The sequence below is a fragment of the Lonchura striata genome, chromosome 11 (genome assembly GCF_046129695.1).
Source record: "Lonchura striata isolate bLonStr1 chromosome 11, bLonStr1.mat, whole genome shotgun sequence".
Lineage (NCBI taxonomy): Eukaryota > Metazoa > Chordata > Aves > Passeriformes > Estrildidae > Lonchura > Lonchura striata.
The window spans coordinates 16,740,647-17,019,889 of record NC_134613.1 but is presented as its reverse complement, the minus strand read 5'-3'; the positions used below and the strand labels follow the sequence as shown (position 1 = coordinate 17,019,889).

Here is a 279,243-nt window from a genome sequence, read left to right as displayed (position 1 = left end):
ATCAGGTTCAGCGAGCAGGACTCTGCCCTGATGAAGCCGTGCTGGCTGTGACCACTGACTGCATTGTGCTCCAGATGGTTTTTCAATACGTCCCAGAAAATACTTCCCATCATTTTACCTGTCAGAGAAGTGAGACTGACAGTATGTAGTTTCCAGTGTCCTTCTTGCCCTTCAAAACTGGGGCAACATTTGCCAGCTTTCAGTCAGCTGGGACCTCTCTGGATTCCAAAGACTGCTCAGAAATAGTTGAACAGCTCTGTAATGACATCAGCAGCTCTTTGAGGATTCTTGGATGAATCCCATCAGGCCCCATAGATTTATAGGGATCCAACTGCACAATGAAGTTCAAGAGGAAAGTCTGGGTCTAATCAATGTCCAGCCTGGACAAGAGCATAGAATGCACTTCATTTAAAATAAATTATTCACATAATTGTCCAATTCTGAATTAAAAACTGTTCTGGCTAAACCCCTTGTGTATATTCTGCATGATTTGATCTGGCAGTTTTCCAGCAGTGAGAGGGCAGGGATGAGGTTGGCAAACGAGTGCCCAAGTAGCATGCCACGTTCTAGGGCTTCAAACCCACCTGGAACTGGAAGAGATGCTTTGAGTGGCTGGAGTAGGCAGTTCCTTGGGGTACAGGCTTGTCCCCTCTGCTCTGGGGACACCCCTGTGAAGGCAGGATAAGAAGGGGATGGGCTCAGCCAGAGCCCAGGGTCTGGGAGCAAGATCACTGGTATTGTTTTGAGCTGTGGCATGGGCTGCTGTCACAGTGAGGGGACAGGGTAATGCTCACCTGCAGTAACTGCCTCTAGGTGACATGTAGATGATCTCTGGCTGCAGAATGTGACCCAGCTGGGTGTGTGAGCACCAGAGAGGGATTTGGGGCTGGACACAGGGCGTGACCTGATTCACCAGGTAGCTGAACAGCCACGGTTATAGAAAATTGCTATTTTTTCACAATGTGCCTTAAGGACAGCTCCTTGGGGCATCCCCTGAACACAGTCCCACTGCCGGAGGTGGGAGGTGGCAGAGCAGGCTGGAGGGCTGCCAGCACCCTGGGGACTTTGGGGTGCCTGGTGCACCACAGGGGGTACAACAGCCAGCCCTGGAGAGTCCATGACCCTGTCAGCCAGGCTAGACCAGCAGCCAGTGGAAGGTAAGGAGAGCTCAGCCCCAGCCTTGGGAAGCGGCCAAGGCAGCCGGGTGACGCAGCCACACCTGACGCACACATCAGTGCCATTAGCAGACACATCTTACACTTCCCACCTTAACTCCTCCCTGCCTGGCAGAAGAAGCCAGGAACAGCTCAGAAATGCTTTGAAATGTGTCAGACACATCTAAAATTCTTTGTATTCACAGTGGCCCAAACAACCATCCTTCAAAAGATATAACCTGGGCTCTGCCATGAGCTCATGGTCCAGACAGGAAAGGAAACGTGGCCCTGTGGAAGGCCTTTAAATCCTGCTTGTTCCAGTTTGTCCCAGGTGTGTTCCTGATGCAGCAGGGTGTAAAACAGGGCCAGCAGCACCTGGCCTGTGCCAGCTCAGCTGAGCAGTGCCATGTCAGCAGGACCTGAACCCCACAGGGCACACAGAGGGATGCAGGAGGAGCATGGTGGGTGCAGGTCTGTTTCCTCCTCTCTGTCATCTCCACCTCCCCCAGGACAGCAGGAGGGAGGCGAAGGAAAGGTGAAAGTTCTGCATCCCACTGTCAGTAGATGGTGGCATTCCAGAAGTGATGCAGCAGTGTTGTCTTTGCTCTTGGGAAAGCAGATCTGGATGAAGGACAGAGCACAGCTTTGCTCATGGCCATATAACCTGGCCTGTGTAACCACATCCCTTTGGGGTGTACATGAGTTTGTGGAGAACTTACATAGGGCACTCCATGGCTCTCAAATTTTTTGCCCACCTGAGCCCCAGCCTGTTGCGTCTCCAGCCCCCATCTCAGTGCCTTGCACTAAGCCTTGGTCAATGTGAGACAGGTGTGGTGGGGTGAACCTGGAAAAGGCCTTACCAGCTTGTGACCCAGGCTGCCTTGCTATCAACCTAAGGCATAATTAAGGAAAAAAAAAAGCATTGCCAAAATCTTGACCATCCACTGATTTAAACCTGATTATACCCTCCCTGCTTTGGAGGCAAATTTGGAGGCATCTAGGCAGCCAAAGGCCAGCGGCCCTTTGGTGCTGTCATTCCCTGCAGGCTTTGCTTCTATGCCATGATCTCCAACTCTTGAGGAAGGTGAGAAACAAATTATTGGGTTAATCCCTATTTGCATCAGATATGAAGGGCTTGGAAAACCCCAACCCTGTGTACTGCAGCCCCCCAAAATAGGGCTGCTGCTGAGCAGATCTCACATGGATGATTATAGAGGTGGTGGCAATCTGCTCCCGGCCAACAATGTTTGCTCTGAATAACCTAAGTGGCAACACTCGCCCCATTTCCAGCCTCTGAGAGCTAATTGGGATTTTCACAGGTGTTTGTGAATATTCACCTCCGTGCCAGCTCGGAGTTGCCATGGCTGAATGAACTCCAGCTCATCACACGCTCCGGCTCATCTCACGAGCAGCCTGCTGGAGCTCGTGTTGGGAGGCTGAGCATCTTTAGGTGGGAGAAGGAGAGCTGGGCTGGTTCACCATTTACACTAAAATTTGTGATAATTGAAGAATCTGCAGAAAACTCAGCTGTTATCTCAACAACCCCTGAACAATGATTAACCCAAACCCATGAATCCAGCACTGGGCTTTTTTTATCAGAGGGAAAACATTGTCAAATGAGTTTTTTCCAGCCAGCTGCGAGTGCAGGTAACCGATAAGGCCGTCATTGGAGTGGGGCTGAGCCAATGGGAGCCGATGGCGACAGCTTTTACTTCTGTCTAGCAACAGCTTCTCCTTGAGCAGCAGGCACAATTCAATGCTTTCTCTTGCTTTTACTGAGCTTCCTTCCTGCTCCATGGGGCTTTTCATGGGGGGCACTCAAAAACTGAGGCTTGAGTGGATTGTCCACCTTTTCCTGCATGTTTTGGTCTCTGTTCCTTTCCTGTCAAGGTGAGAGATTTGCAGCTGTGAAAGGCTCCACCCTGCACACATCCTGGGCTTGGCTGGCTCCCTCCCTTATCCATGCACCAGGGATTCTGCTGGGTGGGTTCTGGACACTGCTAGGGCACTTGGAACTGCAGCAGGGCAGAGCAGCAGCTGTACCAGGAGCCCTGTGGCAGGGATGTGTCTGACCCTCCTGCCCTGCTTCCCCAGTGCCTGACCATGGTCCAGCACCTCTCTCAGCTGCCAGGGACTGTTTGCACGGGGAGCAGGGCTGGGAGCAGCATCCCCTGATCAGTCACCTGGCTTGCTTTGCTGCTGGTTCTGCTTATCACAAGACATACGGTTGAAATGTCGCGTAAAGCCCAAATCACAGAATCACAGAGTTACAATGAGCTCACCAACACCTGGTGTCGGGCAGGACATCCCAAAAATCACAACATGAATGTCTTGGGGTGGAGCAGTGCTGGTACCTAATAACAGCCCGGAGCAAGCCCCTAAGCTGAGGCAGTCTGTGCCCTCGCTGTGGAGACACAGGGGGACGATTCACCCTGGATGCGGTCAGAGAGCAGAGGCTTCACTGGGGCATTTCACCAGAGACCAAAGCAGCCACAGAGAAGGAGGACCCATGTTCCCTGCACCCCCGCCCCATCAGCACCCCCACCCACCCCTCTCCTCTACTCCCCGAGGGTAAATTAGAAGGTAGAAAACTCGCAGCCAACTCTAAATTAAAATCTCAGGAGCCTTAATAAGCGGCTTGGCCGGAAGAAGCAGATAGGTGTGATGTGGAAATGAATAGGCACATCTGGCAGCCGCTTAGCACCTGGGCTGCAGGAGGGGTGTGCGTGATGTGTGCGTGTGCAAACCCCAGCACAGCCTCCCGGATTGGCTGCAAAACCCCTTCCCGACCAACGCCGGGGAACAGGGTGGCCTAGCAACAGTCTTTTCCTAATGAAAAACAAGCCACTTAACTAACCATCGTGACTGTGTGCATACGAGAGGGAAAGGCACAATTCCCAGCAGCTCCGTCCTCCCCAGGGAGCTGCCCTCAAAGGGGGCTGCACAGGGTGAGCTGGATAGGTGGGGTGGCCTGACCTGAGTACCCCTGTACTCCTCAGTGCCTGCTCCACAAATCCCTTGGGTGCCTGGCAAGCATTGCTGCAGCAAAACACAAAGAAGCCCCCAGGGATAGCCCCCCTCCGTTCTCTGTGCAGGCAGCCACCCCCAGAATGGCTCAGCCCACCACAGGCACCCCACTCACGAGGGGCTGGATGCCAGCAGGTCATGGGGACCATGAGCTGCAGAAGGTGCCACCTTTAGATCAGGAGGGACTTGTGGGGTGAAACACTAAGGGAATGTGGGGTGTTCCCCAGCACTGCCAGGAAAAGGAGGAGCTGAGGGGTTGGTCACTGCTGTGGTCTTGTTTGGGGATGTCACCTTTCCTTGTTCCTGCCCTGGGACTCTCTCAGCTCCAAGGACAGTGAGGTTGAATGCATGAGCATAAGCCCCTGCCTTAATCACAGCCTCTCTGAAAGCCAGATCACAAAATAACCACTGATCTCATGGATGAGGGGACTGGGGCTGGCCCTGCAATCACTGGGAGTAGGGACACATTGCAGGAGTCAGGCTGGCAACAATGGCAATAGATATCAAAGAAGAGAATCACTTCTGGGCTGCAGAAACCCATCTTCCTTGGGGAACAGCAAGTTACAGGACAGCTTTCTCCTGGCAAGGTGTGCAGTTCCCAGTAAGGCAATGTGGGGAGAGGACCAGCTCAGGCCACTGGCACTGGGGACAGCACGAGTGTGGTGTGGTGTTTCCTTCCTCCCCACTTGCTGCATCATTTCAGGGACTTTGAAGCTGTGCACCAAACCTGTGGTCTTTCAGCTTCTCCTTTTGCCCTCTCAGCTCACTCTGGGGATGATGGGGAGATGTTGGAGCACCTGTGGTGCATTTTAAGTTTTCCTCTTAGAGGGTGGTTCCATCTCAGCTGAAAGAACAGCCCATGCCTCCAGCTGAGACCTGCCCCACAACAGAGCTGCCTCCCCCACTCCACTCCTGCACACCTGCATCCCCTCACAAAGCATTAGAAATAACCCTTCTTTTTTCCCCATCAAACAAGAAAACATAATGCCATCATCTTTCCAAAGCCGCTGGCAGGGACGAGCAGCAAGTGTGGTGTGCTCCACGCCAATATCCCTGCCACAAAGGGTGAAGTGTGGTGAAGGCTCTTCTCTGGGGGAACCTGATGGAAAAAATAAAAAAATTACAGAAGTAGAGGAAAAGCACAAAGCGTGACTCCTCAATTCCCTGAACTGACCCCCGGGGAGCCCCTAGTTCCAATTTTCACTCAATTTCTGCCCATTTCAGGTTTCTGCAATCTTGGCTGTTCACTAGATGGTGCCCTCGGGCTGCTGGTTCCTGAATTATCCCCTTACAGGCTGGGATGGGATGGGAGTGGGCTCTGCTCTGCCCCGAGTTCCCAGAATGTATTTAGGAAGCTCACAAGCACGAAAGCAACATGAAGGCCACCTATATCACTCAGTTAAATCCTGTGTGTTTTGGGGTCTTCGAGGTCTTAATGTTCTGCAAGCACTGGCCTCTCTCCCATACCCCAGGTCCATTAGTATTTTAAAATTCTACTGCTATTATGGTGACAGCCCCAAAACAGGAGGAAAAAATGGACAAAGAGGCAATTCCATCATGAATGCATTTGAGTAAAATAGCGACTAACCATCCATTAACTGTCACCAAAAACATGTACAGCTGTAGTTCCTGAGCACCAGACAGGAGGAAGACAAGCTAACACCCATTAGCGTTACTCAGAGGGTAGGAATTCATTTAGGAATGTAAAACCAGTGGCATAAAGCAACATTAGCTGTGTCTGTTAGGGAAGAGCCCCGCCATGGGCAGGAGGATGTGGTGGGACAGGGATGCAGGGCATCCTGTGGGCACAGGACAACCCATGGACAGGGGCAGCCAGAGGTGCTCCAGGTGCATTTGGCCTTCACCTGGCCAGGATGGAGACCCCTTTTTTCCCTTTTATTGGAAACCACCCCTGCCTTTATAAGATGGGAATCCCAGCTGTGAGTGGCAACTTCCAGGGGCAAGTCACACAAGGCCACTCTGTGTTGGCACTGTGGGACATGCTGGAGCCCCCATTGATCTTCTGGTCTCTTTAAAACAGCAGAGTGATGGAAACCATCAAAGCCAGAGTTATACAGAGCAGCAGTTGTCATTTTAAAATGGCATTAACGTGCAGTTTAGGGTGAAAAATTATCTCTAAAAATGGTTTCTTATTTCTGCTCATTTCTGCCCTGCCCCAGGCAAACCCTGAGTGCTGTCCATTCACAGGGACTCACTGCAGGATTGTCCATCCAGACATCAGGACTAGAGTAACAAAGGCCAGGAATTGTGCTAAGATTTTATCACTATTTTTATTGTTGTTTTTTAGGATTAAGGGTTTTTTGATAGTGGGCAGATCAAGCTGGATATAATGGAGAAGAAACTGTGTTTGCTTTCAGCATCAGCAGCCTAAATGTCCTGGAAGGGGACACCTTGCCAATGAGTCTTGAGGGGCTAATGTCAGCAGGAGGCAGGAATGGTCCTCTTGGCCTCTGGCATCACTGACTGCTATAAAAACAGGGCAAAACAGAGACCTCTTTAGCTTCTCTCATTTTGGGAATGAATGTAGAGAATGAGCACACAAACAAAACAACTGCCTACAGAGCCTCCTTTCGATCTTTTAGAGCCCCCTCAGTAGAGGAAAGCTTGTCTGAACCAACCCATTAAATTGGGAATTCAGTCCCAGGCACCTCCATGGGGGCTGCCCCCATCAAATGATGCTCCTGCCTTGGACAGATGCAGGTTCATGTCACATATAGGAAGGGCACCTTCCTCCCTGGCAAATCCCACTCTCAGAAGCCTTCACCCTTTCTGCCTGGGGAGTTGACAACCCACTGCCTCCAACCCTGCAAATAAAACCCCACATTTTGCAGTTATGTCCAGTGTCAGAAAACACAGTACAGCTACACACCCCTGTCATGTGCATAATTTACCTTTGTGGAAGCTCGGGATACCCCCTTGTGAGGGAAGTGATTTGAATTCCATGCTACATTGAACACAGAAGCATTTTCCACATTTACTTCTCGCTCAGGAGAGAAAATTTCCTGCAGAGAACCAAGTCTCAGGTGGGCTCTGTCTCCTCTCAAACCTCCTTTGTTGGCACCAGGCAAGCACTGAGCTTTGAGGGGACCACCAGGAGGGGACAGGGCCAGCAGCTATGGGGAGAGAGAAAGACGGAGCAGCTGATGGGAATTTAAGGGGAGGGAGTTTTCCCCTCGGATTTGCTTCTCAGGCCGCTGTTACCTCCCCCAGGGTGCCCGTTTCACATCCCAAAAGCTCCCAATTCATGGGAATTGCTGCAGTGGGAGCCCGTGGGGCTCGGCCAGCCTCCAGCACGGATTCTGGGCACAAGGCGTGAAGGCAGAGAGACCTGCCTGCACCTCCAGCCCCACAACAGGATCAGTCCTGCCTGCCTGGAGCCCCGAAGCAGGAGAGCAGCGCTGCCAAGCCGCTGTGTCCCGGGCTGTGTCAGCCCGGAGCGGGCTCGGCAGGTGCCGGTGACGGGCGGCGTGAGGGCAGCCTTATGAAGCCGCCTTTCACGGGCAGCACAGAGCGCAGTTGTTCCCAGGGCCAAACCCCCTTCTGCCCTGCTCCTGCTGCGGGTGCTGGGCTGCCCAAAGCCCGCAGAGCCCGTGGCGGAGGAGGAGAGGTGGGAAGAGGGATTTACGGCTCGCTGCGAGGCAAGAGGGGCAGCGGCAGGAGCCGGGCAAAGCTCTGGGGAGAGGAGGCACAAGGCCGGGCTGGGCCGGCTGACGCCAGCCCCGCGCTGCGGCCGGAGAGCCTTCCAAGGCGCCAGCCGAGGCACACATGTTCCCATTGTGCATCTTGGGAGCCTTCTCGGAAAACTCCAGCGGCTCCGTTCCTCAAGCTGCCTTTTTAGCTCCAGCTTTTGGGGTTTTTTCCTCCTTTTTTTTTTTTTTTTTTTTTTTTTTTTTTTTAAATAATAATATATATAAGTTTGGAAGAGAGCCTTCTCCCTGCCGTACTCCTTTGCCTCATGCCAAGCCCTGCGGCATTTTAAAAGCTCCCTCTCCACTTCATGGCCCCCACACCTGAGCCATCGTCACCATCCCAGGGTCGGCAGTGCTGGAGTCCAGCACAAAGCATCCAGTGCCAGCCACAGCCTGGTTTGTAGTGCAGGGGCTGGCTGGGGAAGAGTGGGCTGTGCACCGGGGATCCCACAAACTGCTTCTGCTCTGCTGCTCCCATGCCTGAAATACACATGACCCCCTCACTGCTCCCTGAGTCAGTTTTCCCACCACCAGAATGAGCAGCATCACAGTAGGGACAGAAGAGCTTTGCAAACCACTTTGAAGTTCTCGATTACAGTTTGTTTTTTTTCCCCTGCTTCCTATGGGCAGAATCACCCAAGCTGGGACAAGGAGTGAGATGTGCAAGGAAGATGTTAGATGAGCTCTCACATGCAGTGGGAGAGGCAGTTTTGAAAACTCAAGCCGAGAATGGAGCTGGAAGTTTGTGGAAGCATTTGGAGAAGAATCAGCCTTTTAGGGCAGGACGAGGGCAAGGAATCAGAGCTGCAAAGTGCCTGCCCCTGCCTCAAGCTCCATCTTTATGGCGTGCTTGGCTCTTGCAGGGAGAAGGATTGAACAGTTCCTCGGATTCAGTCTAGATGTGAGGAGGGAGAATTATAAAACCCTGCTTTGGGACCTGCTTTCGTCCTCCCTCTCACCCTGCCCTTGCTAAGAAATCATTTGGGCCAAGCCACAGACCACTGTGGATTCCCTACAGCCGAAGTTCCCGATAGCCTCCAGGTACAAACACAACAAGAGGGCAAGGAGAAAGCCCTGCAGTGCTCTCAAACCCTCATCCTGGCCTGAATCCTCTCTCAAGTGCAGCATCCTTAATGTTAGTGGTAGATCCAGGTGTAATTTAGTTAGGAAGGGGAGCTTAGAAGAGGGGAAATTACCCCATCTCTGTTTGCCCGCATTAGCAGCTTACGGATAAGAGGGTAATAAACGAGAATCAGCTTAGAAAGAGAAAAACAACACTGCTTAGAGCCAGAGAGCAACTGAAAGGGCACGTTTGTTAAAGGGAAGATGTTTACAGCCCACTAGAAGCAAGAAAAGCATGGCTTTTAACGGGAGCAGGAGCAGAGGGCATCTGTCTTTCAAAACAATCAGGAAAGGGAATCTGAAAAGCAAACACAGTTCTCTGAGACATTAAAGAAAAAGGCAGCAGCTGGTGGAAGTCACCCTGAGATCAGAAGGACACCCAGAGCAGGGATCACGTCAGGAGGCACAGCAGTGGCAGGGTGACAGGCAGTGCTGGCGACAGGAGGGAAGGCAGGGCTCCCTGGAGCCCCTTGCTGGAGTCAGTCTGCCTTGGGAAACTCCACGCTGGGGGTTTAACATCCTGCTCCTGCAGATAGGCTCCTCCATATCAGCTTCCTTCTTCAGGCATGAGGCCCCTGGGGCTTGTGAGCCAGCATGTGCCCCCACGCTGCTGATGGCAGGAGGCAGAGGGCAGCTGGGGGGTGGCGCCAGCATGGTGCTGATCTCACACTGATTTGTCTTCTAAGCTCCTAAAAACAGAGCAAAATCGTGGGTAACTCTCAGCCAGGCCCCTGCAGCCAAGCCTGACCCCAAAGCCATGAGTCTGCTATCCCCCCAACATAAAAACCTGGGTTTTACAGAGACTCTTCCATGGCCTCCAGGTTGCATTTAAATCACCCCAAGTGTAACCTCCTGCTTCCACTTCCATCTTCGAGGTCCCTGTGCCTGCCAGGAGCTCTGGCCCATCCATGTCGTGCACCCCAGACAGAGCACAGGCACCATGAGGTGCCAGCAGCTTCAAAGGCTGCCTTGCTAAACAGGGAGTCACTTGAGCAAAGCGGGGAGAGCCCCACACCTTTGAGTTATCAGATCTGAGAAGTACCTGTAGGATTAAGGAGCGGAGCAGAAGCTTTGAGAACACCTTCAGCCCCAAAAAGATGAATAGGAGCCATCTCCCTTCCTCTGACACCTACACTCCTTTTGAAGTCCTGGCTCATATGCTAAAAAGCTAATAGTTATAAAGAAAAACAGAGAGAGAGGAAAGGATCTTCCAGCAAAGAGTAGTGTACACGCACATCCTACTGCTGTTCATTAAAAGCAGCTAATAATCTCATTTTTTTCCCGCCCAGATAAAGCACTGTGTGTAAGTAGATAAGAGGCTTACATACCCAGGAGGCTCAATTAATGTTCTTAGTTCACACAGCCCCAGGTAGGCAGCCTTGCTGACCCCCAGCTGCAGCTACTAAGTGTTTAAAAAATATCTTTCTTTTAAGTTCTTAGAATCCAAAGCTTTTTATTTTTAGTTATTCCCATTACCCTCCTCATCTCCTTCAGCACAATGTTCCCTGGCTCTACAGGTACTGCTGGCTGTACACCAGCAGCCTGACAAAAATTCCCTTCCCTCCCCTGTCACCTAAATCTTCACACAGAAGGAAGGAGCACCTGATGAGCCTGTCCCTGCAGAACCCTGGTGCTGGGATGGGCAGGCTCAGGTGAGGGCTCAGGGTGAAGGCTGCTCTGCCCACCTGAGTCTTCTGTCCTGTAGGAAGCTAGAGCTGCCTCTAGTGCTCTTTTAAGTGAGCATGGAACAAAAGCATCTCCCTGTGTTGATTTTTCTCTCTCAGGGTTCCTGAGGGTCAGGGTGACCCCAAGAGAGAGATCCTAAAGAGTCTTTGCTTCCCTAGCTCGAGCACAGTTAAATGAGGAGTCTTGGAATGCTTCCAATTGTGCTTTTTCAAGATTGTTTATTTCTTCTCTTATTGATAATATTTTCTCTCTGTCCAGCCAAGATCTGCCTAGTGCAGAATCCATAGCAGTCTGGCCTCGAGTCCTGGGCAGCTCCTACATTATATACTCAAAACTACTTGTACCATGTTTACAATTTCTTCACCAATTCCCATCACCTATGTTAGACAGTGAATCTCTACTTTAAACCAATACAAAAGTGCTACTATCACACCAAGATATGGAGGACAAGAAGAACAAGAAGGTCAGGACACACCCAAATCCCTCTATCTTGTCCCCTGAGCCCCTTATCTTAAAAATCCCAAAATTCTCTTTTTCCACCCTGTGTTAATTCAAATATCACACTACTAAAACCCTTGTGACTTGTAGTTCCTCATCCAGAGTTGACAGTTTTCCACACACTAAAATCAAAGCCACAGGTGTTTCCTACCTCCTGCCAGGCTCTTGAGACAGCCAGGGCAGCCAGAGGGATGTTCTTGACTCCAACATCTCTGTTTTCCCCAGCTGTACCCTGATCCACCTTCCAGATATTGGTTCCCTTCTGGCATCATTGGTGAGCACATGTGAAGGTGACTTCCAGATGCTTTCAATTCACACCTTCATGCTCCCCCCAGCACCCCACCCTGTAGCTGATGTCTCTCACAGGAGGGTGAAGCTGAAATAAGCTCTGTGTTTCACCCCAAGGTGAGGTGCATGCTATCCCAGTGCTCCTGGACACAGCGTGCCCCTGGTTGCATCCTGCATGGATAAACTGGTGCCTGTTTCTCCAGCCAGCACACACCCTTCCCCTCCTGCCCTGCTCCTCTCTGCCAGCTCAGCCCTCCCCTGGGACTGTCAGAAAACAATATGGGTGAGCTCTGCTGGCTATCATAGCAGGGAGGCTTCAACAACATCTGCACTCAATGGGTTAGAGAAGATTTAAGTGCTCTCTTTGCTTCTGAAAGGCCCATTTAATTCACTTTCCCCCTCTCTTCCCCCTCCCCCTGGCATCCAGGACACAGGGACTTTTATTACACCACTGAAAATCTCGAAGAGGACTGATCTAAATTCTTTTTGCCTGTTCCACCCCTTAGAGAAATATCTCCTGTGATGGGCCACCAAGTTTTCGTGCCTGCTGTCACACACAGGTGGCTCCAGTCCCAGGACAGTATGCCAGGGGGTTTCAGCCAGCATCTGCCTTGGGCTCAGATGGCCCAAAGTGCAAAATTTAAAGCTTGGCTATGGGGAGGTCTCTGAGAAATGCTGTGTTATCAGCCAGGGACAAAGATTGTCTCTTCTTACTTGGTCCCCTCCAGTGTTTCAGAGGGGCCTGGCAGAAGCCCTGGGGTGCTGGCAGGGTGGCAATAAGATGGGCAGGAGGATGCAGCTGGCACTGGGGTGGGACCAGCCTGCCCTTGGCCTTTCCACCTCTGTTCCTCCCTGTGCTGAGCTATCAGCTTCCCTCCTGCCAGCCCTCAGTACTGAGCACCTGTGGCAGGGCACAGCTGCTCAATGAAGCAGCTGGAATTTCAGAAATGTCTGAAATTCATTCCATTTCCTCAGCTTGTGCTGGGGCTGCTGAAATCCACTCCACTCCAGGTTTGTCCTGCTGGATATGAGCTTTTCTCAGAGCTGCACAGGCAGGAAGCTGGGCTGGGTTTATGCTTAGTGGGGGAAAGCAGGCTTCAGGAATGACAGCAATGGGCTCTGCATGCATGTGCCTACCTGTGGCTCAGCTCAACAGATTTGCTGTGTCCTTGGGGCCAAACCCTGCCAGGTGTAACAGCCCAGGGGCAGCAGGAACACGGGTGGGAAGGTGGGAATGCTTTTGCTGACAAAGCAGCAGCTGTAGCTCAGCATCCCTTGTCCTGCCAGCTGTGGGTGTCTGAGTTTTACTGGCAGGAGGCTGGATCCCCAGCAGGGCAGACAGCTGCAAAATGTACTGGCTGTTAGGTGCTTAATGTGGGCCTCTCTGGGCCTGCCTCTTAAAAACAAACTGGGAATGCAAAGATTTCTCTTAGGAGATGCAACAGCAGGGAAAGGCAGATCTGCCTGTTTGGTGAGCTCCCCATCCCAGAGTGGCTTCTCTCTCTCCGCTGCCCTTTACCAGGAGGGTTTTGGATTAATTCTGCATCCTGTACCTGCCTTTAAAGTCCAGTACCCCTCCAGCCCTCTCATGACAGATGCCAATGCCTGATGTGTGACAGTTGTCGCCCTGTTCTTTTGAAAGTTTTAAAGTTCTTCTAAAAGTTTTCTATGCCTTCTGATGTTTACATATTTCTACTATAGTTTCTTACATACTGTTCATATAAACAATGATTGTTTTGCATTCTTCTTTGTAAGAAGACAGAATTAATGGACTGTTGGTTTGGCCAGTATGGTTGGAGAGGTGGCAATTTCATCCTCCAATCCACTGTCACTTTTAGAATTCTATATATTGCGGAGTAATAATAAACTTCTTTTTTCCCTTTTTTGCATCTAGTGTATGTGCATGAGCTATTTTGTGTTGTGTGACAGATAGTGACTCTGCACTGCTTCAATCACAGCTGCTGCAGTGGAGGAGAGCACCTGCAGAGAGAGATGCTGCTGCCTTCATCCCTATTCTCAGCCTTTTGGGTTACACCAAGGTTACAACCTTGTAGAAGACAGTGGCAAAACTCCAGCTGAGCTTGAAGGTCTCCAGTTTCTTCTTAGGAAAACTTGCTGAAAGAATAGTGATCAAAACAGTATTTCTGAAAGAAAATCAAATGCCAAGCAATAATGGTATTTTCTCCTAAATATGAGCCAATAATGAGACAATCCTGAGTCAATAAACTACAAGAGAAATGCTAAGCTGCTAGAAATCAGGTGGGGCTGCCTCCAACTAGCCTGTTACCATGCAAATGAAGCACATCTGGATTTTCTTTTGTTGCTCTGACATTTCTTTTCCAAAAGCCATAAATGCCCAAAATAGCTTTTTTTTTTTTTTTTTTCCTTCAGGACAGTCCTGCCTTTCCCAGTGCTCAGTCCTCTGGCAGTTCTGCTTTCCTGCTGTAAGTGAGTGAGATGCCAGTTTGCACCAGTTCTGGGCTCTGGAGAGGTTGTCAGTTGTCCCAGGGAAGGTGTAGCAGGTGAATCTGAGCTGTGTCAGAAAATCTGAACCTGGCACGGCAATGCCAACATGCCCTAAAGCAAATCTTGCAGCTCTGATAGGGAGGGAGTGCTGTATGGCACATCTGACCTCCACTGCGTGGGAAAGGCAAAGATGTGAGTAAGGCAGGGTGGAATGAGGCTTTCTGTCTGGAACTGCAGGCTTTGAAGGTCAAGGATTCTTCCATAAAATCCCTGCCAGGGCTTACCCAAAGGCTCCTGTCACTCAGCTCTGCCATGGAGGTTGCAGACAGGGCACTTTCCACCCAATAGGCTCCTGCAGGATGAGTCAGGCTATGAATGTGGGCAGAACTTCAGAACATCCTGGCACACCCACAGTTTGGATAGTGTTGGCCAATATCTTCTCTTCAGTACAAATGGGCAGAAACCTGTCAGCCTGTGGGTTGCTGAAGTCTTTTGCCTTTTTGCTTGCCCATTGCTTGAGAAGAAAGCACAGATTTCTTCACAGTGCGTGTTTATTCAAAATGAGTTCTTGGACTCCTTCCCTCCCCAAGTTTGGGACTGCAGGACCTCTGTGGTGACAAAGCTGCATTGCTTGCTCTGATGGGACACAGGTCAAATTTCTTTCTCAATCCCTCACTCCAAACCCCTTCTCCAATACTTGTTTTAAAAAATCACCCTTTCCATGTCCATTCTGCCAGTAATTGCTCTTACTGGAATCTCTCATAGTTCAAGTGCTGTCAAAAGAAGAAAAATTGCCCAAATAATCTTATTCCCTTAGTGTTACCACACTCTGCTCCATCCAGAATGTGTCTGCAGTAAGGTGGAGATGGAGTCACCATAATAACTTCTATAATGGCACAGCTGAAGGTCTTTAAAGGCACAGTGGTTATGAGCAGGAAAACCTGCAGCTAGCAACCAGGTCCAGTTTATGCAAACACAACCTGACTCACAAAAGCCGTAGTCAGAGGAAGAGTTGAGAACTCCTTCTGTGATCCCAGGGCTCTTTCCAGCTTTCACTGGGCTGGCCAAGCTTTGGGATGAGCCATAGCCTGGGCTGTGCTGTGTCCCAAAGCATGCTCTGTGTCCCAGCAATGCAAGCCCCTCTGTCCCTTTCCCAGGCCAGCCTGAGCTTGTCTGCACAGCAGACTCCTCTCACCACCCAGCCAGCTGCAGGGCAACACACAGGGCTGAAACCTGGGCACTGAAACCTGTCACTACTGCTGGGAGAGCAGCCAGAGAGCCCTGAAGGATTGCTCTCCAAGTAGCATAAGCATTTTCCAAGCCTCAGTACAAATGAAGGGAATGTTTCTCTTTCCAGGCCTGTCCCATCAGGTCAGACTGTGGAAATTGGGGTATCCTTGACCTTCCTTGGCCACAGTCCCTGAAGCCCACACCTCACCTGTTCACACTGTCTGTAGCAACGATTATCTCAGTGCTCTGGCCATTCAGAAACAGCTGTCTGATCGTGCTTCTTAAAGACATAAACTCCAGAAGGTGCTGGAAAGAGAACCCTGAGCTTCCCTTACAGTGCAGAACGTGCTGACATTCTCTGAGCAGCACCCATGCCTTGAGACACTGAACAACACATCCAGCATTTGTTAGGTGGTGGATGATGAGTGCAGGATTTGTGCTTGTCTCCTGGCCAGCCTAATCTTCTTGCCCAAGATCAAGTACAATCTCCTCCTGGTCCTCTCTTTTGTTAGGTTTTTTGGGTTGTTTTTTTGATTTTTTTTTAATTGTTCGGGGGAAGGGGGTGGTCCCAGGAGGAAGCAGAGGAAAAGCCAGATGAGTTTGTTCAATTCCCATGGTAGAGATGTGACTACCAGGTGCCTGCAACCTGTGTCTGCAGAAGGGATGATCCTGCTGGGCTCCCTTCCTCCAGAGATCCCTGTTGCTTGGATTATTGTCCTTGCAGCCAGGCACATTGACCTGACAGGACCTTGTCCCTACCTCTTGTGCACATCTCTCTGTCTTCCTCTGGGAACAGAGCTCTTGGCTGAAGGGTCAGGGTAGGTTCTGCCCCGTTGAAGTCTGGGGCTGGGGTATTTAGATGAGTATTTAATGTACACAAGTTTCTGAGCCATTATCTAAACAGGGGAGCAGTAAGGGTTTGATATCTGTGGAACGAGGTGCTGACCTGTGTGTGTGTGCAGCTGCCAGAAGCTGCTGGTTGGTCTCAAGCTGTTTCTGCTGGTGAACTCTGTGAGCAGGGGTAAAAGGTGATGCTGAAGGCAGCATTGCACCCAGGGCTGAACCATCCATGACTCGGGGGCAGACAGTCTTGGCAGGGTCTCAGGTGTTTCCCTGTGTGCTGCATCATTCCAGAGACTCCCTGGTCACGAGTGAGGGGACAGCTACCAGGACCCTCAAACCCACCACTGCCATCTTTCTCCCCAGACACCCTGGCTCCAACCTCCCCAGGTTACCATGGAAGCCACAAAGTGCTGCCAAAATTCACACCTTGTAAGAACTTCAGAGTGGAAACTCCGAATCTGTGTGATTTCCACACTTCCAGTGGCAACATCTCCATCTTTCTCCACACCCCCATCCTCCCTCCCAGTACTTTGTTATCCTGCAGACCCACAGGCTGGGCAGGCCTCCTCATTTCAGCATCCATGACCTGTAGCTGTGAGCTCTGCCTGCCCCAGCCCTTAATGGAGTCATTGATAGCAAACCTTGGTTTGCTTTGGCCTCTGGGTCAGCTCCTGAGGAGCCCTGAAAAAGAGACACCAGCATTTTCCCAATGAATATCTAGGAATTAAGCATTTCAGGAGGGACACACAGCCCATGGCCTAGAAATGCAGCAGGACCCAGAGGATTTGACTTCATCTCCTCCCTGTTCCTCCTCAGAGCTCCTCAGGGATGAAGAGCCATTTCTTTCCTAAAGCAGGCATCACTTTCTCAGTACTGTGGGTACAGAGACCTCACAGCTACTGGTCTCCAGCCCAGACTCTCCACCATTTGTTGTCCAGCTCAGGAGCTGGTCTAATTTAGTGACTACCTGCATGTGTTGTGGGACACCCCCAAGTCCCCTCCTTCTTGCCCCTGAAGTGCCCTGGTGTAAAGGCACGTCCAGCTGGTTCACTGGCTGGTGCTTTTGGCTTTATGCTAATGGAAAGTTTTCCTTCACAAGGAATTTTTTTTTCCTCCAAGTCACAACAGAAGTCCAGTCCTCAACTTAGCAAGGACAGAGCAAAGGTCTCTGTATATGACTTGTGGGTTCTGGCTAGCAAATATTAACATCATATATGGTTGTTGACTTTCCAGGTTTACAAATGTACAAGTCACACACTTTGTAGACTAGCTGGTGGGAGATATTTTCTTTAAGGTCTTTGAGAGCACCAGTGAAGAACAGTGAACATTTCTTATCCCCAGGCGACATACTTACTTTATCCTTAAATGTTCTCAGTAACTATTCACAAATTAACTCTTTAATTTTCTTGAGGAGGAAAGGCCAATAGATTATAGATAGCAAGAGTTACCAGCAGAGATAGGGCAGCACAGGTGAGAGCCTTCTTTATCACTACAGGGTGATGCAGAGAATTTAACAAGCTGCATGTTGCAAGGTGAAAATTACACAGACCAACATTTTGATGAGTTAGGTATATATATATATATATATATATATTTAATACATATATATATTTTTATACATATATAATATATCCATATTGTATATGTATAAAAGCACACACATATGGAGAAAATTAGTTTAGCTAATGGTTGAGCCTGGCATTTACATTGCCTTTGTCATATAAGGAGCCAAGCATGTTTTATCGTGCTACATGAGAGCAGTTTTCCCTCACCACTGAAAAATGGGGGGAGTTGTTGCAGTTTTTCATGGCAACAACTTGAAAGTGTCCAAGCAGTGCTGCTGCCAGATTGGTGAGGCAGCTTTATTGGAGGCTGCTAGTGCAGAGTTAGTGCCCTTCTTCCATCAGTTACCAGGGAAAACTTAAAAGGTTTTTATCCCATTTATCTACAGTGTGTTAGAGTCCATCCCAATCCTGGCAATGCCCCTCTGTGCTTTGTTCTTGCACAAGCAGCAAAACCCCCCTGGATTTTACTCCACATTGTGCCATTCCTGATGAAGGATGTTGACTGATGGGGTTTTGGTGTCTGGATGTTCAGCCTAAGCGGTTGTTACCTTGGTGCACCACCACGCATGGACCAGGGTTCTCCTAACCCTGGGGACTGCTACTCCATCCCAGGGAGCAACTTTCCATCAGCTGGAGAGCCGTGTGCTGCCCACAGAATAACAAACCATTGGTTCTGCCTTCATCCTTACTGTTGCCCTCTTCTCAATTCTAACAGTTGCTCTTTTTTCCCCCCCCCCACTTGGTTCCTCTTTCCCTTCCCTCCCTGTCTCTTCTCCCCATGCCTGCTCCAATTCATCTCTGATTACTTGCCTGCCTGTATTTTTTAAAATGAAAGGGCTATACAAACAGAACCCCGTGAGTGCCAGGCTAAATTCCTAAAACAAGCTTTCTCTTCCGGGAGGAGACCCAAACACATTTGCTCATTGATTGGGCCGCTAGCTGATACTCAGCCTCCCCCTCTCCTCCTGTATTTTAGATAGGTTCTCTTTTTTTATTAAATGTCTCTAAAAAGACCAACAGATTGCCCGTGAATGACCACACAGTAGAATCCTACAAAGCTCCCATTCATGGCCAAGAAACTTGTACAATCCCAGTGGTGCAACAGAAAGACAGCTCTTTATAAACCTACCTGAGTTAAAAGGTCAATGGCCATAAACTCCCCCTCCCTGCTTTCCTGCAGGGTTTGGGTTTTTAATAGTAATCAGTGCTTTTTTACTATCACAAGGAATAGGTCTTTTGAAGGGTGGGGGAAAGGTTTTTTTTTTTGCAGGAGGGCTGCAGAGAAAGAGCTGTATCATGCTGAGAGTTGTGCCCCAGGACCCCTCCACTGCTGTTCCCTTTATTCAGGAAGAGATGCACAGATTAAACCTGGCTTGACTTGATTTTTGCTGCTGGGTTTGGAAAGAAGGAAAGTGCTTTAGCTTGAACATCATCTGAAGCTAAAAGAGCCTCTTGTAGATGATGACCATGGACATGGTCTCTGAGAGAAGACAGGAAATGCACTTATGTGATCAGGAGTCCTAAAACCAGGCCAAATGTTTTGACCAAGAACAGGCAACTTTTGACATTGTTAAAAGTACTTCCATCAGTATCCTTTTCTTTCAGTCATCAGACCATGAAAAAGCTGTTTTGGGTGCCTGAGACCCCTTTTAGCCTTCTGTTGCTTTGTTATAATTTACGGACAACACATAGGTCACTGCACTTTCATGTGCACTAACATAAGGCCATAAAATAATGCCTGCAAAAGAAAAAAAAAAAAAAAAAAGCCAGAAAGAAAACAGGTTATCATGCACAGAACATCCAGGTGTGTGGCCAGCCAACACTGGTATATCCACAATGGCAAAGCTATGATAGAATTAGGTGCTTCCAAAAGATACCCATGGAGAGGCAGGTACAGCAAGTTAGCTTTGCTACATCTCCGTGAAGGCAAACTCTGCCTTCTCTGAGCAGATTCCTCAGGCAGCAGGTTAAGAAGAGCCTGTGAACTTTGCTCATGAAAACCTGGGCTGCATTGCCAAGGAAGAAAGTGTGTGAGTATTCCCTGCTGTGCTAAGTCAGAACCAGCAAGACCCATTAGCAGACAACACTCAGAGCTTTGTTCAAGAAGGAACATTTGCCACCCTCTCCAGGAATTGGTCTGGTTACTTTTATATCCCTGATAGCTGTAAAAAACATAGGTGATTCTGAAAATAAGTCATTTTTATAGAAATTATAAAATCCCTTTTCTAAATATCTCTGAGGAGAGTCCTCCCCTTTAATAAACAGCTCATGGGACCATAAATAAGAGGACTTGCAGGTGCAGTGTTTATGATTGTAGCATGTTTCCTCACTGAGAAACACATTTTTATCCAGGAGTTACTGGGAAATGACTACAGCTCCCTGTGGCAGAAGGGATAAAAGAATGGGTGGGTCTGGATGAAGGCAGGTGCATGTTTGTTCGAGGAGTCTTCAAAGGCATCAGCACACAAACATACACACTCTTTGTGGTGGGAATAAAAGGTTATTTAAGTTCTTCCATTAAAAAATACCATTCTTCAATTGTTTTAGCATGTTTAAGATGTTTAAGCCCTTATTAATATCCTTTAAATCTCCCTTTCACACACACTGTAAAGCCTTTCAACGAAGGACTCATTTTAATGGACTTAAATGTAATCTTGTTGTTTAGCAAATAAAATAAAGGTTTCACTAATTAAAAATGTTACAACATTTAGACTGGTCTTTTATTTCCATTTCTTTAATTAAAAGGCATCTTGGGGGAAGGCTTCAAGATCTGTATCCAAGTTTGATTTATTAATTCTAATACCAAGGCCAAAAAGGAACAAGCTATTCTTGAAAAAATTCTATCCAGGAGATGTAGAGGGTGAAAAATAAGAAATGTAGAGGATGGGAAAGGCTTGGCTCAGCTATGAGCCACTGGTTCAGGTGGTCAGCTCTGAGCAAACCCTTCACAAGAACAACGAGGGGGGTACGTGAGGCAGAGATGGCATTGCTTAGTCTGTGTTGCCATGGAGAGCGAGGTTAAAATAGACACACTTTGGAGTTCAAGGACAAGGAATGTGCTCTTTGGGTCCCTGAAGAGCAACCATAGCGACAGCAGCTCCAGCCCCACGTGGCTGGCTCTGCATCCCGCCAGCAATCCATGGGCTCTGCAGGGCATCATCGGGCACGAGAGCCCCATCCCTCCAGCAGGCAAGGGAAGGACACCAGCACGTGCTTTGCAGCTCCTTTGACCACCCACACCCCCCTGGCAGGCGGTTCAGGCACAGGGTGCAGGAGCAGGGCTGAGATTTGGTGATCCCTGTGTGTTTGCTGAGAAAAGGTGGGTTACTGCTAGTGGGATTAGCTTCCTGCTAATCCTACACAGTGGGATTGCTCCCTCCAGAGCCCCTGCTGACTCCCACGTGCACTGGGTTTGAATCCACGTTTTGGTAGAAAACTGGCCAAGAGATGTTCTGCTCCCTCTGGTTTTTCCTTCCCTCACTCAAACTCCTGTTGATGAGCACCTGCTCCGTGCTTCAGAGCAGTGAAATTTTCAAGGTTCGTAAGAAAGCTTGTGTTTGTTCTCAAAGGCTATTTTGAAACACAGATCCCTGACCCAGTTAGACATGAGCTGGCACAAATGGAGCAAGGTGGCCAGCTGCCTCACTTCAGAGAGGAAGGAGTAACTGAAGGATGTGAACTTCAACTGGCTCTGCCTCTAGCAAAATTGCAGTGGTACCACACCCTGCACCTCCTCTCCCTCCCCCTCCTCCTAGCAGTGCTTAAACAAAGATCAAATTCCAGCCTGGTTTGCCATGGACACCCCATTGCACAGTGCCACTCTGTGCTTGGCTCCAAATCCTGATACCTTGGATTTGATGATGTGAGGCATTGGGTCAGTGTTAAATGGCAGGGAGACAGAGAGGACCTGGAGTCTCTGTAGTGCACAGGCTTATGAGGAATGATACCCTTAGGCCTGCAGCTGTTGTCTCTTTCAGAGAATGGCAAAGGTATAAGGGCTTGCTTTTCCCTATGGAAGAATTTGGGCTAGATGATCATTTTAGGTCCCTTTCAACTGAAATATTCTATTCTATTCTATTCTATTCTATTCTATTCTATTCTATTCTATTCTATTCTATTCTATTCCAATCATCCAAGCCTGTTTCCTTTGATAAGTGCAGAGACAGCTGCAGTCATGGCTCCTGCCTCATTCTGAGGAGCAGGAATGGGTGAAGCTGGGTGATGAAGGTGAAGCTTCTCTAGCACTGACCTAAGCAGACACCCACAGCCGTGCCCATGGCAGAGGGATGGCTCTTCCACCTCTCAGCACGGAATGTCCCTTCCATTCCTGGGTGGGGGAGCTCTGAAGAACTCTTTTGATCTTCTGCTTGTTTTACAGCCTTCACCTCGCTCAGCACCTGAGCTGTGAAAACATAAAGGATGAGATGGTGGGAGTCTGAGCCTCAGATTCAGCATGGCACCTTGCCACTAACTACCATAGAACATCTCTAGGTTCACTCCCTCATCCTTCCTAGAGTATAAAAACTATTTTTCAAAGCCTGGCCTCATGTGTCTTTACTGCTGTTGAGCAATGACACTGCTTTCCAGCTCAGTCACTTGCATCTCTCCCACACATCTGTTGAAGGACCAGCAACAACTGTTAAAGGGAGCATGAGACACCATCCACTTCTGGAAAATGTTAATGTTTTCCTGCCTGATATGCTCAGCTAGGCTGGAATTATATATATATATATATTAAAAAAAAAAAAAAAAAAAAAGACTTTTCCACAAGATTTCTGGGAGGGGTCTGCAAAGAGGAACTTGTTGTCAGCCACAGTTCATGACTAATGTAATATAAAAAGCAACTGTTTGGCAGGACTCTTGGCAAGGGACTGTTTCAGAAATGAGGGTATTCTTTTATGTGCAAGGTTATATTTAGAATTTGTAGACTGCAGAGTCGTAAGAAAATAATTGCATCAAGGAAATCTGGTGGAATCACAAACCATGAGAATGCAAAGCCTGAATCACCCTAGCCCTCAAGAGCCTGGGATTCATTCCACCAGTGCTCACAGCAGCTCATCCAGTTGTTGGAATTTCCTTGACTTTAAAGCACTTTATGCTTCCCTGTTGATATATTTACAAAGGCAATAACTGCAGCATGTGAGAATGACAGAAGCTGTGAAATGGTTTCTAGACCCTTAGAGAACAGACTTCAAACTGTCTCATTTCGAATTATACTTCCTCCTCCTGGAACGGGTGCATCTGAGAGGTCTGAAGATAGGAATCCTCAGGAATTTGATTATTGCTCAGATGTGGCTTTCCACACAATGATTCACACGCTCCTCATTTGGGCATCCTGATGTCACTTCTTCCTACAAACGTGTCTAAAGTACAAAATGCCCCAAGATGAGAATGCAAAGCATTGGGCTGTGACATCCTCACCCTCTGCGCTCCACAAGATCCTCTCATGGCAGCTAAAACTCCCCCAAGCAGCTGTGGGCAGTGTTGATAGTAGAGGCCACAAAGAAAGCTGACAGATATTTCCTTCCAAATTCTTATGCTGGATGACAAAAGTGGCCTGATCTGATGTGTAGCCTTTAAGACACCTCAACAGTTTGCAGTTGGCTAAATGGATGTCTGATTTTGTTTTTAAATTAGATAGGTATTTTGCCGAGGTTTCATTCTGGTTGTACAGTGATGGGTCAGGTATGATCCTGACAGTCACTGATCTCTCCTTTTCTAACTAAAAGTATGTGTTTATCTCAGGGAAGGGACATGTGAATAGTGCCAAGGGTTGGCTCAGGTTAACTGGCTTTGCAAAAAAACCCATAATGCCTCCTCTTCACTCCTGAATCTGAGCTGAAGAGCATAATGGCTTTCAGTTATTTTTATTTGGTCAGGGAAGACAAGACCCTTGTCACAGCATCCCAAGGGGCAGATGAATACAAACTGTCCATGGCTCCCAACCTCCCTCCTGCTGAAGGGCACGTATGGGACCTAAAGAAGAGTCTCTTTCTTCACAAGTCAATACACAGCCATAGTGTCCTCAGTGAGCAGGAAGGAGGGATGGGGCAAAAGAGCACTTCAGAGAAAGAGATGAGAGTGGTGGTGACATTTATTTCAAGACCTTCATGATGAAAGTTTCCCCGTACTGTGAGGACTCATTCATGCCTTTTCAGAGCTGGCATTCAACCAGGGCTTAATCCGGTGCAGAATGAAATCAGGCATTATGAAGAGATGGATGGCTCTAATTGAAATAATAACATAAATATAATTGAAATATAAATATATATATATATGGACAGACACATGCACACTGTGTAAAACCCCCGTGGAAACAACAATAACCTTTTAGCTCTGCAAGCCAACCAACCTATTCCTGTAACCACCTCTAATCTGTGTGTTTGCACCTGGGGTTCTTTAAGGAAATGCAGAGCTGTAATTAGCTGGGGGTGTGGAGAAGTCAGATGAGTGGGATATTCACACTCTCAGACCAGAGCGTGAATGTGCAGGAGGTCACAGCAGAAAGAGCCAGCGTGCCAACCTCATCCCAAGAGGACATTTTACGTGCTCTCCATCATCAAACAGCCACACACTGCAACTCACAAATTTCCTCCAGTGACCATAAAGCTTTTCAAAAAAACTTGCCTTCTGAGCTAGTCATTCAAAAAGTTGCTCTGTGACATTAAAAAAAGACCCTTGGATTTCACTGGGCTGCTGCACAGCTTTAGTGAAGCTGGTACCAAGCTGCCATGAGGCCTCACAGTGCCTACATTGTTGGTGGGAACCTTAGGGAAAGAGGTTTCTGGACATGCCCTAGCGTCCACTTTCAGGTGATAACTTCTTGGCTAATAAACACATTTAAAACACAAAATATGAATTTCCCTTATTGCTCATGATGGAGTGGCTGCCAAGCATTGGCAATTAGGATTATGTCTGGAGAGGGAAGGGGCTTAGCCAGTACCTTTGGACATTCAGCACAGAAGACTTGGCTCAGAGCTGAGACTGCTCCCACATCTGGCTGAAAGGGCTGGCTGGCTGTGACACTTAGGTGAAGCTTTAAACTGAGCCTGGGTCTGCTGAGGTAAGGCACAGCTTGCTCCAGGTTCCTACAGGCCAGTTCCTGGGCAAGCAGTTCCTTCTTTTCCCTGTTCACTGTTTCTTTGCTGGTTTTATCTTGGGGACTAAAGTTGTCTACAGAGTCTCCAGATCCACACCAGCAGTGTCAAAAGTGGTTGTGAGGTTCCATGAACAAAACTGAGGAGTTTAGAAATCCAAATCTCCAATCAGTAAAGCACAGCCCACAAATGGGCTCTTGTCTCTTCCTCTCCGGGACACTGCCGGCCACAAAGAGACTTTTGGAAGAAGATGTTTGTATTGTTTGTGAGAAGGATGCTCTGTAAACAACTGAGACCTGAAGCTACCCAAGGTAACACTAATGTGACTAGTGGGGCAAACAGAGAATTTGACAGAGTGAATGGTGGAGCTGAGAGTAATGTGGAGGCTTCATTCTGTCAAGGCAGATGTTGCCATTGGGTGGAATGTCTAGTGTGTGTTCTTGTCAGTGACAAGTCTGCAAAATGCCAAAAAATTGTCATCGGTGATTAAGCTCCTTCACACAGGGTGGCTTTGGGAATAGCAGTCAATGGCTTTATAATTAGCAAAAATTACTGAGAAAAGTATCATTTGGATGCTTTTCTCTCATCAAAGACTTTTTGTCTCTCAGTCGCCTTCTGAGCTGGTCTGTCTCCCAGCCCATCTTTCCTGTGATGACAAGGGACAACAGACCGCCTCAGATCACACAAGGCAGGACAGATTCACAGTTGCCAATGTGTGAATCATACAATGACTAAAGAATCTCTGCTGGAGTCTGCTCCTCCAAATGCCAGTCAGCATTTGCATTGCACCTGATGCTGGCTGGGTGGTCAGTCCCAGGCATGGTGTTCCCTGCTGGGGCTCACGCCTGCCAGCTAAAGCATGGATCACCCAGCAGACTTGGAGCTGACTAACACAGCCAGAAGCCTGTGCTCTTGAAACTCTTTGATCCTCCCTGCCTCCAGCCCAAAGATCCAAACTAGAACTAGGACCACATCAGGGCCTTCATCTCTGAGCTGGTCCTGCTGGATGGATCATGGCTTCTGTTCTCAGTACCATTAAAACCTCTTCTCTAGCTGGATCACATATGTGTGGCTGGAAGAACAGGAGTCTGGCAATGTTTAGAAACAATGCTGCTGACTTTTTAGGCACTAATTACATTCAGGAAATATATCTGGTGTGGTTTGCATGCTTAGCTCCCCACCATACGTGTATGAAGCTTAGCCAGCAGAGCCCAGCTGATGCGCAGAGCATGCAGAAGCCTGAACTTTTCCTTCTGGAGATGATGAGCTCAAATGAGCCCCAGGGAACTGTGACAGATTCACACCCATGCTGGATGAGGCCCCAAGAGGATGCACAACACCCCTTCCACAGGCAGATTGCATACATTAGTGTAGGAATTTCTCAGGAAAACCCATTCTTAGAGAGAGCTGGGTTCTATTTAGCAAATGTCACATGAAATCATCTGTCATGAGACTTCTGTCTTTTACAGTATGATGAAGCCCTTTATTTCTTGACCTCTTTTTTTTCTTGAAGGACTTCTCTTGAATATACAGATTTTATCTCCTCCTCAGAAAGAAATTCACCATCTTTTTATCTGAGGCTATATTCTCCTTCCTAGGGGGCTGGACAAGCCTGCCTGTGAAGGTGCTCCTACTCACCCAGGGAGTGTCACCAAAAAAATGTGATTAGAGCTCAAGGGAGCTGGTGGTACTGTGGTTGTGTGCTGGCCCCAGGTGATACAGTGACAGCCAGAAGTGACATACTGAAGTTACATGTCAGTCACATGTCAGTGTGTAAATCATGTGTTCAAACACACACAGGTGGGTTGGCTCCTTCGATGTGACTCCATTGACTGCAGGGGAACTGCAATGGATGAAGGACACAACACCATGTGGAAGTGGCAGATACTGCTTCTGCTGCATTCAACAGCTGATCCTGTAAAACACCACTGGAAACACCAAATACCTGGACAACAACAATCCCTGCTCACTGCTTCAGAGAGACAACTGGGAGAGGTCTCCAGAGGCATCCGTGGAGTCTGGGGCTCCCACTGGGGCCAGCGCTCAGCCTCCCCGGGTCCCACGGCCCCTGGCGAGCCCTGAGCAGCATCCTGCCAACAGACTGGAGCTTCTTAAGGCTCAAAGACTGGAAGTGTTGTTCCAGGAACAAGGCAGCAGTGTTTAAGCTGCCAGTCCCCAGGGCTTTCTCTCTGGAGCTCATGATTGCGTCATGTCTCCAGTGAGGTCAGCGCTCAGGTATCACAGGAGTTTCTCCCCGAGCAGGATGTGGCCAAGCCATCACCAGAAGGGTGCAATGGGATTGTCCCTCCTCAGTAGTCCTTTCTTCAGGGGCTGGCTTCCCCCTGCACACCCATGCAAGTCCTGTGGTGGGAAGAAAGGGGCACTTGTTTCTTAATAGAAAGGGCTGGAAGTGTAACCAGAAATGACAACCTGAGTGAAATGTGATGCCTCTGGAGGGGCCCAAAAGGCAGCAAAGTGGTGCCTTCCAGCCATGCCAAAGACCCTTTTCTCCCCCTTTCCAAAGAAGCAGTCAGTTTGGGAAACCTTGTGCTCACAAAGGTATATTTTTCCCTCTAAAAACAATAAATGGTGTTATAGATGGGCAAAGCTGAGGTCCAATGTGGCCACACACTGTGAGGCTTGGCAGGCTTCCTGTGCTGTCGGTAGGCTCTTCATTTCCCAAGGAGACTTTAGATACTCCCTTCTGCTGCAAGGGCCACACATAGAGATAGAACAATCTCCTGGAGGATGCTCTGTGCCCCGTCCCATCCAGGATCTGGGCAGAGGATGAGACACCAGCACCTGACCAGAATTTGTGCCTCCAACTCCATCTGCCACTGCTGACCTGTAAAAGTAGAGCCTGTCTGATGTGTAAAGGTCAAGTCCAAGCTGCCCAACCCATTTTTCAATGCTAAATTTCACTGGACAAGGCTGTAAATTCATGTGTTCACAGAAATGACCATCATGTGGAGAAACAGCTCTGAGCATCAGCTGCTCTTTCAGTCTCACAGACTGCATGGGCTGGACTGACTTAGAGTCATCCTTATCTCTCAGGTACAAGTTTTTTGGGAGCTTTTTTAGGTACAGATGTTTAGGCAAAGGTCCAATTTCATCTGAATAAGATGTAAGCAAGAAGGAAACATAGCTTAGTGTCTGTCTTGGACAAAGTGTAATTCTCCAGAGCTATCTTTGTAATTTTCCCCCAACAATGTCTTTGACCAGTAGTTGCCAAAATTAAAAAAAGAAAAAAAAAAAAAAAGGGTCAGACCCTAGACAGATGTTAGAAAAGTTAGAGCAAATAAACAGTATCTGGCCTCATATTGGGAATCCAAGCTATGAACAAAACTCAATGTCCAGTTGCCATTCAAGCAAACATAGGACACGAAAGCAGAAGCTGACCAAGACTTTGATTTCTTCAAAGTCTTTGATTTCTGCAATACCAATCTGCCTCCCTGATTCACATCCCCTCCTGGCCTTCCCAGCTCCAGGCAACACATCCCCTGCACAGGCTGACCTCAGTTTGAGCATAGGCACACTCACAGTCACACACTCAGACACACTTAGACATACTCTCACACACTCTCACACACTCTCACACACTCTCACACACTCTCCACTCTCACACAGGCTCACACAGGCTCACACACTTAGACACACTCACACACTCTCACACACTCAGACACACTCAGACACACTCTCACACATTCTCACACACTCTCACACACTCTCACACACTCTCACACATTCAGACACACTCACACACTCTCACACATTCTCAGACACTCACACACTCTCACACACTCTCACACCCTCCTGCTCCCTTTCCTTCTTCCCAGCCAGCCCGCAGCGCTGGTTCAGGTCAGTGTCCTGGTTGCCGTGGCAGGGATGGGGATGGGGATGGGGATGGGGATGGGGATGGGGATGGGGATAGGGATGGGGATGGGGATGGGGATGGGGATGGGGATGGGGATGGGGATGGGGATGGGGATGGGGATAGGGATGGGGATGGGGATGGGGATGGGGATGGGGATGGGGATGGGGATGGGGTGGGGATAGGGATGGGGATGGGGATAGGGATGGGGATGGGGATGGGGATGGGGATGGGGATGGGGATGGGGATGGGGATGCTGCTGATTCACGCCTCATCACCGGCGGCTGCCCTCCCACATCCCTTGGCTCCGCTGTTGCCGCTGGCACACGGCGGGGCCAGGAGCCTTTTCTGCTGGGAAGTGGGGCACTGGGGCAAATGCCCGCTGCATAGCAATGAGGAGAGAGCCGCCCGCGGGCAGACACGGAGCAAAGGTTCCCCATTCTCTTTACTTGGCTGCCGGCACATGTGGGGCAGCGGGGATGTGGGAGAGGAGGGAAGGAGCGGCTGAGCCAGAGACAGCAGTGGGAGCTCTGTCGCACTTTGGGATGAATGCTAAGCAGACCCCACCGGGCGGGAGTGCCCAGATGAATGGGATCCTTTCACATCAGCCTGACAGAGAAGGGATTTCATAGTTCTCCGAGCAGCACAGAGCTGCCTTAATCCAGCAGATACAATGCCCTGCTCATACGGCTCAGGAAACAAAATAAATATGTTCTTGCAAAGACATCACAATGAAGCTTTTAAAGACTCAACACAAGAAAGCTCTACCTGGTTCTCAGGTCTCCTCGCATGTGTGGGAGTAAGAGCCAGGCTTTTTGTATTCTCCCTCTTCCTTGCCTTTCTCAACATCTTCTCCTGTCACTGGCCCTGGGGTGGAGGAGGAAAAGAACATTTCCATACAGGCTGTCCTCTAAAAACAAACAGAAGCACTCACCCCCAGGTTAATTCAAAAGACAGCAACCACAGATACCACTGAGAAAAAAAATTTACTCTGCAGATCAAGTGAAAATAAGCAAAAAAGACAAGAGCTGAAGGAACAGTGTCTTGGGAGTACAAAGAAGGTGTTTGCTCCCCATGTCTACCATTTTTGCCATCTCTAACAAACAACCATCACAGCACCAGCAGGATGCAGTAGTTATGACTAGAGGTTAACCGTGGAGTGAAGCTCGCTGTCAGGGACCTGTTCCTTCCACTTTCCCATTAACCCCACATGCAGGGATTCAGCCAAACACTCCAACAGGGCGCAGTGTAGCAATACCAAAGACAGTTTATTTCAAAACCAGCTGTGGAGCTGGAAATGAGTCCTTTGCACCATGGCTCAGTCCTCCAGCATGTACCCTGGCCTGAAGGACTGCAGGCTGCTGCTGCTCAGCAGAGTCTGGTGCCCAGCAAGCTGCAAATGGCTTTGAGACTCCTTCTGCACTTGCATCCAGCCATGGGTGCAGAGGAGTCTTTGGCACTGGTGGCCATCCCAGCTGCCCTACTCTGGCCACATACTTGGCTTTTGATATTCTGGCTTTTTGTTGTGTGATGCTGCTGCAGCAAAGAGCATTTACTCCACTGTGTAAGTGATGCTGTGCGGGGGATCTGTGGCACCCTCGCTGTGCTCATGGGGTTGTTTATGGTGCTGCCAATCAGTGATGCTTGGGTCCATCCTTCCCATCTAAGGCTTTTCTTCTCCAGGTGGCACACAGCCTTGAGAAGGGGCTGGGTGACTCCAGCACACTTAAAGTTTATGTGGTTAATTTCTTATTTCTGTGCTGGTTTGGGCTCCCAGTTCAAGGTGACCCTTGTTGTGCTGGGAAAGGGTATATTAACAGCTCTGCTAAGAGGTCATGAAGGCTCTTTGAAACACTGCAGCTAAAACCTCTCTGAGGAGATGGGCTTGTAATCCCCAGAGGCTGCAACAGAATTATACCACATGTATGGACACGTGGCTGTCTTCACTGGCCATCTGTGCTGTCCCTGGTGTGGAGGACCAGGTATGTCAGGTTATTGGAGCAGCCTTTTGCACCTACCCAGGACAAATTTCAGCCTGCAGGACTCCACTGTCACACATCACCTTAGGAAGCTTCCTGCCTGTTCTGTGCATGGCAGGTACCCCACAGAGGCATAAAACTTCTAAATCCTCCCTTGACATAAAGAGCTTGTGTCATAAATTGAAGCATAAAGATATTAAAAAGAAAAGAGACAAAGGTTTTATGACCAAACTGGTGGCTTCCCCATCAGACCTCCCTGAATAGACCCAGCCCATAAAATGTCAAGTGACAAGGGCAGAAATTGTTCTTTCTTTCAATGAGCAGGTGTACTTTTTTGGAGACAAAGGCCTGCTTTCCACAACCCTAGCAGCCTGTTAACCCACTGCAAGACTTCTGGTCACATTTTGCTATTTTGCTTTCCCAAAGTGTTAAACCCTGTTGAGAACCATTGCTGATGCCAATTGCTGAAACGGAAACACGCTCTTCCCAAAATTAGCCTAACTGTGGCTCTTGCTGTTGGATGTGTGTTCGCTCCCATGCTCTGCAGCCTGTCTGCATGCAGAGTAAAATGCCCATTTTCCTGCCAGCTTCCCGCGCCCCTCGGTGTGCGAGTGCTGCCATTCCCGTGCCAGAGCTGCCGGGATGAGGCGGTGGGCTTGGCTGGGACAGCAGCAGCTCCACGATTCCCCAGGGCCACGAGGTACCAGCAGTGCCAGACTCTGTCAAGCAACGTGTGAGTCACCAATCAGCTTCTTCTCAGTGGCGGAGCAGAAATCCACAATTCTGGCAAAATGTAGGCCCTTTTATTATTCTCTCTAGCAGCCTTTTTTAGCGTCCCAAACCAGAGTTGAATGGAGCTGCCAAGGGCTGTCATCCCAAGTTTCTGTTTCTAATTTCCTTGCAGTGGAGATGCTGAGATGGCTGAGAATATTTCATTTTACCACCTGGCTGCCAAAAGGCTGGGTCTGCATTTTGGGTGATGTCACATTTCCTGAGCTTTGGAGAATGGTTGTCTCTCCTTTCTCTTTTGGCACAAAATGAGCTCAATCATTCAAAAAAAGAAATCCCTTATGAGCTGCCAAGGAAATACCAATGAGAGAGACAGGAACAAAAGCACAACTGTAAAATCAGAGGAGACAAAAGGATTCAATAAGTCTGATTTTTTTTTCCACACAGATTGTAGCATCCATGTCAACTAATGACGAGAATTATTTGGTGACATTGGAAGGAGCTGGAACAAATCTGTTCTTCCTTAACAGCCTTGTGTCTAAATCACCCATCCCAGTGGGTTTGTGGTTAATCTGGCTAAGGTCTGTGCCCTCTTGGACACAAGATGTAGCTCCTATATAGATAGCCCTTCCTAGCAGGATTCATCTCAGAGATGTCAGGGAGATTACTAATAACCAAATGTGCTCTCAAGCCCAGGGACTTAATTCATTTGTGTGGCCAAAAGCCCCATTAACAGTCTGTACACACAATATATATAGTTAGCTTTTAAATATAGAGGCTTTGTCCAGAGGTATTTCCATTAGCCCTGTTTACTCCCAAACCACTTGGGCTCAGACATCTCGACGTCCTGAACCTAAATGTGGATAAAGTGCGAGGCAGCAGTCCAAAGGGTGAGACAGAAGGGAAATCACTGTGCCAAGCAGCTTTAATGGAAAAAAACATTTGCAGTTGCCACAATTCAGTATATATATATTTTTTAAAAATATGGGTAGCCCAAAAAGTGCAATGACTGGGTTACATCAGAGGTAGGAATTAGGTGCTCATGGAAAAGGAGGATGTATCAGTCACAAAGGGAAAGCTAGATTTGGTTATTTGAATATCTCACTACTGGAAAAGTTTGGAGTCTGATTTGCTGGGAATTCTCCTCTTCATGTCATCCTTTGCCAGAGCATGGCATTTTTATCAGTTTGCTAGTGAAGTGACTCCAGCTTCTTTAAGAACACTTGCAACTCCAAATCATCTGTAATAGAACCTCTCTTCAGTGATTTTGGGTTAAGAAGTATCCAATGGCTCCTTCCTGTTTGCTCCTTATACTGTGCCGCTCAGGAGCTGAATTTTGGTTTGGGATTGGTTTTGTTCTTGAGGGTGTTGACTTTGGTTTTTTCCCCTTTCTGAAATAAGAACAGGAAATCAGTTTAAAAGAGCAACAGGAAAAAATAGCACCTCTATGGTGAGGACATGTGAGCAGAGGACAGGTATTGCTTAATGAATACAGGGGTTTGCAAATATTTTCACCCAGAAACAACGTTCCACCACCTGTAAATAGCAGCAATTCAAACAGAGAGCTCAAGCTCAGAAATAAATACATGAATCACTGTTTTTATTCCTTAGTCACATTAGTTACTAAATCCTTGGGAACTCCAGTTCTTCCACTCTCCTGGCTGGGCTAGGAAAAGCAGAGGTGTAAGGCCAAATGTTGACTCAGAGTGGCAAAGCAAAGCATATACGTGACAGAAGGGCTTTCAGGAGCCATTCTCCATGCAGTCTGCTTTGTTCCTGCTAGAGCTCTTCTGAGGCTCTTGTTGAGGACTCACAGATTTAGAAATGAGGTTTGGTTTGATCAAAATAAAAAAGAAGATTTCCAGCTAAAGCCAGAGAGTCTATGGCTCTGGGGTGTTTCTGCTGGCTGTTGTGGAGAAGGAGACAGTAGGGGTCTGATCCCAGCCATGGATGGCTGTGGGACTGCACTCTTCTGTGTTGCCATCACTGCCTTAGACAGTCCTTTTGGCCAGGTGCAGGAGATCAGTGCAGGTCCCAGCTCACCAGGGAGGCTTCTGGAGCATCTCCCAACATGCCAGGAATGGCAACGACAGCACAAACTCTTATTCCCACATTTAGCCCCATAGAGAAGCACTGTTGGTGTTTTTGGCAACAATGAAAACACATGAAAGAAAAAGGGTCCTTGGGAAAGGATATGGGGAGAAATGAAGAAGGAAGATTGTGAGACTACATCTCTGTCACCTAAGGGACAAAGAGAAATAGGCATTGCTAATTAATGGGTGTTTTTAAACATTATGTAGAATGTTCTATAAAGTCTCCTTTGAGCACGAGCTGCCCTGATGTGCTGGGGGATGTTGGAGCCTTTTGAGGTCTCAGCTGGCTTGCTCGCACTCGGCGCGGCCGAGCCCGCCGGCTGCTCCTGCAGAAGTGGGGCATTCATGGTGCTGGAGTGTTAATGATTTCACCCGCCATAAACCCTCCACTCAGCCCCTCCATGGACACACACCGAGATGAAATGCTCCCTTTGAGGACCACGAGGACAGGACTGAAGTTTCTTCCTGGGAGGGTTTCATCCCCATCCCTAGGGAGGTGCCCATGAGGAGCATTGTTCTGTTCCTACCAGCCACAGAAAAATCTTTCCCTCTTAGCCCCACTGGTATTGATATATTTTAATGTGCTTAGAAAGCTCTAGGCTCAGGAGGCTGTTAATGCCTGACCTAGAGCATTTTCTTGGCTTCTGCATTGAGAAATGGGCATGGGGGCTCTGTACAGGAGCAATGCCAGCACTGAGGGGCAGAAGATCTCATTGCTGAGCTCTCCACCCCAGACACACACAGTTAATTTCTTCCTCAAGCACTCTGTTGACAAATTTTACAGGAGGCTGGGAAAGTAATGAAAATAGTCTGCACTGCATGTTTATTTGAAAAATGCTATAAAACCCCCTGAATAATTTTCACACTGAGGTGATCTGACCAGCCTGACATGGAATACTTAAGTGGGTAACAGCCCCAGGCCTGCCTGCGTCACCCATCTGGGCACGATGCTCTTTGTTGCTGGTGCTGCTCCAGCTGTGCCTGGGGGTGAGGCAGAGTCTGCTGCTGGCTCTGGGCTGCTCCCATTTGCATCCAGCTGTGGGATTTACCATGTCACTGTCAGGAGAACTGGTGCACTGCGGTGCTCCATGATTCACTCCCTTCACACAGAGCATGGGATACAGGGAATGAACCTGAACCAGGAATGCTCCTGCACTTGGAGATGCTCATGTGGTGACTTAAGGTAGCAAAGCGTCATCCCAAGGTGAGGCACATCAAGGGGAAAGGAGACAGCAAGGAAAAAACGAGATTTTCTTTCTGTTTTCAAGGAAAGAAAACAATGCAACCATTCAGATGTGGTAAATTAATTGTGATCCTATCTCAGGAACCATCCCCTCAGATGAAACTTCACAGGTTCCTCTCCCAAAGATTGAACATTTGCAGCTCAAAGGAACTATAGATTCCAGTGTGCAATGGTGCCTCTCCTTGTAGAATGAATTGTGCATACTGCTGGATTGAAATGTTTTCAGTGGTAAGGCTCCATGCCAGTACAGATGTTTCTATAGCTTTTATCCTCGCTCCATCCACTGACTTCAGAAGTATTTCCCTCTGTGATACGCTCCTGCTTTTCCCACAGATGTTAACAGCAGGAAGATCCAAACCCACCATCTCCACTGGGTGAAGCAACTTTACATGATGGTTCCCTTCCAGCAGATCCCTCATGGATATGCTGGGGCAGTGGGAGGTGGGACTGAGAACAGGAGAAGGGCAAGGGTCTTCTCAACGAAGGGGACGGGCCACAGCAAGGCTTCTTCTGGAAGTCTCGTGAGCAACACCTCTATAAAACTGCATGGTTCTTTTGGAGGGAGGGATTTCTTTCATGGGGTAGCTGAGGTCAGAGTTTGGACCAGTGTGTAAGACAACAACTCAAGTTGTTCTGGGCTTCAAGGAGACCCAGCAATGCTTCTTCCAGTGAGCAAAGCTTTTTCTACCTCTTCTGTAGGAAGAAATGCCAGCGCTCTGCCTTCCTGCATCAGCACCTCTGTCCCCAGTGAGGCAGGGAGCAGCCTCGGGAGAATGGGTGAAATCCCTTAGCTGCTGGCACCATGAATAGGACATGTCACTTCAGTGCAGGAAGGGAACACACACTGCAGACTTCCTGAGCAAGCAGGGAACTCCATCCTGTACCTGACACAGTCTCCTTTGCCTGAGCCATGTGCTCCCCTCCACCGGACTGACCATCTGCCAGCCTTCCTGCCTGCCCAGAGAGGCTGTTCCTCTGAGGGACAGCAGACAGCTTCTGTTCATTCCCTTTCCTCCATCTGCTAGTGCATGAGTCCACTCCACCATTTTCCCCCTTCTTTTCCCCCTTTTCCCTTGCTGAAGGAGCCACTCTCCACTGAGCCAAGGGACAGCCACCTGCACTGCCCCACTGCCCATGTCCACACTGAGACAAAGAAAATTGTCTTTGGTCCAAAGAAGAAGATTTAAAAGCAAACAAAATCTTTCATTTGGCTTCAGCACTTTCAGATATTTGTCACAGCAACATAAACCTAAAATACTCACACAACATGAAAAATATCTCTTCTATTATTAACATTCCAAGGTTTTTTTAAAATTATAGCTGTCACCTAAATGAATTAAGAAAGGACCTTTCAACACGAGGAAAATTTTTAAAAACCCTAATACTAATATCACTCTCTACTGAGCTGGACAGCCCCACACTGGACATTGCAAAGCTCTGTGGGATTTTGGCTCTGGGATGCAGTGGGAAAACATCATAACTCCCTTGCACAGCCCCTCCAGCCCACAACACCACTCTTATGGACTCGTAACATGACATTCCTGGTGTTTGCTCTGTTTCTGCACAATTCCCTGTGACTTTCTGGGGAGCTTAATCATGTAAATCCTGCATAAATACATAAATTGGGTATTTCATAATGAAGCACCCTGCTCATAATTTTTCTAGGGAGAAAGGGCTCAAGAACAGCTGGGGGTGGGGAGGGTTGAAAGTTGATTCCTTTTTATTTCTATTTACCCAAGTCATGTACTCTGTATGCAACATCAAATTAAGGTGTCCCTTGCAAGACTAGAGCAGGTCCCCAACAGGGACTTGCAGCAGAGCCACATTCAGCATGACAGTATTTCTGTGGCAGTGTGACAGATCCCTGGCTGGATGTTCTTGCTACACTGTACGTGAGTCCCACCTCATATATTTCATTAATACTCCCTGCAAACCTCACCCATGGGAAGTTGGGAGTGTGTTCATCACCTCTAGAGGTGGCAAAACCCATCCCAGTGTCTGGGAGCAAAAGAAGCTGCTGAAAGCATTTCTGCACTGCACAGGCAGTTCCCAAAAGCCAGCAAGAAGCCCAAGCCTCCTAAAACCAATTTAGGTAGTGGATGGAGGTGGGAGGAGCTCTGCCCCCCTCCACTGCGAGTTATCCAAGGTGAGTCTCAACTATATTGCTCTGCTTCCAAATAAAAAATATCATTGCTTACACATAGTATTTATATGTTCCTCCACCCTGGTTTTGGCTCCTTCCCACTTTTCTGCAGAAACTGCGGGCTGAAAAGGGCCATTCAGGGAGGCTCGGCAACGCAAACGCAGCTCCAGCCCCTCTGCCAGCTCCCTGCTCCTGAGTGAGCACAACAGATTTTCAGCAGGAGAAAAAGCTTTCTTGGCCTAAACATTCTCACTTCTCACACTCAGACTATGTTCCCTTGGGGTTTTTTTTCCCCTCTTCTTTCCTCCTTTGATACTAACCATTGTAATAGAGACCACAGCAGCAACCAGGCAGCAGAGTGCAGCCCATGTAAACTCCAGCTGAATTCTGTATGTCCACATAAGCCTGAGGAAGCAGCACCTTCTTTCCACGACCCTTATTCTGAGATTGCACTAAATTGATGTAGGTGGGCCTTGGTTTCTGCTCCTGAAACATATTTGTAGCTGGTTCGCTACCAATACATGCAAAATGGAAAATAAACACTAATGTGCATTTCCGTGTTGTGGATTTGGACATATGGTTCCATTGTGGGTTTTTTTTTTCCTTGTTGGAAACTGAATTTCTTGCTCTCTACAGTATATTAACTGTGTCCTAGTGATGAAATCTTCAGCCAGGACAAAACAGTGTGGCTCCACTTACTCGCTGGAGCATGACTGATTTGCATTTCACAGCCAATTCACCTCTCAATTCCAGTGCCCTACAGGCTTGTATGAACACACAATTCCAGTGTCTCCATAATTGTAATGAAGCTGATTTTCGGGAGAAATTTGAAATCTCTTCACTGTATGTCAACTCTCTGAAGACATTCTTAGACTTTTGGATTGATACCTCTATTATCAGCGCAGGTAGTCTGGGCAGAACTGGGACAGAAGCTTTTCATTGGTCAGTAAGGTCAAAGTAGTCAGTATTGATCAAAGATAAGTTGAACCTGGTGGGAGAAGCACATGGAGAACTCTGGAGCACACAGAGCAACCTTGATCCTTTTGCCAAATCACCAAGCCAGGCAACACCACAAACTTCACAGCTGCTGGCTTTTTAGCATGTTGTCACTGGGATCAAAACTGGGATTTCCCAACTCCTGCAACCAAAAATACTACCAAATTGTAATGGCTTTTGGACATAGCCAGTGTCAAAAGTGAGGACACTGCTCTAGAGAAAAGCGGTGTTTCTCTCCCAGTACTTCTGCTGGCTGTGCAGGAGACAACTCTTTCCCGCCCCTGAAGGCACCAGGGACCATTTGCTGTGATTCAGGGTCATGTTTGTTGTACACAAACACTCCTCCAGCCTTTGGGAACCTGCAAAAATATTTGTGAGTGCAGTGCACACAGCATCACAAAGATCTACCTGTGAAGGAAATTATTATGGAGAAGTACATCATTATTGTCTTGGCTTTGAAATTATGCTTTATACAACCAGGACGCTGGACTCTGGTGGCCAATTGCCAAATGTGGATGCCAAGTGAGTGAAGGATGCATCACACAGATTGCCCATGGGCTGGCTGGGGTGATTAATAACTCCTTAAAAATATGAAGGAGAACATGCTGAGGGCCTGGTCCCATGCCAGGATTTGTGGTGGGGATGCCAGGATGCTGAGCAGCCATTCCCATCATTTCAATCCCAAGTTGCATCTCCTCTCCAGGTGGACTGAGACAAAGAAACCAGAAAGAGAAGCTAGGTTTGTGCAAGATTTTGCACAGGAAACAGGGAGTAATGGCAAGCTGGGGGGAAGCTCTGCAATAGAAAGACACAATGCTCTCTGCTCCCACAGCAACACCCAGAGCTACACCATCCCCGAAGGACTGCTCGTAAATCCCAGGCTATCTTCACTCTCCAAAACATCCCTGGAGCAAAGAGTGCTGCTACCTGCCCTGAAGTAACCAGACCTTGTCCTGGTGAGCTTGTCAGAACAGCCCCCAAGAGCAAAACCAGGCCACAGTGTCTCCCTGGTATCTACCACAGCACTCCAAGTGCTGCCCAGTTCCAGGATCTTACAAGCTTTTCTTCTCCCCATGGCTTGCCATGTGTGTTTCCTTTGGCTACTTCACCCCAATCTCCTTTTTGTTTCTAATTTTTGTACTCAATCCCTTCACACACAGCAATTGGCTGCAGTTGGAGCAGACACAGGTCCTCACTTGTTCCAGCCAGAGCCATAGACCACAGAGTGCTCTGAGTTGTGAAGAGGAGGAAAAAGGTGACAGAGAAGAAGTAACTGACAGACCTAGGTGGATAAAGGATAAGGCAAGTGGAGGGGACTGGGTCATGGGGACGCTGGCCTGAGGGGTTTGTGGAGCTGGGTGAGCTCCACTTTCCTCAAACAGCTTTCTGTTGGCCACCCAAAGGAACATCATGTTTTTTTTAAACCCCAGAAAATCACAAGTGCCAGCGGAATACAAAACACAGTGTTGTTCATGGTTGGGTTTTTCATCCAGGACTGGGTTTGACTGTATTTTTCCTGTTGTTTATTGTCACTTGTGGTGTGTGTGTCTAAGCTGGTGTTGGCATGCTCTGGTGGAATGAGACACTGGTGGATTGGTTTGCTTGCTCTTCTCCAGGAAATGTGGCTCCCTTGTGGCAGCCTGGTCCTGTCACTCTCTTCTGCCTCATGGTGCAAGAGCAGAGGTTGTGATGGTGTGTGTGTGCTAAAAGCCATTACAGAACAGCAGGGAAGACCCAAGACTATGTAGAGGACTGCAGTGAAGGTGGGCACAGGATGCAGCTCTTTGCCTCAAGCACAGCCTTTGTCCTCACACAGGAACAAGAAACTCTTTGCCATGCAAACCACTGAGAGAACTTTGAAGGGGTAAAGCTGTGAAGCAGTGGCCATCTGCAGACAATGCTCTGCACCACACCCTGCATCTGGCTGGGACAAAGCTCGTAGCCCAACAGCAAAGTTGGCTGAAGTTGGCTAAAGAATTAGATAACATCCTCTCTCCTCCTTCAAGCGTTTATTGCCTGTGAAATGTCTACAATGGGACACTGCCAACTTGGTCAAGCAGGCTTCTGTAAGGATCTTCACAAACATCAGTGCTGCCATCCATAATGTCACCAATGTCCTTAGGACTAGGTTAAAAATCTTGAGATCTTAAGGCTAACATGATTTCTCAAGACTTCTTTTCAAATTTGCTTTGACAGGTGACTTACTCTTTACTTCTATTGATTTTATAGCATGGAAGGGTCCCGTTATGAAATAAAACACACCCCTGACCAAAGACATATATTGCTTCTGAAATGCTGCCCAAACACAGGCCAAAAACTGCCTCAGCCACTCAGAAAGGCTTGGAAATGAGCCACAGAGCTCATCCCTGCCCCTGGGGAACATCCCAACCTCCTACTTTATCACCATCTTTCTAAACCTTGTGTCACAAGCAGATGAAAGGAGATGCCTTTTGAGAGTGAAAGGACCATAGTGACTGTGGTAGCCTGGCACTGAAGGAGTTAAACCAGCAGCACCTCTGAGGGGCTGGAATCCACAAAGGTGTGCAAATGGCAGCAAGCCTGTCAGAAGTGCTGAGTTTGCCCAGGGACTGCTAAATTCCTGCCTCTCCCCATGCAGTTGACATCTCCATCCCCACCAGCTTGCTGACTGCCTTCCCTTCCCTGCAGAGCTGGGAGAGAGAAATGAAAACACAGATGACTATGAGGAGAAAACGCTCCCAAAAGGTTGTTTCTGGCACAGGAGGGTTTGCCACATCATGGGCACTTCTTGGCTTCAGCCCTACAAGCAGCTCCCACCGAGGTAGCCAGCAGCCTGCGAGGAGGAGGATGGAAAAGTACCAGGGAGGGCTCACCCCCAGCCCTCCTCCTCCTCCCCTGGGGGCTCTGCAGACACCCCGCACACACACGGCCCTGCTGTGGTATTTAACACAGGACTGTGGGACCCTGCTGCTTTCAGAGGGCCTCGAGGGGTCACAGACCCCTGCAGTGGGAGCAGGGAGAGCACAGGGAATACATGACCTGGTCCTTGCAAATCCACATTGGAAAAAGGTCTCCAGCTGGCTCTATTCCCACAGCTGATCCAGGACGTTCCAAGGACAATGGAGGGGTCACTTGGGCAGTCTCAGGGTTCCCAAGCCTGTCTGCAGGCAAAGGTGTTAAATCTCTAGACAGCTCTTACCAAACTCCAAGCCCAAGAGGCAGTAGGTGCCCCAGAGAGGACAGACAGCCTGATTTGAGAGCTGGATGGATATTTTGCAGCCGCTATTTAAAAATGGGACATGAGCAATTTATAATGAAGCAGTGTCACCAGCTGGCATCTGAAAAGCATTTCCTCTCCATCAACAAGCAGGAGAGAAACTGGAGGGAATTATGTGAAACCAAATTTCATTTGCCTTCATTTATGAAATTATTCCCCAGCTCAGCAGCTGAGCAGCCTCAGAATCAGTTTTGGGATCAGGGTTCAGGTCAGGATGTCCCCTAATCCACCAGCAGCAAGTGCCTTAAGCCCTGTTTGTGGTGTGATATAGTGCAAAAGCTTGCCAAGACAGCTCCTGTGTATGAATATTGGCAGTGGAGTCATGCCCATATTTTCTTAAGCTGATGCTATGTAGGAGATAAGAAAATTCAAATCTCATGTTTGTGAGCTTCATGCAGCCATGCAGAGAAAGAGAAACAGCTTTTCTCTACCTCTGAATCTGATTTGCCCATTATCTCCCAGCTCCTGTCCTCCAGCCTGGGGAATAATTGGGAATACAGATCTCTTTATAATTCTTCTCCATAAGCACATGAGTCAGAGCTGCTGCCTTCATTTGCAGGTAATCACACTAGTGAATGCAGCCACACTAGTTCCTTGCTTTTTAGCATCCTTAGAGGGGTTCTTTGAAGTTTTAATGCTTTGGATCTGAATTAGCTCTTTCAGCTCATTATTTATGGCCATTTCTCCAACCTGAAATGGGTCCCGCAGACTCTCTGGTAAGCTGGATGAGAGATCATCTCACTCTGAGGGAGTTTCTGGAAGTGTCACTGCCCTCCACTCCAAACAGCATCGTCAAGAACACTTAGCTTCATGATTTTCCTGTCATTTAATGTCACAACTACCCCTTCCATGCCTCTGCAGCTACCAAGGAGTCCTGGGGCCTGTGCAAGTCACCCTTCTCTGTCACAGAAACACACTGCAAAGTTTGTCCTCTCTGTCTGGGCAAGGGGAGGGGAAAGGTGCTTTGTGCACCATTGCTGCACAAGGGATAAATCATTAACCTGGTTCCCTGTTCAGCTTCACTGGTTAGCAGGTAGTCAGTTCTGAATTCATTCCTCAGTTTTCATTACTCCTGTGGCTCTGCTCTTGAAAGGCTTTACCATCACATACCTGTGCTAGGGCAGTGCTGCCACTCCTCTTCTGTAACAGGAAATCCACTTCCTGAGAGGACAAAGGCCACATGTCCTCTCAGAAGCAATGCAGGGAACTGAACAGGTCAGCACTGCATGACACAGACATCCTTCCTCCTACCAGGGTGGAAGTAGCCCATGGAGGGAGCAGCACTGCAATTTATAACTGCCCTTAAGTACAAAGCACTTAATGCAACTTGCAGTCTGACTCACACCACTCCTTAGACTCATTTATTGCTATATGATGTCATTTGTTGACAGTGATTTGCTGTCAGTCAGGTTCCTGGTGTTGGATAGCAGGAAAAATTTCTTCACCAAAAGAACTTTTAAGTGCTGGAACAGGCTGCCCAGGGAAGTGGTTAAGTCACCATCCCTGGGGGTATTTAAAAGCTGTGTAGATGGGGCACGAAGGGACACGGCTTAGTGGTGGACCTGGCATTGCTGGTTAATGGTTGGATTTGATCATCTTAGGGGTCTTTCCAACCTTAGTGATTCTATGATCTCCCAATGCCACCAGTGACCCTGCTCTGAAGATTCTGGTGTGGTAACATGGGAGGGGAGGGAATTGGAGAGCAGCACTCCTCACACCTCCAATCACCTCACCAAGCTTTCAGCTTTGCTAAAGCAGGAGAAGCAGTGGTGTCTCCATTAGATGGCATGGGTGGTTGTAGCCTGGTTTCTGCACTGCCCAAGCTCAAGGCTGCTCTCAGACTTCACAAATAACCATTTAACCCAGATAACAGTTTAACTCCCACTGAATTCCATTAAAGGATTGAACAGCATGTGTCTGTTGAGTTCTACGGGGAAAAATACAAAAGCAGCAAGCAAAGCAGCCTGTTGATTTAGGAAGGGTGACAGGTAGAAAGCAGCTGTCCAACTAAGCTGAGGAGCATGAAGCAAAGTGCAGGGCCCACTCTGAGCCTTGCTAGACAAGAGTGCTCTGTGCACAGAGAGCTGCAGGACTTCCAGTTCTTCCAGAAGTCCAGGTCTTCAGTCGCTGTTCCCTGCCAGATGCCTGTGGTCACCAGCTCCAGGGCACTGGCAGCCAGGACAAGATGACCAGAGTTGCCTCTTCTCTCCTCAAATCACAGAGTTATGCAAATTGCTCACTGGCTTAACAAACTGTTTTAAATTAAACATAGATGGTTGGGGTTTTTTTAATTTTTTTTTTTAACTGAATGTTGCAGTGCTATCTGTGCTACCACTAACACCAAGACGGTATGTTAAATTCTTGCCCAGGGCCTGAAAGAAAATCAGGGCCAACAGGCAGAGCTAATCCAGTTTGTACTCTAAACCTACACAGTCCTCAGTGTTTTTGTTTTATCACCCAGAAACCCACCTCCATGCACTTTCATGCTGCTCTTTGGATGAATCTTAACCTTCCCCCAAAGGATTTCATTCTGCCTTCACTGGCAGGAGCCCTGGGTTTATGTCCTCATTGGTACCTTCAAGCCCTAAGCATGAGTGCTGTGTCAGGGCCACTTCTTGCGTTCCCATAACATTTCTGCTGCCTTCCCCCCACATGCACTGTTTATGGAGACTGCCCTAAAACTTCTGTAGATTTCTGGTTAAAAGCTTCAGAAACTTTGGCCATTTTCATTCCAAGGCACCCTACTCCTTTATGTTCTCACCTGACTTTTCTCAAGTTGGGGAGTTTACCTCCCCTCCAGCCAGGACACCTCATGATACTTATTATAACAGACTCACTGATGTTTTTAGGAAGATTCACTGGTGAGTTGCTAGAACAAATGCCTAGCAGCTGGAGCAAGGCCTGGAGAAAAGACATCCTCCATAAAATCCTTCTCTACAGCTGATTAGAGCTCAGCAGGCTTTTCTGCTGAGACACCAACGCAGTCCTTGGTCTCAGAGAGGGGCTTTTCAATAGTTTGAAGTGAATTGCTTAGTGAGCTAAGCACTGGACTGGGAAGAAGACTCCTACTTCTCAACCCCAGGGCTGTCTGCAGCTTTGGTCCCATCCTTTAAAGCCACCGAGTCAGTTTTTCATGAGTCTGTGAAGAGGCTGCTCTCAGGCCAGCAGCACAGCCACGCACAGTTATCCAGGTAGCTTTAAATGAGTTGCCACAGGTGCTGGAGGGAGCCCCAGGTGTCCAGCTTTCAGTGCTGTGGACTCAGCCCTCTCCCCCCAGTAAGGAGCCAGAATGCAGGGAGGGAGCTGGGAGGCTCCCAGTGTCACCAGGATAGACATCCCAGCACACCACTCAGTTACACCCACAGCTACATCACTGCAGTCTGGGGTTCTGACAGTCAGGGCCACCTGAATTAAGGGCCACCTTAATTTAATGAGTGCAGTAAATACAGACCTGCCCAAACTCTGCTGCACCTCCAGCCCTTCATCCCAGACATTCACCTGGCCAGGCAGGTGCTTCTCCAGCCAACCCAGCAAGGGGAAACATATCTGTGATCAAATCTTAAAATCTCTTTTTCTCTAACTCTTGCTTTCTCTCTGCTGGTATTTTTTGGTCCCGCTGGGTGCTGGAGCTTGTGTGGAGGTGTCTGATGTGTGAAGTGAAATATGAAGGCAGCCACAAGCCCTGCAGTCAGAATCTGTGAGTCTCCAACAGCAGCAGGTTGGCAACTTCTCAGAAGACAGCGCTAGCAATCACCCCAGGACAGAAGATTCTGTCTGAGTGTGTTTGAGGTCAGTCTGCTCTGAGCTCTGTCAAGCCTCCCATTGAGGCTTCAGCTCTTATTAACCAGTTCCTTCACTCCCCTGCAGCTCATGCTTATGCCTAGAAAGGAAACCTCTTTCTTCATCTTTACACCCTGAATTCCCTCAGTGGGAGCTCCCTGCAGTGCACACTAAGGCCCCATGGAGAGGCTGGACCCAGGGTGGGGGAGGCAAATATATTGCTGTCCAGAAAGCCATAAGTTGTTATACCAGACCATTCTCTTTTTCCTCCAGCCTCATAAATCTCATGTCATTTCTTTTGCTGTATTGAAAAGTGACCATTTATTCCAAATCAACCCAAATTCTCTCATCTGGATTCTGATCCTGGATCTCTGATTTTGATCTTGAGGCAGAAGTTTCCTATCAACTCTCTCCAGGCTTGGTGCTTTAAGGAACCTTAAAATAATTGAATCGTTGTTTCATGTTGTATGCTTGTATTCATTTGACAATTGTTTTATTACCTGCTCAAAGTAGGATTTCAGAAGGGGTCCTTGAGTCACTCCTTGTCACATAGAAAGGAGACAGTTTTCCTCCTATGCTCAAGCAGCCTTTAAGGTTAAAATGATGGAAGCAAGATAAAATTAAGGTGTCTTTGTTACAAGACTGTCATAGAGGACAAAAGTGAGAGTTTGGCAGGGCCAGCAGCAGGGAAGTGACTCTCAGCATCCACTTGAATAAATGGCAGGGAATGTGCTGGACTCTTACTCTGAGTGGTTCAGGACTACCAGCCTTGAGCTGGGGCAGGGATCCTGCACCTGGCCCAGGTATTCACGGAGGCAGGGAATTCCTGAGAGCAGTACTGTGGTTTATGGGGTGTGTGGGAAGGACCCCTGGGGTGTGGAGCAGCAGTTCCCAGGCAGTGGGAAGGGAGGATGCTTTGGGGAACTCAGCTCCCCCTTTCCCACCACTCGTGCTGCCCTGTTTTGCCCCGGTGCCTGCTCTCCTCTGCCTGTGGTGTGCCACACTCTGCATGGCTGTGGCAGAAGTGCTGGACCACTAACTTTCCTAAATCAGAGACACACCGGTAGCTTATTTGCCCACGTCAGCAGAGAAAGAATTAATGTCACAAACCAACCTCAGCACCAACGGACACGGAAAATTGGCAAGAAAGAGAGGGCCATAATTGCAGCAGAACAGTGCTGCCAGAGACACGCATCCAAGGAAAATCCCTGCCGACCTGGCTGCCTCTGCCATCAGCCCTGCTTCCCTGCTCCATCTTTTGTCTCCTGCCCCGAGGCTACCACCAGCCAGCCCTTCACCTCTGCAGCCAGACTGGGCTGTAAAGAATGCGGCTTTAAATAAGGGAAGAGAGGCAGTCAAGAGACATTGGGAGCCCGAGTGTCTCCGGGGCTCCCAGAGATGGGTGCTGCCCTTCCTCGCACCCCAGCCACCTCCCCACAGCCTCAGCAGTGTTAAATAGAGAAGCCTTTTTGGGGACAGCTGGAGCCAGGGCTTTTCCAGGGCTGGCATGAGAGCCACACACAGGGCAAATGGAAAAATCCAAGCAGCACACCTTGCTGGTGGCTAACAGAGGGTTATTCTTGGCCACCTGCATCCTGTGCCAAGGAGGAGTGCTGTAAACACTGTCCCAGGGCCTGCCCTGCCTCCTGGTACCCCTTCCCAGTTAATCAGCATCCTGAGGTACAGGCAACAGCATCGTAATGGGAAAAACATTCATTTGCTTAATCATTTTCCCAGTGCCCAGTTCTCCTTGGCCAGCAGGGGTTTGATGTTCCATGCCATGTTCCTCAGGTCCATTCTCAGCCCCAGCAGCACCAGTGCAGCACCTTCACCTGTGGCAGGTGGGCTCCCTGGGCAGATCCTCCTGCCTAAGCCCGGGTACCTTTCCAGTCCCTGCACTAACCACCAGGCACTGCTCCTCCCTCGTGGCTGATAGCAACCACCACAAGCAGGCTTCACTCCTCTCCTAAACAGAGCAGGAAATAAACAGCCTCAGTATATTTTTGCCTTCTGCTGTAAAGCTGGCACATGGCAAAACAGAGGGAACATGAGCTGCAAGTCAGGGATGTGCACAAAAAATGACCTTTCATATTGGAGAGAGATCAGAAGCTTCAGGAGAGCCTGAGATATTCCAGCAGGGAATACTGTACAGGGGAAGGTATAAAGTCCGAAAGGAGAGGAGGACAGATGAGCTCCCAAGAAAAAGGAATAGGCAGAACTTGAATGTAGTGTAAAGTGGCTTTTTGCACTGCTTTACTTCCAGAGCCCTCCCTGCTCAGCACCCCTAAGTGTGTGTGCTGTGCCAAGCACCACCATGCAGCCAGAGAACACTCGGTGGCAGCTGGGATGACACACAAACAACTGAGCTGCTGTTGAATTACTGAATTATCCAGGTGCTGCCAGCTCGCCTGTGGAATAGTTAAATATACTGATGTCCCTGCCGAGGGTGAGGAGCCCAGGTCGTGTCATTTTGCCCCTCAAAGTCAGTGGCATTGCTGTGAATATAACCCAGGAGCCCGTGCCCATCCCTCTGCCAACCACCAGGCACTGCTCCTCCCTGATGTCTAATAGCAACCACCACAAATATGCCTCACTCCTCTCCTAAGCACAGCAGGAAATAAATGGCCACAGTATATTCCTTCCTTCTGTAGAGCTGCTGTTCAGCCCTGGCATTGCCCTCAGGTAACCTGGGAAAGAGTGGCTCTTGTATGACACTCAAGACATTGCTGGCCACAGAGTGATGTAAGCTTTAGAAACCAAACAAGCAGAAACAATAAGGCAAACTAGCCAGCAGCAAGCACGTTATTTTCATAGGAAACAGCAGGATTTGTGAGCAGGAGAGTCTAAATGCTGCTTCCCCTGCATGGGTACAATCGTACTGGGGCACTGTATGTTGATTTGTGGGCAGCTAAATATGTGTGAAGCAGAGATTTTTAACATGACTTTGGGCAGGGCTGTGCACTTCACATCTCTGCTTTTAAATAATGGTACTTCTGTGTGTGAAGTTAAAGTGACACCTCAGTGAGGGTGGAGAGCTCAGACAGTTCAACAGAAGGTGCCAGTGAGGGTCTCATGGATACATCAGTCCTCTGCTCTTGTATCAGTGTGCCTCAAACTAGAGTAAAACAGAAACTTCATTTTCATGCATTTCACTGAGCTCCAGGGATCAAAAACTTCCACCTGAATAAGATCATACCTCACTCACATAACTCCCTTTTTGGACGTAAGCAAGGTCCACCAGGAAAGTCCAAACTCCAGGGAATGCAAAGCCCCCAGTGATTGGTTTCATGGAAACACCCAGGGAGAGAGAGGCCTGTGGTGGGCTTTTCACTAGAGCATAGACAAGGCTGAGCAACTTGGGTTTGTCCTGGAAATTTCTGCATTAAAAGAGCTCCTGTTCTCTTTGGAGTGGGTTCAGCAGATGGAGGAAGCGGGCAAAAGCTCTTATATTATGTTAAAGAGGTCTTCAAGATAGAAGGACTGGCTGGTTTTGTACACTGGCACGAGGGTAAAACTGCAATTGGGTGGCTTTAGCTGAGGGAGACACCAAGGATTTTGATGCTGAGCAGTAAGCTGGGCTCTTGGCCCTTGCTTTCCTCCATCCATGGCAGTGGAGTCTCCCCAGAGCTGACCACCCAGGCTGGCAGCCCTGGGGGAGGCAAGCAGGAGCATCGTGGCCTGCAGTAGCTTAGTTTAATCCCAGCCCCTGATGCACATGTTGCCCTCCTGAACAGTTTCTTTCTTGCAGCTTGAACACTCCACATTGTCCTTCCCCACGGTTCTGCAGGCAAGGTCCTTCTCCTGGCTGCTAGTGTTAACACAGGTTTCCCTTGTTCTGTCCCTTGAAATTTCCAGTAAAGCGCCCTTAATACAATCTCTCTGTGGCTGTGCTAATTATGTGTGAAATATTTTTTCCCCCCATAAACCAAAGAAAACAAATCAACACAGTAAGATCCTTTCTCTCGGGCTGTTTGGCAGGTCTCACAGTCGTCAAAAAAGTTACCAAAGGTCCACACAGTCTCTGCTGTCTTTTCAAAACAGCTACTTTCGGGTTCCTGTAAAAGGACCCAACAAAGGAAAGGGTAAAACAAATCAAAAGCCCTGAAAGACTATTTCCCACCTGAGTAGTCCCAAGGCAAAGGACAGGCTGTCTGCTGAATGTTTGTGCGATGTGTGGGGGCTGAGGAAAGCAGAGGAAAGGGGTAGGGTAGCACATCCCTCGCTCCCTAGTGTGGGATTTCCTTGGTCTGCTAACTGTTTCCACCTTTGCAGCCTCAGCTGCTGCTCAGTTCCACTTTCCCATGCAGTGGATCTGGCTTTTCCTTGCCTCCCAGGACATGTATCCAGCCTTTTCTAACTGTGCTTGGGAAAAGAGGGGACAGAAGGTGAAGCAGAAGACAAAGCATGGATGCCATTCCTTCCATGCAAGAAAATATTCTTGGTTTGGGTTTTTTTTTTCAGCACCAATACCAAGCACTCAAGGGAACTTTATCCCCATATTTAGGAAGGGAGGGAGGGAGGGAGGGAGGGAGGGAGGGAGGAAGGAAGGAAGGAAGGAAGGAAGGAAGGAAGGAAGGAAGGAAGGAAGGAAGGAAGGAAGGAAGGAAGGAAGGAAGGAAGGAAGGAAGGAAGGAAGGAAGGAAGGAAGGAAGGTGCTCTGGGAGCAGCTGGTCCTGGTGCTGTGACTGTGCCAGGTCTGAAGGCTCACCTGAAGAGTCCTGGCATTACATCATGTTTGGGCTCCCAGCCCATCCTCTCTGAGGTGGCAGGTCCCCTCCTGGGGACAGTGACGTTACCCTTGCAGCCTGACCTCAGTGTCATCACATCAAGTGTCACCTTCTTGCCCACTCTCAGCTGTCCCAGGACTGTGGGAGTCAAGTCACCATTAACTTGTCCCTCAGAGGGAGCAGTTTTGCCACAGTTTTGGCACAGGAGCTGTGCTGGAGCAGCAGCATCCCTGAGCAGGTATCAAGGCTCTTGCCCCAGGCCCTCAGACAACTCTGCTGAAGTATCAAAGCCAACTCACTCCTGCATTTTGCTGAAACTCTGCAGCATCAGGGCAATGTTTGCTGTCTGCTCCTCTGAAGAACAGGATAAATCTCACCCAAACTTCAAAGGGGCAGATGAGGGCTGTGAGTAGAGCCCTTCCTCTGCCTCCCCCAGCCTCAAGGCAGGACTTCTGCAGCAGTGTGGGGTGTCCCAGGCTGAGCCCCAGCAGCTGCCTCAGCCCTGTGCACAGAGGCTTGTTTCTGGCAATGCTGCATCTGGCAGGGCCCTTCCCACTTCACAAATATTGACACTGGGATCTCAACATCCCAGCTGAGGAATAACATTTCCAGAGAGCCCTTGATCTGCAGAGCTGCACTGATAAAGATGGGGGAATTTGGATTTTAGTCCTTTTCTTTCCTCACCACTGTAGCAACTCCTCAGGTGGACCTGTCCAGCCCTGACCCAAATTCAGGCCCCAGGAGCCTCTGGAGAGAGGCACAGAAATGCCTCCTTGAATCTGCAGCCACCTCTTTGCAGGCCAATGGGGGATGTTTCCCAAAAGTGTACAGATGCCAGGAGGCAGCAGCTGTCAAAGGGAGACCTGTTTAGAGCTCCAAGCACGGTCCCAGCTGGTTTTTAAGAAAGCAGTCAGTACAGCAGGCATGTACAGATTGCTGGGAAGGTGTTCTGAGGACTTCTGCCCTGCAGCCTGGGTCCAGCACTGGCAGTGAGTGCAGATCTGATCCCAGCACGGACCCAAGAGCCCGGGGCAGTTCAAAATGTTCTCTCCTAGCACAAACACAAGCCAAGGTGAGTTTTTCGAACCAGCCACACCATACGTGCCTCAACCAGGCTCAAATGTCTGTTGTTCATCTTTTCCACCTAGAAACTCAGCAGAGGGCAGAAAGAGACACCAGCCTGAGGGAAGGGCCCAGCAGCACCGAGCTAAGGGAGAGGAGGAGGCTGTCTGGAGGTGTGTTTAATAATGGAGACCCATATGAGCATCTCCCTGGCTCTGGATGCTTCTCTGAGAACCCCAGTCCAGTACTGAGGAAAGGATGGGAGGGGTCACAACCTCCTCTCTAACCATGGTCTTGTTAAAGGAAGGTTTATCTACCCTCCTGAGTACTCACAGCTAAAAGGTGAGGCAGGTTATATATATTCCACTGGCACAAAAAGTAGAGGTGTGCTATTAGGAGTAACCCTGAGGATATTTCTGGTCCTTTGGACCTAAAACTCCAGCTCCACCTACCCAACCTACAAACCAGAAAGAGAAATGTCCTCTCTTCTGCAGCAAACAAAAAGACACACTTGCTGAAGACTGGAAAACAAAGAGTGAAATGATGGAACCAGAGGATGAAATTTAATAGTTAAACTGAAAAAGAAAGAAACAGACTGAGAATACCCACAACAGACTAATAATAAATGCAAGAGAAGTGGAAGGAAAAAGCTACCTACTCACTGCCAGCCCTGAGGTTGGATAATTTATCGAGGTTTCCATGTGTTGTGCCTCGAGAAGCCCCCTGCACTCTTCCATTTGTACAGGTTTGCAGCTGAGTTCTGGCAGCTCCAGCAGCTGCAGATAGCAACATCCAGCACTGATCTTACATCTGTTATATGTGGGCCTGTGTAATTACTGTCCAGCTGAGTGAAGCTTTTAGTGGGGTTTTGGTTTTGAGATTGACTTTTTTACAACATTTTCTTGTTTACCAGAATGAAACCTCTTTCACTTGCAAATTAAGAAGTGAGATATAAATGGGAAAGGGAAAATGAATACTCTGGGCAGGACTGAGAGGGTTAAGAGGCTCAAGGGGATTCTTGTGTTAATAGAATGACAGAAGAGGCCAAGAGATGAGCATACACTTCTTGCTGAGGACTGAAAACCAGTTAACTACTGTAAGAAAAGCCCACTGCCTGCTGTGAATGTTCTTGGACAGACTGCTTAAAAAATGACCTCTGGGCTGCTGCATGCCAGCAGAGCCAAGTCTCCCTGAAATCCTTTTATTCCTCAGCTGAAGCTGCTCAGCCTGGAGGATTCCTGGAAAGCTCTTTGCCACCAAGTGCCTTGGCCTAGTCCTCTGCTGAGGCTTTAAATTACCAGCACAGTGGCCATGACCTTCAGGAGGGGAAGTACAGAAGGTGTTTCTTCCAGCTTTCAGGAGAAAGCCTTTAGCCCTCCAGAAATAAGTGACTCTGGGGGGGAGCACCTCAGTCACCCCTCAACACTGAGAGGCACAGGTTCATCCCTCCTGTTTTTCAGCTAAGCTTGTCCAGAGGACAAGCCATACCCAGGGCTGTGGAGCAGCCCTGTCCATGGGTCAGGTTCCTGCTGGTGCTTCTCCTGAGCTTTCTTCTCACCACCAACAAATCAGCTCAATATTTCCTTGTGAAGGGGCATTGGTGTGCTCAGGTCAAAAGTCTCTCCAGTGACCTCTCCCACCTGCAAAGCACCTGGCACATCCCACCAAGCCCAGAGAAGCTTTCTGAAGGAGGCAGATGAAGCTTCACCTGCTCCCAGAGCCTATTTGCTTCCTGCTCTTTGCAGTCCCACATCCACTCCCAGCCTCTTCCTTGCTGACCTCAGACAAGCAAACACTCTCCACTGGAACAACACAAATGCCATAAAAAACCTTGTTCCACAAAAAGAGCAAACAAAGCTACAGGAGAAACTCTCAGAACAACTTCTCCCAAGCAGCACATTTCACTGGGGGGTCAGGGAGGCCTCCAGGCTTCCCTGCAGCCACAGGCAGAGGTGTCTCCCCCTCGGGAGCCGAGCAGGGAGCTGGGAGTGCTCAGCAAACGTCAGAGGGTGCAGACCATAAATACCCAGCCCAGCAAACCTGCCGGGCTTGACGTAACCCCTCGCAAGCTTCCAAGGTCAACAGCGACCTGTTTGTGCTGTGCAGGGTGAGAAGAGGCATTCTGGGAGAAAGGCAAACAGAGGAGATGTCCCATGCCTGCACAAAAGGGGCTGTATTCCCGTGTTGCTCTGTCCCAAGTTGGGAGGAACATAAAATTAGCGCTGTTTTCATTTATTCATTGTACAAACATTCTGCATCGTGCCCACCCCCATGTTTCCTTGCTGAGCCTGCAAGTCTCCATCAGGGAGGCTGGGAGGGGGGCAAAGTTAGGTTCAGTCCAAGCAGCTGATTAACAAGGTGAGGTGAGGGCATGGATGTGGCAAGTGGGGAAAAAAAAGAGAAAGGGACAGCCGTGAGTTGTGTGTGAGGGCAGGGAGCTGTGCACAACCTCGCCCTGGCCAAGGGAGCAATCCACACTGTGCCTCCCTTAGAAAAGCTGTTTCACTGTCACCCAGGGATGGCACAAAGGGCTGGACATGTGTCACACACTGTGAGCATGGAGCTGGGCAGCAGGAGGGACAGCAGGTCCCTTGTGCACCATGGATTGTGAAGCCATGTCTCATCCCATTAACAGCCCTGTGCCACCGTGGGCTGCCACCTCACCTCCGGCCTCTCCCCTCACCTAGGGGATGTCAGCCCTTCCCTGCACCTCAAAATGCAAGAGCAGGTGTCCTTGGGGAGCCCTGCAGAAGAACAGAGGGATGAGCAGCCCCAGGACACTGGCCATCCCCTCTGTGTGCCGAGCCCCAGCCCAAATGCTGGTGTGAGCCCTGACACCATGTATCTTAAACCGGTGGCGCCCATCACCTCCAGACCTCCCCTTTGGCCATCCAAGGATGAAGATGAGATGCTGGGCAGCTAGGATAAGCATAAGAGGCCTCATCTTGGTGATCTGGTGTTGTCCAAATCTTTAACCAAACTTGTCCATCCCCACTCCCTTCATACAGCCCCTTGCGCAATCGGAAAGACACCAAGGGGACAAGAGAAGCAAAAAAAAAGAAAATATTTTTTTACAAAATCCACTGCCACACAAACCTCGGTCTGTGTGCACCATCCCACCCGCCAGCCCCAGATTCTATTTTTGTCAGGGGATGAACAAGCCACAATATCGGGGTGGGGGCGAGCCCCGCTGTTTACGTCTGCCAGCGCTGGGACGGGCTGAGCAGAGGCAGCTCATTCAGCAGGAGCCTCCTGGCCACTGCACCTTCAATAGGTGCTTTGTCCAGCACAGGAGGTTCAGGAAGGGCACCGCTTCCAATCCGGGATGCAAACAGGCCTGAGAGAAGATGTGTGTGTGTGTATGGGGTTGGATTTTTAAATATGGGGTGAGTTTTCCACCTGCACTGACAAGACTGATATTCACACTGGAATAAAGGGGCACAGGTGCTGTGTTTGGTGGGGAGGTCCTTCGGTGTCCTTTTTACCCCCAGATGTTGACTCATTTCTTTTCAGTCCCCTTCCATGCTTTCAGGATAAAATTTAAGTAGGCAAAGCCTCTCCTGGGAGGTTTTAGGGCCCTCCTAATTTTTAGCTAGAAGTTTGTCAGCGCTGTCCCTTTTCATCCCTCTGTGGGACTCCAAAGTAAAACTATACAATGACCCCCCTCACAGATCCAGTGACTAAAGCAATGACATGGACGTTTCTATATTACACCATGCTTTCCCCATCATGGGATTTTGGCTTGGTAAAATGCAGAACCCAAATATGAGGGTCAAAGCTGACATTTTGAGGTGGCAGCTTCACCTCTACAGGGCATCACTGCCCATAAAAACAGCTTAGCAGGGCAGCAAACTCCTCAACTGCTGCAGCAGATAAGGGCTTTGCTGGCTTTGAAAGAGGGAAGAGGGCTGGGAATGGAGATGTTCTGGCTCTAAGACTGCCTTCACCCACGGCCTTGAGTGAGGCACTTTGGTTCTGTGTGCCTCAGTTCAGCGTGGTGGCAGAGCTTGGGCCGGGAGAGCTCAGATATCGATTGCTGCAGGAAATTGTGGCAGCTGATCAAGAAGTGTCTGATGCAATGTCAGACAACTGACTGTAAAAGTATGAACAATACTTTTTGGGCATGAGTTCAAAGGTCGTGGATTGACCCTAAGTCTTCAGAAGCTGAAGAGTGCTCATAGACTGAAATCATGCATAGACTGATATTGTGCACCCCACTCTACCTGTGCACAGAGCAGCTGGGATCCCACAGCCCCTTCTCATGTCCCCAGTGGTTTTTTAAAAATGCCAAATTGGCTTTTAATAGAACACAATAATTCCAGAAATTATAAGTGTTTTAGGGACACAATACCCTCCTTTTCATTCTGAGAGTAAGACAAGCTGAGAGCTGTGCAATGACTGCTGTGGTAGTTGTAGGAAAGAAGCAGCAGTTCACAATGAGTGGTTTGATTAGCACAATTTTTAAAAGCAGTTTGAAAGGTTTACTCTTTATTCTAGTATTTTTCTATTTTTTTCTTTCCCTCTCTCTCGGCTGAAAACCCACCCAAGCCCACCTTTGATTGCTTTTGAAAAACTGCGACTATCACCTTAATTGACACAACCTTTCTCTGTCTGGTGTTTTTCCCTTTTCTGGCCATTTTCATTCAGTGACTGCTTCCACTATATAAATTCTGGATATTCAATAGTTTTTACAGAAAAGCTATTATCTACTTTTACTTGGCCACAGGGTTTGCTCTCATATTCATGCTCAAATACTTGTGCTCCCTGAAGGCTAAACTTGACTGGGAATAGACATAAGCCTCCTTTTAACTTTATAATGACATGTAAAAATCTTACCTAACTGCAAGCACTTTTGCAATGTGTTACCTGTATTTCAAAGAGCCATGAACTGTTGCTTTCCTTTTTTAAACAAAAAAACAAAAGTCATCTATGTGACTTTTTTTTTTTGACTGGCCACTCCTCAGCTTAAAGAACAAACAAACACAAGAGCAGTTTATGAATCACAATTTCTCTGAACATATTTAGCTGTTTTTCCAATCCTTCCTGATGCAGACAAAAAACTGGGACAGCCAGCAGGTACTGAACAGTTTCTATCCTTTCCTGAAGCTGCTAAGAAACCACTGTGTGTGGAGCATCACATTTTCCTAACTGGTCAGCTCTGAAGTGGAATTTTCTCTGTTCCCTGGCTTAAGCTCACCAAAGGTTCAAATGAGGTTTTCTTTGCCAAACCACGGCAGCAGCAGAGGGTACAGAGGGCTCAGTTATTCCACAGCAAAACAACTAAACATGTACATTTCCCAAAAGATCTTTATGTTACGGGGAGAAAGGGCTGTGGTGAGGCATGAGCTGTTTCAGAGTGTCTCACGTACGTGAGTCTGAGCAAAATCAGCCAGGTCATATTTTATAGATCCTGTCTATGTGTCTTTTATACCCAGCTGGAAATACCAAGTCCTGCCTGGAGAATGAGCTGTCATGCCCCATCTGCAGCGTGTTTTGCCTGTCTCCTTTCATTGCCATGGCTACACTGTGCTGGCCATGAGGAAACACCCCAGCTAGTGCAGGGGGGAGGCAGGTGATGATCCAGCCCAGCCCTGTCTATCCCAGCCCAGCCAGCACCTGCAGGTGGTGGCAGCCCTTGGATGGATCCAATGTCCTTTGAGTAGGGCCCTGCTTTATCTCAGCAGATGAAGAATTAAATTTGATATAAACAGACAGTGCTCATATAGACAGGCTCATGAGGAAAGCAAGCACAAATACAGGCTGGGCAGAGAACAGATTGAGACTTTACTCTCACTGAGGAGCAGGACTTGGTGTTGGTGGATAAGAAGTTCAGAATGACCCAACAAGGTGCACTTGCAGCCCAGAAAGCCAAACACGTCCTAGGCTGCACCAAAAGCAGTGTTTCAGGAGACACTTCCCTTTCCAATATCCTTTCCAAAGCTTTCCCTCGCTGCCCTTTGGACTTTTAACAGATGGGCACCTGGAAAGTTTTGAAATTGATATCTAGTGCTGCACTACTGGGGAAAAAAAGGGTGTGGAGGGGATAATCCAAAGGGAAATTCACAACCAAAATTTGGGATTGAATCTCTGAGATGGAATAAGGTACTTGCAGGAAGAAGTGAGGCTCCATGCTCTGTGGTCTGGGAGCATTACCTGTCAGGGTGATGGATACAGGGCTGGTGGTTATGAGCCTCAGGTTAAAAAGTGAGGCAGTCAAGGAAGCAAGTTTTGAAGTGAGGCATGGGACCAAAATAATTTATGGAGAGAGGAGAAACTATTATATCACAAATCAGACAGAAAAGCAGGATCCTGGGAAAAGAGCAGGAAGTGCAGATATTAAAGATCATATTAAAAGAGAAATGGAAGGAGAGATACTGAGGGCAGCCATGTGGTTTTGGTGCACAGGAGGACCTGCCTGTGCTCAGTTTCAGATTTTACCTTTACTTCAGGCTGGTGGTGCTCTCTTCCATGTTAGAAACAACAGACTTTTCAAACAAAAGTGCTTTTCTCAGCTGTGAACACCTCAGCAGTTTCTCACCTGCTCCCAGCTGTCATCTGGCCCCTTCACAAGCCAAGGTCTGCAGTCACAGACCCATTTCCTCCTCCCCAGTCACAGCTTTTTATCTGTCTCAAAGGTACCAGCAGCCTCACAGAATAAAAAAAAAAGGAAAAGAAAACACATTACAGTTCTCTCAGCACTTTCTCACGGCTTCACTCCTGCCAAGGATTCAGTTAGGAATCCTCCTCAGTTTTGGGGTAGTCTCTTCAGGCTCCACCATTCCTAGGTGTGTGTACAAGCTCTCCATTTCTCCCCAGTTCACCCCAAATAACCCTAAAGCACATTTATTCCCAAATGCCTCCTTTCTCTGACTCTATATCACTTATCAATTTCTGATGCTCCAGGTGCTTCCCTTTTCCTAGTGCTGAGCATCCCTTCCTTCCCTCCGTCACCTGCCTCCCTACCTCAGCAGCAAGTGGGGCCATGCAGAAGTTCCCTGAACTCTCCTGTTTGCTGCTGGTTTTGGGCTTCCCAGTGGATCTGCTCCTTTCTGCCCAGACTGCAGTGATATTGACTGCACTGCAGACACACATGCTTTGCTCAGGTTCCTTAATTAGCTTCATCTTATTTTAGTTTGCATAAACCACGTTCTCTTTTTACTACACAAACTATTTCTTCTCTCTCAACCACTTGTGGTGCCCCAACCAGTTTGCTTCCAAACCAGAGGGCTAAATTTAATCCCCCACTCCCCATTCGGCTTTCTCCATTTACAGTATTTTTTTTTTTTTTTTTTTTTTGGTAATGCTTTTTTCCCCTTTCTTTTCTTTTCTGGGTTGGGTGTTTGGTTTGGGTTGTTGTTTTTTTTTTCCCTCCTTCTTTCCAAGAGGCTGGGCTTCCTTTTTGGTCCATAAGCCCTCCTATTTCCCCCTGCCCCCTGGATGCCTGCCTACCTTTACTCTAAAATCCAGAGGAGGATCCAATACACTTAGAGTGCCAGCTCTTCAAGAGGTATCTAAGGAGGCTGACAGGAGTTTGATGGTCTCTTTTGCAGCCAGTGGCAGCTAATGTGGTCTGAAACCCTCTCTCTCTTTTTTGCCATTCACACACAGTACTTACTCTTCAAGCTTGCTGCTGCTGCCACTGCCTGAAAGGACCTGAAATACCACATAGGGAATTTTGATTTCTTCTGGGGAGCCAGGGAAGGAAAAAAAAAAACCAAAAACACAGAAAAACTCATCTGGAGATTGTGAAGAAGACATACAGGAACAGCAAGAAGTGGCAAGCTCTTTACTTCTTGAACACTGAAAAAGACCTCATTTCTCTGCCAGGTGTATGGGACTTAGATTCTGGAAGCACTGCACTGAACTGTCAAAGGTAACGTATCGCACTTTCCTCCCTTCTCTCTCTTTGGTATCTTTTCCTTAACTTTCCTAAGTGCTCTACAGGAGCAGGCTCTCAGTGGATTGGTTGTTTCCCTGCTGAGCAACCAGCAGAGAAACGTGGGATAAGCTGTAAAATTGATTGAGCCAGAGCTTCTCCCTCCTGCAAGCAGCGCTGCAGCGAAGGGGAGCCCGAGCCTGGGCTTCGCCTCGGCACGACGGGTCCTGAGCAGCACCCCACAGCTCGTGGGGAGCAGCCCCACAGCCAGGGGCTACAGCTGTGTGCCAAGTTTGTTGGCTGGCTCGGGGAAGGGAGGGAAAGCACGGATGGATTCAGAGATCCTGCAGTCAGAACCATGAGGTGGGAGAGCAGGGACAGGGTTATCCCCGTTCCCCCTCCGAGCCATCGGTGTTTGTTTGTGGTGGATCTCAGCTGCTGCTGGAGCTCAGGTGATGTGTCTGATCCTGTTCCCGAGCTCTGGGGACAGAGGCTGCTGTCCTGCTGACTTGTGGCGAGTGTCCCAGCCAGCGCTGGGGTTTGCTGTGGTCATGGCTTTGGTCAGTGTCATTGCTCTGCCACAGGGCAGGCAAAGGGTGAGCCCTGAGCTGGGGGGATGCTGAGCTCTGGAGGCAAATTCAGAAAGAGGATGAAAAGAACCAGGGTGCCCAAGGGTTTGACAGCTCTCCCCTTACATGAGGATGTCAGGGACTGGCAGCTGGCAGAGTCCCCTGGGTTGCTTCCAGTGAGCTGCTCCGAGTGTTCCTCAGAACCTGCCCATTTTCCAAAGCCATTCACAGATGAAATATACTTTTAGCAATAGTTTTCAGGGAGCTGAGCTCTTGTCCAGAAGTAGAGAAAGAAAAAATAGGTTTTATTTGTCAGAATCTCTATCAGAAATTACTTCTTTCCATTCATTTGCTACCCTTTAAGACTTCTCAGTTACATCTTGTGCTCAGTAGAGCTCTGCACACAGAATAAAGAGTACATTTTAACCTTTCCCTTTTGAGTTGTTAGCTAAAAAGACGTCAGTTTGTTAAGCTTTCCTTGGTTTCTAAAATAGCTTTGCCAGATGTGCAAAGGGGGAAACATCCCACAAAGAAATAGTTGGGAGAGAGGAATTTCTTAGCATTCCTCACTACTTTGGTTTCCATCTATAAGCTCCTGGAGAAGGATGTTGGCTGGGCAGAGGGGCCAGTGGTTTGGGGACTGAAATTTGTGGGATTTCAAATCCTGCAAAGGCACTATTGGAAGCTGAACTATTCCTTTCTTTGCTTTGGTTGTTTGATGTTATATTTTCCTCCTGGCTTGAAGAGGCTCTATCTGCCTGACAGGTCAAAGGGGACATTGCCCCTCTCTGACATGTTTCAAGTTGTTAGAGTGGAAAAGGGGAGGCATCACCTCCCACCATCACTGGCTGGGACAGAGGCTGAGCTCTTTCTGCAGCCTGGGCAGTCTTTGGAGGGTGCTCCATCTGTTCCACTTGAGTTGCTGTTCAATGTTTCATATCATCACCTCTGTGTACAGTAGCCAGCTTTGACAGCAGCTCGAGGCCTGGAGGATGGATGGGCAAAGAGAGCAGACAGGACTGGAAATTGAGGGTGTGAAAGAGGTGGAGGGGAAAACTTACTAAAGAAAAGAGGTCTCTAAACTAAATTCAGCAGACTTAGACTCCATCAGAGCAAACTGCAGCTCATGGCTGTAAGACACTGCCAATAAGTGAGGAACATTAAGGGGTTTAAAGGAAAAGAGAATGGATGGTATCACTTTAAAGACAGAAACAAGGGAATGTACATGAAAAGAAGGTTAGATTGCTGTTAAATGCTCTGGTCTCACCCAGGAATGCACATAATGATCAGGAACTCCAGAACTCCAAAATCCACTCCACGTTGCTGGTCTATCCTCTCCCCTCTCCGGGGCAGATCTGCATCTTGCACGGACCCAGTGACTTCACTGCCTTCCCATGCTGCCTGACACCCGGCGGCAACGTGGGTTGGTGGAGGGCCAGTTTGAAAAATCAACGGGACCTTTCTTAGCTGCCTGAGGCATCTTTTCCACCGCCGCCCGCCTCCATCTCCTGGCTTCCCCCTTTTCCTTGCCAGAGGTGGGACGGCTGCTGTACCACAAGGCACCCTAACCCAAGCTGCTTTCCTCCTCCTCCTTCCCCCCTTCCCGAGCCCTCTGCAGCCTCCACGTGTGGAACAAGCCGGGCTGTGTGTGCTGCTCTCCGGCAGCTTCCCAGCATCAGTAACAAAAGCCGTGTTCATAGCGGCTCTGGACCACATAGGGAGCCAGCGCACGACGGCTGCCGAGCAGCCCAGGGCAGCCGGGGCTGTTTAAAGAGAGAAGGAGAGAGAGGGACGGCAAAGAGAGAGAGCTGTTATATATATTAAAAAAAAAAAAAAATTTACTTGAGCCCAGTGCAACAACGGAAACCTTACAGTTTACTTTTAAGAACTCAGAGCTTCCTTGTGAGCGGGCAGAACAGCCCAGCCTGTGTGTGCGGGGCAGGGCTGCGGGCTCTGCTGTGTGCACAAGGGCGGTGTGTGAGCTGCCTCCCTCCCCTCCCTCTCAATGGCTCACAGTATAAATCTAAAGAAGCTTTTTGTTGGCCTGATGAATAGGCAGGGGGTTTTGTCGCGCTACCCGCGCAGTCTTTTTTGAGACGCTTCACACCGAGATTTTTTTTTCCCTCCGTGTGCATTTTACTGGACTTTCCTTTTTTAAGAAAAATTTCCACGTCTCCCTTGCATAATATCCCCCCTCCTCCGTACAGAGCAGAGAGCAGAGGGGTGGGGGAAGGATGAGAGACACCAGAACCATTCTGCTTGGGCACCCCAAGACCCTCCATGTGCTTTAGCTGTTGAAATGCCCTGAGGTGTTAAGTAGCAGCCCCATGGAACTCCTTGCTCCCACTTCCTTCCCCTGCTTTACAAGCCCAACTGCTGTGCCATGGGCTGTAGTGATCCAATGCTCCAAAGGCTCCAGCTCGTGGATGGAGGCAGCTGGAGCTGTGTCACTGCTGCTGTGACCAAGCAAGGATAAGGGAGATGCTGTGACTTGAGCATGTTGGTCACACAGCGATGTTCAGAAGCCACCAGGACCCCGTTCCTGCTGTACATGCTGTGTGGAAGTAGCCTGGAAGCTTCTTTGCCTGTGGGTTTCCATGAGTCTGGCAGCTCCTGAGGCTGGCTGAGGGGGAAACCTTGCTGTGCCAGGGAGCTGGGCAGGAGGAGAGCCACAGAAAGAGCTCTGCTGAGAGAAGGAAGCAAGAGATGAAAGCAGGGTAATGAAAGACCTGTGACAAGCATGACCCTCTGGGCTTTCACCTTTGTTGTTGCTCTTTATGTTAACCAAGGCTTTATGCAACTAATGGCTTTTCCATAGAATACACTTTATAGATCAATTCAGAGGACACCTGGGGCAGATAAAGTAAAGAGAATTTTGGACAAGACCCAAAATTAACTCAGGTGATTAATAGCCCTACCTCATTGCTCAGTACCTGCCAAATTGTCACTGTGTCCTAATTTCTTGTGGGTTTATGATGGAAAAGAGCAGTTTTTGCTGTGAAGAACTCGGGTTAGGGGATGTCCCATGAGAGGCAGGTCTGACAGCTTGACCCCAGTGCTTGCTATGATATTAGTGAGGCACCACATGACCCTTGAGCACTTGGATAGCCCTGGTTGCCACCGTGTTATCAGGAAGCCACCTGGGAGCCAGGGATCTCCTGACACACCTTGGTGTGGGAGAGATGAACCCAGCACAGGGTAGGGCAGGTCCTGGAGGAAAGGGACTTGCTTTGACAGAGCCCACATCAAGTGGCAAGAGACAAAAGGGCATCCAAGAGCAGCCACCTCATGTCATGGGGATGAAGTGATCAGGACAGGAAATCTCTTCTAGCAGGGTAGTGCTCACTGGTTAGGCCTGAGAGGAGTAAAATTGTCTATTAAGCCATGCCAAACAAACCTAGTGTACATTAGTGGGAGAATATGGAATGTAAATACTCATGCCTCAAGGCAGAAGGGAACCACTAAATGCCTTGTGTTAAAAGAAAGTTCCTCCTCAGCAATTTACTCCCTATTTTTCAATGATGAGAACTTTGCTCTGAAGCTGGTCATATAGGTCTTGTCTAAGACAGGATACTGGTCTGAGCATTGGTTCAGACCATACACCATTGGTTTCATCTGCTCTGGCAATTTCCATGTGCCTTTGGCTTCTCCAGTGCCCTTGGTTAGCAGTGGGCAGAAGATTTGGAGGCTTTATTATTTGTTTATTTTGTAGTGTAGGCAACCACTGAAAGAAAAAAGGAATCATTTGTCATGGCTGTAGGACATACAGATTTGACTTAATAGGAATAATTTGACAGGACACAAAAATCTGTAGGGGAAACTAAAAGGAAATAACCAAGGAACATCTTCTGCCTGAGGTTAGATGACAGACTGAATGAGAAAGGTGTGTGGAAAAAAATGCAAAGGCCAGCAGCTGATAAACAGATGAAAATGTTGCTGATCCCTTCCAGCTGGAGCTCCCATCCATCATTTGCACCTCTGCTGAGAGAGCAGTCGCTGTGCGGTGATGGAATAACCTGTAATCCACAGCAAAACCTGCAGCTCCTGCTGGGATCCTGCACAGGGTCAGGGATAAACACCCCTGGAAATCCCCAGGCACCACAGGCTTTGCACAGGGCAGGGCAGATTCAGTAGCTTGGCTGGCCTAAGTCTACTGACTGTAGAAGATTAATCCATCTTAGCAGTCCTGTGGTAGAGCAGCTGTAGATCTCAGTATAATTAACATTACATCATCTGTACCACAGTTTCAAGGTTGAAATAATCATGTAGATTACATATTGGAAATTACAGAATGGCATTCATATAAATGATTAACTGCCACTGTTACTTAACCCAAAAAAATAGTTTCTCTGGTGTTTGGTGTATAAATAATACCCTGTGCCTCTACAGTGCTCAGCTTCAAAGCAGTACTTCAGTGCTTTACCACAACAAACACCCTCCCAATCTGTAATAACTGGTCTGCAAATTATGTCTTTTCCTGTGTTGTAAATTACACCATGCAGTTACTGCCACTGCTGCTATGGCATTCGGTCTGGTTAGTAAATAATACTCTTTCCTTACCATTGTATGTGGGTCTTAAATAATAACCTGTCCTCATACAGCAGTTGGCATGTAAGCATCACCCTCATCCTGCCTGGCACCTTGGAGTGCACAGAACATCCTGCTGGTGCAGAACAAATTGTAGCTTTCCTGTCCATAGTATTTGCCCTCTAAATATTGCTCTGCTGTTTTGTATAGCACTTATTGTATAAATAATACCCTGCTGCCTCATAGTAATTCATATGTAAGTGATCCCATCAGGCTGCAGGGTTCTTACTCTGCTAATATTGCTTGCTACACCAGCACTGTGCAGAGATGGACACTGGGCTCCCAGCTCAGCTCTTCACCACTGATACTTGGGCCTCCTCTCAAAAAACAGGGTGGTCAGTGGCCACAGAGCTAATGCTACCCTGAAACTATCACTGTGTGTCAGCAGGAAAAGGGATCACCCCTTTGCTTAGCCAGCCAGCTCATGGGATTGTGACCCTTCCTCGTGTCCTTCAAGACAGGAGCCACTTTTCCAGAGTCAGGACAAAATCCTTGTGCCTTCACAATTCCCAGGTTCCCTGCAGTTTGTCTCCTGAAAAAACCCCTTGATGCTGCTTAGAGCAGAGATCACCTGCTGGTCCTGTTGTGTGGCATCCTGCCTCTCACAGGACACATGGAAGGATTCAGCACCACCAGTAATGGTGAGATGTGTTTAGCAGTGGACAGAAGGTGTTCATTGCTCAGCTCTGAATCTGTCCAGCATTTTGAAATGCTCCAGACCAACCCCAGCGTGCCCTTGATCCCCTCCTCAGTGCTGTACCCATTTCATCTGTCAAATCATTGCCAAATCAGAGACAGGGACATCCACCTTCCTTTGCACCCATCAGCACATGAATGTGTTTTGAACCATTTTGGTCATTCTTTCACCATATCCAGGTAGGAATGTGGGTCACAGACACAAAGAACTCCAAGACAGCCAAGATCTCCATTTCAGCTCACTTTCAGTGCTGTGCTTCCAGCTCTCACTGGCACATAAAAGATACCTGAATTATCTTGCCCAGGCAGCATCATCCCTCTGAGAAATATGGTTTCAAGTTCAGTGTGGTCTGTGAAGCCTTCCTGAGAAATAGGTTCTCAAGTGAGCTGGCCTCTGCTGAATATCACACAGGATACCTCACTTCTGCTCTTCTTTTGGTTACTTACATACAATTGCCATTGGCCTCCTACTTGGATGAGCACATTGAACTGACATAAACACATGTACTTTATGAATGTTATGCTCAGCCCTTTGTTTCCTAGATGCTAAGGTTCTCCACTCCTCCTGAATATTCAATGGCACCTCATCTGCTCAGGTATTGATAGAGAAATGGAACTTCAGAATCACAGTCTAGCAGCAAAGACAAGAGGTTGGGGCTTTTTATGCTTGGATTGGAAACTTTCTCACACTGCAGTCTCAGATCAACACTGAAGCTTTACTCATTTCTCCATTGTGTGTATTGGCCAAAGTGAAGATAAATACATTGGTTGGCACCTTCTCTTCAACTCTGGCACAGTTCATTTCCAGTTTCTTCTATTCTCCAACTGGATTGCTTTCTGTTCTGTAATGTCAGTGCAGCTGACTGGTTTTCTGTAAATCTGCATGCAGTACCTCACCCATCAGAGATGTCTCTCTCTTCTGTGCTGTTGGGTATAATTAAACAATAATGTTACTAAACTGGTTGGGTATGAGGGTCATTAGATGCTCAGGTAGCTGATTGGATTTATCTCCCTTATAAAATCAGTCCTTTCCCAGAAGTTGCTTTAGGGATTCAAAGCCAGTTTTACAGCAGAGTAACCAAAGACAGAGAGAAGCAATTCTGCAAATTCCATTAAGTGCCTTGCTCATCCATTTGCATCTCTAAATTCTGAAATACCATGCACAATTGGGCAGACCATCAGAGTTTTACTACACAGTTTTGCCATTCCCAGAAGTCTCACAGCATCTCAGAGTGCACTGTTCCCTTTGCTATAGTGTCAAAACTTGTACTCAAGATCGTTGACCGCACCATACAGAAGCAATCTGTTAAATTTGCTAATGGCCAGTGGGCCTGGTGTCTCTTGCTTTCCAAAATATTTGCTTTTCGTTTTCATTCCCTTTTGCAGCACCCTTATGGTGGGAATGAGATTCACTGAGTCGTGCAGAGGGCAAGCACAGGGCTCACAGCCTGTGGGATGTCCAGCATGGATTTTGTACATCCCAATGCCCACAGAAGGTCCAAGATATTGACTTGACTCCAGATATTGGCTGGACAAGGCTGGAGTCTGTGTGGACCAAACTTAAGGGGCCAAAATGATTATCACTGCAGGCCCTCACCCTCCCATTATGCTTTCATTTAAAATCATTAACTGAAAGCATGACTGATTCAACATGTTTGCAGGAATGCTCATCCTAAATTCTGGAGAGAATATTTTTGGTTTGCACATTTAGCTGTCTGCTGTTTTTCTGAACATCTCTCCTGTTGTGTGGTTTATTTCAGTGGTGCATCAATGTCCACTAATGCTGTGATGGCTCTTCAGTTGCAGCTGCGGAATTTCCATGATTTGCAGGCTGCTGTGTGACAGTGCCCAATGTTATGTATGATTTCATCCAATTCTCACACTGTGTGTAAAAGCCATGGAGCATTTTCTTTGCTATATTGTCTTAAGGAATCAATTCTTCTTTTGTCAGAAAGCAGCGTTCTCTGTGCCAGCTTGTGGGGATTTAGACATCCTTTTGAGGGCTCTCTCTCCTTCTTTTCAGGACTTGCAAGCAGTTACCTGTCTAGACTAGGTTTTAATTGAAGAATTTGGGATTCATGTTCCCAGCCTCAGAGGTAAATGGCATCTTTACTACTGATTCCAGTGGTAACCGGATCTGACCACCAGAAAATTTACCTGCCTGCCTTACTGGAAGAATGACAAGATAGGTTAAAATAAATCATAATTATTACTTGCCTTTGAATTGGTCTTTTATGCCAACAGTATGAAACAAACTTACTTTTATACAGTTTCCCTTAGTATTGTTGCATATTTGAGTTAAATTATAAGCACAACATGCTCCAGGGTCCATTTTAAAGCCCACATCTCCTCCATTAATGCTGGACTGTATGTGCATATTTTAAACACTTTGCTAGGCAGTTATTCTGCCTACAAGGGGATCTGTGTTGGTGCCGTTCTGTGCCTCAAAATGTGGGCACTGTTGGTTTTAAGGTGTTCCACATATCTCTGGAAAAACATTTTCTATTGCCCTTAAAGAATGCTTCACCAAACACTGGACAACATTTTGGAGCTCTTCCTCAGCCACATCTTATTTATTTACCTCTCAGAAAACTTGTTTTTCCCATCGAATTGCTGTTTGGGTTTTCTCCATACCTCACTTTCTCTTTTTGAAGGTATGACATACAGACTTTGCTTAGCAAACTGCAAATTTGGGCTCAGCAGAAGCAGCTCTCCAAATACCTGTGGCTTGTGTTAAGGTTACATTTCTTTGCCTTCATAATCTACACCTTACAGAATAATTTTATATTTCATGTAAGAGCCTTGCTTTTGGATTCCCGTGGTCTCCCAAATTCACATTTGGGCTCTCTATGCCTGGCCAGCAGCACTTTTTAGATTCCAAGGTCTCTAAGGCAGAGACTGTCATCTGTCTGTGCTGATGTGAGCTGTGATGAAAAGATTATTGATACTCATTCACTGACCCTAGACTGAAACCCATTTTGGAGAGGGTAATTGTCTTCCTCGTGCTCTCTCTTTCAATGTCACATCCACACAGTTTTCTCCTAAGTTATACCATACCTAAAACCATTTATAAGATTTATAAGATTAAAGGATCTCTATATACAAAATGTACATTCAGGTCAGAGTTTGTCTGTATTTCCAGTGCAATGTCTCTGTTCTTTAGGGTAGTTTCACCATATGTTTGAAGGGAACAGACCTTTCAGTGTGGGCAGAGATTCAAGAAGACACTAAGACCTCCTTCGGGAAAAAAAAAAAAAAAAAAAAGGCTGTGATTGAGTTTTGGGTCCAATATAATTAAAATTTTATTCTTTTATCTTTGTTGCTTTTTTCAGGAAGTGTTTGTTTGAAGGGTTTTCTTGGTGAATTTTGGCCTGAGCTAAGATGAGAATCTCAAGACAAGGAACTGAAAACCTTCTGTCACTTATTCTCTCTGTTATGATGAGTCCCATTACCTTTCCTCCTGGGTGGGTGAATACATCACCCAGAGAACAACATCCACTGGAGGGAGGGGTCAGAGGCTAAGAAAGGACAATTTTTTAGGCATCTTTTCCATCTCATCTCTCCTTTCTTTCTAGCTCTCTTGCCAGTCTCATAAAATAGGACTTAAAGCTTTTGAGGTCTCTGATGGATGGTCCTTCTCTGTGGCAGCCCCAAAACAAGCTTGTTTGGCTGTAAACCATTTTGTCCTTATCTTCTTTCTTGTCATGGTTTTGTCTCTGCTGTACAATTTGGCTTCGCTCTAAAGCATCACTATAGCAGAAAAACACAAGAGAGAGATTTATTTTCTGCCTGGAGTCCCCGTTGGTTTCTTCCCAAGAAGAAAAGGACAGTGTGAACCAAAGGCAGGAATTACTGTTTGGACAAAGTGACCTGACAAGTGAATAGGAGCAGTGGATGAGTGTCCGTGCCCAATGGAAGCGCCCCTAGCACGGAGAGCTGAGCATCCCTCAGTGTTCCCTGCACAGTGAAATCCCCTTGGCATCACTGGTGCAGGACAGGGCACTTGACTGCGCTCTCTTCCCCAAAAGGAACAGAGCAGTACTAAATTAGACAGAGAACTTAATGACTGAGCCAGTGAAATTAAATTAAACACACACTGTGTGTCTTAGCTAAGAGTGAAGAGAGCACTGCACACCAGAATGGTCTCCTGGTACAGGAACAGTCTGAGCACACAAAAAAAGGAAGGAACTGTGCAGGCATGCAATGCTATGAAGATGCTCAGAGGTCTGGAGCACTTCTTCTTTAGAGACTGGCTGGGAGAGCTGGGAATGTTCAGCCTGGAGAAGAGAAGGCTCCGTGGAGACCTTAGAGCACCTTCCAGGACCTAAAGGGGCTACAAGAAAGCTGGAGAGGGACTTGGGACAGGAACATGAGGGAATGGACTCAAACTGACAGAGGGGAGTTTAGATTAGATATTTAGAAGAAATTCTTTCCTGTGAGGGCAGTGAAACACCAGTACAAGTTGCCCAGAGAAGCTGTGGATGCACCATGGCTGGAAGTGTTCAAGACTATGTTGGACAGGGCCTTGGGCAAAGCGGTCTAGTGAAGGGTGTCCCTGTCCACAGCAGAGGGGATGGCACTGGATGATCTTTAACATCCCATCAAACCCAAACCATTCTATTATTCTATGACTACCAGGTGCCATGAGATGGCAATGGCCAGGAGAGTGACTGGGGATGAATATAAAGGGAAAACATGAAAGAAGAGATTATCTGGTGAGATTTCAACAGGGCCTTAAGCCATCCACACACTTACAGGAAAGCCCCTGGTTTGTACAGCCAGCCAGCAGCCTCGGGCACTGCCCCTGCTCAGCTCCCCACGGCTGCTTGGCTCCATCCCTGGACGGGACCAAGAGGCAGCGCTTTGTCCATGGTCCACAAAATCTTTCACCACTGCTGAAGCTGTCAAGAGGGGGACAAAGTGGTCTGGGAGAGCTGGTCGAGGAGGAAATGAGAGGAGACAGTGAACCATTCTCCTGCTGTCGTGCATGAGGCAGTTTCAGGGGGTGCAATGCCCAGCCATTGATTAAGTTTTCCTAGAACCAGGGATGGGAGTGAAAAGCTGCTTCTCTTCTTTAATCCTTCCTGTACCATTCAACCTCCTGGAGAAATACAAGCTGGCATGGATGTTTTGTGCTCAATTTAGTTGTCAGAGGTTTGCTGGCAGAGGAAATGGAGAAGTAGGAGAGTCTTGTTCAACACAGCCAAGGCAGCAAAACCCTCATTTATAGTCTGAATGTGAAGCTTGTGATCTCTTTGTGCTCTGTGCCCTCTCCATAAGCTGGAAGGCAGAGTGAACCCTGTACCTTCAGAACTGTGTGATCATATAATTCCCAGACATCTGACCAGTTTGGTGAAAACCCACTCCAGTGCTCTGGTAAAGACCCTTCTTTTGACACCAGAGTGTGTGAGATCCTTCAGCAGCAGTGCAAAATTCACACTTGCATTGTGGTAGGGGGTTCACATTGCTGCCAGAGAAATTACCTGAAGTCTCAGTGAGTAGAAGCTGAGAGGAAAAGCTCTTTTACTCCTAGGTCTTCCTCTGCTTGTCTTGCACAAAGAGTGTGTGTGAACATTTGATATGCATGTGCCTTTCTAAGGAGTCACAAATACTTTGAGGATCTGGGTACAGGGGAAAATAGTAATCCCTTTCTTCTCCAATAAAAATGTCAGTGATCTGCTGAGTAAGAAAAGAATATTCTCCATCTTCTGGCGTTATGAAGATTAAAAAACGCCAAGGTATTGGTAGGTTTCAAAAGGTGCAGATTATTTATGGCAAGTAGTAACAGTCTCTTGGAGCACTGGCACTACATCCTGAGCAGCACACGGCAGGATGGCTCCCCTCTTTCAGCCCGTAACCAGAAAACCCCAGGCCCTCTCCCATGCCATTTGGCCTTTTGTCTTCCAGGTCATCCCAAAGGGAGGATCAGTTTGAGATTCCACCTTCCTAGCAAAGCTAAACTGTTCATGTCTTGAATTTATGAGACAGGAAATCTACTTGCGAGAAAAACTGGGGCTGAAACAGCCTCATTTAAGTAAATCTAAGCACAGTGTTTACACAATGTCTGGAATTAATGCAGAGAAAACTTTCAGGTGCCAACTTTCAAAAGAGAAAATGGGTAGCAAAAAAAGGCAGATAGTGAGACTGTGATGAAGCTGGAAGGTCTTCCTCCAAGTTGGATGAAAGGTTGCTTTTACTGCTGTTAAGCACCAGCAGCATGCTGTACTCTCTAAGTTAAGGCCCAGATAGGATATGATTGCTCACCTGTCTGTTTTGTGTCCAAGGTGTGACACTATGAGGAGGTTTAACATCACCAGCTGTGTGCATTCCCAGCATGGACAGCCTCACCAAAGATCAAGGAGGGGTCTGATGTGTGTAGCACAGCAGTAGAAAGTGTCCTTAGGCAGAGGTTGCTGCAGTTTTGTATCTTGTCAGGTGCCCATTCCCATGAAGGGACATTAATGCAATGGGGCCGTGGAGTCACAACTTCTCATCAGTGTGACACAGTGTGTAGAGAGACCCTAGAGCCACACACGTGGTCCTGTGGCTCTCACCTTCAGCCTCCTGAGGTTGTTGTCATTCCAAGCTAGCATGATGTTTTCTGTCTACCTGGAAAAATCATTGTGAAGTTGGCAGGAGCCAGCTTTGCAGTGTCTCTTCCAGTGCCACCCAGTGCCCTGTTAGGTGAACTTCCACATGGTATTTCTTAGGAGCATCCAAGGTGATTTTGGGTAGCAGAGTATTAACAGCTACCAGATCTGAGCAGTAATGAGCAGAGTCTGTGAAGATTTAGGTCTCCATGCCTATAGATTCTCTATGAAAACATGGTTTCAAACACTTTATTACTTTCTGGAAAGCCATCCTTCTGGAGGGCTGAGCTGGGTCAGAGCAGAAGGGTTGTCCATGACCTCTTTAAGGCCTGCTCCAACCCAAACTATTCCATGGTTCTTTGGAATCTTCCGCCAGCATAAAAGCACTGCAGAGATTTGCTGTTCTGTAGTCACACCCACATCTTGATCTGCAGCCAGACAGGGATGATTGCTCATTGTTAATGCTACATCTTTGTAAAAATGAGGTTTCAGCCTTCTTCTGAAGGAGGCTTCTCCAAGTGAGAAGTCAAATTCTGCACGAGGGAAAATCTCCAGTGCATCCTGTGCATCATCCACACACGGATGCTGCCACTGAGATGAGCTTTACCTGTCCTGAACAAACTCCCTCTGAGGATTTTCCAGGTCCCTCAATCGTTTCTTCCTCCTCCTCTGTACTGTGCTTTGGCAGCTGAGATCCTAGGTGCACAGAGACTACAGCTTTTGTGGTTTTCATGGGACTTATAGTGAGCCAGTGCATTTGGATGGAAAAAGTTGTCAGTTGAAGGACTGATTATTGACTTCCTTGGGTCATGGCCCAAGCTGCCATCTTCACACCTCACATCTGGGGAAAATCTGGTTTATCTTCTTTTGTATTGTGCTGGTTTTGCTTCCCGTGTCTGGGGGAGTTTCACTTAAGGCTGACAGCAGCTCCAGAAAAAAGTGTACAAGATATAAGAAGACTTTATGAAGTGCATAATCACCCACTAATTTCTAAAAATTAGATGTCTAACAGTGCTCCAGGCTCCCTTGCTAGCTGACAGAAAAGGCTGAACTCCTCTTTAAAGGTTCTCAGCTGAGACACCTATTTTATAAGGAGATTAACTGCTTTTTAGAAGTTTCAGTTCCTCCTCTTGGACTAGAGCAGATTTTGAGTGTGAGCTTCAACTAGTCTCAAAGGCTCATTGTTTCCTTGAACTCAGAGGCTCCAGGGCCTGTTTGAGTGTAGCTCTGGCTTTCCATGTCAAGCAGACACTTGGAGCCGTGGCAGCCCAGGACTTGGTGCTGATTCCACACCTTGCCTGAAAGGTTCCAGCTGTCATCTTCCTGCCATAGTGAGTGTTTTGCAACTTCTCTGTCCTTGAAGGATAGAAAGATTACCATGGTGGGTGTTGCTAGTGGCAGACAGTTCTGGTTTTCCTGCAAGAGGGATAGGTTTGGAATAACTGGTGGTGTGAGCTTCTGCTGTCCTGGAGCCTGTGTGTTTAACCTGTTGCTGAAATCAATGGAAATATAATGCAAAACAAATGAACATCAGGGGAAGATGAGAGCTGTTCTGTGGCAGATATCAGATAAATGTTTGGGAAACCTTTTGTGTTTAACTTCCTGCTCATTGAAAGCATGAGCCTACAACCTTGAGCACTTAGGCTTTTCCTGCAGCGTGTGAGCAGTATAATCAGATAAACAGATGACAACAGGCTGCAGCTGTTTTATTGGAAGAGAAGTCATGAAGACACTGGAAAGGGCAGAGCAAAGCACAGCTTTGGCTGTCTGTTGGAGAACAGAGAGGAGCTCTGGAGCTCATGTCATGGGTAAAGGCACCCTGCTACCATCACCAGGGTGCATCAACAGAGCTGTGTCTGACCATGTCCATACCTGCAGTGGCAAGGGGTGCTTGAGGACAGGACCCAGCTGAGGCTTGAGGTGAAACCTCCCATTATCACTAATCTTCAATAAATATTCTCTGTTTTATGCACTTACAGTGCCTCAGTGCCACCAGTTTGCCATCCCCTGGAGCAATCCAGGCAGCCAGTGCTGCAGGGTAGTCAGGACCCCATGCCTCAATGACAAAATGTCTGAGCACTTGCTGTCATGTGTCTTTTTGATTGGGAAAAAAAACCAAAACTTTATTGTTGCAGGGATAGTTTCAGAAACTGAGCAGGCAGGGGCAGCATCCAAGCTGCTCTACACATAAAGACCTTGCAGAATGGTTAGGAAGCCAGGCAGAATGGAATATTTTCTTTACAGCTGAAAAAACATGAAAAATCACAGGAGTGCATTTATTACCATATTTCTGTTCCAAAGTTTTGCCTTATTTAAAGAAAAAAAGAAGAAGAAGAAGGAGAAATAAAACTTATTTTGCCCACCTCACTCACTTCGCCCATCTCCCCTTCCTTCCCTCCCATTTCCTAGACCTGGCTGAGGTTTTTAACTGAAAATCCCTGAGTCCAGCACAGAGGCTGGGAACACACAGAGGGACAATAAAGTGTTTGTTTGTAGAGATCACAGAGGAGCAGTCTGTATGTTTACAGAGAGGATAAACCACTGTTTGATTTCAAAACCCACAAGGGCATAGGATGTGCTCTCCTGGGTGATGGGGTCTCCTCAGACCTCATCAAACCCCTGGTCTCAAGTGCTGGTACCTGAAAATAATAATGCTGAGATAAGGCTGGATGGAGGTGATCACACATCCTAGAGAAACTAAGGTCCATTCCCTGAAGGGGAATAAACTGGGGATGGAAAACCAGTTGAAGAAAGAGAATCCAAGGCTAAATAAAGAGAGCTGAATGCAACTCTTGCTCAGGAGCCTCTTTATAGCCATAATTTTAGAGGAAATATTGTCTTTGGACATGCCTTTATGTCCAGGCATATCTTCTAGGTAATGAGTGACATTTTTTTAGCTGCCAGAAGCAAAACGTAAGTGTACTAAAGGCTTTCCAAAACTGAGAAAGAAGGAAGCTTAAAATGACCCATCTGCCCCTACCAAAAGGAAAAAAAAAAAAAAAAAAAAAAAAGGAAAACAATTGCAATAAGGGTGATCAACATAGTCTGGAGCAAGCAAAGCCCACAGGAAAAACTGCAGATGGGACTCAATTAAAATAGGCTAGAACAGAAAATGCTTTCCAGCAAGCAAACATCTTCACTTGTGCTGCAAATGGCCACCTGGCTATTTTCCACCATATAGCCTGACTGTGTAAGTACTTTGTTGAACTTCCACTGTAGTGACTTTTCCTTTTCTTGCTCCCTCTACATTCTTCAGCCCTTTGAAAAGGTGGGGATGTGGTTGGAAGGGCAAGGAATTAAACCTTTCTGCACATAGGTACACACTTCCCCCCACGCATGCTTGGATTCTCAAATAAACATATTTATATGCAGCCAATTTAGGACACTGCACACAACCTGACACAGAAGCACAGTCTTAGGAATAAAATAGAGTGGCAATAAACTTCAGTGAAAGGGACAGTTGTTCTCCGGGGTGGGGAGATCCCGAGCATACCAGCAATTCCCAACCCTGTCCTTCTCAGAGAGGTAAGAGTTTTTTCCTGAATTCTTCCAGTCCCAGGCTGGAGAGGGCTTTGTTTCTGTCTTGGTCACTGGTTAGAGATGGTAGGATGGCCAGAATTTTTGTGGCAGTTTGGTTGGATTCTTGTTGCTCCAGACTGCTCAGTACTGCACACAGGGACAGAGGCACAGCCCTGACCTTGTGTAACTCCTCCTGCCTCCTCCTCTCTTCTCACCACAAAATCTGCCTGCTCCAGCTGCTCTCCCAGAAAGTGCAAATGGAGTTTTGCAGGAGAGCAATCTGCAGGGATGGGAGGTGTTTTTGTAGCATGGACTGGCAGAAAGCATGGTGTGATCATTGCTGCCTGTCTGGAAGGCTCTGTGCTGCAAGAATTTCCCCTCACAGTGCTCCCCACTAGAGCCTGGACAAACCTCTCTTTTCAGCTCCACGGAAGTGTGTGCAGAACAACTTCTCTTCAGGGTGACTTATGCCAGAAGAAAAGGACCCTGCAACTGAACTGGAGTTTGCCAGCAGTGATCTGGCAGTTCCTGTGGGCGTAGGAGCTCACCTTATTCTAGTAGCCAGAACACCTCAATGGTTTTCAAAGGAGGATAGGTCCAGAGGCCTGTGTTATTTATGACACATATGGTAGGGGCATTGGCTGTATTTCCAGCATGTTTCCTTAGCCATTCAGCTGCAGCTGGGGGCCAATTTGTAAGATCCTGAGCAGGGGATGTTCCTGCCGTTGCTTAGGCTGCTGCAGACTGCACTGAGCCTTTACTCAGTCTTGCAGCTCAGCCACTTATCCCTGAGGACTTTTCCTGTGTGCCAGGTCCCACCTCAGTGAGCACACACTGATGCTCCCACACACTGAGCTGCACCTTCCTGTGATTTGGGCACAGCCCACTCAGCCTGAACCTACACCTCAGTAAGGGACAGAATCCACGCCTGAGCTCCTCACCCTGCTCTGCCCTGACCGTCAATCTGTTTACATGCTGCTTTAGGATGACAGGAACAACCTCCCCAGTTCCCTTGTCAAGGCACGCCGGGTCTCCATCGTCTGTACTACCCACATCTGCTCACACAGACCTCCCTCTTTACTCACTTGCTTCCAGAGCTGCTTCTTCAAGAAGCTGTTTGCCCATTAGCATGTGCCTGGACATCCCACTGGAGACACCACAGAGCAGGAGTGCTGCAGCACAGGGCCACTGCTGTAACAACGGGATGTAAATCAGAGACATTCCCAGAGCAGTGAATCCCAACCAGAGCTGTGTGCAGACTCAGGGCTGGATCTCCTTGGCATGCTTCAGGGGAATGAAAAATGAAGATCAACATTGCAAACAGCACCCTGAGGAGTAGGTTAGGTTTCTTACTGGCAAGGACTCAACACTTTCGCAGAATACACCCAAAACATTGTTATTCTGATTTGTTAACCACTGCTCACAAGGAAAATTCATTTCCTCTGGGCTTCTGTGGGATAGAGGGAGGTTGGGTTTTTTCCTCCATAGCTAAACCAAACTGAAAAGATACCACTGGTCTCAGCTGTTGTCATGTGAGGCTGCTTTTCCTTGTGGAAGATCAGCATAAAGCCTGAATAAGACTAAGAGAACATGAGCATGTCTTAGCTTTTGGGACAAAGGAAATTTCTTCCTGTTAGGGCATTCTGTTGTGTGCTGCCTACCTGATGGGCAGATGAACCTGCTCTCCTCCTCTCCACTGCCAATGTACACAGAAATATCAACTCAGAAAACAATACCTGTTTCCCATAGCCACAGACCCTGTAAGTCTTTTCAGTAGCCAACTCCAGTTGTATTTAAGCAACCCTTGCTCTAGGACACTTCTATTCTTTAGTAGGTAACCCAGGCTTGTCTCTCTTGCCTGAGTTTCTCTCATGACACTCAGGGATATTCAGCTTACTTTGATTCTGACAAAATGCAAGTAAATGAAAGGTACCTCATCTAAGCAGTCTGGAGAAATAAAGGGTTTTATTTAATACTCAAACAGGTATTTTACTAGTGATTAGGAGAGTGTCCTCTACCCAAATCCTTTCTGTCCTGCAGGATCCACCCTGACAGAAACTCCATTACTTCCTTTGGTACCAGTTTCAGTGATCCATCACCCACTGTGCAGAGTGTGGGTTTGGTTCCCATTTGATTTCACTCAGCATATGTCTCCTAGCTATTAGTTCTGGTCATTAATTTCTTCTAGATTAAAGAGCCCTTTAGCACCAGCAGTCTCTGCTTGAAACAGTATTTGTGCACAGTTGTCAACTTCTCAGTTTTCTTTTTTTTGTTGCAGCAATTAGGTTCAAACTTCCTACTTTCCAGTCTTCCCCCATATAGCACTGTCCAGCCCTCAGATCCTTGCTAATGGATATTTCGTCACCACCTTTTTCTGATATCTTCATGACAGCCCAGGGGTGTGCAAGTATTCCCATTGTTCACCTCTAATGCACAGAGAGGAATTCCTGTTTGGTTTACTGTGGGATAATAGCAGCAGCTCTCCTATGACTTCTTTCTGGGACTCAACATCCCATTGTCAGGCATGAATTTCTTGTACAATTTTATATTTGATTCTATTAAAATGCAGTCTATATGGAAACCCATTGGATCTAATAGCAACCCCTGTAGATGCCCATTAGAAATATTTCCCTCAAGGTCCCTCAGATGGATCCCATTAGGGACCCACCAGCCTGGCTTCTGCTAAGCCATTTTAATGGATGTACTACTGACATCACACATCTTCATATCACACAACCCTGAAAAATTCAAACCTTATCAAAATCTAATTGCATTGTGTTGCAGCCATGCAGGCAGCTTTATCAAACAAGCTTAGAATCGTGCCAAATAATAAAAGGCTGGAAGCACCTGTTTTATACACAAGTGCCTTAACTAAGATTAGTATTGCATCTATTCTTCAGTGCTTAATGAACTGAACTCTGTATCAGATTTTCCATTATTTTGCCTGGAATTTATGTCAATCAAACTAGCACGTATTTATGAGGCTCATCATTGTGTATCTTGGCTGGCTGGACTCAGAGCTTCAGTACTTGGGACCTGCCCCAGTGCTGCAGCAGAGATTATGAACGAGCATCAGTGGGCCAGCAGCTCCCTCAGCCAGCTCTTTAAGGACTCCTGGGTACTGCTTGGCCAAGCTGATTTCAGGCTGTTTGTCAGTAGCAGATGGTGTTTCCAGTTCCCCTTGCTTTACTGAGGAGCAGAAGGCCCTTCATTGCCCATCCTGTGGGCACAACCCACTGCCCCAGTGCTGGCTGCCAGACTCTTTGACCTCCTCTGCAGCGGGGCAGTGGCTCTGCACTGCCCATCCCTGCAGGGAAACGGTGAAGTCAGCTGTCATCTGCAGAAGAGCTTTGTAATACAATGTTTGTGCAGACATCACCCCTCACCAGAGAGACACCCAAACACATGTACAGCTCCCAGAGTTCTCCCTGAGGTTAGCAATTACCTGGAATTTTATTCCCATACACAGCAGAGAATGGGATATCTCCATTTGATCTTGTTCAGCCCTACAGCTGCAAACTGAAGTCTACACACTCCTCTGCCAATGTGATCCATCCCTGTTCTCTCCAATTTTCTGCCAGTAGAGCTGTCTCTATTCACTAAAGATAAGGTTCTGTGGTGTGTCAGATTCACATGAATGAGTGCATAGAGGTCAGTTTTTTCACAGGTAAAAGGTTAGTGATGAACTGTACATGATGGGGTCTATTTTTGACCTTTTCTTGTGCCAGTGTGGATATGCAATGGAGTTCTCTACAAGTTCAATAGGCATATACCTGGAATATTACCTGTCAGGTGAAGTCATCTGGAATCTTTCTAGATCACAGGAGTGAAACAGCCAATATTGAGACCTCAAAGGAAACACCAGTGATTCAGTAGGTGTGGTCCTTCCTTCTGAGTCAGGGCTGAAAAGTGATGCCAAACTGTGCTGGGTTGCCAGAGGACCTGTTTTTTATTTGAAATATTGAAACCAACTCGAGTCTTTGTGGTGATTTAACACGGCATGATATTATACTGGGTGGTAATCCAGTTAGGATTAAATTAGCTGGCCTCCGTATATTGCTTCTGTCACTCAATGTCAGCAGGACCATCCTTTCTCTTCCTGAAGCCTTCAGAACAATCAGGTTGCTCTGACTAATTGAGGGATCCCAAGAAGATATATTTAGGGTGGATTTAAGTTGCCCAAATCCTGTGGATTTCTTGTATTAGTTCTGGACCAGTTTGCACTTGTGGATATGCTGGCTCTCAGTGCAGGCTTTTTGGAAAAGAGTTGTAACATTTTACTTTTCCCCCATGCAGAGGGCAATTTTTGCTTCAGAGCATTTTAAGGAATAGAAAATTCTTCCAACCATCTGGCCTGAGAGCCAGTTTTGGCTTGATTTGGAATGCCCAGTGAGGAACAACTCCTGTTCTGAGACAAAGGCTTAGTGGATGTGATGGTCCCTCTTAAGTAAATACGTAACAGGTTTGTAAACCTGTTGTAAAATTGTCTTTCTGCTCCATAGGTAAGACTGAATCACAAGAGAGAGAATGGGAAAGCAACATATTAAGTGGTGTATAATAACACTTCAGACTGTTGTACACAGCAGAGCATCTTATTTATTTGTCCCATGGACTGATGTCTCAAAGCAAGCAGCCCTTTGGGGCAGAATCCTTCCCCAAGGACAGGCTTTCCCTGCTGGTGTGAGGAGTGTAGGAGGCTTTAGGGGCAGCTGAAAGCATTGCACTGCCTTGCAGCAGCATCCACAGCACTCAGCTCCTTGTGAACATACACAAATCCTTTCTCCCTGTGTTGTTTCTTGCAGGTAAATTATGACCACTTTACTATTAGTGTTTGTGTGTTTGCAAGTCATCACCGCAGCCGACTCTGTGGAGCTCTCAGGTACGTGTCCAGGGCATGGCAAAGCAGGACTGAGCCATGTGCTGCACTCTGGTCCCATCCCCATGGACAGGCAGCCCCCAGAATTAAATGTGCCCAAGACCTGTGCCGTGCACACACAGAGCTCCTCTGTTCGGATGGCTGCCGGGCCACAGCCTCTCACTGCTCCAGTGCTTGGGAAGCCAGGGACATAGCTGCAGATTTGTGGGGAAACAAGGAGAATTTCAGCATTTCCCTTTTAAAACATTACCAAGTGTGAATTCGTAGTGTGGTCAGCAGCTAGGCTGCAGCAGAGCCCTTTGTCCCCTTCATTCCCGCATCCAGCACTGATCCAAATCTCAAAAGCCGCCATGGTGCAGTGGTCATTGCCACAACTTCCCTTTCTAGACTAGACAAAAAGATCGTGTCTGAATATGTGGATACAGGTTTGCACAGCAGATACAGGCACTGGATCATATGGAAACATGGGATATTTTGTATTACATGTGTTATTGATGTAACCATTGCTCTGTTTGGGAACTGGCAGACAGTAGTGATGGCCTGGAAGTCAAGATACCTGAGCAGTCTCCCCTGCGTGTTATCCTGGGAAGCTCCCTGAACATCCCGTGTTACTTCAACATCCCAGAGGAGCAGGACACCAGCCTCATGCTGACCCCACGCATCAAATGGAGCAAGCTCTCCAACGGGACCGAAGTTGTCTTGCTGGTGGCCACGGGTGGGAAGATCCGGCTCAACAGCGAGTACAGGGAGGTGATCTCCTTGCCCAACTACCCCGCCATCCCCACCGATGCCACGCTGGAGATCAAGGCGCTGCGATCCAACCACACCGGGATTTATCGCTGCGAAGTCATGTACGGCATTGAGGACAGACAGGACACCATAGAGGTCCTAGTGAAAGGTGGGATCCTGCCCTTGCTCTTGTCTCTCAGTGTCTTGCTGCTTGGCTGGGCAGAAGGGAGGAAGAGGCACGCAGGCAGAAGATGCAGTGCTCTCCTCATAGGAATAAACCCTTTCTCTCAGGTCACAGATAAGGTGATGGGTGGAGAAGCCACAGGGCAAGCATTTATTTCAGCAGGCTAGGACCAGACTAAACAAACCAGCAAAATGACTCATGGCAGAATATGGCAAGAAAATGTCTCTTCTGGCAGAAGGTGACTTACAGAGGCAGCAAGATGACATCCTTGGCAGGAGGTGGTACTGGATACACTGGGCTACTACTCAAGCGGGTAAAGCTGGAACAGGGCCCTTGCCAGACCTTTAATTTTTTCCAAACATTTTAGGAGATGGGATGCCCTCATCTGGAGAATTGGGCTGTTCTGGAAAAACTTCCATTGCCATATTGCAAAGCCTGTTCTAGTAATAGGTGGATAAAATAACATAAGTTTTGTACAATCCTTTTCTTTTTTATGGTTTTTGCTTTCCGTATAAGACAGGGAGACAGCTTCCACTGCAGGACTCTACAGGATGAGGTTTAATTTTACCTTTTTCTTGTGCCTTCTCTGGAAGGCAAGGGGCTGGTGATTGTGAGTGATGTCCATTGTCTTTTCCAGGCATCGTATTCCACTACAGAGCAATCTCCACAAGGTACACCCTGAACTTCGAGAAGGCAAAGCAGGCCTGTATCCAGAACAGTGCTGTCATTGCTACCCCCGAGCAGCTGCAGGCTGCCTACGAGGATGGGTACGAGCAGTGTGATGCTGGCTGGCTGGCTGATCAGACTGTCAGGTGAGAAGTCACGCAGGGGAAGGGAAAGCCACAGCAGCATTGTTAGGGAAGGACTCCTGTAATGAAGCCACCAACTGAAAGCAGTTGCTAAATCTCAGCTGTTGTAACTGCTGGTGTGCAGAGGGGGGTGGTGGATTGCAAGTCATTCTCTGCTAGAGGTGAATCTCTAGTAGGAAAGCAGAGTGACCACTGTCCTCCTGGGCTGGTGGTGACAACTGAGTGGACAATGGCTCCATCCTGATCCTCCATCTTCCCTGATCAAAGCCAATGTTGTGCCAAGATGCACAAATTTGGCTCAACCAGACTGAGTTGTGCATTCCTCACTGGGGAGGCACCTTGTCCTGATGTCTTTAGTCAGAGGTCCAGGGACCCTCAGTGTGAGGGCAGGACAACAGATCATCCTTTCCCTTTCCCATAACCTTGGAAAAGCCATAAATCACCACACTGGGCAGTGCTCTGCAGCTCCCTCCCAGCCTTCTGTGACTGCCAGGATCCTGCCCCCATCTTTATCCACAATCTCTTCTCAGGTACCCCATCCACTGGCCCCGGGAGCGCTGCTATGGCGACAAGGATGAATTTCCAGGAGTGAGGACCTATGGTGTCCGTGAGCCAGATGAAACCTATGATGTTTACTGCTATGCAGAGCAAATGCAAGGTGATTTGGGGCTTTTATTGTTACTAGACGCAGAAGCAGCCAAAGCCCTGATCATGCCTAGACTGCACAACAGCAAACAGAGAAAAGACAGGTTAAAGCTGGAAAAGCACATACCCTGGCCAGCCCAGATGTTCTCTAGTCTTTTTATTAGACCTTGGACAATTGTAATGTCAAATGACTAATGCAGCACAGAGGGTGGAGTTCATCTAATCTCCACCAGAGTCCACGTGATCCTGCCTGGTCAGCCATTTGAATGTGTCACTTTTAGATGCATCAATCATTCATGCTTGTGACAGGGATCCATTGAAATATTTGGCACAACAGAACTACAATTGTCCTTTATCTACCTCTTGCCCCTGTGGCTCCAGCTGGTGTGGTGTGTTTTGCTCAAATCTGCAGTTGGTCTGTAAGACTCACTTTCTTCTGGTCTTTATAGAGTCACCGACACAGGCTTGCATTTCAGCTCTAATACACAGGAGTCTGCATCTTATCCAAAGTCTTATGAGTGGGAGGGAGACAGAAAGGGAATTGGGATTAAAATCGACAGGTAACTCCTGTGCTAATGGATGATGCGGTTACAGGCAAAGTCTTCTACGCCACTGCCCCAGAGAAGTTCACCTTCCAAGAAGCCTTTGACAAGTGCCGCAGTTTGGGAGCGCGCTTGGCCACCACGGGAGAGCTGTACCTGGCCTGGAAGGATGGCATGGACATGTGCAGCGCGGGCTGGCTGGCCGACCGCAGCGTGCGCTACCCCATCTCCAGAGCACGGCCCAACTGCGGGGGCAACCTGGTGGGCGTGAGGACCGTGTACCTGTACGTCAACCAGACAGGCTACCCACACCCCGACTCCCGCTACGACGCCATCTGCTACAGCGGTGAGTGCCTCGGCACACCAGCACCGAGGAGCTCCCCGGCCAGACACGACCTCGTGCTTCTTTATGTTGTTGTTTTTTTTGAGAGGGGAGAAAGCAGGTTTGGCAAAGGACTAAGTCCTCTGCTCGTGTTGAGGTAGAAAGCAGATCTAGGAAAGCTGCTTGACCTGTACATGGGGGCTCTGCGGAGGTAGGGGTAACACAGTCCATGTCTCTCCATCCTCCCACACCCTCCTGCTTTTAAAGCTCTCCTGGAGACACGAAGCAGAGCTCAGGTGCTTCATATAGACTTTGAATGCTGGAGAAGGAAGTGAAGGAGAAAGAGAGCAGGTCTGACCCTGAAAATGTGTGTAGTGATGAGATGTGGTGTGGTACAGATGTGTGACTGAGTTTCCATGCTGGGATGAATCTGAGACTGATGCAGTCGCAGGGAATCATGGATTATAATTGCATCCAGGAAGTGAAAAGCATCACAGCTGCTCCCCCTTTCTTCTAACTGCACAGTTTTCCCTGCAGCAAGAAGAGGGAGCAATGAATTGTCTCTGATATATTGTCTCAGTGATATATTGTCTCTTCAGGGCAGGCAACCAGAGGCTAACATTCATATAGGATTGCCATAGTTAAAAAAGAACAATATTTTAAAATATGTGTTGAAACCCTTATGATCAGATCTGTTGTGCCCAGATGCATCTCCCAGACCTGTGGAGGTACCCAGTTATGTGGACAAGCTGAAGACTGGTCCACCAAGCCACAGCCTTCTGGTTATCTCAGGGTTTGCCTCTGAAACTGCTGCATATGGTCAGTCCTTTTCTGAGCATTTTTACAGAAATCTGTGAATCCATTGAGATCTGAAAGCTATTGCCTAAAATGAACCAGCAGTACAATGGAATTGGAAATAGAGCAGGGAAAGCATTACTAGAGGAAAACCCAGGCATTTTCTCATACTTTTTCCCTCTCCAGCCAAGACCTGCCTTGCCGCACATCCAAGATGCGATCCATCCCTCCCTTACCTGCCCTCACAGTTCTGTTTCATGCTGCTCTACAAACCAGTGTCTGTGTCAGCTGAGCTACTCGGTGCCACGTTAAGCACATTGTCCTAGACCCAAGGGGTGTGATTTGGGCAGGAAAGTGATTTGGAAGGGGAAAGGTGGGAGCTGTTTCAATGTGTTTGGTATAGCAAGTGGCCTTGGCTGTCCTGACAGTGGGTTAGGATGTTTCCATGGGATGAGCTCTCAAGTCACCGCCTGGGCAGAGCAGAAGGTGATCATGATCCTGCCGAGTTTTTATGCGGCGAGTGTGAGGATCCAGGCTCAGACTGATCTTCTGTGGTTATCCGAGCTCCCCTCCGTCCCTCCGTCCACCTTAATTTCCTTGCAGCAGGCACTAGGGGTCAGTACAGACCTGGATATGGGCAAGGTGTTCCCGGGAAGGAGAGCTGGCAGGAGCGAGGGCAATGTCTCCGCTGATTAACCAGATTTGGAGCACGAGGTGGCTCAGTGCCTCGTCACATGCCCTCCGTGCTGAGGCGTTGTACAAAGCCTCAGTTGGGGAAAGAAAACTATTTCCTTTACCAAACTGTCACGATTTCCCTAATCCTCCCACAGCCAGAGATACCCAGCTGCTTCTTGGAGGCAGCACCAGTGCAGCTCACCTCACCAGACTGACATCCTCTCTGATTGCTGCTTTGTGTCCTGATGCAGGGGACGACATTGAGGGCCTGGTCCCAGGGCAGTTCATCGACGAGCTAGGGAGTGAGCTGGGCAGTGCTTTCACTGTCCAGACTGTCACCCAGACCGAGGTGGAGCTGCCCCTGTCACGCAATGCCACGGAGGAGGAGGCCCGCGGCAGCATCGCCACCCTGGAGCCCATGGAGATCACCCCCACCACCACCAGGCTGGACGAGGGCTTCACTGCCCTGCCCGACCTCTTCACCACCGCTGTCACAGCGGAGACAGCTGCCACAGAGGAGGAAAATGTGACCAGGGAGGACGTCACAGCGGTGTGGACTGTACCTGAAGAGGCCACCACCATAGAGTTAGGCACTGCCATCACCACCTTAGCCTTTGGCACTGCTAGCACCAGCGAAACAGCAGAGGTGAGCTCGGTGGAAGAGGTCGTGGGGGTGACTGCCACACCAGGACTGGAGTCTGCCTCAGTATTCACAGCAGAAGATCAGCTTGTGCGAGTGACAGCTGCCCCTGGTGCCGGTCACCTTCCCGAGCAGCCCATCTCCCCCACAGGTAAGGCACCAGCACCCCGAGAAGCCTGAAGGCCAGTTCATTCTAGAGGTAACCCCTCAGCTGAAAACAGCCTGAGTTTCTGCCATCTCAGAGGGCATCCAGATCCCTGGCGGCCTGTTAGAGGTCAGGGACAGGCTGAGCACCTCCATCACAGTAGGGCAGGAGGGGAGAGGAGAAGACTGTGGGCCACCCCATCATGTGCTGACCAGGGCTCAGCTGGCTGATGCTTGGCCTGCAGTGGTCACACTCTGCTCTCCCATACCCACCTGACTCCAGGGAAGGGGAAAGTCAAGACAAGAAGACCCTAGAGGAGGGCTGAAGAGATCCCCAGAACATCACCCTCAGTGGCAGCAGGGCTCCATGAATGAGGCATTTCCATCAAAAGGGGTTTGAGAGGGCCTGGTCCTTGCACTGGTTTTTGGTCACATATCTCAGTGCAGGAGAGTCCTGTACCTTCTGTCTCACCACAGCTTCTCTTCCCCCAGGTGTGGTGTTTCACTACCGTGCAGCCACCAGCAGATACGCCTTCTCCTTTGTCCAAGCCCAGAAGGCCTGCCTGGAGAACAGCGCTGTGATCGCCACGCCCCAGCAGCTCCAGGCTGCCTACGAGGCTGGCTTTGACCAGTGTGATGCTGGCTGGCTGCGGGACCAGACAGTCAGGTAAAGTTACACTGACCTGGGGAAGACACCCTCCAAAATGGCTGTTCAGCCACTGAGGCTTTACTCTGGTTTGTCCTGCTGCTCTCCTCATCAACATCAAAAGCTTTGCTGACCCAAGATTTTCTCCAGACTGTGGTATTCAATGACCAATAGACATGTTTTGCGCACTTCTTTTCCTCATATTGCACCAGTGAGCCCTCTTGGTGTGCAGGAAAAGCAGCAGGAAATTTGTATGTATTGCCTTGAGCTGTAAGTGGACTTGTCTCCAATTCACACTGCAGTCTCTGAGCACCTCAAACAGTGAAGAGTCCATGTCCTGCTTCCAAGCACACTGAGGTTCTTCAGTCCTGGCTACATAAGGTTGACCTTGGGTTACCTCTTCTCTTCCTTTTTTTGGTAGGTATCCCATTGTGAATCCCCGAAATAACTGCATAGGAGACAAAGAGAACACTCCAGGCGTGCGGTCATACGGCATGCGCCCAGCCTCGGAGACCTACGACGTGTACTGCTACATCGACAGGCTCAAGGGTACATCCTCCCCTGCCCCTGGGCACTGCTGTGGAGCAAAAACGAGCCCCACGCCTCCTTCTCTGTCTGCAATGGCTGGGATGCAGGGATTCACTCTGTTTTCCCTCCCATCCCTCAGGCGACGTGTTCTTCGCGACCCAGCCAGAGCAGTTCACCTTCCCAGAAGCCCAGCAGTTCTGCGAGAGCCAGAACGCCACGCTGGCCTCTGTTGGGCATCTCCACGCCGCCTGGAAGCAGGGCCTGGACCGGTGCTACGCGGGCTGGCTGGCCGACGGCAGCCTGCGCTACCCCATCGTGAGCCCCCGGCCCGCCTGCGGCGGGGACGCGCCGGGCGTCAGGACCGTGTACCAGCACCACAACCAGACGGGCTTCCCCGACCCGCTGTCCCGGCACCACGCCTTCTGCTTCAGAGGTACCCTCCCGCTCCTGCAGGCCACAGAAACCTGGATCCTGGGGGAAAGGGTTTCAAAAGGGAGGCTGGGCATGTTGGGGTGCCAGTTTGAGTGAGGCGGCATCTTGGATTGTGAATTTTTGGAAACTCCCTCCAATGCCTTTTTTGTTCCAGCTCTGCCTCCTGTGGAGGAGGAGGGAGTCACCCCGTTCTTTGAAGATGTGCTGGCAACACAAGTGATCCCTGGAGTGGAGGGGGTGCCCTCGGGGGAGGAGGTGACCATGGAGACAGAGTCTGCCACTCAACCTGAGAATCAGACAGCCTGGGGTACCGAGGTCTTTCCAACCGATGTGTCACTGCTCTCAGGTGGGTTCAGAGCTTCCTTGTAGCCTGTGTCATGTTGGGCTGGTGATGTAGGGTTGGGACCCTCACAAATATAAATAATTTTCCCAACTCCTTCTCTTTGTTCTTTCTTTTGCAGTGAGTCCATCTGCTTTCCCCCCAGCTACCATAGCACCAGAGGAAACCAGTACCAATGCTTCCATCAGCGAAGTGTCAGAAGGGGTGACAGAATCTGGAGAGAATCAAGTCAGTGGTGAATCTTCGGCACCTGGGTGGGTTCCTGGAGTTCCAGATACAAGCAGAGAACCAACTTCTGGAGTTTTTGAACTTAGTGGAGACCACTCGGGCATTGGAGAGAGTGGATTACCATCAGGAGACCTTCATGCCAGTGGCTTCCCACCTGGAGAAAGTGGGCTGCCCTCAGGAGATCTGAGTGGTGTGTCTTCTGGTGTTGTTGATATCAGTGGCCTGCCTTCTGCAGAGGAGGAGATATCGGTGTCTATTTCAAGGATACCAGAAATTAGTGGGATGCCATCTGAAGTGGAAAGCAGCGGGCTGCCTTTTGGAGCAAGCGGAGAAATCTCTGGCACTGAGCTAGTCAGTGGTGTGTCATCTGGAGAGGAAAGTGGAGTGACCTCTGGTTTTCCTACCATCTCTCTTGTGGATACCACATTAGTGGAAGTTGTAACAGCAGTGACAGAACGGCAAGAGGAGGGAAAAGGGTCCATCGGAGTCAGTGGTGAAGGAGATCTGTCAGGGTTCCCATCCTCTGAGTGGGACAGCAGTGATGGAATCCAAGGCTTGCCCTCAGGAGCTGAGCCCAGCGGGGAGCCCTCTGGGTTACCCGAGCTCAGCGGGCTGTCCTCAGGAGGGTCTGAACTTAGTGGCTTGCCCTCAGGACTGGATGCCAGTGGAGAAACATCTGGAACACATGAGATCAGTGGCCTGGTGGACCTAAGTGGCCTTAGCTCTGGTATTGAGGGAAGCAGTGAGGCCTCTGGCATTACCTTTGTAGACGCCACTTTGGAGGCAGTGACAACAACCTCGCCAATTACAGGAGCAGAAGCAAAAGAGGCTTTGGAAACCAGTGGACTGCCTTCAGGAGAGGAAGATGGATCAGGCAGTGTATCTGGGAGTTTAGACATCAGTGGTGAGCCTTCAGGGCATGTAGACTTTGGTGGGAGTGTTTCTGGAGTGCTGGAGATGAGCGGATATCCGAGTGGAGTGACGGACAGCAGCGGAGACATCTCTGGAGTTGATGTCACCAGTGGTCTTCTGTCTGGAGAGGAAAGTGGACTCACCTCTGGCTTTCCCACAGTGTCTCTTGTGGATACCACTTTGGTGGAAGTTGTAACGCAGACATCAGTGGCACAAGAAGTGGGAGAAGGACCATCTGGGGTGATAGAAATCAGTGGATTTACTTCTGGAGACAGTGGACTATCTGGGGAAGGGTCTGGAGCTGTGGAGACGAGTGGGTTTCCTTCAGGGTCAGGAGACTTGAGTGAAGAGCCATCTGGAATTCCCTACATCAGCGGAGACTTTTCTGGAGCCACAGATCTAAGTGGACAGTCTTCAACAGTGGCTGATATCAGTGGGGAAGCCTCAGGGCTTCCAGGAATCACTTTAGTCACTTCTGATTTAGTAGAAGTGGTGACAAGACCAACAGTATCACAGGAACTGGGTGGGCAAACTGTCACGTTTCCTTACAGTTTGGGGCCCAGTGGTGAAGCCTCTGGATCTGGTGAACTAAGTGGGGAAACATCTGCACTGCCAGAAAGTGCTCTAGAAACATCAACAGCTTATGAAATCAGTGGTGAAACATCTGCATTTCCTGAAACTGGTATAGAAACATCCACGATTCATGAAATCAGTGGGGAGGCATCTGCATTTCCCGAATTTAACACAGAAACATCAACAATTCAAGAAATCAGTGGGGAAACCTCTGCATTTCCTGAAATTTCCACAGAAACATCCACAAGTCAGGAAGCCAGGGGTGAAACATCTGGGTATCCTGAGATTATAATAGAAGCATCCACAGGTCAAGAAACAAGTGGGGAAACCTCTGCATTTCCTGAAAATACATCCACAATACAAGAAATCAGTGGGGAAACATCTGCATTTCCTGAAATTAGAATAGAAACATCCACAAGTCAAGACATCAGTGGGGAAACATCTGTGTTTCCTGAAATCAGAATAGAAACAGTCACAAGCCAAGAGGCCAGGGGTGAAATATCTGGCTATCCTGAAATTAGCATAGAAACTTCAACGGTCCACGAAACCAGTGGAGAAACATCTGCCTTTCCTGAAATCAGCATAGAAACTTCAACAGTGCATGAAATTAGTGGAGAAAGTTCGGCATTTCCTGAAATTAGAATAGAAACATACACAAATCAAGAAGCCAGGGGTGAAACATCTGCCTACCCAGAAATTAGCATAGAAACTTCAACCGTCCATGAAACCAGTGGGGAAATTTCTGTGTTTCCTGAAATCAGCATAGAAACTTCGACAGTCCATGAAATCAGTGGGGATATGTCCTCCTTTCCTGAAATTAGCATAGAAACTTCGACAATCCATGAAACCAGTGGTGAAATACCTGCATTTCCTGAAATTAGAATAGAAACATCCACAGGTGAAGAAGCTCGAGGTGAAACATCTGTATTTCCTGAGATTAGCATAGACACTTCTACAGTCCATGATATCAGTGGGGAGACATCTGCATTCCCTGAGTTCAGCATAGAAACACCAACAAGTCAAGAAGCCAGGACTGAAACATCTGCCAATCCCGAAATTTTCATAGAAACATCCACAGTTCAAGAAGCCAGTGGGGAAACTTCTGCATTTCCTGAAATTAGAATAGGAACACCCACAAGTCAAGAAGCCCGTGGAGAGACATTTCCTGAGATCAGCACAGAAGCAGCCACAGTCCATGAAACCAGTGGGGAAGCATCTGCATTGCCTGCTGCTAACATCAATACAGCTGCCACATCTTTGGGCAGCAGGGAGCCCTTTGGTACTCCTGAGGAGAAGGAGATTCCTGACACAACATCTGGAGCTGTGACACACTCTATCGCAGGCATTTCAGGGGAAACCTCTGTCCCAGACGTTGTAATTAGTACCAGGACTCCAGATGTTGAACCAACACAGGGTCTCAGGAACCCTGAAGAGGCTCAGCTTGACATGGAGCCTTCCCCTCCTGTAGTGTCAGAACAAGAGACAGAGACAGCTGTTGCTCCAGACAATCCCCATCTGCTGGCCACCACCACTGCTGCCCTGCCCCAAGTCTCACAAGAAGCAATTGACGCATTAGGACCCACTACAGAAGGTAATGTGTCTCATATGGAAGGGAAAGCTTTGTGGATGGGAAGGAGGGGGTATAGCTGTCACTTTTTTTTGGTTTTCATACAGCAGAGAACATTAACACAGAAGCAGACTTGAGCAGAACATTGTTCTGATGGAAAGCCATAAATATGGGGTTTTCCACAGGTCATGATCACAGAATCATAGAATTGTTTAAGTTGAAAAAGACATTTATGATCATCGAGTCCAACCATTAACCAAGCACTGCCAAGTCTATCACTAACCCTGTCCCTCAGTGCAACCTCTACACATGCAGAGTTTTCCACCCTGCACACAGCTGAGAAGTTGGAGAAGTTGGGCTGCTAGTCTCAGTCCTATGCTGTTTCTCTCTCCATGGTGGGCTGACTTGCTGCCTAGCCCCAAGTATTGCTCAGCATGTGGCCACCCTCTGGTCTGTGTCTTATGCTGTTCTACAACAGGATAAACGTGTAAGATAATGCTCAGAGCATCACTAGCTTTTGTCAGCTCTGTTGATAAATGCCCTTCCCTCCTCCCTGCCTTTTTAGTGTTATAGTGCTCTGTCTTTGGTTGGGCCCCCTTGTTGCCAAGTAAAAACAGACAGAATATTTAAGCCTGATTAACCATTTATGGTGAAAACACTCCCTGGCATTCTGACGAGCATTTCCTGAGAAGAGTTCGCATGCTGTGAAAGCAACAGTGCACTGCAGAGGGGAAAAAAAACAAAATGCAAAACATTGTGCCTCTTGGCCAAGGGAGATGCCCAGTCCTGGTAACACAGAATGTCCTTCAGCATCCTTGGACACAGCTTGGTTTCCCTTTGCTGCCATCAGGAGCTGGTATCTGGGGACAAGCCTCGTTGGAAAGCCATTAGTGCTTGTGCTGTTGTATGAATGTCCTGCATGTCCTCAGTTCTCAAAGGGCCACATGTTCTTGTAGGGCCACACATTGCTTAAGTATGGTACAAAATGTATGTACAAAGAGTTTTACTCACTTCCTTCTGGCAAAAGTGTCATAAATTCTAGCCCTTCCCACATTACCTCCTAAACTGCTTCTTTTGGGTCAATTTATACCATTCAGAGTAGCTAGCTCTGGACTCAGTGAGGGTCAGTAAGTGCAGGGCTTTGTGGAGCTCAGCCTGATTTCTAACGTCATTTCCATCCCCAAAGTGTTTCCAATGAGTCACTGCATTTCTCTCTGCCTTCTCCCCGTGGAGCACAGGTAATCACAAACCTTTGTTCAGTCCTGCCTGTGCTGAGCAGCTGCCCTGGGGATGCTGCAGGGGTGGGTGAGGGCAGAGCAGCAGGGTCATTGCCACAGCACTACACAGCCTGGCACAGCACAGGGTGGTACAGGAGTTACAGACACAAAAGCCCTTCTTGCAAAAGTAGGCTCTGCTTTTGGGCCATGCCCACTGCCACGTCCAAACCCAGAGACAAAAATAAGCCAGCAAAGGCAGCATTGAGGGGAAGGAAGGAAGATGGTGTGAGGTTTAGTAAAAATAATAATAAAAAAAAAATATTGGCCCCAAACTATGGATTTTATTCCACTGCTTTTTCTTTTTAAAAATTAACCACAAGGCGATTGCCAGATTCCTCAGATCATTTGTTAGCCAACATTTTTGTGAAGTATTTTGAAAGAAAACCATGTGTTCAGCAGCTCATGTGTGAAGAATCTTGAAAAATGTTCTGAAATTGGAATATGTGCATTTGCAAGTCACAGAGAGGACAATGTAGCAGCTGGGGTTTCTTAGCAGGAGACAGCAAGAGGTAAGCAACTACTGCATTAAGTTTATGGTTTATAAATTAGGAATAGGCTTGAACACATGTGTATGGCTGGTAGTCCCACCAGGGAAGATATTCTAGTGTAAAACTTCACTTTTTATTTATCCCTACAGAGTTAAATGCAGACCTGGTCAGTGTATGAAGGAAGGTCATCCAGGTGGCAAAAAAGTTTGTTGATCATGAACTCAGAATACCCCTAAAACAAGGCAAACCTCTTCTAGAGAATTACAGCAAAGAGATGACAAAAGAAAAAAAAAAGAAAAATAAGAAAAAAAATAAAGAAAGAAAAGGAATCCTAGGTTTCCTTTTTTTGGGTTGTTACTTTTTACAGAGCTCTGGGGATAGTGAACATGGGAAGTCTACAAGGAAGAACAGTAGGCTGGATCCCAAAATGCTGTTTCCCATGTTGTGGCTGCCTTTTCACTTGAAGCTTCCCAGTCTGAAATTTAGCTCTTGCAAAAACTATCATCTCCCACGTGCATGCCTTGTGCTGTGCTCAGGGTTTGTAGGGTGCAGTGGGGGCCCATGCAGTGCAGTGGATTTTCACTGACATTAAAGCACGGGTGAAGCTGGTTCAGCTTTACAGGAGCTTAGAGTGAGGAACAGGAAGAAATGTGGATTTTGCCCTCTGGCCCTGTTGTTGGAGGGCTCCAGTTAGATCCAGCAGTCTATTTAGTGGGATGATTTAAGAAGAATGATATTATTCTGCTCTGCTGGAGCCTAGAAGTATCTCTAGAAGCCGGAGCCAGAAGACCGAGATTAACACTTGGAGGGCCAGTATGTTTTAGTGTTTAACCAAATTGAAGGCTGTGCATGTACATGTCTTCAGTCAGCATTTGATTCCTCCATGAGGACAGGAACCCCACAAGCTGAAAGATTTGTCCATAGGCTTGGCTTCCTCACCCAGGGTTTTGCCAACTCAGCGGGTCTTTTTGCTTCTGGGAGCATTGAAGACAAATAATTATTAGCTGAAAAAACATGCTGGCACTTCAGTGAAAGGCTGCGGTTTGGAGCTCTGAGACCAGTCGATGACTTAAAAACTTCACTCCAATTGTGGGGGGAAAGAAAATGTGCTGAAATGGCATCTTTTTATGTGAAGTTTTGCTTGTCTCTAGTGAAACAAGTCCATGAAGTCTGTTGCCTATGGCCCCACACAGCAGAAGGTTAGAATGCAAATGAGAAAAGGTCTTAATGGCCTTTCCTCATACTTCACAACCTGGAAGTCCAAGGGATAGGGTTTTGTTGGTCTAGAGAAAATCATCCAGGAAAAATGTCAATAAAATATTCCCCTGATTCAGAATGTTTCACCCAATGTGAGATGGGTGAAATGGGAATCCAAATGATGCTCTCAAGAAGGAGATGGAGGTCCCAGTCCTGGCTGAGAGGCACAGACCCTTTGTGGCTGAGCAGGTGATTTGATGTCTCCTGGACACACTGTCTGCTTTGCACCAGAAGTTAATTTGCTTAAACAAAACCTTCCTCTGCAGAGGTAACCTACAACCTTGGACTAGTGTTATTTACACATGCATTTACTTTTACACATAATATTTTGGAGACAGAGATATCGAAATTTCCTGAGCTCTTCTTCCATGAGAGAGTTGGACAAATTGAAGGTTCCAGCAGATCAACAAGTCCTCCTGGAAACTCCTGGTTTCTAATAAAATAGTTTTTTAAGGCTACGGGAATGCCTGCCCCTTCTGCTGCATGTAGGCTTTGGTTCAATTAGTGTAGTTAATTATTTTAATTACTTAATTGCTCATTGTAAGTCAGTAGCTGGCTATGTGATGTTCAATACTAGCATTTAACTTAAAATGTGAGAGAACTGGTTTCCCCAACTCTTCCTATTTCTTTCTTCCAGGAGGCACCCTACAATTGCTCCAATGTTTTTCTTTGATGTTCGAGCTATCAGATCAGTAGTTCAAACTTCCCAGCAGACTCTGAAAAGCAAATTTAATTTGTAGCTGGACTTTTTTCCCCAATCTCTAGGAGATAATTATCCAGTTGGTCTCTGATTCCCGTTCAGATAATTGCACTTACAAGGAGGCCTATAAAGAAAGGCTGAGGGGCACAACAGGCACTGTTGGGCATCCTGAAATGCCTTGCCCTTCTCTCTGACTTTTTCTGCTCTGTAGAACAAAAACAGGATGATATACAAACATCATAGAATATATTACTAAACCTGTTACTCACAGCTTCAGGGAAACTACAGTTTGTTCAGGGTTTGGGTGACAGCATCCTCTATGTTCACCAGCTGCTTCTCCTTAGTAGATGTTTTAAACACAAAGATGACCTTGTTTAATGGATATTCTCTCTCATCTTCCATATAGGCAGCCATGGAGAAAAATGCACAGACTGCACTGTTTTAGGAAATGGTAGCATTGTTTCTGGTATTGTTGTCTCATCTTGAGATGAAGAATTTTAAAAGCATTTCCTTCTCACCACTGACACTGCATGTTCATTTTTATGTACCCTTTGCCTTCTGAACAAAACCAGGACCAATCTATTTTTATTTAATTTCTTCCAGGTTTCCCTTTCCCATTTCCATTATCTAGTAGAAAAGATTTTTTCAAAGGCATTGGGAGAGTCATAGAATCATAAAATGATCAGGGTTGGGAAGGACCTTAAAGATGATCTAGCTTGGACCGCCCCCTACCATGGGCAGCGATGACAAGAATACTTCTCTTGTTTCTAGTTTCACAAAAAGAAAATTATTCTGACTAAATATAGTGTATATCTGGCAATGGAGAAGGAGTCTTAGGAAGAAAATGGTGGAACAAACTCAAACTTTGCATTGCAGCTGTGTAACTCCCCTTGCTTTCTCCAGCCAACTGTTTACATCTTCCAGATGCGAGACCTGGTTTACATTGTCCATTTTGTTGTAATTGGTTTATTAAAAAAGAAAAGGCATCTAAAAGTTAGACCTTGGGTCCTGTTAGTAGCAAAAAATAGAAACTGTCGTGACAGCAGAATTGGGGAATTTTTGCAACTTCTGGGCAATATTAAGTGCAGTATGAATCCTCTTTAGAAGAATTGCTAATTCTGCATTATCCTCAAGAAGTGAGTTAATAACATGTTCTAACTGGGTTTCCTATTCTTGGCACCTCGAGGCATTTTCTCCCCGTCTTTGTTTTACATCTGCAGCTCTTGAAAGCGAGGGCTGCCTCCCTTCTGCATTCCTCGACTATCGACTATCCCCGTCCTTTGTTAGCTCGGGGTAATAATAGCAGTGGTCTTGTCTCCTTGTCAGCTGATAAGCACTTGAGCTGCATCGCAAAGCAGAGCTGACTTTTTGGATGACTGCTCAGCCAAGCAAATAAATAGCTCGTGTCTAAATCCTTGAGTGTCAAGGTACCTGGCAGGCAGCGCTGTGGAGGTGGGGGCTCGCCCCTCGCTAGCGTGTTGCGGGCTCTGCAGATGGCTGAAGAGGTGTGCAGCGATTTGCTAACCTCATCTAGCTCTAAACAATGTGGAAGCAGACACATTTATAGCATATAAAAGGCTATGAGAAGAAACAAACACTAAGTGTTGTGTGATAGATGGATTTATATTTTTTTAATGGAGTTCTCACCTCCTGTAAATCGTGTTTGTGGCTTACATGCCTTATCCTAGAAACACCCACAAACCAATTTGCCAGGATTTTCAGAGGCAACATCACTGCCACATTTACCATTTAGACCTTTCTTGAATACCTCTGAGATCCAAATTTTCTGGGAGGATCAGAATCAGCAACACTTTCTCCAACCTGACAGATATACTTGAGTTTTTTAATATCAGCTTGGTGAGGTGATTCTACATCTAGATGGAGAGAGGGTCTCTGCCTCAGCAGCCCAACAGGTTGAAGGGGAGTTTGGTGTTTATGATCATCATGTGTTTAAAACATCTTCTCTCCAGCCATTTGAAACACAATTTTGGGGAAAAAAAAAACTGTCTATGTCTCACTTGTATTTGATGTTTGTTTCTCCAACATTACCTACAAGTACACACCCTTTCTCTATATGTTATATACAAAGATATATATGTATATGTATGGAGAGATATGTAACATATATATTATAACCAAAGATTTGTTTTTACTGCATATAGAATATGTGCAACCATATTATATGCAATATCTGTAAAAGGAAACTCTGCTCCAGACTTATTTCCCAGCTGGAAATTTGCAGCAATGACTTTGCACATGTGTGCCTGCTCCCTCCTCCTCCAAGACCAGGGATGGCAGCACACAGCAGGTCTCCTGCATCTCAGAAGAGATCTTGGACACACCAAGTTTTATTCCACATGGCCGAAGACAGCTGAAGGCTCATTATCCACTGCTAAACATTCAGCTTTAGCTCTTGTGAGTGCTTCCCTCCCTCCTCTGCAGTGTTCTTTCCACTTCACGGAGCCTGACAAATGAAGGAAAGCCTTTCCTTACATATTCAGCTGGAGCCCACTGGAATCAACATGAACTTCTGCTGCCACTGCTGTTGAAGAAGCCCAAAGGGCCTCTTGAGTTGCAATCACCCCTCAGGATGCCTCGTTTTTCTTTATGCTCTCTATCATCTAGGAACTCCAAGTGTGACTAATAAGCAATACTCAGCCAAGTTCAGCTCCTCTATTCTTCCTCTAGGCTTGTGACTCCCATTTTGTTCTGGAAAGTCTCGAAGTATTTACTAGTATCATGGAAACAGGGATTATCTTCATTTTGCAGTGAACAAAGAAATTCAAAAAGCATCCATGAGATTTAGAAGGGCAATCCAGAGTGAAAAATTCCTTCTCTCAGAGAAGAACTGCAAAAGTGGAGTGAGAGGCTCATCAGCCATCTGAGGAATGATTTCACTGCTCACAGCCTAGAGTAAAGATGACAATCTCCTTGCTCCAAAGCATACTCAGATTTACCATCCAAGGTCAGAAAGGATTTTTTCCATCACTTAGGCACATTACAGAACATGTCAGCTTTTAGATGACGTATCAGACCTTGGCCACTGAGTCACTAGACAGCCACAGGGAGTATAACGCCCATCTGTTCTCTTGTGCCTGGGGTCACTGAGCAGCTGGGCCTCAGCTCCAAGAAAACAATATCCAACCAAATACACCCCAGTCAGAAGATGAACACAGATCTTGGGGAGCCGCTGCTCTGCTCTGCTATTTCCACAGCCAATATGTTTATCTTTTTTGAATCTTTCTTCGCTAACCCTGTCAGCCACAAGAAGAGCATGGAGTCATCACTTTTAAAGCCTTGCATTTCTAATGAGTGTGAAAGAAACTCTGTCTCACATGATGATCTAACCAGTCATCATTTAATCCAACCTGCATGGATGTGTTCCCATTTCCTTCCTTAGTCTTCCCTCTTGTTTCTGAGTTGAATGTATCTGAAATCTTTCCACTCTGAATGACCCTTCTTCTGATTCCAAAGCTCTCTCCACCAAGATGGAGTCCACAGCTGGAAAAGATGCACCAACTACTTCCATCCCCATCACAACCAGAAGAGCACATAGTGAGGACAGGTCTGGAGAAAATGACGCTGCACTCCAGTACCCCTCACCAAGGAATAAGCTCCCATAGCCAGGCCTAAGATCCTCAAAGAGAAAAAGCTGAGGGTCTCTGAGCCACCTTTGAACCCACTTCTTTTCTTCTCTGCACTTTCTTCATCTTCACTGAGAAGACATTTCTTGATGCAGAACTTCATTTAAATTATGGTTAGGAAGAAACTGTTAGTGAGGACAGACAACCAGGAATGCTGCTTAGGACATGGAGATCTATTTGAGGATGTTTCTATCACTTATGGAAGAATTCCACATTCCTCCTCATAGACCTTTAGCTGTTGGAAACACAGACACAAGTTTACATGTTTGATGCATCAGGCAGAGGCAGCAGACAAGGAGGAAGAGCAGAGCAGAGCTTTGTTCTGATATCTTCAGAGTGGTGTTCAACCATCAGAAACCAATGTCTTCCTTGTAGGGTGGGTTGGGTCTCTTGCCTTCATTCTTCCAGCAGCAGCAGTGGCAGTATGTTATGAAATACAACCCTCCCGAGTCCCCCCAAAACAACAGATATTCCCTCCTACACAAGCAAGGAAACAAGTTCTCCTGTGGGTAGAGTTGCCTCCCAGAGCCCTAATGGAAGCCCTTGATTTCTTGCAGACACCGATGTGTGCCACTCAAGCCCCTGTCTGAATGGAGCCACCTGCGTTGATGGTATCGACTCTTTCAAATGCTTTTGCCTTCCCAGCTACGAAGGGGACCTGTGTGAGATCGGTACGGCCTCCCTGGCTTCAGCTAATCCTACTAACTGCTGCACCACCTTGTTCCCACACTACCCCCCAAAAAAAGCTGATCCCCAGTGCTCCCATCAGTGCTGCCCTCATCTCAGTTGGGCTAACCCCTAACAGCAGCTTAAAACACACAAGGGAAAAGCTTTGAGGCTTCTGAGTATCGAATTTGATAAGTTTGTTCCTCACAGCACCATGTCTGCTAAGATTCCTAAGCAGGAGCTTCTGGTGTCTTCTTCAGCTTTCTCTTTTTCAAGTGTCTCTGGTGAAGCTCCACACAGATCATAACAGTGTTGATCATGGAAGTTGCTGTCTCTTTGGGTCAGGGGTCATTCTGTTCATCTGTAACAGTAGGGAACCTTCTGAGTACATCTTCACCCCAGGCAAACTTCCTATGCTAGACTGGAACTTCGTGGAAGGACACTTCAACTGAGCCATGAAAAATTATTTTATTTCTCTTGGGGAAGATGCAGCTGAGAGAAGCATCATTCACTCCAGGAATCTCCACTGATTTGACAGATCATGACATTCTTGTCATCTCCACAACGTAGCTTCCTGTGGCAAAATCAGCAGGGAATGTATCTTTGAGAAAACGGGAAGCAACCTGTATCTCCATCAAAATTAGTGCGCTAATACTTCTTTTTGTTTCTACAAGGGAAGAAAAAGAGTTTTTTCCTTAAAGCTGATTAAAGTCCAAACTTTTGTCAGCTTAGATGAGGGGAAGCCCTCCTGCCTTGCTCAAACAAAAGAGAATTAAGGTTGCATTATCTTCTTCACCTTGGCATGAGTAACGATAATATATGTTGGATTTTCTCCTTCCCTTTCTCCACATCTCTTCCTGCTTTCGATAAGAACATATGGAGTAGACCATAAGGAACAGGCTTAGGATCATTAAACCTTCTGGACAGGAACTGTGCTGTCTTAGCATCAATTTTCCAATGCAACCTCACCCATTCTTGATTTACCCACCCATGATACCTGTTGTTGAAGGTCCTTGTCATCCAGCCAGAAACTCTCCACCCTGTAACTGCTTATGATCTTGTTTCATCCAAGCTAGACTTAATTTTCTCTTTTCTCTGAATTATGGACTCTGATGTCTGGGAGATGCAAGAGGAAGCCAGTGCCCCAAAACTTGTTGGAAATGTAAATCTTCATATTCCCATGAGACAGACCATCCTTGCTGCTGGTGTCCAAGAACAATGGGATACTCAAGGTGCAAATTGACACAGACAGTCCCTTTTGTCACCATGAAAGTGTCCTTACCAGGGAACAAGATTTACATCATTCTTTGCCAAGAAAATTGCTGTCATATTTACCTGTAAGAAAAAATTATGCAGGAAAGCATAGCCTTTCTCCTAGAAAACAGCCTGCTGAGATTCTTTATCATGTGGTGTCCTATCCTCAGTCTGTGATGACAAGGGATGCCATTAAAGATAATGGGAAAAAGTCTTAATCTCAAAAGACAGAGTGAGTTCTCAGTTAACTTTCTGCAAGAGATCTGCCTGCAAAACCCAATAATCCTCTGAGCTTCACCTACTGCCAGGTAACCCATTTGATCTGTTGAAGAAATCAGGAAATGCTTTTAATGTCTCAAATAACTACCAACCACTCCAACATCTATGAAGTGCCTGCAACCTCCAGCTGGAAGAACACCAGAAAGGTGGATTAGGAGGAATTAGTGTTACTGAAAGAGACAGTGCTTTGACCTACCAAGTTTAACAAAGAAAGAAACTGAGTACAGAAAACCTTACTGAAAAGGGAGGGAGGCATGAGGGCTCATGGAAGCCCATCACTCTCAGAGGAACAAGGGCCTGAGAAAAGGTGGTAGATCAGGTATCTGAAAGGCTGAGATTAAACACATTTCATTTTCTGTTTCCTTCAGTCACATGTAGCAGACAGATGTGTGGAGTTGCATTGTATGGGAACTGATGAAGGTCTTTCCTAGTGGTTTCTCCATTTGTCCCTCATTTCCCCCATCTGTGGTTTTATTTTTTCTTAAGTGTGTTCAGTTCCTCAATATTTCTCAGATGCAAAAGATCTTCTGAAAAGCTGAGAAATGTTTGTACTTTTTTAGCAGTTTCCAAGATTTTTCATTGAGACTTAGTTCTCTCTCTCCACTGGGTTGTTTCTGTCTCCATTGCTTTTCACCCCTCTTGGTTGGTTTGTTTCTCCTCCAGAGCTCCAGAATCCACCAACTGATGGAACCATCCATACCTGGTGGCCCCCTCTTTCATGTTCAACAAATATGCATTGATTCTGGACACCTGGATATGGGGTTTGGAGGGGTTTTTTTCCAAATCAAGGAAACTCTGCAGGTCAGCACAAGTGGGAAGAGAGGTGTTCTTGCTTGGTCAGTTGCTCAAAAGCAGACTTCAGGAACATTACACAGGGATTGAATTTCTCAGGAATAAGTCTGTATCATTCAAGCTTTCTAGTAGCACTGGTTGTGTCACTGCAGACACAGGGACTTCCACACAGGCTGCCCTCTCTGTGTGTCTTGGAGGCCTTCTGACAACTTTCCAGGGAATTCCTACAGGCAGCAGTGTCAGGGTGTGCTTTTTAGTGAAAGTGACCATGTGTTGTCCCATGCCATGGGAGCATGAGCTGCTAAGAGGTGAGTTGAAAGCTTTCAGACACATGCACCAACTCCTTTTCATCCCTCTTCTGTGTGTTTCAGACTCAGAAAACTGTGAGGAAGGCTGGACCAAGTTCCAGGGCCATTGCTACAGGCACTTTGAAGAGAGGGAAACTTGGATGGATGCAGAGACCAGATGCCGACAACATCAAGCCCACCTGAGCAGTATCATCACCCCAGAGGAACAAGAATTTGTGAACAGTGAGTGCTGAGGGCAGCCTAAGACTGGGCATGGATGCAGCCACTGACTCTACAGGCAGATTTATCCAAAACCACCATTTTCCCCACTGGTGCTCATATGAATCCTGACAAAGCCTCATCCTTGTATGGGTGCACCCATGCTCATGGCAGCTGAGTGGGGAGGGAGCTGGGCAAACATGATCTAAGGGAAAAGGGCACCAGGGAATATTGACTGGTAGGCAGCTGAATGAACCAGAGGCTCCAGGGCCAGGGACAGCTGAGATGGCAAAGAAATGCTTCCAGCAATGTGTAGGACAACCATGACTCTTTTCTCTCCCTCCTGCTCTTCCAGGTCATGCACAGGACTACCAGTGGATCGGCCTCAGTGACAGAGCTGTGGAGAATGACTTCCGCTGGTCTGACGGTCACTCCCTGGTGAGCCCACGGCATGAGCAGGCACTGGCTTCTCAGGGTGGTGGGAAGGGCCGCATGGCTTACATGTTGAGTGCTCGGGTTGGGCACTGAGTGGAGGCAGCCCTAAACTTTGTAGGGCTCAGGGTTTTTCCAAGCCTTTAGAAAAGCTGGTGGGGTTGTGGGCAGCATCACAACAGAAATAACTGGTGTAGGGGCAGGGCTGGCAACCCACGGGCTCTGCTGGAGAGAGGTGTGGGAGAGATGGGGTGAGGATGAGGGAGGGAGTAGGAGAGACTGGGGTCCAACCTTAGCTGAAGGACTGTCCTCTCTCGGCAGCAATACGAGAACTGGAGGCCCAACCAACCTGATAACTTCTTTTCGGCGGGCGAGGACTGCGTTGTGATGATCTGGCATGAGAAAGGCGAATGGAACGACGTTCCCTGCAACTATCACCTCCCTTTCACCTGCAAGAAAGGAACAGGTCAGCACCCTGTGCCATACTGGCAAGGATGGGGGACTCAGTAGGTGGCTGCGGGTCTGGAGCAGAGTGCCCAGTGCCCAGGAATGTGGGTTTTGTTACTGCAAAAGGTGATCAAAGAGATAGAAGGAATTAGAAGTTGGCCAAGGCTCTAGGAGAAAGTCCCACAAGGACTTGAAACTAAATAGGACAAGCCATTAACATTCAACATCCCCAGGCAGAGTCACACCCTGGCTGTAGCATCACTCCCACACACCAGCTCTGTGCCCTCCTATGGACACAGGCAACTGTTGTGATGCTCAGCTCTCACAGCCTCTCCAGGAGACAGGAGTGAAGCACTGAGGCATACCCCTGCTTAATTTCAAATCACAGAATTTCCATATCCTTGTGGACAGAGGCAATCTCAAAGAGAGTTACGGTTTTATTCATGGAAGAGTGACAAGGCTTTGCACGCCCAGCCTGCCCTGGGTGTGAGCTGCCTGCCCAGCCAGGCTGGTGCTCTCTCACTCACTCTCCAGCCTGTGCCCCTCTTCCACAGTGGCCTGCGGGGACCCCCCTGCGGTGGAGAACGCCAGGACCTTCGGTCGGAAGAAGGAACGCTACGAGATAAACTCCATGGTGCGGTACCAGTGCGACCAAGGCTACATCCAGCGGCACGTGCCCACGATCCGGTGCCAGCCCAGCGGGCAGTGGGAGGAGCCGCGGATATCCTGCCTAAACCGTACGTCTGGGTCCTGTACCTTCGGGTTAGGGACCATGCCCTCTGCCCCTGGAAGGAGCTGGGAATGCGGGACATCATCTCGGGGTGCAGGATAGCTCTGAGCCAGGCAGAAGGGCACACCATGGTTCCCTTGACTTCTTGGAAGTTTCCCCTGTGATGGGGCCATGGGAGCTGACATCTTTTGGGGCAGGTGTGGACCATGGAGCCTGGCTTGCAGGACTGCCCTGGAGACCCACCAAGGCAGAGTAGGGGCAGCTCCAGTCAGGAAAGGGCAACAAGGAGCTTACCAATGGCCCAGGCTACTCAGAGAAGGAAAAGTAAATGGCTTCTGAAAGTCTGAGTTTTGGCACAGCCTGCATCAACAGAGAGAACAGGATGGGAGAGCCATGGGGTCCCCAAGCCCTTCCCTGGTGTCCCCCTGTCCTGGGAGCAGACAGGAGTCCTGCAGCAGATACAAGCCAAGGCACAGGGCTGGGTTCCTGACTCTCTTTCTGTCAGGCCTCCAGCTGATGGCAGTCAGCCTTCTTCCACTGGTGTCCCAGCCCACTCCCAGGCCTGCCTACACCCCTGTCCCATCTCTGATTGCCTGCAGCTTCCCAAGAATTTTGTTGGCCTCGGACAAATCACATCTGTCCAGTGGCCTCCTTGCCAGGTTCTAGTCCTGCTGGGCAATTCCAGATAAGACAGATTAAGCAATGGTCCCACAGCCAAGGAAAGCTGATATGAGTTTAAGGGACAAACCTCTGCCCAGAGAGGAGATGAAAGGAGGAGGGATGGAGGAGGTGTCCAAGGGCGGCTGCCTGGTGCAGACCAAGATGCTGATTCCTTTGGCTCTGCTGTGGGTCTGGAGAGCTGCAGGCTGTTCCTGACACAGACTGCCAGGAATCAAGAGACCTGGTCTGCTCGCAGCCAGCTTTTGCTGCTTCCACCAAAACCCTCCTGCAATTATCACACCAGACCACGCCAGCTTCCAGGGAGACTGGCAGCAAAGAACAGGCAGAAACCTTGTCCCTGCCAGCCAGGCCTGGTTGTTTCCCTTCCTGTGCCCTGAGCACATCCCACTATTAGTGAATATTAGGGTTGGGGATTTAGGGATTGATAGGGCAGTGGGTGAGATGGGGCCGAGCTGCCCTCCTGGCTGGGCACGGGGAAGGGATGGGACACGCAGCCGTGGCGGTGATGCTCCTGCCCAGGCTCTCGCCGAGCCACAGGCACCTTCTCCCCTGGGCGAAGCAAAGCCGGGGCAGGGCGAGAGAAGGGCCGATTGTGCGTGTGCGGGCGGGCTGGCGCCGGGCACACGCGGCCGCCGCGGGCAGCGCTGCTGCGGCTGCCCGTGTTTTTCCAGGCAGCCAGGGGCCCGGCGGCCAGCGTGGGACAAGCAGCCTCTCTGTCCCGGCTCCTGCCAACAAGGTGCCTTTTCTTCTCCTCCACAGCCTCCAGCTACCAGCGCAGGCTATACAAGAGGAGCCCCAGGAGCCGGTCGAAACCCAGCGGCAGCGCCGTGCACAGACGCACCCATTAGAGAGGGGCGAGAGACCGAGGAGGAAAGCGAGAAGAGATTTTTAACGGAACAGTTATATTAACAGAGTCGATTTCTTCTTCTTGTTGTTGCTTTTTTGTCATATAAGGAAAAAAAAAATTATATTAAAGACAAACCCACCTTTGTGTATATATATACAAAAAAAAAAATTGTTTTTCCAAGCACCAAAGCAAAACGAATTAGATCTCAGCATTTTTACTAACCGTCCGGTTCCAATTATCTTCGTGCCTTTGGGGACAGGGAGGGGGGTGGGTTTGCAAAGGGCAGGGGGTTAAGTTAAATAATAAAGATGATTATTTTTTCCTGATTTTATCCACGAACAATGTAATTATTTCTGTTATTTAATCTCCAGGGTGAACAGCACCTTTTGGAGCTTTATTTTATTTTTTTTTTTTCCAGAAACCTTCTACTGCTGCAGCACGTCAGAACGGGTGGGGAGGGCTGGGGGGCTGTGGTGGAAGGAGCTGTGGGAGGAGGGAAGGCAAGGGGATGCTGAGACCCAGGACACAGGTGCTGGGGACTGTGGCCCCTCTCTGCTTCCCCACTGCCCCCTCTGCAGCACAGCACTCGTCCTGGGACAACGTGCTCTTTCCAGGGGACCGTGCGGGGCACCAGTGTTCCCTGCACCTATTTATATTTTTGAACATATCCTATTTTGAAAGAATGATAAATAATAAAGAGAGCGAAATTGGAATGGGCACTTGGTCGGTGTTGGTTTTTTTATAGGGAAGAGGGATGTCTAGTGGGCTGGGAAGAGAGGGGTCTCCCATGGCAAGGCAAAAAGGAAGGAAGGAGAACCCAAAGAGGGTGCTCCCAGCTACACAGGAATGGCTCAGCCCCAGGCAGCACCTAAGGGACCACAGAGGTAGGAGGGGTGTCCCATGCCCTCACTGAAGAAGGACCCTGGAGTAGGATACTGCCTTCCCTGTCCAGCTCTCAGTTTGGGAGGGGGTTAACCCACATGCCTAAAACCCATCTAAAACCCATGACCGGTAGGAACTGCTTCACCTTCCAGCTTTCAGTCCTGACACCCAGAGGGTTAATTAACACTCTCTAATGAGGGAACACAAGGCCCTTGCAGGAGCTGAACTGAGCCAGCACTAATGAGACATGCTCAGCCAAGGATGAGACAGCCAGGGATCCCCAAATCCCTTCTCCACAGAAGACCTTTCTCTTGTGTTGGGACAGAGATGGGGACACAGCCATGTCACTCCAGGGCTTTCTCCACCATTTTATTAGAAGATGTCCAGAAAAACACATCTTTTCATAGCCAATGCTCACAGAAGAAGGCACCAGAGTTCAAATGGAGTTCAGGCAAGGGGCACATAGAGATAAGGCACTTGTGCCCCAGCAGGGACAGGCACATTGGTGTCCTTCAGCAGGACATGGATGGTGCTGGAAGAGGGGCCAGGATGCAGTGGAGATACCTGCTCTCTGCTCTGGCTAAATCCAGCCTTGCCTCGCTCCCTCATGGCCTTGCCTCGCTCCCTCATGGCCTTGCCTCATGAACTCGGAGGCAGGACCAGCCTGGAAGGGCAGGTGGGTGTCAGTGAGAACCTGCCACCGCAGGAAGGGGCCACCACCCATGGGGTGGCACGGCCAAGTGGGGTGGCAGCAGTAGCCCATGGGGATCATCCTTGCACACATCCCATGACAGGGACTGTCCCACACTGCCGAGCTGGCAGCCACCCCAAGCAGCTGCAGGTGCCAGCTGCTGAGCAAGATGTGAAAAACATAAAGGAAGGAAACAAAACAAAATAAAAAGAAACCTCCCCCCATCCCACCTCCCCCCAGTCAGCCCCAAAAGAGCCCTTGGAAATGCCCGGTGCTGGGCACTGGCAGGCTGGAAACATCCTTCATCCAAGAAGGATCTCTCCCGGGTCCTTATCTCTCTCTGTAGCAGAAGACGCCAAACCTGCCCTTCCTGGGGAAGCCGAAGCTGCGGACACCGGGCTCCGCGGGGCCACAATTGGCCCGGGGTGTGACAATGGGGTAGCGGACACTGCCATCTGCCAGCCAGCCGGCACTGCAGCGGTCCAGCCCCGCGAACTTCCAGGCGGAGTAGAGCTGCCCCACCCGGGCGATCTCGGCCCCTGCATCCTGGCAGCTCTGCTTGGCCTCCTCCAGCGTCATCCCAGCCAGGCGGTCCAGGTAGAAAACCTCTCCTAGGAGGGAGGGAGAGCGGAGCGTGAGAGGGGAGCATCATCCCGAGCATCCCCATCTGGAATGCCTGGAACAGCCCCACGCAGGCCAAGTCCTGTGCCCTAAGAGGGAGGGACACACAGCCCCTTCCCCAGCATCCCAGCCCCATTTCTGGCCCAGAACCCACCTTTGAGCGCGGAGGAGAAGCAGAAGGCATCGAAGCGGTGGAGGTGCCGGTGGCGCGGGCCGTAGCTGCGGATGCCCGGGGCGAGGTGCACGCCCCCGCAGGGCTTGCGGGGCAGGCGGATGGGGTACTGCACCGTGCCATCGGCCAGCCAGCCCGCGTTGCACCAGTCCAGCCCCTCGCTCCACGCCTGGAAGAGCTGGTTAAAGTTGGCGAGGATGGCACCTTGGTCCTGGCACACTTGCTCGGCTTCGTGGAAATTGAGCCTGTACTGCCCGCGGGGAGGCTGGTAGGGGAACACGATGCCTGGAGGCAGATGGGACACTCAGATGGCTCCGTGGGCGACCCACCCAACCCGAACCCAGCCCCAGCAGGAGCCATAGGGGTCCCTGGCCCCAAATTCAGGCTTTGGGACAGGGACCACCTCCGTGTGCGGAGACAAGGCTCAGGCGTGCGGGGATGGGGCCGCTCTGGACATGCAGGCGCCAGCAGCGAGTTGCCAGCGACATCTGGTGGCACAGGGACACACGGGCTCGGTCCTGGGGACACAAGCCCTCCTCACGGGGACAGCACCTGCACATACAGGGCTTCACAGACTACAGTGGGGATGCAGGGACCACCACCACGGGGCTGTACAGACCGCGGTGCTGGGAACACACAGTGGTCCCAGGGAGGCGCGGACCACCCCTGCAGGGATGGAGAGATCGTTGTCATGGAGATGCACAGGCTTCGGGAGCAGGGATACAAAGGTCAGCATCCTCATGATCCCAGGGGACACACGGACCACCAGCATGGGGATGAATGAACCTCTGTCGTGGGGATGGGTCACAACAGAACCACGGGCATCGCTACTTTTGACACAGTCACAAGGACTGGTAGGGACGAGTGACTGTGGGAGGCAGGGCCAGGGGCCAAGGGGTGGGGCAGGGACAAGCTCTGGGGACATTTCCACAGCTCTGAGCTCCAAAGCAATGTCAAGGCTGAGTCAGGTCCCTCATGACAGGTGAGCAAGAGAGGCTGGAGTAGTCACCAAGGGTCATCACAAGATGCATTGGGATATCCAGAGCTGGGAAGGGAGGGGACAGCTCTACGTGATGCCGCACAGTGGGAAGATGGGTGGGTAAAGGCAGGAAATGCTGCAGCCATAGAGTGACTCCCAACTCTGACTCCAGCAGCACCCTCAGTGTCCCAGCTGGGCAGACAGTTCTGGGCTCACTCACTTCTGAGGCCAGAACCAGACAGCCCCAAGCCACTGTCCCATCAGACCAAGCATCCCAGCCCTTTTCTGCTGTGATCAAGTTCCACAACCCCCCTGCCTTGCTGTGTCCCCAAAGGAGAAGGCACCAGAGGAAGGCCAGGCTCACTGGCTTGGTGCAGAGGGTCATGTGGTCCCCAGCACGCCCCACCTTGCAGCCGGAGGTCCACAACGTCGCTCTCATCCTCCAGCCCATCGATGACCTCGCATCGATATTTGCCATCGTCCTTCAAGCGCACATCGCTGATGACCAGCGAGGCCTCGTGCCAGCTGGCCTCGCCGGCCTGACGGAAGTGAGCACGGCCCTTGAAGTCCCCAAAGGCCACATAGGTCTTGCCAATGGCCACCATCACATCCTGCTCTTTGGTGTAGTCATCCCGCAGCTTGGACCACTTGATGCGGATTTTCCGCTTAGGTCCCAGGTCGGGCTCGTAGCGGTAGTGGCAGGGCAGGGTGACATTGGCACCATTGTAGCTGTAGACAGGGTCTTTGGAGGCTTCCACCACTAGTCTGGATCCACTGAAGTAATCCACTGAAGGGAAGAAGGAAGGTGTGATAGGCAGGTCAGGATCCAGGGCTGGGCAGCATCCCCAGATGCACCCACTACTTCTTCTGCCAAGAGCATTCCCCAGATATCCCTGGAGCATTCCTACTGCTCCTCTGGGCCTCACATCCCACCAAGTTATGGGTCTCCACCCCATCCAGAGGCAGAGGGGTACTTCAGCCTCCTGTGGCAACCTGCCAGTGCCCATTGTCCCCGACATACCTCTGTCCTGCTCGTCGCCATTGTCATTCATGATGTGGTTGTAGTAGAAGCCGTTGTGGAAGGGGTGGTAGAAGCCACTGGCCAGGTGCAGCAGGGTGGCCTTCAGGAGGAGTGGGAGCAGCAGCATGGCTGGGAAGCAAGCCTGGACTGCAGAGGGGGAAAGGACTGCTGTGACACTCCCAAATAGCCAGGAGAAAGCCAGCACTGCCTGGCAGTGGTGCCAATCAGACTCCAAACCAGGGATGCAAGCAGAGGGGTGAGAAGAGCCAGCAGAGCAGCTCCAACTTGCCTGCCCACAGGGGAGAGTGCAGGCAACCTGAGCCATGCCCTCCCGCCTGGCTCACACTGCACACCAGCACATTCACCGCTGCTGCCCATTGTGGGGGTGCCCATTGTGGGGAGCACCTGGCCCAAGAAGAAGTCGGAGATGGGGCAGCTGGAGAAATGGGATCCCAGGGTGTCCTTTGGACAGGGAGTACTGGGAAAAGGTCACGTAGGGGTGCAGGGGGAGAGACGTGGCTGAGCCCCACCGTAAAGCAGCAAGCTCGGTTTACAAGAGGCAGCCGAGCGTGCAACCCGACCAAGGAGTGCGGGAGGGAGCTCGGGCTGCCTCTGCTGCCCCGGCTCCGGACACAGCCCAGCAGCACTCACCATCCTGGCCAAGGACCCCCTAGTCCAACCCAGGGCTGCCACTCTGCATCGCAGACATGGCAAGCACCGACCCCATGCAACACATTTGGCTGCCAAAGCACGTCCCATCGGTGGGGGGTAGCCTGGCTACCCCACGACACCAGGAATGTGCCCGTGTTCTGGGGGCCAGGACACTCAAGGGTCTCACCCAGGGTGCTACCAGCAGAATTGGCTACTTGTGAGCATTCCCGGAGCCGGCAGAGGGGGCCCGGCACCCGGCAAGCCTCCGGCAGACCCCTTCCAACACCGGCGGGGGTCTGACATCTGTGCCGTGCTTAGACAAGGCTCACGAGTGCCTGCAAACACACCCGGGGCCCGGGGGCTGTGGAGAGCCGATGCTCAGCCCGGAAGGGTCCAAGACGGGGTGCGGTGGTGCTCTCCAGGGTCCGAGGCGTGAAACCGGCTGCTCTCACCGCAGGTTGCTCAATCCCAAACTTTCCTCTGCAGTGGTGCCTCTGCTCACCATGTCGTGCAGCCGCATTTGCCACCCACCGGGGCCAGCAGGCGGTGCCCGGGGTGCAGGGTGTGCCCGCTGGAGCGGCGGCACAGCCCCGGGAGCCGGCGCGGCGCTGCTGGCACCGGAGCCGCGGGGACGCCGCCACGTGCTGCCCACGCAGCGCAGGGTGGGCTCGAGGCACGGCAGCTTCACACCTCGGTCTGCAGGGCACCAGCCCTGGTCCCCCTGCACCCCAATGCCTGGTGAGCCCCCCAGAGCCCAGCGTGGCGGTGACGTGCGGTGTGCCCAGTGCTCTCAGCTGCAGCGCCGTGAGCATCGTGCTGCAGCGCCCAGCACAGCGATGCCTGGCACCCATGGCAGCGATGCCCGGCTCCCTGCATGGCACTGCCATCCCCCCTGCCCTTCACGGCAAGCAGGGTGCCCACCGCCCCGGGGTGCCAGCCCTCCCCAGTCCCGGCACTGGGGTCAAGCCCTACTCACGTTGGTTGCAGGCAGGCTGCAGGCAGGCGTGCAGGCAGGCTGCAGGCAGATGCACTGTGTTTAGGGCTCTTGCAAGGCTGAGAGGAAGCAGCTCCAGGGCCTGCCTCTTAAAGGGAAACACACGCCTTTCCCAACCCCCTGCTCACAGCCCAGAGCTGGGGTGGGTGCCCCTGGCCCCCTGTCTGCCCACCATGCCTGGGTGATGGCCTCACTGTGTGTCCACACACTGCCCACATGCTGCCCACACGCTGTTCACACACCTTATCTGCGGTGTGCCAGCTGCCTGCACTGCCCCCGACTTGGAAGGGACAGCAGTGGAGAGAAATGTGCCCTGTTGGGGCTGGTGGGATCCTGTGATGTCCCAAGCAAAGCCCCAGTGAAGAGTGAAGCCACTGTGCCAGGGAAGAAGAGACATGCCTTGTCCCACATCCCACTGGAGGGCACTGGCCACAGTCTCCAGACAAAGGAGATGTCCAACACACATGTGGCAGGAGCACTACAGGCCACAAGCAGCTCAGGACAGGTGGGCTGTGGCATGGAGGTATTTGTGCCAGTGCCTGCCTGCTCTGGAATTCAGGCGAGACAGCTGAGCTGCGGGCTTCAGCCTCTTCAGGGTCTGCTTAACGCTGTGGGGACAAAACAGAGGTACAGAAACCAGGCCAAAAACTCTGGGGTGCCCAGTTGCACCCATCTGTGGGGGCATCATCCCTAAACTTGGGTGATACCCTCCACGCCAGCTCGCAGTGGCACACAGGCCGGCAGATACAGCTCCGGGAGGATCGAGTCCTCAGGAAGGGCAGCACGGCGGCGGCACCGCCAGGGGATGCCGGTCAGGGGATAGACAGAAGGGACAGAGGAACCACGATGCGGCGTGTGCCCTGACCCACCGACCCGCCGTCCCAGTCCAGTGCGCCGCTTCACCCCCCACTTTGTTGTTTCACGGCAAGGAAATGAGGCGTGGGGGCCCCGGTCCAACTCTTGCCGCCGCGCAGGATGGCTTCAAGCCGGAAAGAAAACAACCCGTGTAAAAATAAACGTCCCGAGGCTGGCTGCGGGGTGAAGGGGGCCAGGAGCCCTTCCCGCCAGCGGCCGGCACGGAGCGCTCGGGGGGCGATGCTGCCTGCCCGTCGCCGCCGCGCTGATAGCGAGCAGCCAGCAAGGAAACGGCGTTATCTGCCGCCAGCGCCGGCACACAGCCCCGCTCCCCGCGGGAACCCCGACCAGGGATGGCTGCGGGACCCGGCGGCTGCAGGCACTGCTCTTCCTTATTCTCCTTCTCCCTGCGCTCCCGGCAGCGCTGCCAGCCCTCGCAGAGCCGGGACGCGGCGGAGCCGGGCTGCCCCGGGACACCGGGCTGTGACGGCCGGGCGCGCCGCCTGCCTGCCCGGAGCAGCCTGTCCCGCTGTCCACAATGGAGGGACAATTACACCTTCCGGCATGGGGCCACGGCACTGCCTGCATCCTGGCCGAGGGTCCCTGCTACCCCCGGCCCTGCCACTCGGCCGGAGGAGGTGGTGGTATGGTGTCCCAGCTGCATCCTGGCTGTCAGCGTGCTGCTGCTGCTGCTTGCCCAAGTTGTTCTAGTGATCGAGCAATTGGGATGGTTCCCTCCACCCCCAGGCTGTACAGGAAACAGACAGCCCTGTTGGGGCACGTTGCTCCCTGGCATGGCTATCCCATTGTTCAGAACTGAGGAACAAGCCCCAGTGTCCTGCACTGCCTGCACCCAGCACCTGCCAGCAGCCATCCTCTGCCTGGCCTGAGGAGGGGAGCAGCAGCAGGGAAGGGGACAGGGATGCCTCCTGGCACCTCTTTTCAGAAACAGCTCCTGCCTCACCTTAGGTGACTCTTGTCTGGATGTGGCCAATGATTTCTCCATCTCCTCCTAGGGAGCAGAGGCATGAGGAAGTATTTGGCCACAAGCAGTCCTTGAGGAAGATGGGATTGTCTTCATTCCTTCCCATTTCTCACTGTCTTTTTGTTTTCTATTCCCAGAGATGTACCCTGGATGTGACCACAGGTTTCAGGTTGAGCAAAGTTGTGCAGGGTCAGGGAGGCTCATGTTTAGGGCTGGCTGAGCATTTGGTGAATGGGAGCCATAAAAGTGTCATCCTCATCTTCCCCACCTCTAAGCCAGCGCCTGACAGCTCTGCTGTGGCCTCAACAGAGATTTGTCCATGAAATGCTGCTTGCACAGGATGGTTCCAGCAGGAACACTCATATTCCTGGTGGGATGGGGGAGCTTGTGATCTGTGCTGGGCTTTCCGGGTGGTGGCGAGAGGATGCTCTCCCTGACTGCTGCTTCCTGAGGAACCAGCTGCCAGCAGCTGGCAGCAGTCAGCAGGGTGCCCCAGCGTGCCGGCCATCCTGGCCTTCCTGCTGTCCCAACAACCCCGCCACGTCCGGGAAGAGCATCCGAGGGGTAGGGACAAGTCATGAGGGGCTGTGCGTGGTGGGGAGAGCAACTCTGGCTCTCCCAGTCCCCCCATCCTGGGGCTCTGGGGGATGAAGGAAATGCCACAAGGCTGGGAAGGGGCTCAGAATCCATCAGAGGGGCTTGCTTGGGGGGTAGCAATGGGCAGGGGGAAGCAGCAGCCGGGGGCTGAGGATGCATTCCCCGCTCTGATGTGCAGCATCTGCTCCCATCACCCTCCTCATGGAGCCTCTGCCATGCCCCTGGCTCACGGCTGTCTTGGCTGGACTCGAAGCAAACTGCTCTTATCTCTGCCTCAGCTTCCCGATGATAAGGGTGGCTTGTCTGGAGGTGAACTGGGCAGACTGTCCCCCCTGTCCCAGGCTCTATCTGTGGCTGCTATTTGTCACCAAGCAGCTGCAGCCACAGCCACAATGAATTCAGCCCAGTCTTCGCAAGCAGCTCTTCTGATGCCCATGGCTGGCACTCCCAGGTCAACGCAAGAGTCCACCTCCCATAGGCATGGCCCAAGGAGGAGATGCCTGGCTGAGCAGGGTACTGCTGACCACTGGGAGGTGTAGGAAGATTGTCCAGAACTGCAGGGACAGAGAGCTGTGGTAAGACGTAGGTGACACTTGGCTACTCATGCCAACTTCAGGGGTTCCTGCCCAGTGTGGCAAATTCTGGACAACCCCTGTCCTGTTCACCACAATGCCTCCTCCCTACATGGGATCACGTCCTCAGTGCAGGCAGATCCTGCTCCAGAAGCATCCATGCCCCAGCCCTCCCCAGGAGGGCTCTGCTGGGAATATCCCCACAGGCAGCCCTTGCAAAATTCACAGCTCCCTCCAGCCCTGGGAACGTGCTTGGGTGTAAGAGCCGGTCCAGATCCAAGCTGAGGGATTTGCTCCAGGATCAAAGCCAAAGGAGGAGACACAGGGTGTGGGGTGCTGATAGAGGCTTCCCCTCCCCAAGTCCCATCCCGCCACGCCTGGCCAGCTGTGAGCAGTCTCCAGCAGCTGCGACAGGGTGGAGACAGTGGGAAAGATGCACACAAAGCCCTGAGATACCCTGTTTTTCAGGCAGGGAAGGGAGCTAGGAGGGTCTGTGAAGGTAGGAGAGGTGCAGGGCCAGCACAGCAGCTGGCCACCCCATAGGGTGGAAGAGTCAAGGGGCTCAGAGGGAATCCTGGAGGATCACCAGACCAGCCAGGCTTTGGGAGATGGCCTTTGGGGAGGCACAGAGCAGACAAGCCAACACCCCCAAAAGTTTCAGCTGTTTTTAATACTGTCAGAGACACCCCAGAGTGGGGCCATCACTGCCATCCCACTCAGGCTCCCTCAGCCCTTGCCAAAACAAACCCACTGCCAGCCCAGCCCCATGGCTGCTTCACATCCCAGCAGGCAGGGGAAGCAATGCTACCAGCCCAGGACAGCCTGCCCATGCTCCCACCTGGGACTCACTCATCCCCTACTGCTAATCCTGAGGGCTTGAGCATTCCAAGAGGCTCCCCTCCACCCCATGTACAGGGAAAAAAAATCAGGTTACAAAACGGGTCATGGCATGGCTCTCTGCCCACTGCATTTGGATGGTTTAATTACCGCCTTTCCCATCTTTTCTTCACATCCTTCTGGCTACAAAGCAACTGTCCCCACTACCAGATCATAGTCCCCCCGTCACCACTGGGCTGTGAGGACAAGGGATGGCCAAGCATGCCAATCTGCAATAAGCTGGGGATGATGGCAATGCTGAGACTTGGGAGGCTGCTGGAGCTGGCTTCCCAGAAAAGGGAATGGGCAGTGCCTGCCAAAATGCCTGATGTGGTGCCTGCCAGAGTACCCATCAGGTAAAGCCACCATCAGTGGGGATCTGGTGCCTCTTGACAGGAGCTGTCTCATCACTCCACTCGCACTATGTGGTGCTGACATTGCAGGCAAGGAGACTCAGGGCCTGGCAAAATGGGCAGGAGACAACAGCTGAGGTTTTTCAGAGGATTTTCACAGCCCCTGCTTGCAGACAAACAGGGAGCAGCAGGGACATTGGAGGCTGTAAGCCAGGGGAGCCTGCCCTAAGACCCTGAAAACGGCTGAGACCCAAGACACAGCTCAGGCAAGGGACTGCCCCTGGCTGCAGCCTCTCTGCTGGAAGCAGAAGCAAGAAGGAGAAAATTTGTCCCCAGGCTTAGCTGAGAAGATAAAGCCAAACCCTGGTTGCAGGACAGGATCCCCTAGCAAGGCCTCATTTGCAGGATGGTGTCCCCAAGAAAGCCCCAGTTGCAGGAGGGGGTCTCAGCCCTGGCTGGAGCAGCAAGAGGGCAGGGGCCATCCCCACATCCCACCTGCAAGGGCCCCGTAAAGTGCAGTGCTGCAGCCCCAGCACCAACGCGGGGCAGGGGAGCCCTCTTGGCCACCTCCTGAGTGTGGGGACATGGAGAGGGGGGTGTGAGGTCAGAGCAGGAGTGGGCAGGGGCAGCAGGGTGCAGGCTGGGCAGCGGGGAAGAGCAGCCCCGTCCTTCTTCCCCGTGCTACTCATCGCAGCCCAGCAGCTCCACGCGCAGGGTGATGCGGTTGTTCCAGGCCACGGGCAGGATGCGGACGTAGCGGGCGTAGAAGGGCACATCAAACACGTTCTTCTTGTGTGAGTAGTTGTCACTGTTGCCATGAAAGATCTAGAGGAGGAAGCTGGGTATCAGTGCTGGCAGGACCCCAGGGCAGAGGCCACAGCACTGACTGAGTGTTCAAGAAGCCTTTGGATAACACTCTCAGGCACATGGTGTAACTCTTGGGGTGCCCTGTGCAGGGCCAGGAGTTGGACTCAATGACCCTTGTGGGTACCTACCAACTCAGCATATTTTTGTGGTTCTGTGACTCAGCCCCCCCACTCATCCCTCCCCACCACGGAATGCCTGAGCCCTGGGAAGTGGCCTTTCCCTCCCCACACCCACCTTGGTGCTGTTTGTCTGAGCATCCCGGTACAGGGTCCAGGATGTGCCGTTGTCACTATAGGCCACCTTGTAAGCTGCCACATACTGGATGTGCCCAAAGTCACGGGCTCCTTGTGTGATGATGCCTGTCACCTTCTTCTGGTCCCGGAGGTCAATCTGGCAGAGACAAGGCTCATCACAGCTCCTTGCAGGAGCAGTGCTCCCACCCTACTGCACCCTTCATGCTCCAGAGGCAGCCAGGAAGAGCTGGCCCTCGGGGGTCAAGAATGGAGAAAACACCACTTGACCCCCATGCCAATACCCAACAAATCATAAAACATGACTGTGAAATATTTGATCCTTCAACACCCATAGCATCCCTCAAAGCAACCAAAAGTGGGTGCAAACCCATCTCAGCTCCCTTGCCCACCCCTGCCACCTCCACATTTTTTCCTGGAAACACCAGTGTGGGAAGGACAGCAAAAAATCTCAACTCAAAAAAAAAAAAATACAGGATTCATGGAGGAAATGCATTTTCACTGGAAAGTAATTCTGGCTGAGAAAATATGCAGTTCAACACAATCTGACATTTGGGTTCTAAGTGAGACAGTTTCTATTCTCTTTACTCTGCCACACTGTGTTTACTGCTGCTGGCACGTTACAGGGTAAACCACCAAAGGAGCTGAAAGCCTCATTAATTTAGTTCTGTTTTCATGCTCATAGAGGGCAATTCCAGCTACACAATACACATAAATCCTGAGTGTACATGTAAATCTATACACACATACACAAACAGGCAGCCTGTGGTGCAACAGCCCAACTCAGCATGTCATCCTGACCCCGTCATCAGCCAATGCCTCGATAAGCTGGTTTATTTAGAGCTGTGAGACAGCTGCTTTTAATCATTTCCCAAATAAAAAGCGGGACAAATATCTAAACTGCTTTGTCCTATTATGTCATGGAATCATGTGAAAAGTACAAAAACAGGGGAGCAAAGGAAACTGAGAAGGAAATTTCAAAACTATTTGTTTCTATTCCAGGCTGGGAAGAGAAAAGCAAGCCTGATTTTTTCCCTGCAAAACAGAAACATGGTGTTCTGGGCAGCCAGAGGGTGTTGGGATGGTCACTCCAGGCTGAGATGGCATTTCCTTAGAGGGTGAGACAGAATTGGGGTGCTGCAGGCTTGATGCACCCTACAAGAAGGTGCAGATATGGCACCACCTTGTTCCTATGAGCACTGACTCTGACCCAGAGCTCCAGGACTGCTGTTGAAACCGGTGGCTGTGGTCCCATCCTGACCTGCCCTTGTGATCTCTGCTCATTGCTGGACTTTGTGACCCACAACAAGGCTCTGGTCACACCAACCCAGCTGTTCCAGCCACCCCAAAAAAGGGGATGGCACAGCTGGAGGACTCACAGCTGGTGAAGAGACATGAGTGAATGACAATTTTAAAGGGTTAAGATTTAAGCTGAGGGTTAGAACTAATTCATATTGAAGCTAGATACACCAACAATAGGTTAATGATTATTAGATGCTTAAGTTAAAGCTAATTGTTATATTATGAGCTCATTTGTAGAAGGAAGTGGAGCAAGTAAGCCACTATAGGAACATACTGAATTTGAGACCACTGACCCAATTCAAGAGAAGAATTGCACACATGTGAAGGACTAATAACCTCATTTAAATACAAAGTGGGGATGGGAGGTGCTGGGGTTATGCATATGTATTACTTTGGGAAATAAATAGAAGGCAAAAATCCTTCTGCAGTGCAGTCACACATTTCAGGGACAATCCCCACAGGACCGCCCGCCGGGGTAATAAACATACCAGTTGCTAACTTTGGCTAGTTAAAGAGTCTTTGTCTGTGATTTTTGGTTTTAACGACTCATGAGGTTACAGAGACCAGAGACCCACCTGCAGCCACTCGGACTGGTCGTTGTTCAGGGCTGTCCAGGCGTTGGTTTTGCCCGTCATGTCCAAGCGAGCGTAATGAGGGTGCCAGGTAAAGGCATCGATGCCCCAGGTTTTGAAGACACTGGAGGCTGTGATCTGCTGGTCGGAGATGAGGCGGGATTTCATGCCCAGAGGCTCCGAGCAACCTGCCGTGTTGAAATACACTGTAACACAACAGTTTACACAGGCAGTGAAAAGGAAAGAGACAGCAGCACCGCTGCAAGAAAAACCCCGCAGACCTGTCAGAAGCCATCCCCACATTCTCATTCCACCGCCCAGAGCAGCACCAGAGCCAGGCAGGGAAATGCTCAGCAGATGCGCAGAGCTGTCTTTTCCCGGGATTTTTAGCTCCCAGCTATTCCCTGGCTCACAGTGCCTCCTGCTGCAGGGATGAGTAGATGTCCCCACAGCACAGCACAGCCCAGCCCAGCCCTGGAATACAGAAAGCTTTGGCAGGAAGCAGAGAAGGAAAGAGCAGCGCAAAGATATCCCGAGCCAAAAGCACGGATGGCACCACACCCATGCAGCAGCAGGACAGGACCCAAGCCCCCACAACATCCCACTCCCACACTGACACATGAGTCCACTCAGTTCCCAGGCATGTGCTGCAGGGCAGGAATGCAGGAGGCACAGGGAAAGGGCTCAGACTGATGATCCTTTACATTTCCCAGAGGACTTTGATCCTCTGCTGCTTTTCAAGCTCTCCAGCAGGAAAAGCAGCGGGTTCACAGCTCAGACAGGGAGGGGGCACAGTAAAAACCCCTGGCTTGGGAAGGTGTTAGCAGCATGAGAATGCAGCTCGGGCTGGCTGAGCTGATGGGATTAACAGCTTGTGATTCCCAAACGCACTCCTGGGTATTCCCAGGAATCAGCGTGAGCAAAACAAGCACCACCAAATCCCTTGTTCTGAGGGATCAGAAGCAGGCCAAGGGGTCATGCCCTGCCCATGTCAGCCCTGCCCTGCAGCCCTGGGAGGGGACAGCACTGGCATTTACCGTTCATCTCACAGCCGATGAGCTCGAAGCGCAGCGTGCAGGCGCGGCGGCACATCACGGGGTAGATGCGGATGAACTGGGCCGTGATGGGAGGGTTGAACATGTTGGTCTGCATGGTGCCATAGTCCATGTTCCCCTCAAAAACCTGCAACAGTGACCAGGCCTCAGTGCCCCAGCTCTCCCAGTCTCCTGCAGCAAATCCCTTGCACAGCAGACAGAGAGATCTCAGCACTGCCAATGGCAAAAGAGCACAGAGGGGGAAGCTGGGCTCTGTTTTGTGCCCTGGAACAGTGCAGGACCCTGAAGGAGCTCCAACACTCTCCACAGAGCTTTCCAACCTTCCCTGCTTCATCCTCACCCCCACAGAGTCACACAAGCAGTAACACCCACTACCACTTCTATAAAGCTCCTCAAATCATGACAAGCACAGAGGTGGCTCATTTTTTTGTTTTTAACATAATAAATAGAATCAAATTGCCTTTCATGCACTTTTTCCACTGCTGCAGAAACAAGGGGAATTTTTCTAATTTTTTTAAAGCAAAGCAGATACTCCCAACCTGGATGCTCAGAAAGCCAGCAGGAGACACTTGCCATAAAGAACTGCAAGTGGAGAGCATGGCAATCTGTAAGTCACTTTGAGAGACACTCTGTCAGCTGGTGCTTGCTGCAGATACAACACCTAATACAAGCTACCCAAGCTTCTCAGTAGTACTCCCAGACCAAGCCCAGTTCCCACAGGGTGTCAGTGGTAAAGATACTATCTGAATGACCTAAATCAGGCAGTGCTGCTTCTTTGGTTATGCTTATTATGGTCAATTAAACAGAGGCAGGGAGCATTGCTTGGCACTGGAACCGCCTGTGCCATCTCGCTGCTAGGAGAGTTCCCATCGGTTCCCAACGCAGCTTTGCCCCAGGTCAAAAACACTTTCCCACACACAGGGATGCAGCTCACAGCCACTCCAGCACCCACAGCACCACTGGATGGGGGGAGCTGGGACACCCCCACACAGAGCATCACAGCCCACCTTGTCTACATCCTTCTTCTCATCCTTGAAGAAGGTGAATTCACGCCCGTCCAGGCTGTAGGCGACTTTGTAGGCACGGACAAACTCCTGCTGCCCCACACGGCGCGCGCCCTGCGTGATGATCCCGCTCAGCCGCATCTTCCGCAGCAGGTTGGCCTGTGGAAGGGAGAAGAGGATGAGTGGGGTGCAGTGAGGATGGGGTACACAGCCCTTGCACCCACCAGGACCGCCAAGTCTGGGTGGGAGGGTAGGCACTGGGACAAGGGAAGGTGCTACCCATGGCACTGGAGCTCTCTCGGGGAAGAAGCAGTCCATCCCTCCAGCCTTGCATCCCAAGTTGGGCAGAGCAAGGGGGGATCATCAACCGATGTCCCACCTTCCTCCAATGGACTTGCCTCCTCCAGGCACATCCTAAGATACCCCTGGCCCACACTTGCCACCAGGAATAGTGAAATCCTGTGAGAGCAGCACTGCAAGACCAGCCATGGCTCCTGGGGCTGCTCTCTATGCTGGCATTCCAGTCCTGCCACAGGTACCTGGATCCAGGGGCTCTTATCATAGTTGCTGGAGGTCCAGGCATTGACGATGCCGTGGTTGTTGAGGCGGGCAAGCTCTGGCCCCCAGCGCTGGAGGCCAAGGAAGCCGTAATAGACAGAGGATGCTGAGAGCTGGGCGTCAGAGATGGCTCTTCCTTCCATGCCCAGGAGAACAGCACAGCCTGGGGGCAGAGGGGAGATCAGGATCAAAGAGAGACAGTAACCAGGGAGCAGAACTAAAGGTCATTTGTTTCTTGTCTGGCGGCAGAAGAGAAGGAGGCCAGCCCTAGGGTCTGGCTGTCCCCAGGCTGTCCTCTCTTCCTCATCCCTCAGCCAAAACCACACCATCCATCAGCCCCCCTCACAGCACAGAGGTCTGGAGGAGAAAGGACCTTCCTGGGGCGCTCCAGAAAGGAGAAAGCACCTTCTTGAGGATGCTCCCTCCATTAGGACCAGGCCTGCTGGCTTCAAGGGTAGCCACAGCTGCCCTCCAGACCCCCTAAACCAGCTGGTGAAATCCCTCCTGGCAATGAGGGACAGACAGTAGGGAATAGGAGGGAAAGGGAATTCAGTACAGTTGGTGCCAAAGACTTACGGGCGTGGCAAGTCTTCCCCAAAAATGGAGAAGGACACTTGCAGGTGTAGTCACCATCCAGGTCCAGGCAGGTGCCTCCATTTTTGCAAGGCTGGGAGGAACACTCATTCTTGTCTAGGAGAGAGAGAGGAGGAGCTCAGGAGGAAATCCCAAAACCAGTCCTGGAGAGGAGACCCCTCCTTCAGCACAGCAAGAAGAGGGGGAGGCATCCCCTGAACAAGGGCCATGGCAGGTCCCTGAAGAGAGGGTGGCACAGGTTGAAGCTCTAACCCGAGGACCCATCTATGCTGTGTCCCCACTGAGTGCAGCCATGCAGGTGCACCAGGACACACAGTCACATCAAGGTTGGGAACCTGCATGGAGCAGGCTGAGCCCTGAGGCACCCCTTGTGTTATTAGCTGAGGCACCAAGTCCCTCCAGAGATGCAGAGCAAGGTTGAGACATAACCTGTGCCCACACCATGGTCCTTCCCTCCACCCTGCAAGCTCCAAACCAGCCTGGTGCCCCACACAGTCACAGCTGCTCACACCCCCTAGCTGTCACCCAAGGGGTCCCCAAGCTGTCAGTGGACAAGCTTCCCCTGCCTGCCCCTCCTGTACTCACTGTTCTGGCAGTGCACCCCATCGTACCCCGCAGGGCACTTGCAGATGTAGTCAGTGAAGACGTCGCCCCGGTTTGGGACCAGCTGGCACTCACCATTGTTGTGGCAAGGATTGGGGTGGCAGGGCCCTGAGGAAGGGGAAAAACAACAGTAATATAGGCACAGGTGGAAAATAAAAGCATCCAGTGGGCTTCCACTCCCCACAGACATTGCATTACCACCAAGTGCATCCCGTCACCATAGCCCTACTCAGATGTGTGCTCTATGTGTCCATCAGCCATCAGAAGGGCTGAATCCCAGGGCCAGTGGTGCAGGGACAGGACAATGGCACACTAGCTATTAGCAAGGCTGACATGGAGCACCTGGGAAAGGGTCACCTCCTCACCTTTCTCTGTCTCATTGCAGTCAATCCCAACATAGCCCTCAGGGCAGATGCAGAAGAAGGGGGCCTCATTAATCCCAGTCAGGCAGGTGCCCCCATTCTGACAGTGGTTCACGTCACAGAAGTCACCTGGAAGTAAAGCCAGGTGTCACTGCAAGGGTGTCACCCTAAGGCACCAATCCACCAGAGCCCCATGCACACAAAGCATCCCAGCCCAACAGCAGGAACTGGTCTGCTGCAAATCCCACAGGGAAGGAAGCACCTGGCAGGGACAGGCTGCTGGACCTTGCACAGGGCTGCTGGCATTCCAAAGCAGTGGTTGAGACTGAGAGCATAACCAGCAGCAAGGACCTGCTTTGTGTTGCCACACTAAAAAAAAAAGGTTGAACAGATGCTATATGACAAAGTGAAGACAGGGGAAATGCAGGTTTTGGTGCATTAAATGTTTTTGCCACTTGGCTGGGAAATGTGAGTGGCCAGGCTGGGGCTCACTCAGGCACGAGAAAGACAGAATGATTCAAGGGAATGGAGCTGGTGCTGTTGCTGGGTTTTGCTAATGTAAGTTTGTACTTGTAAGAACACCAAAAAAAAAAAAATCATTGTAGGGGGAGCTCGCATTCCTCAGTTCCCAGATGCTGGAGTCAGGCAGGGAGGAAGCACAAGGTCCATCTCTGCAGGACGCCTGCCAGCCCTCCATCATTCTCCAAGCAGCTCCCACAGGGCAGCCCTGGCTCACAGGCAGGTTCCCCCAGGGAGCTGCTGGGGCTGCACCATTTTCCCTGCCTGTGCATCCACCTCCAGCACCTGCCACGATGTAGGGTTTATGTGGCAAGGTGGTGGTGGCAGGGGGCTGCAAAGGTGGCTCAGCAAGAAGACAACAGGAGCTGCTCCCATGCTGGAGACAGCCAGTCCCAGCCAATGCCAAAACAAACCCTCTGCTGCTCAAAGATGGTGCCCATCACCAGCACAGCTTCTGTGATAATATATCCAAGATAAAATAAAAAACTGTGCAGAAGCTGTAGAAGAGGAGTGAGAAAAATGTGAGAGAGACAGCCCTGCAAACATCCCCAGCAGAGAACAAGGAGGGAAAGGAAGTGATCCAGGTGCAGGAACAGGGATTCTACTGCAGCCCATAGCAAAGATCTGTCTCCCTGAAGCCTGTGGAGGACCACAGGGGAGCAGATATCCACACTGCAGCCCACAGATGACTCCAGGCTGGAGCAGTCTCTTCCTCATGGAAAGTACCAATGCTAGAGCAGTTAATGAATAACTGCAGCCCATGGGAAAGACCCACTCTGGATCTTTTTCTCTTTTCCCCACCCTGTCATGTTGAGGAGGGAAGTGAATGATGTCAACCCACTGCACCCTCCACCTTCTAAGCTCCATTGCAGGACTGAATCAGACTGCAAGAGCTGGGCTGAAATTCCTCCCACCCTCATTTTATTTTGCCTAAAAGCTGCAAGGCAGCAACATTCCATAAATGTAGACCAGATTTCTACAGGACTGGTTGAAAGCATCAGTAACTCCTTGTCAAACAGGACAGCACATCCCTTGATGCCAGGCATTTCTCTGCTATGCTGCAGAAGTCAGAACAAGGGCTGAACCCATGTGGAGACCTAGGAATAACCCTTCACTACCTGCATGACCTGGACAAGGTGGAAGTTGATGACCTGTGGGCTCACTGCCCAGACGAACACCAAACAACAACGAAGCTCTCATTTGCCTAAGCTACTACTCAGTGAGCTCCTAGTCACTAGTCCTTTAATAGCAGGACTCCTTTGAGTTAATCCTTCTCTTCGTGACACTCCACATGTGTAGGGTACAGGCTGGTGGCAGGCAGGCCAGCATCAGGTGGAGGTTTCCATAAGGATGCTGTAGCTCCCTTAGCCCAGCCTCAGCAGGCAGAAAAACTTGGGCACCAGTTCAATTCACTGCCTGTGCTGCCCAGCCTGTTCTGCATGACCTCATGCTCCATCAATGCACTGCCATGAGCTACAGCATGGGAGGAGAGGGCTCCTGCTGATAAGTGGGGATGCCTTTGCTCCACACCCCTCCACCCCTCCGCAGGTCTTGGGCACATCCATCCATCCCCATCCCACAGATCTCTCCCAGCAGCCAGTCAAGGCTGCACAGACCAAGCTACTTCTGTTCAACAGTGGGAGATGGCTGATTGCCCAGGCACAGAGGGTCAAGGAACGGATGTTCCCCAGCATCAGTGCTGCCTCCAGCACAGGAGTATCTGGGGTGTGACATGGCAGCAAAGCAGCAAGGTCTCCTCCCAGTGTTGGGACAGGAGTGGTCCAAGTTCAGTTATTGCAAGTAAGTGGACTCCCTTTTATCCCCTCCTAGGAATAATCCTTTGCATGGTGGGTGTTGGTAGCCAGGCCCCTGCCTAGCAGTGAGGCACACAGGTCACTTTTTCCACTGTAGCAAGCAGTTTTGGATGCTCCTGTTTCTGGACTGTTTCAGGCCTTGTTTCAGAGCTGTTCAGCATCTCCATCCTCCACACACACATTTTTCTCCAGTCAAGGACAGAGCTGTCACAGGCTGAACACTCAGGAACCAAGGCAACAAAGATCAACCACTGCATTTGGAAATGTTTGCTTATATGAACCCACAGGCTGGCTGGGAGGCAAAAATAACATCCTCCAAATACTGGGACAGCTCATCCCAGCGGGGCTGGGGGAAGTCAGGTCTCAGGAGGGCAAAAAGAGCACCTCAGCCATCCAGGGAGAGCAAACATAAACAAGGTCTTCCTCACCCCTTCCTGCTGCCCTTTGTCCCTGACCTGGAGGCTGCACTTAGGCTTCGCTCCCTTTTCCCTGGTCTCGTCCATCCCTTTGGGAGCCGAGCGCCCCAGGCGTGCCCCGCGGGGTTATGATGAAGCTGATACTCCCCGCGGTTGCCCTGGCCAGGCCAGCTGGGCGTACCAGGCGGTCCCAGGGACGCTGTTTACACTGCGAGCAGGGTTATCTGAGCCTGAAAGCCCAGGACAGCCCGGCTGAGAAACTCCCGCCTGGGGAGAAGGGCCGTGGACCCGAGATCCCCTGGGGCTGCAGGCTCCCACTCGCACTGCGTGTCCTGCAACCCGCACCGCAGCCCGGACCCATCACCCCGCACCCCCAGGTCCTCTCGCTACACGTCCCGGATCCCCGGCACCGCGGATCCCTGGCATCTCGGGCTCCCCTGCATACCAGACGGGCCCTACACACACCCCCTACAAAACCCCTACACATCCCCTACAGCCCGGACAACCCCCGCACCCCTTGCACTCCACATCCCCAGCATTCCGGGCTCCCCTGTATTCTGGATCCCCTGAAACTCACCCTCTCCTGCACCGCGGATCCCCTGCACACCAGGCAACCCCGCGCTCCAGACTCTGCACTCCGGCTGCCCCGCGCCTCGGACTGCGCTGCACCCCGGAATCCCCACGCACCGGACAACCCAAATCCCTACCGCTCGGATCCACAGCATTCCAGCCTCCACCCAGGTTTCCCTGCACCCCGGATCCCCTGAGCGCTGGTTCCCCGGCACCCCAGATCCCCGGAATCCCGGCTCCCGGCACTCCTGATCCCCGGTCCCCCGGCACTCACCGGACACGACCAGCAGCAGCGGGAACGCCACCGCCACGGCGAGCAGCGCCCTGAACAACCGAGCCGCCGTCATGGTGCGTCCCGAGCCGCGCCGTGCGCTCCCCCCGGGCCGCTCCGCTGCGCTCGGCTCGGCTCGGCTCGGCTCCGCCGCGGGGCTCGGGGCGGGCGGTGACTCAGCCCGGCCCGGCGCGGCCCCACGTGCTCCGCCGCCCGCCCCCGGGGCGGGACCGGGACCGGGACCGGCCCCCGGGTGAGGCAGCGCGGGGGTACGGGCAGCGAGGCAAAGGGTCTCTGGAAGCGAGAGCCACCCCGGCCACGCTGATGATGCTTCAGTGATTGGCACCGCTGGCTCACCCCACGCCAGGTCTTGGCCCTCGGGTGGCCGGTAGGGACTTCCCGAGCCTGGCGGTGCCCATGGCTCCTGGCCCTGGCTGGCAGGCAGAGGGTGCAGATTTGGACCGGAATGTACTGGGGGCTGCCAGCACTTGGCAAAGGAAGAACTGTTTTGCAGCACAAACCCCAATTTTTCTCTCCCTGGGTGGGATGAAAGCTGGAGACGGCTTCCCCTCTGATGGACAGTGAAGGCAAGTGCCCTGTGCAATCCTTGTCACCCAGCGTGCCAGTGGCATGGGGTTTTCCGAAGTTCCTCCTAACTAGTACCAAGAAAATCAGCTTGCAGCCAGATCTGGCAAATATGTGAAAGGGATTGGGAGTGACATAACAGCTTTCTGCCCAAAGCACTGCACCACAGCTCCACTGGTTTGGCCACAAACAAGCTCCTTTTTGATCTGTGCTTGGCCACCAAGACCTGGAAAAGCCCAGCCAGGCTCTTGAGAGGAACTGGTGCCCTGTGGGGAGCTCTGGCCTGGAAGGCAAAAACATATTTAGCCCTGGAAGGCTAAAGCATATTCAGGCTAAATCCATAATCAGCAGCAAATTCTTTGGAAAAGAGCACTGCACAGCACAGGAATGCTGGATCATTTGACCCTGTCATGGAAATCCACTCCAAACCCTCCTCCTCCTAAACGTGAAGCTGATTTTATCTCTTCTTGCAAAACCCTCCACTTCAGCATTAACTAACCCACCTCAGACACTTGGGCTGCTCATATTTATGTGTTGACTCTGCCCAAGTGTTGCTACATTTCTGCCTTTGGCAATGCAGCCACGCAGCCATCCCTGAGCTGGGCAGTCCAGCTGCATACCATGCACTTTGACCAGTCTTTCCATCTCCACTCCAATGTCCAGCTAATTCTTTTGTCAGACACATTCAACCAGTGCCCATGAGAGCACCCAGAGCACGAGCAGCACCCTAGGGAGAGATTCAGTGGCAGGTCCAGCCGCACCACTGCACTGGTGACTTCTCAGGGCAGCACAGAATGAGAAACACATGGAACTGGACACGTATTCCCACCCACACCCACCACCCTCGCTGCTGGTGTTTCCCTAAATTAGTAACAACACAAAGAAAACTCCAGGTAGAGTTTAACTCCAGTGTAAGGAGAAACAACAGCTGGAAAGGAGGGAGCACACAAGACACAGTATTTGCTTTCGAATAACCCTTCAACCTCAGGGTAATTACTGCTGTGGTGTTCAGAGGAAAACAAGGTCAGGAGGAGGAGAACGCAGGGCAAGATTCCCAGGGCTGTGCACAAGCAACTAGGACAAGGGTGTTTGTTCGGTCTTTTGAGGGGCTACGGCCTGTATTAGCCTCAGAGAGAATGTAAGACCCAGAGGGAGCTGCAGAAAAAGCATCAGCCTCTCTAAAAACAGAAAGCAAAATGTTTTCTTTCTGTCCCCAGAGGCACGAATGCCAATGTCCTGGGAGCGTGCATGGGAAAGGATATTAAAAAGCGAGTTGTGGAGGCCAGATGGAGCAATGCTCTCCACAGGGACAGTGCATCTTGCAAGTTCCAGTGGATCTTTGAATGATGCAATGGAGAGGGGCATCCCACGAGAAACTACACTTGGGAAGTGTCTCTGTTGTCCCAGCGGGCAGAGGGAAACTCTGGACATGGGCAGCAGAGAAGAGAGAGGAGCAACCTGTCAAGGACAGGGAAGAAAGGAGGAACAGAGAGAGAGAGCTCCCACAGGCAAACACCACGCCCGGGCTCCTGCAGCCGCCAAGTTTTTGCAAGGGATGGCTCTACTTGAAAGAGTTGGGTAGGTCGAAGGTCAGGCATAATTTCACTCCCTTCTGCAGGGACTACTTAGGCCTTGCTATTGCAGTATTTACCACTGGGTTTGGTTTCTTCTGCAGAGATCTGCCAGATTCTGCTGAGTGTAACCCTTTCCAAGCTGTGCTGATAGCAGATAGCCTGGGTAGCTGGGGTGATAAAGAGGAAAAATAGGTGAAGATGGGGGCCATGCATTTCTCTGATGCAATCTTATTTATTTTCCAGCTTATACAAAGGTGTTTTCCTGTGAACAAGAGAGGTGAACAATGCACAGCCCAAGCCCCCATCTGCCATAAAACTGACCAGGCTGATCATCATGGTTGATGAATGTGCAGTGACAGCTTTGGTATCAGCATAGTTTCATGTTCCTTCCCTCCACTCCCTCTCAGAAACTCACAGGACTTCTCCCCACCACAATCAGGTAGCAAAGATGCTCCTCCACCCCCAGCTCAGCCCTTGAATGGATCTTGTTTTGGGTAGCAGCTCCTATTGTTTCAACTATCTGCTCTGTAAAGGAGTTCACTGGCTTAGGTCTATCTCAAAAGTCAGCTGTTATACCCCAGAGGGACTCCCCACCCAAAATGCTCCCACAACACTCTTTGCAACATGGTTTTCCTCTCTCACCCAAGTTTTGAGAGCCCCAGAAAGATCTCTGACAGAGGTAGCCCTCATCCTCCACAGGCATGACCCCTTTTAAGAGTTCAAAGTTGTGGTTCAGGCCATAACACAGGTCCTGGGAAAGTTTCCTGCCACATGGGATCAAGTCTCCCATCCTGCCACACGTGTTAGCCACTCCGAGTGGGAAGGAGAAATGATCTGTGGCACCACAGCAGTGGATTAAGCCCCAGTCTGCTCTTAATCCCACTAACAGGATAACCAAGGGCTTGTGCCAGCATCTCTAACCTCCTGGGTCACTGCCCACTGGCCTACCAGCACTAGGTTTCCAATAGCTGCTGAAGATATCCACTGGTTGGGACAATCCTTGTGTAGTATATGTTATGGAATAATTCATGTTTATGTAAAATACACAGGAAATAATTGTGCTTGTACAAAACATTCTTAAAGTTTTAAATAAAAAGGAAAGATTGCAAAACCACAGATACCAGCAAGGAGAAAGAGCTAATTTACAAACCAAAAACTGTGACTTCTTGAGGAGATGGGCCCTTTCTGGGATAATCCAGAAATATCTACGATCAAGATAGTCAGAGTCCTCAGGAGCTTGCATCCCAATACCAGGTTCAGGTAACTCAACATCTGCATTCATCACTTCCCAGAAACAGCTTTGTCCAGCCCAGCACAGACAATAGGAGACCCCATGAATATGTGAAGCAACAAAAAGAATAGGAGGACCTCTGCCCCAGGCAGAAAAAACTGTATAAAACTAACCAGACAAAGACAACATGGGTGAACAGAGGGCATCTGAAGCTGTAGAGCTCAGACCAGTGTTCACCCAGCACTGAGCCCTGGCTCGGCGCTGTCCCTTTGATTGTGGCTATCAGAGACTGAATCTCAGTCATGAAACAAAAACCTGTTTTTTTAATTATTAATTTGACTCTATCATTTTATTACCTATAACACTTGCATGTAGCCAGACTTCTCTGTTTAGTTTCTTGAGAAACAAAAGGCTTCCTCACTCTCTGCCCTTTCCACCAAAAGAGCAATAGTTTCTTTAAACGCAGCTGTACACTTAGGGATGCTAATGTTTAGGAATTGGGAACTTCAGGACTAATCAAAAAACCTAGATACTGAATATCCTTGGGGCATGGAAACTCCATAAGGCTACTGAGAGCCCTTCTGGATATCTGAAACTTTCTGATTTAAAAGGAAGAAGACAAAGGGCAGCACCATCCACTGGTTTTGCTCTGCTGCCCGCTACTGATCTTTTCTGAGCTCAGATGAGATTCCAGCCAGTTTAACTTCAAGTCCTTTGCTCTAACCTAAATAAACAAGATTATTCTCAGCTTAGAGCTGGTGTGTCTGTGTAAGGTACTTAATATAAGCACCTTTATATAACCCCCTTCTCTGAATCCTTTGCAGTCTTTAAGGATTTACACATGCTTACCTCCAGCAGAAAAGGTGTTGCCTTCATCTTCATTTGGCAGATGGGAAACCAAGGGCTCGAGGGAAGGACATCTCTCCCTTTATTTTGTTCATCCAAAAGCTAGACATGCAGGCTTGGCCTCTTACACACATGGCCTCCTCAGCCACTGGTAACAGCACCACTTCCAAAGATCATTTGTAAATGCTACAGCAGGAATTACCCTGGGAAACACCTGTCTCCTCACTGATGATGGATTAGCATTGACCTCAGGCCAGGATTAAAGCCCTTGGTGGTGGTGGCTCCCTGTGGTGCTCATCTCAGAGCACAGCCCAGGACAGACGGGGCACACTCCAGAGCCCAGACCTGCCTTGCCCTCTGTAGCCTGTTACTTGGGAGCACCCACCTGTAACAGGAACCCACACTCCGTGGTACACCACGGTGCTTAATCTGCTTAATTGAAACCCCTGATGGATTAGAAACTTCCAGCAGCCTAACCCTGCCTGAGCATCCAGCAGATATCACAGGAAGATAAACCATGGCTCTTTGTTCTTTTTCAGGAAGCTCTTTGCAAGCTCCTGCCTTGACACAAAGCACTAAATTGTGTACTTGATAGCTTTATTATGCAGGTCCCTCTGATAACCCAGGTATCTGTGGCAGCTTTCTGATCCTCGCCCTGTTACCACGCTCACAAGACCCTTTCTTACTCAAGTCACCAATTTGGTGCATGTGCTTCTGGCATATGCTTCATGGAAGGTCCTCCAAAGCCTGCAGGGTTTAAGGCAAACTCACAGTCTGATTAAACACAGGCCTGATGGCACTAATGCTGTATGAATATGGAACAACACTAATGAACTCTAACGAGCTAAACCACAGGGTTTGTTTTCAAGAGCCCAGAACCTGTCCTACCTGCTGGTGGAGAAGAGGCTGTTTGCTCATTACTGCATGCTCCTGCCCATCCATGCCGAGAGAGGCTCTGCCCAGGTGGAGACCTTATTAATTTGTGAAGTTGTCTTTTGATCTCTGTATCTCGAAGCATAATGAGAAGGTTTGAACTCTGCCCGTCCCACCCTCTCCATACTTCCCACTTGCTCTGATCCCCCAGAACCTGGCAGAAAAGGGGAGAACTGCCACAGCTCTAGGATTCACTTCTTCCTGGAGAGAAGCATATTTGTGGCCTTCTAAAACACACTTCAGTAACCACAGCCATGGCTGAAGTAGCAGGAAAGCACTAGACCCTGCACACCTTCCTTTCTCTCACAAGCACACCTGACCCTGTGAGGGAATCCAGGGTGACCACGTCTCAAAAGCAGTTCTTTATTCCCTTGGCTCACCCAGGCCAAAGCAGCTCTCAGAGGCCACCTGGAGCCACTTGTGCCCCTAGGTGGAGAGGCTGGTGACCACTGATGCAGGATGTTGGCTCCTGTAGGACCTCTGCTCTGGAAGGAAGTTCCTGGTGACCAGTGCCTTCCACTGGAGCTGCTGCAGGAGCTCCTGTGCTGGCAAAGATCCACACATCCCCCTCACCCTGTGACCCATCAGAGCCTTCCCCTTATGATTCTGTCTCTCTCCCATCCAGGATGGATCCTGCACTCTTGGCACACCAGTTGAAGCTCCTTCTCAACCACTTCCTGCCCCTTGGGCTGCAGCCTCCAGAGCCGCAGCGGAAACCGCAGCAAGAGCTCCTTTGGCACCGCACTCCGTGTCCAGGAGAGCCGGCTCAGCCACGCAGTTACTCCTCTCCCATGGCTCCTCCTTCTCTCTAAAGGAAAAAACAAGCTCCAAGGCAGACATGTGTCCTCAATGAAACCCATCTGTCAGAGCCATCACCACGGTCTCACCGGGCTCTTGCCTGGTCAGGGCGTCCGGCCCCGCCATGGAGAAGCGCACGTAGCCAGTCCCAGGGGCAGCACGCACCCAGGGGGACACGAGGCTGGAGCAGGGGATGCCACGGGATGGCCAAGCAGCTGTGTCCTCTCCGAGCACTCTGCCTGGGGCTGTGCTACCTCCTTTCTCAGCAGTGACAACAACTTCCAGGCAAGGAGCCAGCTGATAGCTCTGCACATCCACAGATGTCTCCATGCAGTTCCCATATACACTGTCTGGAGTGGTGAAGAACTCCCTAGAAGAAACAAGAATAGGCTGATGGGCAGGGGTATCCACCCACCTCTCCCAGCTGCTTCACAAATTTCCTCCAAGTAACATTTCCTAGCACTTACTTGTGTGAGCCTTTTAAAGACTCCAAATGTTTCTCCCTCCCTGCCAGGAGGTTTATACCAACATGTTTTTACAACAGGCATTCAGTTAGTCATATTCCATATGTCCTCTGCAATCACCCCTCCTTCTCAGTGGGATCTCCCATCACATCGACTACTTTGTCCAGCCTCCAACAGAGCCTTTATTAGAGCATGAACCCATTTGCCTTCTGCCATCAACTCCCCCTCCAGGCATTTTCACATTTGACTGTTCTCTCTCACTTCCTTGTCCTGCCCCACAGATCGGTTAATAATAGTAGTTTCCACCTATTCTGCATTCATCCAGTGCTCTTGGAGAGTTAAGCAGCTGCAGCTCCAGTGCTGAGTCTCTCTACATGTCCCCAGCTGGCAATGGCCAGCAGTAAAACCAGTGCCTCTCACTGCAGACAGAGTGAAAAGGTGGGTTCAGCAGCCCCTCAGCTCCTAACAGGGCTTTGCACTTTACCATAGCATTCCCTTTGGTCTGTTTTCTGGGCCAGATTTGTTTGTACCTCTTTAAGATGTCCCTCAGAGACCTACAGATGCAGCCCCAGCACTTCCTTCAGCACGTGTGGTGGGGCCAGAGCAGTTATTAGGGGCTTGTGTGGTAATCTGTGTCTAATTTAGGAAGCTCTCTTCCACTCCTTGCTAACCCACCTCAGGACTGATGTAGAAAACAGAATGGAGGTCACCTGCATCAAGATCTGATGTGGTTCATTTCTGTGAGCAGGGCTGGCTTCTTGACACTGTGCTGTACACACCATTCACCTGAAAGAACCCCAGAACCTTCCCATGACCCTCCCAGAGGGAGGTGCAGTCCCTTTAGCTGTGAACAGTCTTCCTCCTCTCTTGTCTGCCTGCATCTTCTCACTTTGGTAGGCTGCTTTCTGCAAGACCTGAGACAATAACATATCTACCTGTGCTTCCTCCTGCTCCAGCTACGCCTGCACATCTGTCCCAGCTGCTGCAGGCAGGGAGAGCAGCTGTGCCAGCTGTGAGGCCAGTGAGCCCAGCACAGGCCGGGCGGCAGGGCTGTGTCTGGCAGAGCACGTGCAGCCCCACGCAGGAGGCACGTTTGCTCCTGCTGCCTGGGGTTCCTGGCAGGCTTTCCAGGGAGCAGCCCTCGGCTCACAGAGCTGCTTGTTCAGGAGCATGTCGTGTTTTTGCCTGGGCTTGCAGCTGCCTGTCAGCTGCTGTACAAACACGGCCCTGTCTCCCATCTCCCCCCTGGCCTCTTCTCACTCCTCAGCTCTGCTCTTTGCGGTGCTCAGGATTAGCCACACCTCAGCTGGGTAAACAGGAGCTGATCCTGCCCCATCAGCCAGGGGCTTTTCAGCCTCAGCTGCCGCAAGCAAGAAGTGCTCCTTTATTTTTCTCCCAAGTAAATCTCCCTTTCATCATTCAGCACATCTGAAGCCCTCAATTAGACACAGCAGTGAATGTGATCCTCTGGTTTCATCTTCTATTTTCTTTCTTTATCCTTCATTTTCTTTCTTCAACCTTTTATTCTCTACCTTTATTCCACTTAGCTTCCCTATCTTCTGATCTGTTCCTCATTTTCTCACTTCTTTTACCCATTTCTTGCTTTTACACCCATCCGAGAAAAACCACCCTTCCTTTCTGTATGTCACTTTCTGGGTGTTAAATAATGGACTAATGAACGATTCTGGTCTGAAAAAAAAAGCCCTGGAGGTTGTTCGTAACTCCAGCCAGCACCTTAGTCTTCATGTCAGCTCAGAGGCAGCATTTCCTGCAAATTTCTACCTGGCTCTGAAGGGATGCTGAGCAGGGAAGGAGGAGGACACCCATTCCCTGCAGCACAGCACCCTCTAGCCTCCACCAGGGCGGTAGCTCTTTCCTGAGCTGCAAGGAAGGAAGGACCTTCACCATCATCACTCAGCCACGCATCCTTCCATCCTGCCACACTCCCCACACATCCAGCCCTGCTCCCTGCATGACCAGCCCTACCTAACTGCAATAAAATCCTCCTGCAGCATTACTGCCAAATCTCAGGATGGATTTCATGGGAACTCTGGAGGTCAGGATCTTAAAGCTGGTCTGCTCTGAGGAGACATGTGGCAAATCAGACGTCAATTCCCAAAAACTGAGACATCAGTTTTGCAAGGTGAAGCCCACAATGAGCCAAGGTGGAGTCAGCCTGGAGATGGGGTCATTACACCATCAGCAGCACTGTTTATTTCTCCAGCCCATGCAATACATTAACTCAGAGATGGCAGAAAGGGAAGTGCTGCTCCTGCAAAGCCAAGTAAGGTCAGCCAGAGGAATGGAGTGCAGTAGCTCTGCAGCCGCTTTGTTTTCTTGGGACTCTGATCTGCAGTCTTCCAGGGGCCTGTGCATGGAGAGGGGTGGTCACCCCCAGCTCATCCTTGGCTGTGGTGGCAGACCTTCACTGCTTGGCTGAGGCTGCCAGTGCATGTCCAGGATGTCATCAGGCAGATGGAGATGCTCTGGATTAGCCTTTCATCCCAGCCATCCCACTGCTCTTTGCAGCTTCCTACTCACCTACCAACCTCACCAAACCATGCTCCCATGGACCCAATGAGCCTCACCCACAACCCTCCCTGCACCAGCATCAAGCCTGTTTCCTCTCACCTCTGCTTTCCTTCTACACCTCCAGGAAACAGAGCTCTGGCCCTCTGCTCCCAAACACCATCAGTCATTCTCCCAGATCACAACTGTAAACATTTCTTTTGTACTCACCATCATTCAAACACTGTTGTGTTCTCCCTCCCTCCCTTCCTCCCAGATCTATCCCAATTCCCACTATTTTGGCACAAAATCAATCTTCCACCTCCACTCAATTTATTTCCATTAATATCGCTCTCTAGGAAAAGGCCCTTCCCCATTCCTTAGGCAAGACAAAAATTTGGATTTTCACAAGGGGCTGCTAATCCCATTGTTCAGTTCACTGAGCATTTCAGTTTGCAGAATTGTAAACCTGCATTCTCCTCAGGCACCACTACTTCTATGGAAACTTTTCCACAGAAAGCATTTTGCAAGCAGCCACTGAAAAAAAAAAAAACCAAAAACAAAAAACAAAACAAAACATAAAACTGTGGCCTTAACAGACTCCTTTGCCAGCTTTCTGAGGCAGGACAATCACAGCCTTTCCATACTCCAACCTCAGGAACACACTATAGTGGCAAATGTCAGACAGACCACTTGGGATTAAACAGAAGACCAGTGGTTTCCTTTATTCAGCAAGATGTCTTGGAAACTCTCCAGGAGAAGCTCATACATCCTTCTGGCTCTAGTACATCCATTTGTTGAATCCATCCTGCTTTCCTCAGAGACGCCTCCTCTCCCTGCTCTCCCTGCCTGCCAGATACCTGCTGCTCTGATGCCACCTTCCCTGCACACAACCCCCCTGCTTCTGCAGGTGGCTTTAGGGACAGGTGCCACACCAAAGCACTGCCTGGCTCCTGCAGCTGCCTCTTAAGTTACCAAAATGTGTGAAAGGGGCAGAAACAGCTCTAACTGAACAAGAGGTGGCATTAGAGGTGGCTGCAGGGAACGGGCCTACTCAGCCTGGCAGCTTTTGGTGCAGAAGATATCCTGAAGGTAGTAATTTCACCTAACCAGACTCCCTGGAAAATTCAGTAGTGTTGTGGCACAGGTTCCTTTCAGGGAGATACAGATGGATCCTTCTCCCAGACCACTGAGTTTGTTTGTGGAGCCAGGCAGGGTTTGAGTGCCATGGAGATCATGGAGCAACCAAAAGCAGGACCAGCAGCACTGCTGATACCAGGGAGTGATTTTCAAAACCTCTTCCTCTGGGCAGCAGCTGTGGCTGGATGTGGGAGAAAAGCAGTGAGCTGGCTGCTGGGAAATTGTGGACAGAAGCAGCAGAACACAGCCTGGTAAAGTGCTCATCTCAGTGGCATTTCTCTTTTGGCCTAAGGAATTTGGGAATGCAATAGCCCATCTGCTCTGAAATGATCAGTGATGCTCTCTGTACAAGCAGTCTGAGCCCTCTTGGGTTTGGGAGAAAAACAAAAAAAAAATGAGTCATAAAGTCTCTAGCAATGGCTTTCTGCCATTAGAGGAGACCAGAGTCTATGGCTTAGAGGGGACAAAAAGGTGGAGAGCAGTACCAGAAGGGCTGAGGTCAGTCACTTCAGTTCTATAATTAGGAAATAAATAGCATGCTAAATAAACCCAGAGTAGAAGCTTTTGAGGAGTGTGACAGAGCTGGAAGTTGGCAAGGAGCAGCTGAATGAGAATGTGATGGAAAAATACTGATCAGGTGGGCCACGTGCCACCTCCCCAGCTGGTTTGTATGATGCAGCCGTTCTCCCATCCCTGGCACTTGCCTCTGTACATTGCCAGCTCCTCAGGACAGAGGCTGGTCTATTTAGAGCTCTGCAAAGTGCCCATTACTCTTTTAGACACCATTTTCAGAAAATGTGTAAGAGTCCAAAGACCACTGTGCCTCCAGATCCAACAGGCTTGGGAACAGCATGGCTCTGCAACCCACAAGCCAAAGCCTCACTGGCACTGCAGGGAAGGCAGAGCAGGAGAAGAGGAAAAAGCATTGCCTTTATTTCCATCTGCAAAGCTTTTTTGTGCTCACATGTCACTGACAGGCACTTTGCTTATTTTCAGCTGGCAATCAAACCCTGCCTAAGAGCTGTTTTCCTTTTTGCTCCTGCTACACACTGCCATAGATGAACACCCTGATGTTTCCTCTGGCAAAAAGGTTTCCTCAGGGGTGCAAAGTCCGTAGGAGTCCTTCAGCACACAGCATGTTTGCTGAGCAGGAGAAAAGCTGGGCTGGGGGAAATGAAGCAGAAAAAGAGTTCAGAGTTGTGGAAGCAACAGCCAAAAGAGAGAGGGATGTGAAGAACAAAAGGTGATTGTCACCACGGTGTTGCATGGGGGAGTCTCAGGCTGGTTCAGCAGCACGTGGAGTTCTCTCTGCCTGGTACCTTTCCAATGGCTGCATTTAAAAATATGGGATTTTAATTAATTTTTTTTTGGCCTCTCTGTACAGAGGTTGCCTTTTGGTGCCTGCCCAAAGCACAAGGCAAAGCTGCATTCTTCCTGTGCTTGCAGTTTTCAGCATGTACATTTGTCCACTTTTGCAGTAGCCACACTGCTCAGAGAGGGATCCTCCTGTCTACAAAGCATTAGGGTGATCCTGGACATTCCCATCCCACCTCTCAGCAACACCAGCAGGCAGAAAGATCTTCTGGGCTGAAGCAGCTAAATCCCTCCCTAGAAGGCTGGAAATGAAGCTCAGCTTTTTCCAGCACTCTTCCTTTGGGGATGGCATTTTCTGGGCATGACCTGTTTACTGTGAGTGCCACAGACCCCGCTCCTGGCTCTGGGCCAGAGTGCTCCACCCGCAGCTCAGCAGCAGCCCTGCAGAGCCCACCAGCACATCGGCCAGAGCAACTCCTCACACACTCAGAGGGCAGCTTCCTTCACAAGCACAGCTCACCAGCTGTTTTAACAGCCCAAAGTCGGATTTGCATTCCCAAATGTGCTTGCTTCCTCGCAGACATCCCCGCTCCCACGCTACAAGGTGCAGCTGGAAGCCCTCAACACAGCCCAGAGTGAAACACCAATTATTTACACTGGTCCTTCCCTCCCTTTCTGGACACACAGCACCTTTTCTATCACTCCCCTCCTTGCAATAAGCACAGCTCAGCATTTTGGCTCCCACTGCCACAGCCACCTGTAAATTTATGCTGCCAGCTCTTCAGTGTTCACCTCCCCTCAGCAAGAAGAGAGCAGCAAGTTTGGTTTGCTTTGTTCTGTGACAGGTCTGTAACAATGCTCTCTTTTAATAGCTGAGCTTCTCTCGGGTCAGAGAAATCTCCAACAGTCTCAAAGACTTAAAATAAAAGCCTTGCCTGGAGGCTCAACTCCAGTTTGAGGCGTATTTTCCTGCCCGGATCTGTTTTTTCCTGCCTGGATCAGATGGTGGAAGAGCTAAGGTACACCTGGAATCAATTGGACTGCAATTTTCTGCAATCAACCTCAAACACATTCCTTAAATACTTAAAGTTGAGTCTGATACCGGATGGGATGTTTATCTGCTGAGCCTATCTGTTAACTTGATCACAAGCATAACTCACTGCCTTGAGACACACCAAACCTCAGCCCAGCTGAGCCACTGACAAATTTAGCAACCATAAACCCTGGGTATTTTCACAAGGTTAATTAAAAGATAAGGAATATAACTCTGTTTGACTGAGTGGTGTGGGATCACACCTGTAGCAAGTGTGGAGAGAGGAGGATGTTGTTTGTTCTGCCACCTTCATTGCAGAATTTCCCCCTCTGCCCTTACCCAGAGCTCCCTCCTTCCCTGTGACTCAGGCTACAGCAGTTACTCATCTCGTACACAGCGCCCTGGAAAATGTGACTTGCTCCTTGAGAGCTTTCTCCACGTAGGAAGCTCCAACACCCAGTAAACAGAGGAAACATTTAAAATATCTGAAATGAGAGGAAGGATTTTTCCATCCAGTTATATAAAGCAACCATTAACACAGCTCAGAATGGTTGATTTTACCAGCAACATAATGCAGGGCTCCTTTGGAAGAATACAAAAAAAGTAGGTTTATAAACACCCCATTGTGGACAGTTTTTTTTAACCTTATCATTTATTTTCCTCCTAGTGCCTTTCAGGTGGGGCAGGGTCCATGTATCTGGGAGTGGATTTCAGCCAAGGCTGCTCCCAGCGCTTGGCACCCACAGCTGGCCTGTGGGACCACCCTAAACAAACCCAGCGTGCTGAGGGCCCAGCCACCATTTCTAAGGCTTGAAGATCCAGTTTCTAAGAGACGCAGCATTATGTAACCAGCACCCGGTACAGCACACGGCTTCTCGGCAGCCTGGAGGGATTTTTAGTCCTCAAGACCACCGAGCTGCATGTCACTGAGGAGCAACCGTGTGCTTCAGCTGGGGCCGCCCGTGCGGTGACGGTGGCGGCAGGAAGGGCGGACTGAAAATGCGGCTGAGGCTAAGGAGAAGGCTGGGGCGGGGGCCCCCGAAGCCCTCACACCCGCCGCCCCCCGGCCCCGCTCTGTCATGGCCGCGCCGCCGGCGCCCAGAGCCCCGCCCCTGGCCTCCGCCGCCAATCACCGCCCTCCGCCTGACTGACAGGCGCCCGAGCCATTGGGCCCGCCGCGTCCCGCCCCCCGCTCCCCCTGCAGCCAATGGCACCCGCGCGTCAGTGATGGAGCACCCGTCCCCGGCTCGCCTTCTGACCAATCGACGCGCGGGCCTGGGCGGAAGCGGCGCGGCGCTGGCCAATGGGGGGGCGAGGGCGGCCCGTAAAGGGCAGCGGGCGGCGGGGCCGGGGCAGACGGGCGGGAGCGGCGGCGGGAGCTGGCGGGGCCCTTCGCGCCCGGCCGGCGCTGCAGGTGAGGCGGGAGCGCCTTCCCGCAGGGCTCGGGGGCGGCCGAGCCTCCTTCCCGTTCCTCTCGGCAGGCCTGGGGGGCTGCCCTGCGGCCGGGTCTGTCCCTGCCCAGGCGCCGTGCGCCGGCTGCACGCCGGGCCCCGCGTGTTTCGTGCCCGGGGGGAGATGGGGATGTTCCCCGGTGGGGAGGTGGCGGTCGGTGTCCGGTCTCCTCGCGGTTCTCCCCGGCGTTGGAAGCTCTGGGAAGTGGCAATGTGGTGACAGCTTCCACCTTCGCTGCCTGGGGGTGCGAGGCTGTGCCGGAGCTGCGGTGGGAGCAGCGCATCCCTGTGCTCGCAGGGAGGGAAGGAGGAGCTGGGATGCGATCGGCAGCTGGGATGCGATGGGGGAGAATGCTCCTTGCGTGAATGAGAGCCAGGGGGAATGTGCCCCTGTCAGGTCACACTGCTTCTACCAAACGAGGCTCTTCCCTGGTACCCACGCTCCAAGGTCCTGACCCTGCTACGAGCTTCTTGCATCACCTTCAGACCCCCTTTTCTTCTTGCCTGCTGTGTGCCTGCTTTTTACCCTGTGTGATGGGACTCTGCTCCATCCTGCACCTTCAGGTGTAACCTGTGACTCCAGCACAGGAAATGTCGATGTGTCTGTCACAATTGCTGAGTTACAGCTGCTGAGATCTCTCACCTGATGCTAACTTGATTGCAGAGGTACGTTAGGAGCAGCTTTATTCATGCCCTTGTGGCTGGAGGGATTGCATTCTTTACTTTCAGTTTTGTGTAGGTTCCCTTAGAGAATTCATAGCAGCTTCCTCTTATTGTTGATGAACAATTGTCACAAGTATAAAGATTCCTGTCAGCCCCTTAGATTGCTTTTTGGCTTTCACAGCACTGGTGTGTTCTTCTGTAACAAATGTTCCTGTCTTGTTAGTCAGCTAACTGGTACAGTGTTCAACTTACATGCCTCATTTATCAATTATTATCATGCTCATCCATGTCCATAATATTGCTTAGGTTGACGTGTTCTAGTCCTTGCTGAGGTGGTGTCCATAGGGCAGTCAGTTCAGTTGTTTGCATTTGTGACATCTTGTTTTTAGACGTTCTTTGATAATGTGTATTTCCTGTGCAGGGAGTTTTGTTGATGAGTAGTCTTGGGTTGCTCTCTTATCTTTCATGAGTCACCTTCTCTCTGCGGTGCTTGCATAGCTCTCATATCACGAGAGAAGTTTCAATAGCTTCTCTACTCCTCAGATCAGTGGACATGCAGCCATTCTTCTTATTCTAGACATCACTTATTTTGCTCTCAAAGTCAAGAGTAAGAACAGGAAGGATATGAGAAGAGAAATAAAAGCTAATGTTTGAGTTCTTCCATTCTCCTGTCTTAGTCATAAGAATAGTTGTTTTTGCATGGAAGTTCTTCTGTGTTACTGAGTGAATTAGCTGCACAAAAGATGAGGCTGACCTAAGCTTTTTCCACACCTAAAAAAGACAGTCTGGCACAGATGTGAAGGTTGTGGATAAAACCTTCTATGTTGCAGTTTCTGAAGAAACTTAAAAATTAGCTCGTTCTGCTCTTCCTGTAAAAACTGCATTTCTCTATTCAGAAAGTCAATAGCAGCTTAAACTCTTAGTGTTTCATAAAGCTGCTTTATTAAACTTCTCATGTGAAAGCTGAGAGATTAACACATTGAAAGAGTTGTTCTGGGATGTGGCACTGGGAAGGAAAGATAGAAAAATAACACCCTTTGACCTTGGCACAGGCTTATGAAGATGTTTTCTAAGTTCCAGCCATACTCCAGATGGGATTTGGTGTAGGATAAGACATAGAGTAGTGAAATGCCTGGGTGCTACTGGATTTACATTGTCTGTTACCTTTCTTCTTCCATATCTTTTGTCTCTTCATCCAGACTTTTACACTGCTAGCTCTGGCAGTACCAAAATTTGGATTAAGCAAACCAATAATAGGATTTTTCAGTCTCTTGTAGGAGTGTAAGTGCTGGATTCTTGGCTGCTTGTAATTCCTACTGAAAGGTGCAAAGACCAGCCTAAAATAAGTCACTTGGACTTTTCAGCAGAAACATAAATAATCGTGCTTTGTTAGTATTTTGGAGTTGTCTTCTGAGTTCCTCTGGAAGAGTGTGTTTCATAATGTATTGCAACTCTGAATTGCTGTTCTTAATGTGCTATAGTTCAATTGATCTTCTGTGAAAGTATTTACCCTTCTTCTGCCTATCTATTTTGCAAAATTTAAGTTTATATGCAGTTAAACATCCAATCAAACTCTGCTGATTGATGTAATTTCAGTGTGCAAGGGCACACTGTCCTTCTTGTGGAGCAGCACAGTCCCACTTGCCCAGCATATATGGGTGGCAGTGGTGGTGCCCTGTGGGGCAGCTGTCTTAGTCTTTTCTAGCTCTAGGAAGGCTTCTACACCCAAGGGCTTAGCTTTCCTTCAGCTCCCTCAGTTGACTTAATAATAAAGATTGTCTCTGACTGCCAGCCCTTACTCTGCCAGTATCAGGCAGCAGTAATTGAAAATGCTTTGCAAAGCAGTTCAGTACAAACCAGGTGCTTGAAACGTCATTGAGCCTGAGCTCTTAGAGGTAGCGGCAGTGGAAGGCAGTGCCAGACTTGGCAGAGAACAGAGTTTTATCTGTATCTCTAGACTGACCAACAAGTGCTGTTGCCTATTGCTGTCTCTGCTGTTGAAAAATGCTTTCATTTCTCCTTATCATGGGTTCAGTCTGACTAAAACAAATGACATTGACAACTTCCTCTGCCAATATGGGTTGAGCTCCTGGAAACACCAAACTTTTCTGAAATGTCTCATGTCTTATTTGCAGGTAACTGAGCTACAGCCCTATTCAGGGCACCAAGTACTCAAAAAGTATAGTCCAGGCTCCTCATAGGAAGGGACTGCTGCTGAGAGGTTCACTGTTGAGTAGCTTGTCCTGCTTCTAAACTTACCTCAAAGCATCCTCAAAGATACTTTTGTATAGAGCTGCAGAGGGGGTTCAAGCTTGGCTCTCCTTTATCTGGAACACCAAGTTCTGTGAAGTGTTGGTTGAGCATATGTGAACATGAACAGTTGTACTAAGTGAAATAAGCACATGCAGAGTCATTACAGTGAGCCTCCTTGTAAGAGGTAAGGACAAAATGTCCTAAAACACAAGCCTGTAATATCCCTAGCCTGTCACACTGATTCAGCAGGAGAGAGGACAACGTAGCTCTTTGCACGTTGATTTGCTGGTGACTGCTGTAGTGCTCCAAAACCTTCCTTTTAGTTGCAGTCTGGGAGAACCTGAGTATTCAACTGTGGTGGTGGTAGCTGTGTAGTTCTTCTGTCCTGAAACGTTTTTGTCTCATTTTCAATGTTACTTGTGTAAAATGATGTTACTCCTCTAGTGTGAACCTTCTATCTGTCATGGGCAGGCTGTGAGAGAATGACTCTGCAAATCTGCTCCCCTGTGGAGAGGAGCTGCTCATCAGGGGAACAAAGCAAGCAAGGTGTTTAAAGACCTCAGTGAAACAGCACCTCAGCTTTTCATTGTGTTCAGTATAGGTGTTTTCAGGCTGCTTGAACTGGATCATTCTCAGATAAAGTTCTCTTACCTGTGTTGTGCTTTGTTATAGGTGGGCTCTCCCTGCTGTGTGTGGTGCCTGTTCCTCACTTATTCAGCCCTCTAGCTGAGCAAACAGCTGTGATGTGTTTGGACCTTGAGCTGTTCCTCCAGTATGTTCAGCTGAGCCCTGTGGCAGTGTGGGAATGGAGGGGTTGCAGTCAGAGGATAAATGAGGCTTTAACAATGTGATGCTTCAAAATATAATGAAGGAATAGAGCAGACTTCCTTGAGGAGGGTTGGTCTATAATGCAGTTTTTATTAGCTCATTTAGCTCAGTGTGGCTTGATTCCAGCAGCATTCCCTCGACTACTGAGCATGGTTTGTTGGGTTCTCTACAGTCTGTGTACTCCATTTCTTCCCTGGAGCTTAATGCTGCTCCCTGGCACAGTTATGTGGTAGGCAAGGGACACCTGCTAATGCTGTAGGACTGTGCAAAGGTGTTACCCGACATTTCTCTCTGCATCTAAAAGTTATCTTGACCTCTCCTACAAGGACCTATAGTTACATAAGGTAGTGGATGGGGAGATAGTCTCTGCACCTTATCTTAAAGGAAAGGCTCATGTTATTTCAGCAAACATAATTATTTGACTACTGCGATTAATTTCTGTGAAGTCAGCATCTGACCCTGTCTTGGTTTAATCGTGTTCATGAGGTGTGTGCAATAAAAGCCAATGCAGAGGTTTTCAATCTATTTGACACAAACAGGAACCAGGATAAGGTGATGTAACAAGGATTCTACATAGCAATCTTAGCTTATGTATAAAAGCTGCCTGTCCTGAAGTGGAAGTATTTCTGATTAGTTAAGATGATATTGTGGGTAAACAAAGGCAGTTCCTGTAGTTAAAAGGAAGCAAAAAACAAGGCTTATTTGACTGGAAATTAGCATTCTTGGATAAGTGAGAGTGCTGAAGAGCCTCTGGCCCTCTTGACTATAGACTTATTCTTGGGTGCTTTTTTTCAGCTACCTGCCTTGGGCTGTATACCCAGCCCTCTGAGATACTTGATTTCTGCTCTGAAGGTGTGGAATTCCTCAAGGGCAAGGTAAAAAGCTCCTAGATCAAAGCACTTGTCTTTCTAACTGTGCTGATGGTTCCTTGTGCTATGAACTTTGTCCTTGTAACCTCACGGTACCTCTAAATTTAGTACGAGCCAAGTTTGTAACTGATGAAAAGGTCAAGTTCCAGTGAAAGCACAGCCAAGAATATTTTTTTAGAGCAGGGTGTAAACAATAGTTGTTGGTTTCTGAGCTTGCCAACCAGCCAAATCCTGGCCTGATATGGCCCTGGCACAGGGAGGGAGGTGCACTGAGGACTTCAATAGTCTGTCCAAACAGTGTTCTTTTAAGCATTCTTGTGATGGGGCATGTCAGCGTGCCCTCTTCATTTGCAGATATCTGTCACATGTTGGACAACAACATGGGTGGGCTTTGCCAAACTCCTGAGGGCCACATTTTAGCTCTCATGGCCACATCTAACCCTAAACTTAAGTGCCATAAGTGCTCAGCTAATTCTTAATTATGCCCTCTGTGCTTTGAGGTCTGAGACTCAGCTGGCTCTTTTAAATGGCCAGAAGTACTGAGTGATGCATCAAGATCTCAATATTTGCTTCTGATGTGTTCTCTGAGCCACACTGAAGGTCATGGGAGGTTCTGCACAGGGTGAGCTTGGGCTGGGTAGATGCCAGTCTCAAGATAAGTGGTGTTATGACTTGTTTTTTGTGCATAAGCTGATGAGGCATAGTATTGGTGTGGCCCTAAAATACCTGTATCTGTAACTTTCAGGCAACAAAGCAGTTTTTGACTTAACACTTTGCCATGCAAACAAAGGCATTTTTTATACAGGTGCTGGGTAAAAGGATATGGAATTGTGTAATGAAGCTTGAGGCTTTCTTCGTGAGTCCTCTTCCACACGTTTTGTACTTGTGTAGTTTGTCCTCCAGTGCTTAGTCTGGCAGCCTTTCCCATCAGGACGTGTACTTCAGAACCTTTCTCAAGTGGATTCATCTTCATCTGGATGGTCTCTAAACATCATCCTCTGCAGTTAAACTACTGAAAGCTCAGCAGTGTGGCACTGCCATGCACTTCCTGGAGTGACATTTGAGTAATATGCTGGCATAAAACTTGTCTTTGCTTAAGAAACTATGCAGTGCTCTACTTTTACCCTTTCCTTAATGAAGTTCCTTTCCCCATAATGTGGTTCTAAATATCTTACCTGGTAGTGACAAGCCTGTGCCTTCTGGTTTTGCAGTGTATCTTTCAGAAAAGTCATCAACTTTGGCAGATATTAAAGATGATTAATTTCCTGGAAACATTCCATAAAGAACTAATTTCAGCCTTCCTCCTTTAAAAAGGTTGGAAAAAAAAACCAACACCTTATTTCTGATCCCAGTCTGCCTAGGTATAACTCTTTAGAGTAGGGTAGGTTTGCTTTCCTCTTGTTTGATATACTTGTTTTCAGGGTTTTATTCCCAAATAGACACTAAAATATATGAAACCAGTCTGAGAAATGCCTGATATGTTAGTTAATAAAGTCTGCTTGCTTAAATCTGTCAGAAATGGCCTCTGACTCTTCTGAGTCATAGTGGGTAAGACTATTGCTCTGCTAGGTGAGCTGTCACTGAATAGGAAAGGTTAAAGACTCTCACTGTTGGTCAGGCACGTTTGCAGTGTTGTGGTCTGAGAGAATCAGTGAGCCAGAATGCTGAGGGGTGGGGAGGCATCCGTGAGGCTTTTGTACCAAGCTGCCCTTCCTGGAAATGGTATTCCTTCAAGATTCTTCAGTCCATGTAATGGAGAATACCATATCTCATTAGTGGAGCCCCTTTCAAAGAGGCCTTTGCTCTTTCTGTTCCATAAAGCTGCATCCTTGTATTAGCCCAAAGCATTTCTAATGCTTCAGTGAAATAAATGAGTCTGCCAGGCTTTCAATGGCTTGTTAAAAGGCCTGGGTGGGGAGGATCCTGTGGGAATGGCTTCCTTTAATATCTTTGCTTTTTTAATGTTGGCTTTTCAGCATGAAGAGTCAGACTGTTTCTGTGGGTGGAGGAGCTGTAAAGCTTGGTAGCTACCAAATCCTGTGCGTGCCCTGTTGAGTCACAGTGACTTCTGTCTCTGGAAGTTTCCTCTCCACAGGAAACCTGAAACTGAAATGTGTACAGGTCTTGGATTTGTTGATAGTTGTGAATTCACTTACTGTACAAGTAAATATTTTGATGCTGGCTTTTCCAAGAACCCAGTGTTCTTGAAAGGCTCCATAAAGAATTTGCTGTAGGTCTACTGGCTTTTGTTGTATTTGTCTGTTTCTGCCTGCAAAGGGTGAGACTTGGGATTTTTTCTCATTATACTCGTACAGATGAAGTGCACTCTGTTAACAGCAATGCTGAACTGTTTCCTGTAACATGATTTTCAGCTTTTTGTGATGGAAGGGCAAATTAAAAGACCACAAATCCAGCACTTGCTTACCTATGATTGATTTTAAAGATATCCCTCAGTTAAAATTGGGATTTAACAACATTGCTTAAGAGGCCTGCAGGTCTTTGGGTCTGTCATGCCTGTAAGTGATTAAAAAAAAAACTAAATTGTGCAATGAAGATGCTTCAAAATAACATCCTTGGGGTCAAGAGCTTTAACTTCCTTGGGTTTCTCAATGTGGATCTCAAATTCAATCTCAAATGATTGTTTCCAGTGGTATGCTTTTTGGTAATTTTGCCTAGCCTCCCAGAAGTGAATCCAATGTTTTGTATATGGAAAAAGCCAAATGTTTGTCCATTTAGATTAATGGTGACCCAGTTAGAGGAGATTCTAGATTAAAATTTGTTTGGCTCAACCCTGTGGTTATCTGTTTTTTGTTTAGACAAGTTTATTGGGTCAATGCAAAAAGGGCTTAACAAAACAGAAGTAAGGTGACCTCATCCCAGCTGGTTAAAGAGGGAGACATCAGTCCTAGGTGATTAGAGGCTCAAATCCATTTTATAATATAAACCCTTAAAATTTTAGAGTTGAGTGCCTTGACTCAGCCCTTGCACATCTGCCCTGGCTGAGACGGGTCTGTTTAGGTGTTCAGAAATACCAGAATTTGGAGGCAGTGCCTCAAGTGACACAGCTGAATCCATGGGGCATGGAGTCTTCATGGGCTGGATGCACTGTTTAAATAATCACTGCAGAAAGCTGTGCAATTGAAGCAGTGCCAGCTTTGTGTTACATCTACAGGCTGATCTGAGCTTTTGGGTAAAGATCTTGACAAATACATAAACCTCTAGCACCTGTTTGTGGCGTAGGTTCTGTGAATGTGTGTTTTATATTGTCTAAAATGGAAAATACTAGTTCATAAGTGTCAAAGCATAATCCTGCCTACCAACAGCTGTTTTTTCTGAAAGTAATGGCAAGCTGGTATGCTGTTTTAAGGGAGTGACAGGCTAACATGAGGTATAAAAGTATCAGAAAAGATGTGGTGTGTTTGTAATCTGAAGATTATATGGGAGAGAACATTCTCAGGGAGATAGGGTTTAGTTGGATTAATTATACTGAGTCACTAGTACTGACTAATTGTGCTCAGTTTTATTTTAGAAAAATTAACTTAGGTGAAAGTTATAAACAACAAACTAGCTTAAAATCCAGGTGTCAGGATGGTCTTGGGTATTAGTGCCTCTTAATTTTCTGAATAACACAATTATAGAAAGATGTCAATGGAACTTCTGGGAGTTTGATACAAAGGAGTTTTGCTTGAGCACTGATTGTCCTTGAGTTCAGGAACCTGGTCTGCTCTTCAGCCAGCTGTACCTTCCCTGGTGAAACCATTGCTGTTGTTTGCCTGTTGTCTCCTACAGAACTGATAGTTGTGCTGGTGAAAGCTTACCAAGTAGAGATGCGAGATAACATCCTGCAGCTAAACATTGTACTGGAACTCCTCTCATGATGCCCATGCAACCTTCTGAGCAGAAGAATAGAAGGCTTTCTGTGGCCCATCTTCTCATTTCTACTGTGAAGCTCAAAATTGGAAGACAAAAGCTGAAGAGATGTCCAAGATGAAATGTCTCTGCTTCCCTCGTTCTGTTCTGCTATGCAGATGGTTTTGGTGGCAAAAACTTGCAGCTTTCCAACATGGTGTTAGTCAATAGCTGATGTCACATGTGTTTTCTTCCAAGGGGTTTTGGTGTAGCTACGCTGAGTACAGAAGGTACTCCTGAGGCTCTTTACTCCTGCTACAAAGGAGAGTAAGGCTTTGGTGTGCTCTGCCCTGGTAGTGTGTTTTCTGTTTGGAAGCAGCAGCTGTGATATAGAGCAGACAGTTCTGGAGCTTTTCCTGGAAGCTCTGAGTCCCCATCGATTTGTTGTGCCTGTGGGAAGGCAGCTCTAACGGCGAGTATTGCTTACACTTGTATGGTCACAGGCTGAAAGCTTTCTCTTTTATTGGCACCATCAAACTCCTGTAACAAGCCTTCTTGCATGTGCACTGGTGTTAATTAGGTGGCTGTGTCTGAGCCTCCCGTGGCTCCCAGCGTGTTGAAGTGTGATATATTGTAACATCTCAAAAAGCAAGTGTGGGAACAAGCAGAGACTGTTTACGAGCTTCCATCTGTAGGAGTGAGCTGCCTTGCTAAACCGGAATAAAAGTAGCAGGAACTTCTTTCAGGCTGGCTTCACACTTCAGTAACATTGTAGATACTGTGAAGTTTAGAAGAGTATCCTGCTAATCCTCGTCCTTTAAATAGGAAAAGATTTGGGTGGGTTTTCTGAGTACAATGTCTCGCTGTCTTGCAGAGATGAAGTCTCTCTGCTTGTGAAGTTGCATTTGCACACTGCAGGTGAGTTAATACCCTGTAGGCAAGTGATCTAGTCTGGAATCTGTCCACTGGCAATGAATTTCTGATGCAGATGGATCAGAGTTGGTTATGGCCGACTACACAAATAGCTTGCCATGTTTGCAGTGGGACCTTTGTATAAATTTGTTTTCATCCTTTCCAGCTAAGAAATGCAGCTTGATCAGTAAAAATCAATTTGCTTTCCCCCTGACAGGGTAGCTTCCACAGCACGTGGATCAGTGACAAGTCTGCTGAGGACTGGCAACTTTTTCTAGCTTGAAGAAAATTGAAATTGGTAAGACTTGGCTTATCACTTATCTTACTTGGGTTACCCATGTTACTTAGGAAAGACCCAGGGAAATACCTGTCCCTTCAATAAAAAGTGCAGCCAGCTGTTTGAACTGTATGTTCAAAATAAGCTGGATCAGTATAAGAATTTGATTTAAAACTGGAAGGATATATTTTTTATATTTATTTGCTTCTGTTCCTTTACTCCAAAGCCTTTGAAAGACTAGGTAGTCATCTAGTCCTTAAGCTGCAGAACCATAGTGAATAGAAAGAAATACTGAAAATGCCGGTACATAAAGTGACCATCTTAAGTGCAGGCAGCATTTAGTACCAGTGTTCTCATGGAACTGCAAGATTCAGGCTGAGGAGCTGACACAGTAGTTCTTTCAGGTGCTCCTTTTCAAGTCTGGCTTGTACACCTGTGAAGGAACACACATCCAAAGCTGCCAAGGTGCCTTTGTAGCCTGTCTTTTCACCCAGCTTCTGTTTGACCTGGGTAGTCTTGGCCAAGATCCTGCATGCATTGGCTGGCTGCTGATACCTGAGATGCTGGTGCAATTCTAGGGCAGCACTGATTAGGAATAAATCTCCTTCACAGCTGATCATCCAGTTTTTTTTCTGTTGGTCAGGGTGTTTAGAACAATACCAACTAAATTTTCTTCAACTTAAAAGTTGCTAGTCTGAGTTGGTATGCTAGGATTTCCTGGCAGTGTTGACTGACAAATTTAGTTGTATATTTAACATGACAGTTGATATTCATATCCAACACTATATTTCTAAAAGCTTTAACTTTTTTTTTTTAATCTGCAGGCTGAAAATGAGTACAATACTGGAAACCTCTGAGCTGCCAGCAGTGTTTGATGGGGTGAAGCTAGCTGCAGTTGCTGCTGTGCTGTATGTTATTGTTCGCTGCTTGAATTTAAAAAGCCCGACTGCCCCTCCTGAACTCATTTACCAGGACTCTGCTTTGGCTCGCTTTCTACTCAAATCCTGCCCACTTTTGACCAAAGAGTAAGTGGTATATTTTTTCCATGCTGACCTGTATTATTGGAAGAAGAGCTGCATTTAGCCATTCTTCCTCATGTGTTTCATAGACTAGGGTTCAAATGAATGTCAGGGTATACTCTTACTAAAAGAAATCTTTTCTAAGTCAAGCGTTTCTTTATAGTCTCAGGTACCTGGATTTATGACCAAGCTTTGTTGTGTGGAGTTTTCCACAGGTGCATAGAAAAAGTCATCACTGTCCATCTTTATAGAAGCTGTATGCTGGTATTATACTGTACCAGCACCAATAGCCCACTGTCTGTGGAAATGGGGGAGGGGTGGATGCAGTTAGCACTTGTTCATGTTCTTGTACTCCTTTTTATTAGGGAAAGAATCTGTTGGGACTCACATTTTCATGGTGTGTCAGTGCCCTTATAATGAACACAGGGCTGGCTATTAGTTTTAAAGTGCCTGCTCTTATCTGGAGTACTTCAAGTTGATTGAAAACTAATGAAATTTATTACTGGTAGAGCACATCCTAACTAGTTTAATAAAGTAATGACATAGAGGGCAGTTCTAAGCTTGTTGGATACACTTACACAGCTGACACAAGGTCAGTTTGAATTTGAGCAGGCTGATCCCTGATCTTCCATTCCAAGACCTCCAGAATCAGTGCAGCTGCCCTTAGCTTCACCAAGAACATTCTCCAATAATAGCAAGCATTTAGTACAATTTCATGAGTCTTAGGAGGGACAAGGACTTTGATTACACTATTTCTCTTCTGCAATCACTTTGAAAACTTGCAAGTCCTATTTAGAAGCTGTGAGTACATCAATTATATAGTAAGTGCTGAGTGCAGCTGCATGAACTTTCCTTTTGGATCTCAAAAGTCAAGCTGACTTAAGGATAGTCATTTTAAGGAAGATGAGAGGCTTTTAGCAGTGCTGTGTTAGGTGCCTTGATTACATAAAGTATAAGATGTTAGGCCATGGCGTCTGTAAACTTCTGGAGGAAACAAAGCATTATCTGTTGAAATTGGATCCCAGAGAGGGTTCTGTGATGTACTCCAGGCTAGTGGTAGCATAAATGTGTTTGGATTCTTGATTATGTTTACTGCCTTAACTGCAAAGCCATTCCTTTCCTAAAAAATACATGGAGGAGGTTTGAGTTACTTGGTGCTTCAGGTAGTTGCCATCCCAGTGTTGCACTCCAGTAGGACATGCCCCTAGTCACTGAAGGAGCAAGCATGAAGCTGATTACCAGCCATGAAGGCATATTTGTATCAGACTGGTCTTTGGAAATGGATTGTAAGCTAATTTAGCGTCCATTTCCCTGCTACGCCAGCTCTGTTCTCACAGCACAGGCTCCTAGCACTGCTGTATTATCGACTTTCAGTTGGAGAACAAAGCATTCCCAAAAGAGTGAAAATGCAAGACATGTCTAGCAGTATTTAGGCATCTGTTGTGCATTAATTGCAGGACTGATGAGCTGCTTGCAGACCCCTGGTGTTGTGTTAATCGTGTGCAAGTTTGATTTGCTTGCTTTCTCTGGATCAGCTGAGCTCAGACTTGCCAGCTTCTCTGAAGATTGTAGAAGTCATCTCCAATACCTGGTTCTTGGGCAGAATTTTGTCTGAAAGACTTTCATGATAAAAGGAAGCAAACTCAGCTGAAACAAACCAGAACAAAATGTATCAATAGGTAGCTGTTCAGTCCTCTTACCTCTATATCTCTGTTAAGGAAGACAGGACTGTTGGGAATATAAGTGCTATAGGGAATTGAAAGAGTTTACAGGAAAGACAGCTCCTAGATGTATATGTGATAACATCACTAGAACAGTAAAAAGAAATTATCACAGACCCTTTTTTAATATAGAATTTTTTTTTTTAAATCAAAGAAATCTTGTTTTTAGGCATGAAAGTCACCTGGAGACTACAGGGGGACAAATGTATTTAAATTCCTGCAATTATGCATGAAACAGTTTGTAGGATAATTAGGAAAAAGCTATGTGAAAACAGCTTGTGCAGTACTCCACTGAAAAATCTTGCAAGGCTTTGATTACTTGCTAATTATTCAGAGTGTTAGGAAAGCTGATTAAGCATCTCTTTTCAGATTCTACCATGAAAGCAAATAAGTAGTCCAGCAATCCCTTCTGTTACATTAGGACTGGGTTTGTTGTCAAATCTGTTATAAGACCGATTCCATGCAGAGGAATGCTCATAGCTGTGAGCTGACTTTCAGACCTGGTTTGTTCAGCTCCTGCTTAAGGGAGGAAAGGGTGAGGGCACTGCTGTGAAAAACAGGCTGGCAGGGAGAAAGCAGAAACAAGCAAAGTTATTCTATCTATGATGATGTTTAAAAATTCTTAGAGTAAACACTTTTGGACTTTATTTTCCCTTTATGGTGCAATCCTCACCTCTGGCCTAATTCAGTGCATTGTCATTCAGTAAGCCAAGTGTTGGTGGATGAATAATTTAAGAACTTTGAATTGTAAAGCTGCTTGAGATGGCTGTGTGCCAGGTACCTTGCACTGGTAGATGTTAGTACTGGTTTTTACAGTTCTATAAACTGCCAGAAACTTTCTACATATCTCCCAAACATTGGGAAGCAAGAGAATCTGTCTTCCTAGAGCTCATGTTGTCTTACCTCTTTTTTCCATTGCTCTGACCCTGTCCAGCTCTGTACTTTGACTTACCAAGTGGCATAATCAGACCCTTTTCCATTCAAATTTTTGAATTTTCCATTCAAATTGCTGCTGCTTATATGGAAACTCTTGCAACTCAGCACAGCTATTGGTGCTCTTGAGCACTTGGGCCTAACTGCTGGTGGCAGCTGTGTCCTTTTCCTGCCTTTCAAAAAGGTACAAGAAAGTCCTTCATCTGCTCTTATTCCTGTAGAAATGCAGTGCTGGCTCTTTGATTCATGAGGGTAAATTCGGCCAGTGCTTGCTGTACTAGGCTAGACATTTTTGGCTGTATCTTTATTTCTGTAGCGATGTGGCACGTGTCATCCATATAGAAAATAATTATCCTTGCTGTCTGCACATTTTTTATCATCAGTAAAGGCAAGCTCCTCAAAGATTGAGGCAAATGACTGTCAAGCCTGTTAGTAAACACTGTCAAAGATCCAGCCTAGATCCTTCTTATCCTTTGTTTGCACACCAACCTATGTTGGGTGAGCAGGCTGCCTGGTACCAGAAATCTTTTACACTGTCACTGTTTTTCTCTCAGATGCAAGGAGATGAGGAGTCAGAAAAGCTGTCTTCAAGCTTTTCAGTGTTCTTTTCTTCCCCCTAATGGCAAGCAGTGTTTGATCCCTGTCAACTCCTAGGTGTTTTACTCTGGGAGGAACACTTCCAGGAGAATAATAAACTAGAAGAACAGTGAAGCTTTGGCAAGTGAACATGCTGAGAGGTAGAGGAGAATGGCAGCTCCCTGTTGGTAGGTTGAAGCATTGACCTTGCAGAGGAAGCAGCCTCGGGGGTCTGAGTTTTTGCTTCGTGGTGTGGCATTGACAGCAGCCTTGTGTTCTCCAGCTCTTATCAGCAAGGAGGATTCCAAGTGCTGTAAATCCTCATGCCTTGTTTTGACTAAAACACTTCTTGTAGTCACAGGTGGGGGAGGAGGAGTGTGATGGGCACTTGACTAAATAAAAGCCTCTTAAATGGTGAAGGAGGTGGTTTAGCCAAGGAGGCCAGTCTGTATTTTAAATAGTTCTTGCTTCACACAGGTACTGTGGGCAGCAAACAAACACTTCTACTCCATTTGTTTCTGTTTTGAGACTCAGGGAATGTGGATGCTCCATAACTTGCTTAATTTTTTTTATTGCAATTTTCTTGCTGTCCCCTTATCGCATTGAGCAGTCTGGCTGAGCTGATGCAGAAAAAGCTGCTTTCTACATATTTGGGATGGGGGGTTGAACCTGCAGACTTTTATATGAGTTTCCTTGATTGGAATTCAATTTGCATTCCCTAGCATCAAATAAAGGACAAGACTCAAAGTTTCATTTTATAAAGCATTCTTTAAATACCTCCAAACTGCTCTGTAAAGGGGAAAAATAATCTCTTACCTGTTGTAATGCAGGCAAAAGTTCTTAGAATATCCTGACATTGAGAAAGTTGTAGGCTGTTTTCTCACCATCAGTATCCAGTGTGCACATAAAGGCCATGTAAGAGTTAAAGTGTTAATCTCCTCAGATGAAATGAAGCAATGCTCCAGAAATAAGCCTGTTGCTGAACTTCCACTTCACATCTTTGAGGACCTGAATGCTGATGCCTGCTAATAAAAATAGCACAGTTTTTATGTGCTTTGTGTGAGCTGCTTATACAGCTGCTGCTTTCCTAAATTCCTGCATACTGGATTATGTATGTGCTCTAAAATGATAATCTACTGCCTGAGAGCCCCTAAACTTAATCTACAATCACATGCTGGAATTGTTTTAAATATTAAAATGCCAGGGGAAATTTTTGGGAAAACCAAGGAATTGTCTTGTTCTTGAGCACTGTGGGCAGCCACCTACCAAGATGTGAGGCTGTGCTGTTGGAATGCAGGTTTGGAGCTCAAACACTAACATTGGTGAGCAGATTTATGTAACTGGGTGTAAATTCACTCTAGCCACTTAAGAGTGGTGAACTCCTACATGTTGGGCCATGTAAGTGACCTTCCTTAATAAGTAAATGCCATCCCCTGCCTTCTGTTGCTGAGTCCTGTTACTGGAAGTTACAGGGCTGGTTACTGGAAGACATAACTGCTTCAAATATTTATCTTTATTCAGAGTGCCTGCTACCTATTGCAGCTGACCAAAACAGGGAAATGAATCAGTTAAAGGCCTTTGTGTCTGGAGAAAGCTCAGCAGCTGTTTTTGGTTCACAGAAATAAAAATCTCCATTTTTGGTACAGCACAACTTTTCCCTTGGAATTTTTTTATCAGTACGTGCTTGTCTGGGTTGTTGTGTTATGCTGTCCTTGTCCTCATGTGAAGGCCTTGGCAAGAGGTCCTCCTAGCTGGTGTTCACTGCTCAGCTTCTGTCACCATAAGCCACTATTGCATAACAGTGGAAATGCTGCTTATGGACATGGTGTTTGTTCCTGGACTCTTGTACATCTGGGAGCAGTTTCTCTGGAACAGGACACTGAGGAATAGGTGCTGAACCATCTCCATGCTGGGCTGGAGTAATCTCTGCAGTACCCTGCTTTTCAGAACCACTTCAGTTTGTAGCATACAGAGGAAGGAGTTGAAAATCTGCTGTGCCCTTGAATGCTTTTCTTCCAATGTTATCAATGCTGGAGGAAAGCCACCTGCTTTTGAGTGAAGGGCCCTTATTTGGAAGACACAGTTAAATTTAGCAGTAATTACAGGTTTAGCATAAAATCTGAAGGGCAGTACTCAAATGCCCCTTAGACTGAGTACTACTTAGCTGCTCAGTCTGCATGGTTGTGTTTCCCTGTGTTGCATCCTGCTGAGCTTGTTTTTCTAAGGTAAACCACGAGAAGAATGCCCTGAGTACGTGTTCTTCTGTCTGCAGGATGGTTGTTTTGGAGAAGCATCTTTTTTCAGCTTTCCACGCACCCCCCCCCCCCCCCCCCCCCCCCGGGAGAAATGTTGACTTCACTACAAAACAATCTGTTCTACCTCTTGCTATCAGCACTGGGTAGTTAGGTTTTTTCAGCTGGGTTGAGGATAGAAATGTCTCTGGAACTGCTTTTCACATAATAGGCTTAAATAACATTTATCTGATCTGTCCTTTCAGAGGGTAAAGGTTTTTGCACAATTCCTGGCAAGTTTTTTCCCCTCACCAGTGTAGTACCATGCACCTTCAGGACTGAAGAGGTCTTTCCATGCTCTCTTCTTTGAATGGGTTTAGTAAAAGCAAGCTGAAAGTCCACACAAACCCTGTATAAAAAGATGACCCATCCTTCAGCCTTGTACAGTCTTGCACCATTAGGCTCAGTACTTGCTCTTGGAAGTTCTTGTAGACTTTGTCTCAGCAAAAGACATAAAAGTCACATGAAGATTTCAAAAATAGATTTGCCCATTACCAAAATGGAGGGTCAACCGAAATAGTGTGACAGTCAGATCATATGTCTGATTCTGCTATAGATTATAAGGATACCTTGTCCTCAGCTGAGAACAGATTTTACCTTAATTCAGTAAAAGAGAGGAATCTCTTTTACTGTCAAGGCTTTACAGGCTTTTTAAAAATAGGTTAGATTGGCAACTGGTCTTGGTAAACAGAAGTAATATTTTTATTAGCTGCTTGGTTTTGCATCAGTCTGGTAAGGTAAATTCCAATCTGTCTTAGTACAGATCCTGTAGTCGCAGTGAAAAACTATTTGGGCAACCTTATTCCTTTTCCCTGTTAAAGTGTTATGGTGTTCAGTCTCCTGAGCCTGAATATTTAGGGGGTGTATTTTGCCTCACAGGTCTGTTGCTTAAAGGCTAATGAGCCTAAACAAAGACTGGTGAGATAACAACCTAATGCCTGAACACTTGCATGTATTTCAGAGCTTCAACTGCTTTAAAAACTAGAAATATACCTAATGTCTCGGTGGAAGTTACAAATCTCTGCATCAGAGTACTAGCATGTTACTTGTGCTGAAGGCCTTTGAATATTTATCTAAAAGAATGCAGTTACATGCAGAGTGACTAACACACATCTTTGCTGCAGGCAGTGATGCTTAAGCAGCTGACTGGAGTTGGCATTATAAAAGATAATCTGAGCATTTTACTTGGTCTATAGGATGCTCAAACACTTGTGCATTCTGCAGGGAGCAACAGTGAATACTCCCTTGTCCATAGAGTTTCACACAGTTTCAGCTTTGCGGGAAATGTGGAAACTGTACTTGTCACTTGACCATCATTATGGATGGAGCAAAGGGGATTCCTGCCTTAAATAAAAAGCGTGTCAAGGAAACTGCATGTGCTGTTTGCCTCTACAAGCAGTATAAAGGTTTGATTTATTGCAGAGCAGTACTTAGGGAACATTCAGCTGGGTTATGCAAAGATGGTTCTGGGGTTTTTTTTCCTCAGAGAAACCATCAGTGACCTGAAGAGGCAGGCTGTGGGAAGCAGTGTGCTTGAAAATGTTTGCCTTTGTTTAAACTCTTATCGGTACCAGTGAGGCTTTGAAGACTATTCTAATTTCATCTTTAACAACACCCTGTGGTATGTGCTGCTGCATCTCTTCCAGTGGATGACTGTAACCTGTAGCTGGAAACTGAACTGTAGATTAAACATGAGGATAGGATTAGTGCTTGCAGAGTTCCTTGATTTTTGTTTTTTTTTTTCATGGTAGCAGTAATCAGTAATAGCTGTATAACTCAGCTGCTACAGCTGGACAAATTACTTTCCTGTTAGTCCTATAGGGTATGATTTGGGGATAGTCATTGATTTGAAAAGCACTGAATGGAACCAAAATCACCAAAATTTCCAATGCCTGCTTTCACCCAAGATTAGAAACCCTGAAGCAATTTTGATATCTGAGGCTCTTCTAAAAGAGCTGCAAATTCTTATTATAGGTAGTATTTGTCAGCTCCCCTCAGAAGGTGCTAGGAAACCCTATCTGTAAAGGATATCTGTGGAAGAAAAAAGACAAAAAACCAGTCAAGCACTGTCTAATGTGGAGTATGGCTACTGATATGAACTGGTGGTACAGTAAATGACTGGGATGAGGACAGCTGTTTTTTCTTATTTTAGGAGAGCAGTGTCTCTTCCATGTGGCACAGTAGTTGTGTTCAAAACAGAGCTGTATGTGACTTGAGCAGAACCATGTGTAGTTGTGCAGCCTGGTTTAGTTTGACTGCCCTATCCCAATGGATATCTAGCCTAAATTGTGAGAATGGGCCCACTGACTGCTTTCCACCTCTGGCAGCTATTGCAGAGGCTGATCTCGTCCAGCCTCTGTCACTGCTGGGAATCTGCACATTGTACCTTGTGCCTGGCAAGACCCAGTGCAGAGATGCTGGGCTGACAGAAGAGGGGTGCTGCTCCTGGCCTTGCCTGGACCCTTTGAAAAGCTTTAGAGTTGAATGATTAAATCCAGAATGCACTGAGGGCTGATTTACAAGGTTGTGAGCATCAGCTGGCAGCTTTTGTAGCCTTTATTGAAGGAATATCTGCTTCTCCAGAAATCTGTTTTGGACCACTTTGGGAAGTGCAGGTGCAAGAATGAGTGAAACTACAGCAAGCTGTTGTGCTGCTTTGACTATAAGAAGTCCCCCTCATAGATGAGGGAAAAGAATGGGGAGAAAGAGGCCATACTGCTGCTCTTGTCTTGCTAAACAACCCTAAGTAGTTTTTATTAGATAGGAAGTTTTTTTAAGGAGTGTGTGGGAGAGGAGGGAGTTGCCCATATGACACATGGGGAGAAGTCCAGCTGTATGAATAGGTAGTGTCATAGCACAAAGGTAGGGTTTCTGTCACATTCTAGTGGATTATGGGCTTAAGTAGTAAATTTGAGCTGCCTAGTTTTTTGTGTACAGGGAAGAACATGATCTGTGCTTCATATGCTCTCTCAAAGTCAAAAGGAATAATCATAGGAAGCCCTAAACATGATAGGGAGGGAGTTGCTAATCCCTCAGAATCCAAGGTGAAGTCAGAAGCTCTCAAGCTTCTTCTGGATACCGTGGTGTGTGCACCAGAGACCAGAGTTCTTTAACTGGAAGCTTGTCCCTTGGGACTGTTGTTCTTCTCAACAATAAATCATTCATGCTGTCCTGTTCAGAGCTGATGTAACTATTTTTCAAGGCATTGGCTCAGTCTCCTTTGCTGAGTGATCAGGTGATTTGCCCACATAGTGGTGGGGCTAGGGCAGCTCTGCTTGTGCTAAAAAAAATCTGATAACTAAGTCTTTAATGCTTTCCAGCTCATAGCTTTGTTTCTCACATAACTTTCTTGAGGGCTTATAAGCCAGGGAGAGACAATCTGCTTTGTCACATAGCTTTAAATACACACTTGATAAGCATAAGTAATTGGTAGACTCACCCCTCTTACTGAAAGGGATTTGTTATTCAGTGGAGTTTGGTCAGGTCTGACTGGTTCTCTTAACACTGTCCCAACTTATAATTCTGAAAGGCAAAATCAACCTGTACTGTGCTCTTTGCTTAACTTAGTAAAGCAGTTCTGTGTAAAAGGGTCCCAACTAGGAAATCTTGGGGCTTTCAATTTTCTGGAACTTGGTGTGAATCCTGTTGTTTCTGCCATTGGCTTGTACAGTTAAGTGCTTACACAAGTTCATGTGGCTCAACCCAAGAGGCTTCAGTGTTTCAATTAAAACAGATTTACAGCACTGTACAGTTCTGGAGGTCACTTTGGTTGGTTGGCAACATGCACTCCTAATCTCACCAAACCACAAGGCCTCTGTGTATTTAGTGAGAAGCATTTGTTCCTCCAACATCTCAATATAGGGAATGTCTGGGTTTTGGCTTCTGCTGCTGCTGTCAGTGCTGATTTTTCAGCTTTGGGAGTGTTTTGGTCTCTCCTCTTGTGTAAGGCTGCAAAGATTACTGCTGCCAGTTCAGTCAGAGCAAAAACAATTCCATATTTGTTACTCTGTTTGGGAGCTGGTGAGATCTGTTATGGGAGTGTGTTCTGATGTGTTCTCAAGAGCTCATTAACACAGCAGGGGTAAGCAGTTAAATTACTGCCTTTCAGGTACATTCCACCCCTCATCTGGGGAAAGAGTGGACATATCCAGACAGCTCTTTATGGAAAAATGGGGAGAGTGAGATCACCACATCCAAATGGACTTCGCAAGTACCTGACGATGCCAGATGGAGCAACAGCCACCTTTGATCTCTTTGAGCCACGCTCTGAGCACTGCACTGGAGGTCAGTCCAACAGCTGCTGGCTGCATCTACTGCTAAACTTGATTCTGTGCTCTGGGGTACAGATGAGGGTAGAGCCCATGGCTCCCATTTGGCCCTCAGAAAAAGCAGATTTCGTTTTTAAAACTGTCAGTGTTGAGATCTTCATGGTACAATGCTGCAATAGAATAGTTATTTTATCTTTATTGCTGTGAGCAGTGCTTTTCTAATGAGATAAAAATTCAGTGGCTAGAGCTGGTAATGTTGGAGCTTTGCACATGAGAGTTACAGTTAATTTGAAGTGCATATGATAATCCTGAATGTAATTTACTGTGCTTACTTGAATTACAGCAATTACTTTCTTGGTTGATGAAATGATATCTTGTTAAACTAGCGAACAGTGTCAGCAGATCAAATATCATTAGATTAGCCACAAAGTAGATGATGGTTAATGTCAGCTGATCAGAATGCCTGTGCTTAGCAGAGCTGCATTTGGAAGATCTGCATTACACCCAGCTCTAGAGGGGAAATGAGGGGGAAATAGCATAACCAGTCTACTTGGAGTGCTGGGCTCCACAGCTTCCACAACAGGCTGTCAGAAAGCAGAACATGTGTAACATCAAAAATGTCCTTCAGACAGAAGAGTGTACTCTGGGTCTCTAGGCAGTGCCTGGAGAACTGATTGCACAGCTTTCCCTGAAGTTATAAACTGTTCATCTCCCATAGTATGAATTATTTTTTCACATCTGTACCACTAGAGCTGCTGGTCTTCTGTCCCATAGAGGATTTTTGGCAGACTAGTAGGAATTCTAGCTTGCTTGTGGTAGGTGGTTTCCCACGCATCTGAAATGGCAACCTCCTGACTCTCTTAATTTGCATGAAGTGACATTTACTTAACTTCCCTCTCTCTCGGAGCACAGAGGATGTCACAATGGTGATCTGCCCGGGGATTGCTAACCACAGTGAGAAGCAGTACATCCGCACCTTTGTTGACTATGCCCAGAAAAATGGGTACAGATGTGCTGTCCTGAATCACCTGGGAGCCCTGCCAAACATTGAGCTCACTTCACCACGGATGTTCACGTATGGTAGGTACTTCATGGCACCTGGGGAACTTCTCTTCAAGCTCATGAAACTTCTAGGGATTGATCAGCCTCTTTCAGAATAACAGAGCTGCTGTACCCCAGTGGGGGTAAAACACTTTTGTGCTGTTTCTTAAGAGCTATACTAAATTTAGATGGGAGCAAGAGAGTAGGCTAATATTAAATTAGCTTTTATCTCTTCTGCTAGCTCTTACACATGGATTCTCATCAAGGAGGCAGTTTTTTGTAAGAAAACTTTTGGGGAAAAAAACCCTTTTGTGCCTACCCAGAGCCTGTTCAGATGATTTTAGAGATAGTGAATTTGCCATTTTCACAGAATGTGAAACAAACCTGTCTCTGAAGGATAAATGCCACTTCTGAGGCTTTGTAAAATGCAACCTGAGAGGAGTTTGTACCAGCCTATCCAGAAAGTACCTTTATATCTTAGGAGGGACATGTGAGGATTTGCTCCTGGATGTAACACAAGTCAAAAACATGAACAGTTCAGGAGTGTAAAGCTACAGAAGTGGTAGTGCTTAACTGCCATGATTATGGCTCTCACCTTGAGTATAAAGAAGTCTTTCTTAACCTAGAAATTAAAAGGAATAAATTATTTGAAACTGTGTGAAGGGTGACTCTAGCTAGTCTTAACTGGCCTTTTGGTGAGTAATGTGATCCTTGTAGAATGGGACTGCTGTGCCTGTGACCTAATCTGCTTGTTCCTGAGCTCTTTTGAGCCCTCATCTCCCTCTTTTCTGTAAGTATCTATAGGTGCCCTGCCAATTCTGTGTTTAGCAGACTTGTGTTAGGCTTTTTTTTTTTTTTTTAAGCTAGCTGAGCTACTGCTTAGATTTGGATTAACAGAATAGTTATCTTGAACAGTTAAACTGTCAAAACAAAAATACTGTGCTTTGAGGTGCCAAAGTCTGGCAGACAAATAGGCTGTAATGCTTTGTTGGTTGTTTTAGAATTATTAAATATACTTCTCTTTGGGAAGCACTTCAGGAATACCAAATACCCTCATTTGTAGTGAGGCCCTGGGCTGTTATGGCTGCAAGTCTACCATGTCTTGAAAACTAAATTTTAATGCTAAAGAGTTTACTATTTTGATAGAAGTTAAGAGTTTGCTTTCATGAAGCTTTGCTTCAGGCCTTAGGGTGTTATTCTGTAGTGCATCCCTTGAGAAATACCTTTCTGAGTCTTTTATAGCCTTGGAAAGGGCAAAGAATGCCTAGCACTTCCTTTGAGTAAGACAGTAAATCACTTGGCAGAGTTGCTTGTTAAGTAAAGTGCCAGCAAGTCCAGTAGACTTTACTCTGCCTCCTACCCAAATAACTCAGTGCTCTTTCAGCTTTGCTGTATTCCAGGCATACTTGTTGAGGAGCCTAAATTTGGGATTCACTGAACCCCAGCCTCTATATCAAGTTTGACCTGTTGCTTTTCTAGTTTTGATTTCTGAGCTGCCCTGAAATCATGAAGGTCAAACACTAAAGTATTTTGAGCACTGGCTTCTTCCAGAGGAAACCAGAGCAGTGCAGAATTTGTTGTCTTGAATTAAGAATGTTCACAAGGAAGTGCCCAAGCCCTGCTGAAACTATCAGACAGGAGCTTGCTGTTCCTCTGAAGCAAACAAACCCTGGTGCTCAGCATTTACTCCAGAGCTAGGTAAAGTTGGAGTCTGATGTCTACTGAGGATGCTGTAGCTGGGGTGGGGGCACAGTGGATCAGTGTCAGGTTAGTAGAGGGTGGAATGCTAGAATCCTAGGATTTATCTCCCTGGCCAGGTTCCACAGAATAGAGCTGAATTTCTGACTCTGGACAAGAATAAACATCTGAAGTTTTATTTCTGTTGTTCATGAGATGCCTTCTGTGGTTTGCAGCCTTACATCCAAAGGGAAGGTTAACAAGCTGCATAAACACTTTAAACCAGTGTACTAATGGCATCACTGTTGCAGCTGCTTCTCCATATCTCCTTTTCCCATACTCACAAGCAGGAGAAATAGTTGTAGGTACATAGGTTGTATGTGTGGAGGCCTTCAAGTCTGTCAAACAGTTGGAGGATGCCAGCACTGCCAGAAACTGGATCCCTCAGTGCCTGCAGCCTGTGGGATGCAGGTGGGTGTTTGCTGACAGTGGAACAGATGTCTATAGAGACACTTAACTGTTCTCTTGATGTGGAGATGCCCTTGTGTCTTTCAGTGAGATGCAGTATCTTTACCTTTTCACTGGTTACAAAGGATTGAATATCTCTGCTTTAACCCTTCTCCTTGATCCCAGAGATCACCTGCTTAGTCAGGGTCTGCAGCGAGCTCTTCCTGACAAGCCACTCCTTTCCCCTCCCCACAGCAGCTGGATTTAGGGATCCATATTGGTCTTGCTTAAAAAAAAAAAAAAGAGCATAATGCATTCCAAATACCTCACTTCACTTTAGAAGTGGCAAACTGCCTCAGGAAAGTAATGATGTGTGCTGTTTTTGCATGGTAACTCTGGTCAAGCCCAGAGTTGCTGGACTCTGCTTTTTAAAGCTGTTTTAGAAAGGAAGAATTTTGATTGTCATGTTAACTGTCACCATGATTTTTAAGCAACTAAATTTCATCTTGCTTTGGCATTCTGTCAGAACTAAGCATGAGCTAAACTCCACAGGACTCAAATGTATGAACACATGTGAATCAGAGCTATTAAAACCTTAAGGCTATTGAAAAGTCAGGGTAAGAAGCTGAATTCAAAGCATACAACTGAAGCTTCAAATCAGAATTTAAATATATTAGATGATGTTTTTTAACTTTCTTTTTCTTTTTAGGATGCACCTGGGAATTTGGTGCCATGGTGAATTACATCAAGAAGACCTACCCTCAGACCCAGCTGATTGTTGTGGGCTTCAGCCTGGGTGGAAATATTGTGTGCAAATACCTGGGAGAGAGCCAGGCCAACCAGGAGCGAGTCCTGTGCTGTGTCAGCTTGTGCCAGGGGTACAGTGCACTGAGGTGGGTCTGAAGTCTTCTCTGTGCTGCTCTCTTCTGGGAGTGCAGGAGGGAGCAGATCTTTGGAAGGGCAAGGTGAAGATGGATGTTTCCCTTGCACTGAACAGGTCTGACAGATTGTGTAGGATGGCAGCCTCCTGAAGGAGCACCTGAAGCTTTGTTGATTTGCAAGCACAAGTAAACCTTGTCAGCAGTGCAAACAGGTTTTGTGTACCTGGCCAGGTACATGCTGGCAGCTTCTGGACTGTGCATGTGCTGCTGTCTCGTGGCTGGAGTGTCTGAAGAGGAGGTATTCCCTGTGCCTCCTGGTGTAATTAGGCAGGCTGGGTAGCGTGACCAGCTGCTGAGCTGATGCCAGGTTTGCAAGCAATAGTTTACACTGTCTCATCACTCTGAGAAATATCCCATGGTTTGTAATAGCTTGTTTGGCTTCAGTGTGCAGTTTCATCTGGCAGCTCTTACCCAGGGAGACTGGAAAGATACAGCACAGTCTCTGTCAGTCTGTGCTCCCCTCTAAATGTGTGTCACTGAAACAGTGCTGTGGGTGATCAAGGGATGGAAGGTGCTTGCAGCTGTGTTATAGGAGTGGGGAAGGGAAGGAGGAAAAGTATTACAGCCCTAAAGTCTGAAAATATTAATGTTTCTCTGCCTGGAAGACAAGGTTGTGGCACTTTAGGAGCTGTGATGGTTTCACTTGCACTGCTCAAAAACTGGACTCAAGTAATGTATTTTAACCCTTCCATATATGCACAGGTAATGAAGATTAAAACTCTGTAACTGGCTAAGCTGCTGTTTTCAGTTTTTACTGTCTGTACAATCACTAAGGTGTAGCTGACTCTGCAGTAATTTACCTGCAGTTTTGAGCCTTGAGACTACTACTTACAAGCCAAAAGGAACTGTTGAGACTCAGGTGTTTGGATCAAGATCTTTTGGGCTGATATGAGTGGTGAAACTGTGGCAGGTCTGTAAGGGGGTTGCTATGGAATTCAGCCTCACAGCCGGGCCAGGGTAGCTGGAACTGTTGATGCTGATGATGTCCTGCCTGTGTAGGGACCAGCTTGTTATTCAGCAGTCTGAGGACACCTTTTATGAATCGGGGTTTTACAGGTAAAAGCAGAAAGCTTTTCTGGAAGCACTAAGATGTGAGTAAAAGCTTGACATGTTTGTAATATTCCAGCTATCTAATCCCTTTTGAGGTCAGATGTGACTACTGCTAAAAAAGTGTATAATCTGCTGATAGTTCACACCCTTAAAATCTGAACAGATGCTACAGGAACAGCTGTTCTGTTTTGTTTCAAGTAAAATGTTCTTAGCTGTCCTGGGGTTTTGGCATAGAGCACAGAGCATCTTGAAGCCAGCTCCTTAATTGCAACCATCAGAGAGGGTTTGCAGGGATAATATCTGGCTGAGGTCCAGTTGGTTCATCTTCTCCAATTATGCAATATTGTATTCTTGATCTCCAAATTGCTGTTGTGAGTAATGCTGTTATGCTTGCATGGCAAGGACAACCTGATTAACAATTCTCCACTTGGATATTTGTGTGGAAAAACAACTCACTGGGTTTTTGGTTTCTTTTTTCCCTTGAGTTTATTGTACCCCATGGTGTGGGCTGTGTGGATTATTGAGCTCTTGCCTCCACCTGCTGGGTAAACATCTCCTAGCAAACCTCCTGCCACAAAACATCTGCTCTGTATTACTGGACAGCCAGCAGGAAGGCTTTTCAGGTCTTGTCTCCCTTCCTAATACCCACATCTGCTGTAAGTGCTAATTAGCTGAAGAACTAGGGGAAAGCAACCTCTACAGAGCAAAAGACAGGAGGAAGGGGAGGGCCTTTTGCCTGGTTACAGAAGTGGGAGGGAGGAGGTCTAAAGCACCTCCAGGTTAGAATGGTGAAGCCACTGCCTTCCTGGGCTTGGTCTGGTACATGAAAATAGCTGGCTTCAGCCTTCAGGGCTACATGGAAGTGGATTACCCTGATAATATAACCAGTTAGTTTACAGTTCCATTTTTTTAATATTGGCTTGTCCAGCATTTATTTCCCAAATAACTTTCATAAGCAAAAGAAAAAAGTTTTAGTGAGCAAGGTGAACCAAGGATTTCAAACAGGAAAGCCTTTCCAGAGCAGCATCAATACTAGGAGCTGCCAGAAGAATGAGACTCTTTAATGAATTAACACAGTCTAGGGAATGTGTTCCCTGAGGCTAAACAGGGACAGGACTCCTTATTCCTTAATCTCTGCCTGCATAGACTTGATTCTGCTTCTTGATCTTGTGGAATGTATCTTCATCGTAGCTACAGGCTGTGAGGAGAGCCCTCAGCTCTGAAACCTGGGCAGTCCTCAAAATCCTGGAAGCTGCCTGTGGTTTCTTTAACGTTTGCAGCTCTTCATATTAGGAGTTCTGCTGTACACACAGGAGCTGCAGGGAAATGTAGTAACTTTAACTTCAAACATCTTGTGATAACTTAATAGATTTGCTTGGAAAACCTTTTGTGAAGAAAGAAATGTGCATTTTCCTATCTTCTTTCATGCCCCTGCCCTGGCATAAATGTGGTAGGTATAGCCTGGTTAGACAAAAAGGTAATGGATTTGTCTTTTTTTTTTTTTTTTTTTTTAATCCATACTCTCCAGCATGGCTAATTCCAAGAAAACAGGTTGCTCCTGCCTGGTAGGGGACTTGCAGGCTGTAGCTTGGAAGGTCATGTTAAATCTACAATGGTTCTCATGGTATGTTAATGTTTAAGTGGTAGGAGAGCTTCAGTAGCTGAAACTGCTCCCAGCATTCTTCAGTCTCTCAGTAAATGATAGTGTGTTCCCTCAGCAACAGCAAACCCTGCTAGGAGTAAAGCTCTAACCTGCCCATGACCCTGCATAGCAAAGGAGTGCTGGTATCTGGCAGAGCTCTCACAACTCTGGATGGCTTAAATTCTGTTTTAACAACAGATAAGCTGAGAAGTGCTCTTCTGCTTTGTAAAGACTTCAGCTCAGATGCCACTTGCAGCTGCAGCTAGTATTTATTCCTACAGTTCCTGCCAATGAATTGAAACAATAATAGTAGTATCTGTACATATTGGAAACATTTGCACAAATTATTTCCTCTGCAAAGCTGTATTACACAATAGACAACACAGTTGAGCAACAGGTTTTAGCCCTTTCCTTGAAAGTGCCATTATGTAAATTACATTGAACTTCTGCAAAGGAATACTAAAATCCTCTTGTCAGTGTTATGGATCTTGATTGATGGCTCTTAAATGCTCCGATCAAAACTGCTAATTGCATTCTGCAAGATGAGACTGCAGATCTGTTTCCTGATACTAACAAACTTCATCAAAGTGGAAGTAATTTCCTGGAAAAGGTTAAGCTGTGGCAGAGAAGGCCTGGAGGTTTGTTTACACAGCCCCCAGGCTGCCATAAGATGTTAACAGTGTATTAATCTGATCTTTCAAGAGCTCCATTAACAGCTTTGTTTGTTCTGCTGTGTTTTTTCTAGGGCACAGGAAACCTTCATGCAGTGGGACCATTGCAGAAGATTTTATAACTTCCTCATGGCAGACAACATGAAGAAGATCATCCTTTCTCACAGGTACTGCAGTACATCACTCACTCTGACAGTATTGATTGGGTCAATTGTTGTATTGGATTTGTCTGCCTGGTCCTTTAAAATAGGACTCCTGAAAGGTTTAGCACAAGTTCCTTGCTAGATCTTTAAATGAACAAACAGAGAAGGTGAGCCCATATCAATCTCATTATACTCATTATATGTAAAATAGACAAATAAGCTTTGGCCATTTTGTTAGAAGAAAGACATTGTTGTCTTTTTATGTTCTGTGGAAACTTGTTTAATGAATGAACAAGACATGCACAGGAAAACATTGCAATTAGACTTCAAAGTGGAGTATTCTGCATCTGTTTCACTTCTAGCCAAAGAATTCCCTATTGAAGGAGCCTCTTGTTCTGCCACGTACCTGAGGTAGGACTAATCTTCAAGATCCTCTGTATGGAGTTGCTGCTTATGAAATAAGCAAATAGTCAAACCTGTAGCTCTGGCTTCTAGCTGTTCCTCTAGAGAGAGCATGTAGCCAGTAAAACACTTAACATTGCTGTTCCTGGAGTGCAAGTGTGCTGTAGGATCCTTGTGTGGCTGCTGCTGATCCGTGGTTCTTGCATAACAAAAGACATTTGTGTGCTACACAGGTGACATGCTCGATGTTGGTGTTTTCCCCATCAAAAGTTCTCTGGGTGGTACTTTCTAGGCAAGAAAGTACCTCATCCTCATCTGTGTGTATTGGGAGTTGCCTGACTGAGGGGAAAGGAGGAAAATATCTTAAGACTTATTTAATCGAAGGAGCATGTATTGCTTCAGACTTTGGTTCTTTGTTTACGCTCCAGTGCAGCATGAAATACTTGTAGAAGGAGGGTAGCTAGTATAGGATGATCCACATAATTCATTCCAGGTTTACAAATATTTAGACAACTTGAACAAATTTGACAAGTGAAGTTAGGTAAGCTCCCATTAAAGTGTACTTGAATTCTTAACCCAGAAAAAGCTGGTGCTGACTTGAAGGGAAGTGTGTTAAGTAAACTTTTTCCATAATCACTTGTGCTCTATCTTGCCCAAATCAAACCTAGCCTCCTGCTCTGACCTGCAGCTGCCTCTCAAAGGGACTAAAAACCCCTTTCCAACTTGTGGCATTTGTTCTGTTTGTTCAGGAAGAAGTTTGTTGTGGTAAAGAAACGCATCCTCCCTTGAGGGCAATAACCAGCTATGACGAGTGTCCATAGTAAATAGCTTTCTGCTAAGAGAATACTCTGAGTAATTTCTGTGTGTGGGGTAGCCTGAAGTCTGTGCTGGGGGGCTTTAGAACCAGATGGTGCAGGAGATGCTATGCCCAATATTGCTGGTGCTCTCACCCAAACCACCCACAGGTTTGGGCTGAAGCCAAAGAACCCTCCCTCTAACCTGTAGCCTCAAGTCCAAATACCCTTAGTGCTCTGTTCTGGGAAGTTTCTTTTAAGAGGGCCCTCTCATGCAGTTTTTCAGTAGATAAAGAAAACATTTTTTCCTACAAGGAGGCTACTGGGGTTTGTTATGTCTTGCTGCAAAGGTAAGTGGACAAACAAGCTGTTTTTGCTCCCAAGGAAGCCTCATGTTTATGTAACCCACTTCTAATCTTATCTTGTCAGATTTGATAAACTCAGTTGTCCTTGAACAGGTCATGGTTTTGCTGCCCTTGTGTTATTTGGATGTAATTCTTGATGTCACTCTTGCAGGCAAGTTCTTTTTGGAGATAACAACATGAAGAAGCCACAAAGTCTGTCAGATGCTGATCTGGGCAAGCTCTACACAGCAACATCACTTATGCAGATTGATGATAACGTTATGAGGTATGAAGGGCAATTCTCTGCTCCCCTGCAGAACTCCAAGTGCCTTCTCAAGTGTTGTTCTTGCATGCCCCTTGCTGGGACTGTAGGAGTCTGCTGAAATACAGTGAACACAACTTCAAATTCTTGCTTGCCTCCACATTAAGGAAAACTTAGAGGAAAAACACAAACTTACTGTTTACAGTCACATCTTCTTTAAAATCATCCAGGAGGCATTCATTTATTGGTAACACCTGAACCTGCAGCACCTTCCTACTTTCCACTAAGGTAGGAAGAGGCCAGCTCTGCTGCCAAGCTCTAGCAACAAAAAAGGGGAATGTGGAAAGAAACTCAGAATTGCTCATGGATTTCCATAACTCTTTGAAAAGTCTTCTGCCTGTAAAACACTTCTGCTTTCTCAATACACAATAGGGCTGGCTGAGATAATGCAACCTTTCTTATTTGTCATACTAACACCTAATTAAGTGCTCTGCTTTAAAAGCAGTAGCCTGTTACTGCCTGTGTCCTTGACAACAATATAGCACTTTAAGTGGCAGTGTTCACACCATGGCATGTTCTGTATCAGGCATTGACCCTTTCCAAAATAAAGCTGTACAGTGTTAGCTAAAAAGCCATGACACTTTTGGCAAACTGGGAGTATGGTTGGCTGCTTATAAAAAAAACATTCATTGGGAAATCTCCCTGCTTGTCCTCCATCCCCAAGGCCTTTCTAGTTTGAACCAACATCTATGTTGTCCCTTATATTAAACAAAAAGGCATTTGAATATAGGCTTACTGAATTCTTGGTTTGGGACGGTGTGAAGGGATTTGGCAAAGTAGAACCACAGTAAATTCTGGGGAACATATCCAGCAAATTTAAGGTTTATAAGCTGTGCTGGGTTTGTATTTGAAAAGACTTTTAAGGAAAGATGAACAAAATCCTAACTTTTTTCATCCATGTGTACAGTTAAGTGAGCAGGGTGTTTTAAAAGAAACACCCTGAGGGCTGCTAGTCTTCATTTTGCATGTTTGACTTGCCCATGCTCTCAGAATGTTTGAGAAAGCACAGAAACCATCAAGGCATGTGCTGCCAAACGGTTTTGCAAAGAGACTGGGTATTTAAAAAGTTATCTATGGAAATTGAGTCATTGTTCCTGTTTCTGCATGTGTCCTCACTTAAAAGTAATAGTGACATGACTGAAACAGGTGATATTAATGACAATTTGCTCTGTTTCAGGAAATTCCATGGCTACAGCTCACTGAAGGAGTATTATGAAGAGGAAAGTTGCCTGCATTACTTGCACAAGGTAAGCTCTTGCAGCAGACTGCTCTTGCACTGGAAGGAAAGTACTCTGTGGGTTTTTTTTTGTTGATACCTGCAGATGTTTTAGCTGTGATTTTCAGAAATAATCAGGCACAGGATATTGGAGTGGGATTTCAGATCTTGCTATCTCTAAAACTGGGGCTAAATTCTCTGGGCTCTTAAGTGCATATAACTCTGGCAGGTGATAGCACCCAAGAGATGGAGACAAAGGCACATGTTCAGCTGAGCTGCTCTGAGTGTATGAGGATAACGTGGGAAATGGGTGCCTTGCATGGAGCCTGCACCTTCAAGGAAGAAAGGCTTACTGGATTCTCTGGATGGCAGATGCTTGAGCAAAGTTTTGCCAAAGTGTAACTGAGATCAATTCCTCCTTTTTCTACTGAACCAGAGAATGGAGATGTTCCAAGACAGTTTCCTGGACTTTAACCAAGGTGTCCATAACAGAGTTGGCAATAGCTGCCTGATGTGCAGAGCAATGCAGAGTGAAAAAAGGGTGTAGTTATTTCAGTTCTAAGAATGGGGACTCAGTCTGCTCACTCTCTGCCTCTTTCTTACAATTGGGCTAGAGGAAAAAATTAACTCTGAAATGAGATGTTAATTGAATTATGCTACGATACTTTTACAGTTGGTAGATTGACATTCAAATACTAAACCCTTTCTGTTTTGGTTTTTTTCATGTCATGTTTCTTGATGCAGATCTATGTTCCTCTTCTTTTGGTTAATGCTGCTGATGACCCTCTCGTTCATGAGAGTCTTCTATCAATTCCAAGAGCTCTTTCAGGTATGCTCAAACAGTCTCCTCAAGCTGGGCATATTTGTGTACCTACACCTAGCTTACCACATCACAATTCCTGATTTCAGAGGATTTCAAAGCTTGACTTGCCTCCTTACATCTGTAATGCTGTGAGAGGTGTGCTAAGCCTCTTTAAGTCACCAGTTGCTAGAACAAGGCTAATCCTGAGCAGGAAGATCTATAGTCCTTTCAGGCACCTGTTGCTTCTGTTGATAGCAGTTCTTTCTTGGATGAAAAAGGTTTCTTCACATCTCCATTGCTCACTGGGATTTAGTAGGAAGATGGGTGGTAGTGGCAGTCTGGATGAAGCACAGATAACTCCCCTTTGCTGATGAAATGGGGACAGTGCATGCATGGCTCTGTCACTTGGCACTGAGCTGGGATCTCTCCCTCAAAAGAAGTTGAGCTGTCTTCAAGCAAGTGTAGCTTCAGCTACACTTAGAAGCTCAGAAGAGGGAGCTGCTGCTGCTTCATCACACAAAGAGTGGGTGCACAGGGAGGGAAGCAGGGTTCATTCTTTTCCTGGTCAGAGGCTGTGAGCAGAGGATTTATCCCCAGCTGCTTTCAGACAGAAGCAAGCACAGAGAGTTTTTCACTGTCCATGCAACAGTATGGCTGATGTACTGTCAGAGCTTAGTGCAGCTTGACATGATGCAAACAGTCCTGGTTCCAGTGGATGTGAGTTCAAGGTGCTCATTTGTTAAAGAATGACCATTTTACAGCAGTACAGGTATTGCTGTTAGGCCCAGTCAGCAGCACCTCTTGGGCAGCCTTTGTCCTGGCAACTCAAGATGCTTTCATTCTCAGCTTGAAGATGTTATCTTGGAACTTTCTGCCTCTTTTCTTTTACAGAGAAAAAAGAGAATGTCATGCATGTGCTGCCCCTTCATGGAGGCCACCTGGGATTTTTTGAGGGGTCTGTGCTGTTCCCAGAACCTCTTACCTGGATGGATAAGCTCGTGGTACAGTATGCCAATGCCATCTGCCAGTGGGAGAAGACAAAGCCTCACTGCTCAGATGCTGAGCAGGCTGACTCTGGCCAGGAGTAATCGACCCAAAGACTCTGGATCACTTCAGTATATCTCTCTGTTTGGGAATATCTTGTTCCCTCACCTGCTGCTTCAGGTTTCCATTCTCCTTGATATCCTATGGCTGGGGTTTGATCACCAATGTGTTTTTTTGAGTTAAAGAAGAGGTTAACATCTGGTCAGAGCCTCTTTGGATATCCAGTCACATGGATTTGTAATTTACTGCTCTGCTTGAAGAATTGGGTTGCTGTCTTTAGCTTGTTACAGGGCTACTGAGCTAAAGACTGCTTGCTTTAATATAGCAGAAGTTTCATATGTCAAAATCTCTTTACCTGCTGGTCAAAAACTTGATCTGCAGCATTTGTTAGGTGTAGATGATGGGATAACTGTGGCTCTCTTCTCTGTCTGGATGCTGGAAAAACCCCTGTACCAAGCCACAAGCCAGTGTGTGGTTCAGTCTGTAAGCCACTACAGTGTAGCTTGGAAAAACAGATGCTTGACTGCAAGTGTAGTGTCAGCTTTGCACCATCTCAAGGGAAACCTTTTAGAACCTAGGAATGCACTTGCACAAGTGAATCACTTTAAAAATATTCAACTTTTCCATGCTGGAGGTGTGAGTGGATTGGGCTGGCTTTATGCTGCTTCTCCAAGTAGAGAAAAGTTGCAGCCTGGTAATGCCAGTTAATGTTTCTATGTAAACATTTTCTCACTTCAGGACCTGATCAGTCACCTTCTTGTCATCTTTGCCTCCTTTTAAATACTGTTATCTTCTCAGTACTGGATTCTTTGATTGACCTGGGTCTTTTCAAACTGGCTCTGGCTTCCAAATGGAAACCCATGATTAAGAATCTGCAGATTCCTTTCTGTGCACTCAATTTGCTTGAAAGAATATTTTATGGAGAGCTGTTGTTCTCTCTTAGGGATTAATTGGTGGGGGAGTAGGGTGTATCTATTTAGATTTACTCCCCTTATGTCAGGGTAAATAATACCAAAATTCTTCTCATTAGCTTTCAGAGCATTAAGTGGGTTTGAGGCATGTGACTTGCCTTACAGTTGATGTGGAACTGGTGTCCCCAGCCTCATGCAACTGAAGTGACATCTTTGCATGGCTGACTACTTCCAGATCTGTGTAATGCTGTAGGATTACTGGCTCCAGTAAGACACTGGGCTCTTTCTCACTAGAATTTATTTTCCACAACCAGACATCCCCTTCTAGTTCTAATGTGCAAAGTGAAGTGTGAAAGCTGTTTGCAGGAAAGCTGGCTACTCACCTGTGCTTTTCCCTCAAGTGGCAGCTATGGTCTGTGCCAAGATAGTTATTAAAGGAAAGTTGTCCCATGACAATCTGGAGACTGAAACTAGTGGCAAAAATCTTTTTTTTTCCCTTACTGTTTGTTCTCTCAGTAATGTAGTATTGTTAAACCATCCATAGGGTTTCTTTATCAGTGTCAGTGAAGTTCTTTTCCTGTCACAACTTCCCTCATCAGCACTTTATTGCTCCAGCCTTGGTCTGTGTTCCAGGCACTTTAATTTATAGCTTATGGGTGAAACAAGCTGCAAGTCTTCAGTCTGGATCAACAAACCTAGGGAACAAGCCTCCTGGACTGTCCTGTCCCTGAACTTCAGTAGGTTGAGTAGGTGGGGTTTCATTTGAACAAAGCAATAATTAACTATTGTAGCAAAGATGCATTGTCATATCAGGAAATTCCTTTCATTTGCCTTAGGCCAAACACCTTGGCCTGTGATCAATGATGAACTGTGGCTATCTGCACATTCTCCTAGTCAGTAAATCTGGGCTTCTTTTTTTCTTCAAAGAGAAGATGAAACTAAGTAAAGCTACAGCAAGATTTGGCTGTGCTTGTGGCTGTTCCTTAAGAACTATTTTAGGGCATCAGTTAGCAAGGATATTCTTAGCTGATGGATATCTTGTCTCTGTGTTATGTTCTTATTCATACTGCATCACTAAAGTATGTCATAAAAGGCATTTCAGGTTTTTTTGTTTAAGTAGTGTTCATGTAATATTCATTGGGTATGACTTAAATATCTTCTCACTTCAGCAGAAGTGGAGTGTAAACAACACATGTACACATCAAATAGATACAGTATAAATTTAGGTGTCTAAGTCTCCCAAAATGAGGTGAGCAATTGGACAGTTCTCAAAGCAGCAGGAGCTGTAGCTTTGTCTAATCAAATAGAGATTTTTCTTTAAACCTGGAGAGCCTTTCTGAGGAGTACTCCTTCCTACCCACAACCCAAGCCTTCATTCTTCAGAAGTGCCAATGCTGTGGGCTTTCTGAAATTCTCCACTACAGAAGTACTGTGGGTCTCTGTCTTGCTCCTTTGCCCTGGTTTTGCACTTGAATCTAAAACTGTTCAAATCACTTGTGACTTGACTGAGTCTGGCTTATTTGGGGAAGGACAACTTTTGTGGCTTTTTTGTGCAAGGTTTCTGGAGCTTGAGGTTCAGCTTATTAAGCCTGTAGGTGGAAGCAGTGTAAAAAAAAAAAAACAATCTGTTCTCTCCATCTCAACAAATTTGATGCTTCTTCCAAAGCCAAGACTTGTATTCAGACTTGCAGTCAGTCACTTAGAGGTCTTGGAAAACTAGGAGAGGAGAGAATTAAGCTGCAGTTCATGTTATCTAAATTATTTGTTAAATCTTCCTACTGACAATGATAGATAATTGATACCTAGTGACACATGAGGCTTTGTCCAGTCCTAATTTGAAATACTGCAATCTCCCAAAGTAAGACAATACTACTCTTGTTATGTGGGCAGGTGGTCTTTATTTGCCCAGTGAACCCAGCCTTAAATGCACTCTGAATTTTTCAGTGTTAGAGGTGAAGTCTTTCATCTCTTGTCAAAACACATGAGGCTGCTGAAGTGTGCACTTGTAGATCACTGCAGTGTGGTCTGATAGAGCAGTTTGAGATTACAACATGGTCAATCTGACATGTGCTCTGCTTAGTTTCAAACTGGGATTAGAAAAATCATTAGGAGAGCTCTTCCACGGGTGGTCTCATGGTAAACACACCTTCCCCATCACTGAATGTAAGTAGCACTTGAACATGAACCCTGAGACCCTCTCAATCAGACGGCAAGTTGCAGAACGATTACTCTTTGATGGTTAGGCTGGTCCAGCCATCACCATTGCCATTTTTCTGGAAGATGGTAAATAAGCAGCTCAGACTTGCTCTGACTGAACACAAGGAACTTCAGCTTCCACTACAAGAGCTCTGCCAGCATTTTTAATTGTCCCTTTGTTCTAAATCAAGGTGTTTTCAGGTGGGTCTGGCAGTGTTGTAGTTGCACCGTAAAGGCAAACAGTGAACTTCCCTGCAATCCTTTTCCTGAGTGTTTTTCTGCAGTTCCTGTTTATGAAGATATGGTTACAAAGACAGGGCATTAAGTAAAAATGTTGGGAACTATTAACTCCAGTACTGAATTTAGCCAAGCTACCTGTGTGTCATCTGTCCTGGGTCTGTCACAAGTTCCTAGACCACAGCCCTTTGACACGTGGTGCCTTGCCCTTTTCCTCCTCCTCCCTTGACATCAGCATATCTAGAGACTTCACTAACAGCTCTGTCAGAGCTTTTGGGGCTTTGCTTTTTGGTAAATGAATTTTCAGACACTATTACTGAGACACACCAGTGATGCACACAGCACAACTGAATGCTGACTTCAAGGACCTTTGTGAGCAGCCTACAACTGGCTACAGTCAGTTTCAAGGCTGAAAATAATGTATATAAGCAGTGGATCACTTTCAGCTCTCTGCTCCTTTAGCAGTAGGAATTGAGTCATAGAAGCAGGGTTTGCTTTGCTTGATATGTGACTTGTCTTGCAATCCCAAAGTTTTTGTGTATTAACACTCCAGCAGCATAGCTGGAGGTAAATTGCTCAAGTGGATACATCTCAAAGGAGAGAGCAGCGAGTACCATCTTCAGGACTTCATTGCCAGTGTAGTCACCTGGATTGCTTCCAAGTTTTTCTGGAAATACTATGCTTGTCTGGAGCTTAATTAAATCCTTCAGGGTTTTTTGGGTTTTTTTTTTTGTAAGACCAGAGAAGGCCTGAGCCTTGTGCTGCCTGTGTATGTCACTTGTGAAGAACATCTTGTGTCTGGCTCGAGTCACACTCCATGTGTCCGTATCCCTTATGTGGGTTGGTTCATTTGGGAAGGTGCTGGAGCCACAGTGACTCAAAGCAGTGTCTCTTCCATGGCTTCTAGGTGAAGAGCAAACAGCCCTTCTTGACTTTATGATTTTTCTCCAAGCTTAGAATGCCTCAGAGCAGCACCAGCCAAGGGAGGGTGCCCTGTTACTGTACCCTCTTCTCACTGGCAGTGGGAGTGACACTGGCCTGGACTGCCTCAGCTGTCAGGGGAGCTTAGGCACAAGTGCCATCAATGAGTCAAAGCAGTGCCAGCTTTCTATGCTGTGCTGGAAAGGTCTCTGGAGTTATGCTGAACACCTGTACAAGGTGCCACAAAGCCCCTTTGCTTTGGTCTGACTGACAAGCTTCCATTGGAATCAAAGTCCTTGCACGACCAAAGAGGAGATACAGAATTTTCTTCTTGGATCTCCACTATAGTTCTGCTGGGATATTGACCCATCTCATGGACCCTGCCAACTGGAAAGTCTTTAAAACAAACAAACAAAAAAAGCTAAATAAAACCCATTTGTATTTGTTATAAGCCCAAGTCAACACCTTTCCAAAGGGGCAAATTGTGTCATTGTTACATGATAGCTTGACTGTAATTCCCAGTGACAGATATCTAGCCATTCTTCCTGAGAAAGCATAACCTCTTTCTCTGAAAGTTCCTAGCCAAAAAGGTGTGTAAAGAGCCTGGGAAGAGGAGACCTGTGCCCTTGTTTTTCTCGTGAAGCTGTATTAGAACAGGCACAGTGACTGCCAGTATTCTTGGTGAGCAGTTGACTATGAAAATATTTTCAATTTGGCAAAAATATATTCTGTAACTATCTCTAAATGCTGCCCTAAAGAAGCCTGTATATTGAGACACCCTCCCTGCTGCCATGTTCTGAGTCAGATTCTCTGGAGCTGAGAGCTGCAGGGGAAATGATTTGCAACTAGCAATGCAATTTTTCTATATCTGCTGATGTTTACCTTTAAAATTATATATAAATATATATAAAACTGTCTTTGATTTTTTCTTTAATTTTTGTTCTTGTGTGGTGTAAAATGGAAGTCATTGCAAAACAAAATGTAATTTTGTTATCTTTGATTCAGTGGGGTTTCTTTATTTAAAAATAAAGGACTTATTGAAGTCAGTGCTACAGCTAGTGCCTGTGTGTGAAGTTCCATATGTTGGCAGAGGCTCTCAGTCTTCCCTGAGGCCCAGCCTGGGGAGCTGGCTGGGGGCAGGTGATACAAGCACTCGTGGTGCTCAAGCCTCTCCTGGTTGCTTTTTGTCTTCTGGCCAAGAAGAGGTCTTTGATGCCACTCTGGTGGAGAATGGGTATAGCATCAGTTTAAAAAAGCACATCTGCTGTGAAACTACTGAAAGAGTTATTTTTGCCAGTGGAATAGAACATTTATTTTTCCCTATGTGAGAGCAAGTGCATGTCTTAATCTTTGAGCTGCTGGCAGAAGAAACACAAACCAGCATCTCTGGCCAGGACAGTGACATCTTTGAGCCTAGAGCATACAAAAGCCCTGGCAAAAGCTCTACTCAGCTGCCCCTGACAACTCTCCACTGTGTGGTTTATTACCTACAGCCCAGGGGAGGGGCTGTGGAGGGTAACTGGGACTGGTGACCTGCTGGGGCGGCTGGACTGGGTGCTTTGTGGGACGCAAATTACATCTGTAATTTACTGGCTGTTGTGAGATAGCTGTTAGATCCTCTCCAGGACTCCTTCCTGCCTTGGTCAGTCACTCAGCTCCCAGCTCTGCTGGGCTGTTCTCTGTCTCCCCATCAAAGCAAGCTCCTGGCTGACAATTTGTCACAGGAGTGGTGAGCAGCCATGGGCACCTCCCAAGAGCTGAGACTATCCCAATGTAAACCCCTGGGCAGCAATGTGATACTTCTATGTGAATGGATTTTTTTCCCCTTGTTCTGTTTCCCCAAGCTGCAATTGCTCTGCCTCCCAGGCAAGCTGTGCTGTTGTGTTTGCACTGGCCTGATGCTTGCAGGGTTGTCACACGCGGTTTCCTTGGGATGGCTCCAGGTGCAGAAAGGAGCCAAAGGAGGTGGAGAAGTGCCTTTTGCTCTGTCTCTGGACTCTTGCACAAAGTTGGCACAGCCTAAGGATTTGGGACTCTCCATGCATGGACTCAGCAAGCAGCTGAGGCTGGAGCAAACATCTAACCCCAGACAGACCCTGTCCTCCCTGCAGCTTCAGAGCCGCTGTCCTGTTTGGTTTGAGCCTGAGCCAGGGCCCTGATGAATGTGGCTCTTGTCAGCACCCTCCACCTCAGCCAGCTTTGGGTGGGGGGGGCTAATCTGGCTGATGAAAAGGACCCGTGTGGAGTCCCTCCCTCCCTGGGAGGTGGGACAGGACCCACTGTGGGACCAGGCTCAGGGAGAAGGTAACCTGGGCAGAGACCAGGAACCTGTTCCTCTCTGAGCCCTGCTGCTGGCCAAGGGAGCAGATGGTCAGGGAATGGGTTTGGCTTTTTGGAGGAGATGCCTAGTTCATGAACCAGAACAGACTCCCTTGCTTGGGACAGCTACTTATTCCTTCCTCTTCCCCATCTGAGCAAGGTGTAATTAGTGTCAGCTGCAGCTTGTTTGCTGCACAGGTACCATCCTTTGCCCTCCATGGTGACTTTTGGTGGGGCTTCCCCAAATGAGCTCCCTTTCACAGTGCAATGCTAGGAGAAACAACTGTGCTGATGCTTTTGAAGGATTTAGGAGGGTACATTCTGCTTTTCTTTCAATTGTTTTGCGATTGAAATCCATCTCCTAGTCTCAGTGGCTAATGCAGCTTCTGTTCTCCTCCCTGCCCAAGCAGGAATTAGGCGGAGACAGCTCCACCTGGGACCCTGGTTGGGTTTTTGTTTGCCTCTGTTTTCTCTTCCCTGGTTAGAGCAGATGACAAAGAGCTGGGGGCCCTTTCTCAGACAAGAAAGGGACTTGATCTGGAATGCAGGGAGGATGGAGATAGGCAGTTCCTTGATTCCAATGATGAGGGGACAGGAGTCTCCTGCCAAATGCAGGTACTGATCTCCTGATCTCCTTAGAACCAGCAGTACAGCCAGCACCCAAAAAGCTGTGCCCCTGTTCCTCACCATGAGCGACCGCAGAGCTCTGCTGTTAAACGCTTTATTTCTCCCTCACTGTAGCCCTCCCTTCCCAAAGCCCACACTCTCCTGTCCTCCCCTTGCAGCTCCAGGAAATGCTGTGGGAGAGAGCTGGTGGCCTCCTTTCTCCACCAGCTCTGGAGGGAAGGATCTGTGCCTGGGAGGGACAGCCCTCTGTCTGGAGAGGGGACAGGAGGGACAGGCATGGAGCAACGCACCCAGGGTGCTTCAGCACGAGCAGTCACTCGACCGATGCTACAGGAGGGAGGTGGCTGGGGTTAGAGGGCCACCTCTGGTGCTGTGGTACAGGGGAGGGCAGCAGGCTCCTGCTTTAGAGAGCCGTGTCCTCAGATTCGATGCGAGGCCCAAAGAGCTTCTCTGCAGTTGCTTTGCCATCGTACTTGGGCAGGTTGCCACCAAAGTCTGCTGGCAAGATGTCAGCGTCGATCTCCTGGTAGAAGGATTCCAGCTCCTCACCGTGCACAAAGACCTGGAGGGAGATGGGAGTGACCCTCAGCAGAGGACCAGGGCAGCTCTCCCCAGCTGCTCTGTTTCACCCAAGGACGTGCCTTTGCCTGCAGGTCCCTTCCCCACACTCACCCTCTCCAGCAGTTTGCTCTTCAGGAACGGTTTGACCACGTTGTAGGTGGTGGTGAAGTACCAAGGCTGGTGGATGAAGTGGACGGCCTTGAACCGCGCTGGGAAGGAGTCCTAGGATCCCAAACCCAGATGCAGATGGTTACAGATGGTGATCTTCCCTTTGCTCAGATCTTGCCCAGATCTGAGCAGGCAGCACTGGATACACCAGCACTGCACGGCTCCCCTCGCTCCATGTCCCCTTCTCTATTTGATGGCCCTTTTCTGTTCTGACCCAGAGCATCAACCATCCTGGCCTCAGGAGTACCAGGGAACTGAAGAGCCTCTCAGACTGCTCACTGCTCCTACTCCATGAGAAGGACCTCCCCTGGGAAGAGCCGAGTGTCTTTGGCATTTGGTCCAAGGGCAGAAATTCTGGAGTCTCCAGGAGTCTGTGAGTCTCCGTCCAGCCTGGGCTGGGCTGGGCTGAGAGGCTCATGAGGAAAGCCCTCCAGGCCATGCCCGAGGATGCTGCAAGAAGTGGTAGTACTGCTTCTGGCTAGCCATTTGAGAAGGGAGATGGGGTGGGCAAAATTTTTCAGGGTTAAGCCAATTAGCTGGCAAGGCAGGGAGAGGGTGGTGGAGCCTCTCCTCAATGCTTTCTCATTGTTCCAAACCCTGCTAGCCCTCCCACCTCCCTTCTCTGAGCTCCCTGCTTCCCCAGGGTCCCCTCTGCCACTGCTGGGTGCAGACTTTGCCACCTCACCTGCAGCATGTCCACCATCTTCTTGAGCTCTGAGGGTTTGATCCCTGATGCCTGCTGCATGGTGAAGCCCTTGAAGTTCTCAATGATGCAGAACCCATTGATCTGGGTCTCTTCGTTCTCCAGTAGCTTCTCCAAGATAATACAATAGGCACGAAGGATCTAATGGAGAGGAGAGACAGCAGGGTCTTGTATGAGGTCTCACCTCCCACAGACCCTAGGGGGTACTCAGGAAGAGTCCCATGGAGCGTTATCCAGGGTCTGTTGGACTCCAGCCTGCTTGTCACAGCCAGCCCCCAGATTTCAGAGCAGGGAGGGGGTGACCACATTCTGTTTTCAAGTCATGAGCATCAGATCTGGATCAGTGATACACTGAGACCAGATTCAGAGCTAAGCAGAAAAGGAAACCATGAGAAGCTGTGAGTTACGTGTTTGGAACCTCTTTGCCAAGAAACCCTTTTCATGCCCTGGGCCTCAGTTTCCTCCTGTGCCCTTGATTTAATGGTGTGGTGCCTTTCTGCAACCCATGTTACATGGGCTGAGGGATGCACACCCTGAATTTGGCATGCATCTTGCACTGCATCCTTTAGGGTAGACTGTTACATTGTGCTCATGGGCATTCTGTTCCCCATTCCCCAGGACCCCTGTGACTCTGATCAGATAACCCTGGACCCCTCCTTCCTGCCCTGACAGGGTTGCTGGAGAGCCAAGAAGGCCTCTCTGCCCAAAGTCTAGATAAACCCCTGACATTTCCTGTTCGCCCTCTTTTGCCCCGCTCTCCCCAAGGACATCACAGAATAAAGAGAGCTGAACCATCATATATTGGGGTAAGAGCCTCTTTTGGAAATCTTTGCCATCTCCTGATATTCCTCCCCTCAAAGCCTCGGATCTCTGGGCTAGCCTGATAATTTAGGGGCTGAGAGGGTAGAAGTATCAATAGACCATACTTTCCCAGGCTCCATCAAAGGATAAATCCAAAGTGCTACAGACTTACTTCCACCTGTATGGCTGGACGGATGCACGTGTGTGTGTAAGGAGGATGTGCTCACATGTGCCGAGCGGGACAAGCCCAAAAGCAGCACCACTGCTGTGGGAGCAGCCTCTGAGCTGGGCTCACCTCATCGAAGGTGATCTCCTCGTAATCCCAGTTCTCGATGTTGAAGAGCATCACCACCCGGCCGTACTTGTCCCTGCTGGCCAGGATGCCGGGGTAGCCGGCCTCGATGGTGCTGCGCACGGCCTCGGGGCTCAGGTTGTCAAACAGCTCGGGGTACTGCTGGCGGAAGTTCACGTAGCCTGGAGAGAGGCAACAACTGCAAAACTGCCTGCTTTCCCAGCCTCGGGAAGCTGGGGGAGCTGCCAGAGACAGGATGGGCTAATGATGGTGCGATGTCAGTGCTGAGCCCAAGAGCTGTGGAAAGCTCTGTCCGTGGCCCACATGGGTCAGGTCTCCTCCAGCAAAGGGGAAAAGAGAAGCTCAGCAGCAGACCAGCCCCAGCATGCTTGGTGTTACCCCTCCCCTGGCCAGGAGCCTTCCACGCCTGCTTTCTTTCCAACACCTTAACAAGCAGATAAAGTAATTTCCCCCCTCATTTCCCTTCCCCCTTTCCTCCCTGTTTGGGTGAAAACCCCCATCTACCCTCTCTTGGCACCCGGCAGGCACGAAATAAGGAATTTCATCCTGGGAAAATGCAGGCAAACAAAACAGCTCGTCTGAGAGCCAGCACTGATAATTGCAACTCATTATCCCCATAGCTGACACAAAGAAGAGCAGAGCTGGAGACAGGCAGGTTCCAGTCAGCAGCCACCCTCTGGGCTGCTCTTCTGTTCCCCCTCCATGCCTTTGGGTCACTCCCAGTGTGAGGAGAGGGTGCCACAAGCACCCAAACCTGTCCCCAGACCTAGAGGTGCCCCAGGGGGGTGCAGAGCCTCCCAGGCACCATGCACAGAAGCATCAGGAGGGTGCAGAACTGGCTCCTTACAGGGGTACAGAGGGGGGAGTGTGGGGCATGTACAGGGCATGGGGGTCTCAAGGGGATGCAGCCCAAGCCAGCTGGGTTTGCTACATGAACGAAACCATCACCAAATGTGAGGGTTTTTTCCATTTTGTTTGAGTAAACTTGTGAGGAGTGGGATTGTCCTGGTGCTGCAGGAAGCCTCTTGTCACCCTCATTTATTTCCTTCCCCATCCCGGCTTCTTCCAAGCCCCTCAATCCTGACTTTTTCTATTCATACCCTCTCTCCAAACCCTGACTTTTTCTATTTATCCCCTCTCTTCATTCCCTTCCCATGTCAGGGTCCTGCTTTGCCAGCACAGTCCAGTCTGGGCTAGGAGGCACCAGGAGAGGACTGGGAGCTGCTGGGGGATGTGTACCCTCGTCCTCACATGGCATCACAGCCCAGGACCCCTCCCCACCTTTCAGCAGGTCATAGGCTCTGTGGACATCGAACTTGCGAGCACGGATGAAGCGGAGCAAGAAGGAGTCGTCCCTCTCCTGCACCTTCTCAGCCACCTTCTGGCAAACGTCCTCGCCGCCCGCCCGCTCCTGCACCAGCTCCCGCAGCGCCTTCACCGCCACCTCCCGCTTCTCCTCCGTCTCGTTCAGCTCATCCTTTGCCTGGGGGGAGCAGAGAGGGGACCCAGTGATGCCACACACACATTCTAAAACACCCTGGGGGTCGAGGAGGCACCCAAAAACTGAGGGAGGACAGGAAAGCTGGGTCACTCAATCCCCAGCTTGGAGACATTTTGGTAAGTGCATCCCCCACCAGTGCAAGAGGCAGTCGAGTCTCCTCTGGCCCCTGAGGAGCAGGTGCCTCGGGCTGCAGCTGTCCCCCATTCCCCACAGCCTCCTCACCTTCTGCAGGGTGTGTGGGGGGATCTTCTCGCACCTCCCAAAGACGGGGCCGTGGTCCTTGGTGGTGAGGCGCTCCAGCTTGGAGCGCAGCGCCTGCTCCTCCTCCGACACGATCCGGAACGTGCCCGTCTGTGGGGAGGAGAGGATGTGGGGGCTCCCCAGACAGCCCCCCAGCTCCCTGCCCCACTGCAAGTCTCCTTGGGAGCCACAGGGAAGGGGAGAGGCTCCACACACACACACTGGGGTTGGGATGGACTGTGTGCTGCTTGGACTAAGGTGCACCCCGTGCACCCCATCCCAGCACTGCAGGAGGGCATGGTCAGAGCCCAGAGGATGGGGCAGTGTGGGGACAGTACTCACAACTGCAGACATGTTGTCCTCTGTCTTCTGTCAGCAGCAGGACACTGGCAGAGGGAAGGAGGAATCAGCATGGATCCAAATGGTCTCCACGGCCTCCCTTATGCCCCATTCCCTGACATCTTGCACAGATGGGGGCAGAAGTGGGTGTCCAGAGGACACCCCCAGCCCTCCTCAACTCCATCATCTACTGCCTGCATCTCTGCCTGCCCGAGGAACCTGAGCAGCCTGGAGAAACACCAGGGATGTTTGCAAAAGCAGCTTAAAAATCTGTGTATTGATCATCTGATACTTTCACATGTTTTTCTCACTCTGCCTTTCCTCTTCGGGCTGGGAGCATCTCAGCCTGCACTCACTCAGGTGGTCTCAGAGTCTCAGACCACCTTCACATTGGCAGAGGTGAGCATCCAACTTTGGCCAGGCAGCCAGCTCATCCTTTTATTTCTGCTACCAAAATAAATAATATTACCAAAGTAAATACTCATCCACAAAGTGTTTCCCAAACTCTCAAGTCTCACTGCTCTACCAACAGCAAGGCTGGACTGTAAACCTCTCTGCATCTTTCCAACACAGCCTGGATGAAAGACCTTGTTGCCATCCATGAGGAAGAGGGCTGCCTTCATTCTACTTCCAGCATCTACCCCTGCCTATCTGTAACACCAGCTCCAAGCCCAGACTGTGAGAGGGATGCTTGGCTCCAGCTCATCCATTTCCCAGGGGCATCCTCTTTCCCTCCTCCTCCTGGGAAAGGGAGAGGCATCCCCTTGTTCCAGGCATCAAAACCAATTCAAGCTCTGCAGGTGCCAGGTTGAGTGAGGGCTGGATGATGGTCTTCAACGCAGTCCTTTCAGCTGAAAAATGTCCTGGATACTCACCAGGAAGAGGAAAAGCTGAACTGTCCTCGGCAGGTCAGTGCACAGAGCTGAGATGGAAGCAGGGATGGTGAGGCCGGAGTGGAGCAGCAAGGAAGCCGGGCGAAAGCTTTGTAGAGTCACCGGGTTGGGATTAGACCGTCACAAGGCATCAACTCACTGCAGCTTTGCAATTAAGTCAGCCCAGCCCAGGAAAGAAACCCCATTAAAACATTACAAAAGGCAACTGAGGAGAGGGAAGGAGGGAGCTGGGGCTCCACCACCAGCCAGAGCGTGCGTGGAGAGGCGGGCTGGATGCCGGACCCGATTAACAAAGTATAAAAGCTCCTTGTTGTGTAACTCGCTCATTAGCACGGGGCAGGGGCAGAGGCAGGTGGTGGGCAGCCTGCCATCCCAGCCTGCTCTCTGGGGCGAGCAGGACAGGTCTCTTCCCCAGCTTCTGCCCAAAAACCCCTGGCAAGATCCTGCTGTGAATTCAGCCATGTGGGCAGGGTCTGGCTGCGGGGATGGGTATGCAGCAGAGGATGCTCCTGGGACTCTCCAATTCCTCCCCTATGAGGCCTCCCAAACGAGCATCCATACAAGGCCCTTTTCAGCTTTTAAAACAAAAACACATGGGCAAAATTTCTGCAATACTCTCAAGTGATGATTGACTGCTCGGAGCTCTGGGAACTGGAAGCCATCCACCCCCAGGGAGATGCCACAGACCCATAGGGAGGGGAGCCCCAGGATGTGGGAGAAACAAAGGTCAGTCCACATGTGGGTGCAGCAGGATGGCAAAATGGGTTTTCTGGGCTGCCCCAGCATGCTGAAGCTATAGGGCAGGAGAGTCCTTGCAGCCTTAATTCTTTGGGTCAAGGTTTGTGGGAGCTGCATGAAGATGTGGAGAAGATGGAGCTGTGCTCAGGCCCAGGAGAGGAGTTTGGCCAGGCTCTTACCATGATGGGGATTTTGGGGAGCTGGCAGGGCCAAGCTAAGCACCAGAGCAGGGCTGAAGGGACTTACACAAGGCATGTTTTGTAATGCCTCTGGGATTTGCGGATTTGGTTTCCACACAGGGCTGTCCTGCAAGCGGAGCTGAGACCCCAATGTGAGGGAGGGAGGAGGAGGAAGGCACGAGACTCCAGATGAAAGGCTGGGGTGCTGCCGAGGGAACATTCAGACCTGTGCCAAAACCCCGAGCAATGCCGCTGTGGCCTGAGGCACTGTGCACTGCTCTTCAGAGGAGACCCCCAGCCCTCCCATCCCCTTCTCACACCAGCCCTGGTGCAAGGCTCAGCTCCCTCCTGCAGCTCGTTGGACCTTTGTGCGCAGCTCAGCACAAAACAGTGCATAACAGGGGTACATCATCAGCATGGGGTTTCTCAAACAGGCCCAATAATCTCTCTTGGGGTGCCAGAGAGAACCTGTGATCCCTGAGGCACCTGGGCAGCCTGGCCAGCACACTCATCACAGGTGAAACAGTTTTGCAGACACATGTACAACCCCTGGCATCACGAAGAGAGTGTTTTGTCCTGGGTGAACGGGTCTCGGGGGGACCCACCCTGATGTACTGTGACAGAGCCCCTAAGTGCCCCTCTCTCCCGGGTCTGTTATCCCCCTGCCCACAGCGCCATGTCAAACCCGCAGCATCAACTCCTGCTCCATGTGAGCACGGGGTTTGCGAGAGCTCCCACGCGGGGCGGGCACCGCATCCTTCGGCCAAATCCCGCAGCTTAAAGGCGGGCTACACCTCCTGGTACGCTAGAGCCCACCTCACGTCCCCCGGAATTAGGGGGTTTACCCGAATGCATCTGAGCCCCACGTGGGTGCCACTCGCTGCCGACGGGGGTGGCCCTGAATGGGCACTTTGTGCCCAAATGTGGGTACCCGCGGCTGCACGCCCCGCTCCGGGAGCGCTCCCACTGCGCGGCGTGGAGTTTCCCTCACGGGAGATAACCCAGGAGCAGGGGCTGCACTCCTGTGCCATAGCTCTGCGCAGGGAGGCCGGAGCGGGAGACCCGCCGCGGTCCCTCCCTGCCCGCCCCTCTCCGTCACTCGGTGTCACCGCCCGCCCGCCGCCGGCCCCCGCGGGACTCGAACCCGCGGCCGGCGGGAGGGCGGGAGCCGCTCCCCGCGTGACGCGCGGGCACTTCCGGGCGGGAATTTCGGGGGACGGAGCCGCGGCGCGGCGGTCCCGGGCGGTCCCGGGCGGTCCCGGCCCCATGGCGCAGCGCATCCTCTCGCTGGCGGCCCAGGACGGCCCCGAGCGGCTGCAGGAGGCCCTGCAGAGCCTGGCGGAGGGCGAGGTGCGCGCTGCCCGCGGGCCGGGCGGGGAGCGGGGCTGCGCCGCGGCCGGGCGGCTCTCAGCTGACAGCATCCCCCTGTCTTGCAGCTGGGCGACATGGTGACCAGGCAGGCCCTGAAGGGGAGGGAGACGGCGGCTCTGCTGAGGGGGATCTTCAAAGGTGGGTGATGAGCGCGCTGCGCTCGGGGGGCTGCGGGCCCAGCCCTGGTGGGGGCCGGTGGGTGCAGCTCTGCAGCACAGGGAGAGTCACTTTTGGCAAGAAACCCGCTCGCCGGGGATGTACAGGGGAGCATCACTTTTGGCAAGAAACCCGCTCGCCAGGGATGTACAGGGGAGCATCACTTTTGGCAAGAAACCCGCTCGCCAGGGATGTACAGGGGAGCATCACTTTTGGCAAGAAACCCGCTCGCCAGGGATGTACAGGGGAGCATCACTTTTGGCAAGAAACCCGCTCGCCAGGGATGTACAGGGGAGCATCACTTTTGGCAAGAAACCCGCTCGCCGGGGATGTACAGGGGACCATCACTTTTGGCAAGAAACCCGCTCGCCAGGGCTGCACAGCACGACATCCGGGGAGATAGCAAACCGGACTGGAGTTGTGGAGAGCCCGCGGTGACTAAGGTTTACTTTTGAGAGCCCTGAGGGACCTCGCAGTAGCGCTGAGCTGGCCAGGTGAGGAGAGCTGGTTGCCAAGCTGGTTCTCAAGTTTTGACACTCCCTGGTCTCCGGCTGCTGTTAGCACATCCTGAACCACAGGATGTGCTAACAGAGTGGCCGACTACTTTATCCAAGTATCTCGTTTCCTGTTCTCTAGGGTTTTTTATTTATTTTGTTAGATAGGTAAAATAAGAAGTTGCAGCCAGGTGACAGTTTATCCCTGCTGATTTCCTGCAGTTTAGCAACATATTACTTGCATAACTTTTCTCCCCATTCTTCTGTCCCTCTATTTTCTTGCTGTAAGGCTCCCCCTGTTCCCAGAGAAGCGGTGTTCTCAGGAGACTCCAGGTTTACAAGCACTGTGTCCCACTAGTGGAATCAGGGGACCTGCATTTGAGCAAGGTGTCTGAAATCATAGGACTGCTGATGCTGGAGGTAAAGCTCCTTTGGGCTGGCTTTCTTGGGCTCTGCTGAGTATAATTTAACATGTAAATTGAGATATTTCACTAAACCACTGAGGAAACTTAGTTGTATCCTTTCCATGGATCTTCCTTAGACTAAATTAGCTGGTGTTGGAGTTGGCTCTATGTGTGAATTTTATTATCTTTAGATATTTAACATTAGGCTCAAAACTCCAAACCTATAATCACATAATTGTCACCCTGGTTCTTAAGATTTTCTAAAGCCTTCTGAGTTTACATTCTGCTGGAGGACTTTCCCACACAATTTCTGTAAACAACAGATTGTTTACATTTTTTATGGGGGTAGAGAAACTTGATGTACTAGTAGTTTGTCCAATGTCTTTGGAGAGGTGGCCCATTCACTCTCCAATCCAATGTCACATTTAGGAAAGTATAAAAGTCAGAGTCAGAGAATAAACTTTTCTTCTTTACCTTACAAATAGCAGGTAGCATGTGTCGTGCTTTCACGTGTCTTATAGCAACAAATAATTTTGATTTATTGCTGTGTTCTGTAAAGAACAGTACAAAACAGTGATCTCAGGCTGAATTTTTCTTGAAAGGGAGCATTTCCCTGTAAGAAATTCTGTCTTCTGCTGGGTTTTGGTGACAGTTTGGATGTGTATGTGGAATTCTGTGTACTGCCTCAGGCTCTCTCCTGTTTATGTTCTCCCAGGCCCGCCAGCTGCCAGGCCACGCGCTAGCAGAGCTTGCCAACCTGTTTGTGGATGTCATTAAAGGGGGCAGCCTGACCAATGGGAAATCCTTGGAGCTGTTTTCCACTGTTCTCACGGCCCTGGCCAGTTCAAAGGAGAACCTGGCTTATGGGAAAGGTAACCCCCTATCAACTCTTTCTCTGCAGCTTGTACTCCCTTCCTCTAGAATCAACTCTTAAGACTTTTGCTTTTTCAGGTGAACTGAATGGGGAAGAGTTTAAGAAACAGCTGATAAATACCCTCTGCTCCAGCAAGTACGTGTGTCTGGCAGGTCTTGGTTGTGTGGCAAAACATTGTGTTTCACATTGTGCTTGGAAAAAGCATCACCACGGGCTGTGTGTCCTGTCATCCTTGAATCTGTGCCCTCTCTGACACTGTCTTCTCTAGCTGGGAAAGTAGTGGAGTACCCTGTTCCCAGATCTTGTGAGACTGTTGCATGAGCTGGTCTCAGGAAGTGCTTGGTTTTATTCCTTTTCTGGCATTTGTTATTAAATGGGCGTGGGCAGTTCAGAACTACGGAAATGTGGGTAGTTAGATTGGTGCTGATGATTTCTGGTGGAAATCTGGCTTCTAATTTTAGTATCAGAATGTAACAGGGAAATGGTGGCATTGAATAATTGTGGAGGGGAAGACTTAAATGATAGTCCAGCTTGCTCTCAATCTTCCAATATATCTTTGTTTTACCAGGTGGGATCCTCGGTGTGTGATACATCTTGCCAACATGTTCAGGTAATTCTTTTTCACTTCAACATTGACTTGTGCCATGGTTCTGTCTGTGTCCTATTTCATAAGCAGTTTGGGGCAAGTACAAACAGGAGGGCTGACTATACCAGGCAGAGCACCATGGATGGCTGGTCAATGAGCATCCATACCGATTTGGATGCAAAACACATCTGGGCGTGGCATCGTGGATTTTGTTCCATGTGTGAGTGAACCTTGGCAAATAAACAACATATTTATTAAAAAAAAAAAAAAAATTGATTCAACAGGGATATTCCACTATCAGGAGAGGAGCTGCAGTTTGTGGTGGAAAAGGTCCTTAGGATGTTCTCCAAGTTAGACCTGCAGGAAATTCCCCCTCTGGTCTATCAGCTGCTGCTGCTTTCTGCAAAGGTAAAGCTCGCAAGAGCTGGATTTCCCCCAGGTTTAGTCCAACAGAAAAAAAAAAGTCCAGAGTGATCTGTAGTCTGGATTTTGGCAGGGATTCTGATTGTTCCCAAACCACGCTGTAGGGACACAACAGAACACCAGCAGATTTTGTTTCCTCTAACTCCCTCTAGCCTGAGGAAGCTGACTGCTCAGAGAAAGGTGGGATCTTGGTCTTCCTTGTGGGAAAAAAAGCAAAGCTTTGGGAAATAAAGGATGAGCACAGACCTAGCAGACAGCAGAGAGGATTGGTTTTTCTCAGTGTGGTTTTGCTCTCTCTCTATGATCTGCATGCACCAATAATAGCTCATGCACTATGATTGTCTCCTGGGCTGTAGTCTGACTTGTACTAGGAATGTGTCATCTCCTGTGCTCTTCTCCAGAGCAAGACTGCCAGGGACATCTCTGCCCTTTGACAGGGTGATCTGGCTCTTTTCCTTGCTTCATTTGTGACCAAGTCAATGCCAAAATGATCCAAAGACAAATTATATGTGTGTTATAGAGGGTCATTTGGGTTACTGGCCAAAATGTATTGTTTAGATTTAAGGTTAGGAATTTGAAAGCTTTCCCAATTGATTAAAACATAAAGGATCCTTTCTAATTAATAACAACTTCAAAAAAAAAAAAAAAAAGAAAAAAAAAGACAAACAGAACACCTGTGAGCCTGAGTTTCTTCCAGCTATTCTATAATGCAGTCAAAAGAAATAAGTGCAGTCAAAAGAAATATGAAAGCTGGAAATCTGGAAATGAGCCATAGAGGAGTGCTCACCTATGTGAGCAATTTATGGAGGGAAATGAAGGATACCCTAAATTTGTGATAGGTGTGGGAATTGAGTTTTGTTCTCTAGGGTACTGCAGACCCTGCAATGGCTTAATGTAATGTCCCGCCTTGCAGGGCAGTAAGAAGACTGTTTTGGAAGGAATCATCAGTTTTTTCAATCAGCTGGATAAGAGACAGAAGGAAGAACAGAGGGTTCCTCAGTAAGTTCTTGCCCTGTCTCCCCCTTTCTTTACTACCTGGGTATTTGTAGGCACACTGCTCCTGCCCAGGCCTCCCTGAATTTGAACACTTAAACCTTGTACAAGAACATCCTTCTTGTTCCATAAGGAATGATTTCTGGCTTTGGCTGGCTTATTATTTTCTGGTAAAACTTACAGGTCAGTGGACCTTGAGGTGGCCACAATGCCCCTGGACCAGCTCCGCCACGTGGAAGGCACCGTTATTCTCCACATTGTTTCTGTCATCAACCTGGACCAGGACCTGGGTGAGGAGCTAATTAAACATCTGAAGGTATGGCAGAGATGGAACAGCCACTGTTCTTGAAGATACTTCTTGAAGCAGGGTTTAAAAACTTAATTTATCATCTGGACAAGGGATTTAATAATTTTTATGATTGCAGTCATGTTCTCTTTAGCGAGTGTTGTGATATGTTTAAAGAGACATGTGCCTGATGGCTTCCTGAATTTCCAGGGTGTTTCAGTAAAGACAACAAGTTTTCTCACTGCTCCTTGCTGTTTCCTAGACTGAGCAACAGAAGAACCCTGGTAGAGCCCTGTGTCCCTTCAGTGTAGCTCTTCTGCTGTCAGTTGCTGTAAAACACAGACTGCAAGAGCAGGTATGTGCTTGATAAGCTTGCAGAGAGCTTCCATGGGGATGCACTCTGCACTCCCTGTAAAGGAAAGGAAGCATGGTTAGCTCAGAGTCCCATCAGAATTAGGCTTAATATGGTTTCAGGATGCTCGTGGGCAGGCAATTAGATCATTGGTGTATGCTGTACTTTACTGAACACTCTAAAAGACCCCAGAGCAATATCACAGTTTTCCAGAGTAGTGATTCCTGTGGGTTGGTATTGTAGGATGAGAAGAAAAACAGTCTATTTTTTAATGTTTTGGCTCTGTGGTGGCCACATGAAGAGCATCTGGCAGCAAGTCACCCTCCTTGAGGCACTTAATGAGACTAGTGTATTTGTCCTGACAAAGAAGTGAGTTAAGATTTTTGGCAGGCTGTAGTGGAACTTGTGTCTGGCTGGTGCTCTTACTGGAACATACCCAAGACTATACAGGTCCCATTTCAAAGATCATTTCCTTACACGTAATGATTTTATGTTCCAGATATTTGATTTCTTGAAAACATCAATCACAAGAAGCTGCAAGGACCTGCAGTTCCTTCAGGCCTCCAAGTTTCTGCAGGATTTGTTTCCTCAACAATATGATATAACTGCTGTCATTCTGGAAGTGGTGGAAAATAGGTGAGTTGCTGCCACGTGCTGCAGAACATTCAATGGGCTTTAGAAGTGGGGAGAGTTGCAGCTTTGTTAAAACACTCTAGGATGCTAAATACTTCTGACCATGTGCTGGCAGGGATCAGTGTCAAAATCCAAAGGTTTTATCCCAGTTTTATATTAGCGAATTAAAAAAAAAAAAAAAAAACCAACATGTGGCTGTATAAATCTGCTCCTTCTGCCTCAAATCTCAGGGTCTGGTGGTACAAAGAACTAAACTGATCAGGGCCTAATCTGCAGTGTGAGTCATGCTGCTGGCTGTAGTTTGTGTTCTGATCAAGGGATGAAGAGTAGGTTCACTGTTTAAGGAGGTTCACTGGTTAGTCCTTTAAACATCCTGTGGAATAGCTCTGGACTGTCACCAGTTGACCTTTAGTTTGATGGGAGGCATTCCTCTTCTGTTTTTCTCCAGCTTGAAGATCTTGAAGATCAGTAGGGTACTCGTGCATCACAGTTGTAGCCTGCTGTTAAGTTCAGGTCAGACCTGAAAGCACATTATTCCCCATGGTGAGGAAACCTTTGGGTTGGAAACAAATTCTGATAGAGAACCAGGACTGCAGAGATGGGCTGAGCACCTGTCCCTCAGCCTAAGGACAGTCACAGGGTTATGGGGGCTGTCATCTTCCCTGCTGTCACCAAGTGTCTCTCACTGGTGCTTTGGACCCTGGAATGCCTGCAGAAGATTTTACCTCTGCTCTAATCCAAACTTTCCTATGGATAAGTTGTTTCTTTCCTCTTCTATTTAATGCTTTCCTCAGTGCATTTGGTTGGGACCATGTTACTCAGGGCCTGGTGGATCTTGGCTTCAGCCTAATGGAATCCTATGAACCAAAAAAGCCCTTTGGAGGAAAAGCTGCTGATAACAGTTATGGCCTTTCAAAAATGCCAGCCCAGCAGGCTTGCAGACTGGGAGCAAGTATCCTGCTGGAAACGTTTAAGGTAATGTAGGTTTTGGAGAAGTTTGTTTGTTTTTTTTTTTTAGTGGGGGGAGAACAACTCTGTTCTTATTTTATCCTGGTAAACAGTGTCAAAACCTTGCCTGCGATATCCACTGTGAGTGTTTTGCAAACAATGCTAGATTTTGTCTCCTATTTGACCCTTTCCAGCCAGCCTCATGAAGAGCTAATTCTAATCTGTTCCAGCTGTCATGATACTTGTGTAGTCCCTATTACAGTTTCCAAGAAACTGCAGAAGTAGAGAAGGTAGAAAAATTCAGAGGTACAAATAAAATCTGACAAGATGGGATTGAAACCCATTCATCTTCAAACTGGTAAATTTTCATCCCATAGATGATTGGAACCATTATGTTCTGAGTGTACTGTGTGTGCCTTGATGTGCTGGTTCTGATTGTTCTGGGATGAAATTTGAATCAAGTAGTATGGATTTAGCTGAAATGGGACTTCTGGTGACCATCCTTGCTTACCTATCAGATCTGGATTTGCTTTGTACTGTACAATGCCTGTGCTGTGAAGTACAGGAGTATCTTAAAGGTTTTGATTTTTATTTATTGTTCTTCCTCATTCAGGTTCATGAGCCCATCAGAAGTGATATTCTTGAGCAGGTCCTGAACAGAGTCCTCACAAAAGCAGCATCTCCTGTTAGCCACTTCATAGGTAACAGAAAAGAGAGAGAAATGTGCTCTACTCTGTGGACAGTCACAACACAGCTCCTCAAAACACATTATAGAATCACAGAATTGGGTTTGGGTTGGATGGGACCTTTGAAGGTCATCTAGTCCACTGCCTTGTAATGAGCATGGAGATCTTGCACTAGACCAGGTTGCTCAGAGCCTCATCAAGCCTAACCCTGAATGTTTCCAGGGATGGGGCATGTACCACCTCTCTGGGCAACCAGTGCCAGTGTTTCACCACTCTCACTGTAAAAAGTTTCTTCTTTATATCCACTTTGAATCTACCTTCTTTTAGTTTAAAACTATTAGCCCTATTCTTATCACAGCAGCAACTGATAAAAAGTCTGTCCCCATCTTATAAACCCCATTTGAGTACCAAAAGGCTACAACAGGGTATCCCCAAAGTTGGCTTCTCCAGGCTGACCAACCCCACTCTCTCAGCCCATCTCAATACCAGAGGTGCTCCAGCCCTCAGAGCATTTCTGTGCCCCTCTGGACCTGCTCCAGCAGGTCTCTGTCCTGCTTGTGCTGAGGACTCCAGAGCTGGGCACAGTACTCCAAGGGGGCTCTCAGCAAAGTGGAGTAGAGAGGGAGAATTCCCTGCTTCAAGTTGCTGGCCAAGCTGCTTTTGATGCAGCCCAGGATGTGATTTGGTTGCTGAAGTACCTACTGAAGTGACCTGAAGCCAAGAAAATCAGTTGTTTCTTCTCCTCTGACTGAGGTATCAGCTGCATCAGATTGCCTTGTATTCATCACAGGTGAAAAATATGTTTGCAGGCAGTTGCCATGGAACAGCTGACGCACAGAAAGTCAGGATCATCAGTCAGTTGCCTGTTCCATGTTCCCAGCCTTGCTTTCTCCTTGTCCTTGGGCTTGGGAGCCACTGGGGCTGCTGGGATGTCAGTGCTGCAGCCTCTTCCCTTGCATCTCAGTGCCCTCTGGTGGGGTGAGACCCTTCAGCTGGGCTGGGAGCATTTTTAGTGCTTGGTGTCTGCAGTAGACTCAGTTTGTCGATGCTCATTTTATCATGACCTCTGTGTGTCATGGAAGGTCTTTGATTAGTCTGTAATTGTTAGCTCTGCAGACATCTTCTGCTCAGTCTTTTCTGGCCCCTTGGCATCAGCTGTTCTTTTTGTCCTTTTATTTTTCAGACTTGCTGTCCAATATTGTTGTGTCTGCTCCTCTCGTGCTTCAGACTTCATCCTCCAAAGTCACAGAGACCTTTGACAATTTGTCCTTTCTGCCCATTGACACAGTGCAAGGGCTTCTCCGGGCAGTACAGGTACAGCTTTGCATTTCTCCATGGATCTCCTTGCTCCTTTAGTTCCAGTGACAGCTCTGGGCCACAATTATATGCATGATCTGATAACCCTCCTCATTAAATAAGCCTTCGTTCTCTGCTGTGGGTTGTTTGGTGTAGCATGGAACTGTTCTTCAAGCATGGATTTGCATGTGCCCTCTAGCAAAAGGCATATGGTGTGGTCTGGCACAGGACCAAAACTGCTCTGTGCTGACCCTTCATCTGGAAGATGCCCAGATGCTGCACCCTGTAGAAAACTAAATCTACAGTGTTTAGCTGAACAGCTGTAGCTGTCACGTTGATTTTTCTCCTTCCAAGCTCCATGTCAGTGTTCCTCTTTGCCTAGGTTGAGATACTGCCCTGGTGTTTTAACTTTTACCTGTTTTGTCCAACCTGGGGATAACAGTTATTTTCCTAAGCCCTTACACTGTGTCCTCACTAACCTGCTAAGGTGTCTCACTGCCACAGCTCTCTGGGTTTTCTTGTCTATTTTGATATGTTTTGGTCTTCCTACTGTACCGATGACAGTACTGGAAATGCAGGGCCAGATGGGCCTGAGGAAGATGAGCTCATATGCCCCAAGGGCTTGGCATGCCTTAGTGCTTTTCTCTCCAAAGGTTATTTTCCTTTCCAGCCTCTGCTCAAAGTCAGCATGTCAGTGAGGGACTCCCTGATACTTGTTCTCCAAAAAGCTATCTTTTCCAGGTAAGCTGGGGAGAGGATTCTTCGAAAAAATTTCTACAACTCATTTATGGTTTTGGAGCAGAAGTATTTTTATTTTGGGCTAAGTATCTTCTCAGAATGTTCTTCCCATTACTAGATAGTGACATCTCCTGTCCCTTTAGCCTGGAATTGTGGTGCAGTCACAGCTTCAGTGAACTGGGACACAAATCCCAGCCCCCATCTGGATGAATGGGCTTTGCAAGTTCAGAAAGCTGTTGAGAACTCCAAATACATAGGCAAAATTAAAACCAATTGTAACATGTATTTAGCATAGCTAAATACATCCAGGGAAGGTCTGGAAGGAGCCATTGATCAAAGTGCTGAGCTGCCACATTCTTTCTGATCCCTTACAAGGTGTTGTCTTGGTCATGCTTTGAGCAAAGCATCCTGCTGTGATTGTAGACTGGATTTTGTTGACCACTGGCTGCCTAGTTATGAGTATAGAATTCAAAATTTGGGATTATTTTTGAAAGCAAGGGACTTGGTCTTGGGAAAGACTTGGCATTTCTGTGAGTAAAGCAAAACACCAGGTTTTTATTAGAAATTTTTCAACTCTGAGGTCTGTGACACTCTCCCAGCTTTCAAGGGATATTTAATACTTGGGTCTTGGCCCGGGCTCTCTCTGAGTGCGAGCATTGTAAGGACAGAAAGGAGATTGAATATTGTGAGAGTGTAGAGCAGGGGAGTTTCCAGCAAACTGCCAGCTCTAGACTGTTTGGGACTGTACTGCCCTTTTGGGAAATACAGTTGTACAGGGCCCAGTCACTCTGTATTTGTGGCCTTTTTTTTCATTGCTGAGTTGATATTTTATGTGCTTCTGAGTTTCTTGCTTCCACGTTTCCTTACGTAACCCTTTTTCCTGTCCCAATTCCCAGGCAGCTCGATGCTCGTAAAGCTGCAGTCGCTGGCTTTTTGCTCCTGTTAAGAAATTTTAAGGTTCTGGGCAGCTTGGCCTCTTCCCAGTGCAGCCAGGCCATTGGTGCCACTCAGGTGAGTGCTGTTCTGCAGTCCCTTTGTGGCCTTGTGAGACAGTCTGGTGTCTAAAATGCACTGTTTGAAACAATTCAAAAGGGAAGTGTTCCCCCAGAATGGAAATACAGCTTTAGTAAGGATTAGTCCTGGAAATCCAGCAAGGATTTCCTTCCTGTAAGGAAAGCTTTAGGAAGTGCAATGTGCAAAGAGAAGCTGGCCTGGAGATGTTGCTTCTCAGAGTCATTCTCTCTTACAGCACCAGTGCTCTGGGGAGCATTCCCACTGCTCCATGACAATGATGAGGAGCCTGGCAGCACAAGGACTATCTCAGTGATTGTTCAGGGGCCAGACCCTTACCCCTTGCTCCTGTGTTGAGATATTGTAACCAGTATAACGTGACTAATGTTCCTTCTCAGGTCCAGGCAGATGTTCATGCCTGCTATAATTCTGCAGCTAATGAGGCCTTCTGCCTAGAAATCCTGGGCAGCCTGAGGCGATGTTTGAGCCAGCAAGCAGACGTTCGACTCATGTTATATGAGGTAAACATGGTTTCTTCCGTCTCTTAAACAGCCATAAGCTCTTCTGTGGTCTGATTCTTCTCTAGCCTCAGGTAAATAACAATCATGTTATTGTGGAAAACAGCCTTTCAGCTCGGTTTTGTTCTTCATGGGACATGTGTAACATGTTTTCACTCCTTCTGTTGCTGTTTTTTTTGACTGTTATGAACCCAAAGACACGTTGATGTATCTTCTTCAGCTCATGCATTGTTTAAGAGCAAAAATATATCAAAGTCTGTCTTGCTGTGGTAGGGCCTAGGGAATGAGAAGGATATTTGATGCCCTATGAAGAGGAGAGATATAACAGGCACTGGATAGATGTTGAGCTGTTGAGAGTTAATTATGGACTCCAAAGAAAACTCTGTCTGGAGAGTATGGAGAAACTTCCTTAAAGACTGCATCAGGGATCTGTCTTTTCTCCTCTTCCTTTCCAAGTTTCTATAAAAATTTGGCTGTCCTTAGGTCTGTTGTGATAGGCCTGTTATAAAGGGCCATTTTTGGGTGCATATCTTAGGTTGTGTTATCACCATGGGGGTACCACCTTGAGAAAAAAACCCTGTGCCAGTCAGGGAGGTTTTGTTTCCTTCTTGTCTTGGGTTGGATTGACCTTTGATGAGCTGCAGGTTCTGGGTGTACTCATCACTGTTGCTAGAAAACTTGTGCTTGCTTTATCCATCCACTGAGTTTTCTCAGTCTGCAGGATTTGTTGCCTCCTACAGTTTCCCCACTGGCTTGTTTTGCCTTTGAAGCAGGGTTTCACAGTTTGAAGTTGGATCTTGTGCTTGTGTTAAATAGCAGTGAAAGTCACTCTGGGCTTGATGCCACCGCTGCTAGGGAGATGCAGCTTGTGAGAGGGCCCCTGTGAGGAAATTCATACTTTTTCTGATTCATACCTTCTTTCTGTGGTGCCCTGGCTTTGCCAGATATGGAGTTTTACACTGAGCACATTGTTACTTCCTCATGGTTCCTTGCGGTGCCAAAGTGTCATTGCAATCTTATGACACCAACTTCTTATGCCTGTGGTTCATTTTCTGTGCTCTGTCAGCCAACGTGTCCTTCCTTCCTGTCTCCAGGGTTTTTATGATGTCCTTCGCAGGAACTCCCAGCTGGCCAGCTCTATAATGGAAACACTCTTGTCTCAGGTAAAGTCCTGCTCCATGGTGGGGCTGCAGAATTCTGCACTTCAGCCAGTATGGCAAACAATTCAGGTTAAATATTGGGGAAATCGTTTTCCCTCACACTGGAAACATGTTTGGGTGCTGTGACACTTCCCCAAAGAGGTTTTCAAACCCCTGCTATGCTGAGAGAGCAAACTAGGTAAATGTCTGGAGACGGGTTCATTGCCTGCCATGGGGTGGAAGAGGAAGAATCTCTTGGAGCTCTTTCCAACCCTTCAGTTCTTTAGGTGCTGTGGAAAGTGTGAGCCCAGAGAAGTTCTTTGTGTTCTCCCTATTCCTTAGCAGTGCACAGCAGTTACCCTCCCATAGTTCCCCAAGGATATGTGCTGACACAGTAATTATTGTTGCTGTCTTCCCATCGGGAGAATACCCAAGTCCATGTAGGATCTGGGAGGATTAACTCATCCCCCAGCAGTGTTGCTCATGGCAACAAGACAATCACATTTCCTCAATCCATTGGACAGGCTGTGCTTTCTTTGAGACAAGTAATTTTCTTCCCTTTAATCATCCAAAGAGTTCATGCTGACTAATTCCAGCTTTCCCATGACAGTATAGGGTCTGAGAAAAGAACATGAACAGAGCTAAGACAGCTTTTGGGTAACAGAGGGCACTTAATAGTAAGTTGGTGTAAAAGTGTAAAATTTTATAGCATCATTATGTATCTATAACTTTCTATAGCAGCAGCAGCTATTGATCCTCACTGTTTAAAGGAGGGGTAACACTGCAGGTGGGTTGCAAGTGATGTTACTTGTTGAGGCAACACAACAGCAAGTGGTCAGCTAATCCTGTTTTAGGGCACTGACGTGTCCTGGCTGAGGTACAGGAGCAACTCAAGAAGGGATTTTAATCACCAGTAGAGCAGATGACGTGGCTCATGTACTTGTGCAGTCCCCTTATCACAGTGCCAGGTTTTGCTCTCTAGAATGGGGTACAAAGATTATTATACTCTGTTTTCAAACATCCTAAGAGGCTCAGTTACCAAGTAACTGGTTATTTTTATTTCTTGTTTTCTATGACAGATAAAGCAATATTACCTGCCCCAGCAAGACCTCCTGCCTCCACTCAAACTGGAGGGATGTATTATGGCTCAGGGAGATCAAATCTTTCTGCAAGAACCACTGGTAAGAGCTATATTGGTTGGCCACAGCTGCAAGCTCATCTATAACTAGCATTTTAGTTGTCCTACATGAGCTGAATACCTTGTGCTTCTTCAGCCTCTTCTAGCCTGGAGCAATTCTTTTAATAGCAACAGAGCTGGGCATCTCACCCCTGCCTCAGGCTATTTATTAGAGCTCCCCAAGCATAGTGGTTGTGGGGACCTGTGTGAAAAATGCTCTAGGAGTAGTGTTCTTCTGTTATCCTCCATTGAGTTCACCCTACGGGGATTTTTTCCCTCCTTTAATTTAATTTCACATAAAATAGTTGTGCAGTGTGTGTGTGTAACAGGGGGAAGAATTTGTCCTTTGGTTTTGCTCCTTTGAAATTGTTGGAGATGAGACCTCAATGATTTGTTGGATTTCCAAGGGAACAAATTCAAATTAATCATTTTGTTTTCCCCTAAGGAAGCTTGTGTGCAGTAGCACATCCAAGAAGGGCACAGACACTTCAGCTACAGTGAGAGTCCTTTTGGAAATTCCCTTTCCATCTCCTTCAGTACCTGAGGTGGCTGGGTAGAGGGAGCAGTGGGAGTTAAGTCTTTACACCCCATCTAGAAAAGCTCAGGCACAGAGCACTGTCTGAAGCTGGAACTGAGTAGCTTTGTGTGAGATTACTGATCCCCTCAGTTTGGGAATGAGGCATATCCTCAAGACTCAAGGCAGTTACAAAGGCAGCCAGAGCTCCTTACGTCCCACCATAACAGTCTGGCCCATGTCTACTGCTGCCAGTGACCTCCAGCTCAGAGGCTGAGTGTGACTGTGTGGCTGCTTCCTCCTTCCAGGCCCACCTGCTCTGCTGCATCCAGCACTGTCTTGCCTGGTACAAGAGCACTGTGTGTCCGTGCCAAGGAGCTGAAGATGATGATGAGGAGGAGGAGGAGGAGGGTGTGGGATTTGAGCAAAACTTTGAAGAGATGTTAGAATCTGTCACACGACGAATGATCAAGAGCGAGTTGGAAGACTTTGAACTGGTAAATCAGATTTTCAGTTTGACTCAGTGGGAGAAGATGCCGAGTTTTTGTCAGATTTTAAAAGGATTTTTCACTTGTTTCCTTTACCTCTCAGGATAAATCAGCAGATTTTTCGCTGTCTTCTGGTGTCGGTGTGAAAAATAACATCTATGCCATTCAGGTGATGGGAATTTGTGAGGTTCTGATTGAGTACAATTTCAACATCGGGAATTTCAGGTAAAACATTAAATCTTACCCTCCAGCACTAGCTGTGCTATTTTTTACCCAGCTCCTTGGAGTACAGTCTCATTGCAGGCACAGGATGGTAGTGCCAACACAGAATCAGTGATCTGAGTGTGAGTGCCTCGTGGCACAGCCACTCACAGAGCCCTGGGGAGTGTTTTCCTTTGGAATGTCATGTGTTATGGGAGATGGGATCTGACATTTTGTAGAAGAGCAAGTTGAGGAGGATTGGGTGAGGTATACACCGTTAGGGAGGCAGGGGGATGTAACAGGTTTCATAATTTAGGAAGTGTCATGGTGTAATTTGGCAGGGGAAGCTTCAAATAGGAAACTCCAATAATGCATTTTCTCCATTAATGCTTCCTACTATTTTATTGCAGTAAGAACAAGTTTGAGGATGTCCTAGGCCTGTTTACATGTTACAACAAACTCTCTGAAATCCTGAGGGAGAAAGCTGGAAAAAACAAATCTGCTTTGAGCAACAAAACTGCACGGAGCTTCCTGTCCATGGGTTTTGTATCTACTCTGCTCACAGCTCTGTTCAGGTGAGAAGGAGTCCCAGACCTCTGTGGAGCAGAGCCAGACATCAGAACATGTGTTAGTGTCCTTGGAAAGGCTGGTGCAGCTCTTATCCTCTGATTGTTCACTACAAGCTACCAAAACAAAAGGTCTTTTCCACCCTCAGTTCAGCCAGAGATTTTATTTGCAATTTCATATGAAGTTTTGGATCTCATAGGCCATCCCTGAGCTTCCTGTGTGCATCCCCAGTTCTCTGACAGTTCTGGTCCTGCAGGGACAATGCCCAAAGCCACGAGGAGAGCCTGGCTGTGCTGCGCTCCAGCACGGAGTTCCTGCGCTATGCTGTCAGCGTGGCTCTGCAGAAGGTGCAGCAGCTGGAGGAGACGGGACAGACGGACGGACCAGACGGACAAAATCCAGAGAAGATGTTCCAGAACCTCTGCAAAATCACGCAGTGAGTCTGTGTGGCATGTGCAGACATCAGCAATGCATTTGGGGGATTTTTGATTCTCAGGGAGGGTTTTGAAAGAAGAATGCAGTCTGTAACTGTTTGGAATTGTTGTTGTTGCTGGGTTGAGGTCACTGCCTTTCTGTGCTCCTGAGAAATCAAGTGGAGGCACTACAGTTTCTGTGCCATACTGAGTGATACAGCTTTAATAACTTGGCCTGGAAGAACCAAATGCCATCAAATATTTTCAGCCCCTTTCTGACTTCTTGTTCATCACTCATTGTCATAGAGAAGGTAAGATGATTACAGGCTGGATTCTTGAGGCCTCTGGAATGCAGTAAGTTAAAATTCACTTCGAACTATGGAACAAAACAGATGTATGAGGGACACAAGCTTTAGAAATCGTTTGTTTAGGACTTTTGCAAGATGCTTGAAGACATTCATGCATCTAATCCTTTGGAAATCCAAGAATGTGAACCATGTAAATGTCTTTTGGAATCTAGGTCATATCTGCATGGGGTCTTTTCAGAGCCCAGTCAGCAGAGAGCACAAAATGCAAATTACCCCTGCCATGCATAATGCCGGTTTTGTGTCTCACCCCAAATAATAGAGGCTATTTTTGTTGCAGTCATTAGGACTACATGTGAGCTACATGTTTTGCGTGATTGGACATTGAAACAGAATAAGATCATCTGTGCAGGCAACACAACTAATGAGAAGCAAGGAGAGGGAACAAAAAAGGGAAGAAGTGGGGTTAGGGAAGCAAGAAAACGATGTTTGCCTACAAACAGAAAAGTCTTCTTTGGGCCAAACAATTTTGCTTTCCTCACAGCTGTTTACTTTGCTTTGCCTGTTTTTACCTTTCTGATTTTATTTATAGAGAGCCCTGTAGTGAATTCTGACATTTCACAGAACCAAACTGCCACGAATAAAGCTCTTTTTGTCACTGGTAGATTTGACACCAGTGGTCATAGTGGTCTGAGAAAAAGGGAAAGCAGGGTGGAAGAAATGAGTGTAAAAAGATTGACTTGAAATGGGATTGGAAGGTCCCTTGGCACCTGGAAAGAATTAAATTATTTAGCTGTGCAGAAGGAATGCAGTAGCTGTTTTGCTAACATTGAAATAAAATCTTCTTAAAAAAGATCTCTTCCCCTGCCCTTCTTCTATAGGTAAAAGACCTTCCAGTTTAGTTATATTTAAAATATTATCCTAAGAGTAGATCTAATTCTTGCCCTGTGCAGCCAGCTTTACTGGAGTAAATCTCATCTCCCATCCCACAGGGTTCTGCTTTGGAGGTACACTTCAATTCCGACCATTGTTGAAGAGTCAGGGAAGAAGAAAGGCAAAAGCATTTCACTTCTGTGCTTGGAAGGTTTGCTGCGGATCTTCAACACGGTGCAGCAGCTGTACTCTGCCAAGATCCCCCAGTTTCTGCAAGCCCTGGGTAGGCACATGGCACCATTCTGCTCTGGTTTCTACCCTCCAGGTTCCAGCCCACGTGTGGGCAGGTACAGACCCAGCACCCTTTATCCATAACTAGAGAGAGATGGCTCTGGTTCTTGTCTCTCAGCAACAAGGTGGGCTTAGTAGCATAGGTTTTCACACCAGAGACAAGTTCTAGAGATATATTTTACCTGCCTTTATAATAGAGCGCTCAGTCTGTCAGCAGAGGATAGCTGGGGTCTGATACAGCATTCTCTATTTGAAGTTTGCCTTTAACATGTTTTTCAGCTCACCGTGGTTCTGCAGTCTGTATTCATCCTCTAGCTGTGAGCAGTCTTTCCCACTTTTGGAAATAAATCCTGTATTCTGCTCTTGGCATTTAGCTTTTTTCTGCACCTTTCTGTCTCTGCCAGATATTACTGATGGTGACGCAGAAGAAGCGGATATTAATGTCACAGAGAAAGCTGCCTTCCAGATCCGACAGTTTCAGGTGAGTACCACTGTGTGCTGCAAGTGTTCCAAAGCATTTGGGATTCTGGCAGGAAACCCTGCTAGCTCTCTGTTGCTTGACCACAGGGTTTAGTATGTGATAGCAACTGTGGCACTGATTCACTAGCAGTTCAGGAAAGTTTCTGGTCCCTAAGGAAAGCTTCTTCAGGGTGGGTGGATGTGCATGTGTATTTACAGAACTCAAGGTTCTTTATTGCAGGATAAACTTATCCGAGTATTCTAAAAGTCACACTGACCATATGCAGGCTGTATGTAAGCACTCCTTTCAAAAATCAGCACTTGTTCTTGAGAAGAGTCCTGTTTTTGTATTCTCCTTCTCTTTTGTACTCTCTTCTGTCATTCTCCTTGCTGCTGATCCCTTTATCTGCTTGCAGCTTCTGGTTATTTGCTTATGCAACACACATTCACACTCAGGGGGTGTTTTCCTTCCCCTAACCAGAGGTCCCTGGTGAACCAGCTCAGCAGTGCTGAAGATGACTTCAATGCCAAGGAAACACAGTCACTCATCACTGTTCTCTCCACATTGTCCAAACTCCTGGACCCAGCCTCACAGCAGGTACTCCTCAGCCTTCACATTGTGTCATAGCCATGGGTGTGGGAAGGAGAATATCAGATGGGGTTGGCATCTGTGGGCTCTGGCATGTGTGCCCTGCCTCCTCCCACAGACCACACCAGGTCAAAGGGACAGTTCTGTTACACTGTGAAGAGCTCTCCTGTCACACACCTGCAAGGACACTTCAGAGAAAGTTGTCTTGCCATCACACTCCTGCACATTCTGATCCTACCTTTGAGCACCTGAGTGATTTGTTTGCCTGAGCAGGGACTCCTAACACAGCCTAGCTGTGGTGTGGCCTCCACATGGGAGTAGAGGCAAAAAAGGCCAGCAGACTCATGTCCAGTCCAAACTGGCTGAGTGCCTAATTCCTTCCATGCAAGGAGTCATTTTCTAAAGTGCCCCAATTTTACAAACTAGGAACTGCACTAACTGTGCCAGAAGTCTGGAGTCATCATTTGCCTTAAATTAAATGCAGCTGTTACTCTGTCCAAGGGAATGTATAGCCATTACCCTGTCCTGAATCTCAGTTTTTGACTTGTTAGTAGGCTAAGTGTCCCTTGTGGAACTTCACAGAGCACAGCTGGATTCCCTACTCATCTTCCTCTATAATTCATTGCCTTGGATTTTTATTACTAGTAGTAGTTTTGTATTTTGAATTCTGTTTCAAAGTCATAGTATCTTTTCTCCTCTTAAATAGTTCCTTCAGTTCCTGACTTGGACAGTCAAAGTTTGCAAAGAAAATGCTCTTGGTAAGTAAGCTTTGAGGAGCACATTTAGATGTGATATGTCAGGTCTGACATTAGACCCTTACATGCTCTGTCCTGGTGTTATCTCTTTGTCAAGATACATTCAAGTCCCGTTCTGTGGCAGATTGCCACAACATTGTGATATAAGTACAAGTATTATAGAGGGAGCTCCATCTCTAAAACTATTAGCATTTCTGAAGGAAAGGAAGCCACTCACCTACTTGACTTTTCTCCCTTGTTATGTAGGCTCAAATTGGGATTTATACTCTGCAAAGACTGTATTCTTTCCAGGGTTTGTATTGCACTTCCTCAGTGCTTTTGGTCACCATTGTTCTGTGACCCAACAGCTCCAGTGGGCCATAGTTCCCCTTGCACTATTACAAGGGATGCCTGATGTTTTAAACCCTGTTTTTGTAGCTGGAGTGTTTTGATAGGATTTTCACCTACTGTTGAATCCATACTGAATCTGAGACTTTCCCTCACTGAATGTCTGATGTTCCTAAGTAGCTAGGCAAGCTCTGCACTTGGCACTGTGTCACTTTCTCTTCCCCACAGAGGATATTTCTTGCTGCAAGGGTTTGCTGTCTCTGCTCTTCAGTGTCCACGTTCTCTACAAGAGCCCTGTTGGTCTCCTGCGGGAACTTGCACAAGACATCCACGCCTGCCTGGGAGATATAGATCAGGTATGATGCAGGAGCAGCTGAGCTCTTCCTCACATAGTGCTGTCAGAATTGAGTGCATCTCTGCTGCAAACTATGTGACAGCAGTTAAAGTCTTACCAGAATTTGTTTTCTGTCCTCTGCCCAGGACATAGAAGTGGAGGGTCGGTGCCATTTCGCCATAGTGAATGCCAAGACTGCAGCCCCCACTGTCTGTGTGAGTCAGAACAGCATATGTGTGACACCTGCAGTGTCCAGGGCTACTGTGCTTAGAGCAGCTTGCAGGTTCCTGTTGTGCCAAACTCCTCCAAAAACCTGTTTTGTTATTGGTTTCTGTCTCAGCTGCTGGTTCTGGGTCAGGTGGATAAGGTCCTTGAAGAAGTGGATTGGCTTATCAAGAAACTCACCAGTCTGGGATCAGACACATCAGGTAATGAAAGTGGTCCAGTTCTTACTGTTACACCTCTGTCAAAACAGGTAAAGACAGAGAGCAAAAATACATCTGAGGATTTTGAGATAGCATCATCTGAGGTCAGGTTAAACTCTCCCTTGAGTTGGTTCCACATGAACAAAGTAAGATAAGGGTATTGTCATAAAATCTCTCCAGTGATTATTTTCCCCTTACCCCACTGGGGCTTTATGCATCAGACACAAAGATGGTCTTTTGTGCCTCCCACCTGCACAACCGGATTCATTAGATATATATTCACCAGATATTCACCTCTTTCTTCTAGAAGACTCCTCTCAGGCATCAAACCAAAGTCAGGCTCTGGAGAAAGGTGTAATTCTGCAGCTGGGAACTCTTCTGACAGTCTATCATGAGCTGGTGCAGACTGCACTCCCAGCAGGGAGCTGTGTGGACACACTGCTGAGAAGCCTCAGCAAGACATACGCAATTCTCACCTCCCTCATCAAACATGTGAGTGTGCTCTGCTGACAGTGGGCTGCCTCTGAGCTAAAAACCTTCTCCCCACCTGCTGCAGCAAGCTCACAGTGACCCCTGGCAGCAGCCAGGCTCAGGACTGTGCTGTTGATCTCTTGAAGGAGTTTAGCCCTTGTTCTGTTGGCTTTCATGCCCAGTTTCATGACCTTTCTGAGCAGTGATAGTTGTACCAGTGGAGATAAAAGGAAAGCTTCTCTCCAGCTGAATTTGGCTTTGGATGGCTTGGAGTTGCTGTGTCCAGTGTGTGCTGTGGGTTCCCCTACACAACTGTGTGCACAATGAAGGGCACTCACAGTGTTCTCACAGTGCCACTCATTTCCATTCCCTGAAGTAGGACCTGGGGGAACTGGGCCATGAAATTCCACAGGCCTGTGAAGCTCCTTTGAGACAAAGTGGTGACTGCCCCAGAGCTCTCCTCTCACAGCTCTGGAATACAGACGTGGCATTTGGGATATAACAAGCCACTGGGGAGGGTATCTGTGCAAATCCTGCCCTCCCCACTGTGCCATTCTGTGAGCTGCTTTGAGCTGTGCCTGGATACAGGATAAGAACAGCACACCTAGAAGAAACTCCTTTTTTCCTTGCAGTATATCCAGGCTTGCCGCAGCAGCTCAACTACCATCCCAGGGAGACTGGAAAAGCTGGTGAGTGTGAGCAAATTTCTGGGGAAATGGCTCATTGCCTTGAGTTAGGAGTTAACACCAGCCTCTCTCTCTGCTTCTTTACAGGTGAAGCTCTCAGGTTCCCATCTGACCCCACAGTGTTACTCATTCATTACTTACGTACAGGTAAGGCCTAAATTAACTGGCACAATCACAGCCAGTCTATCTGATGCTGAGTGGTGTATCAGCTCCAGTACACAGGCACCCTTGGGGATTATTAATCTTCTTGACATGACCTGAGTTTCATAGAGTTCAAGCTCTACTTTGTCAAATATAGCATAAGACATTTCAGCACCATTGGGACTGAGCATGCTGATTTCTGCTTGAGCAGAGAAGGAGCTGGGTTTTAGCTGGGTTTTTTTCCCTCTGTTCATGTGGGGTTTTTTGGATGAGATTAATACTGCTGTTAACCACAATGGCAAATAAAGGTCAACAACACTGCAGTCATCACAGTGTGAAGTAATGTGGGTGCCAAAGACTGCAGTGCTGGAGCTGGGATTTATCTGCCTGGAGAGGAACTGGGTACTTGTGTGAGGACCACAGGAATTTTACAACATATTGGGGAAGGTGTCATGGTGTGCAGAGTTATCACTGCTGGGGACTTCTCATACATACACATTTCTGAATGTATAAATTATGAAATTAGTTTCTTTCTTGGTTTTTTTTTTTTGATCATACCTAATTCCACCCTTATATTGCTACCTGTTATCTAGCTGGTAATGCTATTAGCTGGAACAAGGACTTCTCTGGCCTTTCTTGACTGTCCTTTCTTCCCTGCTTACCCTCTAATGACACATCTTTTGGCATTCTCCTTCAGAACATCCACAGTGAGAGCTTAAGCTGTGTAGAAGAGAAGAAAAAGAAGAAGAAAGAGGATGAAGCTGCTGCAGTCTCCACAGTAATGGTAAGACTGACTCACTTCATGACAACATGGGCTGTAGTTGCAGGATTGAAGCTTGTGGTACCTGGTGGCTTCTTACAGATCACCGGATAATTTGTCATTTGGGCCTTTAAGTAAAAATCAAATTTAATATGCTGTAATTTCAGAGAAAAGTCTAAAAAAATAAAACCACAACAAAAAAAGCTATCTTCACTAAATGCAGCTTAAAATCTCATGGACATGAAACAAAGGTCAATCTGGATAGTTTGCCTTTTCTGCTATTTTTACCATTTGGGGTATGCTATGAAATTAGAGATATGGGCTAATTTATTGGAACCAATAATGCATCCTCTTTAAGTAGTTCTTAATTTCATCAGTACATTTCAAGATGAAGGAAGGAATGGTTTCCACTGAAGTAAAGCAGTCAAAAACGACCAGATTATTTGTTTGGGAGCAAGTGAATAGGCTGGCAGGTTCCTGGTCCTTGATGTCCTTTGTACTCCCAGACAGCATTTACTTCGTCTCATCAGCTGTCCCAGACATTCCTGTGATGTTAAGGGTTTAAAAAAGCCACAAATATGATCTCCCTAGCTTTTCCCTGAGTGTATGGAAATGGGCTGAAATGCTGCATGTCCTTCACCACTCTGTCACCGTGGGGAACGAACACCAGTGGTGGTGAATAAGCAGAACGATGTGGTGAAACATTAGGGTGCTCCTTGCTTGGATGGCTCATGCTTGTGATGCCTTGGGAAGAGCTGGAGCAGAGGAGCTGCTGACAGGGATGTCAGGGCTGTGGACTGCAGGCAGAGCACAAAACAATGCATGGGAGAGCCTCACTGCAGAACCATCTTGGGAGTCAACTTAAAGCTAGTGACAAAGCTGACAAGGCTTGCTGGTTGGGACAGGACTGGTACAAAGCAAGGCTACTGAAGACTCTTTTCTAAACTGGGAATGTTGTGGTCTTCATGTCATGCTACAGTGCCATTGTGCCCTTCCAAATCTGATCCATCTCACATTTCAGGCCAAGGTGCTTCGGGAGACCAAGCCAATCCCAAACCTGATTTTTGCAATTGAGCAATATGAGAAGTTCCTTATCCATCTCTCCAAGAAGTCAAAGGTAATGGAAAGCAGAGAGATCTTCTGTGACCTGAACCTGGTGCAACAGTGAGATCAATGACATGGTGGAGGGCTGTTGTTAACGTCTCTTTTAATGCTCAAATTAGGAAGGTGTAGGGACCTTTCAGCCCTTGCCTGTGCTCCTGGCCCAACACTGCTGAATTGTTGCCATATTGATACCAGCCCGTGCCAACAGCAGTCCTGCCTGTGACCTGTGGTTCCTGGTGGAGCAGGAACATGCACACTTTGTGCCACCTTTCCTCACTCTCCCCCAGTCTGTGTCATGAAATGTACCACAAGGTCCTACATGAGAGTGACAATAGCTGGCAATCACTTGGCTTTTAGGAGAGTGTGAATGGGCCTCTGGGCTGCACGGGGGCAGGTGCTTTTGCACCCACTTTGTGCTTCAGTCCTGCATTATTACTGTGATGGACTCTGTCCCAGTGCTGTGCAAAGGACTAGGCAGGGTAGAACACTAAACTTAAGATGCTCATGGCTGAATGTTTTCCCTGCCTGGTTTCCCCTTGGCTGCTGCAGGTGAACCTGATGCAGTACATGAAGTTAAGCACCTCCCGGGATTTCCGCATCAACGCCTCCGTGCTGGACAGCGCCCTGCAGGAGCGGAACTCGGAGGATGCTGAGAACGAGCCACACAACGACCAGGTCAGCATTCATTTGGCTGCTTTTACTGATAGGTTTCCTCCTCTTTGGAAGCCAGCTGTATTTGTGAGTTGTGCAGGAATGTGTGAGGTTAGAACAGCTTGTCTTTCCTGGGTTAGTTCTCACTAGGTTGATAGGAAGGAGTGAACAGCTTCTCTCAGAACACCCCCTATACCCCAGCCCTCTGCCTCAAGCAGCCTTTATTGTCATGCACCAGCTCTGTCCCTGATCTTGGGAAGTGAAATTGTTGGCCAGGATCAGACCTTTGCACCACAATACAAAGTGGTTTTTGCATGCAAGTTTTTGTAGATAAAGATCTGGCAGGGCAAATTCTGCGAGGCATCATTCTCCTCAGACCCATCTCTACTACATAGTGCTGGTGAAGGCAGTGCAACATTCTGGCTAAGAAAAATAAAGAGTTTACTCTGCTGATTGTCCAGGTTTTTATTGGTGCTTCTGTCCATATTTTCCTGAGTATTTCAACAAGCCAAAACCCAGGACAGAGTCCCTGTCCTGTGCCACTGGTAGCCCTTGATCTAAGTTCCAGCATGAACTGGGGAGGGGGTGGCCCATGGGGAAGGTCTCAGTGGCTGACAAGAATCCCATATTCAGGTCATTTTGTTAGTGAGAAAAAGAGCTAAATTCTGTTCTGCACAGCTGGCTTCTTGCTCTAGGTAAACATTCCTTAGACTACTCACACAAAAACAATCACACTCTACTGCTGCTCTCCCTCCCCTCTCCAGAGCAGCACAGCGGAGCAGACAGATGAGAACCAGGAACCCAAAAAGAAGAGACAGAGAAAAAAATAAACTGGGGTTGCTGCCACTGCCTCCTCTCACAGTGCCTGTTCCATGGTGGACTTGGAGGCTGCAGATATGGAGACGATGGTTTATTGCTTCTCTTGCCAAATACTTATGCCTTCTTCCTTTGTGTCCACGGGAGCGACTCTGGCCCCTGTCTCAGGTTTCACAGCTGGCTGCTGCCATCAGAAGAAGTACCTTTGCTATTTGAATCTTCCTCAGACACATCCCTTCTTACAGCAAAATGGAAAGGGAGCAGCTGGGATCAGTCAGTCCCTGCCAAAAGATCTGCTTCTGAAAGGACAGGGAGGCTTTGGCACGTGGTGTGGACAGCTGTCCTGGCACTCTGGTGTCATCACTGCTTCTCCAGCGAGCCTTTGGTTATTTCAATTATCTGATATATATCCAGTGCTTCCCCTGGAAGACAAGGGGACAGTCAGTTCCCTGCAGTACACTCAGACTGCGACGCAAGAGAGTGATGGTTGGGATTCACTTTAGTTCAGGGCATCTAGCACAGAACGCCCTAAATTTGTTCAAATTTCAGTTTTGGGTAGTGGTGAGAATGCAAAAACCAGCACCAGTAGGGAGCTGGGAACATGAGCTGTTCTGCCTTGGAGTTGAAGCTGCTGTGTGCATCTCCTGAGCAGCGAGAGGCCACAGCTTCCTCTGCCCAGGCTGGTTTTGCTGTTATGTTTTTGCTGACCCTGATTGTGATGCACTTGTTTAATTTGCCTTGCTCTTGGTGAAAAGTGCCCTTTTTGCCTACAGAGCACAAATTCTGTTTCTGAAAGCACCCTTTACCTGTAAAAGTCCTAATAAAGGTTACTTAAGGGCAGAGCATCTGATGTGTGCAGTGACTGAGAAAACAAATCTGAGGACAGGTTCTTCCCTTATCTGGGAAAGAGCTGCTACACGGTGAGGAGGAGCTGCTTTCCCAGCCACGAGTTAAATGTTTGCTTGCAGCAATTGGAGGGTTACACTGCGTGCAGACAGGGATGACTTGAGGCCTTGGGACTGCTGAGGGAAGCACCCAGCAACACCAGAGCAGTTCTCTGAACAGAGCTGTGCTTGGCTAAGGGAGAGCAGGGAAGGACGGAAAGAAACAAAAATGGAAAAGTTTGGGTCTGCAGGGCAAAATAGACAAAGCAAGGTTGCTGAGGTGCTTCCTTTCAGAGAAGAAATTAAATTTGGTTTGTGTTAGAAGTGCACAGGAGGGCTCCTCCAAGGGGCACAAAGCAAACAAAGAGTGGGTGAACAGAGCCAGGCCTGGCTCTTAATTTTCACAAATATTTGGAAAGCAGCAGCAGGAACACTCAAAGACTGAGGAAAGAGGGGCAGGCTCCAGTACTGTGGCTGCCCTGTGGGTCATCTGTCAGGAACCAAGGGGCTCATGAGGTGCCTCAGCTGAGCAGAGCCCTCAGGGAATGACTTCTCAGGCTCTGCTTAAGCTGGGAAGGCTCATACAGAGGAGATCACAGGGGGCAGCTTGCAGGTGGAGAGGAGATTACAGGGAACACTGCTCACCTTGAGGGATGCCATACTTCTCCATCCCCATGGGATTTGATGGTGTCACACAGTTCATGGTCACCTCTTTCCTTAAGCACTGGTCAATATCCACTGCACTGAAGAAAGCCACTGATTGTGGCAGGTCCTGGAGGCCCAGTTTGTAGGCAAACATGCACCTGGAGAGCAAGAAAGCAGGTGGGACAGTGCTGGACATCACCCTTGGCCTTGTCACACCCAGTTCCAATCAGCCACATTTACCAACACTGGCCAGGCACCCCTCACAGGGTATTGTGCACCCACATCAGTCAGCAGGTAGGGGTCAAGGTGCTTTCTAAGTCCTGGATAGCAGGAGGGTCAAGTGTAGCTAAAAGGGGCATGGGAGGAACAGTAATGGAGCCTCCTTGAGAACATGGAAGAATTTTGCTCCTCACTGCTGGCTAATCCTCCCTGGCAGGCAGAGCAGATGCAGGATTTTCCCAGCAGGAAGGTCTGTGCTCACAGGAGCCAGCACAAAGGCAGGAACGTCAGGGTGCCTGCCCCGCTGCGGCTGCAGAAAGGCTGCTTGTGTCATTCCTGCCTCCACACAGGAGAAACAGCTCACCTTGGGCAGCTCCTGTGTAACCAAACACCCCACAGTGCTGGGAAGGGGATTTGGCAAAGCTGGCTGTGCCAGAGCTGGATCAACTGGAGCCCTTGGAGATCAGGAGCTTTCTAGGCTGAGCTTAGTTCTGCATGGGGCAGGGAAGCAGCAGGAGCAGCCCAGGCTGTGGGAGGGGTGACAGTGCTGGTGCTCACAGCAGAGATGAGCCATGCCCCCTGCTGTCCCCTGAAGGCAGCAGGGGATGAGGGATGGGACAGTTTCAGGCTCCCAGCTCCTCAACTAAGCCAAAGGCTGCTGCCATGTGACAGCTGCAGACCTAAGGGAACAGGAAGAAATGCACTTGAATCCCAGCAGAGCCAGTTACTGGCTCCATCCCTGCAGGGCCAAAAGCTGATGATAAAAAAAAAAAAAAGCTTTTGCCAGCACATTATCCCTGGAAATCAAAGCTGAGGTCCATTTATAGCCACCTGAGTCCACATGAAGGAACTGCAGCCCCCAGTGCTGCTAATTTGCCCTGAGCAGAAGAAAACTGCTCTACACCAGCTTGCTGTAGGCAAAGCCAACCCCAGGGGCTTGCCTGTCCCACTCCAGCTGCTGCTGCTCCTCCCCAGGAGACACCAGAGCCACCACATCTCACCTTGTGAGGAGGTTGGTGATCTGCAGGGCCAGGGCTGCCCGGTAGCGATCCTGGTGCTGGACCAGGTACCGCACCTCGTCGTGGATGCTGATGCAGAAGCGCCCGTTGATGTCAAACTCCTCAAACAGCCACTTCATGGCTACCAGCATGAGGTGCAGGTAGTCAACAGCCGAGCTCTGCACCACCCAGTTCACTCTGCTGGTCACAAACTGGGGAAAGGAAAGAGCTGGACGGTAAGAGAGCACTGCAGTCAAGGGCACGGTACCCACACAGGACAGCTCCTGGGAGAAATCTGTCCAACTCAGGGCGGTTGGGTTTTCTTGGTGGCATGGAGATAAAGGCACAATGGGTTTCTGAATGGCTACAAGACCCTAGCGGGCCTCCAGCAATCTAAGAGGGGCTGAACATCAGGTATCCACTTCAGAAAAGATAAGCAAAGCCAAAATCTCAGCATCTCAGAGCTGCATCCTTACCTCCCCCTTGACCATGGCAGGCTCCAGGGCCCTGCTGATGTGACAGCCCAGCACTGGGGTCTGTGGGGAGGGGGATAAGGCAATGCTTTCCAGCTTGTTGAACATCTCAGACTCAGTGCCTCCAGCCCACACTCTTTGCTCCACCACGTTCCACTTCTTGTCCCTCCTGGACCTGTGGGGCAGAGGGGAGGTTTACTGAAAAAGTGGGAGGGGATTGCAGATCCCCATTTGAGACCCTTAAACACTCCCTATTGGTTTGGGGCTGCAGGATGAGATCCTGCTAACTGTTCACTGGGAAAGTGGGTGAGGCTGACAGCTCCCAAATCAAACCTCCTTGGCCCCGGAGGAGCAGGAAGGGTGGACCAGACTATCCAGCCCCATCTCTCTTCTCTGCCTAATGCCCATCAGGCTGCAGCACTCTCCCCCTCACATCCCGATGCCACCGAGTCGTGCAGGGTCAGACCATCTCACCCTTTCATGGCTTCTCTCTGGAGCCGCTGGACATCCTGGGCCGACACCGATCCATCCTCCGCCCTGTCCACAGCCAGGTCCAGCTTCGCCACCAGCCACTCCCCCTCCTCAGAGAGATGGAACCTGGAAGGGAGAGCGAGTAACCCAGCTCCTCTGGGTGGAGCACCGCCCCCAGCCCTGTCTGCACTCTCCCCGGGCAGCACCCACCTGCGGATGCCCTTGGTGACAGCGTACATCTGCTGGGCCTTCTCCCGTGCCTGCTGCTGCGTCAGCCGGTGGTTGAACTGCATCAGCAGCCGCTCGGCAAAGGGCTGCCCCGCCCCGTAGATGCGCCCGTAGTTGAAGACCTTGGCGTGCTCCCGGCTGATGCCCACGGTGGCGGCCGTCTTGCTGTGCAGGTCCGTGGCGTTGCTCTTCTTGCCCTGCAGAGTCATCCAGCCGAAGGCCGTGCAGCCTGCGGGAGGGGAGCAGAGGTTGGACACCCAGCGGGGTCAGGATGAGGATGGGGGGATCACCCCCCTGCCTTGCCCTGGCTCACCGTGCATGCCAGCGAACTGCGCCTCGCCGAGCACGGCGGCGATCCACAGCTCCTGGGAATCCACGTCTGCGCCCACCAGGGCGTAGCCAGGTGGCACCTGGACCATGGCTTTCAGCTCGCTGCCCACCCGGTCGGCCTGCAGGACACGATGCCCAGGTGAGCACATCCCTCTCCTCCATGGCAGAGGAGCAGCCTTCCTCACACAGCCAGAGAGAGCTGGCACAGCACCCTGTGCCCCTAAGCTTTGCTCGCAATGTCAAAACCGGGTTTAAGTCATGGACCATCACCCACTTGGTTACTCCAGCAAAGAAGGGAGCTTGAGAAAAGACAGAAACTGGTATGTTGCTGTTTTCTTCCCCTTTGACCACATCCTGAAGTTCCACAGCCCCTGCCGACTCCTTCCTTTCTCCCACATGAAAGCACATCAGCGAGAGGACCCCAGCTCTGCCCTGCCACCCCAAATCCCAACATCCACATCCAACCCCTATTCCAGCCCAAACACCTCCCATCAGTCCAAAACAAAGAGGGAGCCCCAAAACACTCCCACAAGGATCCGAGCGTGGCCATACCCGGGCATTGCTGGCTGTCAGCCAGGTGGGCTCCACCGCCCGGCGGGTGACAGTGCCTGCGGTCACCACCTGCGGCAGGATGGCCCCGTAATTGTCCTCCTCGTTATAGTCGGGATGCCTGGGACAGAGGCAAGGATGAGCATCACCCTGCAAGTGCCCTCCTGGCGCAGGCTAAAGGGAACAACAGTCCAGATTTGGGTACCATACCTGGTCACCACACGGGGCAGCTCCCCTTTCTTCAGCCACACCACCATCTGGGAACTGAGGGGACACACTGTAGGTGAGATGCTGAGCCCCCGTGCATCCACACAAACTCCCCTGTCTCAACAGCCTCCACCCACAGAGGTGTCACCACGAAGGCAGCTGCTCACCTGATCCGCTTGTGAGCATTTCTCCAAAATGAGATCATTTTGTTAATCTCAAGGGCCCTTGTCCCATGTGTGCGGCCCACAGCAGCCCGCAGGGTGCCGTCCTCCATCTGGGGCAGGAAATCCTTGGCAAAAGGGCTTCCCACGTTGTTATCATTCCCATCCTTTAGCAGCAAAAGAGGTGTCATGGCTCAGCAAGCCACAACTCCACATCAGCAAAGCTCTGTGCATCCTCCTGTCCCAGCTACAGAGATGGGTTTCCCCCACCCAATCCCACAGAATGTGATCACTTGGATCCCAGCAGCACTGGGGGGACAGGAAGAGCCTCAGGAGCCCCAGCTTGCCTTGTGAGGCAGCTTGAAGAACCAGCACCCAGGGATGTTGACATCGTTGTAGGGACCATTGCCATGGTGGAACGAGGGCTTGCTCTTCATCTCTGCCCCCCTCAGCTCTTCCATCTCTGCCTGTGACCAGCAAAGTAAAGCAGTGCCAGGAACATTTTCAAGCATGGCAGGAAGGGGAAATCAAGGAAAGAGAGATCAATCCACCACCCCATTCCACAGGAAACCCCCCTTACCAGCACCAGGCTCTGGTCTGCTTTGCTCATTTTCTCCTCTGGATCCACCTCAGTCCGGCTCAGCTCCTCCATCTACGGCAGAGAGGGACCATGGGGGAGCCAGATCAAACACCAATCCTCCAGTAACCCTTCTTAAAGGGAATTTCTTACTTGCAGCCCCACACAGCACTGGTTACTGCGTACACACAGGAGGAAGCACAGCCCCACACCTCCCTCCCACCAGGGAACCCTCCATGCCCTCCTTCACCTTCTGCCATATCGTGCTGCTGTCCATCACCAGCAGCTCGTCCTCCACAGCTGCCTCCAGCCCCGGGGGCTGCTCCTTGCCCTTCTCCAGGCAGTGCTGCCTGTACAGGTCCTCAATCGCCCTGGCAAAGGAGAGGCCAGGGCTGACGCACCCACAGAGGACCCAAGGTCCTGGGCAGCACCTGGGCAGGGTGCCAGGGTGCCAGGGAGCTCCCAAATACCCCCGTGGGGCAGCTCCCAGCCCAGCCCAGCACCCCATTACACCCCTCTCACCTGTGTGGGCAGGAGGGGCCGTCCGTCTCTAGAGGGGCTGCTGGCAAATTGTCCTGCCGTCCTGGCACCAGGTATCCCCAGCCGTGTTTCTCTGAGTAATGCAGGGGGAAGCCGTCCCAGGCCAGGCGCATCAGCTTTGGGGTCACCCTCATCTGCAGGCTGATGAGGCTGGGGCCAGGCACCCAGCCCTCCTCCTCCAGCCGTGGGCACAGCTTGCGGTACCAGCTGGGGAGCAGCAGGGATGGGTCAGAAAGTGCAGGGCGAGCCCTGGGGACACCCAGGGTCCCCAACTCACCCCGGGTGGCCCGGCAGGTGCTGGAGTCTCTTGGGCTGCAGCGCCACCGTCTCCTTCAGGCGCTCCAGACAGAGCTGGCTCGCAGAGACTTTCAGCTCCTCTTCCTCACTGGGGGGACCAGGGTCTGGTGGGGCAAGGAGAACTGGCTTGCAAAGGGCCCTCTGTGCCACCCTTCTGGGGACAGGGACATCAAACCAGTCCCCCACCATGTGCAGCAGCATGGAACATAGGCCAGCAATGATTCACCCTGCAGCACCAACAAACCTTGTCCCTTTGGGCACCCTGGGAAAGCAGCACTGGAGCATCCCTCATCCCCAGGGATAACCTGTGCTCACCCTCCTGCCATTCCTGTGCTGACTCTTCTGCATCCATTGCTGCTGGGGAGACTCGGCTGTTCCCATCCTGACCTTTCTTCTTCTTCCCTGGATTCTTCTTTTGCTTAAACTCCTGTGTGTCCCATTCGAGATCCCAGAGCCAAGGGTCATCCTTGTACCTGATGACACACCACTGTCACACCACGGCTTTGCTCCTGTCCCTCACACCCACAGCCCCCCATGGACCACCTGGTGCCTTCCTGGATCTCCTTCCTGCAGCCCCAGCCCGTGGTACCTGTGCTTGTGCAGAAGCTGGCAGGCATCATTGGCCAGGTTCATCAAGGACTTTTTCATCTCCTTCTGCAGCTCCTCATAAATACCCTGAGCATCATTCAGGTACCGGTTCCAATTCCCATTGACTGGCAGGTAGGATACTCCCATCTCCAGCATCCCTGCAAACGTGACAGGGTGGGGGCACCTGGATCCCAAAGCAGCAAAGAATTAGATATCTGCCAGAGGGGACAGGCCCTGGAAGCATCACACTACAACAGACATGAAGATGTCTTCATCTAGAGCTTCACAGCCTCACACAACCCTCAATGTTCTTCCCCTAAACCCTGTAAGGATCCCTGCATCTTCTGCCTGCCCTGTGCAACAACCCCAAAACTGCAGGGCTCCAGGCTGCCTCAGGCAGCCTGCTCACATCCCTCAGCCACTGTGCTGCTGTTTATTCCTGGTCAGCTACATGGGAGGGGTCTGAAGTCCCTCCTGGAAAGAGTATCAGGACACCCTAAGGAAAAGATGAGCTACATCCCATGCCCAGAGGCACCATGACCCTCCCCACTGCCCACCAAGCCCACAGCCCCTTGGCCAACACCAGCAGCTCTCACCTCTCCATAAACAGAGGCAGCTGCTCTTGAAACACCTCATGGGTGGCCTGGACATCACGGGCACAGTATGACACCAGGTCCTGGGGACAGCAGCAGGTGAGAGCAGGCAAAGCAACCACCCCTCTGCCAGCACAGGGCAAGGCATCAGGGCTGCAGGAGCACAGAGCAGGTCACAGCCCCACGCACACCCAATGCTGTAAGAAAGGGCAGCAAAATGGAAACTACCCCAGCAGCCACTACCACCCTGCTCCCCTCTCCAGCTCCTGTCGGGGATGGCCTCCTGCACCTGGAAGTTACTCCTGATGTCATCCATGGTGCCCTTGACAAAGATCTCCCGTGCCTCCTTCTCCAGCGGCTCCCCCCCGACGTAGAGCGCGTGCACATCCGCCAGGTTGTTGATGCTGCTGACGTGCACCCAGTCCCACGAGGTGACCTGTGACAACAGGGGGGGTCACACACTGTGGGGGGACAACCAGCTGCAGCCAAGATCAGGAGGAGTAAAGGATCCTGCTGCTCCAGCTGAAACCAAGGCCGCCTTATCTGAAAGGCGCTGGGAGAGCTTCACTCACTGGAGCTGCTCCAACAGCTCCAAACGGCCCCACCAGAGGAGCACCCGGTGCCCTGCACCCACAGCACTGCCAGCAGCTCAGCAGCACTCACCGCCGGCCCCTCTGCCTTGCTGCGTGTCCTCTTCATGTGCTCCTTGACCTGCTGCAGCCCCTTCCTCTTGCCGTGCTTGGCAGCCATCCAGAGGCTGCGCTGGAAGCCCGTCAGCCCCGAGATGGCCATGTGCATGCTCATGGTGTCCAGGAAACGCATCTTGGAGCCCTGGGACACAACAAAGCGAGAGAAAAGAGAGGGTTGGGATATGCTGGAGGAGATGCAAGTCCTCTGCTCAAGCTGCTTTTGCTAAGGGAAACTTTACCTCCCACACTCCCCTTTTGAGAGCCAAAAGCATCCCCAGTGCAGCTGTCAGTTGCTCAAAGGTTCCTGCCACATCCCCAGCTGCCACCCCGCAGCCTCCAGCAGCCCTACAGGGTGCAACAAGATCTTCCTCTAAAGGGATCCAGCCTCAACCTGTTCTGCAGGACAAAGTGAGTGCAAACCTGGGGTACCTGTGCTGAACAACATCTGTCAAAGTAACCCTCGAGAGCCAATGCAAATGATTCTCTGGGTAAGAAATTGCAGCTGCCAGAACAAAGCAAAGGCTCAGTGGATTACCTGGATAAGATATTGCTCCTTGATGAATGCCCGGTCAAAGGCCACGTTGTGTCCCACCACCACTCTCTCTGTCCAGTCCTGTTTGCTGGCACAGCTGGCGCCTGCTGGGCTCTCCATGGGAATGAGGTCGGCCAGGGTGAGGTGGCTGGACCAGGAGTAACGCTGCTCCAGCAGCCGCCTGCTGCACCACGAGTACCTGGGGGGGACACGCAGCACTGCGGCTGTCACAAAGCAGCCACGGGGTGCTGAGCAGGACCCCAGCTGTGCCAGGGAGGTGACCAACCCAGGGAGTGCTGCTCTTGCTAAGCAGGACACACACCCCACACCCCACACCCCAGAGCCATGCTCTAGGGCTTTGTTGTGCCCTCCCTGCAAGCCAGCAGTGGATTGCAGGACGAGGCTGCACTCAGGACCATCCCCATCCTGCCACAACCATCCCCTCCAGCCCTGCTGCGACCCCAGCGTCGCCGCCGGCACCGCGTCTCACCAGGCGTGCGGGGAGACCGCCACGGCCAGCGTGGGGCAGTGGCCATCGGCCACACACACCTCCACGTCCACCACCAGCGCCCGCTCCTCGGGGAAGTCGACGGGCTCCGCTCGCCCCTCGGGGCCATAGCGGGTCCAGCCCAGCTGCCGGGCCCAGCGCTGGGGCAGCGGGGGCAGCCGGCAGCGCAGCAGCTCCTCGGCCGCCTCCAGGTAGGGCAAGCTCTGCTTCTGCGCCAGCAGGCGAAAGTGCTCGTCGATGTTGTCCCCGTACATGCGGGGCAGCTGCAGCTCCACGTCGGGCAGCGTGGACGTCTCCTTGCCCCACAGCTCGTGGCGCTGCAGGTGCCGCACGCTCCGCTGCACCTCCTCCTCCGAGTAGCGCACCTGGGCCCCCCGGAAGATCTGCTCGTGGAGGGTCCTGGAGAGCATCTGGATGTTGAGGGGGTTCATGCGCCGCTGGCCTGCGGCCGCCTCCCGGCTCGGCTCCTGCGGCAGCGGGCGGCCGGCCGAGGAGCTGGACGGGCATCGCCGGGGCTGGGGGCTGCAGCCCTGCGCCGAGCGCATCCAGGACACGCGTCTCATCGTCCCCACGGCTCCGGGACGTGCCCCGGCACGGGCAGCTGGAGCTGCGGGGGGAGAAAAGGCGAGGGGTGAGCTCAGCACTGATCCCTGCCATGCACGCACTGTCCTTGCAGTCACACGCTCCTCTGTACCGCTGGGCCCCCACACCGCCGTGACCCCCTATAGCTGTGTCCCCACACAGACGTTTTCTCTCCTCTAGCTGTGTCCCCATACAGATGTTTTCCCTCATATAACTGTGTCCCCATACAGGGTGTTTTCCCCCATACAGCCATGCCCCATACAGATGTTTCCCCATACACTCCAAATTGCACTCCCCATATTACTCTCCAAAGTGTAAATAGCAGATGTTTTCTCCCATACAGCCGTACTCCACACAGCCGTGCAGATGTTTTCCCATACAGAAGTTTTCTCCCATACAGCCGTACTCCACACAGCCGTGCAGATGTTTCCCCACACAAAAGTTTTCTGCCATACAGCCGTGCTCGCCATACAGATATTTTCCCCCATACAGATGTTTTCTCCCATACAGCCGTGCCCCCAAGCAGATGTTTCCCCATAGAGATGTTTTCCCCCATACAGCCATGCTCGCCATACAGATGTTTTCCCCCATACAGGTGTTCTCCCCCATCCAGACGTGCCCCCATACAGATGTTCTCCCCCCCATACAGATGTTCCCCCCCAAATTCCCCCCGGTTCCCACCTGGTTCCCGCAAGCGCCACCGGGGCCTGGACCGGCGGGCAGATCCAAACCGGAGCGCCCGGGGGAGCTTCCGGCCGCGGTGACGTCCCGTCCCGTCCCGCCCCCCTCTCCTCCCGCGCATGGTACGGCCCGCCGGGCTCCCCTCAGTAGGGCACGCGGGGAGGCGGGAGTGGAGGTGGCCGCGTGGCCTAATGGATAAGGCGTCTGACTTCGGATCAGAAGATTGCAGGTTCGAGTCCTGCCGCGGTCGCGCTGAGGAGCGCCGTGTTGGCGCTCGTTGTTTTGCTCCTCCCGTTTGTGCCGGTCCGGTACCGAGCTCACCGCGCTCACCGCGCTCACCGCGCTCACCGCGCTCCTTTTGCCCGCGAGTTTCACCGCCCCGAGGAAGGAGGCGCGGCGCGGGAAGCTCAAGGTGGCAGGGCCAGCACGCACGGCGCTTGTGACCCTCAAATCCCCGAACCCCGAGCTTGGGGATGGAGCACTGCGTGGAGAGCCGAACATGAGCGCAGGGTGTGGGATAACGGGCTGTAGGGCGCTGGCAAGAGGGTGTAGAGTGCAAAGAATGGGATGCAGAGTGCAAGGAATGGGATGTAGAGTGCAAGGAATGGGATGTAGAGTGTAAGGAATGGATGTAGAGTGCAAAGAATGGAATGCAGGGTGCAAAGAATGGATGCAGAGTGAAAAGAATGGGGTGCAGAGTGCAAGGAATGGATGTAGAGTGCAAAGAATGGGATGTAGGGTGCAGGGAAAAGGCCACAGGTGCAAGGAGTAGGATGTAGGGTGCTGGGAATGGGTGTTGGGTGGAAGGAAAAGGATGCAGGTTGCAGGCAGGGAAAAGGCCCTAGATGCAGGGGTGGAAGGTTGGGAATATAGGGTGCAAGGAGTGGGATGTAGGGTGCAGGACGAAATGTAGGGTGCGAAGAATGGGCTGTGAGGCGCAGAGTATGGATGTGGGGTGCAGGGAAGGGCATGTAGGGTGCAGGGAAAAGGCCACAGGTGCAGGGAATGGGATGTAGGGCACAGGGCAGGGGATGCAGTGTGCTAGGAATTAGGGTGCTAGGATGTAAAGTGCAAGGTATTAGGAATGGGATGCAGGGTGCAGGGGAAAGGTCGCAGGTGCAGCAAATGCGATGCCAGCTGCAGGACAGGCGGATGCAGGGCGCTGGGGATTCAGGGTGCAAGGAATGGGATGGAGACCGACAACGAAGGGAAATGGGAGGTGCGGAGGTGCGGACAGGTGGGTGCAGGCTCCGTGGAGCCGCAGGAGCTGTTGTGGCCGGGACGGTAGCTCCTGACACAGCCCAGCCCGGCGCTGATATTGCCGTGCCGAGCCGGGCCGGGCCGTGCCGAGCCGAGCCGCCAGGTGGCGCTGCGGCCCCGCCGCGCCGGGCCGGGCCGGGCCGAGCCGAGCCGGGCCGGGTCGGGCCCCCCGGGGCCGTCGGGGCGCGGACACCGCTCGGGTCCCGTCCCGCTCCCGCTTCACCTGCGGCACCGGGCAGGGCCAGCGGGCACCGGGACTCCCTTCGCCCCTCCCGGCCCCTGCGGAACTCCCCACCCCGGCTCGCCTGCTCTCCTGTTCCCCCGCTCCTCAGCCTGCCCTGGGGGCTGCAGGGCCGGCGGGATGCGGGTGAGGACCCGCTGCTGCCCTCCGCTCTCCGAACAGGCAGAGCCGGCGTGGGAGCGCTGGGGGGTGTGAGGAAGCGCGCAGCAGGCGCAGGGCGATGCAGGGTTCCGCGGCTCGGAACGCGTTTCGCAGCCCCGCGGGGCCCCTCAAAGTCCCTGCTGCCCCCCAGCTCGAGATTCGATGTGCGGGCTGTGCTTCACCCAGTTTCACCCAGCAGCGGGAGGCACCCGCTTTGCAGGAGCCTGCCAGGAGCCGCAGGGTTGCCTGTCCTCGGCCACCTCCGGACCGGGGGCTTAAGGTTTCAGGGTGTTTCTGCGGGAGCTCGGCGGGCGCGGGGTGTGGAGCCGGCGGGGAGAGATGCTCCAAGACCGCGGGTGCTCTTGACGGGATGGACGAGCCATGAGCTGCCCTGGAGTGAAGGGAAGAACGGTTTAGGGACCTCCGGCTCCCGGAAAGGACCTGGGTGCACTTGTTCTCCCCTCCGATGCATTGTGTTAACGCAAATTTCTCTAATTTGGCGTCTTTTATCTCCTTATTTTCATCGTGTTCGCAAAAAATTAAATTCTAAAAAATCCATGCCCACCCCATCAAAAAAATGTCTCCTCTCTCCAAAGCGTAAATAACAAAAATAAATTCTCCTTTAAATGTTTCTCGCGGCAGCGCTCTGGGAGGGACGATGACAACGAGCTCCGCTGCCTTGTGTGTAGGCAGGACCGGGCCAGGGCTGCCTGTGCCTCACCTGAGTGCCGGCAGGAAGGTTCGACAAGGCAGGGAACAACTAAAAAAAAAAGAAAAAAAAAACAAAAAAAAAAACCAAAAAACACCACTATGAACAGCCCGAAATAACCTCAAAAATCCGCCGCTTCAGCAGAGCTGGCTGCAATGCATAAGTCGGAATGGGGTGTGTATCGTATTTTTTTTTCTTTTTTTTTTTTTTTTCATTCCCGAGGTTTTTTGGTTTTATGTCTGTCTGTCATGCAGAGAAGCATCCCCATCCAGGTGCGCCCCGTCGGGGTCCGGTACCGGCGGTGGGAGCTGCGACTTCTCGCCAGCTTCTTGGAGACCCCACTCCCCGCCGGGAGCTCAGTGCTGTCTGTCGGATAATGGGGCGGTGGGACTTTGTTTAACCCCGTTGCCCCTGGGGCCAGGGGTCAAGGGCTTCCTCTTCCCCCGGGACACGGCGGAGACGCCGTTGGTCACAACAGGAGGACCGCGGCGAAGAGGGGGAAGTGGTGGCCGCAGTGTCCCCCTGTCCCCGCCGCGGCCCTCCCCGTGCCATCGGCGTGGAATCCCCTAAAGCTCCTTCTCTCCCCGGCACCGAGAGGCTGAGAAGGGCTCCTGATGGGTGTTTTGAGGGAGCAGGTGGAGGCCAAACATCACCACGGGGCAGCGGGTGATGATGCAGAGAGGCAGCCCCTGCTTTCCAGCATCCCCCGGTTCTGCTTTCCCCTCGCAGCTGGAGCAGGAGGTTTTTAACGGGGTGCCGGTTTTAGCGGTGTTTCACCCCCTCCCTCCACAGGTAGAGATGTCGCAGCTGCCCCCCCGGAGCCAAGAAACGGGAGAAACGGGCAATTTTTATAGGTGACGTACGGGCTTACGTGGAAATCCGTGCCCAGCACTGCTCTTTCAGCTTCTTTTTCTCCTGAAATAACCCTTCCGAGAAGCTCGTACCCCCCTATTCCAGCTCGCAACCCCTTTTTTCAGGCTGGGGAGGAGTCGGGAAAGAGGGAAGGAAAAGAGACAAGAAAAGCACCCCAACATCCCGCTCTTCCCCTGCTCGGGAAGCGAGCCCCGGAGCTCCCAAAGTGAGCGCTGAAGAGGGCGACAGGAGACAGGCGGGAGCCGGCTCCGAGCTGGAGGGGTCGGGGGTGGGATGAGAGCAGAGGAGGACCCTCCTTTTCGGGATGAAGGGAGAACCAGCGAAGGAGGGAAGCTGGCGGCACCGCGGGCATCCGAGGTAAGTCCCTCTCGTGCCCGCAGCGGCGGTACCTGAGCCAGGGCGCTGCTGCGGGGGATGCTTTGAGGGTTCAAAGGAGCCCGATCCCGGGGCCGCCCGTTCCCGGGGTGCCCCAGCACGGCCACCGGGCTCTGCGGGGCCGGGGCTGCTTTGGCGGCTGCGGCTCCTGTGCAATCGGTGCCGGTTGTCCCGGCCCGGGCGCTGCCGGCAGCCCCTGCCCCGCTCCGTGCCCGCTCCCTCGGGGTTGGGTCGGGGTCCCCCCGGGCCGAGCAGCCCACGGATCCCGCTCCCAGCCCCCGGGGCTCCTCCCGTGCGTGTCTCAATTCGCTCAGGCTTGACTTGGCAATAAGCTCTCTCAATAGGGTGACAATAGAGCCCCGGTGGGACCCGAACAAAGAATTTGAAAGTAGTTAAATTGCAGGACACGTCCATCGCCTGGGTGCTTGAATTTAAAAAAAAAAAAAAAAAAAAAGAAAAAGAAAAAAAAAAAAAAGAAAAAAAGAAAGAAAAAGAAAAAAGAAAAAAAAAGAAAGAAAAAATCAGAGAAAAGAAAAACGAGAGAGACTTTTCTTTGGGCTGGTGAGAAAATGCTCAGGGTAAAAGTTGGTTTGGCGTCTTCATTTCAGCGACAATGGAGCAGAGCTAATTCAATAGGAAACGCGGGGATTTTTTAATGAAAAGACCGCCGGGGTTACACCGAAGTTAAGCTCTTGTGAATTAATTATTAGGGCAAATAAACTGGGAGGGGGGGAGCACTCGGGAGGGAGTGTTGCAATTTCTTAATATTCTCCTTTTCGTGTTTAACGACAATGCCATTAGGTTTTCGACTCTGGGTGAGCAAAAGGATTTCTTACACTCCCCGGGAAGAGGAGAAGACATGCTTTTTTTTTTTTTTTTTTTTTTTTTTTTTTAAATGGTGTTAATTGCTTTTAAAATAAAATACTACAGAATTTGGCAACGAGCTCCGATTTCTGCTGGCGGTGGCATTTGGGGTTGTATTTCCTTTCGTGGCAACTCGCAGATGCAAAAAAGGAAAATAACGGGGAAATTTAAAAACACGAATGTAAAGGCGAGGCGGCGTGTTCGGCTATTGCAGATCTCTCGGGCTCGATCGGTTTATTTTTTCCTACATAGAAAACCTGTCTGGGGATCCCTGTGTATTCATCGGGGCGGCGAGAGACTCCCCAGAGCCGCTCCGGGGCATCGGTGGAGTGAATCGGAGATAAAAATTAGGAGCCAGGTTAAACGCAGGAAGGAAGAGGAGAGGTCGGAAGCGAAGTAAAGGTGTGCCAGGAGGGATTGGGGTGTGGGGGGCTGTGGGATTTTGGGGAGGGCTTTCTGAGCCTTACAGCAGAGGCTGCAGGCGGTGCAGCGTGTGTTGATGCTGTGAAGACGAGAGGGAAGATACAGAGGGGAGAGGAGAGGAGAGGGGCGCGCCGGCGGTACCTGCGCGCCCGCGCCCCGCTTCCAGCTCGCTGTGCCCCCCGAGCCCTGCGCTGCGGCTCTCGGGCCGAGCCGGGCTCCGCGCTCGGCCTGTCCGTCGGGGAAGGCACGGCACGGCACGGCCCGGCTACAGGAGGGACCTCTTTTCCAGGGCTGGGGACTCGGCCCGGGGGCAGCGTGTGCCCCGCAGGCGTGCCGTGCCGTGCCGTGCCGTGCCGTGCCGGGCCGGGCCGGGCCAGGCAGGGCCGTGCCGTGCCGTGCCGAGCCGTGTCGGGCCGGACCGGGCAGTCGCGGGTCCTTTCAGCATTTGGACAGCGGTGCGGGCCGGGAAGGCGGCCGGGGGGCGGTGGGAGCTGCCCGGGCCAGGGAAGGGTTAGGGGCGGCCTCAGCCCTTTCCCTGTCCGCCGTCAAGGGGTCCGTGCCTCAAGGGATGGGGGGCACCGCCAAGAGGGGACTCGGGTGGCGGGGTGTGGGGGGAGCTGGCCCCGCTCTCCCCACCGAGAAGCGCTTCTCGAGGCCGGGGGAAGAGTGGGGTGCCCGGTGGGGCGGCCAGGTGAGCGACGGCGGCCCCGGGGGAGCCGGAGGCAGAGGGGCTCTCCGGGGGGAAAGGGGGGTACACGGCCCCCCTCCCCCGCGCAGCCCCATCCTCGGGGGGTAATTAAGGGGTGAGGCGGAGGGGCTGCGCTTTCTGCTCGGCGGAGCCTGCCAGCCACCAGCCCCCGCCGCCACCGCCGCCTTCCTCCCGTCCTCCTCCTCTCCCCCTCCCTCCCACCGCCTCCTCCCCTCCCCCTCTCCCTCCTCCTCCTCCTCTCCGCCATGGTTGGAGTGAATAGGCGGCTGCCGGGCTGACGTCAGTGCGGGCAGAGCCTGCCGGCGGCGGCAGCTCCCGGCCAGCGACCAGAGCCGGCACCGGCAGCAGCCGGGAAGACGCGCGGAGCCGGGGCAGAGCCGCCTCCGCCGCCCCCGCCGGCCCGCGCCCGGGGCTGGGGGCTGCGGGAGCCGCCGCTCGGCCGGGGGCAGCCCAGCCCGCCCCTCCGCCCGCCCCGGGGAGGGGAATGGCCCCGCCGCCCGCTTCTCCCGGGACCTCCGTCCTGCCCTCCGCACGGCAGCAGAGTGAGTGTCGCGGCCGGGCATCGCCGCCTCGGCGGGGCGGCCCCAGGGAGGCGGAGGGTGCGGGGGACAGTCTCCTCCGGGGGGACACACCGGCTGCCGGAGGGGGAGGAGGGAGGCAGGGAGACAGGACGGGGGATACGAAGTTGGGCCGGTCCCCGCCGGGAAGTTGGGCTCCTCCAGGTGCCGGCACCACGCGGGACCGGGACAGCCCCGCGCCGCTGCCTGGCCCCGCTCACCCTTCGCGGGGCACGAGTGGAAACACCGCGAACCTTTTGCTGCCGGGGACGCGTTCGCTCCGGCAGCTTCTCCCTGGATGCCCGGGACGTTGCAGCTCGGGAGAGGGGCCCGGGACGGGCTGAGCCCCGACGGGACGGCGGGCAGCTGGGGCCGAGCGCTGCCGGGGGGCTGCCGAGTTTCCCCCAAACCTCCGCTCTCGCCGGTCGGAGAAGCGGCACGGGCCAAAACGCCCGGATGAGGCCGAGCCTCCCGGGACAGCCGGGCTTTAGGCCGCGGGAGAAATCTCGGGCTCCCGAGGAAGTTCATCCTCCCGGTGCAGCGGGTGCTGCTACTGGACCTGTTTTTAGGGATGAAGGGGAGGATATCAGGGCGTCCCGCTCCCCTGCTCGGATTTACCCCTGAGGACCAGCAACGGGGCCACCGCTGCTTGTGCCCTGATCTGCCACCGGCTTCTGGTGCCAGTGGATTATTTTCATTTTTCATTTGCTGAATGCATTTCCTTCGCTTTAAAAAAAAAAAAAAAAAAAAAAAAAAAAGAAAAGAAAAGAAAAGAAAAAAAAAAAGAAAAAAAAAAAGGAAATTTTTTAAAATTTTATCCTTGTTTATAATAATTTTATTTTTCTTACTGCTTTTACCCTAATTTTTAACAATTTCTATTTTCACCCCCATTCATTCTTCCTTTTTGCTCCCTGCCTTCCCGCGACTTCTTATTTCCTCGGGGATCGTTGTTTGGCTTTTGTGTTTTGTTTTGTTTGTTTTTTTTTTTTTTTTCCCCTGTATCACCCTGGAAGTGAAACGCATTTTAGGCCTCAGCCTTAAGGAAACCCGAATCATAGCAGTGCAGGTGGCCTGAGACTCTGCACCTGGCCGGATCCCTTCGACGTGCCTCCACCCCCGGCCCCGGCCGGGCAGCACCTCGCCCCGCCAAGCGAGGAAGGTCCGGGGCGGTCCCCACCTGGGTCCCGGCCCCGACGGCCGGAGAGAAAAGAGGAGCCGGGGGTGAGACGCAGCCGCTTTCCCTTTTCGGCGCCGGGGCTTGCTCAGAGGCTGCTTTTAATTACTAAACAAAGCAACGCGTTTCCTTCACGCCCGGCGGGAGCTGCCGCTTCTTTGCCAAGCCTAGATGGTGAGGGGAAAACAACACCCCCCCCTCCCAAAAAAAAAAAAAAAAAAGATAAAAAAAAAAGAAAAGAAAAACCATCCCAAAAAAACAATTAGGAGAAGATGCAGCTCGAGGCTGCGAGGCGTGGGGGGTTACTCCAGGTTGGCTAAAAATAACTTCTCCTAATTAAAGAAAAGTGACGTCAGACGTGCAGGACGTAGAAGAGGGGAAGGCAGCGGACTCGTTCCTGGGCGATCACGTTAAATAATTCAGGGGCGGCCTGGTGACCGGGCTCTTCCGAGGTGCGGCCAGCGGGGCCGCCCGCCTTGCCTGGCGCCGGGATCACCCGAGGAGGGAGCGGGCAGCGCGGCCGCCCTGCCCGCGGGCGGGCGGAGGTCCGCAGGGCCGGGGCCGGTGCAGCACCATGGCCAGGGCCACGCCGGCACCGCCGTCCCTCCCCGTCCCGTCGGGCCGCCCGCCGCCGTGGGTGCTTTTCTCCCGTGCAGATGGAGGAGAGTCCCGCGGCCCCCGTGGGCGGCCCAGGGCAGGAGGACGAGAGCTGGCTCCGGGTGATGCCATCGGAGCTCCGGAGCCAGGGCAGCCCCGCCGATGCCTCCCCAGGCTTCTCGATGGTGCTTTGCGCTGTGCCAAGGAGCCATTTTGTACGCATCTTGCTAAAATTGCGCCAAAAAGAAAGCCCAAACAAGCCCTACCCGCCACAAAAGAAAAAAATAAAAACCAAACCCAAAATAACCAGAATTCAAAAAAAAAAATCCCACAATACCCAAGCCTAACAACAAACAAAAATACCCCGAGCCCATGGTATTCTCTCCCACGTACTGGGTCTCTGCCTATACGGAGAGAGAGGGTCAAGGCGAGAGCTCCGAGCAGAGCAAAATATTGCCGAAAAGGAGCAGGGAAGAAAATTAATATAATATATGTTTCTGCCAAGAAAATCACCTCCTTTGACCGGCAGAGAGAGGGGATCTCGTCTCCAGCCCCGAGAAGCCCGGCGAGGTGCAGTGGTTCACCCGCAGCATCCTCGCCTGAGCGGCACGGCGGCCCGGGGGCTCGGCACGGCGGGCGGGAGATCTCGCACGGCGGCAGCCGGGCAGAGCTGCGGCTTAGCAGGGCTGGCTCTGCCCGTCTGGGCCCCCTCGCCGCTGCCGCAGGGACAACGGGGCTGGAACGGGGCCGCATCGCCGCCGAAACGGCCCCGGGAGTGGGGAAAGCTGTCGGCGGCGCCCCAAGCTTCTCCCCGCCACCGGGGCCCCGCGGTGAGTAACGGGGCCTCCCCCGTGGGGGTAAAGCGAGGCCGGTCCCCGGGCAAGGCGAGCCCTCCGTGCCCGCTCGGTGCCACCGTCCCCGCACCCCCGGGCTGCGCTCCGAGGCAGCGGGGCGGGCGGGCGACTTCCCCCGCCCCAGCCGCCAGCATTCTAGCAGCGACCACCCTAACAGCGAAACCGATAAATTAGGAGAAAATCCAAGGCCGTAAAATTAAGGAGATCCCATTCATGGCAATATTTTCCTCCCTGTCTCCAGTATAGATTAAAATAAACGCCGGCCAAGTCCCCTCCCGGGCGGCTCCGGGCCGCGGGGGTGCCACCGAAGGGCTGGAGACAGAGAAATTATTTCTCTCCACCTTCTCCAGCCCCGTCGGGGTGGCCAGAGCACACCGGGGCCCGTTTCTCGTTAGGCAGGAGGCGGGATGGAACGGGCAGTTCCCGGGAGCCAAGCAGCGGTGGCCGGGCTCGCCTGGGCGCCGGGAGCAGCGCCGGCTCGCAAAGGGCTGGCAGCCCTCGTCCTTTAGCTTTTATCCTGATTGAGCTCGTAGATTTTATTTATTTAATTTTAATTTTTTTTAAGGGGATGGCGGGGAGGGGGAGGGCGAAGAGAGGGAGAAATAAATAATCCGAGCGACGCTCGCCGGGAGCCGGAGGCGGCGGGACCGGCAGGCAGCGCTCTGCCGCGGCTGCTCCCGCCGAGATCGCTTCGTTTTGTAGCAGGTCACATTTAACCCGCGTCTGGGATTTAAAGAAAGGCGATGTTCAGAAGCGGCGAGGGATTACAATTCTAATTTTTTTTTTAATTTTTGAATTTATTTTTTAGTGAGGATAGGTCAGTTAAGCACCTCAGATAATCATATTTAGCTCCTGGCATTTTAGTCTGATTATTGATGCTGTTATTATTTGTATGTGCCGGATTCGCCGCTACACGCACATCGCGTTAAGAATCTGTGCAGGAAATAGCAGAACCTGGAGGGGAAATAATTAAAAGTGTGGGGAAATGGGGAGCAGAGTGGATGTGTGGGGGATCGCGGGTGCGTCCCCGGGGCACGACTCGGGACGGGCGGGCCCCCGTCTGGCTGCGGAGAAAGGGTCTTTCGGGCTGCCCCCAGGTGCGGAGGCCGGACGGGAAGAGATTGCTGGGGGAGGAGAAGGTGTGAGAGAGGCACGCTGCGTGGGGGGTGCACGGCGAGGAGAGGGAAAAATGGGAGAAGGAGTCGGGAATACGAAAAGAAAATGGATGGAAAGGGAAAAGGTGGGGAGAAAGGAAAGGCCAGTGAAAGGGAGAGAGTGAAGGGGAGAGGGGATGGGGAGAGGGAAAAGGAAGAGAGGGGAAAGGAAAAGGGGCGAGAAGGAGAGAGGGGAGTGCCGAGGACGGGGAAAGGGAGGTTAGCTGCAGGTGCAGGGCTGCGCAGGGGTGCTGCTCGCCTCTCCCGCAGCCCAGCGGAGGTGCCGCGGGGGCACGTCGGGGCGGGAGGAAGCGGGCAGGGGGTAGGGGAGGTGAGCGACCCGCGGCGCAGGCCGGGCAGGGCGGGAGGAGGCGGCCGGTGGCGGGGTGTGGCGGAGGGCCCGGTGCCGCCCGGTGCCGATCCCGGCCCGGCCCGGCCCGGCCCGTCCCGCTGCAAAGCCCATCCCGGGCTGGAAAGCGCGGGAAAGGGGGCGCTGATTTAAATGAGGGCGCGGGGATTGGCTGGGCGCGGCGTGACGTCACTTCCCAAAGGGGGCGATTACCATGCGAGGGGAGTAGAAGTTGGGCAGCGGGGCGGGAGCGCGAGTGCCGCTCGCCGGGCCGGGCCGGCGGGCTGGGCGCCGAGCACCGGCCCCGCTGCCAGCCCAGCCCAGCCCAGCCCAGCCCCGCGCTGCCCGGCCCGGCCCGGCCCGGCTCGGCTCGGCTCAGCCCGGCTCAGCCCGACCTGTCTCGGTACGGCGCGGTTCGGCTCCGAGCCCCCGCGGCAGCCCGCCGTGCGCCCGTGGCTCTGCCCCGGCTCATCTTCACCGCTTCATATTTATCTTTTTTTTCTCTCTCTCTCTTTTCTTTTTTTTTTTTTTTTCCTTTTTTTCTTTTTTTCTTTTCTTTTTTTTTTTCTTTTTTTTCTTTTTTTTTTTTTTTTTTTTTTATGTGTGTGTGGTTCCCGGTGGCAGCTCCTGGCCGCCCTGCCCCGGCCGTGCCCGCACCTTGGAGCGGACGGACGGACGGACGGATGGCCGGCATCCCCGACGGAGGGATGTTTCTGTCTTTGGTTATCTAGCTGTATGAGTGTTGTGGAGCCATCATAAAGCTAGATAACCGAAAGTAGAAATGACTTCCAGACCTGCTCGCCCAGGGGAAGCGGCCGCACCAGGACCGGCAGTGCAGAGACGGCCCGACTCGCCGCCCTGGGGGCTCCAGGTAAGGGCTGCGGGTCCGCGACCTCCCCGTCGGGCCGCTCCGGGCAGCCCGGGGCTCCGCGGCAGCAGGCGGGAGGGACGGGGACAGGGAGGCGAGCCCTGCGCCAATTCTTCCTTTGCCAAATAAATCCGAGGTTTAACTATCGGTTAAACGCACGCCGAAATTCACTCCTAGGCTAGGGGGTGTAGCGGCTCTGGGAGGATGGAGAGAGCGAGCACCCTCCCCAAATAAACCTTCCCCCGCGTCCCAGCCTACGGGTCACACCACGAAAACTCCCCAGCTTTTCCATATCTTTCCTTCTCTCTCTCTCTCTCTCTTCTGCTCTATTTTTTCGGCTTTGGATTTGATCCTGGCCTCCCTTTGGAAGGTCAAGTTGGTGAGAATGTGATCACTTTTCTTGCGTAGTGGCTGTTGCTTTTGTTCGTAGCTGCGGGGGGATGCCTAGGGAAGGGGTCCCGCTGCTGGGTGCACCCCTCCAGCATGCAGCCGCCCGGCCCTGAGGCTTCTTTGGGAGCCGAGCTCTTGGCAAGGCACAAAGCCTCCCTCACCTCCGCTGCAAGCCCCAGAAGTTGAAACATAATATGTATTACAATGTCTGGCAAATAAAAAAAAAAAAAAAAAAAAAAAAAAAGGTGGAAAAAGAAAGAAAGAAAAGAAAAGAAAAGCAATTGGCATATCTGCATTCCGTTCCCATGGCGACACAAAGCACCGTGCTCTTCGCCGAGCCTCCCCGGCACGTTTTCCCAGCTGGCGTGGGGCAAGCGCCCCTGGCCGGGACCGGGCTCTCCCGGGCCCCCCGGCACCCTGGGGCGGGCTGGGAGCATCGCCACCAGCCCCTCTCCCGGCGTTGTCCGCCCGCATCCCGCAGGGATGATCCCCGCGCTGCCGCCAACCCACACGGGTCGTGACAGCTCCGGGAAGGCTGCGAGAGGAACCTTCCTGCGGCAGGGGTTGCGAGGGGGCTCTGAGCTGGCCCTCTGCCCCCCGGGAGATGCTGCGGGAGATGGGGAGGGCTGGGAAAGGCGCTGCCGCGTTCCCGCTGCTCGGCGAGGTGGAGCGCGGGTACCCTGCCCCATCCTCCGCTCTGGGCATCCCTCGCCGAGGGAGAGGGGAGCGCCGCAGGGCCGAGCCGCCCGTGCCCAGCGGGGCCGGCCGGAGGTGGGAGCCCCCCGCACCTCGCAGGCAGGTTTTCCACCTTCCCTTGCACGGGGTAATGGCGTCCGATGCCACGTAGGCCCGCAAAGCTAAATCTGCCTGTGCACCCTTCCAGGGCCAGCAAAGCACCGCCATAACCACAGTAAGGAGAAAGGATCTCAGCCTGAATTTGGCTATACCGGGAGAAAGAAAAGTTCTGAGAAGCTGTTATTATATATTCTAATGAGAAGTCATTGGAGAAATTAAAAAGGGCAGAGAAAGACGAAGACGCCAGCACTAATTCCGCAGGAAGCCTCCCAGGGAAAAGGCTGTGTGAGTGTGAACGCTGAAAAGCATGAAGGCCTGGAATTAGACTATCATTTAGAAAGCGTTACTAATCCGAAGTTACAGCAGTAATTCCATGATTTGCTGGGTCCCACACGCAGCGCCAGAATTAAAGATACGGATTTTCTAGAAATGTAACTCAACTGTGGCACCGAGTCTCGGCAAGATCCGAATGAATCATTCATTCCAAAGGCAGCGAAAGACGTGTCATTAAGAACCAACCTCCTTCTCTCCAGCCCATCTGGAATATGTATACTTGATGCAATCCCAGAAATTGTGGAAGAGATCGGAGGTGGGGAGGAAGGAATGTAGTCCTTTCCCTCCTTTATTATGTTGGCTATTTTTAAGAAATAATTTTCCAATTATTTTCACAATATTGTGAGTGGCGCTCAATTCTTCTCCTATTTATTTTTTCCCCTTTTCGTGCGCCAGCATCGAGTCAGGTGCAAACGGTTTCAGTGGAGATGCTTTAAAACTAGACTGAACAAAGCAGGAGGGAACTGAGCAAGGTGGTTGATGAATGCATTTATTCCGGAGTAATGATTTGATGGGGGATGGAGGAAAGAAACATTCAAATTCCTAATGAATGTAATTCAGGAGGAATCATTCAACCAGCATGTTAGAGAAAATCTGTTTGGTGGGAGTGTTCTGCACTAGCAGAACCCAGGAGGTATTTCTGTCCCTGGCTTTTGTAATTGCAAAAGGTGAAAATATAAAAAGAGGATCTGAGGAAAAAAAATATACACACATATAATAAATGTCCTTGTGTGTGTATATATAAATACATATATATATATATAATTTTATGAAATAAAATGGAAGTGTGGAAATCCGTGTCTACATGAGAACTCTTACAAAGGATTGATGCAAGCTTTTTCACCTTGCTATTCAATCAGCTGGTCAGAAACCACTCTTGACTTCTACTATTTTTTTTCCTTCACAAAATCACCTCTCCTGAGCTGATTTTTGAGGTATTTTTTTCAGGCCATGTACTTGGTACACTTACCCCAGAGCAGTTCCCCCCGAAGGGGACTGAGACAGGGACTGAGCGATTTGGCCTTTAATGTCCACGAGAGAGAAACTGCGGTTGAATTTTTTCTGCTGCTTTAGTGCTTCCTTCTTGCCCCCATTGTTGGCATGAACCTATGGGTGTCTCGAGGAGGTGTGAAGGCAGCACCCTCTCAATTAACAAGGGAGGTGGCAGTGAGTGATGGAGGACCAGTGGGGTGAGAATCTCCAGATCATACGTGTGTGGGTCGGGGGCAAGGCAGTGGATGAAGCCCCCCAGCAAATCTCTGCTTGTGGCATACCTGCTACATCTAGAGAATCCCTGGCAGCCCACCGACAGGTCTCTGCTTTCTGTCTTTTTTTGGTTTTTTTTAAGTACCATATTGGAAGGGAGGTCCCCAAGGATCTGTCCTTGGGCCAGGGATGGATTTTGGCTGGACACAGTTCCCTTTGTTAGCTTTGCTTTTTGCCCTGTTAGGGTAGCTGTTGGTTTGGATGGGTCTTTGCCCCTGCGTAGGCAAAACCCAGAAGGGAAGGCATCTTTTTCGGGAGTGCTGAGATGAGAGTCCATGTCCTGGCATTCCTGATTCTTTCTCTTCTCAGTGGGACTCTCCTGATGGAGCAATAGGATGCAGCGTAGGCCAAACATGGGTGAGGTACCTGGAGCTGGGTTGTGATGTCTTTGTTCTTCAGGCAGAGCTGGGGATGGGCAGAGTGAGACAGAAACAGAAGAATCAGCATGTGCCATTGGGGGATGAATGCAAAATGCAGTTTGTGGGTTTCACCCCAAGGAAATGGTGCTCCGGGAGATTGCATGCTCCAGCCCAGGATTTCCCACCTTTTCCTAAAACGTGTCTGTCATGCAGTGGGTTTGGTTTGGTGCATCAGATGAAGGGGGTTTATACCAAATACCTGGGGAAGCCAAACTCACCAGGGCTTGGGGTCAGGTGAAGGGGCTGTTCAGGCCCTGCTCTCTGAAGAAGCTTCCCTGGAAGCCAGGCTGTGTGAGCGTGCACGCTTGGTTATGGATGAAATCCCATCAATGGGCATTTTTGTAGAACTGCCTGGCAATGGCAAGTTCCACTCTTGAGGCTGGGCTCAGCCATTTCTTTTGTCTTTCTTGGCTTCCATGCCCTCCTTGCACCCTTGGTGCAAATGGGCAGAGCCTCCCTTTACCTGCTGCTCTGCCCAGGCTTCGTCTGTGCCGCTGGAGCCGAGGAGCTTGGAGGGTCCATCCAACCTGTGGCCATGGATGGGTGCTGCATGTCCAGCAGGAGGGATCACGGCTGCCTGCTGGACACACTCGTGTGTCTGGGTGGAGGGAAGGTGCTGATTTGGCACCAGCACTGAGGCGCCTGGCACATGGTGCTGCACACACACCGTTCATGGTGTGGGTACCGCGTGTCCCCCTGGCACTGCTGCTGCCACATCGCAGCCCTCGATCGCCCTTAGTCTCTGGGTGTCACCAGGGGCCATCAGCATAAGATGGGCATGTGGCTGCCTGTGCTGGCTTCCCCAACACATGGTACAGGGAGTCTCTCTGTCCAGGTCGGGGATTTTGGTGTTTCATGCCCAGAGGCCTGGCCACCTCGGAAAGCTGTTTGCCAGTTTTTCCTGAACTGGAAAAACATCATCTTGAGCTTCTCACCATCCCTCTGTCCCTCTGAGTGCACGTGTTTGCGACCAGAGCTTGCATACGAGGCTGGGTCATCACACTTCCCACAGAAGGGCTCCCGGCATCCGCAAAGAGTCAGTACGAAGTTCTGGCTTTCGTGTTTTCTAATATTTATTCAGGGGCTCAGGTTTGGTTAGGAGCGTTTGCCTCGAAAGCTGAGGAGTGGGGGTAGAAAAAAGAAAATGGGGGGAGCAAAAGAACACAATCTCCGGCAGTTAGCTGTCTCTTGGAAACTCAGCTTGCTGTTCCTATAGAGGCTTTCTCTTTTCCTTCACCCTGGTCTGGCCTTAAGTACCACTTTAAGCGGGCTTTGCTCATTCACATCCAGGCTCCTTAGAGCAATTGAGCCCGCGGGGGTTTGAAAAGAAGGGACAGTCCTTCAATGGCAGGACCTTGGGCCAGGCTAATTGGTTTTGGTTCAAGGGGATACTGGATTTGTGAAAAGCCCAAAGACATCTTTCCCACGCCAAATCCCGGCTCTTCAGAGGGGGAAGTGAGGGGTGCTAGGTGGAGAAGGGAGCTGAAAGAAAGATGGCTTAGTTGAAGAACCTCATAAGGACCCGGATGCCCAGCAGCCTCAGCAGGGATGGGTGCAGCCGGGGGCAGTGCCCAGGGTGGCACAACAGCAGGGGCACGGTGCCCTTCCTCCTCCTCGGGGTAGGTGGACAGCAGTGGCTGGCTCCTGGTGGCATGCTGGCAGCCGTGGCCTGGTCTCATTAAAACGGGCTTTTTTAGTGCTTGCCAGACTCCCATGGAGATGCCACGAACGCAGGAAGGATGGGACATGGGTCCAGAAATCAAATTGCATCTGTGTGCTCACCTGTGCAGCCGTGGGGGGAATTTGTTGAGGTCTCTTGTATCTCATTTTGATTTAGGAATTTATTTATTTTTAAACATTGGCTCTCTCTGGCACCATTCCAGCAGTCCCACGACCTTTACTCTCCCCAATCCATAAAAATCACTTAATTATTGGGCTGAAAATCAAGGCTTGGAAACAAAGCCAGCTTATGGGACCATCAGTTCTTGATATATTTCCTGAGAGGACATATTTCTGGGCACCTTCAGAGCAGAGCACACAGCTTGTTGGATATGAGATATCAAGGCATTATTTATTGAGGAAGTCTTCACACTCTCTCATCTGTTATAATTAACTGATGACATTTTTTCTTAGGTTCAAAATATGGTGAAAAAGTATAATTAGCACAAAGCTGAGGCACTGCATTAAAATGTCTCCTATAGTTAATGTAGGGTAGTTGTGCTATTTATTATAGGAGGAGCTGGCTCTGACCTCTGTGTTGCCTAACACTTTTTATTGTAAAGATTCTTGAACTTTTTTTTTCTTTTTGAGAACCTCTGACACTCCCATTGTTTGCTGTGGGCCCTTGAAATTCGTCTGGGGGAAGCTCTTCGAGTCGAGAAATGCCTGTTCTTTGTCCCTTAAATTCCTTTCAGGTTTAGCTGAATTATGAATTGTTCAGAATCACTATTTCCCTTCGCTTGCCTCTTGGGGGGGAAAAAAATTAAAATTTATTGTTTCCCTGGAATAATAATAACAGATTAGGAGCAGGGTGAAACCGTGGACTCCCACCAGTTTATTGCAGAGCTCTGGACCAGCCAGGGAAGGTGGGAGGGTGTTCACAGCCAGCTCCATCACCCCTTTCCACCTTTAGGTCATATCCTTCCAGCACAGACCCTTCTCCTGGGAGAAAACTCCTGCGTGTTCTGGTGCCAGGAGGGAAAAGTGAAGGGTATGTGGGTGCACTGGCCTGGGCACTGCCAGCCCAGCAGTCCCCTTCTCTGCCGGCCCCAGGAGAGCAGCCTTCTGCCGCTGCCAGATAACATTAGTCCTGTATTTCATAGTGGCAGAAATCTGTGCCGAGGCTTGGGGCTTGAAATCTCTCTGCCCGCACAGGATGAAGCAAAGATGGGTGCGGGGTGGAAGAAGGGGAATTTGTTACACTTGCCTACAATTGTTTTTCTTTTTGCTTATATAAACAATCTATTATTTATTAGCTATAAATAATGCATTTTTCTGTATGTTTAGAATGCACGTGATTTCTGTATATTAAAAATGTACATGGTTGAAGGCACCAAAGCAAGCGCTGGCAAGTCAGGGGGTACCTGATTTCATTTTGACCATGAGACGTTAATTCAGCCTCTCCCTGCCCATGCCCTTACGATGCTGACGACACGGTCGCAGCCTATTTTTAGCTCACTCCCTCTTTTCCTGTCCAGAGTGACTGCACAGCGAGGTGGAATTAAGGTTGCATGGACAGCCATAAATTGGACACTTCCTAACTTTGAAGTGCTTGACCACACAATCTAAGCGAGGGCTCTTCAGGGCAGTATTTCTGCATGTGGCATTAACTGCATTGGCTGGGGACGTCAAACACAGGGGTAGAGAAGCTGTAGAGCAGAAAAGACCTATCAGACTATTGAAAGAGTTCGTTTGAATAGGTGGGGGAGTCAACAGAGCCTACACTTGATCCGAGGTAAATGGCCAAGAAGATGTCTCTAAGCTGAGAGGGGGAAAGCTTTTGTTCCTTCAGTCCCTGCCTTGATGTTTTCTTTGCCTTTGGTTTTCCCTTGTTCCCTCCTAAGGAGGTTTGGGCTCCTGCTCTAGAGGAACCTTTGGCTTGCGTAGTGAATTGATGTGCTGGTGGGAGCGAGGGTGTCCCTAGGAATGTGCACACACACACACGCTCCCGTCATCACACCAGCAGATGTGTGCTACCAGCTCGCAGGTACTTGCTGATTGGCGTCCTTGCCTTGTCTTGCTTTGCCTTGCACACTCCCTCTTTCCCATGTCACTGTCAGGAGCCATTCCACATGTTGGAGGGAAAGGAGAGGCCTTTGTGTTTTACACAGGAAGGATAATCTCTTTTTTAGCTGCTGGAAGAATTACTCCAAAGGTGATTATATGCAAAGCACATTTATCTTTGCCTAAAATAGCACTTTTTTGTTTTCTTTTTTTCCTTTGTTTACTGGTGTGTATCTCCATTCTGGCTCTCAGTAAGATGCTTGGCTGTCTGTTTTTGAGTGGAGTGGACACCTTGAGAAAATCAGTCTGGAAAATAACCAGCCCTTTGTTTTACTTTCCCAGGTATAATGCAGTCACAGCCCCTTGCACATACCTTGTGCCAATACCAGAGCACTCTCCCCCAGCTGGCAGTGTATTTGCCCTGGGTTATAATTATTTGACTGAGCAGTTTTGTATTTCCAGAATTCCTGGAACCTGATACCTGCCTGGGGCCGTTTCTGGATCGGCACAGGTACCTAAGTGTCCTGTGTTTGGGTTTCCATTGTTTGGGTTTGGCTTGTGTTTCACGAGCATCTCTTTCATAACTTTCCCCCTCTCTCCTGCCTCTCAGTTCAGCAAAGGGCCTGTCTATCTGAATGCAGGCAATAAACATCTGTTCTCACCCTCACTTCTGTTAATGAGATAGAGACAGGTAAGCATCACACATACCAACTTCCCTGCTCTCAGCAACATCAAGGAAACGGTGACAAGCTATTAATGGAAAGTGATGGTCTGGGTGCTAATTAGTGCTTCCTTTTCAACTTTTACCTACATGTCTGCCGAGATGCCCATCCCAGCCTCTCCTCTCTCCCTGCATCCCTTTGTTTCCAGCACGTTGTGTTCACTGTGCACATTCCATGTCAAAGAGTCTTCTCTATTTTTTCCCTGCCGATCACTTTCTGCATCCCTTCATTCCCTGTTTTTTTACCATTTTCCCTGGCACCCTCATTCTTCTGTGTTTGTTCCAGCCAAAGTAAAAGCTTGATATTATAGTAGGATCTGAAATCTTGGGGATGGGATATGTGAAGTTGGTCAGGAATTGCTCATCTTCATCACTGGGTAGAAATATTTGCTTGTGGCACTAGTGCACGGGGTCAAATTACCCTGGGGATGTGAGGTCAGAGATCTATCCCCTCTTCCCACAGGTAATGCTGTTGGGAGCCTCCCAGCAGCTCACAGGTCTTGATCGTGGAGCAATTAGTATTTAAAGTAGATCTTCTGGTAATGCCCAGAGACCAAGTAGGACAGGCCTCCATGGTGTGAGCCTGCAGGAGATGACAGGTCCTGCCCCAGAGATTTTGTGTTCTAAACTCTAAGTGGTTTTGCAGTCCACCAGCCAGCTCCTGGCTTTTTAATGGCTGGTTTTTGAGATCCACCCCAATTTATGCTGCTGCAGCAACATGATTCCTGGTCTCAGCTTGGTTCCCAGTCTCTCCCTTTTCTCTTCCTTCTGGTCCCTGGGCTCTGCCCCTTCCCCAGGGACACTAATCATCCCCTCCTCACCTTTTCTGCATGGGCTGTGGGTTTCTTGCTGCCAGGCTTGTGTCCCAAGGAGCTGCCTAATCTGCCCCTGTCATTCCCAGTCACAGGCTCTGCACACACCATAGCTTTATGGGGAATGCTTGCAGGGCAGTAGGAAGAAGCAGCCATGGTTTGCACATCAGCTAATTAATTTTCATGACTGAACGATGCTGCCTGGTCTCTTGTTTATACTCCTCGCCTCTCCCCTTCTCCCCCTCCTCGCTGACACACACACAAGACGACACATCTCGTAGGAACGTCAGCATCCTTCCACAGCCTTGAGACGCGAGCGGTTATTCTGTTGGCTTGTCAAACGTGGGTTTCCCTGCTTCATGGTACACAGGGGCCCCCTGTTTCACATTTGCTGATTCTTATTAGACCCAGTGCGCCAGGGCCCTGTCTCTCCCTGCAAAGCAACGCGCCACATCCCATCCATAAATCCAACCCTGGAACAAAGCCTCTTCTACCCTGCCCCATATTTCTACCCAGCCTGCCCGCTTTCCCCTCTCTCTCTCTCTCTCTCCCCCTCTCCCGTGCTGAAGGTTTCCTAGTGCCAGGGAGATATGATAATTCTTGTGAAGAGAGCATGAAATGCCTCTGCTCTTTGTGTCTGTTTAATTCAATGAGAATCCCAGCCCCAGATGTCATGAATGGTGGGCTTTGTGCTGGCCCTTCCTAAGCCCTAACCGCCAGCCCAGCTCTCTGTCTTTCTTGTTTCCCACCACTGGATACTGATTAACAAACTAAATTATTTTTCCTCCCTAATGATGTTTTCCCACTTTGCCCACCAGGCTGGAAGAAGCCACGGGGAGGAAAGAGTTTGTGCAAAGGATGAGATAGCCAGGGAGAAAATTAAAGAGACAGTGTTGCTGTCTGGGGTCTGGCAATGCAGGTCCACTCGGCTTTATTTCCTTATTAGAGAACGGGGTCGTGTCTGGCTGTATTTTACGTGGCTGGGTGTATTTCAGCCGAGGGACGGGCTTGAAAGCATCCGCACAACGTACGCTCTGGAGCATGCCAGGGTCTGTAACTCACTTGCAATTGTGTGTGCAAGTTTGCACGGCCCCAAATTTAAGGTCTCTTTTCCGAACGTGAGTGACATGTGGTAATTGCTTGACATCCGTCCATGCATATGGGAACCTCTTTCTAATTGAGACAAATTCTCTTTTCCTTAATCAGACATGACTGAGAGTTCGTGGAGTGGGATGCCTTGGGAAGGGCTGGGACGTCTCCACCTGAGCAAGGAGAGGTGAGTCCCTGGAAGTCTTGCTGAAGGATTGAGTTCAACTCATGCGTGGGAGACCAGCTCTTTTACCTGATCCCTCCCTCTCTCCCACAGCCAAATTTCCAGCCAGGCTTTTGAAACAGGGCCAGTTGTTAGCTGCTGCTAGAGAAGACCAGCGGTGATAATCCAGGGAGCCTGGATGGAGCTGGAGGCAGGTGGCCAAGGCAGGATTGTGCAAAGCCACCTGCTTCTTGGAGCCTAGCAGTGCCTCCTTGCTGGACACCAGCAAAGCTGTGTCCACCAAACACCCTCCTGTAGCAGAAAAGAGGGTGGGTGTCAACCTTGTGAGTAGAAAAGATGGTAGGGAGGGAGAGAACCTTTTAACAACAATCTGGGGGTCTGAGTTGTGCTGTTGGGAGTCATTGAGAGTGGGTTGGTTTGGCATTTTGACTTAAAAAAAACCCAAACAAATGAAAAACCAGAGGAGCCTGTGTTAATGGTGTGGACTTCTCTCAGCTGGGACATGGACAGGGACAGGTCTGATGGAGAGGGCAAGATGGAGGGTCTACAGTGGTGCAGTGTTCAGCCCTCCATTTATCAGAGAGTACAATATATGTATTTATCTCTCACAATTGAGAGCTCAAGTCAGAGAGGGCCAGAGCCTTGCCTTTCCCTGTGCAGATCTGGGAGGGTTGTGCAGGCTCAGCTTGGCAGTAGCTGCTCTTGTCATCACCACGCCAGTGCTGCAGTACCCAGCCAGTTCCCCTTTTCCTCACCTCCACTCAAAGGGGAAACAAACAGGGAAAAGGGAGTTGGTTTCCTGCACCCACCAAGCCCCTGCAAGCATACCCAGTGCATCCCACAAAGCATTGCCTCATGTACGGCCTTTGCTTCCCACTGCAGTCACATCTGACCCTTATCACTCCTGCAAGTTAGAACAAGGCAGGAAAAATGGCTGTGCAGTGAGTTTCTTCATGCGCCAGGATTTATTAAGAACAATAGGGGAAATCAATCCATCTATGTAGAATACATCACAGGCTGCAATGGGATAAAGCATTTATTCCGCTCTTGAAGGGTAGAGCTATAACTCATGGGAGGCAAAACCCTTAGTGCTCTGGAGTCCCTTCCCTTCATGTGTGCAAAGAAATGCTTTAGCCCATGGCAACCTACCAGCTATTGAATTTGTGTGGAGAATCTGCCGTCCTTCCCCTTTGCCGGCCCCTTTTTGGAAGGCGAGTCACTCATTAAAACACACCTCTGGAAAAATGAAGGGGCTGTCGGTTCGAAGGCATCTCTGCATCTCGGTTTTACTTTAAACAGAAAGGGAATAGAAATGTCTCAGTGATTTAAAAGCAACCCCCCACCAATTTTGAATGGACAGATTGTGCTTTAACCAATGTAGGATTTGCTGCAACTTTCTGCTGATGCCCAAGGACCAGGCGCTGCAATTACAGCAGAGAGGGATGGGTTGGGGTGTTGTGACAAGGCGAGATGCTGTGCAGGGAGATGTGTGTTGTGCAGCTGCACACCTCCAGTGCTGACTAGATAGATGTGTGTGTATATATATAAGTACTCCCTGTGCCCAGCTCTCTACTCGTGGTAGAAGGCATGCAGTGCAAAGACTGGAGCAGTAGTTAGCAGGGGCAAAAGGTGACCAGGATTTGTTATAATCTTTCTGGGTGTGAGAGTGTGAAGCTGGTGGGGGGGCGGGGGGGTGGATCTTGTGGAGGGGTGGCATTAATAGTGAAATGGTATTTTCACTAAGCCTATTTTCACTGGGTCTAATCTATGTTGTGGGAAGAAGATCTCTTCCATAGGGCAGACCCAGTGAGGCTGGTGAGCTGCTTGGAGGGGTCTGGGCTGCCAAGGAGTGCAGGCAGCGGGAAGCGAGGCAGTTGAGCAGACACGTCAGACAGCCTTCCTCAGCAGAGATGACTTGGTAGGTAGCGTGCTGTTGGGCAGATGGGGTTAATTCTTACACCCAAATCAAAAGGCAACCGAGGGGGGAATGTTTTATTAATGAAAGCAGCCCTTTGTGAGTATTCCTCCCGAGGCACGTTCCCTCCACCCGCTGCCTTCCCCCCTGGCTGCTGTCTGGCCCCACGTCTTGCTCAGTACCTGCTCAGCTGCCACTCACCCACTGATAGGTTTCATCAAGAAATGTCTCCATATGTGTCTGAGTCCTGAACCTGGGTATGTGGGATGGGAGGAGGAGGAGGAGAGATGAGTCCTTGGCCATGCTGGAGACAGGGGTTTGCCACAGGCAGGCAGAGCTCGGGCTGTCACAGGTTGCACATCAGCCCATTGATTGCTGCAATGGTGCTGCAGGAGTCATCTCTTGCTGGCACCGAAGAGCAAGAGGAGCAGAGTGCAAGGTAAAATGCAGGTTGGAAGTGGGTAGGGGATGAAGGGAAGAGCTGAAGTTTGGGTTGGAGAGGTTGGAAGTGCCTTGCCTACCATCCAGTCACCTTCCCATCGCACCACCTCTCTGCCTGCCAAGCAATGGGCTCAAGAGAGGAGCAGGGGACTTCTGTGCACCCAGAAGCAGCCTCTCCTGGTCTTTCCTACCCTGCTATCTCCCTGTGCCCATGTCCTCGGGGGCCCTGGATACCTTGTTCTGTTAAAGGACAGGGCCGTGGGAGTGTCAAGGGCTGTGTGTGGAGATTATTTCTGTCGCTTTGTTAAAAATAAAACAAAAGCTGGTTTATGACAATTGAGTCAGGAGAAAGAGGAAGTGGAGCTCAATTCCCAGAGCACCTTTTAGCAAGGCTCTGCACGCGCGCACGCGTGTCGTACGCGTGTCAGAACTGAGCACCCACGGAAGGCCGGGTCGGGAAACCTCACATGGAAGCGGGGAAAAGACCCCAGTGCATGGCTGCTTCCCTGAGGGAACCCCCGCAGGGCTAATGTTTGATCTGAGGCTCCGTTGTACTCCTCTGAAACCTTGGGATGTCAGGAGCTCGAAGGGAGCCTGGGATGGAAGAGGATGCTATTTGCATTTTCCTATGAATGCATCTATTTGTATAAATCTGGTGTCTCTGTGCATGCGCACACTCCCATACGCATGCATTTGTTTGAAGAGCAACACGCTGTCCCTGTAGTGTTCTCTGCTCAGGGCCAGAACTGGTTAGTCTGAAATTCAGACTCTTCCTGGAGGAGCTGCAACTCCCCTCCCCACTTCAAATCTAGCAATGGCTATGGACATAGGAGTCCCGAGATGGTTCACCATGCTATAGCAGAGTTTCATTGTGGGGGATGAAGGCTCCCCCTTTCAAATTTGCACAGACATCAAAAGAATCTGGAAGGTTCAAACAGATCACAACGTAATCAAAATGCCAAGCCACCGTCTGCTTCTGCCTTTGGGTTGACAAGCAGGATTAGCACCCAAGGGAAGCAGGGTGTAATAGTGTTTCACGGGCACTGTGAACAGCCCAGGAGTGTGCGGAGTACAGAAAGGTTAGCCGAAGGGCAGGTCTAGCTGCAGACGTACGGTTGGGGGGCGGATTTTAAAGCAAGGAGCTGTACTCGTACAACCTCTGTGGGTATTTACTTTAGCAGAAGGCAGGACTCTCCTGTATACCAGTGATGTCACGCTGGAAGCAGTTTAAGCTAAACTGGAGAAAGCCAGTTTAAGAGTGAAGATGTGCACCAGCGTGGCAAGGAGCAGCAGCAGTTGACCTATAGTGCTGTCATTATAATGGTGTGGTTTTCCATGTAGACAACCCTGGAGCGGAGCAGCTAGCCTGCCATCCCTTATGTTTCACTGTCTAGCTGAGATGTATAACATGGCCCTGCCTGCATGCGGTTGCAATCACCCTCTGGTTCTCCACACAGTACTGGAGCAGAAGCCGAATTTTCAATGTGCGTTGTGTGCCTATTGCACCAAAGTAGTCCCATCATAGCTAAAGGCACCTGAAATTCTTTCCAAATACTGCTTTAGTGTCAATGATTGCTGGTCTTGTCCTGAGGGCAGCCCAAGACCAGAGGTGGGGGTTCCTTGTTTGGTATTTGGTGTTGCTCATTTGGAGAACTGAGCCACACTGATGTGTCCGCTGTAAAGTGAGAAATGTATCTGTAGCTTTATCTGTGTCATCTGTGTAACCATGCATTTTATAACTGACCTTGTTTTAAATTTGTGTTAAATTAAGGTTTAGGAGGCTCATGTCTTCTTTACTGATATTGCTGCAGTTTTGGTTTGGGATTTATTCTGTTTTGGCCAGGGGAAAGGCATAATTTGCCTATAACTCACTCTCTGATGGCTGGCCAGGTGACATCTTGCCTTGTAGCTCTCGGAACGCTCTATCTGTCCAGGCCGTGTCTTCCAGGGCCAGTCCAGAGCCTGGCGGCTTTCAGAACTGGTGGGACACAGTGAGGCGGGAGGTTATCCGCCTGTGTGGGGACAAGCCCGCTCGTGTCCAACAGTAAAGCTATGGCGAGGGCACAGCCGCCTCTGTGGCCACGAGCGGGGCCCAGGCAGTGTGTGCCGCCTGGCCAAGGAGAAGTGAACCAAGAGCGTTCCAGCCGGGAGGGCTGGGGAGAGAGCTGCGGGAGCGCCGCGTGCCCATGGCACCGCGAGCACGCCCCGCGCTAAGATGGCCGCTCGCCAGCGCGCTCCGGCCCACCATGGCAACTCCTTTTCTCCCGAGGCTCCCCTTTACTGGCTGCCACTGCTCCCGGGTGCCCACTGCCTCGGGGCTGGCGGAGGGGAGCCCGCTGGGATGGGCCAGCTGCGGGCCTGAGGCAGTGTGGGCCCCGGCGGCCATTTTGCGGGAGGCGAGCGCCGCCTGTAAGATGGCCGCATGGGCATGAGGTGGGGTGCAGCGCTGCCTTGTCCTCGCCACGCTGCCTCCCTCACGCCGTCCCCTCCTTATCTTGCTAATTACCGATGAAGGCAGAACAATAACGGGAGCTGGCATGCCCCAGTTCTTTCTCTGCCACCTCCTTCCTCGGGCGGAAAATCTGCGCGCACACCTCCCCCCCACCGCCCGCCAGCCCCTCTGTGATATTAACTGAATTAACATACTTCCTAATTTGCCCTGTGTTTTTCCTGCGCCGGCTCCCAGCCGCCTCGTCATGGCTTCTCCAACTGGTGGGGAAGAAGCGAGTGCGTTCATCCCCTCCGCTCGTTTGGTTGTATGCGAAAAATCCTTAATGACATCTAAAAGGGGTGGCGGGACAATAGCCCACGCGGGGTTTGGCAGGAGACGTGCGATATTTACCCCGCCAGACCATCCTCGCTGCCTCTTTGCCGAGGGATTACGACGGCCGCCGTCCCCGCGTTCCTCCATTTATTTATTTTACTGGTGGCGGGGGGGACGCATTGGCACGCGGCTGCTTTGTGTGCCTTGCTTCACCTATGAAAAGGACATATTAAGGTGTTGCCATAAACCCCCGGATGACAAAGAAAGCGCCTTTCTCTTCTGCTTGTGGGCAACAATGACAGAAGCCTTTAAAACCAGAAATCTTTTTACCCCCAATTGCAGAAAGGCTTCCCCTAAAAGGAACTTAAATACATAACATTGATTCTAAAGCGCTGAGCTTCTGCTAACTATGCCATGCTTTTTGTTTCTGATAGTATTTGTCCATTGCATAGAGCAAGCCAAGGATGCGGAGCCTCCCCCGCCCTCCTCCCTTTGTTTAAGTGACAAAATGTTTCCATGTTCTTGTTTAGAAAATAAACCTTTGTGGGTTTTTCAGCTTTTAGTTTTATTTTTTTACCCATTTATCGTGGTGTGAGATCCAAACTCCCCTTCTTCCCAGATCTTGGGAATCCATGTTCCTCATGATCAATTTTCCCTCCTTTATCTAAAAATACAACATTATTTTATAGCATTACTCTGAAAATGCAGCAGTTATATTTTGAATTTGAGTATTCAGAGCTTCAGGATATTGCAATATTTTTTTTTACAAGCGATGAATGAAATGCAATGATTTAAGTGTGTAATGCACAATACAGATGCCATGCATTGTAAATACATTTCAGGGGCATAAAATCCAACACAGAGAGCTGGTGTTCCACGAAAGCCGGGAGTCCAAAAATAACTGTAAAAATGAATTGTCTGTCGGGACGAATCTCTCAGATCCAAGCCAATATTTGCAGGGTTACAATATGCAACTGGCTTACTTATTGGCATAAATATCTCATTTTAAAATGCCGATGATAAACTGAAAAAGAGGTGAAGGAGATATTTGACTGATTACTGGATGCCATGGATTCCCTGCATTTAATTTCATACTTACATGCTATTTACTTATCCCATGTTTATGGGTATGCGCTTTAGCTTCATATAAATCTCTCCTGTCTGTCTGTCTCATTGAGTTCTTTTCTCTTCTGCCATCCCATCTGCTTCTCATGGTCCTTCTCCTGAAACCACATCACAGGATCTGATGGGGATAATGGGAATCCGCCTCTGGTCTCTATCATAAACATGCCAACGTGGGCTATTGTGTCGGGAGACAGCGGTCACCAGATGGTGCTTGGTTGCCCAGGGTCTGTGTCACTGGGTTTGGTCTCTCGATAAACCAACAGCTCCTTTAGCATTGTGTTTTCCCCCAAGATCTACCTACCCTGGCTGAGGAAGGTGTAAGAACCTTGGGTAATGAATCCCCAGGGATGAAATCCTTCTGGGTGTGTTGGGTGCTCTGCAGCCTCAGCTATGTAGCTCTGAGCTGCCCTTGCAAAGCTGAGGTTTGTTAATCCCTATGCTCAGCCGTGTTCACCCTGTCTGCATTCCTGGAAAGGAAAATGAGTGTGGTAGTTTGGGACTGAATACTGTCTCCATGTGAAAAGCGGTCCATGTCAACCTAAGCAGACATCTTGCTACCTTTATGTACCGGGCTTGGGAAGACAGGGCAGAGACATCTCTGTGATGCAGACAAAATCAAGCCGTCTCCTCTTGCCTGGGCTCACAGACAACTCTTGAGTGCCAGCAAAAGGACTGGCTTGTGGAGGTATCATTGAGAGATGTAGATGTTACAGAGTGACTGAGGTATGGGGCTTTCCCTGTGAAAAAATGTCCTCCAGCCAGGAGAGACCCAGGGACAAATCCTGCTCTTCATTATGTGTCTGTATGTCCTCAGGAGGTCCTGGACATTGTTGTACATGTGAGCTGCAGAGCGGGGATTAATGCAGAAATAAAGATTGAAGATAAAAACAGTGAGAGCGATGTCTCTTCCTGAACGCAGACAGATGGAGAGAGCCTGGCATAATTACATTTAGCAAAGGGCCGCCATGAATGAAACCAATTAAAGGAGAAGCAATGCTCATATTAGAGAGAGAGGGAGAGAGGAAAGCAACCACCTCTCTGGGTCTTGTTGGGCATCCACCTTCTATGGGGAGTGAGTCACGCACAGTCCCCAAGTCAGGGGTGAGCTCCTGCATGCACCTGCCTCCTGGCTTAGGGGGACTTAGCTTATCTGCCATGGTGAAAAAAGAAGGAAATGGGAAACATCGGGCGCTGGCGGGGCCGGCATGGAGCTGGCTTGCAGCCAGCCCCAGCCTCGCCGTCTCCATTGTCTCATGGCTTTAATGCGTGCCTAGAAATCCAGTATTTAGGATTCAGGTTACCATTGTAAAGCAGAAAGGTCGTGCTCAGCGCCGCTTGGTGTGGATTCCTCCGGCAGCTCTTTTGCCTGCGTGCCCCATGTTGGGATGGTGTTGGCAGAAGGCCTGGGGCCAGGAGGCTGCAAGGAGCACGTCTTTGCTGCCTCTGGCATAGTGTGCACCTTGTAAGGAATGCTGCTGGCTTTGGGATTTAGGGAAGGTAGCAGGAGGTGTCCAGAAAACCACACAAAGCAGAGGTTTGCATTTCTTGGGCAGCCAAACCCGAGCGTGCCTTGCTGACAAGCTTGGCATAAAATCTAGCAAGGCAGGATCAATGTGGCTCTTCCTCTGGCTCTCACTTGGTGGGGGTGTCACAAGTAGCTGCTGCTGGTGGCCAAGGCTAAGAGAGACTTTTGGGACTGTTCCTCCTGATTTCATTTCAGTCCCAGAAATGGCTGTTTTCCAGCTTTCTTCCCTTCTTCTACTATTCTGCTCTCATGGGAAGGTGCCTTTTGGGTAGAAGAGCAGCTGGCAAGGCTGGTCTAGAATAATTCACAAGGGTTTTAGAGCAAACCTTGGGATTTGGGGTGTCTGTTGTAAACCCCCAGCAACTGTAATCAAGGACTGTTTTAAAGTCTCAGTCCTCACTTAAAATTAATAGAATTATGCTAACAAGAAATGTATTTAGAGACATCTTAATTGCAGGGAAAACTCTGGAAACAAGTCAAAGACCTTGTAGGGCTTAGGCATTATCAGTCTGAAGAAACTCCTCCAATTAATTGGTTTTTGAAATGAGTCCTAGCAGTTTTGGAGATCAAGACTCAAAGCTCAAGGCTGACAGTGCAGGATGCTGCGTAACACCTGAACAGGGAGGAAGAGAGAGACTGACAACTCAAAAAGTGTCATGGATCACATTGGGTTACATAGTGGCTGGCTTGGGTCTCATTTAAGCCCCTAGACATACTGAGGACTCTCAGGAGTGGTCCCAGCCATTTTGGATGGTCCTGGGCACAGAGCAACTTGGGCACAGTGGTCTGTGGTCCAGAAGGTAATAATTGGAGATGTTGATCTCTGGCACCCTATTCTACAAGAGAGGGATGCACATCTCTGTGTGTGCTAGTGGAGGTGGTGAGAACAAGGCTGTACAGATGCAGATTGGCTGTGCCTATGGATATGTATGGCTCTGTTTCATTCTGGGAACAGCTTGAAAAACAGTGTTTGACTTCCACGCTGCCAGGACTCAGAAAAAAAATGCTTTTTAAAATTTATTTGGTCCTTACTTTAACTTGAGAGGTCATGTACTGTGTGCAGCGCTGTGGAAGACTCTGCTTAAGAGCCAGAGGAGAAGATGCTGTCTCTGTGGTGTCCTCATAGTACTGTGCAGGATCTCCCCAGGCTGCTGCAGACATGTCCCAAGCTGCCACTTGGACCAGTGACTCAAGGGAATGTGCTCCTTCAGTCCATTTGTGATACATTTCATAGGTATTGCCTTGGTCCCAGCGGCCGCTTGTCTGAATGTGCTGTTGCCAGTGTGAGTTTTAATGCATCTCATGCAGAAGTGTACTGTAGCTCTCCAGAATGAAGGGTAAACTACATGTGTGAGTCTGGACCTGTACCAAGCTTTTAAGGCAGTTGTGGTCCTGCACAGTGCCCAGGCTGAGCTTTCCGATGGCGTGGTGCTGAGGAGCAGAGTAGAAACAGAGGGCTTCTGAGTGGGTGCAAGGCTGGGACCCATCTGACTCATTCTGCTTGCAATCAGGCGAATGGGTGTTGTGTCAGAGCAAGCTGAGAGCTTGGGGAGGAAACAAATGGTTCACATAGATAAGTGCTGGCTGGGGAGCCCATCAGGCGCCGGTTGCCTTGCAAAGGAAAGATCCTTCCTGCAGCTTGTTGCATTTCTGTAGGCTCTGACTGACTTCTGCCTCTTGCCTCCTTCTCATCCCCAAAGGACAGAGACTAAAGGAGTGCCTGCTATTGCTGCAAGAGCTGGAGGATGTGGTAGGAAGTGGCTGGTCTCTGCTACCTAATTAACAGCATGGCTGAGTGCTGGGAAACAAAGGCTCCGGTTTCTACACTCTCTTCATCCTTCTTCCCTTCCTTCCTAGCCCCTAAAAGAAACCGCTCTACTGATACCATGGGATGTTCCCATAGATGCCTCTGTGGCTGCATGGATGTGGAGGGGACTGTCTTTCTGCGTGCAGTGGGATGAGGATGGTGATGGTGTGCTTTATTCCAGACTTGGATCAAGCACTCCAGGGAAAGCGTGGCTGGAGGAACAGGGATGCATCTCTTCTGCTTGGGCTATTTCCAGCTGCAGCTGGCTTGAAGCTCTGCAGAGTGCCCTTCTTCCTCCTTTGGGGAAAATCTGTCTGTGATGACCCATTTGGGCATGGAGCAAGCAAAACTGGTCACAGATGCCTGCTGCAAGAAAGGCTTTGCCTGTTCCATGCTCCAAAGGCAGTCCCAATCTACTGGGATTGTGGCACCAGTGATCAGCAGGGCCAGCACACTTCATTGAGGAGCTGAGAGCTGTAAGGGGTCTGCCAAGGAGAGATTCTCTGCATCTTGGGGAATTTTCACACCTGCATCCCTTGATCAGACCCACTCAGTGAGAGTCATGTTGAAAGGCAGAGGGACATGGGTGTGTCTGAACTGCATGCTGTATTCCTGAGGGACTTGCTTTATGGCTGTGCAGAATTAGTCTGTGTTTTCTAGGCCACCTTTGAAAAGTGGCTGAAAATTTGATTTCCATAGCTTTAAAACTGAGCTCTGTGTTTGGCTCCTTACAAGACAGGCAAGGACTAAAAATCTCCTGTGATCTGAAAGCCTGGTCAAACTCTGAATGTCTCAGTGAGGGTGGAAATGGGCTTTGCAGTTTGCTTTTACCACAGACAAATTTAGTGCTGTTGTTCACCCAATTTGTGCACAAGTGCCACACTGAGGAGCTTCCCAGCTCCCCTCTGCTGCCTGAAGTTGCTAGGGCAGAAAGGCTCCCTTGGCAGGGCTGGTTTGGGAAGGGCTGGAGTGGTGGCTGTCAAGACTGGCACCTCTTCAGTGCTATGTTTTCGTGGCTGTGCTTGGAAAGGGCGGGTGGGCACGAGGCCACCAAGCCCTGAGAGGAGGGATGTCTCTGGTGACGACCACTCATTTTGCCATGCAGCCCTGAGGGGCGGGAGGCTACGTGTCAGCCCGATGGAAGCTCTCTGCAGGTCCTCCTGCCCGAGGAGCAGGCAGTGACACATTTCTGACACAAACTGGGAGGAGATGCTGGCGTGAGATCCCGGTCTTGTCATCTGGGATCAGGTACCAACCCCAGCCGTGGCTGCAAGCGGTGAAGGAAGCAGCTGCCCCAGGCGATGGTGAACATGATCCAGAGCTAATCCCGAGGCTGCTGCTCCCTGTGTGTGCCTGTGGCAAGGTGCTATATCCTCAAGGTCTCCCAGCCCCACACCGTAGCTGCTCCCAGGGCTCTGCGGCTCTCTGCAGCGGAGCTGTGGATGCCGGGGGGATGCTGGCTGAGGATGTGACGGGTTCACACTGGGCTTGCGTTAGATGACGGGTGCCAGCTCCACAGGGTGCAGGCACAAATATCTCAGGGGAATTTGCTTTCCTACGGAGCCTATTGCTCTCACAGGAAGATGGAAAAATTCAGGTCCTAAAGGGATGAACACTGCCTGCACTTTGAAGGTAGACATCCCAGAAACCATAGAAAAAGAAAGACACCCACTGATTTTTTTTTTTTTAATTTTTTTTATTTCTCCCTGTTTCTGTCTGCCTATCAGCCTGTCAGCCAGCTAGATGCTAATCCACAGCAGCAGCAGCACAAATAAAGCTAGGCTAGAGGGATGCTAATTTATGCCTGGATTTCATGCTTTGTTTTACTTCCCCACTTTATTGGACAGAGTAGGCTTTGTGAGTGACGTAAAATGTTGCGTGTACTCTCCCCATGGCAGGTTCCTGCACATGCAGCAGGATAAGTTCATTTCTCTGTAGCCCTTGCAGCCTTGCACATGCCTTTCTCTGCCTCCCCTGGATCATTTTGGGGGGGTTATTCCTGATGATGACTCCCTCTAAGTTTTGTTGCACTCTATGTGAAACCCAGGCGTGTGTTTCCAGTCTCATCGTGTCTTCTCTCCTGGTGCCAGCATTTATGCATCTAAACTGTAATTTTTTATGCTCTTGCTGGGTAACTAGACTACAGCCTCGGCAATTTGCATGAATAAATGTCATGTAAAATCATCTGCTCGTGGGTAGTGGCCAGCCGAGAAGTTATGTTGTGAGGCAATCTGTTCTGAGTGATCTGTTTAATGAAATGTTGAGATTTACAGCTCTCAAAGTCCATGGGGAAAAGCATGTATGGATTTAAGATCACAGCCCTGAGGTGACTTTACCTGTGTGGTACAAGTAGGTGAGGAGTTCTATTACTTGTTGCTTGGGAAACTCAGTGTGTTAAACTGTGCTGTTGGGCAAAAGACTTTGAAATGCCCTGTCTTGAAATAAAGGGAAATGTAAAGAATAGTCAAAGAGGTGTTAATAACAGAGGGTCTTGTAGGGTTTCTTGCAAGAGTCTTGCATGAGATCCCCACTGGGACTCTAATAGTTTTGGAAAGGAAGGATCAGGTACGAGAGGCAGGGAATGGATGTGTTGGGGCTTTGCTGAGGCTTTCAGTTCCCATTAGAGGCAAAGGGAAGGAGATGCCCAAATACCATTGAGTCTCTGTGCTTGCCAGGCTGGTACTGACTGTTCCCTGAAGCCAAAGCTCCATGAGCAAAGCAGCAAATCACTGGGGAAGGAATGAACAGGCAAGACAGAGCTGAAGGGGGCTTTGAAATGGCCACACTGGCAGGGATCTATGAATTCCCTTGCTTTTTCACTCAGTTTTCTCACAACTCCTGCTGGCCTCTGCAGAGCAAGTTGAGGGGAAGAGCTCAGAGGTGGGTCTTTGTAGCAAGGTCTGCCCTCAGCTTCACCAGGTTAAATCCTAAGTGATGATTTAATTGCGTTCAGTAAAACCTGCCCAAATTTACAGCATGGAAATGAGAGCAGAATCATGAGTGTCCTTGTTTCCTTTTACCATCAAATAGATTTTCTCAGCCTTGAGTTCTGCAAGCTGATCTCTGTAGGGTTTTATTTCATTTGCTGTCTTCATTGCCCTATTAAAACAACAGCTCTGTCCCCGAGTCCCTACGTGTCACTGTGTGTCGAGTACTTATCCCTGTGTATTGGGGCACGGAAATGTGGCAATAAAACTGCTCACAACCACTTGTTTGGATAAAAAGCACAGATCTGCTTACCTTGCAGTAGTTTCTCCTTTTTAAGCAGAAATGTTTGCACAGGTGACTTTTGGTTTTGCCTCATGTACATTCTTAGGTTTCTGTGTGACATTTTGCCTGGCCTTGTTTAGTAATGTCCAGGAATTTCCTAGCTTTCCTCTTATGGAAATCACACAAAGGGGGTGGATCTGACTGCAGGAGCAATGTCGGAGGAGCAGAGCTACCTCTGCCCACCAAGGCAGGGCTCATGTGGGTTTGCATCACAGCTTTTCTCTTCTCTGACTAAGCTAAAGGACAGGAATAGTTTTGTACTCCTAAGGTGCACCTGTTTGTGTAGGAGGATGTGGGATTGTGGCATTTGTCTTTGCAGCTTTCACTGGGCTCCTCCACCAGGCTTTCTTTAGGCTGCTATCTGCTCAGATTGGGGGGAACCTCTGGGCAGCATTGCATCTTGCATTGCACAGGTCCTCACGTGCAAACACCGTAGGTGTGCGGAGGTATCTGGCTTTGTGCGGGTCTCAGAGCCAGCCTCTTTGAGGTCTCTTTGTTTTGTCTCCCTCTGGGTATCTCGTGTGGATGCATTTGCATATATGGAAAATGCTGTCATCATCTTCTCCCCCTCCCCAGCTCCCGTTCCCTTTGCTCTGCTGGCTCTTGGGCATTTCCAGCTGAACGGAGCCTGCCAAGGCCAGTCAAGCGCGGTGGGGCTGGGGGCGAACACCCCCCATCTGCACCTTCACTATTTCCTTCCCCAGGCATGCCTGGGGGTGCTCAGGGCATTGGGGCATTTTTTCCTATTTTTTTTTCCTCTCCTGGTATTTAATAACTAGCAATAGGCAGAGAGTGGGGTCCTGAAGGGAGTCTGGTCCATCCTCTGAGCCCCCAGCTCCAACACCCTGCTGCTCCCCCACTTTCTTCTCGTGCTGTAGCATGTCTGGCTGCAGCACCAAAGAGAGCAGTCCAAACCGTGCAGCGAGGCTGCTCACTTGCTCTAAATCCACCAGGCCAGGTTTAAGCACTTTTCGTTCCTGCCAGAAAAAGCCTTGGAGTGGTTATACCAATAAATCTCTTGCTCCTCCATGAAGATGTCCTTCCCAGGACATTTTAAGTCCCTAATCCTCTCCAAGGCATCTTTGCCTCTATCTTCTCTAACCTGTACCTGCCCCCCTGATGCCAAAGACTTGAATGCCCTGAGGCTTCATCCCTTCAGTCTGCCTGCTCTCTGTGCACCTCTGTGCATCCCTGCTCCCACTGCACTGTCCCGACATCCTGCTGCCAGCTTCAAACTGGGGACAAGCTGGGCCATTGGAATGGCCGGGGGCGGAAGAAGGGGGTGGAGGAGAGACGGGGCAGCTGCGAGGCTTGTGTTAGTAAACACTTCCTTGGGTTCACATTTTAATTCCTTACCCCCCTTCCACATCTTCTCCCCCATCCTTTCCCTTTTCTATATGCTCACACAATGAGACCATTGTCAAGGGGTGATTTGAATGAGGGGTCTCCGGGCATGTTCCCAGCATTGTCAAACAGAGTGGGAAAAAAACCACAACTCCAGCCTAGCCAGGAGGACCAGACCAGACTGAGACAGATGCCTAAATTAGTGACAAAGCCTTTTGAATGTCCCCCCTAGACAAGGGTTGCCTTGTGCATGCGTGCGTGTGTGTGTGCATGCTCGTGGGTGTGTATTTGTGGCTGGGTGGCAGCTTGCATGTCTCCCCATGTTAATTAGTTTTGCATGCATGTCTGATAAGGTGCCAATGAATATATTTGTACTCCTTCCATTGGTGAAAGCTGTCTCGGCGGCGGGGGAGATGCGGGGTGGTGGGGGTGTGCTCAGTGCAGCCTGGCAGCCCGGGGTAATTGAGCTGTGCGGGGCTGGGAGAAGGGGTGAGGGTTACATCGCCAGAGCTCGGCTTCCCAGCGATGGGATCTGCTGCTTTCGTTGCAAATCATGGAGAGTTTAAAAGAGAACTGAGGCTTTTTTTGGTTCACTGGGTCTTTCTCTTCATCTTGGCTGATTGTCTGGCTGAGGGTCTGTAGGCTCTTTCTTCTCCTCTGCCCTGTGTGTCTTTCTCTCAAGTCCCTTAAAAGGTGTTTATTTCCAATGGATTTGTATCCATCTTTGTATACACACATACACATGCAATCACTCACACAAAGTCCCAGTAACAAAACCTCCGCCTCTTTCTCCAGAAAGGGAGTCAAATCTGCTACCAGTTACAAAATATGGGAGGGAAGTGAAGCGTGTGGGTGCCAGGGGTGGAGCAGTGGAAACAGGCAAATAGAAATGCAGAACAGGAGTTGGAGAGACAGAGATAACATGCTCTATAAAGGATTTATCAACATTTGCTCAGGATAGAGTTATTAATTAGCAATGCAGAGAAAAGTCTTTCTACATCCCCAGCGTATGGACCAGCACATAATGTCATTCCTAGACTGCTGTTATCATTCATCCATCCATCCATCTGCATTCTGTAGGTTCACACAAGAATTCATTGTATGTGTAGGGATGTAAACATCAGTTCACATCTAATTAATTTCCTGTCTAAATTAATTTTGCATCCTTTCCCTTAAATCAACAAGACTTAAGAGCCCACATACATTTCTTGAGCAGAATGGGAAGAAACTCTTGAATGGGCCAAGATGTCTTTTCTCCCTGTGGTCCCATCTGAGCATCTGCCAGATGCTGACAGAGCGAGGTCTTACATGGCACAAGGCTGCTCTGAAGCAGAGGTCATTTTGGGAAGTTTACTGGAGCACAGCTTGCCTCCTGTGGAGCTTGGTAGCATCCAGCTTCATGTTGGCTCCAGTTTGCTTTGCCTTCTCTTCCATACTTGGGTTCTGGTACAGTGAAGGAATGAAGAGCAGGAGCCGGTACACGATAGAGCAGGGCTGGCCCTGCAGGGATCCTGGGTGGGAGATGCTTGGTCCAAGCAGCAGAGCACAGGGTTTACTCCTGATGGCTGACTGGGGAGGAAGGGGAAGGTCATGAACAAGGTAAGGTGGCTTGTTGGGGGTTTGGGTTGGGTAGGGCTGACACCTCTTCCCCTGCTGACTTTGCAGCTGCACTGGGTTTTCCTCTGCTACTGGGAGGGAAGCTGGGAAGTGATATGGAGAGACGGTAGAGTAGACAGGAAGCAACAAAGCCACCTGCCTGGAGGAGGGCTGACAAGTCCCTGGTGAGCTGCAGGAGGAGCAGCTCTCCTTTGTGCTCAGAGAAGTCCGGGAACACAGGCAGGGCCAGGCTACACCTCCGCATCGACCTGCACAGGATGTCTATGGGGGCCAGCCCAAAGAGTGCCCCAAAATCCTCACTGCCACTCCAGCAGTAGGTACAGTGGGCAGCTCATCAGTAATGTACAGGAAAAAAGGGATTCCCATGAAATGCAGGTCTTCCAGTTGGAGAACAAAGGCAATTTCGTGTGACTTATCAGCGGTGCCTAATTGCGCAGGGTGAATAATGAGCAGCTGGAGAGGCAGCACTGCCGTCCCTCCGGCGGGCTGCAGCCGGTGGCCGTGGCTGGAAACCCCAATCAGTGCCAGCAGAAAGTGGGCTTCCTCAGAGATGAGCAGCCCCAGCACTCTGTGCCTGTTTCAGAGCTGTTTGGGCTCCTCCATTTCAAAGTAATTGTGTTAATCCCACATGGATGTAAGAGGGGAACCTGCTGTTGGAAAAAGTCTCTCTGCAGTTGCTCAGACCTTTCATTTATGCAGAGGGTGAATGTGTCATCCAAGCCTGACCCAGATGCAAGGTGCCTTTAATCATAAAGAAGAACCAGGCACCAGCATCCTGCAAAGGGCTTGCAGTTCCTTCCCTGTCTGGTACCCCGTCTCTGAGCAGTGGCCATGCTAAGAACCCCTTCCAGCTGACCTCCCACCCCTGTGACTTACTCTCCTGTGTGCACATCCCTATCTCTCTTTATTTGTCTCCAAAACTCTGGGCAGGGCTGTAGAAACCGCTTTGTCAGAGCTCCTCGCCAGGTTGATCTGCAGAAGGGGTTTTTTTCCCTTTCCCCGTTGGGATGACTATTCCCACACAAGCAAAGCCTCTTAATGAATCCGTGGCAGCAAAGTAGGTAACGTGCTCTCCCTGCCAAGGCTGCTTGGCACAGCTGGAGTCACGTAATCAGGCTAGGCTGCCAGTCGGGGACAGAGTGGGAAGAGTTAAACTGAGGACAGTGCAGGGACAACTAATCCCCAACAGGAAGAGTAGCAGAGACCTCCCTGTCCTTCATCATCCTCCCCCTCCATTCATGCACTTTTCCTCCCTCTCCACCACATCCTATTCCTCTCCCACATCCTCCCTTTACTTATTTCTTCTTCCGTCTTTCTCACCCTCCTCTCCTCCTCTCCTCCGCTGCTTTCTCACTCCTCCCCCGTGGTTTCCCTCTCCCCCACCATCCCCAGCCCAGTCTCCTCTCACATGCTCTGTCATGTCTCCAGAGCTGGTTTTGGAGTGGGACCGAGGGACGGTGTATTTGGGCTGCGGTGGAGGTCACAGCTATATGGGGATTGTTTAAAAGAGATTTGCCCACATCCCAGCCCATGTGACCAGCCTCAGCTGCAGGTCTCTCTTTCTTAATCTGGAGATAAGCGTGATTATCCGAGGAAGGGCTGTTCGGAGCTTTGTAACTGTGACAGGGGAGCTTTCAAGTCGCACTTTGCTGGCAGAGCAGCGTTTAAAGCCGGGGAATCAGATTCCAAGCGTGGCTTTGCATCTCTTTTCTGCTGGGAGCATGGTGCAGGGCTGGCAGTGGGGATGGGAGCTTTATTAGGACTTTGCTTATGATGCGGAAAAGGAGTTAGGGGAGGGAAAATGGGGGAAGAAGGAGGTGAAAAAAATCCCAAATTGCCATTTCCCCATCAGTGGTGGCCCAGGAGAGATTGGCACTGATTCAAGGGGACAGGCTAGCCTGAACCCTGGTGCAGAGCAGTAAGGTCCATCAAACCTGGGGTCTGCCTTGTTTTTAGCCTGGGGTTGTATCTCCTTGTTCTGCTCTACCCCGCCTCGCTCTGTTGAATCCTTCACACAAGAGGTCTCTGGGGCCCTGTTTGGAAATGAAATGCTGTTTTAGCAGCTCCCATGGCACAGATTCCCTGGGAGAGATGGCAGGGCCAGCTTTGCTGCCCAATAAACACATCGGCCCCAGCACTCAAGGCAACCAACTCCCTGTCCCTGTTCAGAGAAATATTTGCTGGAGATGAGCTCTTGTGAGGCATCTCTGCAGCCAAGGTGGAAGTGCAGGGACATATAGCAATTGTGTAGTTCAGTATAGTATCAATGTCTTGTATTGCTGGAGGTGGAAATATTTAACATCTCATACAAGTGACATGGTCCCAAAAGATTTCTTTGGCCGGGACAGGCATCAAAATAGGGTTTAGTGGAAATGTTCAGCTCCGGAGCAGGTGCTGCTTGGCTTCTATTTGTAGACTAGAAACTCAGAGCAGAGACTCGTAACAGCACTTCTTTTGATGGAGATGGGTCAAGGAGAAAGAAAGCTGGAAGCGAGCCAAGGGCAGGAATCTGGGGCGAGGTTGAATCAGGACGAAGTGCCAGCGCTTTGGACCGTCACTTGGGCAGGACTCACTGTTCTTGCCATATCCTCCCTGGAAACGGCTCAGCTTCCAGCACTGCAGCTGAGGCCAGCCTGATCCAAAGGACACCCCGAATCCCATCTGCTCTCCCCACACCGCCCATTCCTAGTGGGTGGGTATTTGCAGTGAGAACACCAAACTGCCCCTCTGCCTGGGTTTGTTCACGGAGGGGCAGTTCCTTGCCTCTGTCAGAATGCCAAGGGATAGAGTACATCCATCTTCTTCCTCTCCCACGAAGGCACGTCTCATTTTTGCAACATGCTGCCACAAGGGCCAGCCAGCCTTAAAGCAGCCCAGGACAAAGTCCTGTCCCTGAAGGATGAAATGTGTCTCTGCAGGGCAGGTAGCTCAGCGTACCTCCAGTGGTTGAAGAAGGCAAGCGGTTGCAAATGTTATCATTTTGAGAGCAAGCTCTGAAACATCTCCCACGTTGCCTGCCTGTCTCTGGAGCCCCACACAGCTGCTCTGTGGGTGGAAGCTCTGTTTTTCGTGTGCCCCCCTGAACTTTATTTTTTGCTATTTTTCTCTGTATGCTGCTTAGATGAATCCTCTTCAGTGCCTACAGCTTATTCCAGGGCTTTACTGAGGATCTGACCAACACATGTAGCCTTACTCCAGGGCATGGTTCTTGAAGAAACTAAATGGGTAGGGCTTCTTTTTAGTCTAGTGGCTGTAAAACCAAACATCCCAAATCCCAACCTGCAGATGTGCTGTGCAGATAATGCCTGTGCCCCATTGGAGAACAAGAGCTCCCCTTGAAATCCCCCAGCCTCAGATGTGGCAGCGGGAACGTGGGCAGGAACATGTAGGTGTTGGCATGTGCAGGCAGGAACACGTGTGTGCCAGGACAAGTGTGCCCATCTCTGCAGACACAGCCCCACGTCTGTCTCTGCACCAGCCCCTCTGGTGCACTGGCTTCAAAAGTATCTTCCCCACACCTGCCTGAAATGAGGGTTTAGGGGCATAGGGTTGATGGTAAATTAACCAGTGGTAAATGGAGGGAAGCACAGTAGATGGGTTTAATGGGGAGATCCATTTGGGATGCAGCAAGAGAAGGTTTCCTGATGGAACTAACAGAAGGAGCTAGAAAAGGGAGCAGTGTGGTAGATACGGGTGTGAGATCAAAGGCTGTGACAGGGCCAAGAGTGATGAGAGGTGGGAGCCAGGAGCAGTTTGTGTTCCTTGGTGTCGAGCAATGCTGAGGAGAGTGAAGGAAAAACACTGGCTGCTCTGAACAAAAGCCACTGAACAGGGAGATGGGAATGGCACAGAGGGGACAAAGCAGGAGACACAGAGCAGCCAGCACCACGCACGGGTGTGGGTGGCTTTCCTTGCTGGGTAAAAGATGGGCTGCAGAAGGGGGCTTGCACCCAGTGAGGATGTGCAAGCTGGTCATGGCCCATGACAGCGAGCCAGCACAATGCCACAAGTTTGGGGCACAGAGTGGCTTTAGGAAAAAGAAACTGTCACAATGACAAGGGGGGTGTTTCCCCAAAGGTGGCCAGTGTTTCCAGGATAGGGAAAAGGAGCTCCACACCTGTGTTGGAAGAGCTGAGTCATTTTTCCAAACACCACGTTAGGCCGATGCTGGAGTTTGAGCACAAGCTGGGCAGTAACACAAGCCTGGGCTGGAATGCCTGCACAGCATCCCTGAGCTGCACTGGGCCTGCAGCTCATCCTGCAGCACTGGGACTCTGCAGGGTCCGAGGGGAAGGGAACAGCTCTGGCTGTTGAATTTGGGTTCTCCTTTCACCCATCCAAGCATCCACCTTCCCTGCAAGGACAGCTGAGACCCAAGGGCAGTTTAGGCCCTTGCTATCATTGCTGTTGGTCAGAGCCTTTTCTTAACAATACTCTGGCACCTCCTTACATGAATCTGGGTTTTGTGATTGATGACAAGCAAAACTCTTGTCCAAAAGACCATAATGTTTGCTTGCAACCTCATTGCTATAGTTACAGAGGTCCTCAGGACACCTCTGAAGTAGGTCACCATGGACTCCATTTTTTCTGTGTCTCCCAGTGCAGCACAGATCCAGAAACAGAATGCACCCACCACAGTCCAGCTGGGCATCGCCCTGGCACAGCCCAGACTGTCTCAGGGAAGGCCAGGCTGGAGAACTGCCCTCCAGTAACAGCACCCAAGGGTACAAAGGGCTGTCCTGCACCTGGTCACAGGAAACTTCTGTTCCTCACGCAGCCCCAGTGCCAGCTAATGGTGTTCCCCAAGTCAGGGCTCCCTTCCAGCCTCCTGTCTCCCCATCCCCCACCTCCTTGCTGGCTCCCTCCCCCCTTTCCCCCAGTGCCTCTCCTCCTGCTTTGCATAATTTTCCATTTTCAGTGTCCCCTTTTCTTTTTCTCCTCTCCATATGGTGCGTCCCCCTCTCTGCCTGGCGCAGGAGCCATCCTTAACAAGCTCGGCAAAGCCCTCTCTCAGGGGCTGCACATGAAAGATGCTCTGTAAAAACAGAGGCTGGGATGGAGCTCCCCCTTTTTTCCCCCCTTGATTTATATGGGGCTGGGATGTGGGAACGTTTCTGGGTCGCATTTTAGAGCCGCCGGGTGCTTGTGCCTGTTCTCTCCAGCCATTCAGTGCAGACCCCTAAGGCCAGCTCGTCCTCAGCCTTTGATCTGCAATGCAGAAAGAGCATCCAGGGCAACTTTGTGCCTCTCATCCAGCCCCTGCCCTCATTTGGGCTGGCAGGGAGGGATGCCCTGTCCCACCACACCGGGGAGAGGCCATGGCCTTTCCTCTCAGTGTCTGGTGGCCTTTTCCAGCTGGCTACTTTGGCTCCCTCCCACATCCCTGGCACCATGAGGACCTTCCGACTCATGAGGTCCAAGGCACTGGGTCATGGTGAAGCAGCAGGTCGTGGGATTTGTGATACAGGGATTCTGCACATCTGAACTCACCCCTGCCCTTCTCCAGCTCCACTGCACATAGTGGCCAGTGAGCACCCAGGGGTGCCTGGAGGGTGCTGGGGCTGAGCAAAGGGTGCTGGGGCTGGCAACGCCTGCCCAGCATTTGATGGGTTAAGCCAGTCTCTAGCTAATTTCTCCCAGCGGCTCCCCTCCTCCTCCTCGTACTTCTGTATGCAGCAGGCAGGGCCTCAGCGCAGGTTCCTGCACTGAGCTGTTGCCAGGGGAGTAGTTAGGCGAGTCTGAGCTATGTGGGGAAAAGGCCCGGGCTGTCAAAGTGTCTGAGATGAACCATAGCCCGGTCCCCCTGCAGCTGGGCCCAAGCATGCATCAGCCCTTGTTTGGAGCCTGGGAATGGCAAAGCCCAGGGAGGTTCAAGGGCAAACTTGCTATTCATTAGTCAGGGGTCCTTGACGTTCCCACTCTCTGTCTCCCTTCTTCTTCTTCTTCTTCTCTTTTCTGTCCCTCTTTTGACAGATTCCTGGGTGCTTTTGGGGAAAACTCCCCTCCTCCTCCTCGCCCCAGCAAAAGCCCTCCACATAAACTTCCCCAGCAGACAAGGCAGGAGGACAATAACGTCAGGGCCACGATGCAAACGAGAGCCAGCGGAGCAGCCGCATCCCCCGGGTGTCCTTTCTCCCCGGCCCTTCCCGCGCTGCTGCGGGAGGCTCAGCCGCCGCATTCATTTCGCTCATCTTGCCCATCTCCGATGTTTTATTATCTTGATGCTTGCAGGAAATTGTAACTTGAGATAAGGAAAATGTCAGGCGCCTTCTCCTCTCTCCTGTAGCCCAAAGCACCGAGAAGTTGCTCCGTAGGAAATGTAAACGCTTGCCCAGGTGCAGAGGATGAGCACGAGATGGAGGGAGCCTCGAGAGGCCGTGCGAGCATCTCCGTCAGGAGATAAAACTCGCGGCGTAGGCGTAACACGGAGCCTCCCTCCCGCCCTGCCGAACAGAATATTTCATAGCTCTTAGAAGCCGAAGCTCCCTTGTAATTATCCAAAGCAAACAGCACGTGTTATTAGTTTAAAATGATTTTTTTTCCCCCCTCCCCGGGCCCCTGGAGCAGAATGGAGGTGTAATTGTGCTAAGGAGTTAGCAGGGGAGAGCACAGCTTTTGGTCACATTCAAGTTGGAGGGCTTGAGCCAGGGAGGCTGGTATGAAAGGCGGGTATTTGCATAAGCAGCGTGCATCCCTACAAAAAAGAAAGATATCAGGGGCTTGCAAAATTCAATCAAGGCTGGGAGGGAAGAAAAAAAAAAGAGGGGGGGGGTGGAAGGGAGGGGGGAAAAAAATTGACAGTGAAAAAGGTTTTTCTAAGTAACACCCTGTCGAGATTAAATTGTCCAGAAAGTTTCTCCGTGTGAGCCGGTGAAGCGGAGGCTGGGCTGAGGGCAGGGGAGGAGCAGGGTCCCTCCTTCCTGGCCTCAATAGGGGACAGGAATCTGATTAGGCAGAGCGTTCTGCATCCATTTACCATTATTTGAGCTTTTTTTTTTTTTTCGCTTCCCACCGCCCAGAATTGCTGTGGCAGGGCAGTTTATCAGCATATAAACCTCAGTGCTGGCTTTGTAAGGGCACAAGGAGGCAGAAGAGCAAGTGTTGGGGCAGAGGCTGAGCTATAATTTCAATTGTTTATTCAGCTTTAAAAAGAAAAAAAAAAGATGGACAGTAAATCCACAAAATCCACACACAGAGGGATGTCTTCCCTGTGCAGGACATTTGGGAGGGAAGACAGTGTTGGGGCTGGAACTGGGTCCTGGTGAAGCCCTATTTTTGCAGGCACCCTTAGCGCAAGGCTGAACTCTGCTCAGAAAGTGCATGCAGGAGATTTGAGGTTTCCTGAAGCTTATGTCGAATCAGTTGGGTTGGTCTGGCCCCTCCTGCCCTCAGTTACTGAGTGCCAGAAGTTTCAAGCCTACCAGGCAGGCAGAGGGTGATTTCCAGTCTGAGTTGATGTTGGGCACCAACAAGCACCCCCTCTGTCCACACTACAGAGAAGCTTCTCTGTAGGCCAAAGCAAGCTCAGCCTGTCCCTGCCCAGGACAGGGGACTTTACCTGCCAGGTAAAGCCTTTCCCCTTCAGGAGGCTTCAGCTGCCTCCTCCAGTCCTGGGCTCGTGAAAGCACCCACCATCATTCAGATCTCATCTGTCCTAACCTCAACATCCTTTCCAGGCTTGGGGGAACATTTGGGATGACTCCTGATCTCACATGGGATAAAGAAGTGCTGAGCCTTGGCTTTTTGCAGCCTGGGTCTCTCTAAACACACACAGTATGGGGTCTGTCCTCTCAGTACCCAGAGACAAACACAGGCCATGGTTCTTCCCCAAACCCAAGCACATGGGGTGGGTTTGGCTTCTGCCTCTCTTAAGTTTTAGGCTTGCTTCAAAGTTGCAGAAGGGAAGGGATTTTCCTTGGATTTCCATCAAGTGCTTTATGAATATTGCAATAAAGGGGTTACAGAAGATCTATTTTTAAGAGAGAGAAAAAATACCCATGAAAATTGCAGCCTGGACCCCAGAGTGTAGAGTATTTGCACAGTTCAAAGAGTTACGGTGGTTCATCCAGTCACAGCCTGGGAACGTCGCGGTGCGACCTACAGCAGATCACATGCCGGCTGCTCCCAGGGCGGCTCATTAGAGAGCCACACAGAAGATTTATCTCTTAAAATGGGCTTGCAAATATTTTATAAAATTTGCAATATTTTATAAAATTACAATTTGGTGCAATAAAAAGAATAAATTAACCAGCTGATGGTTCCTTTTGCAAGTGTACTCAAGGATTTGTTATATTAGTCTTTACTCCTTCCAATGTAACAGTTTATGGGCAAAGCAAAGGGATGATAGGAAAACCTTGGGACTGGTTTGGGGGGATAGGGGAATACACACTCAACATGGATAAAGTGTAAAGGAAATAGATGAAAAACAATCAGAAAAAAGGGAGGAGAACGTGCTGCAAGGTGCGAGGTGTGTGGGGAAAAACACAGGAGGCGTGGGGAAAGCAGAGAAGGGGACTTTGGCTGAGCGTCACAGCTTCGGCTCCAGCTCGGTGGCTTGGTATCACTTTCTCCAGTCAGGCAAGGGCGCTGAGGGCAGGGAAAGTTAACACGAAGATTAAAACATCAGAGGGCTGTGCCTTTAGTGGCTCTGACATGCAGAGTAATCCCATGCCCCAAAGCCTAGGGAGGAAGGACGAGCCGTGAGCCCTCCCCTGGCTGGCGGTGTGCGGGGCAGGCAGAGGTAGGGATTGAGGAGGGTGCAGGGGAAGCTTGGCATCTTGGGGACTACAGTTTTCCTGGTAAGGAAGAGGGTAAGGTGGTCCAGAGCCATGAGAAACATGTGGTGGGGAGGGAGAGAGGATTGGAGTTCTCTTCCACCAGGGACAAGTTGGTCTGTTCTCAGCCAAGTGCTACTGGACCATTTCTCTGACAGAGATCATAACCACTCCATTTTTTTTCTTTCCTTCCTAGATCCCAGTGAGAGGACAAGGGACTTTTGAAGCCTGTGAGTTCCTTCTTCCAGCTGGCTACCACCTGCCTGGACTTGCCATCTGACTTCTCCGAGTTTCTCCAGGAGGGTCCCAACCTGCTTCTCCATTGGTCTCAAAGAGGAGTCAGCTTTGTCTCGTGAACACAGTGGATTTCTGGACTTTGAAACACAGCGGTGCAGCCATGGGGAGGGAGCCAGGGCAACACAGGGAGCCAAGGGATCATCCCACATCACTCCTGTATGTTGCCTTCAGTGCCCTCAATACCCCAGAGCAGGACCAAAGTGCTTAGGCAGAGAGGCCTGAGCCAGTCACTGTCTCACCTGGTGAAATACCAGGTGTGTGAAGTTAGGAGGGAGCTTTTGGCCCCCGGCTTTGCTCATGGAGCAGAGCTCAGCCCTTGCTGCTCTGGATCCCTGGGTCTGTGGAGCTGTGGGAGTGCAGCCTTCCCAAAGGCACTGTGCTTGGGGCCCAGAGGACCATGAGATTTTCCAGGCCAGGCAGCCCTGCTGGTGTTGTACTGCACCCTCTCTGTTCCTGTACTGCCTGTATTCTCTCCCATTCAAATCCTCCCAACCCCATGCACTGTTGAAAATAAACTCTCTCTTTTGCAAAAGTGAGCGTGTGATTTGGTGCAGTCTCGAGATGGAGGAGGCAATGGGCACAAAATAAACCCAGGCAAATCAACAGGGAAGCGGGAGCAGCCGAGAGCCATGCAGCCAGGCTGCGCCGTGCCCCGCATCAGGCACATTTCCCTGAAAGCCCGAGCGAATCCCTCGCCGCTCAATGATCTTTATTTGGTCTGAACCCCGTCTGGGAAGTAACCGCTAAACCCAATGCAAACAGACCCCCGTGAAAGAATATAATGAATATGTCTCTCAAATGATTTGGAGCCCTTCTGCCTGCAGAGCAGGGTTCCCCATTGTGCCCCGCTCCCGGCGTGCTCGGGGCAGGCTGCGCGAGGTGGCCGCTTTCCCAGCTGAAATCCGAAAAAAGCAAACAATGGGTCAAGGCCGGCATTGTGCGAGCCCAGGCAGGCAGAAGGAGCGCAGCCCGGCATGGCCAAGTTCAAGGCTGGGCAGGGGGCCGGGCGCAGGGATGCTAATGGGGGCTGCGCGGGGGCTGCGGAGCAGGGGGGCCGGGGGGTCTGCGTGCTCTTACCCTGTGCAGCCCTGAGCACCCAAAAACCACCTTACAGAGAGGCAGCGATTGCCAAGTGCTGCAAGAGGTGCTGGATGGGGACACATTGGGAGGAATCTGGGTTGCTGGGGGGTTGATGGTGGTTGAGGGGCTGGTATTGCAGTGGGGGATTAGCGTGAGTTGGAGGAGAACTGATGCTACTGGGGGCAGACTGGTGCTGTGAAGGTGTTACAGGGGGAACTGGCGTTGCTAATGGATATGACTGGGGGAACTGGTGCTGTGGGGGGCTGCAAGTGGAGGTGATGGCACAGTGCAGGGCCCTGCTGGTGCAGTGGGCATCCTGGGGGCGATCTGGGCTTGAGAGCCTCGAAGAGGACACAGCTTCTTTGGGTCTGCCTGCCGCTCCAGGCCCGAGCAGAGACCCCCCCTACACCCCCTCATCTCCCCCGTCGCTCCCCCCTCCCCGGATGAAGTGTGCGGAGACAGGCGGAGCGGCCCGTGGAAAAACACCATGGAGGGCCTGCACAAAGGGGGTTTTATTCAAATTTGTTTAGAGTTTAGCGGATTTGCATGAAAAATGTGTGAGAAAAGCCGGCTCCAATGACCTCATCCCCAGCTGCCATTAATGTTCAATTAAGTGCTGAATAGTAGCAAAGGGGGGACCGGCCGGGACGTGCAGAGAATCCAGGCTCGGGCGCAGACTGTGAGAACCGGGCGGCCCCCCCGACCGTCTGGCCCCGGCCAGCCCCGACGGGGTCCCCCCGCCGCCGCCCCGCTCTGCACCGGGAGGTGCGCTGAGTCCGTCGGGTCTCAGCCCGTCTGGGTTATTCCCCGGATCAGTCGCATTCTGAAGCAGAGTGCTCCCCCGCCGCGTCCAAGGTGGGTGTTTGGAGGGGGCAATGCCCCCTCTCTGCGTTGCCGGGGCTGTTGTCACTCCCCCCGCAGCCCGCCTCGCCCGGCCCGAAGCCGCTCTCCGCCTGGCAGACGGTGTCAAAGCCCAAGTTCAAGTCCACGCCGAGGGGCTCTGCCCTGGGATTCCCAGCTCCTTTCCATCCTCCGCCTTTTGTTCGCTTCTGACAATTGCTCTTTATTTCTTACACACCCCCAGCCTCCCCCCCCGCACCCCCCTCCCTGCCCGCACTTGGCACCGTTTAGCTGTCTGCCTGCAAACTTAACAACCCCGGTTCTTGGTATAAGCACTCAAATTACCCTTCTTTCTACATATAAACACGGCCCGGGGTGTGCGGCTCTCCCCGGCCGCGGGGTCCCCCCGGCACAGCCCGGCTCACCCGCACCGACCCCGGCCCCGGCCGGAGGAAGTTTCTGCTGCGGGACACGGCAGGAGAACACGAGCCGAATACAGAACCCCCGCTCTGCGTGGCTCCCCCGGGCTAGCGCTCAGGTAAGGGAACACACACCCCATTCGCTTTTGGGGGGCTGCCTCTGCTTCGGGGCGTGATGACACAGCAGGTTTGGGGGAGTGATGGGGAGGGTGTCTCTCTGTAGGGGTTCCCACATACTCCTGGCAAAACCAGCCCTGCCTCGGGCACGCTGATGAGGAGCCCCGAGCCGACCTCCCCCGGGCGTGCGGACCCACCCCCGGCCGGGGTGCGGCGGGGACACTGCCTGGCGGGGGCAGTCGGAAAGCCAGGGGAGGTGGCCTTCCCAAACCTGCCTCTGCCCCGGCCTGCCTCTCTCCGCCCCCCTCGAGAGGGGAACACCCACCCGGGGAGCGGACCGCGGGCTTGGGGGGCCTTTGAGGGCCGGCACCCCCAGGGCTCCCGAGCACCGACACCGCCGGTCCCGCTGCCCTCCGGGACGGGGCTTCGGGGCAAAGCCCTCGCCGAGGGTCAGCGGCACCATCCCCGCTGGGTCACGCCTCCCTCTGCACAGGTGTGATGACATGGGGCAGGAGAGGCCATAGCGTGACCGAAGGAGGTGCTGACTGACCCCACAAATAAACCCCTTCCTCTTCCCGCTACCTGCGGTCGGCTAGTACTGGGATAAACTGGTCGGGACGGGGCGAGTCTGGGGGCCTCGGGCAGATTTAGGTTTTCGTCTGATTTAATTTTTTTCTAAGACAATTTCGGGTGAGGGAGGGGAGGGTAAACTCACATGTCCCTCCACTTCCCGGGGCTAAAACAGAGATAACGGATGGAAGGAGCAAGCGCACCTTCACCGGGGAAGTGAGCAAGGCTTGGGAGAGCGAGAAAGGAAAGGAGGGGGTAAGAGGCTGAGAAGGGACAGGGAGGAGGAGGGATAACGAGTGGGGACACAGGAGGGGATCCCCCGAAATCCGTCCTCGAGCCCAGCGCAGCGACGCGGGCGCCCTTCACCGGCGCCTCGGGGCGGGGCGGCCCCGCGGCCCGGGGACACCGGCGGGGCCGTGCCGAGGGCCGAGGGCTGTCACGTCGCATCGCGTCACGCAGCATCGTGTAGTATAATACGGCGCCATAAATGATAGCGGAACATAAGCATATACGTGTTCTGTATAAATGTATGGAATGGAGCGCATATACCGCTGTATTGCATTGCAGTCGGGAGTCGCCACCGGGTTTCCCCCCGCTCCCGACGCCCCGTGGGGTGTGGGGCGGTCGCGCTGTGCCGCGTCCCCGCCGAGGATGCGCTGGGGTGGCCGCGTCCTCGCTCCGAGAGCCGGGACGGAGCACTCCCCGCTCCGCAAAACAGAGCCCTTCTCTCTCACGTGCGTGTTTGAAAATAGCGGCGTGGGCGCACCCCGGCGCCGTGGGAGAGGCCGCGCCTTTTTTTTTTTTTTTTTTGGTGGCTATTTCAAAAACCCGCACTCGCAATGGTTCCAATGTCCGTCCCTTCCGTGGGCCCGCACGCGTGAATGTACGCACGGCTGCTTCTCCCCACAAGTGCCTGTGAACATCTCTCGCCCCCTCAGCAGAGGAACCAGGGCCGGCCCCTCCGGGGCACCCACCCGCGGCTCTGCACCCACCGGGGACTTCACACGGTGCCGGTGGACTCACAGAGGTCACATAATTGCTGGGGCTCAGCAACCGGGCAAGAGTCGGAGCCCTTGGAAGGAGGGAAAAGACTTTTCCCCCGGTCGGTGGGAAATCAAAAATATCCCCACGCGTGGAAGCAGTGAAGATTGGGCTCTGGGTTTGAGGAAAGTGAGACAAAATCGGGGGGAAAGGATGGGATGGAGGTGAAAAAGGAATGGAGAGTTGAAGGAGAGGATGGAGGGATGGAACGGGAGAAGGAAAGATGGAAGGATGGAGGGGAGAAAGAAGGATAAAGGGTAGAAAATAAATGGAGGGTGAAAAAGGAGGGATGAAGGGTAGAAAAGGAGGGATGATGGGTGTAAAAGGAGGGATATAGGTGGGATAAAGAAATGGATGGAAACGAGAGAAGGAAGAATATAGAGTGGGAAAAGGGGGAATGTAGGGTAGAAAATGAGGGATGGAGGGTAAGAAGGAGGAATGGAGGATGGAAAAGGAGGGATGAAGGGAGAAAGGAGGGATGAAGGGAGAAAGGAGGGACGGAGGGGGGAAGGGTACCGCGCCCCCGATTGGCTGCTTAAGCACAAAATCCGGAGGTGGGTTTGCGGGGTGGGGGCGCGGAGGGGCCGGGGAGTGCTGGGGGGCAGAGCTGGGTGCTCGGGAGGCTGCCGGCCCCCCTGGCAGCCATTTTGTGGCAGTACCTGCCTTGGTGCCAGGGCTGGGCGGTGGGGCCGGAGCAGAGCCCTGCCCGACCCTCCCCGGCCCGGCGGGGCGGTGAGGGGCGCGGGGGGGGGGGGTCTCCACGCCACGGTGGGAAACGTATTACCGCGCCCGCCACGCTTGCCCATTGACAGAGATAAACATGCAAATGAGTCTCTTTGCATGTCATTAGCATACAGGCAGATTGTGGGGGGAGGGGCCGCAGTGTGCGCACTGCAGCGTGCTTTAATGCAACACCCAAACAGCCATTGCGGGTCTCTCCCGCCAGCAGCACCTGCGGCTCCCCGCGCCCCCCGCCGCGGGCAGTGGGACCCCATTACCCCCTTGCACCCCCCGGCCCGCCGAGCCAACGCCGGGGCTGTCCCGCCGGGCACCCGGCTCGTCCAGCCTGCCGGGCACAAGGATACGCAGGGATAAATAAAGGCAAACCTGGGGAAGCGGCTGTTTTTGGGGCTCTTTCTGTGTTTTCACCTTTTTTCATGTTCTTTCACCTTGTGCAGGGAAGGAAGCGGGAGGGGAGCTCTCAGCCGCCGCCTCTTGCAGCCCCGCTCCCGCCACCGCCCTTAATTGAGTGGGTTGGGTGGAGTGGGGAAAGGGAGTGACAAAGCCGATGAATTTGGGGAGGGAAGGTGCAGGGGAATGGGTACCCGGGGTAGGGGATCCCCACGGCTGCCGGAGCTGGGGAGCGGCCGGGGTGCGCCCTGCGGGAGTGCATTTGCAAACGACGGCTGCGAACCTGGGGTCTGTGTCCGTCTGTGGACAGGGCTGTGTCCGCGACCTCTGCGAGTGCCGCCCCGTGCGTGCCCGCACACGCGTGTTGCATCCACGCCGTACGCGTGTGCCCACTCGGGTGGGTGTGTCACACCGGCGGCTCACCGTCCGGGGGTGTATGTGCGTGTCCCGCACACGCGTGTGTGCACCAGAGCGGAGGGTGCTCGCACACACCCCGGGCACCCTTCGGGAGCATTTCTCCCACGGGCGAGCACCGCACCCACGGCCAGGGGGGTGCGGGGAAAGGGATGAGATGGGGGATCCCTCCCAGCCGGGCTTCCCCTCCGTGCCGGCCGTCCTGCGGCCAGGGTGGCACCGCAGAGGGCCCGGCCGTCACCTCCCCGCGTTTTCGTTGAAGGGGGAACAGCTCTCCCGTCCCTGCGAGGAGGGCAGGCGAACAGCGTGCGACGGGCCGCGGAGCGAGGAAAACGCGTCCGAGTGGCAATTCAACCTCAGCGGGTAAAGGGGGGCACTCTCGGGCACCTCCGTGTGTCCCTCCGTCCCCCCCAAATTCCCCGCACGTCTGCGGCGATAGAGCGAGGAGATGCCCCAGCGCCGCGGGTGCGGGGCTGGGTGCGGGCCCCCGGCGCCCCTGGCAGCGGCAGCTCCCCGCTTGTGGGGACACGCTGGGGAATGAACCCCAGCCCCATTTAGGGGCCACTCGGTGGGGAAGCCACCCCCTTTCCTCTGCGTGCCCCCGAGACACGAAACAGCCCCTCGTCCCACACCTCCCAGAGCAGCGGCTCCTCCCTCTGCAAGGAAATCGGCTTTTTGGTCTCGCAAGTACACCCGATTTTTATTCTCGCAAAGAAACACACTTTTGACTCCTCCAAATAAACACGATAATTTTTTTTTTTAAATCTTGGAAATAACCCCGATTTTTATTCTAGGAAATAAGCCAGCTTTTCTCTGCCCCGGTGGTTTATTTCTGGCCGCGAATGACAAGGCGGGGAGAGGACGTGGGGTCGGACCGGGCAATGTTTTGGGGAGGGGAGAACCCAGACTCCGGAGGCGTTGAGAAATTAAATCGTCCTGGCTCATCTCCGTGTCCCACCACAGAGGAGATAAAAGCGCTGGCGAATTTGTTTTCTAACACAATTTTAAAAGCCCCGAGTATATCCTTTGCCCGTATGTCCTCGGGAGAGCGAAAATTCACAGAGCAGCCCCGTAATGAATTTTTTCTGCTGAAAATTCCTCCCAAACTCAGTTAATAGATTATGATTACAAATAATGCCGCCTTTTTTTTTCAGCGACTAAATATGCAATTGGATATTAGAAACACCGTTGCTTTATTATTATTATTATTGTTATTATTATTATTATTACTATTATTACTATTATTAGTAGTAGTATATTTTGTTTTGTTTGTAGTGGGGGTTTTTTAAGTTTGGGGGTTGGGGCTTTTTTTTTTTTCAAATAAATCTGAAATATAATTTTCTTAAGTTTAAGCAGCCTTTCAGAAGAGAACTCTGGATAAAATTCAGAGGTTCTGCCTTTTAAAACGACAAAAGTGTTAGGCGAAGGTTCTGGGAGAAGCCCCGTAGCACGGACAATGCCGAGCGGGGATGTCTCTGTCCGGCGTGTGCCACTTACGGAAATCATCCTTTTAATTTCAATCTCGAGTGAGAGAATTCCAAGAGTCTGAAAAAGTGATTTATGGAGACCTTGAGACCTGCGGCCGCTGAGGCGGCCCCGGCCACCCCGGCCCCGGCCCGTCGAGCCCCGAACCGGCTCTCCATCCCCCTGTGCCCGCTTCCTCCGGGATCAGGACGGCAGGGACAGCCCTGAGCTGCCGGGCAAAGTTGGCAGCGCTCGGCAGGATTGCTGCCAGGGCTGTGTGGGGCGCAGGGACCGGTCCGGCTCTGCGGAGCCGGTCCCGGTCTCGGTCCAGGGCTGTCACCGTCTTGTGCCTCCTACCCCGGGCACAGCCCTCGCCCGGGGCATCTCTGGCTCCGGCTTTGGGGCCAGCCACAGGCGGGGAGGAGGAGGGGAACGCGCTTAACGAAAGAGGGCTGTATTTCTGGCAGCAGGGCCGGCTCTTTGTCGCTAGGACCGGGCAGGGCGACCCCTGGTCTCTGCCACCCCGTTTCACCGTCGGGGCACGGCGGGGAGTCCACACCGTCCCCAGCACCGGGAGCAGCTCGCATGCCGACGAGGGCGGCGGAGGCTGACCGAGCCGCTCGATAGTCTTTAAAACAGCCCCTCGGCTGCACTGGCGTCCCCTACCCACGATTTCCGCGCACTGGCGGGTGTGTTTGTGTTGGAGTGGGTTTCGACCGGTGCCAAACCACGGCCCGTCCCCACAGTTTGGCCCCGAGGCTTGACGGCCGGTGCGGCGGGTGGTCGCAGCCCGGTAACGTAGGGAAAAGGAGGCGAGAGCTCGAGATCGGGCCGGACCAGGGAGGACCACTCCTCCCTCGGCCCGTCGCGACGTGGCCGGAGGATGCGAGGGGACCGGGCGGCGCCGCGCCCCGACGGCGGCCCCGCCCCTGTCCAGGGTCCTGAAACAGCCTGGGGCCGCCGAGTCCGCCGAGCAGCCGACGGGACGGGCCCGGGGCGGGGGGCGGCGGAACCCCCGGGGTGCGGGTGGGACCCCTCTGATGCGGGGAGGGACTCCTCGGGTGTGGGGCGGGAGGCGTCGGTGTACGGGGCGGGAGCCGGGAATGCCATCGAGGAGACGGTGGCTCTCACGGCGGCGAGACGGGCCGGCAGCTGTATGGCCGGCCAGCGGCCCCGACGGCGCGTTTCCATGCGCTATTCTTCCCCGATTTACTGCTTGTCACCGGCAGCTCAATGGGGGTCCCCCCGTCTCCGGGACCTAGGCTGCCTTCCCCCTCTCCCGCCCCCGCCGGGCCCGGGGCCGCGCGGAGCCGACCCCCCCTCCCCACCCCCCGGCACACCGCTCTGCCCGTCGGCCGCTCCCCTGCGCGGCTTCAGGGAAGTTCAAGAAGTTGCCTGGCCTCGCTCCCTCCGAGCAGAGCCAGCCCAAACACCAGCGCCTGCCCCGGAATATTTCACCGTCGGGCAGAGGGAAGGGAGGGGGGGAGAAGGCTTAAATCCACCCCCCCCAAGCCCCTCGGGCTCTAATCTCCCATGCATCGTTACAACTGTCCGCAGCGAGGCGGGGGAGGCCGGGCTGCAATTAGCTATAGAGCCGCTCGCCTTGCAAACAGAGGGGCTCGGATTATTGCAAATTCATTTCTATTTTCCAGGCCAGCGCTTGTATTCTCTGTTAGCATAAGAATAGAGCCAGGCCCTGTGAACTCCTCCGACCTACTGACCCCTCTCCCCAGAAATGAATAGCAGCACTTTCCGTCCCCCCCCCTCGCCAGCCTCTCCAGCAGACTCGAGCCACGGCCTAAATTCCTAATCAGGGTAATTTAATATATCTTAAGCCCCTGGCTGCTTTATTTTCACTCCTTTTTTTTAGTTTGTTTTAGGCATTCACTGGCTCTCACCCCGTCATTAGAGATCCTTATTTGACGGATATAAGAAGCTGTTATGAGACTACAAGTCTCTTTTTATCTTCTAAATAAGCTGTGCTTCCCCGTAATTAGAATGGTGTTCCCAGCCTTTGAGGCCTTTCAGGGCCGCCTAACAAAAAACTTGCAGGAGCTGAATAATCCCGAAGTACAGACTCCCCGGCCCAAGCAAAGAGCCGGGACAGAGAGCCGCGCCGGGCGGGGCAGGGGGGTGGGAGGCGGCGGGGTACCCACGCGTGGGCTGCCGCAAGTGTGCAGGGGTGGCCTCGCCCGCACCCCCGGAGCGCTGGGGGTTTCGCTGGGACCGGGACAGCCGCTCGCCCTTTGTCTGCGGCTCTACTCCTCGCGCCCCCACCCCTCTGCGAGGGTCCCGCAGTGGTGTGGGAGGGGCCCACACCCGCGCTGGTGACAGCGTGACCCAACCCCACGGGACACCCGCGGCACCCGGCGCTGCCCCGCACGGCCCCGCCGTGTCCCCGCGGCCCCAGCGCGGCGGGCGCGCCCCGGGAGCCTCGAGCCGTCGAGGGGATCCCGCCGGGGCGCGCCGCCCGCCCCTCATTGGTCAGCGCGGGCTGACGGGCGCGCTCGGGGCCCGCGGATTGGCTGGCGGGGCGCTCGGGCTTGGTGTCGTCACGGCGGCTGGACGGGGCTCCCCGGCGCGGGGCCCGGCGGGCGCGGGCGGCCCGTCCCCTCCCGGGAGCGGCCCCGCAGCGCGGCCGTGCCGCGGGAGTGCCGCCTCTCTGAACACCGATACGTACAGAGGTGTGCGAAATAGATGTGGAAACGCCGGGAAAGTGGCTTTGGGATAATTAGCCTTCTTGATGTGGTTGGAGAGTTATCTAATCCAGAGGAGCCTAAAGGCATCATTACGGAGACAATATTTCAGGAAATCCAATTCATTGGAGCAAAAATATGACATTCATTTTGCTGGTTATGTTATTACAAATATCCTTCAAAGCCGACATTTCACACGCCCTCCCTCCCCCCAGAAAAAAAAAAAAAAAAAAAGAAAAGAAAAAGAAAGTGAAATAAAATAAAATAAAATAAAATGACCAGACTAAAAGCCCCAAAGCTATGGACTGGGAGCTGGGAGGAGGAGGAGGCCGACGGCAAAAGGATCAGCCTTCAGCTTCCAGGACCCGAACGCAGAGGGCTGGATAGAACGGGAAGGTCTTTGATGCTGGAGGAGCTCCCGGAGTGGGGCAGAGAGCTGTGGGGGGTTCAGACAGAAACATCCCCAAACACCGGACACCAGCGCCGCGGCTGTCGGGGGCCGGAGGAGGCCGCCCCATGCTCGCCTTGCGCAGGGCTGCGCTCTGTTTTCAGCTCTTCCGCGGAGGAATTTGCGGCGGGCAACGGGCAGAGGGCAACGGGCAGGACGGCTCTGCCTCCTACGAGCAATCTCGGAGCCGAGCGGCGTAAAACCACGGCCCCTTCGGGCACGGCTTCCCCTCTGCCGGCGCTGCCCGGAGCTCCGCTGGTGTGGAGCTGCCACTGGTGATACTGGTGCGACTGGTGCCCGCCGAGGAGCAGCTGGCCGGGAAGGCTCTGCCGGGGTGTCCCTGCCCGATCAGACCGTTTCTCCTGCGTTTAGGGCCGGGGACAGGCGCGGGGCCGCAGCCGGTGGTGGGGTGGCTGTCATTCTGTCAGCATCTCCCCAAATCCTACTCAACGAAATCCGCCCCTTGGAGCGTCCCTCGCCTCCCCTCCGCACCTCAGACCGCCGGGCACCCGTCCTGCTCCACGGCGGGGCAGGGACACGCGTGGGCCTCCGCCGTCGTGCTGTGTCCCGCGCGTCTTTTTGTACAGAGACGGGCAAAACGGGGAAGGACAAAGCTGTTTCCCCGCAGTGTCGGCGGGGAAGCCCGGCCGCCCATCCAGCTTCGGTTTCCCGAGCCTTGCCGGGCTCCGAGAGGCCGACGGCGGCTCGTCCCGGCGGGGCGGCGGCGGGTGTAGGTCCCGAACCGCGCCCAGCCCGGCTCCTCCAGCTGCTGCCACGTCCCCGCTCCAGCTCGCAGCCTGGTTGTTTTGTTTAATTAAACTCAATGTCAGTGTTAATTTTCCGCCTGGCCGGGCAGCCCTGCCTTTGCCGGAGCCGGAGTTTGGTTACAGATGTCAACGCGCCCCATCGGGGCTGCGCCGAGCCCGTGGAGACGCGCTGCGCCGGCCACGCGTGGCCACGGTCACGGGTTCGTGGCTGTGGCCGTGGGCTGCGGGGCCGGGAGAGAGCAGGGGCCGGACTTCCCCGGGACCCATTCCTGCCACTGGCGTCTAGGTCCTGCAGGGGTGAAAAGGGTGGGCAATCATCGTTGTGATGTGTGTCGTGTAAAGAGCTGTTCCTGTCTGTCTCGCGTGGATTTCCACTGAGAACGGGGAACTGGTGACAATCTGTCCCGGTGGGGTGGGAGCGAGACGCTGGAAACCTGGAGGTGCATTTTGGGAGGGAGGAGACCCTTCCTGGTGCTATAGGAAAGAGGTCCCCTCCCGAAGTTTATGCCTGGCTCAGGAGGGTAGAGATGCTCCAGGGACAAGTGGAGGACCCCGGGCCACTCCCAAACCTATGTCAGCTCTGGAGACAACTCCCTCTCTCTCCAGAGGTGTCCTAGGCCAGGCCAGGGCACAGGACAGTGACAGGGAGGGGACACTTTCTTGTCGGCTCCTGCCCTACTTTCTGCAGTGCCCTCAGCCCCAGCTCATTCATTGCCTTTCCAGCAGCCAGGCAGCTCTCTGCTCTCCCCACTTACTTTTCCAACCTCTCCAAACTTTTGGTGGTTGCAGCACCCCAGGGGGCTGCCAAAGCAGCTTCCTGTGCCAGGCATCCAGCTGGAGCATCCGACCCCCTCTTTCTGCAGGCTGGACTCTATTTAATTCCTCCCCAGACAGCAGCTATTGCACAACTCCAAGATACCCCCTCACCCTGCCCTGCCGCCTCCCCAGCCCCTGTGGGATGCCCTCAGTGAGGCA

General features: G+C 50.0%; 8 protein-coding genes, 2 long non-coding RNA genes and 1 other non-coding gene across 16 annotated transcripts in view; 7 read left to right on the top strand and 4 right to left on the bottom strand.

Annotated features, from left to right (window-relative positions):
• AEN (apoptosis enhancing nuclease) overlaps window positions 1-466 on the top strand; it is a 3,467-nt gene extending 3,001 nt beyond the window's left edge. For both annotated transcript variants that reach the window (XM_021537394.3, XM_021537393.3), the window contains exon 4: window positions 1-466. This exon is cut by the window's left edge and continues 935 nt beyond it. The gene's annotated coding sequence lies outside the window, so the exon portion shown is untranslated.
• A 76,997-nt stretch (window positions 467-77,463) lies between these two features.
• On the top strand, window positions 77,464-104,254 carry ACAN (aggrecan). The gene is made up of 17 exons (XM_077786008.1): window positions 77,464-77,520; window positions 79,205-79,281; window positions 79,773-80,176; window positions 80,829-81,003; window positions 81,531-81,658; window positions 82,240-82,533; window positions 84,231-84,770; window positions 85,256-85,430; window positions 85,831-85,958; window positions 86,077-86,370; window positions 86,524-86,715; window positions 86,831-90,013; window positions 100,718-100,876; window positions 101,208-101,290; window positions 101,606-101,750; window positions 102,286-102,468; window positions 103,902-104,254. Exons 1-17 carry the CDS (start codon window positions 77,464-77,466, stop codon window positions 103,988-103,990), a joined length of 6,306 nt encoding a protein of 2,101 aa, XP_077642134.1. The 3' UTR covers window positions 103,991-104,254.
• A 1,592-nt stretch (window positions 104,255-105,846) lies between these two features.
• On the bottom strand, window positions 105,847-110,046 carry HAPLN3 (hyaluronan and proteoglycan link protein 3). Its single transcript, XM_021537391.3, has 5 exons — window positions 109,983-110,046; window positions 108,356-108,502; window positions 107,741-108,121; window positions 106,338-106,640; window positions 105,847-106,173 (listed from the first exon to the last, which is right to left on the bottom strand). The coding sequence occupies exons 2-5, from the start codon at window positions 108,480-108,482 to the stop codon at window positions 105,893-105,895; spliced, it is 1,092 nt and encodes a 363-aa protein (XP_021393066.3). The 5' UTR covers window positions 108,483-108,502; window positions 109,983-110,046; the 3' UTR covers window positions 105,847-105,892.
• A 3,614-nt stretch (window positions 110,047-113,660) lies between these two features.
• Window positions 113,661-125,162, bottom strand: MFGE8 (milk fat globule EGF and factor V/VIII domain containing). Of its 2 annotated transcripts, none has more exons than XM_021537623.3 (10): window positions 125,000-125,162; window positions 121,410-121,535; window positions 121,027-121,152; window positions 120,424-120,537; window positions 119,829-120,010; window positions 119,293-119,448; window positions 118,268-118,412; window positions 117,234-117,436; window positions 115,340-115,495; window positions 113,661-115,063 (listed from the first exon to the last, which is right to left on the bottom strand). In XM_021537623.3, the coding sequence occupies exons 1-10, from the start codon at window positions 125,070-125,072 to the stop codon at window positions 114,920-114,922; spliced, it is 1,425 nt and encodes a 474-aa protein (XP_021393298.1). In that variant the 5' UTR covers window positions 125,073-125,162; the 3' UTR covers window positions 113,661-114,919. The 2 variants fall into 2 exon arrangements, with proteins under 2 accessions (XP_021393298.1, XP_021393299.1); XM_021537624.3 differs by having other exon boundaries at window positions 117,234-117,418.
• A 12,790-nt stretch (window positions 125,163-137,952) lies between these two features.
• ABHD2 (abhydrolase domain containing 2, acylglycerol lipase) lies at window positions 137,953-177,191 on the top strand. 2 transcript variants are annotated; one of them, XM_077785923.1, is made up of 11 exons: window positions 137,953-138,025; window positions 148,465-148,545; window positions 149,349-149,549; window positions 159,173-159,348; window positions 160,245-160,412; window positions 163,207-163,390; window positions 166,876-166,968; window positions 168,657-168,770; window positions 169,984-170,053; window positions 170,767-170,851; window positions 171,716-177,191. In XM_077785923.1, the coding sequence occupies exons 3-11, from the start codon at window positions 149,356-149,358 to the stop codon at window positions 171,910-171,912; spliced, it is 1,281 nt and encodes a 426-aa protein (XP_077642049.1). In that variant the 5' UTR covers window positions 137,953-138,025; window positions 148,465-148,545; window positions 149,349-149,355; the 3' UTR covers window positions 171,913-177,191. The 2 variants fall into 2 exon arrangements, with proteins under 2 accessions (XP_077642049.1, XP_021393296.1); XM_021537621.2 differs by lacking the exon at window positions 137,953-138,025 and adding an exon at window positions 138,747-138,836.
• A 2,119-nt stretch (window positions 177,192-179,310) lies between these two features.
• RLBP1 (retinaldehyde binding protein 1) lies at window positions 179,311-184,599 on the bottom strand. The gene is made up of 8 exons (XM_021537390.3): window positions 184,581-184,599; window positions 183,709-183,752; window positions 183,349-183,477; window positions 182,907-183,108; window positions 181,608-181,786; window positions 180,494-180,652; window positions 179,752-179,862; window positions 179,311-179,641 (listed from the first exon to the last, which is right to left on the bottom strand). The coding sequence occupies exons 2-8, from the start codon at window positions 183,718-183,720 to the stop codon at window positions 179,483-179,485; spliced, it is 951 nt and encodes a 316-aa protein (XP_021393065.1). The 5' UTR covers window positions 183,721-183,752; window positions 184,581-184,599; the 3' UTR covers window positions 179,311-179,482.
• Window positions 184,600-186,724: 2,125 nt separating this feature from the next.
• On the top strand, window positions 186,725-211,615 carry FANCI (FA complementation group I). The gene is made up of 37 exons (XM_021537619.3): window positions 186,725-186,865; window positions 186,952-187,024; window positions 187,826-187,956; window positions 188,656-188,812; window positions 188,892-188,949; window positions 189,383-189,424; window positions 189,685-189,808; window positions 190,737-190,822; window positions 191,000-191,132; window positions 191,365-191,457; window positions 191,954-192,090; window positions 192,882-193,062; window positions 193,649-193,736; window positions 194,905-195,035; window positions 195,688-195,758; window positions 196,652-196,766; window positions 197,165-197,287; window positions 198,379-198,447; window positions 199,503-199,604; window positions 200,423-200,611; window positions 200,706-200,827; window positions 201,214-201,378; window positions 201,627-201,806; window positions 203,081-203,244; window positions 203,657-203,733; window positions 204,193-204,309; window positions 205,007-205,058; window positions 205,611-205,738; window positions 205,863-205,931; window positions 206,057-206,144; window positions 206,449-206,633; window positions 207,245-207,301; window positions 207,386-207,445; window positions 208,137-208,223; window positions 209,221-209,316; window positions 209,853-209,978; window positions 210,719-211,615. The coding sequence occupies exons 1-37, from the start codon at window positions 186,782-186,784 to the stop codon at window positions 210,782-210,784; spliced, it is 4,026 nt and encodes a 1,341-aa protein (XP_021393294.2). The 5' UTR covers window positions 186,725-186,781; the 3' UTR covers window positions 210,785-211,615.
• On the bottom strand, window positions 210,405-221,569 carry POLG (DNA polymerase gamma, catalytic subunit). Of its 2 annotated transcripts, XM_021537620.2 has the most exons (23): window positions 221,523-221,569; window positions 220,242-220,866; window positions 219,755-219,950; window positions 219,194-219,361; window positions 218,820-218,966; window positions 218,534-218,613; window positions 217,939-218,121; window positions 217,665-217,822; window positions 217,330-217,453; window positions 217,035-217,259; window positions 216,763-216,883; window positions 216,516-216,587; window positions 216,283-216,402; window positions 215,942-216,102; window positions 215,778-215,831; window positions 215,571-215,688; window positions 215,002-215,137; window positions 214,671-214,917; window positions 214,464-214,586; window positions 213,993-214,164; window positions 213,520-213,728; window positions 212,300-212,457; window positions 210,405-211,192 (listed from the first exon to the last, which is right to left on the bottom strand). In XM_021537620.2, exons 2-23 carry the CDS (start codon window positions 220,820-220,822, stop codon window positions 211,131-211,133), a joined length of 3,615 nt encoding a protein of 1,204 aa, XP_021393295.1. In that variant the 5' UTR covers window positions 220,823-220,866; window positions 221,523-221,569; the 3' UTR covers window positions 210,405-211,130. The 2 variants fall into 2 exon arrangements, with proteins under 2 accessions (XP_021393295.1, XP_077642048.1); XM_077785922.1 differs by lacking the exon at window positions 221,523-221,569 and having other exon boundaries at window positions 220,301-220,492.
• A 130-nt stretch (window positions 221,570-221,699) lies between these two features.
• Window positions 221,700-221,772, top strand: TRNAR-UCG (transfer RNA arginine (anticodon UCG)). Its single transcript has one exon. It is a non-coding gene; the product is annotated as a tRNA-Arg (tRNA).
• A 2,969-nt stretch (window positions 221,773-224,741) lies between these two features.
• LOC144246953 (uncharacterized) lies at window positions 224,742-226,061 on the top strand. The gene is made up of 2 exons (XR_013340678.1): window positions 224,742-225,103; window positions 225,923-226,061. It is a non-coding gene; the product is annotated as an uncharacterized LOC144246953 (long non-coding RNA).
• Window positions 226,062-227,547: 1,486 nt separating this feature from the next.
• Window positions 227,548-267,813, top strand: LOC110474298 (uncharacterized). Of its 2 annotated transcripts, none has more exons than XR_004148744.2 (4): window positions 227,548-227,659; window positions 232,427-232,673; window positions 242,336-242,405; window positions 267,181-267,813. It is a non-coding gene; the product is annotated as an uncharacterized LOC110474298 (long non-coding RNA). The 2 variants fall into 2 exon arrangements; XR_002466056.2 differs by lacking the exon at window positions 227,548-227,659 and adding an exon at window positions 232,119-232,205.
• The last annotated feature ends 11,430 nt before the right edge of the window (window positions 267,814-279,243 follow it).

What these genes read in the sequence shown, in the direction of transcription:
- FANCI (XM_021537619.3), top strand. Translation starts at nt 186,782, where the DNA reads ATGGCGCAGCGCATCCTCTCGCTGGCGGCCCAGGACGGCCCCGAGCGG. An exon ending in AGAGCCTGGCGGAGGGCGAG is followed by an intron (nt 186,866 to 186,951) that starts GTGCGCGCTGCC and finishes CCTGTCTTGCAG; the next exon opens with CTGGGCGACATGGTGACCAG. An exon ending in GCCTGGGAGATATAGATCAG is followed by an intron (nt 205,739 to 205,862) that starts GTATGATGCAGG and finishes TCCTCTGCCCAG; the next exon opens with GACATAGAAGTGGAGGGTCG.
- ABHD2 (XM_077785923.1), top strand. Translation starts at nt 149,356, where the DNA reads ATGAGTACAATACTGGAAACCTCTGAGCTGCCAGCAGTGTTTGATGGG. An exon ending in ACCACGGATGTTCACGTATG is followed by an intron (nt 160,413 to 163,206) that starts GTAGGTACTTCA and finishes TTTTCTTTTTAG; the next exon opens with GATGCACCTGGGAATTTGGT. An exon ending in ATTGATGATAACGTTATGAG is followed by an intron (nt 168,771 to 169,983) that starts GTATGAAGGGCA and finishes GCTCTGTTTCAG; the next exon opens with GAAATTCCATGGCTACAGCT.
- POLG (XM_021537620.2), bottom strand. Translation starts at nt 220,822, where the DNA reads ATGAGACGCGTGTCCTGGATGCGCTCGGCGCAGGGCTGCAGCCCCCAG. An exon ending in CACCTGCCGGGCCACCCGGG is followed by an intron (nt 217,260 to 217,329) that starts GTGAGTTGGGGA and finishes GCTGCTCCCCAG; the next exon opens with CTGGTACCGCAAGCTGTGCC. An exon ending in ATCACCAACCTCCTCACAAG is followed by an intron (nt 212,458 to 213,519) that starts GTGAGATGTGGT and finishes CTTGCTCTCCAG; the next exon opens with GTGCATGTTTGCCTACAAAC.
- HAPLN3 (XM_021537391.3), bottom strand. Translation starts at nt 108,482, where the DNA reads ATGCTGCTGCTCCCACTCCTCCTGAAGGCCACCCTGCTGCACCTGGCC. An exon ending in TGTGGACCTCCGGCTGCAAG is followed by an intron (nt 106,641 to 107,740) that starts GTGGGGCGTGCT and finishes ATCTGCCTCCAG; the next exon opens with GCATCGTGTTCCCCTACCAG. An exon ending in CTTCTCCTCCGCGCTCAAAG is followed by an intron (nt 106,174 to 106,337) that starts GTGGGTTCTGGG and finishes CCTCCCTCCTAG; the next exon opens with GAGAGGTTTTCTACCTGGAC.
- ACAN (XM_077786008.1), top strand. Translation starts at nt 77,464, where the DNA reads ATGAACGAGCATCAGTGGGCCAGCAGCTCCCTCAGCCAGCTCTTTAAG. An exon ending in CGACTCTGTGGAGCTCTCAG is followed by an intron (nt 79,282 to 79,772) that starts GTACGTGTCCAG and finishes CATGTGTTATTG; the next exon opens with ATGTAACCATTGCTCTGTTT. An exon ending in CTGCGGGACCAGACAGTCAG is followed by an intron (nt 85,431 to 85,830) that starts GTAAAGTTACAC and finishes TTTTTTTGGTAG; the next exon opens with GTATCCCATTGTGAATCCCC.
- MFGE8 (XM_021537623.3), bottom strand. Translation starts at nt 125,072, where the DNA reads ATGACGGCGGCTCGGTTGTTCAGGGCGCTGCTCGCCGTGGCGGTGGCG. An exon ending in CTGCAATGAGACAGAGAAAG is followed by an intron (nt 121,153 to 121,409) that starts GTGAGGAGGTGA and finishes CCCCTTCCTCAG; the next exon opens with GGCCCTGCCACCCCAATCCT. An exon ending in GGGGAAGACTTGCCACGCCC is followed by an intron (nt 120,011 to 120,423) that starts GTAAGTCTTTGG and finishes CTCTGCCCCCAG; the next exon opens with GCTGTGCTGTTCTCCTGGGC.
- RLBP1 (XM_021537390.3), bottom strand. An exon ending in AGGAGATCACCTTCGATGAG is followed by an intron (nt 180,653 to 181,607) that starts GTGAGCCCAGCT and finishes CCTCTCCATTAG; the next exon opens with ATCCTTCGTGCCTATTGTAT. An exon ending in AGATGGTGGACATGCTGCAG is followed by an intron (nt 179,863 to 180,493) that starts GTGAGGTGGCAA and finishes TTGGGATCCTAG; the next exon opens with GACTCCTTCCCAGCGCGGTT.